Consider the following 288,358-nt stretch of genomic DNA (forward strand, 5'->3'; position numbering starts at 1 on the left):
GTAGATGAGCCAAGGTGATAGTGCCCACTTTTATAGCTCAATCCCCAATGAGGCTAGAAATAGTGCACCAACTTAATAGAGAAGTCATATATTATAGGGCTTAGAAGGGTAAAGGAAAGAGGAAAATAAGTTCTCTCTAACAAGCTGAGACAGAAGAAGGAACAAATCAAACACTGCCATGACAAGGGGCAAAGAATCTACAAGGAATGGAGAATGTAGAAGTTATGCAGACCTAGGATAATCCTCAAGTGTCACTAATAGAACAAGGGTAAGGAGGATATGAAGTAGAAATACAAGAAGTATCTTTGCCTAAAAAAGAGGTACAAACCTCGCCATTGGCTCCTAAGAGAAGAAAAATCAAAACTCCAGCCAAGAGGAGAAAAAAGGTGATTAGAAAGGTTATCCATTTTTCATCAATGTTGGAGGTCATTCCAAAAGAGGAAGAAGAGGATGATCAAGACAAATAAGATAACCTCCCTTTGAGTCAAAGGACCAATCTTGCAAGGGCCATAGAGTTAAAGTAGAGAAGAAGTTCCACCATTATACCACCATCAATTCCCATTTAGCCTATTCAATCTACAACTTTTGAGGATGAGATACAACAATGGATTAATGAACAAGAGGATGAAGGAGCTGATATCTTTCAGATGTTAGATTTTGATTTCATGCTGGTTGGCACTGAGTTGGTAGGAGATAAGATAAGGGATACTCTAACTAATCAGCCTCAACAAGAATATTGGATTCAATTTCTACCTTAGCCACAAGTACCAAAAAAAGCTCCACCATCACCAAATCTAAAGTCATTTTGTGTGGATAAAGGTTCAACTACTCCTCTCCCTTTGGGTAATGAAGAATAGGTCTAATAAAAATAGGAAGAAGAGCCCAAACAAGTACATGTTGATGAAGTGTTAGAGGAAGGGAAAATATATGAGGAACCTTGGCAGACTTCCCAAGACACAAAGGTGAGGACAACAGACTCAATAGATACAAAGATGTCCAATGTGGATCTATGACAAAAAGAAAAGACTCCAAAGAGGAGTGATAAAGGACAAAGCATAATAGTACAAGCTCCATCTTCATCTAAGGGTAAATCTTTGATGGAACATACTCTAAGATGGCTAAGGAAAGAGATGATGATTAGAAACAAAAGGAAACAATATTCTACTAAGGAAGAAGGAATGGGAGAATTGATTGAAGCTCTCAAGAAGACTGAGTCACCTTCAGATGATGCATGAACATTGGCTTTTATCATGAGTGATCAAAATTAGGACTTGTTTTTCCATGTTGCTATTCCACCACCACATGTAGATATTAAGGGCTTGACCCCAAAGGATTATCAAAGAAAGGAGGTCATGATTGGTAAACCCATTGTGGAAATTGCCAAATTAATGGTGGCAATGGGAATCAAAGAAGTGTTTAGGCACTTAGAGCAGGATGAGACTGAATTAATAACTACTTGAAAGTAGAATGAGATCTTAAAGGGATATTTGAATGAAGTAGTTGGTCCAATGGATTCTGAGAATCTTGAGGAGATTTTAAATGTAGCACTTGAGAAAAGGGATAAAGAGAATGTGCAACTATCCATTTTTGAAGGCTTGTCAGCAATGGCAAGAAAGTTTGAAGAAAAAGGTGTGCAAATTATACAAGGAAATCTGAAACTACTACACCATATGTAGAATAATGAAAATAAGTTGGTTTCCATCTTGAACCAAGATTTTGGGTTAATGGACAAAGTGCATACCTGGGGAAAAGACCTACAAGCATTACAGTTCATAAAGGATCAAAGGTATCAGATGTTAATGGATGTATCTACACCAGATGAGTTAGATAAAATTTATGATTGGATAGAGAATATTTTGGATTTCAATAAAGTAATAGAAACATTACATGTGGAAATTTGTAAGCTCAAGCATCAAACCCAAGAGAAAATTTTGGAGGCAGAGAAACATTATAGTGATGTGTGCTTAGAAATTTTTGAAGATGATTCAAAGGATAAATTGATGATTGTAGAAGAAGTTGTTGAATAGTTTTGGAAGAGTTTTGAAGAAACTTCCACTGATGATTATATTAGACAAGAATTTAGGACCAAAGTGGCATTACTAGATTTGGATGTGAAACTGGGAGATTTTACAAAGACTCACATCAAGGTGGGCAACTATAGACAAAAAATGAAGGACAATATGAAGCTTTAGGTTTTCTACATGTAGCCCAAGCCAATGAGATTATAGAGAAATTCAAGAGAAAATGCACAGACATAGCTCTAGTATGAAGGGGAACAAAACCTTGAAGCTAGAATTTTAGTTTTGACACTAGTTAAAATTTTGCATTTTTCGGACTTGCTTCCAAGGTGTGCAGATGCACTAAGTGCACCAAGTGCACTGCTTATGAGATACACTTCTTCTAAGGTGCACTAGAAGTTTTTGAAGAAGGTAGAGGTGTGTCAACAGTTAAATGCCAATTCTAAAATTAGAGCTTTCCATGCTCCAAAAATTCATTTTGATGGCAATTTAACTCCTACAAACATATAGTCAACATGGAGCTTCTATTTTTGGCACTTCCAAACACTCCTACATCATCTAATGGCTTTCTTCTTCTTATTTTCTCATGCTTTCTTTGTTTTAAGACATTTAAAGGCTCATGCATCTATTTAATAATATAAATAAGGATGGAGTACTACTTTGCACTAGTTAGAGAGTTAGTTTGTACATAAATAGATTTGTTTTATTAGTTTAGAAGCATATGTTTGCATAAAGGGATCTCTCACTCTCAACAAAAATTGAGTAGAAGATTTCTTATAAATTTAGGAATGTAATATGTATTCTAGGTTGTTATTTTTATGCAATAATATATGCTATTGGTGCTCGCATTTGGAGTGTAGTTATTCTTTCCTGAATATGTTATATTTTGTGAATGTATGTTCATTGAATGTAATGAAGCCAATAGTTTTATTATGTTATTTTGATTGAGTGATCTTTTAATTTTGGTGTTTTCTATAGTTTTACAATTTTTCCTGACATACTTAGTTTGAGAAGAGATCAACTTATTGTTCCAGCATAGATTTTTGTCTCACATAAGCAAACTTTTCATGGCCTTGCAACCTAATGAAAAGTGTAACATCTTATGATTACTAAATTCCCATTGATGATTACACTAGTGGAACCAAGGAAGTGTTGCTCCTATTTTCATTGGTTACCTACCAATCTTTTCAAAGGCTTAACTCACAAATGTGTTGTTTCTGTGGCTTATGTTCGTTAGGGATTTAGTATTCAAGTCATTTGCTTAAACTTCTTGTTACTCTGTCTTCATTATTTTATTTTACAAACACTTGGTTAATTTAGGATTTCTTATAGTTGCATTGTTAGACTGCATTCATTAAAAAATAGAAAATACAAAAATATATTTCTTTTTGTGTGGTTTTTCTTTTGAGATAGCAAGTAGATTCAAAATCTTATCTAAAATCAGCTAGAACCAGAAAATTCCTCCTCATCAACACTCACATTTATCTTCTACTGAGTAGATTCTAGTAGGTTGCAAGATCACCTAGAACCTTGGAGTTGATCCCAAATCATCTTTTCAAGAGAGGAGTTCAAAAGCATTCCTGCCATTAAGCATCATGCAAAATGATAACTCAACAAAAGTGGCACTAGAAGGAGATTTCCAACTATTCAAAATAGAGGAAAATCACTTTCAATTTCAAGATTCTATATTTTTACAATATCAAAAAACATTCCAAGCTTTTGAGGTGTGTTAGCTTTTGAGGTGCACCATATTTTTTGAGAAAATGTACTTCTGTAAAGGTGTGTTTTTTTCAAAATTGATGAAAATTGGAAGATCCTAATCCATCATCTATGTTTCAGTGAGCTTTAAGATCTTCACCCAGTGCACATGAGTTCCTTGAACTTAGCCATTTTTGTAAGCCTTGCAGTGACTAAGGATTACCTCAAATTCTACCACTTCCATTCAACATTTTGTCATCTTCCTTAGTTCCACCCCCACAACAACCACCTGTTATTCCACCAAATCCTCCAATGGCCTTTTTTGCAAATGTTGTAGACTCCCCAATCAACTTGATAGGTGTACTCAATGACCTTCCTAAGAATCCTGAGAAGTTTTTTCCAAGGTTCATGTAAGGAGAAATGAGAACTGTTGAAGATCACATCAAGGTATTCAAGGAAATTTTCAACCAAAAGCAAATTGCTAATGAGAATGTGATTCTTTACTTATTCCCCTCCTCTTTCAGAGAGGTTTCTTTTAATTGGTATGTTAATTTTTTGCATAGATGTATTGGAGACTAAGATACTTTCAAAAAATTATTCTTGGAACAATTCAAAACTTTCATCAACCTAGCTATGATACATCAACAATTCATATCAATCAAAAGGGACCCGATTGAGACAATTCCATGCTTCAACCATTGCTTTCATTGGCATACTGTAAGCTAGAAATGCCATACACTATACCAATTTATACATTAGACAAAGTCTTTTTGGAAGAAATTACCTTTGCTAAGCACGCAAATCCTAATGGAGGAGAATTGATTCTTCTAGTTCAAGCTATTATGACGATGCTAACATATCCTGTCAGAGCACCTATGATGCCTAGCCAATTCATACCAATGAATCTAGTTCCATTACAATAGGCACCTACTCTATAGAACTTGGCTATAGCATATCCAGGATATGAACCTCCAAAAGCTACTTTCTTTGAGCAAAAGGTATCAATGTTCATTGAAACAAACAATAGTTTTTCCTTCGAGTTTGGTTAGATGAAGAAGACCATGTCATAAATGAATAATGAGCTAACACACTTTAGGTTGTCACAAGGATAGAATAAAAAATTTCAAAGAAACAATGTTGGTCCTTACAAAAAAAAAAATTATATTCATAACTACAATAGGAATTTTAGTGAAAACAATAACGCTAGTAATAACAATGCAACAAACAATAATGGAGGAAACAATTTCAATCATCTTGATCACAAAATGGCTTCCAAAGACAAAATTGGCAATGGAACACTCATCCAAACAATGGAAGCATTCCTATAGATAATGGTAATAATGTTTAGAATGTGGACATCAATCAATATGATGATGGTTAAAATGCATCCAAAAATGATGGTTCATATTACAATGGAAATCAAGAAATGAATCAGAATTCACAATTAAATGATAATGTCCCTCTTGTGAAATATAATGCTATGCTACTAGAATCTCAATTTTTTTCATACAGCACATAGGTGAAAAAATCAACTAAGGAAGATTTCTCTTTTCCATTCAGTCAAGAACTAGATATTCAACCTAAAGAGATGCTCACTTTTCAAAATGACAATTGAAATACTTACAATCTGCAAAGTAGAAAAGAGCTTATGACAGATAGGATTCCACTAGCATTACAACTGACTCCTAATTTGAGAGCGAGTAACAATCAGGTACCAATTAGGCCCTCATATGGAGGACAACAAAATTAGAATCAAGGAAATGTGCCTACAATCTTGAAAAATTCCACTTGGTCTACCAAAAAGTATAGTACGGTGGAATATTTGAAACAAACAAAGGCCAACATGTCCATGTTTGACATACTACAAAACTATCCTCATCAATAAGAAGCACTAATCAAAAATTTTGATCATACAAAGGCACCCCATAATAAAAGAATTGTTCCTCAAAAGATAGTATCTCAACAAGTTAATGCTTCAGAGGCAATGCCAACTATGTTTAAAGACAAGGTTGAGGTGTCCCCATTTTTTCTTAGCATCAAAATAAATGGGAAGTATCTTTATAATTTCCTAATTGGCTCAAGAGTCTCTTGCAATGATATGCCACTATTCATAGTGCAAAGGTTGGGAGTCACTCCTTAACCCTCTAATCAAATAGTGATACAGCTGGATAAAATAGAAGTAAAACTCATTGGTGTGTTGAAAGATTTTTGGATACATTTGACAGTTGACCCTCAAATTCAAGACATCATTGATATACATGTGGTTGAGATTCCTGAGACATACAGATTGCTACTAAGTAGAGAATGGATAAAATGTGTAAGATGATAGTTTTCTATGAATTTTACTTATTTATGGTTAGCGTGGAAATAGTTGAATAATAAAATCAAGATAGATGCATAGCCAAAATTAAAAACAATGATTACATAATACAATTCTCTGAATGAGGTGGCATTCTTACAATCAGATTTGGGCTCTTACAAAGTGATGACTTTTGATACAACTTCAATCAAAATATTAGATGATCAAGACAAAAAATCAAGGATTTCAATCCTAAAGAAAGAGATCGTAACATAGTTCATAGAAAATATGGTGGCTAACTTATGATTTTTAGGAGAAGAAGATGACCCTAGTATTCTGCTTCTCCCAAGATTTTTTTGATTTCATAAAGTTGGCCATCGAGAATTTGAATGTTTATTTTGCCAAGAAGTAGTCACTAAGGTATGAGCATAGATAATGGAAATAAAGAGTGGTAACATTCCAAAAGATGAACCCATAGATATTCAATATTCTAAAAATATATCTAAATCTACAGAAAGGGTTGAAGAGGAGATCGAAGATCCAAATGTATCATATAGTGATGGCTCTTCAGATGGTGGAGGTTTGTCTTCTCCTCCACCTAGAATGATCAAAGTCCAAAGAAGGAGACATTACATAAAAGGGAAAGGATGGAATTAAGTAGTCATCTATCCTAAACCCAAAGTGAATGAAATTATAGAATTGATAGGGAAAATTTAGGACAAACAAGAAAAACATACACTTCCAGTATCAAGGAGTAACAATATAAAATCATAAAGTCCACCCTGCAAAAGACTATAGTGGAGTCCCAAGAAACAATCCTTTCAAGCCCAAGTAAAAGAAAATTTGAGGATAAATAAGCATAAGGTTAGGAAGCACAAAGAAGATATGATCTGGACACTTCACTTCAATGGTTCCACATGCAAATTAGGAGTCAGGTATTGAGTTAATCAACCCAAAAGATAAGTCTTTCTATGTAGCATATTGATTATAGTTTAGATGTACTAATAATGTTGTAGGGTATAGAGCATTGATCTGAGGACTGTTGTTTAGTGTGGAGCTTGATCTATCCCCAAGTGAGAGATTGTTAGATTATGGTGACTGATCAGGAAAGTACTGTACATACTTCATAATTAGTGGGGTTCAGCCGTGGTTGACATTGTAGCCAACATATTATGGCCGACATATGGCCAACATGTTGTAACCCTAAAATGGATAAAATACTTGTATAAAATGGTTTAGGGTTAGGTATTTTCATTATGTTGTGATGTGAAATTGCTTCTTGCAGCGGTATTGAGCTGTAAGGAATTACGGACTATAATCAGGTTGTAATCACTAGATTGTAATAAGATCGGACTTGCTGTTTGGTGGACGTAGCCTAGGGATTGGGTGAACCACATTAAATCTTGGTGCCTTGTGTTCATTTATATTTGATCTATTATTTTCTATTATTGGTTATAGTTGCATGTAGTTTTTATTTCTATTTGTGGTTTATCCTAACAATGACTTCTTTTTACATCATAGAAAGGAATCATAGCTCTCATAGTCGAGGGAGATTCTTAGTTGGTTACAAGACAAGTGAAATCGGTATATTCTTGAAATGATAGGAGGTTTTCTGGTCACAAGAAAAGAGTATGGGATCTAATGGATGACTTTGAAGCTTTGAATATAAAGTCAATGCAAGGAGGAAAAACATGGTTGTAGATGCCCTCACTATTTCAGCTAGCACATTACAACTAGCCGAGAGAACAAAATTGAATTTTTTTCAATAGAATTTGTTGCTGCTCCATCTATCCTAGACAATATTATGAACTTCCAATTCTTTCATGATTATCATGTGCAATGGCCATTTTAAAGGGTAAGAAATTGATGACACTTCGGATGACAAACTTAAGGATGATGAACTTGAAGATGAAGATGGGATCCTAAAATTAAAATCCAACATGATTCCTAAGGATATGGTTGAGTTGGAACATATTTTTGATCTTGATGAATCAACACTAAACAAAAGATTGGTCAAAGAAAAGGGGATCGAGGAATGTGATTCAAAAACTTGGGTATTGATGAAGATCCCAGAATGGTAAGGGTCAGAAAGGTGTGTAATGCACAAGAAAAGGAAGATATGGTTAAATTTCTTATAGAGTATAAGGATGTCATTTCTTGGAGCTATGAAGAGCTCAAAACATATGATTCTAAAATCATTATGCATGACATTCCTTTGAAACCATATGCCAAACCCTTCCATGAAAGGCAAAGACATGTTAATCCTATTATTAAACCATTGATAGTGAAGGAAGTTAAGAAAGTGCTTGATGCCAAGATCATCTATTCCATTCACCATTCTACATGGGTGGCCAACTTGGTTCCTATGTAGAAAAAGACTGGAGAGATTCATCTTTGTGTGGTTTTTAATAATTTGAGCCTTGCATCTCAAAAGGACAACTACTCTTTTCCTTCACTACATGAGGTTCTGCAAATTGTCAATGGTTCCAAGATGATGTCTTTCTTAGACAGATATTTGGGATATAATCAGGTAATGGTTGATGAAGAGGATAGGCTAAAGATGGCCTTCATGACTAAACGGGGGACTTTTTCTTACAAAACAATTCCTTTTGGGTTGATTAATCTAGGGGCTACATTTCAATGAGCCATGGACAAAGCTTTTACAGGGTTAATAAAGAAGTGTATAGTCATCTACATGGATGACTTAACTATCTTTTCAAAAGATTGAAGCACTCACATTACTGATTTAAGACAGGTATTCAATAGATGTTGTAAATATGACATATCACTCAATCCCAAGAAATGTTCATTTAGTGTTACTAAAAGAAAGCTCCTAGGTCATATCATCTGTAAAGCTAGAATATCCATTGATCTTGATAGAATTGAAGCTATTCTTAATTTTTGACCTCCTCACAGTTGAAAAGAACTTAAGTCTTTCTTTGGAAAGATATTTTTTGTGAAAAAGTTTATAAGTGGATTTGCAGAGATAGTTCATCCCCTTAATAACTTACTCAAAAAGGAAGAAAAAATAGAATGGGTACCAGAGATTAAGAAATCATTTTAGGATATCAAAGTGGTCATTTCCATGGTCCCAGTACTAGTAAGTCTAGATTATGGGCTATCCTTCAAAATCTATTCATTTGCTTCAGAAAATTCATGTGTTGGGATCCTAATTTAGAAGAAGGAAAAAGAAGATGAGAGGCCCATTTTATTTATGAGTTTCCCTCTAAAAAATGCTGAATTAAATTATTCTAACCTCAATAAATAGTTTTTTGATTTAATCAAAGTGATAAAGAAGTTCTGCCATTATATACTGAGGAGAAGGGTATATGCAATTGTGCATGATCATGTAGTTAAGACATTAGTGATGCAAAATGAACTTGGTGAAAGGTGGTGAAAATGGATGAAAATCCTTCAAGAATTTGATTTAGAGATTCAACCCAAGAATTTGGTAAGAGGCAAGGGTTATGAAAAATGATAGCAGATAACCAAATCGAGGATAAAAATAAATTCCAATTTGATGGTGAAATAGATGTGGAAGATCAGAAGAAGATTGTAGTATCTCAAGTTGATATTGACCAAGGCATAATAATACGTGTCTAGTGCTAGGATATTGTTTACTATCTTTTACAAAATTAGTACCCCAACTAAATAAATAGTTCACAACATAAGGGACTCAAAATGAAGTGTGAATCCTACATGCTACATGATAGAAAATTATACAAAAGAAACTATGAAGGAATTTACCTAAAGTGCTTGTGATGTTAAGAGGTAAGATAAGTTTTGGAATAGTTTGACGATAAGTATGGTACAAGACATAGTTCAATAGAGGATATGACCCATATGATTTTAAGATCAGGTTATTTATAGCCTACAATATTCAAAGATACTTTTGAACATGTGTGTACTTGCCACATTTAGCAAACTAGTGCTAATAGAGAAAGATATCCTGCAATGTCATAACAACCAATGCTTAAGGTATGCCCCTTTGCAAAGTGGGGGCTCGATTTCATAGGTCCAATCAACCCACCATCATCAACTAGACACACTTTTCTTCTCACAACTACTAATTATTGCATGCACTAGATAAAAGTGAAATTTTTAAAAATTGCATGGCTAAGGTGGTTACAGATTTCCTTAAAGAATGCATTGTTCCTAGATTTGGAATGTTAGTCTTTCTAGTGTGTTATAATGGATCAAATTTTGCATTGGTCTTCCTTACTCAATGGGCACTAGAAAATTAAGTTATTATCAAGTTCTCTTCAAATTATTATCCATAAGGAAATGGTGTGGCCAAATCTACAAATAAGAACTTGATCATGGTAATAAGACATTTATTGAAGGAAAATCTTAAAGATTGGCATTCTCAACTCAAACATGCACTATGGACAGACTGAGTCAAGGTCAAGAATGCTTTGGGGACATTTCCCTATCTTCTCATCTATGGACAAGAGCTAGTATTCTCACTTAACCTTGAGATTCTTATTTTGAAATTCATGAGTGGGTATGCTAAAGATGCTAACAGGGTATAGATCAAACTAATGAATCTTTTGGAGATGGATGAGAAATGGACAATTGCTTTGGAGAATATGGCAAAACATTAAGATGTCATTAAGAGGTAGTTTGACAAGAGGGCCATGATAAAGTCTTTCAGAATATCCAACCTTTTTCTACTCGGTGACAAGGCAAAAGAAAAGTTGGGCAGCCAAACTAAGTTTCGATGCTTGTGGATTGGTCCTTATTAGATCACAAAAATTCAAGGAAAAAATACTTTTAGGCTGATTTCCTTATAGGGGTAATTGGTTCCATTGCTAGTTAATGGGAAATTCTTGAAACATTACTTTGAGGCCTAAAATAAAAAAGCAGAAAAAAAATCAATTTTCTGCAAGTGTTTTAATTTCTACAAGTGTCTTTATTTTTGCAAATGTGTTTGTTTTCAATTGCATGTTTTCTTTGAGTTTTGTGTTTATTTTCAAAGTTTTGTTAGTTCAAGCGTTAGGTGCACTTAAGATTTTATCTTGATGTATTTTATTAAATCACTTTTTGGTTCTACCTTTTGGGGAGAGGTATTTCTTTGTCAAAAAAATTTCATTATTTTGTTTCTTATACCAACTGAGGAATTAATGTAACTTGCAGTAATAAGGGACTTTTAGACTTGAATTCAAAATTGCAGATCAAAAAGTTTTTAACACTTTGAAAATTTAAAGGTCAAATATCTTAGGTGTTTTTAAACCAAGGTCGAAGGAAGTAAGGGATAGTCCAAACCCTACTAGTTCAAATAGAAGGGTATTCTCAAAGGAATTGTTAAGATCATTGTTTGGTGTGAGAGTTTCTAAAAAAAGTTCTTAAAAGAGGAATGCAAGGGATGTTCACTAAAGATTGAATCTAAGAAATAACACCAATTTCTTGGCCACATACTCTAAGTGTGGTCAAGGTACAAAAAGAAAAAAGAAAAAAGAAAAGGGTGTTAAGAATGAAAGATTCTAAAAATTCTAAGAAAGAAAATCTAGCTATAAGGATATGCATTCTAAATAAGCTATTCAATATCAAAAAAATTGCTTCATCAAAAAATTAAATGGTGAAATGTAAGCTACATGAAGAAAATATTCAAAATATTATCCAAAAGTTCAAATGAAAAGTGATAACCCATTAAGAGCCCTTAGAATTGACTCTCTCATCTTTTCAGACAAGGGATTGATAAACAACTTTCGTGAAGATTCCTGATGAATGGACCAGAAGGAGTGGAAGATTATTTTCAAGCTGTCAAAAACTTTTGATAGATTACATTCTAAGATGTTAAGGGAAATGGATATACTACACACACACACTAAACTTGGAGATTCGAGATTCTGAGGTTTTGACCGTAAAGTGACTCAAAATATGCTTGGAGTATTCAACATTTAGTTGGTGGTTTGACACATATCAGAGGAATGTTTGCTGATGAAGAAATGCCTTTGTCATTTCTTCCTTTTTTTTGGGCTATTTGTTGTGGTTTTACAAATGCATGCCCCATTTCACCTAGAAATGGGGACCCCCTACTTTATTTTTTTATCTTTTTGGATCTCTAGTCTAGGGTTTGAGTCTCTTTAGGGTTTTTCCTAGTTTTCTTACCTAAGTCAGGGTGTCTACCCAAAACTATGTTTAGAAGGAGATAAAATCAAAATTTGCACTAGAAGGGGTGCACTAACGTACCTAGTGCACCTCACTAGGTGTGCTAGTGAATTGGTTAATCAATAAAAGTAACACACCCTTAGAAGTGCAAAGTAGCATAGCTATGTAGTTGCACACCTCCAAGAGTTGTGCTGACCCCTGAGCCTATAAAGCTCAGGAGTTTTCCTACTTTCCTTACCATTCTTCCCTCTTTGCTCCACACTTATGCACCTCTGCAGCTCCCAAAATGCATTGCTCTACTCTTCCTACCACTTGCACATAGAGGTGCACTAGGTGTGCTTTATTCTACTAAGGATGTGCATCTAGAACACCTTGTAGGGTGCACTAGGTGTGCACCCTTATTTCTCAAAGGTAAGTGTAGAATAAGAAAGGGTGGGCACTTAGCATACCTCATGGGGTGCGCTAAGTGCACACCCTTTACCATCCTTAGGGACGTTTGAGCCTAGTATAGATGTGTAGATGCACACCTTTCACTAGGTGAAGACTTAGTCTTTCTTGGGTTTTTAAGATTTTTTGTTGTTTATTAGTTCTTTCCAAAAAAGGTGTGCACCTAGTGCACCTTGATAGTGTGCATGGTGTGCACCTTCTCTTTTGTTCATTAAAATGTTTATGTTTGTGTGTATAGGTGGTAGGGAGAGAAGAGCAGTGCATTTCGAAAGTTGTGGAGATGTAGGAGTGTGGAGTGAAGAGGGAAGAATGGTAAGGAAAGGGGGTAGACTTCCAAGCTTTATAGGCTCTGGGGTCAGCACACCTCTTGGGGGTGTGTAGCTGCACAACTATGTTGTTGCACACTTCCAAGGGTGTGTTACTTATATTAAGTAACCAATGCACTAGCACACCTAGTGAGGTGCACTAGGTATGTTAGTGTGCCCCTTCTAGTGCAAATTTTGATTTTTTCTCCTTCTGAACATAGTTTAATGGAATCTAGGTTTCTGGGTAGATACCCCTACTTAGGTAAAAACACTAGGAAAAACCCTAAAGAGATGCAAACCCTAGACTAGGGATCCAAAAAGATAAAAAAAATAAAGTAGGGAGTCCCCATTTCTAGGTGAAATAGGGCATGTATTTGTAAAACCACAATGAACAGCCTCAATCTGAGGTGCACCAGGTGTGCTCTTTTTTGTCATTTAGGGTTAGAAATAAGTTTTTAGATGTTTTTAACAATTTTTGAGAGTTGAGGTTTCTGGGTTGTATTTTGATCATTATTAAGGTTTATATTATTGATTTTTCTTTGCTTTCAGACTAATGGACCCTTATTTTTTGTAGATTTAATGGCTTCTTCATCATCCCCAAACTAGTACTTTTCAAGTTTCAAGGTACTCTAGAAAAGTAATGCTTCCAAGATGAGTATTTGAAGATCTGGGACACTAAACTTGGCCATATTGATTGGAATGCTTTCCTACTTCTATGCAAAAAACCTACTAAAAGGTCCCCAATTATATCTTCTCTTATTAGATTAGGGCTAGTCAATGTAGCATCACACTCAGTATTGGTACAGTCATTAGAATTGATCATGGCACTGGTAGAAAACTATGTCTTAGAAGAAAGGGTCATGAAAAGCATAACTAGAGAGATCATGCTATATTTGAGACCTAAGAACATAGAAAAGGTATTCCATCTTCTGAGAGTAGATTACTATACCAAGTTGACATATCATTAGGTGGAAAGGTGGTATAGAGAACATGGAGAGGAAGCATCTAAAATCATCCAATCCTCGTACCTCATTGAGAAGATTCCTCTTGGATGCAAAGAAAGTAAAGTGGACATGACAAGGGGCTATATGAAAGATGATATCAGATATTCCATTATACTTTTGAGTAGATTCATGGGGTTACTGGCATTAGGAAACCTAAACATATGGATGGTACACTTCATTGAGACCATTAGAATAGCAAAGTTGCCAATTGACTAGGCTTCGATTCTTAGTGAGAATTTGGATGAGAAACTAGTGGTAGTTAAGAATAATAAGAAGTTTTATATAAAATCTTATACGGTGTACCTATTAGTTGTGAGAGCAATAGACTATCCAGGATTATTTAAAAGAGGCAGCATGCAAGATGCAAACACATGGCCTTATATAGTATACCCCCAGTTGATGAAGAAAAACATTTTAGAGCATAGTAAGGAGTACAAAATAGGAAATGATGCCTTCATTTTTGCACTCATCTAGCTCATTGAAATGGATTATGTGAAAAGGATGTCAGATGAGGTAGTGGCAAAGATTACCAAAATTGGTGCCTACTACATCCAATATAAAACATTCACTTATTTGAGTGTAGCAGGTATGACTTGTTGAGAGATTATTTGAAGATTGGTTGGAAGCATGGATGAGGATATTATTCCTATGGGGGATTACTACTATGATGATATATTACATTTGTGACTGAGTTTGTCATTGATGTCAACATAACATGTTTGATATCTACATAGAAATTTTTTCGTCATATCTAACTAGAAGAACATCAGAAAGATCAAGTTGGTATGGACAACTAGTTGATCTTGATAACCACCCAAGGTTATGGGAGATATTTTTGAGTTTCTAGTATATGCATTTAATGTCAGAAGGAGAAAGGACAAGTCTAGAAGAAGTTATGTAAGTTTTGGTAATGTCTATTCTAAGATAGAGTTTATGGAGGCATGTTTAGGTAAACTTGTTTTATCTCTTAACAATGTTGATATCTTGAGGATCGAGGTTGAGGACATGGTGAAGACATGTTAGTGATGATGTAGCTAAGCCTACTCATCATAATATTACATGTACAAAAAGTAATTCAAGTTGCAAGGCAATAGATTTGCATTATCGCTAAGTGTAATGTGTTTTTAATGTGGTCCTGTAATAATTAATTGAGAAAGGCTAATAGCCAATTCAAGGAATTTTTTTATGGACTTGATATAAAGGAAGGACATTTTCCTTTATCATGGTATTAAAGGAGTGAATTGTGAATGTTCAATAAGCAGCAGAGACTGTGGAATGCAAAAGAGTAGAGAAGTGCAAAAGTGAATGAAACTTCATTGTTGAGGTTTTTCTGAGTGATCTAAGGTTTGGTATTTGGATCTAAGGTTTATGACCTGGTCTACAAGGTTTGATAGCGATTGCTCTAGTTGACAAGATAGAGGAAAGAGAAAAGGAAAGAAGAAGATAGCAACATATTACTTGTTTGAGAAATGAGCTCTTCTTGTAGTTGAAATTGCATGTTTGGGCTATGGGCTCATCTTGCATACATTATAACACAAATCCTAATAGGATTAGCACAACTCCTAATAGGGTTGTAATCTCCTAACAGGGATTCAAAGTCTCCTAATAGAGACTCATTGTACTAATCCCTCTATTGGTCACATGTTGGTGGATATAGAAAAGCCTCAAAAGGAGGGTAGATTCCATGAGCTCAATGTCAATGAATTTTAGATCATAATGGTTGATATTGGTATTCCTATGCATGATTCTATTGGGATTCAAAATTGAAGTCCTAATTTTGAGTACCATCCTAAAAATCAAACCCTATCAGCACTTTTTAATGCATGTATACTCGGTTGTCCTTTTGAGGCCTAAAAGGTGTTTAATGTTTCTAACAACTTAAATTTATTATATCTATGTGTACTATGAAGATAAATTGAAATTCTAAATCATTCTGTGAAGTTCCATTTTGAGCAATGTCCAAATCTACATTTTTGCCAAGTGTCAAATAGCGGTAAGAGGCCTTGTTTGCATTTGAATATCTCACACCCAGTAATGTTACATGACTCAATACTTTAGGAGTGTTTAGTGTCTATATCATAGAACCTATTTTTAATATTTTGAGTCATTTTAATATGTTTTGACTAGGTTTTGAATTCCTCAAAGTCGGTAATTTATTGTCATCATGCTAATGCAAATTGTTCAAAATCCTAAGAGGCCCTATTTGACCAATTATAACTTTGACCTACTTGACCAAAATGAGAAAATTCCTTTTTTATTTCATTCTAGAGGTCAAACACTTCTTATTTTTCAATTTTGAGCTTATGATGAATTTGTTTGATCAGTTTTTTAATGTGATCCCAAATGCAATTTGTGAAGTTTTATTGCTGTCAGGAAATGCAAATTTGTCAGTACCCTTGTTTGAGATATCATAACTCTAAATCTATGATAGGTGAGATTGAATAGATTGTACTATTACATTCTACTCTAAAAATTCTTTAAGTGTACCCATTTTCAAGTCTTGACAAATTTGTTTGCACACTTTCCCAGGTCCATTCCATTTGCAAAAATCACTTTTCTTTCAGTGTTTCAAGTTCTACAAATTTGATTAACCCACTTTGACTTCTTGTCAGATGTTTCCTATTATTCTTCATATGCCCTAATCTCATATTTATACTCTCCTTGTGATAGTGAACTAGTCCCCCAATTTTCATGCCCCCGAGTATCTATTTACCCAATTTTTGAAGCCAAAACAGAACATGATTTATTGTTTTTGACATGTTCTCTTGTAGGTAGTTTTGAGAGGGCAACTTTGATAGTCAATATCTTTTGACTGAGAATTCTTCATGAGACAAGATTCAACAGGGTAAGAGAATGTGGAGTAAAGCATCAGTGCACCTATTTTGAGAGCATGTACAAATGTTTTTGGTTAGTTTTTAGAGCCAATCAAAGGACCTCTTGACACGAAACTAGAAGTTTGCAAGAAAGGTTGAATACTAGTTTTAAATAATGTAATAATGATTAAATTTCATTTCTAATCAGTATCAGATGATTAATAGATCAATTTGATAGTTCATTCATTTGAAAATGAAAAAAAATAGCCAGACACCCTTTGGGGCCCAACTAATTTCATCAGGTTGTAAAGCTCCACTCACGGAGTAAAAATGTCTTGATAAGACATAATGGTTGTGATCATCAAAAAAAAAAGTCTATATGATATACAAATAATTATTTAGCTTTATGCATGTGGATCTTTGAATACACATCAAGAATGTGAGATACATTGTCATATTCTGCCAATATTGCAAAGGTATTACTCTTGGTGGTACGACTTCAAATTTAGTTCTATGATATCCTCCTGGAGAAATTACATGAACACTGAAAAGAAGATTCAAGCTCTGTGGAGCAAGATTTTTCAAGGTTAATATTAAATCAATTCTGATAGCTAGATCTTCTAATTGATGTTGGATTATCAACAAGAAAATTGTTGGATGTATTGTTAATTTCTTCATTGCCACTAAAAAGAAAGTAATCAATTTTCTTCCTAATATAATTTATCATCAAGGTAGTGGCATGGTTGTCTCTCCTCTCGAACAACCCCTTGATGTCATATAGTTAGGAGGTGGTTTTAATATTCAATTGTGACATTGAAAAAATGCATGAGGAAGCTACATATAAGAATGTGCAATCACAGTTTAAACTTAAAAAGTATGATAAATCAGCAAATGGGAGCCTTCTCTAGATCTACTCTTCATCGATGGGATTATTGGCTACAACTTATTGCAAGAGATGGGAAATTACTGCCTCCACATATAATAACTTCCTCACCCTTTGACTTTCCATTTTCTAAGATAAATTGCATAGAACTTTCACATCTACCAATGCCTTTTATTAACTAATCCTTGCAATATTAACCACCAGAAATAGGGGTCTATTAGAAACAAGTTGGGACATTTAGTCCCATATTCACTGTGCTAACAAATCTTTGAGATTTATATACTCCAACACTTATATGACATAGTGTCTAATAAGACACAAAGCTTTTGTAGCCACAAATAGATCGTGCATGGGCCCGCATGGTCAGATAGGAGGAAATTTTGAATGGACATGCATATCAAGATGATGATATCAGTGGTTGATTGGATTTGCTTGACCAAATGAATCATGAAATATGGCACCAGCTAGACTAAGTGGATGAATTGCAAATTGATATGTGGCAAAGGACCCCATTACTGGTATGCAAACAGAGGTGCTATTGTGGTAGATAGTGCCATGTGTCATGATGTCACTATGTCATGATGATGTGGCACCATGTTGATGTGTCATGCAACATAGAAACTGATAACATTGCAGGCTAACATGATAGGATGACAGGGTGATGATGTGGTGATGCAAATTGGATGCTGACATGGATCAAAGTCCCACATTTCATGACATTTTTTATGTCATGATTATGTGGCACAGTGCTAACTAGGATAGTGACATGGCGACCAATGATGTGGAGGCCATGTGGTATAATAGAGGACCAATGAGGTAGTGAAACATGATGTCTAGGTGGAGGGTGTCAGGTGACTAAGCAATAAATAGGCCAATTAGAGCATGACATGTGCCACAACTCAGTCAAACATGTTTGACCCAGATGAAAATTTGAAGGGAAAATCAAAAGCACAAAATAAGTTTTTTTTTTAATTTTCCCTTTCTAAACATGTTGCATGAATTTTAAATAAGTTTATATTTAATCCTAAAGTTTTGACTTTGGGAAATTTTAAATATTCGCATTTAAAATTTAAAATGAGGTGTAGATGAACGAGCCTTGATTGTAACCTAAAATTCAAACTAATCCTTGATTGGAGCCTAAAATTTGAACTAAGATTTTGGAAATTTTTGGTAAGCAAGTATAGTATTATTATATATCACCAGAACTGAGAGAGAATGGACTTTCCATTTCTAGAGTATTTTTACAAATGGAAGCCATTAGTTCAAGTAATGCAAGTATTTGTCATAAGTACCCAATTTTTTGTCTCATTCAATTGGAGTAGTTTAGATCTGATTTCCAGTGAAATAGTCAACTAAGTGAATGTAAAACATAGTAAAAATGCAAGTATAGACAAGTTTTGTCACATCCAAATCAGTTGAATCAAGGTATTATCAGCATTTCATGATGCATTTTAGATATTTTTGTAACACAAGGGTTTTCATCATTAAGGAAGAGAAATTTCAAGTTTGTTACAACATAATGATGAAAATAATATCAAATCTCATGGTTGGAAAGATCAGAGAGGTTTTACAACTACATGGAATGAAGATTCAAGTCAACACATTTCACTTCCAGATCAGATCCAAGATTTGCTTCTTCTTCTATATCTTTCTCTTTCTTAGCCATTGTAAGGGTTGGTAGTTTTCACTATGAAACCATGGGGGTGATTCAAGTTTTTCTATGAGACCACATTGCTAGATCTAGACCTATGATTCCACCACATTGTTCATAAATTTCCCTTGTAATGAATAACAATAAATAAGAATATCGATAGTTCTAATCTATTAGGTAGTTTTACATTTCAATTCCATTCATTGTGATATATTGTCTCCCATTCATGTGATTTGTGATCTTTTGTGTTTTGTAAACAAAGAGGAAAATTTTTTGCAATCTATTGGTTGTATATGTTGATTTATTTTGCTTATAACTCAAGGAGTCATGTAAATGCTTGATTTATAATCATAGGATTGTAGATCTCATGAAGGGATAGGTTGAGTATGAGGTTTCAAAAGATGTAGATGTCTAATTCACAAGATGACTAGATAGATCAGGAAGTCCTAATGTATGGGATATGTCAATGACTTTTAGGGATGTGTGTTAGGGGTTTGTGTGACTGCCCAATAGATAAGACACTGATCATCTATAGGATCAAAGTGTTAATTTGTTCATGTCATGTTTTTGTCGAAATCAACATCATTAATCAAATATGTTTCCCTTTACTATTGAAGAACTGAAATGTGATACCCTCAATTAGCTTAGCGATTTCCTTGGCCATGTTATTAGATATTCCATGTTTGAAATCTTTGCATAAGTGCTAGAAGATTAAGATTTTTATCTACTTTCTTAGATTCAAGTGTATATTTAGGATTGGTACCATATAAGTGAATCTAAGGTCCACCTACCTAGGTTTTGTAGAGCCTGAAGTAGAAGAAGGATCTAGCCTTATAGTTCACCTAGTGTGTGAAAGGGTATGTTGAAGATGGGAAGTAGCTATCATAGATATATCTTATTCTCATTGGGGTAATTTGAAGCAATAATAATTCAACACACCAAAAAAATGGTGACTCTACTAGGGAGAGATGCAAGGAAAGTAATAAAGTGAGGAATTGTGTTGTTCTTTTCATATCCTTGTTAAATTTTGTGTTTCCCAGTTATGCCTTATTCTTGATAGCAGTAAATGTCAAAAAAGATACACCCTTGTCCAAAGTGTTACCTAAGGATAGCCTCATGAAACATGGAAACAACCTCCAAGTTGTGGGACTTGAACTATGAGGTTGAATTTCTGGAGAAGGCTAGCTTCCTCTACTATTATGATGCACCTAAACTATCCTTTGAAGAGAAAAGAGAGAAGGAATACATAAAAGAAACTACCTTATCTATTCTAAAGAGGTGATGCACCAAAAATAAGGTGTCCAGATCAATCTTTGCCCATACATGCACACTACTATTATTATGACAATCTAAAGATGTGTGGATTCAACTCTACTTTAATCTATAAGCTATACCTAGAGTAGGAAACCATATGATTGGCACAAGGAAATTGCTCCACTTATAACATTCATCAGTCAAAAAGGATACATAAGTTGATATTATAGATATTCACAATACATCGAAGAGAGGCAACAAAATTTGCACAATACAATGATAGTCAAAAGAGATAAGGCGGGAAGTCATATAACTTAGAGGTAACAAGAAATTTTATAGTAGCATGCTGAGGTAGTACCAAAGAAAAAAAGAAAATCTAACCTTGAGAAAGAGTACAATATTTGCCTTTATAGTGCCAGTATGACTTGGATGACTTCTCTCATAAGATAGAGCTTAACTACTACAATCAAATCTTTGGAAAAGAATCACTACAAAAACTAGAAAGATCTGACTTTTGTGTAAATCTATGCATGCAAGGACCACTTCTTTACCAAAAAATTCCCCGAGAGGTCAGGAATGATGGTTATTTACTTTCTAACTAGATGAATCAATTAACAATCAGCGGTGGAGTAACTCATTGCACTCATCAAGCCTAGGGATCAATGAAAGTAGTTGTAGGGAATCAAAAGATTGCTCAAGGAATTTCTTTTGCTACCACTAAAATCCAACTTGATTGTGATCTTTGGGTCAACTAATATGTAACCATTAGTTCTACTACATGGACCAAACACTTCTCATTTTTATGCCAACCTATCAACATCTGATCTTCATACCTTGCATTCAACTATCCATGATAGTATCATTGCTACCACCTTCCTTGAATAACTATCTCTATTTGCAAAACCATGATCTTCAAGTTATCATTTCTTTTCCACCTTGAGTTAACATCACTATTTGACCTTTGTGACTAACCAAAACAAAAATAAATCACTTGATCACAACATGGAGCTTAACCACCTCTTGATCCATGGCAATCATGCAATGGCTATTCAATCAAAAGGATCTAATGACATAGGACATAAGAAAGGAACTCTTACTTTTTTGTGTTGTTGCAACTCAAAACATATCATGTTAACATGACCATGTGACTGGTGAAATCAAGGTAAGCATGTCTTCATAGCCCTAACATTAGTTAGTGCTCAATTGCCCATAACCATGCAAATTGCACAGTCACAACTTAAGATATTAAAGTAAGACATAAAATGGAAAACATGACTTAAGATTTATCTTTTCATGCATTCTAGGTGATTTTTAAATTGATCCTATTCAAATTTGATTTCTTGGTGGGAGGCATTTCTAGATTAACATTTTTGGTGACTCAAGGGGATGCAAGCCTACTTAGCATATGACCAGTGACCAAAAGATCCATTGGCCTATAGAGTCTATGAAACTATAACTCATCAGTTTATCACCTCTATTATACTTCATGTCATAATAAATTCTTTCTTCTACAACTTTACAAAACAACTATAGAACCAAACCCTTCTTTACAAGACAAAACATGTGCTCATGCACTTCTTGAAAATAGGAAAGAACAAGAAGAAAAACTACTTTGACTATATACATGGAAAAAGACAAGAATTAGAAACATAGTTCAAGGTATATCCCATTAATAGGGATGAGCAAGACTTCACCATTAGGCTTTCTTAACTGAAAAGCATTAGATTTCTTACAACTGATGATCACATAGGGACCACTCCACAAGGCATCAAACTTTTAGTGTCTTCCAGCCTTTTCTCTATCTACATCCCATTTCAACATGAGGTCACCTTCCCTAAAATTCATGACCTTAGCCTTTTTATCAAAACTTCTCTTCATCTATTGTTGATGTATCTCTAAGGCTCGGAATGCTTGACTTCTTTTCTCCTCTAACTCCATCAAATCTACCATTCTTATAGACATAGCATTATTTTTAATGAATTCCAATTGATAAGACAACTCAAGAGTAGGAAACTCTAGTAAGACAAGAAGCCTAACTTCCCTCCCATATACTAAAAGAAGGGGAGAATTTTGTATGGCTCTCTTGGGTATGATTCTCTCTGCCTGAAGAGCAGTCCTCAACTTTTGATGCCAGCACCTTTGGTTATCCTCCACTATTCTCTTAACGATTCTAATCAAAATCTTATTAGATTACTTAGCTAAGCCATTACTCTAAGGTTAATAGTTAGATGATGTTCTTAAGTAAATACCATGATCAAGTGCCGATGTACAAATCTGAGATCCTATGAATGATTTAACATTATCTAAAATAATATTTGAAGGAGTGCCAAACCTAGTTATAATCTCATCAAGGAATTCAACTGAAGGTTCTATGGCATTTCTTAGTGCTACTACCTCTATCCATCTTGTACAATAATCTATAGTAGCTAAAACCCATTTTTGACTAGAGCTAGAAGAAAGATTGATGGGGCATTTAAAATGTAGTCCCCACTGAGAAAAAGATTGATCTACCTAGATGGGATGAAGTGGAAAAGCTAAAAGTCTCTACTTACCTAAGAAGAAAGGACACTTCTCGTACCTCCTCACATGTTTGTGATAGTCATGGAACAGGGAGGGCCAATAATAACCAGCTCTTATAATCTTCATTGCAGTAGTCCTTGCTGAGAAATAACCACCATTAGGGCCATCATGAAGCTCTTTGACTATTCTCTCTACTTGATCTACATCCATACATCTTAGTAGGGTTCCATTAAAATATTTTCTAAAACAACACCATCAATTATAGTGTAAGGAATAGACTATAGCCTAAAATGTCTTATCTTAGCTTTATCTAGCCCTTGAGGATATCCATTCCCAACCAAGAATCTTTTCATATCATCCATCCAACCCTTAGGATTTTCATCTCTTGTCTCTTGTTGTTATGTTAATACTAAGACAACCTCCTTTGCAATCTCATGAGATGAGATCATCTGCTCACACAATCCCCTTCCCCTTATTAGCTTGTTGATATAAATGTTCACATTGTCTTCCATTACCTTAGTGATCTAGCTAGCTCTCTTCTCATTAATATCTTTTCTCAACAAGAAATCTTTTACACTAGCATGAGGAACCAGTAAATGAATTTTGTTATGAGATAGTAGGTTTCTAAATTTCTTCAAGGCTCTAATGGATGCAAGAACTTTCTTTTCAACATAACTATATTTACTTTCATATTCTTTGAGTCCTTCACTAAAAAATGTAATAGGTTGCTCTTCATTTTTTTCATTTAGTTGTGTCAAGATAGTAGAAATACTCAACTCAACTCCCAAGATATAAAGGATGAAATCCTTATCAAAATTTAGATTAATGATAGTGGGAGTTGAAGCTATGGGTGACTTGATTTCCTCAAATCTTTTTTTCCCTTCCTTGTTCCATGAGAAAGAAATACTCTTGTTTAGCATAGCTATAAGAGGTTTCACCATGGTAGCTAGGTTAGGAATAAATCATCTTACAAAATTTATCCTAACAAGGAAACTTTGCAGACTCTTCTTGTGGTCAGGATGGGTAAGAGAAAGTATTGCTTTTGTTCTTTCTAGATTGATAGTTAGACCCTCCTCAGATAAAATATGCCATAATAATTTCCCTTTGTTACTAGTGAAGATACACTTACTTGGATTCAAAGACACCTCATACTCTCTACATTTTATAAATACCTGCCTAAGGTGATCGAAATGCTCTGCTACATTTCTTGAGTATACTGTGATATCATAAAGGTAGATCAATACAAATTTTTCAATCATATTTTTGAAAGCCATCTCCATTGCTTTTTGAAATGTGGCACCTACATTTGTTAGTCTAAATTGACTTTTACTATAGGCATAGGTACCCCATTTAGTAGTGAATGAAGTTTTATATCTATCAGTTTCTTTGACCGAAACCTTGTTATAAACTGAGAACCCATCCAAGAAAGAGAATCTTTTTAAACCACTAACCTTAGATAATATTTGTTCCATGGAAGGGAGGGGATGATGATTCTTTAGGGAGGCCTGGTTAAGATCCCTAAAATCTATGCACAGTCTGATTTCTCCATTCTTTTTCCTAACATGGACAAGGTTTTCCACCCAAGAGGAATGCTTGATACGAAAAATGATATTGGCCTCAATTAATTTGGATAGCTCATTTCTCATTAGGGGCTCAATCTTTGGTTTTACTAGCCCCTCTATTTCTGCCTAATAGGCTTGACATTATCTACTAGATATATAGTATGTTGAAACAATTTAGGATCAAATACTTTCAAATCATTATATGTCCAAGAAAATATATCATTGAATTCTTGGCATAGATGTACCAAAATTTCTTGTTTAGTTTCAGAACATACCTTTCCCAAGTTTAGTGTTTTTCCATTAATGACTATGATTGGTGCATGGTCTCCTTTGTTTGTAGCAAGATTCATGCTTCTTTCCCTTGCTTGGTCATCAAGGTTGAAGATACTCTCTAAAGTAATGAGGCCCTTAGGTAATTTTTTGGAACTGAGGTTGATGATTTGATCTTTGTATTGGTCATGTAACTTCACCTAATTTCTATTTGAAAATTATGCTTCATTCCACAAGAAACTCACTATTTGTGCATCAAATTGAAAGACTTTCCAATTGATATTATTATCAGGGATAGTAGGTATGATAACCATCTTAATTCTCTATCTCTTTTCATCTTCAAGGCTCCCTAGGACATCATGACATGGACCCACTGCCGCAAGTCAATTAGCATGTTTTTTTTTCTTTCCTAAAAATGCTTTGGATATTGAATGCACTAAAATCTTCAAGTAAATCCCATACCCTGTATTTGTAAGACTTGAGCAAATTATTCTTTGTGACATTTTGATTCCTCTCCTACTTGATCACTAACTCACTATCCCCATACACACTCAATGCCTTGATTCTTCTTTTCTAAGTAAAACTGAACTACAACCTAAATGAGAAATAGTAGTTTTCTAATGTAGGAGAAACCAACATTACACCAGCCCTTAACACATTCTTGTTTCTTGATCTATCAAAGTACATGCTCCATATCCAATTTTTATCTTCTTTAGCTTTCACCAAGTTAAGGATGACAACATCCTTTTCTAATATACAATATGTACCCACGCTAGTCTCTAATGTCTCCAATATGGAATCAAACTAAGAGGAAATCAGGTCTATTAGATAAGGAAGTGATAGGCTCATTTGCTACATCATCCTCATCTGCTTCTAGCATGGTCTGATTCATGTTGATGAGGTTAGGAGTATAGGGTTCAATATGATGGAGGACTAATGGTTCTACTTTGATTGAGGCCTTGGTTCCATATCTAGTTCTAAAAAGCATAAATGACCAATCAGAAGATATATAGCCAACTATTTGAGCAGTCAAGTCTCTTGATAGGCAAAAGGAAAAATGTGGCTTGACTTCATCAATTGATATGTCTTGAACTATAGTACAACCTAGATAGGCATGCAAGGCCATTTCAACATTCTTAAGGATTCCAATGGTCTTGATGGTACTACCATCAAATTGTAACACATCTTTAACAATAGGTTCATATTTCATTTCTAAGGTATCAACAACACACTTGGGCATCATTGAACTACTAGCCCCTTAGTCAATCATACAGTTATGGACCAACTTATCTCCTATAAGTAGATGAACATAGAATGGAGGAGGTTTAACCTTTATACTTACTTTTACCTCCTTTTATGGTTGCACCAAGATTACAACATTCTTTGTGCTAAGTGGTTGATCTCTAAGTCCAATGCTTTCCATCTCCTACCATAGTAGCCTCCTTTGTAATGGTAAAATAGTTACAACATCCCACATAGAAATGTTCCAATTAGTCTTCCTTGTTTTCTCTACCATGCTAAAAGAAGCATTAGAAGTTCTGGTAGGAGTCTTGAAAATAGAATCTTGAGGAGGGATAGTCTATGAGTTAGTCACCTCATTTATGTCTTCATCTCATCTCTACTCTAGAGAAACATTAGCAAGTTGGTTAGCATTCTATTTTTGGGTGACTACTTATATAAATGGCATTGTACTTAATGCAAACGGCTTATTAGGAGGTTGAGTTTCCATTTCCTCCACTACTCTTTTCTTTCTCCTGGTATTGTAAGCACAGGAATCCTAGTTTACATTACCATGTTCCTCTATTAGGTAGTTCATGAAAGAGAAATCATCCTACTGAAAGATCTCAATAGATTGATTAGAATTTTGTTGTTAGGTAACCACCCGCTTTAGGGTAGCCAAAGCCAAGTAAGATTCTACCTTTTGGCATATGCAATATACATAGGAATAGTTATAAGAAGGGTAGAAATCTTGATCCTAGGCTAGGTTGTTCTAAGGGACTAAGGCCCTATTTAGGTTGGTGTTTAAAGATTGGGAGTGGTCAATAGGTCTATTCTAATTGTGAGAATGGTCAATAGGTCTATTCTAATTTTAGGGGGTATGACTCTGGTTTGGAGGTCTACCAGCCATGAGACCTTGAATTTGGAGTTAGAGAGGCTTATTATTCTAGGCTTTTTTCCTCTTCATGGTCACCAATTCATGTCCCATTTTCTACACAACCGCACTATTTTCTTCCACCTTTCTTTCTTGGTCCAACATTCTTATGTCTATATTTTGCATTAATTTTTGCATCATAGCCTCAATTATATTAACCCCACTAGAGGATATAGAGGCTATTGGAAGCATAGCAGGAGGCTAACTTATAGAGGAGACATAGATAGGGGCTACAACAGGCTGATGATTAGGTATGTTAGAGAAGAAAGGCATTGGGAGCCTTGGAGCTAACTTCCCTCCTTGTATCAAAATGTTTTCAGCTCTTATGGCAACCTCATAAGCATTCAGTAAAGTATCATCCCTATGGACTACAAGGTGGTAGCAATATCACTTTTGAAGGCTCTGAGGTAGTATAAAAATGCATTACCATGAGAGGGCTTCACTGTAGTAGGTAATCTATCCAATGTTTTCTAAAATCTGTAATTAAAATCAATCATGCATTCATGGGGGGGGTCATTTGATACTAGTTAGTTGCTCCAAAAGTGAAAGTTGGTCACTTTTGTCCTCAAAATGCTTACATAGGGCTGCCCCTAACCAATCCCAATTAGTAATAGAGTTGTGAGGCAAACCTCTATACTATTGTAGCACTTTTCCTTTATGGTATGAAGCTAAGAGTTTGACTACTACATCATCCTTAGAGATGCCATGGATATTACAAACATTAGAAACTTCTTGAATATGTTCAATAGGGGATGAGGAGGTCTCACTAGTAAACTTAAGTCCACTCTTAAGGATCGATAATGGTATATCATGTGTTTCAGCTAAAAGGAGAGGGCTCACACCATTGAAGGTGGCAAAAGTGTGAGCTCTAGCCATATAAGTAAGTGTTCAATTGATATGAGTGGAGGGTATCATAGGCTAAGATCTAACAACTAGAGGATTGGAAATGGATCTTGCAGAGGTGTGCACTACTGTCCCACTCCTAACTCGTGACAAGTATACTCTAACTTTTCTTCTTATGCTAGAAAGGGAAAAATCTTGATACTAGAACTTACCTTTGGAAGATGCCTCTATGTATCTCTTAGCCATGAATCAAAGTAACTTTGGTCTAGAAACTAGATATGCTTTGAAGCTTAGAGTCACCAAGTACATGAAAAATGAGCCTCTTCAAGACTTTATACTAAAGCCAGTACTATCTTTTCAACATAGTTGTGAATTTTTTTCTACAAGGTCCCACTAGGTATGCCAAAAACTGTTGTCACAAAAGCTTACACCCTTGTCCAAAGTCGTACCTAAGGATAGCCTCATGAAACATGGAAACAACCTCCAAGTTGTGGGAATTAAACTATGAGGTTGAATCTTTGGAGAAGGCCAGCTTCCTCTACTATTAGGATGCACCTAAACTATGATTTGAAGAGAAAAGAGAGAAGGAATACATAAAAGAAACTACCTAATCTATTCTAAAGAGGTGATGCACAAAAAATAGGGTGTTTGGATCAATCTCTATCCATAAATGCATAGTGCTATTATTATGATAGTCTAAAGATAAATGAATTCAACTCTACTTTAATCTATAAGCTACACACAGATTAGGAAACCATATGATTGACACAAGGAAATTGCTCTACTTAAATCATTCATGGATCAAAAAGGATACAGAAGTGTAGATTATAGATATTTGCAGTATGTTGAAGAGAAGCAAAAAAAATTGCATAGTACAATGATGGTAGAAAGAGATAAGGTAGGAAGTCATATAACTCAAAGGCAACAAGAAATTTTATAGAAGCATGCTGAGGTAGTACCAAAGAAATAGAGAAAATATAACCTTGAGAAAGAGTACAATATTTTCCTTTATAGTGCTAGTATCACTTGGATGACTTCTCTCATAAGATAGAGCTTAACTACTACAATCAAATCTTTCAAAGAGAATCACTGCAAAAACTAGAAAGATCTAACTTTTGCATAAGTCTATGCATGCAAGGATCACTAATTTACCAAAAAAATCCTTGAGAGGTTAGGAATGATGGTTATTTACTCTCTAACTGGATGAATGGATCAACAATTGGTGGTGGAGTAACTCATTACACTCATCAAGCCTAGGGATTAATTAAAGTAGTTGCAAGTGTAGAGTTGTAAAACTAGTGCATAAAGGAATACAATGAATAACCAAAACATTCAAAACAATAGATTTAACTCACATATATGATTACAAAAAAGAGAATTAAAGTACCAAAGTAGCCTAAGAACATGCAAACATCTTAAACCAAGCAATCTTCCCTTTGATTCATAGATGTGTCTGAAAGATGGGATGTGTGCTCAATGGCATTGTTTAATCTTCAATGGAGGATATGACTCAAAATGGATTTGTGGATGGATTTTTCCATTATGATGGTATTTTGATAGTCCTTAGGCAATCAAAATAGCTTTATAACATTAGCATAGAAGTGGATGATATTTGTGAAGGGAGAGGGTTTCATTTATAGGCCAAGGGGTAGTGAGATGGAGAGTCAAGATTCAAGGAAGGGGAATTGCTTAAGGAGGGCTAGGATGCAAGGAGAAGAGAGCACATGGATTTTAATTCTTCAAAGCTCTAGCCTTGTGACAATTGTCAAAAGGGGATTGGATAGGGAAGAGGGTCAAGATAAGTGGCTAAAGGGAGTTATGAGGGAGGAAAAGGGAGGATGAGTGTGAAAAATAGGTGTAAAAAGTCTTTAAAGAGCCTTTAAGTCATATAAAAGCCTTTAAGGCTCTTGGATAAGAATACAAGACTTTCAAGATAGAACCTTGACTTTGCTTTGGTTTATGACTTTCTTAACCCTTGGTTAAAGTTGTGTACATGCTTAAGGGAGGGATTAGGCTTAGCTTAGGATGAGATTAAGAGGCAAGTGGTTTGGGATTTAATGAGGTAGGCTAAGTCTTTATTTGAATATATTAAAAAAGAATGTTAAGTCTTTGTTTGAATATTAAAATAGGGGATAAAGTCTTTTTTTGAATATTAAAATGGAGGGTGAATTCTTTGTTTGAATATTAAAATTGGAGGTGGATGGAAGATTGACTTTAAAATGGAGGCTGAAGTCTTTGTTTGAATATTAAAATGGGAGGTGGGTGGAATTCTTGACTTTGGCTTGCATTAGAAATTCAAGGTCTAGGATTAAGGTTGTGTACATGGTTAGAGTGAGGATTAGGCTTGGATTAGAGGTAGATTAGGGGGAAAGTGGCTTAGATTTGATGGATGGGTTAGTTAGGTGGCTAAGTGAGGTTAGTATGGGTGGATGGGTTCAATTAGGGGTAAGGTAGGGTTTAAGGATGTTTAGGGGTTTGGATAATTTATTAAATGATTTATTTAATAAAATTGGGGATGTAAGATTAAATTAAATAGATTTGAGAATTTATTTTATTTAATAGAAGAATAGGGATTTAATTGATAAATTGATTTAGGATTATCATTTGATTTTATCAATTGGACTATAGTTAATTAAATTAATTAATTAACTATGGCATGATAATAGATTAATTAAATATTAAATACTTAATTATTGATGCCTTAGGAGATGACTAAATAGGATTACTTAAGTGATGTAATCAGATTTAGGTGTCTACATTTTGCCCCTCCTTGACATAGTGTTGGGACAACACTATTTCAAAGAAGTTTGAATATAAATGACGTGAAGAAGACATTGAAAGAAACATGGTTTCTCCAGCCTTGAATAGAAGAGGAAAGAATGGACTATGTGATGCCCCCTCAAGAAGGTGGTAGAGAGAGAAGGTGAGGCCCGATAGCTTCTTGAAAGGTACAAGAATTTAGGGTGAGCAGGAGGACTGTGAGTGGCTAAGAGAGGGGGTTCAAGGAAGCGCATACTCTCAATATGGGAGAATGATACAAAGGAAAACATTGTATGCAAGGATAACCAATGGTTAAGAACACTGGCTACAAGGGGAGGGGGGAGGGTTATTGGTTTTCTAAATTGAACCCAAGGAAGTGATTTGGAAGATGGGAGATTTGGGTAGATTATGATTTGTGGATTTATGATTAGTGATGACTAAGATTATGATTGATGCAGGAGCTATGATAATGATTGATGAAGGAGCTATGATTATGATTGATGTAGGAGCTATGATTATGATTGATGAAGGAGCTATTATTATGATTGCTGAAGGAGCTATGATTATGATTGATATAGGATTGGATACCATGGGATTGATAGGAGATATGATTGTGATATGGATAAAACTATTAGATCATGATTATAGGACTGATTGGATGGGAAGCTATGATAGGATGGGATGTTTTTATAGGATGGGATGCTTTGATGGGATGGGGTGCTTAGATAATATTGGAGTGTGAAGTAATCCATTAAAGCTTGAGCATGGGGGTGTTCCAAAGGAGTGCACCACCATGTAGTTGAGTACTTATTTTGATATAGGAATATTGGTGATATGTCAAGGTTACTAATAACATCAAGGACTTTGTACCAATATTACATAGGACTAATGTGAAACAAACATGCAAGGAGTGCCGCAACATCACACATGAATCTTGCAAGAATCAAAGTGGAAATGGTACTGGGTAACCCACAAGCAAACAATATTTCCTAGGTGCACCATGTAACCACAAGTGATCACATGTTTGGACTATGCAAGGGTCATATCTGATTGTCTCACAAGTAGAAAAGAAAATGAAAAAGACCTAATCAAAACCTTCCAACCGAATTGCCCCATTCACAGCACACCATGATATAAAAGATCATGTGAACATGAGGAGGGAAAAACTCAAATCACTTGGAAATGACTCACACAAATAAAAGACACAAAAACTCAAGATCAAAAGAAAGAAGAAACTCATGATAAAGGAACCTTTTTCCAAAGAGATTGGGATAATTGGATATTGATAGGTCAAGGTGAAGTACAAGGAAGGATGCATCCTGTAAGGACCTAGTGACAGTTTTTTTAGGATGAAAATGTAATGAGAAATGATAACATGATATGTAATGGAATGAAATGAAATAAAATGTAATGAGATGAAATCAGGTGTGAGGAGATGGAATGAGATGGGCAATGAAAGGAAATGGAATGAAACAATTAATTAACAAACTGATATATGATAAGATGATGTGAAATAATGACTAAGTACAACCACCACTAGCTCAGCTATAGTGATATAAATATCATGTCACGCTAAGAAGTACTTGCAAAGATGAACAATGTACAAAAAATGACAACCATTAAGAACCAAAAGGTATAGCTATAGAATAATAAAAATAGGAACGCAAATAATCACATGTTAGATAAAAGATCTCACCTAAGATATTGCACAAAATTAGTCGAGGTACACATGGCATTCCATACAAGAGGAGGCACTTATAAGTGGACACCAATAGTGTGTAAAACCATAGGAGCACTGAAGTGAAATAGTGAAAAGCCAATAAAAGATCATGACTTTATTCTGGTACCTCTTGTCAAGTACATAATTGAGACACTAAAAACACATGATAGTATAGGAAATCATTATTGCTAGACTAGGTATGTTCAGTTGTGTGAAATAGCATCAAGTTTGTTAAGTTCTACCAAGGAGCAACTATTGTATCAGGTGAATAAGAGAGCATGGCATGTGTCAATAGTGATTTAGTAGTGGGTAATATCTATGCGTCTATAGAAATTAAGGTGGTTGAATTTCAAAACCAAGGGCCAAGAGTACCAATTACTAGTGCGGTGGGATGCAGAGAGTGTTTGCTAGCAAAGAAGGTCAACAAAAAAATTTGACGATCATTATGGCACGAGAATGGAATAAGTGTACCTAGTATGAGTGCGACAGGAAGTAGACATGTGGGAAGGTCAATAAAGAGTGAATCCAAGCAAGAGACAAACATAAATAGGTGTATAGCATGGGAATGGAATGAAGAAAGGTGAAGAGTAAAATGTGGTCATTAGATTGATTGAGAAGGCTGAGGTAGTGTGTAAGTGAAAGCATGTTAGGCTCACTAGATCAATCATAGCAGGAGTGTGATGCTAGCCAAGGCAAGTGGACAAGGCAAGGGCTAAGGACCAAATGCATTTGGTGAACCTCTAAGGATCTGGTGTATCAGCCTAAATGGCAAGGTTAATCAAGTCAGATGAGATAGGGGTTGGCACAACCTGAAGATGTGAGGATCAGGGTTGAAGAAATTCCCTTGTCAGCATTAGTGATGTTGTTAGGGACTACAGTGCAACAGGCATTGCAAGTGGTATTAGATGATGCTGAGCCAATGATGTAGGTAGAGAATAGTTTGCCTGAGATGACAAAGAGTATGTTTGGAGTAGAGGAGGATGTGGGGGAGATAAAATCTCCTAAAAAGTTTATAAAATGGCTTTGAGGGATGTAGGAGACGTTAGTGTAGGTGAGGGGTATGAGTGGAGTAGGTTGATTGATTAGCCTTGGAATTCTAGGACAAGGATCAACAGGAGGGGAAGTGAGCAATGTAAATGTGGAGGAATCATGCCTAGAGGTTGGGTGTGGAGACCAATCATCAAATGACATGGAAGAATTGTAGAGAATGTTGGCCATGGAGAGAGCCCGAGAAGAGAATGTTGAACAAGAAGTTGTGTTTCTGCTAGGATTGACACAGAAAGCATGGGAAGATGGAGTGCAAACAGAAGCAAGATGGCTCCAAGCGATGGTGAATACAGAGAAGGCATGAGTGCAATCACTGGAAGTGGAACTGCATGTGGAGCAATTGTGTGTGGAGGGAAATGATGCAAGGATACATGCAAAGTAGTCACAGGCTCAGTGATTGTAGGAATCATTGAAGATGGTGCAAGTGGGTTTAGAGAGTGTGTAGAATGAATTGGTATTATTGCACTTGCAGTTAGAGTCCTTTAGAGAAGTGATTGCAAAGGAAAATTCTTTAGCATTAAAGTTGCAGGAGTGGTTAGCATTAAGTGAGGGAAAGGTGAGATAATTGCAGTAGTATTTGGGTGAGAGAAGAGTGGATGTGGATCATTGGTGAATGGTGACTGATCAAATGCAGCAAGAGTACGGGATGTGGCCAAATGAGTGATCACTACACTGGGGGTAAGCAAGTTGGTGGAGAATGTATTCATGGAAATGCACCGAATGACAAAGGTACACTAGGAAGCTGCTTGTTGGATGGGATGTTATTACCAGGCATTCTTGAATGAGGACTAGTGAGAGTCATAGTTCATAGATAGGGAATTTACACATTTGCTAAACACACAATTACATGGTAGGAGGTTTCCAATTCCCATGGATGCAGTGTGGATACATAGAGGATTGATGCCAAGGGCTTCTTCATTAGGAGTTGGGTCTGAAGGAATGCCATTGACTAGTCACCCTATCTTGCCACCTCCCCTAGGGAGGCCAGAATAAATAATCTGCTAGACATTGGTCAAATGTAATGTTGTTGTCATCGTAGGAGAATAAAAAGTCTGTGCTCATTATTGTGGCAATCAAAGGGACAACGGATGTTGTTTGTAATGCCATGTCATGTTTTTTTTTGGGATTTTATGGAATATATATGGATGTTTTGTGTTCTTGTCAAATATTTAAATGTTTTTGGGATGTTTGATATATATTTGAATGTTTTTGTGATAAATAATGGAACGGTTTGACTCTTATACAAGTGAGAACAATACAATCTGTAGAGTAAGGGTAATCGTGAGTTGTAAGCAAGAATGTCTGTGTGTAGATTAACAATCATGATAGAAAAATAATAAGGCAAAATGTGGGGACATTTCTCTAGGTGTGTGATGAGATAGACATTCTTGAGGCCTATAAAAAGGTGTTTGGGGCCCAAAAGAGGACACTTGGGTCTCAAGAAGGTGAAATAGGGCCTTGAAAAGGGCACTTTAACCTTAAAAAGGTGTGGTGGGGGCCTGAAGGACATTGGAGTCTTGAAAAAGGCACTTGAGGGGCCTAAAAAGGCACTGGAGTAGTCTGAAAAGGATGCTTGGGCCTTGAAAAAGGTGCTTGAGGGGCCTAAAAAGATGTCTCAGGGGCCTAAAAAGGCCAAAATAGGCCTTGAAAAAGGTGTTTAGACCTAAAAAGGCACTTTGGGGGCCTAAAAAGGTCAAAATAGGGCCTTGAAAAAAAAATTTGGGCCTAAAAAGGTACTTTGGGGGCCTGAAAAAGGTATTTAGGCCTTAAAAAGGTGTCCAAAAAGGACACTTGGTCTTTGAAAAAGGCATTTATAGGGGCCTAAAATGCCACTAGAGGGGTCCCAAAAGGACACTTGGACTTTGAAAAAGGCATTTATAGGGGCCTAAAAAGGTGCTCGAGAGGTCCAAAAAGGATTGGTGAACCTTAAAAGGCATTAGAGGGACCTAAAAAGGTGCTAAAGGGGTCCAAAAAGGAGCTTGGGCTTTGAAAAAGGCATTTGAGGGGCCTAAAAAAGGCGTTTGTGCCTAAAAAGGCACTTTGGAGGCCTAAAAAAGGCGTTTGGGCCTAAAAAGGTACTTGGGGGGCGTGAAAAAGGTGTTTGAGCCTTGAAAGGCACTTTGGAGGCCTCAAAAAGGCGTTTGGACCTAAAAAGGCATTTGAGGGGCCTAAAAAGGCACTTTGGGCCTAAAAAAGGCGCTTGAGGGGTCCAAAAAGGACACTTGGGCCTTGAAAAAGGCATTTGAGGGACCTAAAATGATGCCTTGGGCCTAAAAAAAGGTGTTATAGGGGTCTAAAAAGGACACTTGGGCCTAAAAAGGTGCTAGAGGGGGGAGCCAAGCTCTCACGCTTACACTTAGTTATTCTATGTCCCCAGCTATATGAGGATGAAAGAGTCTAATAGATATCTAGCCTTTCAAGATAGCACTACTATAGTTGTTGAAGGGGGTTAGATTAATCGTGGCCACTACAACTTAAATAAGACTAATGAGCCATGGGGAATTGTTGCTCTTGACAAGAGGAAGGAAACAGAGGCACCTCTTGTGCTATCTGCTTTGAGCCAGATGTTCCAAAGTCTTGCAAAATGTTTCAGGACATTACTACACTCCTTAATATGAGCGAGGCATGTGGGATTCAAATATTTGATGTCCTATTGTATAGCCTAATTGGGCTAAAGTGAGGCAAGAATTGATAGAAATTTTGGGGTTTTGTTAATGTTTCAAGCTTTTACAACCATGTTTGGAAATTATGAGCCCCTTTGGAATGCTTTGGGCTATTTGCACAAAAAAAAAAAAAAATGATATTTTTAGACAATTTTTGAATTTTTTTGATATTTTTGGATGATTTCTAAATTTTTTTGGTAAGTTTGGATGACTTTTGAATATTTTTTTGATAAGTTTGGATTTTTTTTTTTAAAATTTTGATAATTTTACGCAATTTTTGAATTTTTTTGTTAATTTTGTATGATTTTTGAATTTTTTTTGGTAAGTTTGGATATTTTTAAATTTTTTTGATGAGTTTGGATGATTTTTTTTTTTTTTTTGGTAATTTTGGATGATTTTTGGGTCTTTGGGGGTGAAATAGAGGATGTGAGTGAGATTTGTAGGAATACGGGGGGTAATAGGACCATGTGAGGTACCTAAAGAGGTAATGAAAGGAGTTTATGATATCAAATAGGTCAACTGAGGGCTAAAATAAACATTGGAGATGATTGGCCAAGGGGGGATAGTGAAGATGTGCATTAATTTTCCTATAATTCATGTATATGGTATCTTAATACATAATCGAACTCCATGTTTCCTCTGAGCCACAACCTTCCTTCTCTCTAGCTACCCCTACTTCCATCCATTTCTAATGCCGAACAACCACTGATTGGCAGAGTAGAACTTAAAAACCCAAAGTGTCTATTAATTGGGTATCTATGAAATTAATTCTAGATCAAATACTAGCCTTATAGACTACTCTAGTCCAGGCTATAAACTTCTCAACCCTAGTTGTAAATGCTACCCCTTCCTCTTATTTCTATCTTCTATTAATTAAAATGGAAAGCCACAAAGAACAAAAATTTGTATTAGAGACAAAAAATAACCATTCAACTGTAGCCCCTTTTCAGCATTAAAGGCCTTGTGTTGTTTAGGGAAGTCCAAAAGTGTTGTCTCCCACCCCTTTTCAAACCAAATGTGGTGTTCTCACTTCTTTTGTACCAATATTTATTTATTTATTTATTTTTTTTTTTTTTTTTTTTTATTTATTATTTTTTCATTGTCATTCCCTTTAAGGGAGCAAGATACACTGACAATTTTTTTAGGCATAGAATTTCTTCAAGTGAATGATGTTGGTGGGGTCATTTAGGACTTCACCCTCAAGTGTGGATAACTGATAGGCCCTTAAGCCAAAAGATGTTGTGACTGCATAAGGACCAAGCCATGTGGGCTTAAACTTGCCTTTCTTTTCTCGGTCAACTTGGACCTTCATGTTTTCTTTGAGGACCATGTCTCCCTCTTTAAATTGGCATGGATGGACCTTCTTGTTGAAGTTGTGCTTGAGGTGATTCTGGTAGACCATGAGGTGGTCATAGGCCTATTGCCTTTTTTCATCAAGTAAATCTAGTTGGGTGAGTCTAGCCACTCAGTAATCCTCATCTGATATCTAGCCTCACAAAGAAATGCGTAGGGATGGGAGTTTGACCTCAATAGGTTATATTGCTTTAGCACCATAAACTAGGGAGTATGGGGTTGTGTCTATGGACATACAGAATGAGGTGTGGTAGGCCCATAAGGTGGGGTTGATTTGTAAATGCCAATCATGGCTGGGATCATTGACAACTTTCTTTAGGATTTTGAGTAGGGTCTTATTAGTTGCCTCTGCCTGACCATTACCTTGTGTGAAGTATGGACTAGAAAAATGATGATGTATATGAAGGGAAGTGCACAATTCTTCCATATTGATATTTTCAAAATTACCTCCATGGACAATAAAAATGGTAGCCAAGATATTGAAGTGACATGTGATATGATAGAGAATAAACTTGGACACTTGAACTCATATGGCAGTGACAAGGGGGACTACTTCTACCCATTTAGTGAAATAATTGGTGGTGGTGATGATCCACTTGTGTCCTTTTGAGGAGAGAGGTGCTATAATACCAACAAGATCAAACCCCCAACACACAAATGGCCATGGTGGTGCAATAGGTTGGAGATCTTGAGTTGGGGCTTAAATTAGATTAGCATGTTGTTGACAAGGTAAACACCTTTTTACAAAGTCACATACATCATGCTCTTGAGTGGACCAATAATATCCAACCCATAGGATTTTCTTAGCTAGAACTATCTCACTCATGTGAGCACCAAAAAGTCTAGCATGTACTTCTTTGAGATCCATTGCAGCCTCATTTTGGTCTAAATAGTGAGAGATAGTATCATGATAGCCACAATGATATAGGGTTTAAGCTATAATAGTATAATAGGATGCTCTGTGAATAACATTTTGGCATTGGGTTCATGTGAGATGGGGAGATATGATACCATTTTGTAGGTAAGCATGAATTTCATGGTACCATGGGGATTGGGGACCAACCAAGATGCAGACCCATGTTGATTCATCATTCTTGTTTGCAGGTTTATGTAGTTGCTCAACTAAGAATTCATACTATGTAGCCTCCCACAGAATCTCTAATAGTGAGCCAATAGTGGCCATGGCATCCATAGCTTTGTTTTGAAACCTAAGTATCTGTGTGAACTGTAGTTGAGTAAAATGTTCCCTTAAGTGATCTACCAACTCTTTGTAAAGTTGCAGCTTGTCATCTTTGGTCTGATATTCATCTAGAGCCTGTCTGATAATGAGTTGTGAATCTTTGAAGACTTGTAGCTCTGTGATGTTCCATTTGACTGTTATTTTGAGTCCTACAATAAGGCCCTCATACTATGAGATTTTTTTGGTACATTGGAACTATAGTTTAAAAGATTTAGGAATGTAATCTCCCTGAGGTGTAACCAAGAGTATGTCAGGTCTAGAGCCATGGGATGTGTATGATCCATCAAAGTATAACTTCTAGGATGTTTGTTCTTCTATTAAGCAAAGGTGTTCATCTGGGAATTCTATAATGAGAGGGTGGTCTGCAACCAAAGGTGCATCAACCAAGCTAAGTGATCTACTATAGCTTGACCTTTGATAGCCTTTCTATCAACATATTGGATGTCAAATTTGCTGAGAAGTATGACCCATTTGGTTAGTTTCCCTATGAGCACTGTGCATGACAACATATATTTTAATGGGTCAATTTTGGATATTAGTTGCACAATGTGGCTCAACATATAATGACACAACTTCTGAGTGGAAAATACCACAACCAAGCAAGCCTTTTCCATTGGTGTTTAATTGAGCTCATATCCAACTAGAGTACAACTGATGTAGTAAATAGTCCTTTCATTGCTTGTATCATCAAGTTGTGCTAAAAGAGCACCCAGTGCTATGGGAGTAGCTATAATGTATAATATGAGTGGGTTTCCTACAACTGAAGGAACCAAGATAGGTGGGTTAGCCAAGTATTGCTTGATTAGCTCAAATTTGCTTTGGAAAATGGGATCCCACTTAAAATTTTGATCTTTTTTGAGTAAATGTGTAAACGGTTGGCACTTATCAGCAAGCTAGGAGATGAATCATTTGACTGATTGTAGTTTCCCCTAAAGAGAATGAAGTTTCTTGAGTGTCTTACTAAGATCCATACCTATGATAGCCTTGACCTTTTTAGGATCAATCTCAATACCACATTATGATACAACGAATCCTAGGAGCTTTCTTGAGGTAACGTTGAAGACACATTTCTTAAGATTGAGCATGAGATGATATTTAGCCAATTGATCAAACACTTCCTTGAGATGAGACAAGTGATCAAGGGAATTAAGATATTTGACTAAGATATCATCTACATAATCCTCAAGAGTCATATGGATGAGGTCATGGAAGACGGTCATCATGGCGTGCTAATTTGTTGCCCCGATGTTCTTTAACCCAAATGGAATCATGTTATAACAGAATGTTCCCCAAGGTGTGGTAAATGTTGTTTTATGTTGGTCTTCCTCTACTATCTAAATCTTGTTGTATATAGAGAAACCATCCATGAGTGATAAGAGCTCATGGCCTATGGTGAGATCAACAACCATGTCTATATTTGATAATGGGAAATCATCCTTCAAACAAGCTTTGTTGAGATCTTTGAAGTCTATGCAAATTCTAATATCACCAGAAGGTTTTGTAACAAGTACCATGTTGGAGATTCAGTCTAAATAGTCAATCAAGAAAATGATTTTTTCCTCTCACAATTTTTCTAATTCTACTTTAACCAACAAAGCAACTATGGGGTGCATCTTACAGAGCTTTTGCTTGACAAGTTTGGCCTTTGAATCCATGGCCAAAGGGTGTACTACTAACTTGGGGTCCAACCCTAGCATGACTTGATAGGAAAATGCAAAGTGACCAACATTTTCACAAAGGATTTCACTGAAAAGATCCACCTACTCAAGTGGTAGAGATATCACGATATATGTCATATGTGGTACTTTAGTCAGACTAATATTGCCTAGTCTAGTTTCCTCTATTAAGATTGAAGATATAGGAGGCCTATGATCCTATGGGAGAAGGATAAAATCTCCATCCTTGGGTGCCTCTAAGAGGTTTTCATAGTTAGATACGTCCTTTATTTTCATTTCATTTTTTGAATCATCCAATGGTGCCCCAGAGGAGTTTTCACCAAAGGATGGTTTGCTTTTTCTTTTTTGCTTTTTTGTTTCCTTTTTCAATTCAATTTTGTGACTCGAGACTTCCTCCTCCCCAAAGTAACCTACTGGATCTAGTTTGTAGACATATGTTGATGGTGGTGGTAATCATTTATGTGATGTTTCTACTCCCATGAATTTAAGGAGTGCATGCTCGATAGAGAATTTGTCAACAGGGACCACACTTGGTTGGTCCCAATCAATGAATTTGGGGTGAGTGAGTGGTAGGTCTATGAGATTTAAGGATAATTGGAATAGCACAAACGATCCTATGATAATTTCATCAAGGAAAATATTGCCATAGGCTTTCTTTTCTACTTTATTAGGAATTTCTTCAACCTCAATGAGACTATTTTGGATGTTTGTGAAGGTGTGGCCTTCTGTTGTAGTGCTCCCAATTGTAGGTAGTCCATAGCCTAAGCCTTTCTTTTTATTTTCTTTGTATGCTTCCACAAGCTACTTAATGCCTAACTCTAGACGACCTAGATCACCTCCTTGATAATCCCATTGTTCAATGGCAAGGTGATGTAACCATGGGTATTTTTTTTTAAAGTGATCAAGAAGTGCTTCACTTTTAGGAGGTGGCTCCTTGTATAGCCATGTGCTAATGTCTGGCATAGTTTCCTCCCCATTGAGGATATCCTTGGTAATTGTAGATGCTCAAAAATGGTTTGCATCTACGGTTTCATCACTTCTTCATACTAATCTGTCCCATTTTCTCATTATACTAACTCTAATCTTTTGGCTAGATTGGCCATATTTCATCATTCGTATCCCCTTTCACATCAATTTCATGTCAACTTGGAATCGTATCAAATCAACTCGAAACCATTTCAAATCAACTCAGAATCACCCCAAATCAACCCAAAATCACTCAAAATCAATCCTAATCAACCCAAAACATATCAAACATCCCAAATCAATCATCATTTTTCCTACTCCTAGGTATTGTTGTGGCTTTCAGTGCCTTGGAAACCTATCAACCTATCAATCTTATCAATTTGACCTTAGTACTGTCGTGGCTCTCAGTGCTAGGTCAAACTATCATTCATGTCATCCAATATTTGACATTGTTGAGGCTTTCAATATCAAATCATAGCATCATCAACCATTTTAATAACATTGACAATGTTCATCGGTGTTATTATGATCAAACCTTATCAATCAATTACAATCCTGTAGCATTTACAATGTCAGTTAAATGTTACATGTCAACCAATTCATGTCATGTGTCCTTGGCATGTTATCAACTTTAATCAATCAATCTAACCATGGCTTTGGTCTAATTTTCATCATCTTATTTGATATCCATCATCGTCACATTTTCATCAAAGGATACTATCGCATTCATTTAATCAATTTGGCCAATCATTTACTAATTCTCTCTATAGGATTAAATAACCCATAATTTAGTTCTATTATTCTTCCTAATTATCATCCTCAATTAATTAATTTTATTAATCAATCGATTCATTATCTACAAACCATGGAAATTCTTAATTTCCCAAGTTCCATTTTCCATCATTAATTCCATTTTCTACTAATTCTTATTTTGTGGAATAAGAGGATTTTTAATTCGAATATTCCATAAAATATTGCATCATCATGACACTTGGATATGACACCTCATGGATTCTCCTTTGACACTTGGCTAGGATTTTTCATAATCAAATATTCTTACCTCTTATGCATGTCCCTATTTGGCTTATTTGTCATAGATTCATGGCTTTAAGTGGGTTGAGGTGGCTTATGATGCATCATAGATTCTCTTCCACATTTAGCCAAGTTTGACTTTCATGTGTCATAGAATCTCACAATTGGCATATTTTGTCATATGCGTCATGGATTCTCAAAGGAATCTCTTGCCACATCACACATCTATGGGTGAAAAATCCAATGCCCTAACTTTGAGTGTTTATTACAAAATGGACACTCTTTCTCTCATTTCGGGTATTCTTGAAGTCTTGGAAGCCTTTAGGTCCTAATTTCTTTTAGATTTCTCATTCCATCTCTCAAATCACAACTTCAAGTATTCTCATGGCATTATCCACATCATAGACTTTTGCTTCAATCTTGTGTGTACTATAAGCAAATTGAAGCTACAATCACTTGGAGAAGAAAGAAGGACATGGAAGCTACAAATGAAAAAGGGGGTTTCTATTGCTTTCTTTATTAGTTTGGCTTTCATGGTAGACTAGTGGGTGCTAACGTATTTTGATTGAGTTTTGTGATTTGCTCATAGTATGTTATGCATTTAACATGTTTTCTAGTCCTACAGTAATAAATGTGGTAGGGCCCATCTATTTGAATTGAAAGGTGGTTTCTAGTCTTAGCCCTTGATGCGTTAGGTGTCCTTGAGTATGTGGATCAAGTGGTAGAGCACCGACAGCAAAAGCATCTATGAGATTGTATTTGCCACAACCTTTGTAGTTGATCTTAACCATGGAAATAATGGAGGCTAAAATGGTATCTAGATCATGACAAGTGCCAAAGGAACTAGCTATGGTGTGGTCAATTTCAATTCTAGAACAATGGTTGGTGTATGAAGCTTTGACCACATTGCAATAAGCCAAGGGTTCAAGATCTGCATGGATGGTTACCTTAGTACCATTATGCAAAAATTTGATGGACTAATGATATGTGGATGGAATAGCCTTCATGGCATGAATCCATGGGTGGCCAAGGAGGATGTTGTACGGAAGGTTAAGATCAACTATGTGACAAACTATTTCTTGAGTGGTTGGACTAACTCTGAGAGGGAGAAAGATGGTTCCTTTAGTGGTACACTCCAAGTTCTCATATGCTTTGATGGTAATTACCTCATTAATGATATATGCCTTAGTGTATCCTGCCTATTTGATAAATTTTAAAGTACATAGATTTAAAGACAAACCATTATCTATCATGACTGATTTGACTGCAAGGTCAGAAACCATGACAGTTATGCAAAGTGGAAGGATATGATCAGGTTCAACTACTGGGATGTTAGTGGTTTTGAAGGATAAGGCACATGATGTAGAAAGATGGCCAACCAAGTTTTCAAACTTGATGGCATTTATGTTAGTGGGGATGCGTGACTCATGGAGAGTACTATCAAGGATCTCTTGATAAAGTAAGCTTGTTTGTAAGAGATCTAGAATAGAAATATGAGTGGGTGTGTTTCCAAGGTGTTCCAAGATATTATATTGTGGTCCTAATGAGGTTGATATTGATGAAGGTGCTCTGGATAGAGATGGTCTTGATGGTATAGACACAGGTGGGCCAACTATATTGAACTGAGCTCAGGGAGTAGTTACTACAAATTGGGCAATTGGGCCTTTGATGTTTATAACATTTATAGATGGCTCAACTTGTGTTATGCATTTGATAATGCTCCCATAGTCCAAATATGCTAAGGTATAGTTTTGAGACTTATCTCGGTTATCACCTTGTTTATTTGGAGCAATTTTTGGTTTGTTGGTAGGAGTGTTTATAGGAACTTTTCCTATGTTTTTCTTATAAGGAGGAAAAGCATTTTGATATATCATCAACCCTACATTGGGTGAAGCTTGTGCCCCTACTATGATCTCTTTTTGGTCAATAAGGTCTTAGACATAATCTTTGAGTTGCATGCTCTTAAGGGTGGTATTTCCTTTGACACGATGGAATTTGCAAAACTCATTATCCTTATACCAACTTGCTCTAGACTAAGTAGGTTCCAAGGGTTGTGTTTGCGGATATTGAACAAGATTATCCTTGGCTAGTCTTTCAAATATTTCATCAAGGGGCTCCCCTAATGGGGTGTATATGCATGGTTGTTTCTAGACACGTGGTTTAGGTCCAACTGAAAGTGTGATGGCATTGGTTTGATTGTTATGAGTGGGTACTTGTTGATTGTTCTGCATAGGTGGTTGCTGATATATACGGGGTTGTTGCTAATAAGGTTTTTGTTGAAAATATGTAGTGAGAATGTTGGTAGCTGCCCCAAAAATATGAACATGTTGGGTATTGGTGATGCCATCTATCACCATGTTTTTATTTTTATTCCAATACCGTGTTTTTGTCATTGCTTGGGCCTCAGTCTTGGGTTTTTTTTTTGTAAAGTTTGAGGACACCATCCTTAATGAGCCCTTTTTCATGTCCCATACTTTTTTCCTTAATGTCTTTGTATGTTTATAAATAGTTCATAACCATGTGATGGGCAAGACTAGGATGTGCATTATTTATGAACACTTTGACAAGGTGACATTCTGGGATAGTACATGAGATCCTAGTTGTGAGGGTTTTCCAAAAATGAAAGTATTTTGTAAGGCTTTCTCCTCCTTTTTTCTTGGCATGAACTAGGTCTACTACAAATAATTTAGGTTTGACAAGATGAGCATATTGAGCCACAAAGGCTTCAGAAAGATCAGCGAAGGTTTTAATGGTACCTTGGGGGATATGACAGAACCACTCTAGGGCTGGTCCTCCTAAGATTTTCAGAAAAAGTGGCATGAGGAATACATCATTATAGGCCACTTCTTAAAAATGCATATAGAATTCTTTGACATGCGTGGTTGGATCACTTTTCCCCCTAAATTTGTCAAAAATGGGGATCTCAAAGTGTTTGGGAAATGGTGTCATTGTGATGGTTTTTTCAAATGGATATGGACAATCATTTGCAAATTTAAAAGTTTTGGAATCTATTCCATCTTGGAGGACATTGAGAGAATTCTTCATTTCTTCCCATTCAGAGTTCATGGGCAGAGTAATAGATGCCCCTAGCCCAAGTGCCCCCAATGTGGAATATGTAACAGATGTTGGAGATTGATATGGGAAACCATGACTGTCATATGGTGTTTGTGGGAAAATGGGTTGCATAACTAGTGGGATGGATGCTATGGGTTGTTGGAATGATGTTTTTGCATATTGCTGCATCTATTAGGTAGATAGTTGATGGGGAGGGTAAACATGAGGTTGTTGCTCTACTAGATAATTTTGTGTGGATATCTGAGCATATGTTGATGTGATGATTGCGGCTAGAAAGATGGTACCATTGGCAATGCCTAGGTCATGCTTTGGGAATGTATACTTTGCCCAATATATGTTGGTTGGTTTCTTACATGAGAGATCAGCTGATTAGTAACAAGTGCAAGGTAATTAATGTGAGGTATAGTGTGTGCAGTAGGGTATTGTAGTGGAGGGAAGATTTGGCTATTGCATAATGGTTCCATAGAAAAATAGTTGGTAACGGGTGGTAATGAATAGACTTGAGAAGGAAGTGATGAGTGTGACTGAGGTATGGGCATGGATGTAGTGCTAGGGGGGATACTAGTGGTACGCCCTTGGGCCATACCAAAACTCCAAGGTCCTAATGGAAATGAGGTTGAAGTACTTTGGCTAGTGACAAATGGATTGTCAATGATGTTGGGGGGAATGGAGGATGAAGTGTTTGACCCTAATGGAGGCATTCATGTAGTGTACTAGGATTGGATGTTTATGGTACTAGTAAATGGATTGGGATTAGATGCATTTTTAGATGGAAGGGGAAATGTAGTGTTATTAAGTGAAAAGGAGGTGTATTGTGAAGTAGGGATAGGGATTGTGGAAGTAGATGTAGATGATACACTTGAGTTTGGTTGGGATGTGGTATGAACTAAGGGTTGAGTGAGGATGGGTTGAGTGTTTTTTGGAATGGGAGTAGTGACCTATGTTGAAGGGATATTTGGGTCTACTAGTTCTGTGTGTGTTGGTTGATACCTACTATTTGGTGAAAAGAAAGGATCTTGAGGGATAGATGACCTTGAAAATGGTGGTTTCCATCCAAATAGAGGATGTGCAAGATCTATAATGTTGGGAGGTGTTGGTCAGCCAAAATCAAAGGTGCCAACATTGTCTCTTAAGAAGTTTTCCATGATAGTCTCCCTATTTCTATATATTATGCAATTAACAGTAGTTGTGTGTCCAAGTTGGTTCATGAAAGCATCAATATCTATGGAAGAACCTATTTCTTCAATAATTTTTGATGGTAGATCTAGAGGTTCTTTTGAAACTATGGGGTATGGCTGAGCCTGAGTCATGCTACTACTAAGACTAGGATCCATGTCTTTCTTTGGTCATTTGTTCTTACCAAAACATAGGCTTGGTGGCATGAAATGCTAACTTTTCTAAGGATGCAATGCAAAAGAGATGGTGATGAGTGTATGTGACAAAATGATTTACCTAGATGTGACTAGGGTGGAAGGATTTCCTAAGATGCAAAGGAGGACATGTAAAAAAAATGTTTCTAATGGTATCTAGGAAGCCTAAATGGTATGGTACTACATGGAGGAGATTGTGTTTCCCTTAAGTGTGAACTTAAATATGTGGTGGTGATATCAAACCCTAAGGTATCCTTGTGACTATTGGGAAGACAAATGGGATCAAGTGTGTAGCCCAACCTTTTGCTTAAGGTGACATGGGATACAAGTGATAATTTACCCTAAACAATGCTTAGTTTTGAGGATAACTATGATAGTGAGATGGATGGAGATTTCTTTTAGGGAAACAAAGCTCAAAATTGGTGATGCTAAATGATCTTGTTTATTTTTGAAATGGAGGTTTTGTTTTGCAAGGAAACCTTTCAGTTAAGTAGGATAGGTAACAATGGTATTTTGAGAAAGGTAACCTTTGGACCAAAGAAGGACAAGTTTTTTTACAACTGAACTTTTGTTAATGACTACTTTTTGAGAAAACAAGGATAGTTTTTGAAAAAGGGTGAAGTTGGACCAACAGAACCAAAGTTGTTGCGAATGTACTTGCTAACAAATTTTTTTGGGATAACCAAGATAAGACCTTTTCCAATGCTACAATGTGTGAACAAATAGTTTCTCAAAGGACAAAGCAAATTTGAGAAAGAAAAACAAGTGATCTCTTTAGCAAAAGGATTTGATAGGAACCATAGAACTATGTATGTTTTACAAATATTTTGCATGGGTCTTGAGCACGAATAAGACAATTTAAACACACTCTTTATCCCTAAGGTCAAATTTTGGTTGCAACATGCTATTCAATAACCCACAACTTTATGTCTCCTAATTATAGTGTAATATGTCCCTCTCATTGAAGAGGTGAGTCGATACAAGAGTTGAACGACAAATGATACATATCAAAGAATCTTCAAGGCATAGCAAATAGAAGTTCCCCTTCTACAAGAACAATGACCCTTGGAGATAAAACCCAAGTGGCCTTATGCCTCTACCAAGGGAGCACAATGGTGAGTAATCTCAATGGATGTTATTTCCCTTGCACCACAAATAACATGTCAAGGATAAAAGGGTAGCTACTAAGTTTGTTTGTAATTAGGTCTATGGTGTCAACCAAATAGTTATTACATATATGATCCACTTAAGAATTTATTCTAGACATGCTAAAATCATGGAAAAGTTTTCCCACCTCAAGTTACCCCCAAAAGTACACAGACTTCACTTGCCTAATGAAGTGAGAAAGTTTACCCTTCCCCTCATTTATATATTGGCCGGATTATTTACCAGTTTGAACTTCTCACCAAAGGGGATGCACTTCTTAGAGGTGGATGAATTCATTAGAAGCACTCCTAGGTTGTTGCAAATGGTCTTGCTAACAACTTTGATACATGTGTCACGTATTTAAATGGTTCTACTTTGCAAGAAATAGAGAATTCAAAGATGTGCTAAAAGGAACAACCTCAATACATGACACTTGATTCATTCTATTGCTGAAGCTTTTAGATTCTTTATTGTATAACTTGAAGACACACATGATTAGCATTCAAATATTCATTCCAATTGGATGGCATCACCAACAAAGGTAAATTGAGTCAACAAAAGTAAATCATGTGCATGAAAGCTTGAAAAGGAAGGAATAAGAATGTTTTTACTTTAGAGCATTTGAGATTGAATGAAGTTCATTTTAAGCACCAAAGTTGAAATGTGTTGATTTGCAATGTTCTTTAATATCCAAAACCAAATTTTTATCACATTCATTCTTTTTAACCTTTAGCATTCAAGAGTGTGTCAATCATGCATTCCAATGAAAACATTAGATTTTAGTCCATGGCATTCAATATTTGATTTTAGCAACATGCATTCAAAGACAAGTTTTTAAACATTCAAGTTCATTTTTCAAGAGCAATAAAACATTTAATGAAAACCTACAAGAAAAATGGTTAGTAGTTTCTTAGAACTCTTCAATTGACAATAAATGAGTCAGCAAATATCCCTACAAAACCACAAGTTAGGGTATCGAGATAGAAAAGGAAATAACCCTACAATGAAAATATTAATAACAAAGTCCATTCATTGACAGCAAAAAAAAGTATCTAAAAAGCGTCAAAGTATGATAAACCAATGACGGGCTTAGAACTAGCTTTTTGACGATATTTTGTTTTCTAAAAGTGGAGTCTGGATGTTCAAGTTATGAGAAAAATACCTAATGTTGCTTCTTAAGGCTTAGAAAGTGCATGAATAAATGATGTCGTGCTGACATCACAAAAGTGCAAGTTTAAATTTGATGGCCATATGGCTATCATAGCCAAAAAAAATGACTTGCTAACATGGCAGATTCAATGGGCACTAACTATGCATGATTAGGTAGTGACTTGGCATGATGATGTGTTACTGAAGTGGTTGGGACCCAAATAATGGCTATAAGTGGGAGTTGTAGTAGTGATGGCAGTCTTCAAAGGTCATGGGCTATGAGGAGGTCATAGGAGGCATTGGAGGTAATGAAAAAGGGTGGAAGCAGTGGTGGAAGCAGCAGTGGAGGTTGCGGGAAATGGGTATGGGTAGCAAAGGAGGGTTGCACGAGAGGAAGAGCAAGTTGTGGGAGGATTGCAGAGGCTGTAAAGGAACTGAGGGAGGGATGGAGTAGGCCATGGATAGAGAAGGTAGACAAGGCCGCGTGGCTGTTGTGACTAGGAGAGGTGTTGTGGTGGCCACCGGCTGGGTCTGGGTGGTGCCTGTAAGAAATTGAAAAAAATTAAGAACATGCATGTATTTTACACTTTTTAAATTTTTATTTTTTAAAATAAGTATATATGAATATACACATTTTTACCAAATTTTCACAAAAAAAAGTGTAACATAAAAAAATTAATTAATTTTTTATTATTTTAATTTTTTATATAAATATTAAATAAAATACTAGGAAAAGAGAAGGTGAGATTATTTATTTATTTATTTAATAATAAATAAATAAATAAATTTCACCTTGTGATTGTGGGTAGTCGCACCAGGCATGCCAAAATATAGAGCTGTAAAACTAGTGCTCAAAAGAATACAATGAATAACCAAAACATTCAAAACAATAGATTTAACTCACATATATGATTAGACAAAAGATAATTAAAGTACCAAAGTAGCCTAAGAATGTGCAAACTTCATAAACCAAGAATTCTTCCCTTTGATGCATAGATATGTCTGAAAGATGGGATGTGTGCTCAATGATATTGCTCAATCTTCAATGGTGGATATGACTCAAAATGGATTTTTCCATTATGATGGTATTTGATAGTCCGTAGGCTCTTAAAATTGCCTTATAACATTAGCATAGAAGTGGATGATATTTGTGAGGGGAGAGGGTTTCGTTTATAGGCCAAGGGGTAGTGAAATGGAGGGTTAGGATGCAAGGAAGGGGAATTGGTTAAGGGGGGCTAGGATGCAAGGAGAAGAGAGCACATGGATTGTGCTTCTTTAAAGCTCTAGCCTTGTGATAAGTGTCATAAGGGGATTGGATAGGGAAGAGGGTCAAGATAGGTGGCTAGAGGGAGTTATGAGAGAGGAAAAGGGAGGATGAGTGTGTAAAATAGGTGTAAAAAGTCTTTAAAGAGCCTTCAAGTCATGTAAGAGCCTTTAAGGCTGTTGGATAAGAATCCAAGACTTTAAGGATAGAACTTTGACTTTCATTTGGTTTAATATTTTCTTAACCCTTGGTTAAATTTGTGCACATGCTTAAGGAAGGGATTAGGCTTAGCTTAGGATGAGATTAAGAGGCAAGTGGTTTGGGATTTAATGAGGTAGGTTAAGTCTTTATTTGAAAATATTAAAAGAGGATCTTAAGTCTTTGTTTGAATATTAAAATAGGGGGTGAAGTCTTTGTATGAATATTAAAACGGAGGGTAAAGTCTTTGTTAGAATATTAAAATGGGAGGTGGATGGAAGTTTGACTTTGGCTTATTAAAATGGAGGGTAAAAGTCTTTGTTTGAATATTAAAATGGAGGGTGAAGTCTTTGTTTGAATATTAAAATGGAGGTTAAAGTCTTTGTTTGAATATTAAAATGGGAGGTGGATGGAAGTCTTGACTTTGGCTTGGTTTAGGAATTCTTAATCTAGGATTAAGGTCGTGCAATTGTTAGAGTGAGGATTAGGCTTGGATTAGAGGGGGATTAGGGGACAAGTGGCTTAGATTTGATGGGATGGGTTAGTTAGGTGGCTAAGTGAGGTTAGTATGGGTGGATGGGTTGGATTAGGGGTAAAGGTGGGGTTTAAGGATTTTTAGGGGTTTGGATAATTTATTTAATAAAATTGGGGATGTGAGATTAAATTAAATAGATTTGAGGATTTATTTAATTTAACAGAGGAATAGGGATTTAATTGATATTTTGATTTAGGGTTATCATTTGATTTTATCAATTGGACTATAGTTAAGTTAATTAATTAACTAACTAGGGGATGAAAATAGATTAATTAAATATTAAATACTTAATTAATGATGCCTTAGGAGATGACTAAATAGGATTACTTAAGTGATGTAATCAAATTTAGGTGTCTACAACAGGGAATCAAAAGATTTCTGAAGGAATTTCTTCCACTGCCACTGACATCCAACTTGATCATGATCTTTAAGTTAACTGAGATCTAGCCATTAGTTCTACTACATGGACCAAACACTTCTCCTTTTTATGCCAACATGTTAGCATCTGATCTTAATGCCTTGCGTTCAACTATCCATGATCACATCCTCGCCACCACCTTCCCTGAATAACTATATCTATTTGTAAAGCCATGACTTACCAATTATCATTGCCTCACCACCTTGAGTTAACATTATTGTCTAACCTTTGCAACTAAGTGAAACAAAAGGGAATTTCTTGATCATAACCTGGAGCTTAACCACCTCTCAATCTGCAATGATCATGTGTTGGTTATTCGATTAGAAGGATCTAACAGCATAGGATATAAGAAAGGAACTCTTTCTTTGTCACACCATCGCAACTCAAAATGTAGCATGTTAACATTGTAGACACCTAAAAACCTTTAGAAAATAAAGTATTTTTATTTTCTGAAAAATTCCTAATGACATCATCATTTATTAATTAATTAATTATTTAATTTATTTATTTATTTTTATGCCATTAAATCCCTTTATCTTAATTAAAAATATTTAATTAAGGAATCCCTCCCAAAAATGTTTAAATCTTATTTAAACATTATTTCCTTATTTATTAATTATTTAATTAATAAATTGACCAAAAATCCCAAAATAAATAAAAAATTTATTTTTTGCCCAAAACTTGGCCAATTTCCTTAAGACCAGTAACCTCTTCCAAAATCTTCTAATCCTTCTTTAATTTTGATTAAAGGCTAATCCCATCATTTCCTACCCCTAATCCCAACTCAAAATATTTAATTAAGATTAAATATTAATCCTCATGTTTATTAAAAAAAATTTAATAAATATCTCCTCAAACCAAACCCTTGAAATAAATAAAACTTTATTTATTTTCTAAAAATCTAATTTATCATCATCCTAAGAAGTTCTAGACTCTTCTAGAAAGTCTTCATCGTCATCCTAGGAAATTCTAGACTATTCTAGAAAGTCTTTATCCTCATCCAAAATCTAGACTCTTCTAGAAGATGTCTTTAAACCTAATCCTAATCCCCTCCTAACCTTGTCACATTCTCTAAACATGGGTTAAGACTTACTAACCCAAGCCAAAGTTAACAAATATCTCCTCCTTCACCCACCCTCATTAAATGCCATCCACTTGCCTATCCCTAAGCTAATCTTAAACCATCCTAATCTATCCTCTAATCATTTGCACAATCCTAAGCAAGCTTAAAACCCTCCTAATCAAGCCCAAGTCGAAATTTCTCTCATCTCCCTCAAAATATCTCAACCATAAAACTTTATGAAGTCCACTAGGCCATAAATGACTCTTCCAAGCCCTTTTATTGCTCTTACAAGCCATTATGAGGGTCTTTATGAAGATTTTATCCCTTGAGCCTCCTTTGTTGACTCATCCTTCCCCTTTCCTCCATCCTCTCACCCTGTGACATGTGTCACTCCTTGATTGGCTGTAAGGAAGCACAATCCATGTGCTCTCCTCTCATGCAATCTGAGCCCTCCATGAGCTTTTTCCCATCCTTGCATCTTAGCCCTCAATCCCTCGAGCCTCTTGCCTATAAATTGGATCCTTCCCCTTTGCAAAATAACACAATCCATGAAGTAAAGTCATAATGCCATTTTGAGAAGCCATTTTACATCAAAACCATACACTCACACCCAAATTCCAACTCCATTTGAAGCCCTTCTTGAAGCATAAAGCTTGAGCATACATCCTATCTATTTAGACAAAGCTACTCAACAAGAGAGCTTCTCATTGAGAGAGCCCATTAATGGCTCATATTCTCAATTGAGAGCTCATCTTAGTCTATCTTTAAGTTTATGAATTTTTTTTGGTTCATAGAAGCTTTATTTAAATTTGGTTTCTATTAGCATACTAACATTGCTCATATACAAACATGACCATAAGACTGGGTGAAATCAAGGTAAGTGCACCTTCCTAGCCTTAACATTTGTTAGTGCTTGACCACCCGTAACCATGTGAATTGTACAATCACAACTTAAGATATTAAAGAAAAACCTAAAATGGTGAACATGACTTAAGATTTATCTTTTTTCATATTCCCTACGACCATTGAAACTGATCTTGTTCAAATTTGATTTCTTAGCAAGAGGCAATTCTAGATTAACAATAAATTTGAAGATTAGTAATGAATAATGTTTCTAAAATCACTTATGAGTTCTCATGTTTAAATTCAAGTGACCAAAAAGTGTTGTTGAATATCTAAAGAGTCAAGAATATAAGTTTCTTTCACTTTGTCAAGAGTGCAAAATTCCAACATTGTTGTATAAAACTTTTCAAAGACCTATTGTAAATACTAGACCAAGTTGTTATGTTTTGCAAGTTAGGAAAACCTTTTCTCACTAAGTGAGTGGTGACTCAAATTTATATCTCTATACTAGTGCATAGTGAATTTGAAGGTAAATTGAAGGAAAAAATAGTTGGAATGAAGATTTGAAGAAGTTATCCCCAATTCTTGACAATGAGTGAAAGAATTATGTGAGATGCAGTGCAAAAGTTACTAAATCTAGATGAGATCTGAATCTATTATTATTTACAACATCGAAGTGGTTTTCAGGCATCAAGATTAAAAGATATTCTCCACTTCCATGATATTTATATTCCATGAAAGTAAGTTCCACAAAAGCATCTCTATCAAGTGGTATTTTTAGCACTAAGTAGGAGAGTTGTATAATGCATATCAACACACTTTGTGAAAGATAGATTCACTGAATGTTTTTACATATTGAAGTGTATCAGAGAATGAATTGGTAGAAATTGTTTTCAAATTTTTTTCAAGTAATAAATTCTAAAATTAATCTTGGTGAATGAGTTATAATTTTGTGAGAAATGGAAAATTTCTTTTCATTTGGTATGCAGTCCATGGATAAGAATTATAGATCTATTTCTACCAAAAGGTACATGCCATTGATTTTTTATGGCATTCATGGTTTCCCAAAAACTATATTGTATGATCTTAGAAAGTATTTTCCTAATTTTGATGGGAACCATGAAGATTCAACCAGTCATCGTGCTCAAGTGTCCTATGATTTGATTGGTGATTTCAAGATTTCTCATGAAGACATGCATATGATTTTTTTTATTCAAACTTTGGAAGGTGATGCTAGAGATTGGTTTTCCTTTTTGCCAGCATGTTCTATTTCATCTTGGGATGAATTAAATTTAGCTTTCATGAATTAGTTCAGGGAAAGAGTAAGCATCTCTACTTCTTTTGAAAAATTCTTGAAGATCCAAATCAAGAATGATGAATTAGTTCTTGAACTTAATATCAGATTTGCAAAAGTTTTAAATGAGGTTCCTAAAAATTGTAAGTTGGATTCTCAAGTGTTCTTAGTGGTTTATCTTGATGCATTTGATATAAAGATGAGTTATCTATTGAGAGATAAACATCTTGAGACTTCGTATTAGGCATTCATGACAGCGATGGAGATTGAAAACAATGTAAGGTATGGACTAACTAAGAGTCATTTCTCTAGAAAATTTTTCAAAAAAGATGAAGTTCAAAAGAAAACTCAATGTCATGAAGAATGTTCAAATTCAAATCAGTGTGTAAGTACCCCTACTGTTGTAGATATTTTTTTTGAAAATTCAGAATCACAAACATGTAAAGTTGAAGATAAAGTTGCATGGTTTCAAAGGATAGATGATTTTTTTCCTACTGAATAGAATGCACATGTTTGTAGTATTTCAGCAATGGATGATAAGATGGATTCACTCGATAAGTTATATATGCAAGATTCAAATTCAATTGCTTCTTCTCCCATTAATGATTTGATTTGTGTTGAAAATATAACTAATCATGAGGTTGCAAGGTATTCATCTCAATTTTGTAAGGACAAAAAAGCTTAAAGTTATGTTTCAAGTGATGAAATAAAAGTTGTTGATCAGGTATCCTATGAAGAAGCATCATTTGAAGACAATGATGAGAGTAGTTACTTGAGTCAAGAGGATGATAGTGATAATACATGTTCATCTTCATATGAATCTGATGCAAATTGGGAGACAAAAGCAATGATGGAAGTGAGTACTCTTATGCAAGTAAAAGTATGAGTTCTTTTTCTAAATCTAAAAGTGAAGTTCGGTTTCAGAATTATACAAATTAGCTTGAGGTTAAAATTTTTGAAGAAGAGTTCTCTACACAATATGAGGATAAAAAAATCATTTATAAGGATGAATTGCTTAGTTGTGTAGATGAATATTATGAAGATGCATGCAATAATAATCAGCAACATGTAAGTGATTCTAAGTTTGATGCATCAACACCTATTGATAAGATAAAAAATGATTGGTTTGCAAGACATTTGAATCATCTTAATGAAGACAATGCAAGTAACATTGATTTATATTCTATGTGCTTCATTGATGGAGTGGATGGTGTATCTTTATGTGATGATTCTAATTTTTCTTCTTTATATGTTGAAAGTGTCCATGACAGTGATGTTAGAAATGGTTTCAAGGTTTTCACTAATCCATCGTATGGTGAAGAGTTTGATGTTGATCATCACATCACTTGTTATAATGTCTACAAAGGAGCTTTGCATGGAGTTATCAACCCTCTTTTTGAAGAGCATATGGAATGTTCAAATTTAGTTGAGGATGAGTTTAATGATGATACACTATCCTATTATTGTAAGAGGTCAGATTGTTTTTGTTCTAGGTGAGACAGTGATTATGATGATGAGGTTACATCTCATCACCTTTTCATCTTGTCATGTTAGCCTACCACATCATCAATCTCTATTTCATATGACATGTCAGCATAGTATCACATCATCATGACATAGTGACATCATGAAACATGGCACTATCTACCACATCAGCACCTCAATTTGCATGCTAGGTTTGGGGTCCTTTGCCACATGTCCATTTTTAATTCATCCACTTAGTCTAGTTGGTTCTACATGTCAAGATTTGTTTGGTCAAGAAAATCCAGTCAACCACTGACATCATCATCTTGATATGCATGTTGATTCAAAATTTCCTCCCAACTAGCCATGTGGGCCCAACATCTCATGATGTTAGCATCTCTTAGTGCTACACATGGCTAGTTGGGAGGAAATTTTGAATGGACACGCATATCAAGATGATGATATCAGTGTTTGACTAGATTTTCTCGACCAAAGAAATCATAACATGTGGTGCCAGTTGGACTAAGTGGATGAATTGAAAATGGACATGTGGAAAGGACCTTAGATCTTGCATGCAAACTAAGGTGTTGATGTGGCAGATAGTACCACGTGTCATGATGTCGCTATGTTGAAATGGTGAGGCATCATGTTGACATGTCATATGGCATAGAAAATGATGATGTGGTAGGCTGACATGACAAGATGAAAAGGTGATGATGTGGTGATGCCAACTAGATGCTAATGTGGATTGAGGTTCCATGTGTTGCGATGTTGGTATGTCACGATGACATAGCATAATGTTGGCTAGGATAGCAACATGGAAACTAGTGATGTGGCACAATGACATGGCCACCATGTGGTAGAAAAGAGTCTAGGTTGTGGGCATCAGGTGACTAAGTAGGAAACAAGCCAATTAGAGCATGACACATGTCACAACTTGGTCAAATATGTTTGACCTAAATGGAAATTTGGAGGAAAAATACAAAGCATAAAATAATAATTTGTTATTATTTTCCCTTTTTGAACATGCTGAAGTAATTTCAAATATGTTTTTATTTAATCCTAAAGTTTTGACTTTGGGAAATTTTAAATTTTTGCATTTACAATTTAAAATGAGGTGCACACCAAAGAACCTTGAGAGGACCCTGAAATTCAAACTAAGATTCTGGCCATTTTTGGTAAGAAAGTATAGTAGTATTATATATCCCTGAAACTAAGAGAGAATGAACTCTCCATCTCTGGAGTTTATTTTTGCATAAGAAGACATTGGTTCAAGTTATGTGAGGATTTGTCTCAGGTACCCAATTTTAGTTTCATTTAGTTGGGGCAGATCAAATCTAATTTCTAGTGAAATAGTGAACTAAGTGAATGTAAAAGGTATTAAAAATGTAGTTATGGTGAATTCTGTCACTATAGAGCTGTAAAACTAGTGCTTAAAGGAATATGATGAATAACCAAAATATTCAAAACAATAGATTTAACTCACATTTATGATTAGACGAAAGAGAATTAAAGTACCAAAGTAGCCAAGAACATGCAAACCTCTTAAACCAAGCAATCTTCCTTTGATGCATGGATGTGTCTAATAGATGGAATTTATGGATGAATTTTTGCCATTATGATGGTATTTTTACAGTCCTTAGGCTCTCAAAATAGCATTATAACATTAGCATAGAAGTGGATGATATTTGTGAGGGGAGAGGGTTTCATTTATAGGCCAAGGGGTGGTGAGATTAAGGGTCAGGATACAAGAAAGGGGAATTGGTTAAGGAGGGCTAGAATGCAAGGAGAAGAGAGCACATGGATTGTGCTTCTTCAAAGCTTTAGCCTTCTAACAAATGTCATAAGGGGATTGGATAGGGAAGAGGGTCAAGATAGGTGGCTAGAGGGAGTTATGAGGTAAGAAAATGGAGGATAAGTGTGGAAAATAAGTGTAAAAAGTCTTTAAAGAGCATTTAAGTCACGTAAGAGCATTTAAGGCTCTTGGATAAGAATGCAAAACTTTAAGGATAGAACTTTGACTTTCGTTTGGTTTAAGACTTTCTTAACCCTTGGTTAAAGTTGTGCACACGCTTAAGGAAGGGATTAGGCTTAGCTTAGGATGAGATTAAGAGGTAAGTGGTTTGGGATTTAATGAGGTAGGTTAAGTCTTTATTTGAATATATTAAAAGAGGGTGTTAAGTCTTTGTTTGAATATTAAAATGGGGGCAAAATTATTTTTTTCAATATTAAAATGGAGGGTAAAGTCTTTGTTTGAATATTAAAATGGGAGGTGGATGGAAGTTTGACTTTGGTTTATTAAAATGGAGGATGAAATCTTTGTTTGAATATTAAAATGGAGAGTGAAGTCTTTGTTTGAATATTAAAATGGGAGGTGGATGGAAGTCTTGACTTTAGCTTGGTTTTAGAATTCTTAATCTAGGATTAAGGTTGTGCACATGGTTAGAGTGAGAATTATGCTTGGATTAGAGGGAGATTAGGGGGCAAGTGTCTTAGATTTGATGGGATGGGTTAGTTAGGTGGCTAAGTGAGGTTAGTATGGATGGATGGGTTGGATTAGGGGTAAAGCTAGGGTTTAAGGATGTTTAGGGGTTTGGATAATTTATTAAATGATTTATTCAATAAAATGGGGTATGTGAGATTAAATTAAATAGATTTGAGGATTTATTTAATTTAACAGAGGAATAGGGATTTAATTGATAAATTGATTTAGGTTTATCTTTTGATATTATCAATTCGACTATAGTTAATTAAATTAATTAATTAACTAGGGGATGACAATAGATTAATTAAATATTAAATAATTAATTAATGATGCCTTAGGAGATGACTAAATAGGATTACTTAAGTGATATAATCAGATTTAGGTGTCTACATTTTGCCCCTCTTTGACATAGTGTTGGGACAACACTATTTCAAAGAAGTTTGAATATAAATGATGTGAAGAAGACATTGAAAGAAATAAGGTTTCCCCAGTCTTGAATAGAAGAGGAAAGAATGGATTGTGTGATGCCCCCTTTAAGAAGGTGGCAGAGAGAGAAGGTGAGACCCGATAGCTTCTTGAAAGGTACAAGAATCTAGGGCAAGTAGGAGAACTTAGAGTGGCTAAGAGAGGGGGTTCAAGGAAGCGCATACTCTCAATATGGGAGAATGATACAAAGGAAAACCTTGTATGCAAGGATAACCAATAGTTAAGAACATTGGCTTCAAGGGGAGGGGGGAGTATGATTTGTTTTCTAAATTGAACCCAAGGAGGTGATTTGGAAGATGGGAGATTTGGGAAGATTATGATTCGAGGATTTATGATTGGTGATGACTAAGATTATGATTGATGCAAGAGCTATGATAATGATTGATGAAGGAGCTATGATTATTATTGATGAAGGAGCTATGATTATGATTGATATAGGATTGGATACCATGGGATTAATATGAGATATGATTGTGATATGGATAAAACTATTAGATCATGATAGTAGGACTGATTAGATGGGAAGCTTGGATAGAATGGGATGTTTTGATAGGATGGGATGCTTTGATGGGATGGGGTGCTTGGATAAGATGGGAGTGTGAAGTAATCCATTGAAGCTTGAGTGTGAGGGTGTTCCAAAAGGGAGCACCACTATGTAGTTGAGCACTTATTTTGATATAGGAATATTGGGGATATGCCAAGGTTACTAAGAACATCAAGGCCATTGTATTAATATTACATAGGACTAATGTAAAACAAACATGCAAGGATTGCCCCAGCATCACACGTGAATCCTGCAAGAATCAAAGTGTAAATGGTATTAGGTAACCCACAATAAAACAATATTTCCCAAGTGCACCATGTCATCACAAGTGATCACATGTTTGGACTATGCAAGGGTCATATCTGACTGACAACAAAAAAAAAATGAAAAAGACTTGATCAAAGCCTTGTGCTTGAATTGGCCCATTCACAGCACACCATAATATAAAAGATTGTGGCGACCATGTGAGGGAACAACCCAAATCACTTGGAAATGAGTCAAACAAAAGACACAAAAACCCAAGATCAGAAGAAAAAATAAATTCATGATAAAGGAACTTTTTGCCAAAGAGATCGGGATAACTGCATATCTACAGGCTAAGGTGAAGTACAAGGAAGGATGCATCCTGTAAAGACCTAGCGACAGTATTTTTAGGATGAAAATGTAATGAGATGTGATAACATGGTATGTAATGGAATGAAATGAAATAAAACATAATGAGATGAAATGAGGTGTGAGGAGATGGAATGAGACAGGTGATGAAATGAAATGGAATGAAACAGTTAATTAAAAAATTGATATATGATAAGATGATGTGAAATAATGACTAAGTACAACCACCACTAGCTCAGCTATAGTGATATTAATACCATGTCACACCGAGAAGTACTTGCAAAGATGAACAATGTACAAAAAATGAAAACCATTAAGAACCAGAAGCTATAGCCATAGAATAATAAAAATAGGCATGCAAATAGTCACATGTCAGATAAAAGATCTCACCTAACATATCACATAAAATTAGTCGAGGTACACATGGCATTCCATAGGAGAGGCACTTATAAGTGGACACAAATAGTGTGCAAAACCATAGGAGCATTGAAGTGAAATAGTGAAAAACCAATAAAAGATCATGACTTTATCTTGGTACCTCTAGTCAAGTACATCATCGAGGCACTAAAAACACATGATAGTATAGGAAATAATTATTGCTAGACTAGGCATGCATCTAGTTGTGCAAAATAGTATCGAATTTTTTTAGTTCTACGAGGGAGAAATTGTCATATCAGGCGAATAAGAGAGCATTAGCAGAAATCAAGGTAGTTGAATGTCAAAATCAAGGGCCAAGTGTACTGAGTACCATTCTAGTAGGATGCAAAGAGTGTGTGTTGGCAAAGAAGGTCGGCAAAAAAATTTGGTGGTGATTATGGTGTGGGAATGGTAGAAGTGTACTTGGTATGAGTGTGGTAGGAAGAAAACATGTGGGAAGGTAAAAAAGAAGTAAGAATGCCACCTTTAGTTTGAAAAGGGGCAAGAGACAGTGCTTTTGGACTTCCCTAAATAACACAAGGCCTTCAATGTTGAAAAGGGGCTACAGTTGAATGGTTGATTTTCTATCTCTGAGACAAATTTTGGTTCTTTATGGCTTTCCATTGTAATTAATAGAAGATAGGAATAAGAGAAAGGGGTAGCATTTATAGCTGGGGTTGAGAAGCTTATAGCCTAAACTAGAGTAGTCTATCAGGCTCGTATCTGATCTAGAATGAATTTCACAGATACCTAATTGACAAACACTTTTGTTTTTAAGTTCTACTCTACCAATCAGTGGTTGCTCGATATTAGAAATAGATGGAAGTAGGGGTCGCTAGAGAGAAGGAAGGTTGTGACTCAGAGGAAACATGGAGTCTGATTATGTATTGAGATACCATAGACATGAATTCGAAGAAAATTAATGCACATCTTCGCTATCCCCCCTTGGCCAATCATCTTCAATATTTATTTTAGCCATCAGTCGACACATTTGATGTCATAAAATTCTTTCATTACCTCTTTAGGTACCTCACATGGTCTTGGTTGCACCCATATTCCAAAAAATCTCACTCACATCCTCTCAAAAATCCAAAAATCATCCAAAATTACCAAAAAAATTCAAAAATCATCCAAACTTACCAAAAAAAAATCAGAAATTGCCTAAAATTATCAAAAAAAATTCAAAAACCATCCAAAATCACCAAGAAATTCAAAAATCATCCAAACTTAACCAAAAAAAAAAAGAAATTGCCTAAAATTATAAAAAAAAATTCAAATCTTGCCAAAAAAAAAAAATCAAAAAATTCAAAAATCACCCAAAAATATCAAAAACATTCAAAAATTGTCTAAAATTATCAAAAAAATTCAAAAAATATCAAAAAAAATTGCAAATAGCCCAAAGCATTCAAAAGGGGGTCATAATTGCCAAACATGGCCATAAAAGCTTGAAACATTAACAACACCCCAAAATTCCTATCAATTCCTACCTCACTTTAGCCCGATTAGGCTCTACAACAAGACATCAAATATTTGAACCCCACATTTTGCTAATATTAAGAAGTAGCCTAGTAATGTCCTAAAACATTTCGTGCAACTTTGGGAAATTTGGCATAATGAAGATAGCACAAGAGGTGCCCCCGTTTCCTTCCTCTTGTTAAGAGCAACAATTCCCCATGACTCATTAGTCTTATTTAAGTTGTAGTGACCATGATTAGTCTAGCCCTCTTCAACAAACATATTAATGCTATCTTGAAAGCCCAAATATTCATCAGACTCTTTCATCCTCATACAACTGGGGGCACAAAATAAGTAAGCATAAGTGTGAGAGCTTGGATCCCCCCTCTAGTCCCTTTTTAGGCCCAAGTGTCCTTTTTAGACCCCTTTAGAACCTTTTCAGGCCCAAACTCCCTTGTTAGGCCCCTCTAGCACCTTTTTTAAGGCCCAAGTGTCCTTTTTGGACCCCTCTACCACCTTTTTAGGCCCCTATAGCACCGTTTTAGGCCCAAGTGTCATTTTTGGACAACTCTAGCACATTTCTAGGCCCAAAGCACCCTTTTAGGCCCCTCAAACACCTTTTAAGGCCCTTTAAATGCATTTTTCAAGACCCAAGTGTCCTTTTTGGACCCCTCTAGCACCTCTTCAGACCTAAGTCCTGATGAAGAAGCCCTTGGCATCAATCCTCTATGTATCCACACCACATCCATGGGAATTGGAAACCTCCCACAAGGCATGCGAAAATGTAGAGATGTAAAACTAATGCTTAAAGGAATACAATGAATAACCAAAATATTCAAAACAATAGATTTAACTCACATATATGATTGGAAGAAAGAGAATTAAAGTACCAAAATGGCCTAAGAATGTGCAAACCTCTTAAACCAAGCAATCTTTTCATTGATGTGTAGATGTGTCTGAAAGATGGGATGTATGCTCAATGACGTTGTTCAATCTCCAATGGAGGATATGACTCAAAATGGATTTTTGGATTTATTTTTCCATTATGATGGTATTTTGATAGTCCTTAGGCTCTCAAAATGGCATTATAACATTAGCATAGAAGTGGATGATATTTGTGAAGGGAGAGGGTCTCACTTATAGGCCAAGGGGTAGTGAGATGGAGGGTTAGGATGCAAGGATGGGGAATTGATTAAGGAGGGCTAGGATGCAAGGAGAAGAGAGCACATGGATTGTGCTTCTTCAAAGCTCTATCCTTGTGACAAGTGGCATAAGGGGAATGGATAGGAAAGAGGGTCAAGATAGGAGGCCAGAGGGAGTTATGAGGGAGAAAAAGGGAGGATGAGTGTGGAAAATAGGTGTAAAACATCTTTAAAGAGCCTTTTAAGTCATGTAAGAGCCTTTAAGGCTGTTGGATAAGAATGCAAGACTTTAAGGATAGAATATTGACTTTGGTTTGGTTTAAGACTTTCTTAACCCTTCCTTAAAGTTGTGCACATGCTTAAGCAAGAGATTAGGCTTAGCTTAGGATGAGATTAAGAGGCAAGTGGTTTGGGATTTAAAGAAGTAGGTTAAGTCTTTATTTGAATATATTAAAAGAGGATGTTAAGTCCTTGTTTGAATATTAAAATGGGGGGTGAAGTCTTTGTTTGAATACTAAAATGGAGCATGAAGTCTTTGTTTGAATATTAAAATAGGAAGTGGATGAAAATTTTACTTTGGCTTATTAAAACAGAGGGTGAAGTCTTTGTTTGAATATTAAAATGGGAGATGAATGAAAATTTGACTTTAGCTTGGGTTAAGAATTCTTAATCTAGGATTAAGGTTGTGTAGATGGTTAGAGTGAGGATTAGGCTTAGATTAAAGGAGGATTAGGGGTGAGTGGCTTAGATTTGATGAAATGGGTTAGTTAGGTGGCTAAGTGAGGTTAGTATGGGTGGATGGGTTGGATTAGGGATAAAGGTAGGGTTTAAGGATGTTTAGGAGTTTGGATAATGTATTAAATGATTTATTTAATAAAATGGGGGATGTGAGATTAAATTAAATAGATTTAAGGATTTATTTAATTTAATAGAGGAATAGGGATTTAATTGATAAATTGATTTAGGGTTATCATTTGATTTTATCAATTGGACTATAGTTAATTTAATTAATTAATTAACTAGGGTATGATGATTAATTTAAGTAAATAATAAATATTTAATCAATACTGTCTTAAGATATGACTAAATATGATTACCTAATGATTTAATCAGATTTAGGTGTCTACATTTTTCCAATCTTTGACATAGTGTTGGAACAACAATATTTCAAAGAAGTTTGAGTATAAACGATGTGAAGAAGACTTTTTGAAGCAACATGGTTTCCCCCAATTTTGAGTAGAAGAGGAGAAAATGGACTATGATTCAAAATATCTTAGGATGAATACAAAGGTTTTACAGCTCTATAGATTTAAGATTACTTAATTATTTTTTTATTAAGGATTCTTTACAAGATTTGTGCCAAAATGTAGAGCTATTAAACTAGTGCTTAAAGGAATACAATTAACAACTAAAAAATTCAAAACAATAGATATAACTCACATATATGATTAGATGAAAGAGAATTAAAGTACCAAAGTAGCCTAAGAATGTTCAAAACTCTTAAACCAAGCAATCTTCCCTTTGATGCGTAGATGTGTCTGAAAGATGGGATGTGTGCTCAATGACATTGCTCAATCTTCAATGGAGGATATGACTCAAAATGGATTTTTGGATGCATTTTTTCATTATGATAGTATTTTGATAGTCTTTAGGCTCTCAAAATAGCATTATAACATTAGCATAGAAGTGTATGATATTTGTGAAGGGAGAGGGTTTCATTTATAGGCCAAGGGGTAGTGAGATGGAGGGTTAGGATGCAAGGAAGGTGAATTGGTTAAGGAGGGCTAGGATGAAAGGAGAAAAGAGCACATGGATTGTGCATCTTCAAAGCTGTAGCCTTGCGACAAGTGTCATAAGGGGATTGGATAGGGAAGAGGGTCAAGATAGGTGGCCAGAGGGAGTTGTGAAGGAGGAAAAGAGAGGATGAGTGTGGAAAATAGGTGTAAAAAGTATTTAAAGAGCCTTTAAGTCATATAAGAGCCTTTAAGGCTCTTGGATAAGAATGCAAGACTTTAAGGATAGAACTTTGACTTTCGTTTGGTTTAAGACTTTCTTAACCTTTGGTTAAAGTTGTGCACATGCTTAAGGAAGGGATTAGGCTTAGCTTAGGATGAGATTAAGAGGCAAGTGGTTTGGAATTTAATGAGATAGGTTAAGTCTTTATTTGAATATATTAAAAGAGGATGTTAAGTCTTTGTTTGAATATTAAAATGTGAGGTGAAGTCTTTTTTTGAATATTAAAATGGAGGGTGAAGTCTTTGTTTGAATATTAAAATGGAGAGTAAAAGTCTTTGTTTGAATATTAAAAGGCAAGGTGGATGGAAATTTGACTTTGGCTTATTGAAATGGAGGATGAAGTCTTTGTTTGAATATTAAAATGGGAGGTGGATGGAAGTTTGACTTTGGCTTGGGTTAAGAATTTTTAATCTAGGATTAAGGTTGTGCACATGGTTAGAGTAAGGATTAGGCTTGTATTAGAGGGGGATTGGGGGGTGAGTGGCTTAGATTTTATGGGATGGGTTAGTTAGGTGGCTAAGCGAGGTTAGTATGGGTGGATGGGTTGGATTAGGGGTAAAAGTAGGGTTTAAGGAGGTTTAGGGGTTGGGATAATTTATTAAATGATTTATTTAATAAAATGGGGGATGTGAGATTAAATTAAATAGATTTGAGGATTTATTTAATTTAATAGAGGAATAGGGATTGAATTGATATATTGATTTAGTGTTATCATTTGATTTTATCAATTGGACTATAGTTAATTAAATTAATTAATTAACTATGAAATGATGATTAATTAATTAAATAATAAATATTTAATCAATAATGTCCTAGGAGATGACTAAATATGATTACCTAATGATGTAATCAAATTTAAGTGTCTACATTTTTTCCCTCTTTGACATAGTGTTGGAACATCATTATTTCAAAGAAGTTCGAATATAAACGATGTGAAAAAGATTTTTTGAAGCAACATGGTTGCTCGAGTTTTGAGTAGAAGAGGAGAGAATGGACTCTTATTCAAAATATATTAGAATGAATACAAAGGTTTTACAGCTCTACAGATTTAAGATTACTTAATCAATTATTTTTTAAAGATTCTTTATAGGATTTGTGCCAAAATGTAGAGTTATAAAACTAGTGCTTAAAGGAATATAATGAATAACCAAAACATTCAAAACAATAGATTTAACTCACATATATGATTAGACAAAAGAGAATTAAAGTACCAAAGTAGCCTAAGAACATGCAAACCTCTTAAAGCAAGAAATCCTCCCTTTGATGCATAGATGTGTCTGAAAGATGGGATGTGTGCTCAATGACGTTGCTCAATCTTTAATGGAAGATATGACTCAAAATGGATTGTGGATGGATTTTTTTATTATGATTATATTTTGATAGTCCTTAGGCTCTCAAAATAGCATTATAACATTAGCATATAAGTGGATGATATATGTGAAGGGAGAGGGTTTCATTTATAGGCCTAGGGGTAGTGAGATAGAGGGTTAGGATGCAAGGAAGGGAACTGATTAAGGAGGACTAGGATGAAAAGAGAAGAGAGCTCATGGATTGTGCTTCTTCAAAGCTCTAGCCTTGTGACAAGTTTCATAAGGGGATTAGATAGGGAAGAGGGTCAAGATAAGTGGCTAGAGGGAGTTATGAGGGATGAAAAGGGAGGATGAGTGTGGAAAATAGGTGTAAAAAGTCTTTAAAGAGCCTTTAAGTCATGTAAGAGCCTTTAAGACTCTTGGATAGGATTGCAAGACTTTAATGATAGAACTTTGACTTTGGTTTGGTTTAAAACTCTCTTAACCCTTGGTTAAAGTTGTGCACATGCTTAAGGAAGGGATTAGGCTTAGCTTAGGATGAGATTAAGAAGCAAGTGGTTTGGGATTTAATGAGGTAGGTTAAGTCTTTATTTGAATATATTAAACGAGGATGTTAAGTATTTGTTTGAATATTAAAATAGGGGGTGAAGTATTTGTTTGAATCTAAAAATGGAGGGTGAAGTCTTTGTTTGAATATTAAAATGGAGGGTAAAAGTCTTTGTTTGAATATTAAAATGGAAGGTGGATGGAAATTTGACTTTAGCTTATCAAAATGGAGGGTGAAGTCTTTGTTTGAATATTAAAATGGGAGGTGGATGGAAGTTTGACTTTGCCTTTGGTTAAGAATTCCTAATCTAGGATTAACCTTGTTCACATGGTTAGAGTGAGGATTAGGCTCGGATTAGAGGAGGATTGGGGGGCGAGTGGTAGAGATTTGATGGGATGGGTTAGCTAGGTGGCTAAGTGAGGTTAGTATGGGTGGATGGGTTGGATTAGGGGTAAAGGTAGGGTTTAAGGATATTTAGGGGTTTGGATAATTTATTAAATTATTTATTTAATGAAATTGGGGATGTGAGATTAAATTAAATAGATTTGAGGATTTATTTAATTTAATAGAGGAATAAGGATTTAATTGATAAATTGATTGAGGGTTATCATTTGATTTTATCAATTGGACTATAGTTAATTAAATTAATTAATTAACTAGGAGATGATGTTTAATTAAGTAAATAATAAATATGTATTCAATAATGTCTTAGGAGATGACTAAATATTATTACCTAATGATGTAATTAGATTTAGTTGTCTACATTTTGCCCCTCTTTCACATAGTGTTGGAACAACATTATTTCAAAAAAGTTCAAATATAATCGATGCAAAGAAGACTTTTTCAAGCAATATGGTTGCCTCAGTTTTGAGTAGAAGAGGAGAGAATGGACTATGATTCAAAATAGCTTAGGATGAATATAAATGTTTTACAGCTCTACAAATTTAAGATTACTTAATTAATTTTTTATTAAGGATTCTTTGCAGGATTTGTGCCAAAATGTAGAGCTATAAAAATAGTGCTTAAAGGAATACAATGAATAACCAAAACATTCAAAATAATAGATTTAACTCACATATATGATTAGATGAAAGATAATTAAAGTACCAAAGTAGCCTAAGAATATGCAAACCTCTTAAACCAAGCAATCTTCCCTTTGATGCATAGGTGTGTCCAAAAGATGGGATGTGTGCTCAATGATGTTGCTCAATCTTCAATGGAGGATATCACTCAAAATAGATTTGTGGATGGATTTTTCCATTATGATAGTATTTTGATAGTCCTTAGACTCTCAAAATTGTATCATAACATTAGCATAGAAATGGATGATATTTGTAAAGGGAGAGGGTTTCATTTATAGGCCAAGGGGTAGTGAAATGGAGGGTTAGGATGCAAGGAAGGGGAATTGGTTGAGGGCTAGGATGCAAGGAGAAGAGAGCACATGGATTGTGATTATTCAAAGCTCTAGCCTTGTGACAAGTGTCATAAGGGGATTTGATAGGGAAGAGGGTCAAGATAGGTTTCTAGAGGGAGTTATCATGGAGGAAAAGGGAGGATGAGTGTGTAAAATAGGTGTAAAAAGTCTTTAAAGAGCCTTTAAGTCATGTAACATCCTTCAAGGCTCTTTGATAAGAATGTAAGACTTTAAGGATAGAACTTTGACTTTGGTTTGGTTTAAGACTTTCTTAACCCTTGGTTAAAGTTGTGCACATGCTTAAGGAAGGGATTAGGCTTAGCTTTGGATGAGATTAAGAGGCAATTGGTTTTGGATTTAATGAGGTAGGCTAAGTCTTTAATTGAATATATTAAAAGAGGATGTTAAGTCTTTGTTTGAATATTAAAATGGGGGTGAAGTCTTTGTTTGAATATTAAAATGGAGGGTGAAGTCTTTGTTTGAATATTAAAATGGAGGATAAAAGTCTTTGTTTGAATATTACAATGGGACGTGGATAGAAATTCAACTTTGGTTAATTAAAATGGAGGGTGAAGTCTTTGTTTGAATATTAAAATGGGAGGTGAATGGAAGTTTGGCTTTAGCTTGGGTTAAGAATTCTTAATCTAGGACTAAGGTTGTGCACATGGTTAGAGTGAGTATTAGGCTTGGATTAGAGGGGGATTGGGGGGCGAGTGGCTTAGATTTGATGGGATGGATTAGTTAGGTGCCTAAGTGAGGTTAGTATAGGTGGATGGGTTGGATTAGGAGTAAAGGTAGGGTTTAAGGATGTTTAGGGATTGGGATAATTTAATAAATGATCTATTTAATAAAATGGGGGGTGTGAGATTAAATTAAATAGATTTGAGGATTTATTTAATTTAATACAGGAATAGGGATTGAATTGATAAATGGATTTAGGGTTATCATTTGATTTTATCAATTGGACTATAGTTAGTTAAATTAATTAATTAACTAGGGGATGATGATTAATTAATTAATTAATTAATATTTAATCAATAATGTCTTAGGAGATGATAAAATTTGATTACCTAATGATTTAATCAAATTTAGGTGTCTACATTTTGCCCCTCTTTGACGTAGTGTTGGAGCAACATTATTTCAAAGAAGTTCAAATATTAACGATGTGAAGAAGACTTTTTGAAGCAACATAGTTGCCCCAATTTTGAGTAGAAGAGGAGAGAATGGACTATGATTCAAAATAGCTTAGCATAAATACAAAGCTTTTACAGCTCTACAGATTTAAGATTACTTAATTAATTTCTTATTAAGGATTTTTTGGAGGATTTATACTAAAATGTAGAGCTGTAAAACTAGTGCTTAAAAGAATACAATGAATAACCAAAACATTTAAAACAATAGATTTCACTCACATATATGATTAGATGAAAGAGAATTAAAGTACCAAAGTAGCCTAAAAATGTGAAAACCTCTTAAATCAAGTAATCTTCCCTTTGATGCATAGATGTGTCCAAAAGATGCAATGTGTGCTCAATGACGTTGCTCAATCTTCAATGGAGGATATGACTCAAAATGGATTTGTGGATGGATTTTTCCATTATTATGGTATTTTGATAGTCCTTAAGCTCTCAAAATAGCATTATAACATTAGCATAGAAGTGGATTATATTTGTGAGGGGAGAGGCTTTCATTTATAGGCCAAGGGGTAGTGCAATGGAGGGTTAGGATGCAAGGAAGGGGAATTGATTAAGGAGGGCTAGGATGCAGGGAGAAGAGAGAACATGGATTGCACTTCTTCAAAGCTCTAGCCTTTTCACAAGAGTCATAAGGGGATTGGATAGGGATGAGGGTCAAGATAGGTGGCCAAAGGGAGTTATGAGGGACGAAAATATAGGATGTGTGTGGAAAATAGGTGTAAAAAGTCTTTAAAGAGCCTTTAAGTCATGTAAGAGCCTTTAAGGCTCTTGGATAGAACTTTGACATTGGTTTAGTTTAACACTTTCTTAACCCTTGGTTAAAGTTGTGCACATGCTTTAGGAAGGGATTAGGCTTAGCTTAGGATGAGATTAAGAGGCAAGTGGTTTGGGATTTAATGAGGTAGGTTAAGTCTTTATTTGAATATTTTAAAAGAGGATGTTAAGTCTTTGTTGGAATATAAAAAATGCGGGCGAATTCTTTGTTTGAATTTTAAAATGGAGGTTGAAGTCTTTGTTTGAATATTAAAATGGAGGGTAAAAGTCTTTATTTGAATATTAAAATTGGAGGTGGATGAAAATTTGGCTTTGGCTTATTATAATGGAGGGTGAAGTCTTTGTTTGAATATTAAAATGGAAGGTGGATGGAAGTTTGACTTTGGCTTGGGTTAAGAATTCTTAATCTAGGATTAAGGTTGTGCACATGGTTGGAGTGAGGATTAGGCTTGGATTAGAGGGGGATTAGGGAGCAAGTCGCTTAGATTTGATAGGATGGGTTAGTTAGGCAATTAAATGAGGTTAGTATGGGTGGATGGGTTGGATTAGGGGTAAAGGTAGGGTTTAAGGATGTTTAGTGGTTTGGATAACTTATTAAATGATATATTTAATAAAATAGCGGATGTGAGATTAAATTAAATAGATTTGAGGATTTATTTAATTTAATAGAGGAACGGGGACTTAATTGATAAATTGATTTAGGGTTATCATTTGATTTTATCAATTGGACTATAGTTTATTTAATTAATTAATTAACTAGAGGATGATGATTAATTAAATAAATAATAAATATTTAATCAATAATGTCCTAGGAGATGACTAAATATGATTACCTAATGATGTAATCAGATTTAGGTGTCTATATTTTGCCCCTCTTTGACGTAGTGTTGGAACACCATTATTTCAAAAAAGTTCAAATATAAATGATGCGAAGAAGGCTTTTTGAAGCAACATGGTTGCCCCAGTTTTGAGTAGAAGAGGAGACAATGGACTATGATTAAAAATAGCTTAGGATGAATACAAAAATTTTATAGCTCTACAGATTTAGGATTACTTAATTAATTTTTTGTTAAGAATTTTTTGGAGGATTTGTGCCAAAATGTAATGTTGTAAAACTAGTGTTTAAAGGAATACAATGAATAACTAAAACATTCAAAACAATAGATTTAACTCACATATATGATTAGACAAAAGAGAATTAAAGTACCAAAGTAGCCTAAGAATATGCAAACCTCTTCAACCAAGCAATCTTCCATTTGATGCGTAGATGTGTCTGAAAATTGGGATGTGTGCTCAATGATGTTGCTCAATCTTCAATGGAAGATATGACTCAAAATGGATTTGCAGATGGATTTTTCCATTATGATGGTATTTTGATAGTCCTTAAGCTCTCAAAATAGTATTATAACATTAGCATAGAAGTGGATGATACTTGTAAAGGGAGAGGGTTTCATCTATAGGCCAAGGGGTACTGAGATGGAGGGTTAGGATGCAAGGAAGTGCAATTGGTTAAGAAGGGCTAGGATGCAAGGAGAAGAGAGCACATAGATTGTGCTTCTTCATATCTCTAGCCTTGTGACAAGTTTCAAAAGGAGATTGGATAGGAAAGAGGGTCAAGATAAGTGGCTAAAGGGAGTTATGACGGAGGAAAATGTAGGATGAGCATGGAAAATAGGTGTAAAAAGTCTTTAAAGAGCCTTTAAGTCATATAAGAGCCTTTAAGGCTCTCGGATAAGAATGCAAGACTTTAAGGATAGAACCTTGACTTTGGTTTGGTTTAATATTTTCTTAACCCTTGGTTAAAGTTGTGCAAATGCTTAAGGAAGGGATTAGACTTAGATTAGGATGAGATTAAGAGGCAAGTGGTTTGGGATTTAATGAGGTAGGTTAAGTCTTTATTTGAATATATTAAAAGAGGATGTTAAGTCTTTGTTTGAATATTAAAATGGGGGACAAAGTCTTTTTTTAAATATTAAAATGGAGGGTGAAGTCTTTGTTTGAATATTAAAATGGGAGGTGGATGGAAGTTTCACTTTAAAATGGAGGATGAAGTCTTTGTTTGAATATTAAAATGGGAGGTGGGTGGAAGTCATGACTTTGGCTTTGGTTAGGAATTCTTAATCTAGAATTAATGTTGTGCACATGGTTAGAGTGAGGATTAGGCTTGGATTAGAGGGGGATTAGGGAACAAGTGGTTTAGATTTGATGGGATGGGTTAGTTAGGTGGCTAAGTGAGGTTAGTATGGGTGGATGGGTTGGATTAGGGGTAAAGGTAGGGTTTAAGGATGTTTAGGGGTTTGGATAATTTATTAAATTATTTATTTAATAAAATGGGAGATGTGAGATTAAATAAAATAGATTTGAGGATTTATTTAATTTAATAGAAGAATAGGGATTTAATTATAAATTGATTTCAGGTTATGATTTGATTTTATCAATTGGACTATAGTTAATTTAATTAATTAATTAATTAGGGGATGACAATATATTAATTAAATATTAAATACTTAATTAATGACACCTTAGGAGATGACTTAATAGGGTTATTTAAGTGATGTAATCAGATTTAGGTGTCTATAGTCACATCCAAATCAGGTGAATCAAGGTATTATCGACATTTCATGATGCATTTTAGATATTTTGGTAACACAAGGGTTTTCATCATTGAGGAGGAGATATTTCAGTTTTGTTACAGAATAATGATGAAAATAATATCAGATCCCATGGGTAGAAATAGGAGAGAGATTTTACAACTACAGGGAATGAAGATTCAAGTGGACACATTCCACTTCTTGATCAGATTGGGGATTCCATTATTCTTCTATAGCTTTCTCTTTCTCATCCATTTTAAGGGTTGGTAGTTTTCATTTTGAGACCATGGGGGTGGTTTCGATTTGTCTATGAGACCACATTTTTGGATCCAAAGTTGTGATTCCACTACATTCTTTAGCAATTTCTCTTGTAATAAATAGCAAGAAATAAGAATACAAATAGTTTTTCTCTATTAGGCAGTTTTACATTTCAATTTCATGTATCTTATTGTATTTGTTTCAAAGAAATGAATGAAAATGCAAAATCAAGTTTATCTACATTCTGATATCTTGTCTCCCATTCATGTTGTTTGTGATCTTTTGTGTTTTTTAAATAAAGAGTATGAAATTTAGTTGCAATCTGTTGGTTGTAAATGTTGATTTATTTTGTTTATGACTTAAGGAGTCATGTAAATGCTTGATTTATCATCATAGGATTGCAGATCTCATGAAGGGATAGATCGAGTATTAGGTTCAAAAAGATGTAGATGTCTGATTCACAAGGTGAATAGATAGATCAGCAAGTCCTAATATATGAGTTATGCCAATGACTTGTAGGGATGTGTGTTAGGGTTTTGTGTGAGTGTCCAATAGATAAGGCATTGATCAACTACAAGATCAGAGTGTTATGTTGTTCATGTCATGTTTTTGCTGAAATCAACATCATTAATCAAATATGTTTCCCTTTAATGTTGAAGAACTGAAATGTGATACCCTCACTTAGCTTAGCAATTTATTTGGCCATGTTATTAGCTATTCCATGTCTAAGATCTTTGCATAAGTGTTAGAAGATTAAGGGTTTATCTTCTTTATTTGATTCAAGTGCATGTTTTAGCATTGGTACCATATAAGTGAATCTAAGGTCCACCCACCTAGGTTTTGCAATGCCTAAAGTAGAAGAAGGGTCTAGCCTTATAGTTTTCCTAGTGTCTAAAAGGGTATGTTGAAGATAGGAAGTAGTTGCCCTAGATGTATCTTATTCTCATCAGGTTAATTTGAAATAGTGATATTTCAAAACACCAACAGATTGCATGGTTAGTATATGGAAATATACCAATGAAGAGATAAAGGATAGAATAGAGGAGTTAAGGATAGAGAAAGAGGTACTCAAAGCCTCAAAGAAATAACTGATGGACTATATTTGAGTTGCACTTGGAAGAAATTCAACTAGTACATTTTATCCAAGTGGAGAAGAGAACAAGAACTTGTTTTTGAAGCTACAATAGGAGAGGCAATTCCATGAAATTGGCCTATAATGGATTGATCAAATAAAGATACAAGGTCCCATGCTCATCAAGAATATGAGAAATCTATTGTTGGATGATCACAAGCTAAGGGAAGTAGTGTCTAGTCATCAAACTACCATGCACAACACATCAGGTAGATTGATAGAGAAATCAACATTGTTGCAAGAGGTGATTGATATTAAGACTAATGTCACCATCACCCATGAAAACCTCAAATTAGGTGAAGAGCCATTGCTTCATTGGTAGAAATCTTTAGAGTTCACAGTGGAGAATTCTATAAGATCTTCAAATGAGCTTAAAGATGTACTTGATTTAGTGCAGAAGGTCATAGAGACGATTTTTGAATACTTAAAGGTGTTCCACATAGAATTGTATGTATCCAATAATGGATGATTGGTGGACATTGAGAAAATGAAAGCCAAATTTATATTGTTTATCGATGAGGCTATTGATCTAGCCAACTTCTAGGTGTCAAATATCCCAAGAGCTTTCATCAAAAGATTCTATCTTAAGATGAGGATTAGAAAAGCTCCAATTAATGGTCACTAGAATGGATGAGTTGACAAAGATGCATGACTATTGAATGATTTGAGCTGATAACTTCATAATCCCAGGTGTTAATGAAATGGGTAAAGTAATGAATGCAATGAAATCTCATAGAGCTAAGGCTATGACCCTAAAGAAAATATGATGCTCTAATATTCTCTCAAACACATCTCTCTCTCTCTCTCTCTCTCTCTCTCTCTCTCTCTCTCTCTCTCTCTCTCTCTCTTCTTTCTCATTTCTCTGTTGTAGCCAATTTTGGCATTTTTCTCAGTAGGCTTAGGCTCTATAATAGACAATGACCTAGTGAAGTCCTATCTTTAGCTTAATATGTTTAGAGATTCTCTACAATGCAATAATCGGATGTAACTAGCCATTTTGAAGAGGCCTATATATGTAACTTTTTGAGAAATTAATCAGATCGAAAAAAAATTATTTTGTGGGAAAACCCCTGTAGCTAGAACTACTATGTGTGACTTTAAGTCTACATTTTAATTTGGTTGTTCATTTAGTTGTTGTATAGTAATTGGAATGAATGTGCTATAACTAAAAATTGCAAGATTCCAAATAAGCTTGGTTTTATTACTTTCATTTCAGTTGATTGTAAGCTTTATTTTCCTTAGCATAAGTATTATTCTATTTGCCTGTGTTGTGAATGTTAGTTCATGTGTCAAATCTCGGTTAATTTAGTAATATGGGAATTACCCAATTAGTCATTCTTTCTGCTCTCATATTGTCATAGGTAGTCTTGCATGGTTTTAATCTTGCATCCAAGTTAGAATAGACCATTGCATATTAGGTGTCAATCTTTTTTTTGAAATTTCCCTAGACTTTTTGAAGTATTAAACAATTTGGTTGGACTCTTCTACTCTCTAGTTAAGAGAATACCACTAAAACTTTTTAAAAATTCATTGAAAATCTTGCATTTAAAAGGGAGTTTGTGAGGCCTCACCCCGACCCATCATAGCATAGACTTATTATTTGAGACTTTGATATTTTGATAGCTATTCAAGACTTAGATGGGTAGTGAATTATTTTATCTATAGATTTTGATACTGTAGTAGCATTTTACATTATGGTATGTACTAAGAACTTGTTATTGTATGAAATGATCGAACACATATGGATGCAGTTTTAGGACATGATACTATTAGATTTTGACGAAATGCGAAATGCTAATTTGATTATGATGATTTATGATTTATGATTTGTAGATAAATGTTAATTTGATTATGATGCTTTATGAGATGAATGATTAAGATATGTAGATAAATGTTAATTTGATAATGATGACTTATGACATGTAGATTTTGATATTTTAACATTTCGAACGGAATAATTAAAATGACTAGGAAAGGAAAATTTATTTGAATTATGTTAATATGGATTTGGTAAAATTCAAATTATGCATTTATGATATACATTTTATATGACCTCCTTGGACTACTAATGCTCGAGTTTAATGTGCAGGAAGTGCCATGAAAATTATTGGGAGAAATAAGTTCCAAACCTATGTGAACACAATTTAACCAAGGTGAATCTTTGAAAGATTCAAAAGCCTCATTGTGAAAATATTTTGTTTTGTAATGTAAGTTTGTTGGTTTGAAGGAATGTTTGATAATAATTTAGATGCATTAAGGACATGTCATGGTGATGTGGAATGTATTTTAATGTGTCATTTGACACTTTTATTTGTCTATGTGTTGATGACATGTCACCTAGAGTGTTGGTCACAAGGTCACTTGATCTTGGTCCTTTCCTTTTTCTCCAATTAATGTTTAAGTACACCCACTTGGGAGAGAGTGTTAAGATGGGTAAACATGATCATTTTGATTTTCGAATTCAAACTTGTTAGTGATTTTAGGGGGCCTAAATGGGGTCCTAAAGTGTCATTTTATGGATAAAAAGCCAACCTAATGGTAGTATAACATGTTAGGGGCCTAAATTCAACTATTTTAGTGATTACCTAACTTAGGGGACCCCTTAAACCAAGCCCTCTTGAACCAATTCGAAATTTTGAGTTTTCCCATGAGAGTACCCTCACAATCCCACTTGGTCAACTTTCTTATTTTGGAGGAACAGCAATGTAAGAAAGGGGAGGCTTGATGTTCCTACTGAAAAATGGGTTATTAGAGAGTCTTTTTAGTGGAGGGGTGACAAACTAGTGGGTTGTTCACCCACTCTCTAAGTTTAGAGAAAGTTAGATTTTGGAATGGAAAAAGGAGCTCTACTACAACTATCATTACCCTAACTTGGACCAAGGTTGGTGTTTCAAACTATGCTTCATTCTCATTCTTGAGTATTGCAAAGTAGATCTGCAAGTATGAGGAATGTGTCAATGGAGTATGCATTGTAGTGGAAGTCTTGCATTATGGATTTTGATATTGTGTTGTGGCATTGTGAGAAAGTGTTGTGTTCTTGTTGCATTATGGATTTTGATATTGTGTTGTGGCATTGTGAGAAAGTGTTGTGTTCTTGTTGCATTATGGATTTTGATATTGTGTTGTGGCATTGTGAGAATGTGATGTGTTCTTGAAGATTTCTTGGTTTTTCTTCTTGGTTTTTTTTTCTTGTTTGGATTGGAATGTGAATGTGATCATGGGTGTGAGGGCTCCACTCACCCTTGTGGGAAGGGAAGAGAAGTCCAGGGTGAGGGGCATAGTTGGGCTTGCATAGTTGAGGACCTTGGAGTATGGGCTCCATTGTATGCCATTTCATTCATATTCTACTGTGGGGTTGATAAGGGAAAAATGGTAAAGGGAGGAAGTAAATGGAGTATGGGTTCCAAGGAAGCTAAAGTTGTTGGTAGTGTGTGGTGGAAAATGTTTATAAAGCCCCAAAAAAGCATGATATTTTGTTGATTTGTGAAGCCCCAAAAGGGCATGATATTTTGTTGATTTGTGAAGCCCCAAAAGGGCATGAAAGTTTTTTATGGCAGATATGATATGATATGGAAAACCTCCTTTGGAAAAGCACACCTTCACCCTATGTTCAAGGTTCCATTGGTGAACCTTTGTGAAATACCTTGGGATGGGATTGTTAAGTGTTGTAATGTGATGATCATGCATTGTAAGATTGGAATGATACCTAGTTTGGTTCTTGTTTCCCCTACTTGGTAGATGGCTTCATAAAAGCCTGGGTTGGGAGGTGAGCCTCCACGGTTCCTATTTTTTGTGTGTTGTGTGCAATTTTTTTGAAGATGCATGCCATGAATTATTAGGGTTTCACCCTTGTTAAAGTGGAGAAGATCCAAATGTGTAAAGAAAGCTCAATGTTCATGCTTTCTCAATTTTCATGATTTTGAAAATCTCTTGTGTTGTCTCAATGTGATGTAAAGAGATTGTTCCATTGTTACCATTTGAATATGTAGAGGGAAGAAATTGTGTAGTGGTACATATATGCCTATTTGTGAAGAAATGAACATTTGAAGCTTTATGTGTTAATAAGAATTAGTAGGAGTTGTAAAATATAAATTGGTATCATTTTTCTTACCATTTGAAATTGTGGATGGAAGATTGAAAGGTTGTATGCTTTTATTTTCACTTGTAATGAGATCTTCTATGTCAAATTTCATGTGTTATGAAGAAGATTTCTATGAGATCCTTCTCCTTGAATTAAATATAGCTATGTATTTCTTAAATGGTATGTAGAAGAAGGTTACTAGTATAGTTGGAAAAAGTCAAAATATTAATATGTTGCATTGGAAAGTTATATGTTGTAACCTAGAAAGAAATCATCATGTTGGTAATTAATTGTACATGCATCATCCTTTATTCATTTGGGATTCAAAGTCAATCAAATTTGCAAGAAAGAAAAGACAAAACAACAATACTATTCTACTAACAAATATATATATTCACTTAAATATTTAGGATGGTTCAATAGACAAACTACAAAGAATGTAGCTAGAAAAAAGTAAACACTTAGATCAAATCTTGATAGATATGTTGTAGGTGAGCTTTTCACCCCTCTGGAAAATGTATGGGGAAAGGAATTACAATATAGAGTAATATTTTATTCAAATAGAATATTCCAAGAATCTTAAGATTGGAAGATAAATAAAATTACACATGTACTATTAAGGATCTACTACCTAAAACTAAAAATAAGAAAAAAGAAAAAAAAGAACTCATATTAGACCCGTGACTCTTTTACATCATCCTAGTAAAACAATAAGAAATATACATTAAAACTTGTCCATGATAAAACATAAGATAGTAATGCCTAACACCTACTACCTAGCTTTCAAGGAAAAGAAAAACAATCAAAGAAATAAATAAACATAAAATAAAACCCAAAATCCCATTGAAGGAGGGTGCCACTTACTAGATAAGATTAGGTTTAAAATTCCTTACAAACCCCAAGGATGAATAAAGCAAACAAAAAATGCCTATCTCATCCAAAAAGTGGGAAAAGACATGAGCATAGGGATTTTGGTGGGACAGGTGGTCCCCTTTCAACATCCATCTTCTAGGAGCTTGTAATGATGGAGAAAAAAGACTTGCTTAAGTCTGACATTTGTCAGGCAACTTTCCACCTAGGAAACTCCCCCCATTTTCTTTGAGTTTGGTGTTTGGGAGAGTATGTTGCCCAGACTAATGATGGGACTTTCTAGCTAGGCGTCCACTTAGGATAAGGTCATTTGGGGAAGGGTGTAGTGTTTGAGGTGGAGGTAAGTTTGACCATAAGTTAGTATGATATATGTGTTAGATTTAAATTAGTTAGGAGTTAGATAAGTTTGTTTAGGTTAGCATATTTTATGTGTTAAGTGTTAAATTAATTAGGAGTGAAGTAAAAAAAAATTAAGGGGGGGAGACTTTTAGAATGATAATGAAAAAATAATAATAATACAAAATTGTATTATTATTTTAAAATTGTATTATTACTAAAGGAATAATATAAAATTGTATTATTATTTTAATGAAAATTTTAGAATATATAAATACACTAAATCAATTAATAGTACAATAGTAAAGTTTTAGTAGACCTGATTAAATAACTAACATACTATGTTAGTCGAAATCTTTTTTTTTAATGGTACTAAGGCATTCTTTGATTGTTGGTATACACTATGTCATGAGGAAACATGTATACAATAAATAGTAATAAGGCTAGCAAATGAACAATAGAAAATTAAATTATTACAAATAAACCATATAATTGATTGAAATTAACTTAGTGATCTAGGTGGTTGAATTTGTAAAGATAAAGTTGAAATTAAGAGATTGTGATACTAATAAAAGGAAAGAAAGATTAAGGGAAAATTAAATAATTAGGTATGTTATTTAACAAATAATTTCAAAATGTATTTTATAAGCAAGAAATTGATAGGTTTTATGATTAATCATATAGATAAATGCATATAACCAAATAAGTAATTGAAGAGCCTAATAGAAGGATGTCAAGTGGACAAGGTCGAAAGATGGGTAAAGTGTAGTACATTTTTAAAATAAAATAAAAATGCTATGATATGGAGCATCTTGTAGTCAAGTGCAATTGAACCGTTATAAACATTTCCACATTCGTAACTTCACAACTACTATCACCCAAAGAAATTTGAATCCCACATGCATTGCTAGGGTATTAAGAAAAACTATGGTAGGTAAAGGTTCATTACAACTAGGTGATCTCTCAAGGAAAAACCAGGGATCTTGGTTGTGTACAGAACAACCCATTCCATATACTAACTTTATCATTCAGTGGAGATATACTTTGTTACCTAGACAATGAATTATTCTATAGATGTTCATAACAAGTATAGATTTGTACACCTTATCTTCAGGATCATCTTTAAAATAAATAAAAAAATTGTTGTGTTTTGCTCTGCAAATTTAGGGCATGACAAAGTTGTACCTTTCAATTCAGGAGTCTTTGATAGATTACTATACTGCCTCATTCTATTTTTAGTTGCTTCAATTTCCATTTACCATTTCCCTCAAAGAGTTAAGGTATAAACCATATAATTAAGGAAGATAAACTATTAAACAACAATTTTTGGAGACTCAACTAGGGACTTCCTTGCTTGTCCCAAGTTTTCTTAGTAAGTTTGTTTGTGGCTTTATTGGATAACTTAAAATTCATCTATGTTAGCACTCAATTCACTAAGTCATGCCTATTAGCTCTTAACAAGAAATGGTGTTTCCTCATGAAGGTCAAATTTTGGTAGTACAACCCAACCTCGGCATCCAAGATGAACAAGAAGACATAATAAACTAATTGAATATAATTGCTTGGAAGAATTAAAAATCGCTTGATGAGTATTGAAGAGTCAGCTTTGCACTAGAAAGAGAGGAAGAAAATGTTGATTATTGGGAAGGTGTGTTGCAGGAAAGAAGATTGAGATAAGCACTCTCATTGTGAACTAAGCAATCCAGCCTGGTTCCTAAGTATACTAGAAGTGTTTGTGGAAAAGAGAAAATTGACCCAGTGTTTAAAGAATTATAGAAAGTTGATTTCTCAATATTGGAATATCCTCTAAGAAGAGGAAGAACCTACTTACGAGCTCCAATGTTTCAAGGTATCCATGCAGCTCTATTTCCACCACCCCACCTTGTTTCTTGAAGACACGATCATTCCTCTTCCCCTACTATCTTTCACACTTAGATCCCATCACTATGTAACACTCTCACCCTTCATGGAGTGGTAGCCCCTATTTTCATCACCTTTTAGCCAATACCATTATTTCTTCTTGCTTCAATGATTGTGCCCTAGGGAAATGTTGTTGGCCCCATTCGGATCACTGCTAATAACAACCTACAAAGAGCTTCTTGAAAGAACTTCCCCAAATTCAATGGTGATGGGAAAACCTCTGCTAATGAAAACATCATTGCTTTCTTTATAGCATGAGCATGTAGTGGTAAGGATGTTCATAGAGACTCTTGTTGAAAATGAAATTGATTGGTTTCAACATCTTCCAATGGGATGTATTACAACCTAGGACAACATGCAGAATCAATTCAAGGGACTCTACAAGAGTACAGAAGATTAACATACTCTGTTGTCTCAACTCACACAAGTTAAAAAGAAACCTAGTATTACTATGAGAGATTTCATTGCAAGGTTCAAAAAATTGGTCAACCAGATCCCTATTGTGAGTAGGACGACTACAAATAATTAGAAGATGTTTTTCATTAGCCTAATGCCTCCATATGTTGGTTTCCAAATTAGAAGAAAACATGTGGTTAATCTTCAAGCCTCTCAGATCTTAGCGATAGAATTGGAGGATGACCAAATAGTAGCCAAAAAATAAAAGAGAGAGCTTAAGAGTGAAATTTTAACAAATTATACTATTGGTACAGCCAACAACACAGAAGCTATGCTTTAGAAATTATCAAATAAGATGATTTCCATGAAAAGGAAAATGGGTAAAATAGTTCCTTCTTTCCAAGAACCTTACTAGGACATCCCTAGAACTAAAAATGAAGGAAAACCCTTACAGTTACCATCCACTCAAAAAAAGCTTTCCATAGAGGCAGCTCCCAAGAAGCAAAATATGTGCATATTTCACTTAAGAGTGGATCACGATGATGACTCGTGTATGGAGATGAATAGATACAAACAATTCAATGCTAGTAATGAGTCAAATATCATAAAGAAAAAGATGATTCTTCTCCCCCTGGCAACTCTAGAACATGTTTCTTAAAGTATGAATCATATTTGAACATTTGAGGTAATTTCTTTTCCACCTTGGATGGAGTCAAAATCACTGTAGCAATCAAAAGTCAAAGAGATAAGAACCTGGTGAACTCAATTCCTACTTGGAACCTCCTAGCTTTTCATCGATTATGGCTAGTGCATCTACTTCCTCTTCTTGGAGGAAAGAATAAGAAAAATTTCAGCCAAATGATAAGCCTTGTTCTTTATTTGATATCATTCAATATTGGAAAGATGCCCATATCCAAGTTTCTCCCCTTGATTACTTGAAAACTCACCCTGTTGAGCTGCAAAAACTAGTAGATTATTGCAAAGGTGAAGCTAATCATAAAACTCACCTTCATGTCAACTCTACTATTAGAAATTTGACCAACCCCAACTAAGTAATGGCCTACTCATTGATGAAGAACTTTTCATGTCTATGCTTTTAAAGAAGAAGAGTCCTTAGTTTTAGCTACCTCTCCTGGCCAAAAACCTGATCTATTTTATGCATCCTTATATGTAAATGATCACAAACTGAGCAATTGTATAATTGACTTAGGAGCCTCTAACAATGTCATGCCTTCTACTATTGCTCATACCCTAGGCCTACCTTTAACCAAGATCTTTGGATGCTATTATTCAATGGATGCAAAACAAGTTCCCCTTTTAGGTCAAGTAAAAGATGCACAAGAAGTCCTAGTTGCATACCCTACAAAGGAAATGAAATTAACCATCCTAGTAGTTGATATTCCAGCTAGCTATGTTATTCTATTGAGTAGGAGCTCCTATAGAGATATGGGAGGGGAAATTAAACTAGATTGGTCTCATGCCATAATCCCTATTAGCAATAAAAGGATTAAGTTAGAATCTAAGGAGAAATCCAAATTTACTATCATGAAATCTGATGATCCCAAGGCCCAAATTTTATATCAATAAATGGATTTTGGGAACTACATGATATTCTTTGACTTCAAAATTTTAGAAGAATAACAAGATCCTCCTAGTGATCAAAAAAATTGGACCTTGGAGTTTGATGGCAATTGTGCTACTATTAGATATGTAGTAGGTGTGGTGCTCATTTTCCCTGATGGAGATCTCATATAGCTTGCATATAAGATACAATTCAAGAACACTAATAATACTATAGAATATAAAGCATTCTTGTTGGGTATCACTGTTATGAAGCAAAGAGGGGTAAAAATCCTAAGAGCCTAGGGGATGTAGAGATCATAGTGAAGCAAGTCCGAGGACAATATACTATGAAGAACACATGGCTTTGAAACTATAGGAACATTGTCTAGGATGAAATTGAGGACCTAGATGCCTTTTTAGTACAAGTTGTTCCCAGGGAACAAAATGCGAGGGAAGATATTTTAGTTGCCTCTTCTTCTCTTCTACTTTCGCCTCCAGAGTTTAAAGATAATAAACACAAGGTTGAAGTTCTCTTCAGACCCAATGTACCTAACAATGATGAATCGCGAAAAATCTTCACCAATGATTTAAAAATCCAATGTTTCCTAGAAGGGTCTAAGCCTTTCATTGACCAATACTTTGAAGGAAGTGAGAATTCTTGCCGAGAGTTTTTTCCTAACAACAAGAATTATTTGGAGCTTGGTTTGAGCAATTTAGAGGTAACAAAATCCCTAGACACCTCATTACTCTAGAAAAGTTATTTATATTTATCAGAAGGTAAAGGGGTAGGAAAGGTGAAATCTCTGGAGAATTTGAGGGGATGAATATAGGCACTAAGTACAAACCTAAGATTATTAATATTCATAGTAATTTCTCAAATGAAGAAAGGACTAGGGTGAGAAGCTTACTTTCTCAATACCAATATATATTTGTATGGGAATATGAGGATTTGAAAACCTTCAAGAATGGTGAGTTTAAACACAAGATTCCCCTTAAACCTGAAGAAACTCCTTTTAGACAAAAGCAATGCAATTATAACCCAATGATCTTGGATGCCATCTTTAGAGAAGTCCACAAGATGTTAGAAGAAAGGATTATATATCTAATATACCATTAAACTTAGATAACTAACATTGTCCCTATCCAAAAAAAGAATGGCAAACCCAAAATTTGCATCGACTTTAGAAATTTAAACCAGGCCTCTCTGAAAGACAATTATAGCATATCTAACATGGATCATCTACTATAGAAAGTGGTCAGCTTTGAGATCATCTCCATGTTGGATGACTTTTCAGGCTTCAACCAAATTGAAGTGGACCTAGAGGAACAATTTAAAACAATGTTCACCACCCCTTGTGGAATGTTTTCCTATAATAGAATTACTTTTGGGCTCATCAATGCTGGAGCCACCCTTCAAAGAGCCATGAATTCATCTTTCACTAATCTCAAGAATAAGATCATTACCATCTATCCAGATGATCTAATTGTCTTATCCAAGAAAAGAGAAAATCACTTGAAGGACCTAGAGAAAGTACTAAGGAGATGTAGGGAACAGGGAATTTCCCTTAACCCTAAAGAAGTTTGTCTTTTTTAGCACAGAAAAAAGGTTTCTCGGTCACATAGTTTCTCAAGAAGGTATCAAGATTGATCTTGAGCGTGTCAAAGCTATCTGGCAATTGACTTTGTTGGCAAGCAAACATGGAACCAAATCCTTTTTTAGATAGGTGAATTTCTTGAGATGCTTTGTTCCTAATTCCTCTAAAATTACCAAGTGCATAGTCGACATGATGAAGGGAAGTCAAGTATTCAAGTAGAATGATTCTAGAAGGAAATATTTTGGTCAAATCAAGGATGCCATAGCTAAAGCTCTTGTCCTGGTCTACCCAAATTATACCAAAGAATTCATATTGTATTGTTATGCATCAACTCACACATTATCCACCATACTTATGCAGAAAAATAGGGAAGGTATTCAAGAACCTATTACTTTCAGAAGTACCCCCCTCAAGGAGCATGAATTAAGGTATTCTTAGATGGAAAAACATGTGTACACTATGGTAAGTGCACTAAAGAATTTTAGATTTTTTGTCTTACACTCACATTCTATTGTGCATGTACCTTACCTGACTATCAAGAAGATATTGACCCAGCAAAGTATACGATGTAACACTAGAGGATCCTAGATAGCCAAAGTTCAAGAATATGATATTGAGTTGAAACCAAAAAAATTGGTACGAGGAAATGGCCTATGCAAAGTAATTGTAGAAAATTAGGAGTCGATTCAAGAGGAAGGAACCTCAAAATCATTAATGTTTAGTCTCCAAGATCCTTGGTTCTCAAAAATTGCTTGTTTCCTTACTTATAGAGAATTCCCTAATGGACTAACATACAAGAAAAGAAGAGACCTCAAAACTAAATCAAGTAAGTATGTCATCTATGATGATTCATTGTATAAGAGAGAAATTGATGGATTTTTTTTAAGATGTGTGGATAAGCCTTAGTAGGAGAGATTTCTTTAGACATTCCATAATGAGGTCTATAGTGGACATTTCTCTTCTATAGTAACAGCTTATAAGATTCTAAGGAAGTGTTATTACTAGCCTGGTATGTTTGAATATGCTTATTATTGGGTGTCCAAATGTGATAAGTCTAAAATATTTTCTAGTTAAACCTTAGTTAGCCGCCCTAACACTGAAGCCACTAGTGATAGAAGGCCCCTTTCAACAGTGTGGAATTGGCTTCATTGGTCCAATTAATCCCTCTTCTTCTACTGGCCACTTATACATTATAACTACTAAAAATTACTTTACCAAATGGGTGGAAGCGAATCCCACCAAGAGAAGCAGTTCTGAGTTTGTTTGTGAGTTTGTCAAAGAAAGCATCCTGGTGAGATTTGGGGTACCACTAAAGCTTATCATAGATAATGCTACTTATTTTTCAACTATAGAGATTGTAGAGTTCTGCTATGGCAACAACATCCACCTTGAACTACTTTTTTCAAGGGAATGGTCAGTTGGAGTCAAGAAATGAAAACTTGAGTAACATCATGAAGAAGGTGGTCTCAAAGAATTATAAGGACTTGCACAAAAGGCTACATAAAGCTCTCTAGGTAGATAGGGTGACACCTAAGAAGGCCATTGACATTTCTCCCTTTGAGCTGATACATGGAGTCGAAGCTAGCCTTCCCCTACCATTGGAACTATCCATCTGTAAGTTGTAACAAGTGATTGAGGACCCAGTATTTCACAATAGTTTGGAAAAGTGAATCATGTACCTCACTAAATTGGAAGAAGAACATGAGAATTCGGTCAACCATGTTATAGAACATCAAAAGTGCATGAAAAAATTCCTTGACAAGAAGGCCAAGTCAAGGAAATTCATGCAAGGTGATCTAGTCATGTTATGGGATAAGAGGGATGAACCTAAAGGTATGCACCATAATTTTGATTGTCTTTGGAAAGGCCCTTTTAGAATTATGCAAGTAAACCAAAATAACTCTTTCATTCTAGCCTATCCCATTGGAGAGATTATGCCATTATCTTACAATTTCCAAGACATCTAGCTATATCAAGTTCATAATTGAAAGTGGGTAGTACCTACTGTTAGTATTATTCTAGGTAGGCTTTTGTCCCTTCTTTCTTCCTAGCTTTGTTCCCTTCTTTCCTAGGTTAGTGTTCCCTTCCATTGTGTACTTAGTTTATTTTTTTCCACTATAGTTTGTCATTCCAGCTAGGAAAAATTAGAGATTATGGGCCCCTTCAAAGGCATTTGCAATGCCTAAGTCCCTAGTTAGAGCAAGTTGTTGCCAACTTTTAGTCTTTCCATTTTATGTTTGTAGTTGTTGGTATTCATTGCAATTTTTTTTAGATTGCTTTTCGAGATAGCCCCTAGGTGACTCTCATCTCATCAAGTTCTCAAGACTCCCACTTTGCATCTTTTCTAAGTCTCCCTTGCTTTACATTTCCTTATTCTTCCATGTGGTATTCTTTTCATTTCATGGCATTTGGGCCTTCGGTGATTTAGGTTTGGTTGGGATATGTTTTGAGCATCTTCCCAATGAGGAGTCCTTATTTTTCTATGATTGGTCTCGTACAATAGTATTCTCATTTTCCTTCAAATTCTTAATCATTCGGCTATCTAGCCCCCTTAGAAAACTTCATCAAGTAGGAACTCGAAGAACAAAGTCATGATAGCATTCACAAGTGTACACTTGCTTGATTTATGATGGAAAGATCTAGAAAAGTTCAAGTCAAAGCTACGAAGGTCTTGAGTCAAAGTTCCAAGGTCAAAATCCATTTATTTGGAGAGACGTTGTTCACCTGATAGAAATGAAAATATTCTATTCTATTTATAAAGCCAACATGGCTTGTGCTCCATTCAAAAATTTTCTAATGGGACCCAAGCATGTTGTTGAAAAGGAATTAATCTAAGCCCATGATGGTGAATCCACACTCAAAATCTCATCTCAAGAATAAACATGGTAACTTTTATCAGAAAAAGGGAAAATATTTCAAAGTATTTCTTCACCTAGAAAGCATTGCTTTCAAAGGTGTTTTCTGTCGTTGAAAAATATGAAAAGCTACTTTTCCAAGAAACTTAAAAAATAAAGAACTATGCAACTATAGCATGAGAATATTCCATAGAGATGCCCAAAAGATGCTTCCAATAAAGTCAATTGTATAGGTGCATTTTTTATATAAAGGAGATCAAGTGTTTGAATGCTCAATGTGGAGAATAAGAAAATAAAGTGTATGAGGTATCAGAGCATCATTCCTTGCATTACGATCCCAATAAAGGCAAGATAAGCTTACAAAAAAATGGATCTACATTCTCCCCTCCATATATAATGAGTTATCATCTGAATCCTTATTTTGGATCCAAAAATAAATAAGAGATTTTCCATTAAACTAAAATCCCTTCTTGTGGTAAGTGGCTTTTCTCAATACTAAATCACTTTAAGTGAAGTAATATGGCTTTTCGATTTAAGAATCTGTATATGCATAGAAACAGAAAGTTTTAAATAGTCATTAATTATCAAATTTATTGCAAATGATACCATTATGATCATTAGTTATGCTTAATTTCATTCATGTGGTGCCAATATTCAGATTTCTACATCTATTTCATCAAAATTGTCTCAAGCTTGCTTCCTCATTATTTCAAAGACTATTTATCAATTGCCTCTTCTTTGAAATCTTAAGCAAATGGAAATCAAAGCAGTAGGCTATGATCAACTTATAGACTTGGAAAGTGAATTAAAGCATTTCACTGATACTTCATTCAAGTTCTAAAACTTAGGTGATCTTAACACAAGGCTTAAGTCTTAGCCCATCCAACCGTCCACCCAAAAATTGAAAGAAAGTGGATTACTTGAAGCTATTAGATTTCCCATGGCTATGTAGGCTCTAGAGCTAGTGAAAGAATGTATTGAAAGATATAATCTAAAAACAAATAAAATCTTGCTTCCTAATCATTCTATCCTTCTCTCAATAAATAAGGCCTTGATGCAGTCAATATTCAGTGTGCTAGTGAAGGAAGAATATTGTGATATTGATTTTGGTTCATCTACATCTATGTTACATGAAAAGAAAACTTTGAGAAGAGAGAATATGTAGAGAGCCTAGTTCCAAACACCTCATTCAAAGAAGAAAAAAATGTCAAAAACTCTTTTTGGAACCAATTTGAAAAGAGGGATTGTTGACATCCTCGATTTACTACTGAGATTGAAAGGAAAAGAAGAAGTTCTAGATTTCATTGAGCATCACTTCTTCTCGGTGCAAGCCATAAGTGCCAAAGGACTATAGATCTACCAGGCCCAAATCATATGTGATGAGCTTTCCTTATGATTAAGTTCATCTTGGGCATTCAAGCAATTTTATATGTCTTCATATTTAATCTATGCCTTAGCTACGCATCACCTATGGTTGGGTCTTCCCAGCATTGAAGACTATAATGAAAATACAATGGTGTGTGAGTTCTACCCACACCTTCAAATACAAAGGAGCTTCTAAGACTACGTGAAAGTGAATGATGCCTTCACTATGAGATTGTGTTGGGAATTGCAAGGCTATCCCGAGTGAAGATTTTCACCTGAAGCTATTTTGGCTATAGGCTAGTTGGGATGCTCTTTTATCCAATTCTTGAGTTTCTCCTACCTACAGATTGGTGTTTTTGATGGGTTTCCCAAAAAGATTCCTAGGTACCCTGAGGACAAGGTTGTTCTTGTCAAATCGTGTTGACAAATACTCAAATTCAATATACCTTGTGTTCAAATGTAAACAAAATAGCCAGAATTTCCTTCCCAAAAGTAGTGGAATCCTATTCGTATGGCTCTAGATTCAACACTCAGAATCTAGTTAAAAATTTTGAGAGTAAGTTCAAATTGGTTGATCATGAGGTACTCAAGCCTCAATATGACCCTTTGAACTTTGTGAGAGATCACTTGAACTTGAGATACACCCATAGACATGTTCTAGACATTGAATATTTTTGGGTTGGATGTCACACTTAATACCAAACATAGGAGAAGTATTGGTCTAGGCTAAGAATTGATGAAATTAAGTTGTATAATGACTTTGTTGATGTTTCTGATCTCACAAATGATGGCTCCTATATGCATCCTTCATCTTTCGAGAAGATCAAAGGAACTCCCATTATGTCAACCCCACCTATAGGTCCTATCATTGATACAATGGATGTCCTAATGCATGGGATCATTAAAAGGATAGAAAAATGGGTGGACTGGACAAGAGTGAGAAAGAAGAGAATTGGAAGTACAGGCTCGACTTGTGGAGTAGCTTCTAGAACCACTCAGTCAATTACACCTACCTCCACTACAATTACTACTTTGACATCAGCAAGTCCAACCTAGTCCATTAGCCAAGGTGGAGATCAACCTCCAAAGAAAAATATTCAAATCACCCCTACTTGTGGAGGAGGATCACTTCCAAACATAGGAAAAGTTGGTGATAAGGAGAAGGATAAAGAGTAGGAGCAAGAGAAGTTAGTAGCCAAGCCTTCTTTCCCTATCCAAGTCATCAACCTTGAAGATGACACCAATCACATGGATGGTCAAGAGAAATATGCATCTCTACAATGGGATAACTTGGCCCTCTTAGTTAACAAAGACATTGCTTTCCCCACTACCACTCAAAGCAAGGAGACACCTCCAGTGGAAAGGAAGCTCTTCGATCCTACATCCCTTCAGTCAGCAATTAATGTCCTCTCAACTAAGTCATGGTTGGAAGAGACCATTGATCAAGAAAAGAGAAGATATGAGGAAGTTGCCCCATCGAAAGACCTCATCACACAAGTGACTTCTTCTCAACCATGTAATCTAAGAAGAAAAAGAAGCAAAAGTCTATAGTAGCATTGTCCATTGATCTCTCTACTAGTCACATGTTGCTGGAGATAAAAGAGCCTCAGAAGGAGGGAAGGTTTCATGAGCTCACTCTCAATGACTTTTAGATTAGAACTGTCAACACTGGTATTCTCGTTCATGATTCCATGGTTAGTATATTAAAATCTACCAATGAAAAGATAGAGGAAAGACTAGAGGAGTTAAGGGTAGAGAAAGAGGTACTCAAGGCCTTAAACAAAGAACTAATAGACTACATTAGAGCTTCACTTGGAAGCACTTCAAATAGTACATTTGATCCAAATTGCAATTGACAAATAGAACTTGCTTTCAAAGCTGTAGAAGGAGAGGCAATTCGGTCAAATTGGTTGGTCATGGATTGATCAAATGAAGACCCAAGGTCCCCTGCTCATCAAGAACCTAGGAAATTTGTTGTCGGATGTTGACAAGCTGAGGGAAGCAATGTCTAGTCATCAAACTACAATGCACAATGCATCAAATAGATTGATAGAGAAATTGGCATTGTTGCAAGAGGTGATTGACATGACGACTAACATCGCCATCACCCACAAGATCCTCAAATCAGGTCAAGATCCATTGCTTCATTGAAATCAATCTTTAGAGTTCATAGTTGAAAGTTTTGGAAGATCTGCAAATGAGCTCAAAGATGTACATGATTTATGCAGAAGGTCATAGAGAAGGTTTTTGAATACTTCAAGGTGTTGCACACTGAATCGTATGTATCCAGCAATCACCAATTGGTGGACATTGAGTGCATGAGAGCCAAATTCCTTAGGTTTGTTGATGAGACTACTAATCTAGTCAACTTCCAAGTGTCAAAGATCCAAGAGTTTTCATCAGCAGATTCCATCTTATGATGAGCATCAAAAAAGTTGCAATCAAAGGTTGCCAGAGTGGACGAGTTGATAGAGATGCATGACTATTGGATGATTTGACCTGATAACATCATAATCCTAGGTGTCGATGATGAAGTAACAGATGCAATTAAATATTATGGAGCTAAGACTATGACCCCAAAGAACACATGATGCTTTGATATTCTCTCAGACACATGTCTCTCTCTCTTCTCTCTCATTTCTCTGTTGTAGCCAATTTTGACATTTTTCTTAGTAGGCTTAGACTCTATAACAAATTAGGAACTAGTGAAGTCCTATTTTTAGCTTCATTTGTTAAGAGATTCTCTACAATACAATCATCAAATGTAACTAGCAATTTTGAAGAGGCCTATATATGTAACTTTTTGAGAAATTAATTAGATTGGAAAAATTATTTTTTGGGAAAATCCCAATAGCTGGGACTACTATGTGACTCTGAGTCTACATTTTAATTTGGCTATTTATTTAATTGTTGTATAGTACTTGGAATGAATGTGTTGTAACTGAAAACTAAAAGATTACAAATAAACTTGGTTTTATTACTTTCATTTCAGTGGATTGTAAGTTTTATTTTCCTAAGCATAAGTATTATTCTATTTGCCTGTGTTGTGTACATTATTTCAAGTGTATTTTATTGATTGTATGAGAGGTCTGAGATTTGATTAATGAAGTAGTTGAAAAGGGGACAATCTGACTATTGTCAAATCTCAGTTAATTCAATAATCTAGGAATTCCCCAATTAGTCATTCTTTCTCCTCTCATATTGTTGTAGGTAGTCTTGCATAGTTTCAATCTTGCATCCAAGTTAGAATAGGTTTCATATTAGGTGTTAGTCTTATTATTTATTTTTAAGTTTGCCCAATCTGGTTGGCCTCTTCTTCTCTCCAGTTAAGAGTACACCCCAAAAACTCAAAAAAAAAAATCATTGAAAATCTTGCATTTAAAAAGGAGTTGTACCTTTCAATTCAAGGGTATTTGATATATTACTACACTAACCCATTCTATTGTTAGTTGTTTGGCTTTCCATTTACCATTGGGCACTCAAAGAGTCAAGTGTAAACCATAGAATTAAGGAAGACAAAATGTTAACCAACACATTGTTATCATAATTTTTGGATTGGTGAAGTTTAAGCCATTTTAATGCCTAATTAACTAAGTTATTATTTCTGTAACTCACTTTTCTAAATGGTGATGATTATTGTATATATTAGTCATTACTATGTAGATTACAATTAGATCAATGAATAACCAAATTTTATTCTAACAATTTTTTTCAAGAAAAAGTGGGCGGGACCACTAGATAATTATTTATTAATATAAAAGCTAGTTCAAGAACTCCATAGGAAAAGAACTTGTAAGAAAACCCTATATTATCATTCTGATACAATAAAATCAATCTTGGACAAAGCTGCATCAAAATGTATGATGAGCCATACAAGAATTTTCCAAAATAGCCATAAGCTCTGAGAACACATCCAACAAATGTTTTGGTTGCAAACATTCAGCCAACTAGCAACACAACAAATTGGCATAAAAGCCGAATACAAATCACCCATGTTTATCCTTACTTACCAAATCACATATGGCAACATATAAGTTACAATCTGTTGTCAAGTTGAAGGAGCAAATGTTAACACCATCACACCCTAAATTTGCAAAATAATCAGCTAGCTTGTTGCCTTCACAGTAAACATGTGATATTCTACAATCACTAAAGGAGTCAAGAAGCTGCCAAATGTGATCCATAATGTATGCAATCCTCCAATACTATAATTTTTTGGTAATGCAAGCATTAATAATAACTAGAGAATCACCCTCAATATGTACTTTTGTGAAAGCACCAAGTTTTGCCGAAGTCACTCCCTCAACTAGTGCTAGCACCTCCACAACATTATTTGTACTAGGTGGAACTAGGCAAGTCTTAATAGTCAATAGACACCCTTTGTAATCCCTAATGCAAACCCCAATCCCAGATTGTCTAGGATTATCATGTGAAGAGCCATCAAAGTTAACTTTGCAAAAACCCTGTTCAAGAGGGATCCATTTAATAGCAGCTCTATCAAAAACTTAGTGACCATTAGGATTAGGAATTGTATTCATTGGGATATTCAGCCCTTTTCGAGATTTTAGCATTTTTCCATCCCAAGAAGAAAAATAATGGTTACATCTGTTATTAATCAAGTGAGCATTCACTATCTCAATAATGTGTGCCTCAAGACAACCAAGAACATGGCTCAAAGAAGAGGATTCATGTTTGAAAATGTATCTATTACACTCCCATCATAAAGCCCATGCAATAGCTGTAGGAGCACATTTCCACATGCTATGAAACAAGGATTCTAAAAAAAAAAATGCCTAGGATTCAAAAAGAGCCCACACGATATTAGGAAGAGGCATTGAGAAGCTAAATTTAGAAAGAACAAAATGCCAACATTGTGTGGCAAAGGAGCAATTCAAAAAAAGGTGATCAATAGATTCAATTCCTTCACCACAGAGAACACAACCGAAAGGTTGTGTAATTTGGAGCATAGAAAGCCTATCACTCATAAGAATACACTTCCTTAATGCTAACCATGCAAAACACCCAGCTTTGGGTAGCACAACATTGTTCCAATATATGGAGAAAGCTCTAGATGTTGACCTCAAACTCTCTACATGTTGCATAGCAGCATAACTATCTTTGATACTATAGTAGCCATCCTTAGTTGGGGCCCACCTAAGGACATCAGCTTTCTTTGAGAAGAAAACCTCACAAAGAAGCTACTGAAAATGAACTCTTTTTTTCTCATCCAGAGGAAGGTCAGAAAGATCCTTCCAAATGACCTCCCCTAAGAAAAGATCCATAGCACTAACATAGTGAATCAATTTATCCCCCCAAGCTATCATAGCAATATTCATAATATCTTGAAATGAAGGCATATGAGCTAAAGGAGATTTACCATTCCAAGAATCCTTACAAAATAGAACCTTGAATCCATTATGCATTTCCCATGTAATATACTTTGAAACTACATCATGAGAAGACATCATGAAGTTCCAAATTGTGGACCCCTTGGGAGGATCAATGATTGTGAAAACATGCTCAGGGTCTCCATTATCTAAGTATTTTTGCTGCATGATCTAACACAATTTTCTACATGGTTTTGAATATAATTTGCAAACCAATTTCCCTCCAAATTCCTTGTTCCTTTTACTCAAATCGTAGAGGCCCACACCCCCTGAGGCTTTAGGATTAGACATGTCTTTTAAGGAAATAAGATGAATCTTTTTGTCCTTTGAGAGGTTACCTTTCCATAAGAAATCTTTGATAAGTTTTTCAATTTGTTCAATCACTTTAACAGGAGATTTAAGAACAGCAAGATAATAATTGGAGATTGCAGCTAAGACTGATTTGATCAACAATATTTTTCAAGATAAGGACAACCACCTATTTTTTCATGTTGAGACTCTATTCTTAATTCTTTCAATGATTATAGACTAGTAAGAAGGCTTATTTCCCCCAACGAAAAAAGGAATGCCCAAATATGCTGAAGGTAAATGGTCAATAGTGAAGCCCAAGATTCTAACAATATGAGTAGCAAGGGCATCCTTTACATTCAACAAATAAGTCTTAGATTTTTTAACATTTACCTGCTACCCAAAAGCCAAAATGTATGAATCCAAAGTCCTCTTAATTTGCCTTGCTTCATGGAGGGAATCCTTACCAAAAAATAGTGTTTCATTAGCAAATAAAGAGTGTGTAACCAATATATTTGTACCAAAATTTGGGCCCCTTTCCACAATCCCTACTCATGTTTTTTTGTGCTAGTGCAACTGAGAGCCTCAGCCATGATAATAAAAAGAATTGGAGATAGTGTGTCCCTTGTCTAACCCCTTGAGAGGAGGGGAAGAAACCAATAGAAGCACCATTGATAATGATTGAGAACCAAGCATAGAAATGCATGTCCTAACCCATTTACACCAATTTTTTGAGAAGCCAATTTTTTCCAAAAGTTTGAATAAAAAGTCCCAATTCAATTTGTCTTAGGCCTTCATCATCTCTAGTTTTATAACAAAAAGTGATGTTTTGCTAGTGCAAGACCTCATGTGCAACCAAGGCACCTTCCATTCTTTCTCTTCGCAGTACAAAACCACCTTGCTCTATAGATACGATGTTTGGAACCAATCGCTGCAATCTCAAGTAAGTAGCTTTCATAAAAAAATTGTAAATTGTATTACACAATGAGATTGGGTGAAAATCAGCAAAAGTACTAGGATTCTTGACTTTAGAAATGAAAGCAATGTTTGTAGTGTTGAAATTTCTCAACATAGTCTTTCCTTTTCTAGACTCTTCCACTGTAGACACTAAGTCCTTTCCAATGACATCCCAACATTTCTGATAGAAGAGGGTTGTAAAACCATCAGTTTTATTTGTACAATTTTTGCTTTTACATTCATCAAAGATATTTAATATATTTCACAATATTTGTGAAATTCTACATGGTATGTTAGTGAATAATTCCAACTATGCATTAACTTCATGCTCACCAACTAACATGCTATGAATTGCTTGTTATGCATTTGTTTTTATGGTAATTTTTGGATTGGTGAAATTTAGGCCAGTTTAATGCCTAGTTAACTAAGTTATTCTTGCCCATAACTCACTCTTCTGAATGGTGATGATTATTGTCTATATTATGCCTTACTATGCAGATAACAATTCAATGAATAATCAAATTTTTTTCTTGCTGTTATCTTTTACTCTGTTTTATTTCAGCAATTTTTTGGTTTTACTTTCAGCAAACATCTTTAATATATTTCACAATATCTGTGAAATTCTACACACTATACATACATTTCTAATGTAAAATCGATACTAGTTAAAAATTTATATTAAAAAATATGGATTTGAATTTGTTTTTAAAATTTGGGGAGGATCTTATTATTTATTGAATCCCCAAAACTAATCGCCTAATGCATACAAGAATCAACCCTGATTACTAAGTTGTATTAGAAAAAATTATAAAATTTATATAAAGAAAAATAGGAGGTTTATGAATACTTTTATTTATATCAGAATTTCGAAATCCAACCATTAATAGAAAGAGCCATCAAAAAAGGAACAAATTACATTCCGCAAGGAATTGACTGGATACCACTTTCGATATCAAATGCTCTTCATTGATCTCACTACTGATTTAATTGTTAACCATTTCCCAACTTCCCTAAACTTCCCTGCACTACCACAAATTACAGTTGAGAAAATCCAAACGATTGTGCTGCCGCTCGTATGTCATCTGCATATCAGAAACTGGTTATGTTAGTTTCAAAAGTTCATCTATATATAACCAATCTTAAACATAAGTAATAAAAATACAGTTTAAAAATAAATCCAAATTTGCAGAAGAGAAGATCCAATTTCTTTGAGTATGAAGTTAATGGATATGACAATACATCAATACTGACCTGGACGGGTGACATTTGGGGCCAAAGGCATTACAGCTTCATGGCCCTGATAAACATTTAATGGGTATGATATGTTTTCAGGCGCCATAAACGAAGAATAATAATCAAAATCTGGTATTGGAGCGTTGTGGTTATATGGGTATGTTGTAGCTCCTCCGAACATTGCATCTTGTTGCAGATTTATGAATGGGTCAGGGAACACTTGTTGAGCCTGCTGCATTTGGTGGTTGGCAAATGATAAAACTGAAGGTGGCATTATTGGAAATGATGAAACTGAAGGTAGAATTGTTGGAAACGTAGAAACATGAGGAGCTGACAGTGTGGAAAAATTAGGGTTTTCCATGTTCATGTGAATGGGATTGGTTACAACGGCTTGGATAGGATTAATGGGTACCATGGTTTGAATCGGTTTGGGTACGATGGTATGAATGGAATTTGGTTTATTGGTACGAATGGGATTGGGTACGATGGTTTGATTGGGTAGAATGGTGGGAATGGAATTTGGTGTACTTTGGGTTTGACTGGGATTGCGTGCAGTGGTTATATGATTGAATGGTGGATTGGGTGTAGTTGCCTCAATGGGATCCGGTAATATAGTTGGCTTGGCTGGAGTTGCTCCATTGGCCTTTTCTTTTGCAGCATCGATACGACGCTGTCTCTTCCTGTTTCTGGACTTCCTGTTTCTGAACTTCCTGTTTTGAAACCAGTAGAAAACATTAGCGTCACCTACTTCTCCAATATTCCGCAGCCGAGTTGTGATCCTTCGTATTTCTTCCCTGGTGGGATTCTCTATCCCAGAATTGAATACAGATTCTAAAATATCAATTTGTTCTTTTAGCGGATTCCATCTTGCTTTCGATTGCGTTGTCCTCTGATCCAATTCGGCTGTGACAGGAAAAACATACATAGATATTATAGAGAAGATAATTCTTCACTTTTACATCACTCTAGAAAATGTATACAAAATATAAAATACTAAGATAAACTTTATAGATAAATGTACTTTTAATTTTGGATAATTGAAATTAAGATTTAAATATATAAACATTTAAAATAAAAAAATCTAACATTTAGCAATGAAATATAAGAACTATCAAAAGTTAAAAAGTAAATGTTAATTTTTAATTCTTATAAGATTTATGGACATTAAATATTATTAGGTTAATTTTTAATACTTACAAGATCTATGGACATTAAATATTATTAGCTCCTCTTTATCTAATATTTATGAATAGTCGTCCTTGCTTACCAATTTCCTAATAAAATTCTATGAAGAATATTCTTTGTTAACATTTTTTATCGTATTACATAAGCTATCATCAAAAATTATCCAACCATTAAATTTTATTGATTCAAAATATTAAATTATATACATTCTACATATATGACACTACCAAATACTAATTAATAGTTTTCCTTAACTATATGAATGTTTTTATCTTCATCAATACTCTAGATCATAGTACACAATCCCTCATTAAAATCTCAAATAAATCTTATTTTTATTGATACATATTTATCTATGACTACTAAATCATCACCAAATTTATATTATTAGATATACATTAACAGAAAGTCATTCTAATTATGTAACTAATTGTAATTAATATAACATTCTATAATAATTAAAATTCACACTCATTTCTATACAATGAATAATTGTTCAAGTGACCCAAATTCTAAATCTAATCTTGTGAGAAATTTTTCATCATGAATGTTTCCCACCATACAATCTAATCCCTCATTTAATTAATTAATCTAGGCTTGAGAATACGAGGTATACATTGCGAGAGTCTGGAAATAGAAACCAGAGATCTAAACATCTATATGTACGATGAAATTAGTAAAAACTCAATCATTTCAATCAAGACTTAAAAAACTAAAAAAACTCTAATAGTTCCAAATCTACAAGGCTCTTTACTTAAAAATCACACTCTCTAGCAATAAAATGTTAGAATCTAATAATTAAATCTTTATTCTAGTAGGAGAGAGGTGTTCTCTACTAGCAAGAGGGATTCTCGGACAGGTGATTTTTGAAACCACACATCCTTCTACTCCATGAGATGAAATAATTTTGATCTAGAACTATGAACCAGTGAAAAAAAATTAGAATACATAAACTTGAATCTAATAATGTAGCAATTACTAAAATCTCAATGATTTCAACCTCAACATACAACAAAGAAAAGCAATCTCAACCTTACAAATAACTATTACTAATTATGTGTCCTTCTTCTATATCTGGTCAAACAAATTTGAGCTAGAGCTATGAATGAGTGAAATCACAATGGAGACCTCATCCCCCTATTTTAAAGGAGAGGCCCTAAGTTGTGATCATTGGATAAACAAATGATCTAGCAATCCAATAAATATATAAACAAATGGTTTACTGAAAATTCAATAGTTTCAACTAACATACAAAAAATAGAGAAAATACAATCATAGTTCTATCATCCACTAAACTCACTACTAGTCTATCAAATACAAATTTTAAGAAAACATAGATCTGAAAATCTAATAAATATAGAACAGAATGATTTATATAAAACTCAATGATTTCAAACTCAACATACAACAAAGAAAATAAATCTCAACCCTACTACTATTTCATATAGATGAATCTAACAAATTCAATACAACAAATCTCAAATCTACAAATAACTGTTATGAATTCTATGTAAATGGTTTTAATCTTACCAATTTTAAGTTATCTCAACTCTGTTATGGATTCTATATCAATGAATCAATACAGAGATTTGTGTAATAGTTGAAAAATTTCATGTAGTCAAAATGTCTGAACTTTAGTGCATTATGTTTAGAGATTAGCCTATCCCAATCTTTATTGGCTTACCAGATGCACATTCTAGAACTCTGAAAAATAATAATTAAATCATTATTCAAGTACAAAATACACATTCTCAAACTTTTAATGTTATGAACCATTTTTGTCACCACCCATTGTTAGGCTCCACAAGATGAAATAATTTGGATCTAGAGGTATGAACCAATGAACCCACAATAAGAGACCTCGTGGCAGTTTTTTAAATGAGATCCCCAAATTCATGAGCAGATGAGAACGATTTTTGGCACCACCCATTGTTATGCTCCACAAGATGAAATAATTTGGATGTAGAGGTATGAACCAGTGAACCCACAATAAGAGACCTCGTGCAGCTTTTTAAACGAGATCCCCAAAGTCATGAGCACATGAGAACGATTTTTGGCACCACCCATTGTTATGCTCTACAAGATGAAATAATTTGGATCTAAAGGTATGAACCAATGAACCCACAATAAGAGACCTCGTAGCAATTTTTTAAACAAGATCCCCAAAGTCATGAGCACAATAAATAAGGCATTATGACTCCCAACAAAGATTTGAGTCAAATGCTCTTACAGTCTAATCAATTCGTAGAAGATGCTTTACTTAGAATCACCTAATCTATAGAATACTTATTCTAAGAAAGCATAGATCTGACTATCTAATAAATAAATAACATAATGATTTGCTGAAAGCTTAATGATTTCGATAGGAAAGTACCACAATGAACAACAATCTAACCCCTACTAATAACTACTACAAATTTTAGCAAATTCCAATTTTACAAATAACTATTACTAATTCCATGTAAACAATTCTGATAACACAAAAATTCAATTCAGCAATCTCAAATCTGCAAATAACCATTACTAATTCCATTCGAATGAATCAACAAGAAAACAAAAGTGTAGATGCCAACCTTGGGTGAGGGGTGGAGTGTCGTGTTGCATTTTGAACATATCAGTCCAGATCCTCTTGGAAGCCATTATCTCCCAGCGAATATAATCAAACTTCCTTGATGCTTTTTCTTCTGACTCCCAACTCCTTCGATAATGGATGAGCACAGGCACGAAACTGGTTGCTCCCTAAGCCAAACTATAGGGAGAGGGCAAAGGCAAATCTGGTTTTAGTTGCACCAGTACTTGTGAAAAATTCCAACCGGCTTCGGGAGGATAAGTTTGACCGCATAAAATTTTAGAGCCCACTTAACAAATCTGACCTCTTAGCCATCGTAAATGCATCCAATCTCATCGAAATTAAGAGTTTTATTGGTAATTTTTCACAAGAATATACTCAAGTAAAAAGATGGTCAATTTTGATGAAGTGTAAGATCAAGATTTCAATTTATTAGTTTTGGTTAAAATTTGAGTAAATAAACTCTAAAATAGTCATTATTTATATTATCTTTAGGTTGAAATTTTGGAAGTTTTTACCTTTGATTGGATTGGATTTTAAAGTTAATTTTTATATCCAATTTATTTCTTTAATTCTGAAAATTAGTAAGGGTAAATTTAAGTCTTTCATATTAAATGGTATTTTTCACTCTTTAAAATAGTTTTTTTTAATTTTAATTATCTCATATAATTAGTTTTAAACATTAATGATATTTTAAATTCTTTACAATTGACTGATTTTTACTTTTTATTATCTCTTGTTATTACTTATTACATATACTAATATGTAATTTTTCTTAAAAGTGATTTTAAATGTAATAAATTTTTCTAAAAGTTTATTGATTGATTTCTTTTATTTTTTCACTTAACAAGATTTTTGATGCTATTGAGTGGTAATTAGTTTTAAAATAATGTAAAACAATTTATTGCTCTAGAGTCTTTTCATTGCTTAAGTTTGTGTATGTCTTTTGTGACAAGAGTGCTTGTTAGTCTCATAGAAGGGTTTTTGCTTTAAGATAACTAAACATAGTTGGTGTTATACATTTGGCATTAGTTTTTAGATAAAAAAGTTTGTATCTCTTCATTTTATTATTTTTCTATAAAAGAAAATAAGAAAATAATCAATTCAAGGGACTCTATGAGGAATTTATTTTGTTTCAAATCAATTTTCTTTAAAATTATGTATTATTATCTGTAGATGATAATTACAAAGAATAAGACTTGTAGACCATGTTGTGAAAAGTCAATTTAGGGGACTCTACAAGAAATTCGATTTTGTCAAATCACTTTTGTGAAAAAAATATGTATTATTGTTTGTAGAAAGTGGTTACGAATGATATGACCCACATACCTTGTTGTTTCAAACCATGTCTCAAACTATGTATTAAAAGTAAAGTCCAACAGAACGCAGTATGTTGTCTAGAAAAGAGAAAACAAAAAAAAAGGCCTTTTTGTTCTAATAAATGAAAAAGGTATAAATTAGTTTTTTTGGTTTCTATTTTTCACACAACATACTTTGTTCTTACAATGGAGTTATACCTTTACTATACATTTTGAGACAATGAGGTTTTGTCAAATCACTTTTGTGAAAAAATATGTATTGTTATTTGTAGAAAGTGGTTACAAATTATATGGCTGATATAAATTGTTGCCTCAAACTATATAGTAAAAGTAAACTCCATCTATAAAAACAAAGTATGTTGTCTGAAAAAGAGAAAACAAAGGAAAAAACCCCTCTTTGTTCTCGCAGGTGAAAAATATATAAATTAGTTTTTTTGTTTTCTATTGTTCACACAACATAATTTGTTCTTATAATGGAGTTATACATTTACTATGCCTTCTAACTATTTTTGACAAATAGCAATAGATAATTTTTTACAAAAGTGATTTGGCAAAAATAGAATTCCTCGGAGAGACCCCTAATTTTATTTTTCCCAACATGATCTACAATAGGTCTTATCCTTGGTAACAAAATAAATTCCTCCTAGAGACAACAAGGTTTTTTTGACATTACTAAAAGGTGAATAATTTTAAAATTGTGACACAAATTTTTTATTTATAGTCTTCTAAATTAGTCCAATTATTAATGTCTTTTGGAAAATAAGGTTTATTGATTTCATAGCTACCTCTGCTATATAAATTGGTGTTTTTTCCCCCTTTTGAAATGATAAATCTTATTCTATAGCTAGTCCTATAACTCAAAGAATGAAGTTTGTAGGTCTTATCATTTGGAACTATTTCTTACAAATTAAATGTATGATTTTTAATATATAAAAAAAGGTATAGATTGAATTAATACCTTGAATTTTTTTTTTCTCTCTCCCTATTTTAGAGACAATGATGCTTACATTGACCTTGCCACCAATGACATATTCTAAAATAACATGTCACAATAATATTTATTTCTAGTATCTTTTGAATTTGTTTATTTTGTTTATGGTTTTGGGGATGTTAAGGTTGTTTTATTAATAAAAGTATAGTCCTTTATTTTTATTACTTTTAATAAAATTTGTTTACATTTTTTAAAGTGTCAACATTGGAGGAAAATGAATGGGAAGAAAAAAACTCATTGTTTCCTAGGACATTACACTCCAATAAAGCTTACAATGCCCTTTTCATTAAGGATCTTTGGAAAGAAATTTCCTTTCCTTCAAAAAAAATAATTGCTTACATTTTCCCCATAAATATATTGGGTCTTTGAAATGTAGTAGCCTTCCTTACTATATGATCTCACAAAAAGATTAATCCTAGCATCAATTGCTATTACAAAAGGGCTATATCAAAATTCTAACATACTTAAAATTATAATTAGATAGTTTATCAATCTTCTTTCCTTCATGTGGGATCCAATTCCTTTGCATGCACCTAAAAAAGTAGACTTCCACATTTCAACTAAGAGAAAATGTTACTATGAAAGAAAAACTAAATTTCTTACTTGATAAATTCCATCTAGGACATACTATGTTTGTTCATAAAAAGGCTTAGATGTTGTTCAAGAGTTTCAGTATTACTCTAAGAGAAGAATGTTAGAAAGTGCAGTCCACCAAGATAACCATGCACATTAACACCAAATATGTTAACTAGGGAATAACTTAATCAAATGGAAAACCCCTATAGGAATGATGCCAAGAAGATGATGTACTTAATATTAAAGCTCCTTGTGAAATAATGGACTTGATTAGGAGCCAATTAAATATAGTCATAATTATCTACATTAATAAGTATTTACTATTGAGACTTTACTTAAGTTTACTTAAGTTAATACATATTCATATTAGTTGTCATGTGGACACCTAGGAGTTTGCATATTCATATGATTTTTCATGTTGACATAACATTGGTCTGTATCTTATTTGAGCACATGTTGTCCACTACATCTCTTTATGAGCTACACCTTTGTATTCTCATCTTCTCATTTTTCACTTACATCCATGCACAATGGAGGATACTTCACTCTTGGTGGACACGTGGTTAGTTTTTTCTTATCTCTTAGCATGACTACTAGTCATCTTGATTTCCTTTATATACAAGGCACTTCTATGATGTATTTATCCAATTATCCAAAATTTGATTATCATTTGATGAATATTGAATCATTCATTTGATCATATCATTTTGTCTCTCGTGTGCTATCAATTAACCTTCTAGATCCTAACAATTTCATTCTTTTCCTAAGGAAAATTCTTATATGGTATCAAAGCTTGAGGAATTTCACTGCATAGCCATTGGAAAAAAATTTAATCACACGTGAAGATTGAAGCTTGTTAGTACAAATTATATGTTGGCATCACATTCAAATTATACAAAAACCCCTATATTGACTCTTTTTCATCTAAGTTAGATATTTGACGTGAAATCTAGAGTCATTTGATTTATGGAGGTGCAATGACAAAAATTTAGAAAAACTAATTATAAATGTAATTTTCAAACAATGATATCTCCCTCATCCAAACTCCTTTTTAAAGATTTTTTTTTTTGTTTTGAAGTAGAATTTTGTGATCTACAAATTGTTGCAACTTGTCTGTAATCTCTACTTCTAAGTTTTCTGAAAACTATAAATCTCAATTTTTGCAAATTAAAAGGCTTCATCCGAGTTCATATGGACAAATATTCAGGTGTTATATTTTTTGAATGTGCATTATTTTATTTTCTTTCTAGATCTGGTATCAATTTGGATTAATTATGAGCAATGCAGTAGAAGCAAGAAGTTGGATCTCAATTCCATAGAAGCCCGTGGATTGAGATCACACTCTTTTAGAAATGGACACCCATTTTAGGCTTGGGCACCTGATCCAAAATTTAAATCAAGTACCTATTTTTTATTTTCAAAAAATGGGTATTTGTTTTTAAAACATAAAAAATTTGTATTTTTTTAAAATGGGTGCCCATTTTTGAAAAGTAAAAAAATTTTGGTTCAAGATAGGCTTGGTGAGACCAAGCCTATGCCTTGACCTCTCAAAATTTGGCTAAGGCATTGAAGTGATAAGTTTGCGCATTGCCATATTTTTAGAGGGTCTTCTTGATCCAATTTTTTTATGAAACAAAAACCCATTAGAGCTCTCACTGTCCTTAGTTTAGAAATATAAATTTTATAGTGCTATGATTTTATTTACTATTTTTGCATTATTTTTTAATGAAAGGTGGTACCTAAATGTAAAATAGTAAAGTTCACTAAAACTTTAATAGTTTTTTTTTATTTTATAAATTTTTCTTAAATTAATTTATATGTCATCAATCTACATAAAATTCTTTTGAGGTTAAAAAAAGAATTTTTGAAAAAAGTGAAATTTTGATCAAATTATGGTGTCTGTACACGAGAAGTTTTAAAATTAACCTTTATATATAGCTTAAAATTAATTTTAAAAATTATTCAATAAAAAATTAAGGAAAAATATTATCATCAATCTTAGGTGTATTAGGCAACTCCTTTTAAAAGGATTAATGAAAATTCATTGATTTGTGTCAAATTATGGTGTTCATACACGAGTGTGGTATGGTCTTTAAATAGGCATTTTGGAAAAAGTGATTTTTAAATATCTATACCAAAAAAAATCTATCATATGGGTACACAAATAAATTACATATTCAAAAAGTAGATTCTGAAAACTAAAAAAAAAAATTCTAAAGTTTTTCATATTCAATCTCTAAATGCCTCAAATTTTGACATCAATTGACAAGAAATTTCAAAAATAGGAAAAACACTTCAACTTTTTGCCCAAAAGTGAGACCCAACTTCTTCCACTCAACATTTGGTTATTTTTGGCCTATTTTGGAACTTATAATTAATTAGATCCTTGAGATAACATATTTCTTATCTAATTGAGGATGATATAGATTTATTTATTTATTTTTGTAACCATCAAAATCAAAAGTCCACTTTTGTTCATTTTGACGAGTGATAATTGTACACACACTAAGTAAAAAGTGCCAAATAATCCATTTTGGGGGGTTCTTTGATTGAGTGATTTGAGGTGTGTCTTAAGTGTTTGTGCTTCTCTTTCTATAGTGTTCTTTCATTTAGCATCATGTGTTCTCCTAGATTTCTAGTTTTAACTCTGGACATAATTAAGCTTCATGGAAAATTAGAGCATAGAGTAAAATGATGGAAAAATATTTAATTAATATATTGTTGAAACCATGATTGCACCATCTAATTAAGATAAACTAATTGAATGGAATCATAACAATAAGGTTGATATTGGGTACTTTAAGGAAGTATGTACATGATGATCTTATCTTTCAAATTGATGATTGTAAAACTATAAAGCAAGCATCAGATAAGTTTTCTAGCTTGTATGCATATGTAGACAAAGATAGGGGTTTTGAACTTGATGAAAATCTCATGTCATTAGATTCTAAGGAGTTTGACACAATTCAAGAATATATCGCAAAGGCACATTAGTTAAGGTCAGTGGTTAAGGATTGTATAATTATCATAGAGGATGAAAAATTGATTCATAATTTGATGAAAAAACTTCCTCTTGAATATGTACCATTTGTTCCTAGTTTCAACACACATTATTTGACCTTAAGTTCTTCCTACACCATGACTTCATTTGATGCCTTCACAGAGATTTCGATGGAATTATAATCAAACTTGATGAGAATGGGATTCTCAAGTCTTCAAAGTCAAAAGCATTGGTGGCTAGTAAAGGGAATCAAGGAAAATGGTTTATAAGAAGCAGAAATTATGGAAAAAAAAATTCACAAGAGACATAAAACTCAACCCCCTTACCACAATACAACTCTAACAATAAGGAAAAATCATCCAAGAAGGAGCTTCTTACTTGTTTATATTTCAAGAAGAATGGACATGACAAACATCATTGAACTATAAAAACTAAACTTGGGCTAGAGTAGCCTCTCTGATTTGCTTTTTGGTTGTTAAACTGAACTTCAACTTTTTCTCAACTCTATAGTATAAGATTTTGGGAATAAAGTTAGAAATCTCCAATGGGGTGGTCTTAAATGATGTGGCCATCATATCATAAATGGGTGGAAGCACAAACCTATGTCACCCTTTGTGATACCATGGGGTATTTCTGTCGAAACAGTTTTGATCAGAACAATTTCGGTCGAACATAAGTGGCGATTTCCCACGCTGATGTCGCAAGTACCATTTCAGCCAGAATTGTTTCGGTTGAAACCCCCCTAACATAATAAAACTGTCGTAAACCTCTTGTGGCTATCATTTTCACTGTTGCAGTTCCTAGGTTCTCGGAGAGGAATTCAGGTGTTTGAACCATAACAGGTTAGTGGTTTTTTTTTCCCCTTTTTTTTAAATTTTTTAACGTGTTTTTTTCATTAGTAAATTTTAATCACACTTAGAGTAGTTGTTTTTTACCTATTTTGTGAGCGAAATATTTAGAATTATTTATTTTTTAATATATTTTAATTATCTTAATTAATTAAATTGTTTTAAATTATTTTAGATTGTTTTAGAATGGTATTTAAATTAATTTGTTAGCAAAAATGTAGTTAAACATGAGGTAAAAACGTAGAAAAACATTAATTAAAAGTGTAGAAAAACATTAGGTAAAAATATAGAAAAACATTAGGTAAAAATGTCAAAAAAAATAGTTTAAAAATGTAGAAAAACATTAGTAAAAAATGTAGCAAAACTTTAGGGCACATTGTTCAGTTTCTAACATAACCTGATGGATCTAGGTGAAACAATAATCTCTTATGGTGAAATTAATTTTGACATTATTAAATACACCTTCTAACATAACCCTTTACTAACTACGATCATAACATATACCACATTCTAACCATAACATAGGCACTTTACTAACCGAATGAACCACACTTAGATATTCATGATGTTCATTTTAACAACTAGTTATTGATAGGTAATAATGAGTCTTACATTACCAAACAACACATAATAGGTATTGTTAGGTAATAATGAGTCTTACATTACCAAACAACACATTAAGATCACTTATGATACATTTTTTGGTACGTTATCCATACATGTGTGTCTTAAGGGGACATGGGAGTCATAATAGGTTGATCATAATATTTTTTATAGGTTCTAATAAGTCTTAATATGTATTATCAGGATATAATAGGTCTTATTAGGTAATGATGATTCTAACATTACCAAATGACATATAACAACCTCTTATGATACATTTCTAGGTATTTTTATCCATATATGTGTTAAGGGGATCTACGGACTCCTACTAGGTCATTATGTCTGTTATATGTTCTAATAGGTATTCATATGTTTACTAGCACATAATAGGTATTGTTAGGTAATAATGAGTCTTACATTACCAAACAACACATTAAGATCACTTATGATACATTTTTCGATACGTTATCCATACATGTGTGTCTTAAGGGAACATAGGAGTCGTAATAGGTCATACTATTTTTTATAGGTTCTAATAAGTCTTAATATGTATTATTAGGATATAATAGGTTTTATTAGGTAATGATGATTCTTACATTACCAAATGACACATAACGACCTCTTATGATACATTTCTAGGTATTTTTATCCATATATATGTTAAGGGGACCTAGGGACTCCTACTAGGTCATTATGTTTGTTGTAGGTTCTAATAGGTATTCATATGTTTACTAGCACATAATAGACTAACCTTACTATCAACCTTAATAAAACTATATCCCATTTACTTTATTAACATTCTTAACTCTAATTCAAACTACTAAATTAAGTCATGAGTTCTAAATTGTAAACTAACATTTGCTAACTAAACTCATTTACTTATCTAGTAACAAGTTTTTCTATCCCTATGTCCTAACTGTCATCTACACTCCCCATAATCATCAAAGAATTTACATCAAAATCTAGAATTTAGTCAAGAATTATATTTTTTTATTGCATATACATGTGTACACTTAGTTATCATTTAATCAAGAATTTTTATTTTTTTTATCACATATACACATGTACATGTACGAATATTTATTTTTCACATTTGCATGAGCACATTACAATGTACATTAGAAATGGTCTCTAAGATAATTTGTTTAAAAATACATACATGTTACATGATTGAATAGCACCATACATTTAATGTTTTGTATTTATATGTACGTGTGTTTCAAATTAAATTTAACTTTTAATTATTTTAATTTAAATACACTTGTATGTTTATATTTGTAGATATATGCATGTGCAGATCTCTAGATATTTATCACTCTTGTAGCTTCACATTCATATCCTTGTATATACATTATGGCATCTGGTTATGGGGATCGTGCTCCTGCATCATTAGGGGATGCCAGTGTCCGTGGTGGGGGTTAGAGTGCTAATTCTGGTATAGCATGAAGATCGACCTCCTCCACTCAGGATAGATAGCATTTATTTAGAGATATAGTTACGAGATTATCTTGTGCTATGTAGGTTTTGGATACCTCACTTTCCTCTTCTACCACCCTCCCTAATAGGGAGAAGGTCACAATGATGCGAGAGGAGTTATTTCGTATGATTCAAACCATTGAATCATACAACCCTTTTGATGATATGAGCATTGAGACATTTTATTCTTCTTTATCTCACAGTGTCACTAGCACTGTGAAGTACAGACATATTGACACTGAGGTTTCCACCAGCATGGTGAAATCCATGTTTACATCTTATATAGATCATCGCAGAGTCAGAGGCTACTTTGCAATGAAGTGTACTAATCCACTCATCGCACCATTGATGTATCCTTGTTGGTTGGCCACCCATCATAGATGGCCATAGAAGGATGATTCCCTCTATATTTCTGCAAACATTTGTTTGCAAAATTTCATTTACACTACGATGTTGACTATGTAGATTATCCAAGGCATGTTGGGTAGGGTTAGGAGAGACTTTCTAACAGATTTAGACCTGTGGACACTCCTATTCCCATTAAAAAATGGGCAATGGTGGGTCCAAACCTTTTGGTAATGCCAAGAGGTCCACAGATGGCTGCTGCAGGCAAGAGTGTTCCTAATGACACAATTAGGACACAAATTTTTTCGAGCATCGCCACCATCACCACACAGTTACATGATATTTCTTCTAATTGGTGTGGTAGATATATGCTATGATCTTGAGGTACTGCTCCCATAGCTGCATCATCTATCACACCTATTGATGATGATTATGGAGTTGCAGACATACCTTCTCCAGTAGATATTTCTATAGTCTTAGAGGTGGATGCATTGCATCGTTTGGCATCATATTTAGCATGTGATCTTTTAGATGCATATCGAGCATTATCTACACTCGCAGGGATTCCACTTCATGACATGAGCTCTTAGATTAGTCATATTGTGTCACGTACAGCAGTCCCAGAGGATTCACAGAGGCAAGAGGACATTCCTACACCTTCTACTGCTCCTACTGCTACATAGGCCTAGGCTACAGCACCAGCCCTAGCTACTTAGGATGTCAGTGCTAGACATCCTGGTCTATTTACCTCCATGCTTTTATATCAAGGCCACACTATTGACTTGGACGTTGATGCTATTTTTTCATTGGATGATTCAGATATTAGTCAGATCGGCAGAGCATTACATAATGCTATGGTAAATATCTCTATATGTTTAAATTTATTTTTATTATGGTAAATAATATGTAGATATGTTTAAATTTATGTATATGTGTGTGTTTATGTATGTGTTATAGGGTTTGAGTGATAGTATGTTACGTTTTTCTTATCTGCAGATACTGACAGATCCTACACGTCATGAATCCTAGGTATGTTACAATTTAAATATATATATTTGATTTATATACATGTATTTCTTGATATAATTTGTCTGTACACATAATTAAATGGCCCATGTTATCATTTGACATAGGGTTCAGATGCAGCTGATAGACCCTTTTGGGGACAAGGCCCAGGATCAGGAGGGGGCATGTAGCTGATTATCATATGCACTGCCTTTTATTTTATTACACACATGTTATGTCCAGATACATGTTTATATGGACACTTTGATGTTTTATATGTTATTTCCAAATACATACATTTTATATGGACACTTTTATGTTTTATATGTTATTTTCAAATACATGTTTATATGGACACTTTGATGTTTTATATTTATTTCCAAATATATGTTTATATCATGCACACTAAATGATGTTTTATATGTTATTTCGAAATACATGTTTATATGGAGATTTTGATGTTTTATATATGTTATTTCTAGACATTTGATACATGATCTATTTTTATACATTTGATATGGGTACATGTTATATTCTCCAGATATATGTACATGTATGTTATTGATCTTTTAATGTACACATGTGTATCTTATTGATCTTTTAATTTCTTAATCTTTTATGTAACTTATGTATGTGTTATGAACATGTTTTGTATATGTTATTAATCTTAATGCCTTATATTCATGTTTTCAATATTCAAGTTTGCATGTATATGTATAGTTATTCATCTTAATGCCTTAATATTAGTGTAATTAACTATATAATTTTAATGGTCCATGTACATCAGAATATAACATATACATATACATAAGAACATATAAAGACTATGATCACCTAGAAAGAATGCACATGAACTACAACATTTAATTAATAAAAGTTAATATACATATGTATATGTTTTCAATATTCATGTTTATACATACATGTTATTGTTTTTAATGTCTTAATTTAAGTTTAATTAACTATACTTAATGACATGTCTTAATATAAGTATAATGAAGTTAGATATATATTTAATCTAAGTATAATTAACTATATTTAATGACATTTCTTAATTAACTATATTTAATGGCATTTCTTAATTAACTATATTTAATCTAACTATATTTAATGTCTCATGTATTAACTATATTTAATGACATGTGTCAAGTAAAATTAACTATATATTTAATCTAACTATAATTAACTATATTTAATGGCATGCCTTAATTAACTATAATTAACTATATTTAAGCTAATTGTATTTAATGTCTTAATTAACTCTAGTTAATGACATGTCTTAATTAATTATATTTAATCTAACTATATGTAATGTCTTAATTAACTCTATTTAATGGCATGTCTTAATTAACTATATTTAATCCAACTATAATTAACTATTTATAATATAATTAACTATATTCAATGACATGCATTCTTAATTAACTATAATTAACAACATTTAATTAATAAAATATAATGTATGTAATATGTAACATAGTTCATATAACATATACATGTAAGAACATATAAAGAGTATGACCTAAAGAATGCATGTTACAATATTTAATTAATAAAAGTTAATACATGCAAGAACATAATGATTATATACAAACATAAAGAATGTATCATATAAGAACATATAAAGATTATATGTACATAAATACATAACAACATTAACAATCATATGTAAGAAAACATAAATAATGTACTTATAAATACATACAAATACTAAAGGTGTTGTCTTAAGGAGAGGTCAGGTAAAAGGTGGTACTAAGGGGATGTTCTAATAGGTGGTCTTAAGGGGAGGTCCTAAGAGATTGTCTTAAGGGGAGGTCCTAAGAGGTGGTCTTAAATGAGATATCCATGTCGAATTTAAATAAAAATAACAAAACATGTCTAATTTGCATATCCAAGATAAATGATCCAATGTACAAAAATTTATAAAACAAATATCCTATCAATATTAAATATGAAAGTATAAGAGCTATATAGCCATAGCTCAACTAGAGCTCCACAATAAGTACATAGGTAAACTAGAGCTCCACAAACAATGTATTGTTAGGATCCTCTCTACTTTTTATTATCTCTAGAAGTTTTTCATGTTCTTCAACAAGCAATTTCCACTTTTGATTTCCATGACGTCCTCTTCTTTGTATTGCTTCAAATTTTAATTTGGTTGCTATAACATGGTTACTGTAATGTAAAACCCTTCCTCCAGGCTTGTATTCAATAAATTCAATACCACTATCAATTACCCTTATTTGTTGATAATATGTTCCTTCAATAACAACTGATCCAATTGGATATGACTATTGATCAGCATCTATAATTCCTTCTAGCAACTTGTGTTTTGCTTTTGTTCATCTTAAAAGATAATAGTCCACATTTTTTGCATTATCTGGTAAGGCTTGAACTGCAAAAATATCTCCTGCATGTATATAAAAATATAGATAAATATAAATTAATTTTAAAACAAATATACATGTATATTAATTTATATATATGTAAATATGCACACAAACCTGCCATAACTAAATCAGAAATGTGCTCATAATCGATTGAATATACAAGATCATGAATCTCAATGTTAATGTCAGCATCTTCAAAAGGAGGCTTTCTAACTATCTCCTTCAAATCCCAATGTGAAACATATCCATTCACAATATTTTCACATGCACTCACTAGATTGTCCTTAATACAGTCATCAAAAAAACATTTTTTCTCTCTTACTTTAATTACCGAAGGTTTATGGTTTCATGTAGTCATCACTTGATGTAAACTTCTAATACTAGGAATCGTTTGACAATTTTAAGGATTAGATCAATCTATATCTGTTACAAATACAAAAAATAATTGTCATATTTCAAAATAAATATTTAATTAAAAACTCAACTTGATTTGAAAAATACATTAAAAATAAATATAACTTAGTTTACCTTTCACCTCCCAAAAGTAATAGTTACTGTATTCAGTATCTCAAGTAGCAAAATGAATTTGCACCATTCAACAATTTGATTGGTGCTCTCTATCCTATTCCTTGTATGTACATACAATATGCATGTATATATAAAATTTAAAATATATGCTACTAGAGTATTAAACATGCACATTTAAAAAATGTATATATTTACTTGCAAGTTCATGTTGTCGAAGCGCACATTTTATACATGCTCCTGCTCCATCATGCTCCCCTTTTCTGTGTCCACTTTCAAAGGAATTCCATAAAAACTTAACATTGGTTCTAGCATGTTGCATTGCTAAACAATTAAATGCTTTTGCAGATTTGAATTGTCCTGTGAACATGAAACATGATAAGTATCTACAATTATCCGTGTACATATATCAAATACAAATAGACATGTCCAAATAAATATAAGTTAAAATAAAGTTAAATAAATGTGTTACTTTGTGTATACTAACGTGCACATCCATTAGACCAAATCCAGTTCTCTGAAACATTTATTCCATGATTTTTGAGATCTTCAAAGAACATTGCAAAAAAATGATCCACATAACTCCTATCATGAACTCTATCATCACTAATATAGAAATGAACCTCTTTGATGATGATGCATTCATTTTCATCCAATCTTTCTATCTGATCCACCTCAAATTGTGCATGTCTATAGGTCACTTGCACAATTATTGCACCTTGTTCAGAATGATAATATTGGCCTTGAAGCTCTATATGAGGTGCAAATGTATAATTCTCAGAAAAATCTACAACTGAAAGTATACAACCAGGTGGAAAATAATTTTTGGAATCACAGAACTGTTTAGCTTGCCATTGTGCACCATGACAATGTTGGATATGTGGATATATCAATGGATGGAACTTGGTCATGAACTCATCATAATGCAATTCACTCTCCTTCAATACATTTTTTTTGGATTCATCTCCTCTCTTATTTTGGTATGTCTCATATTCATATCTCATCCATGAAACTGATGTGGATTCATTAATATTCTCAACTTGCATAATTTCAGAAAATTTGTGTAAATCTCCACAATCTTCGCACTGATTTTTGATGCATTGCACTTTGAATTCATCTAAATCTTCTAATTTATCACATAATATGGACCTCACAAATTTTGTTGTACTGCTAGGGATGACCAAATTAGGATCAAGTACTACCATAAATTTTTTAAATGATTGCAAGTGTAGACCAAATTCAACATGATTTCTACAACAACAAGTTTCACGCATCTTATTTATGTGTACAAAGGAATGGCGTAAACTCTCAAACATTCTCTGGCATATTTTGACATTTGAAAATTCTTGTTTGAATGTTTGAAATAATTCACTTTGAGTTATATCAATGAAATGTTTTGGATGTTCAATTTTGGCCCTTGTTTCTTGATCTTTAATTTATATAGTATCACGCCTGTTGGAAGAAACACGAGAATGTGTGGTCCAAAACTCAATAGCTTGTCTCTTTACATCTTCAAAAATCCTATCTTTTCGAGGAACTCTACAAATATTCACCCAGTTATTCTCAATGTTATCATCTAGCATATTTCTCCTCTTGATGTATCTTTGGACAGTTCTTCTAGATATATGTAGTACATTAAAAATTGCATGTACCTATTTTCTATGTGTCAATTTTCTACTAGATATAGTAGTCATCAATGCTCTATGTGCATTACTCAAATCACCTCCTTGAGTTGTGTAGTCAATTTTGTTATAAGCATTTTGCAAGTTTTCAACTATTGTTTTATTAATATTATGCACATGGCTTTTCCTGTTATCAACACCCAACAACTCCAAAACAGGTCTCATATCTTTTCTCCTAAATAACTTGACAAATAATTGTGCCTATCCAAATATACTTTTATCCTTGAAATATTCATCCCACATGTTCTAACAATGCTTTCTAATAGTGTTATCATTAATCATATCTTTAGATGGAATTTGGGTAAAAATTAGTTCTTCATCCAAATCCATCAAATTTTTTACGCTTTCTAATTTGTCTCTATCGGTAGAACTGCCAATTTCTTCCTCTTCATTACTTTCATTTTATTCATGAATCTCATCCTATTCAGGAATTTCATTAGGTTGGTTTTGATTATGTTTTGTATGGCCTTTCATTTTGTCATCTCTTATTCTATCATATTTCCTTGATCTTTTCCTTTTACTGCCCATTGAATACTTCAATCTATAGAAACAAAAATAAATAAATTTAGATTTCACTAAATATCAGCTAATGGTTCAATATAGAATACATAAAAATAAAAATAAGTAGACGAGAAAAAAAGCACCTTCAAAATATTCAATCCTTTGCAATATTGATTAAATGCGCAGAATAGTTGCTGAAAATTGCTTCAAAATTAATTGTCTTTCAAAAATCCTCTTCCAATTTTCGTTGTTCTATATATTTAATTTTTTTTAAAAGAAAAAAAAACTTTATTTTATATCAAACAATGACATTAACCTCTGGCAATTTAATTGGCCGATAGGGGTTTCGGCCGAAACTATTTTGGCTAAAATCATTCTAGCCAAAATTGTTCTAGCCGAATGATCTATGTGGCATCCTATGTGGTAGCCAAATAAGCAAAAATTAGAACTTCTGTAAACATCTCACTTTGAAGGCCAATTTGACCTACTAAATTGAAGTTTTTTTTTTAACTAAAAATATACTTGTGTAGGTCTCAGAGTCACAATTATGATCATATAAATTTATTTTTATTTTTATTATGAATAATATGTTATAATTTGAAAATATTACAAGTAGGTATCTTAAGATTCAAGAAGATGTCTATTCAAAAATAAGAAAAAAAAATAGTAAATCATGTTAAAAAATTATTATTTTTTAATGTTGCACTAGAGGAGAGAGTCTTCTTCAAGAATATGTAATTTTTTTATAAAAAATGTAGATTTGATGGAAAAAGTTTGACGGAAGAAAAAAATTGTCAATTTTTGATAACTTTGACTTTGACCAATTATAACTTCAAAAATATTAGCTGAATTTCAATTTTTCTTTTTTGGTGCACAGGTATACATGTCAACACTAACATATTCCAAAATCTAACCAAAATATGAACATTTGCATATATTTTTTTGAGGAGAAAAAAACTCTATATTTTTAGTATTTTTAAAAAATTAAAAAATACACTTTAAAAATTCAAAAATAAAAAAAAATTCACTCAATTTTTTTAAAAAAAATTATAGAAATAAACTTCATCCAATTTTATACATTTTATTAGTTTACATCATCTTCAAATTCTAAACACAAATGCCACTTTTATGTCGTTAAAGTTGAAGAGTTTAAATTCTGATATCACTTTTCCTTTATAAAAGGTGAACAGGTTTGTGCTTTTACCCAAATAGCCTCTTCAATATTATTTATATCTTTACTTTCTAACTTATCAAAATTAGCATGCTTAAAACTTGATAAATCTGCATTATTTTTTATATTGTCACATAGGTTTTCAATATCCAATTTAGTCTTCTCATCATCTGATTCCTCTTAGGGCTTGTACTTCCTCTTCATTTTCTTAGGAGGCATGCTTCGCTCTGTCATACCAGCCTTCTTTTTCCTTTTGTAGTTTGAGCTTCCTTGGCTTGTGTTGTGGTAGCCCTTGTGCTTGACCTTGTCAAAGGTGCAATTGGCTTATGTTGTTCTTTCTTTTTCACTTTCTTTAGTTTTTCAGCTTTCTTTTTCTGAGTCTTCCTCTTCTTTTGAGTTTTCTTTGGTTCTTTCTCAGCTTCCTCTACTTCCTCAAGAGCTTGATCTTCTCCTTGTCCTTATGTGAGTTGTAAAGGTCCTTGACCTTCTTCTTCTTCTTGTTCATATTCTTCTTCTACTTCTCCTTTACCAAACTTTTCTTTTAATTTCTTCACCCTTTTATTCTTCTTTCTAATAACTATAGTAGTTTGCAAATTTATTATTATCCTTAACTTGGCTTCTTCATAACTCCCAAATGATGTAGCATCCTTGTCAATATCTTCTGCCAATAGTCTAGTTATGGTTGTTGATGCCTCATCAACATTGATCTCATATGGTAATGGCCTCAACCATCTAACCCTTGGAATAGCTTCATGTCCATATGTATAGTCAGCATCTAATAGGAAAAGAACATCATTATAATTTTATTCCATTAAAGACAAGGGAATTCTTGACCTCCATTTTATTGATTTCTTGAAATCTTCAATATAGCTAGTCATTACTCAATCAAAAAAATTCTTCTAATTTCTCAATGAACTCACCTATCTATTGGGTAATAGATTGAATGGACTTCCATACTACCTTGCCATATGTAGGAAAATTGTTTTTTACATAGAAGAATATGCAAAAATAAAGTAAACCAAACTTACATTAAGAATTCTTTGCCTTTATGATAGCTTCTAGGTTTCTAGTAGTTGTTGAATTTGTAGCTCGGCTAGGTCATAAGAATGATCTTTCTTTATGATCTTGTAACCTAGGTTGATGGCAATGCATGGCAGACTGTTGAGTCATCTTGACTAGTAGAATTTACATGCTATCACTCTCACTGTGAATGCAATAATAGGGTTTTCAATTGTATCAATTGGCATTCCCCTCTTGTTCCATATAGCTTTAGTTTTCTTCTTAATTACTTCTTTACATCACTCAATGTCTTTGACCTATCTAGGGTAGGGTACCCTATCATTCTATGAATGATACTCTTAGTTATTCTAATAGGTCCATTCTCCAACCATAGCTGATTGTCATGTATTCATCTCAATACAATCTTTATTCATTCAGTTTTGAAAACTTGGGAAAAATCTAGGCCACGAACTAACCCTTTTCGTTCTACAATTTTTTTGCTTCCCTCAAGACACCATTATCACATAAGATCTAGTAGGCATCTCTGATCTCTAAATCTCCAACCTCACCAACCTTGTAAGTATAACAATATCTAACATCCTGAATCATTAAAACCTTCGGTAGAATAGTTGGCAACGCACCAAATGGATCACCCTTGTATACAATCTCAAGAATTGTTTGAAATAGTGGTTGATGAACATTAATACTGATCAAATGAACATTGGTAACCTCTTTACCTTTATTTCTAACTCATGATGATGAACTTTCTACCATTTTCACTTGCTAGGGTTTGCAAAATGTGAAACTGTATAACTCAGCACAAGTGAAATACCTTTCAAATCGATGTAAAATGTCATATAGCAATTGAATCTCATTAGCAAGTGTTGGAACTCTTTCTCAAATCACCTTCGTGCTCTTCAATCTTTTGGTAAGTTCAAATGACTCAAAAAATTGAGTATATAGCCTTCAAAACCTTACAATTAATGCTTAGTGCATATACAGTTGTAAGCTCAATTGCTATAGGATTTTCAATTTGCTTGACCATCATAGCTAACTTAGCACTCACTATAGTACCTCATTACTAGACACTTACTGCATTACTTTCAATACTTGGCAACAACATAGAAAAAAAATGATAGATTGTTTCTTTGTTTTAATCACTTCATTGTATCTTGATATATGCTAATAGATCCTTTTCATTACTTAAATACTTGGAATTGACCCACACATGCCTTTGATTACCTAGTTAAGGGTGATGTGATCACCTAATTCATTGAATAAAGTGACCTCATTTGGACTTTATGTCATATAATATTCCTTCTTTTTCCATGTTTTCCTTATTTGCAACTTTACCTTCTCAACATTCACCTTTCCTTTACCTTTGCTAAATTCATTGCTCAATGTAGGTGACCAAGTTGGGCAGTCTCCACTTACATGACTGGTCTTAAGAAAACTAAAGCGTACAATCTCATTCAACCATTTGTTCTAGTTACCTCTGAAGTGTGTCCTTATGAAATTTTCAAGGATATGACCATATTCTTGCAAATAGTGACAATTGTACCTTGTATTGTAGTCCCAATTGTAAGAATTTGTATTATGATATACCTTTGTCTGATTGTTTGATGTCTACATAGGTTTGGATTTTCAATAATATGCCTTGTGTCCATACTTATGATAGTTGTAACACTATCCTTCAAATCTTTGAGTGTTGATGGTCTTGGTCCTGCATTCATGTGCCTGATGTAATACCCCAAAATTGGCTCATTGCCATTATACCAATTCTGGTCTATTTTTGATAATTTCTAAGTCCTATTCTAATATGCAATTCTCATTCTTCTATTCACTACTTGACTTAATTGTCAGATTCAGAAGACCCTAATCTGCATTCATCATATTTCTTATTTAATTCTTATAGTAAGTACTCATGTTAATCGCATTAAACCTATTGATTAATATTTAATTTAATTACTAAGTATTTATACTTTAATTAAATTAAATTATATCCTAAAGGCTAATGTACTATGGAATTAAATTTATTTAATTTAATAAATATGCCTATCTTAATTAATTAAATGTAATTATTTAATTAAATGAGAAAGGTATTTCTAATTAATTAAACAAAATTATTTAATTAAATGGAGTACTTACTTCTAATTAATTAAACAAAGTTATTTACTTAAATGGGAAGCCATTCCTAATTAATTAAATGAGGTTGTTTAATTTAATAAGAAATGTATCTCTAATTAATTAATAGATTATTTAATTAAATAGAAAAGGTAATTATGAGAGCATATCTCATTTTATTAAATTAAATATTTCACCAAAATCTCTCTTCAGTTCAAAAAAAAGAAATTTCCAGTTCACTATTGATCAAAAATGAGTTAAATGAGTTAACTCCTTTTTCTACTCAAATTGAATCAGTTAACTCCTTATTTTACTCAAATTAAGTTTTTTAACTCCCTTTAATTTGGGAATCTCCCTTTATGACTAAACTTCACCTTTAACCCTGACCATTGATTGAAATCGATCTCAACCGTTGATGGATTCCAGGAAAGTCTATTTAAGAGACCCTCATCTCTTCATTTTGAGAGGATGAATTTGGAGAATTTGCATTGAATTGTTGTTGGAATTCATACTCACATTTGCTCATATTTTTACATACATATTGCATTCTTAGTTTAAATTCATCTAGCTTAATAATGCATACATTTTTAGTTTAATGTCTTTTATTTCTTAGATTAATTGCTTGCACTTCATCTAGATTACTTTCACATTCATATAGCTTAAATTGCATTCAAATCCTTCATTCTTACAGGGTTTGGTTGCTTAAACACCTCAAATCTGAGGATATCTGACAAGCAATTCCCTTTATATAGAAGGCAACAGGTCGCTTTGCAGGCTGACTTTCAGATGAACAATCCAATGTTCATTCCAAGATGAATTCGCATACAATGATCATGTTGAAGTGTGTGTGTTAGCAGAGGCCACATATTCATGCATACATTTCTGGCGCCCACCATGGGGCCGAAAATCAGTTTTTTTGGCCTCTTTCTGTATTTTTTTTAATCATTTTTTTGGTTCTCTATCCGTATTGTTCCGTACAAATTCAGGAATCTTCACATGAGAGTGTTTATTTTCGTGCAAGGATCCAGAATCTTCACGCAAAGATTCTTTCCACATCGCTTGAGAAAGTTCTTGGCCACGTGAAACTTCGTGCGAAACCTATTTCTTCACGTAAGCTGTAAAACTTCTTCGCACAAACTGTTAGGAATTTTGCGCAAAACTCTGCTGACAGAGGCAATTTTTTGCATTGATTTTTCATGTTTTCTGATTTTTCTGCTGACTGTTGATAGTTTCTATTGTTTTTCTATTTTTTTCTTTTTTTGGAATAGCATAACAGTGGTTTGCGAGACAATTGGAAAAGCGTGATAAAGTCACTAAAAATAGGTAAAATCTACTAAGCGCATTGCAAGGATCACCAGGTAACCTTCCTCAGCTGATAACACTTCATTTGGATCTAAAACAAACATCTCTCATGTCGAGCTTGTGTGTGTTTCCTTTCGTATTTTCATTTTACAACGCATGCATAATTTGATACTAGGGTGTGATCTCCGTTAGTATTCATTTAGTAGGCTTAGGTACTAGTGATAGATTTAGATAGCTATTTTGGGTTATTGGACTCGCTAATCCGCCGGCCCCTCGTTCCACCCTGCGGTTGCAAGATCAACACCACATTAAAGGGGAGGGGTCTATAGGACAGAAGCGTTAAAGGCTCCACTAGGCAACCCTTTTGTGCTTTCTAGAACTCACTAGTTTCTGAGTTGTGGACTCATGTTAGCTTGTGTGAGGGGTTAAATGTTCCACATCTTTGGACTCACCTCACATTAGTTAAAGCGTTAAGTGTACCACCTCGTGCTTTTTTTTTTATTGCTTTTGGATAGATTTGCTTTTGAAAATTTACATCTGTACACACATAGTAATTAAGCCCCCATGAACACTATTCGTGGATCTTGAGGGAGTGGGTTCCTAGTGAAACTCCTCTCTAAGACAGATTCCTTATAGGTGGGGAGGATACTTTGAGCATCTCATAGATAGATGAATCTTCAACTTGTTGATTAAGGTATCCTTTCTCGGGAGAGGTTGATAGATCACTAGGAGATGATATCATAGATCTTTAAGAGATAATCTTAGTTTAACGTGTCGGATTAATCTGTCTGCTTTGATTGGGCTAAAGGTGAAAAGGTGTCAAAACCTTGAATCTGGAAGCTAAATCCCCTTGTGGTACACTATTGTGAGTCGATCACCTTTAGAGAGGGTTAACCGTAGTAGACAATCCCTCTACAGGGAAAATTGTGTTGACAAAACCTCAAGCGATAATAGCCATTTTCACCATGGTAGTGACAACCGCTATATAAATGTCCTTGTGGAAGAAATCTCCATGGGTGTGGTTCATTGTGGGTTGTTAGATCTCCCTAGTAGCTCTTGAAGATTAAGTTCTCAGACTGTGTCAAAACCTCGGTGCGTCGGGATTGGAGGTCACCCCTATGAGTCATAAAAGTTGCAGAGTCAAACCATTACTAAAAACCTTAGAGAGGCCAACTTTTATTTTCTAGGGATGTATGCGTGATTGCGAAACTCTTTGAAAACGTACACAAATAGCTCTCTTAGGGATTAGCACAAACTAAGTCACTTGATTGTTCATGCGCAAGGTTGCTTTTTCCCTTGCTCATTATTTTCAAACGTGCTTGAAATCACTTGCTTGCTATTCTACGTGCTTGTTTATCTGCCTGGTTATTGGAACGATCAAAATTTTTGTCAAAATCAGTCGCTGTTGTGAAACTGTTCTGCCCTTTCGCGTGAAATCATTTGGGTCTCTCACAAAATCATATGACACTCGTGCAAAGCCATTTGTCCTCGCACAAAATTAAATTGTTGTTGTGCATCTTCACATGATCCTATGAACATTTTTGCATGAAATTAAACCATTGTTACTGACCTTTTCACAAGATAGATACTTCTTCGCGTCACCTGTAAAGATTCTTCGCATGACACGTAAAGGTTTTTCGCATGAGACTTTGTATCAGCATTACCAATTTGGGTCTGTTCTAGCTATCTGCAGCTTGCATGCTGTTCTTTTTTGCATCTGTTTATCACTCTTTATTTGCAAACAGTCCTAAAATAGTGACACTTTGCATAGCTGAAGACTTGTGTCTTATACCTTGACTAGTCTCGTCTCATAAGTAATTTTGGTCCTCGTCTTAATGATTGTCATACTTTGTGTCGCAGTGGTCATAATCTCTAGCTGTTCTAGCCTTTAAATTAGACCATGTGTGCCTTAGTGAACAACATTCCTTCTATTATCTTGTCCTTTTTGAGACTCAGTCTTAGTGTAGTCCTTGTCCAGGTTCTAGCTTCTTGTCCTTGCCTATGACTATCACAACCAGAAGCGGCAACGTGTTTTATCTCAATAACCTTAGACATGGTCGTGCTAGGGGTTGTAATCGCGGCAAAGGTAGGTTACCTTTCACTATGCAATCTGTATCCAGTTTGGCTAGTGAGGCATCTTCACGGTCTTCCTCACCTACAAGGTCATCTAAAGTTCAACGAACATTTTCCAATTTACAACACATTAGGAATCCTTTTTACCAAGAGGATACTGAAACAGGTAGAGGTCCTACATTCCCAAATACAATGTATGATCCTTTCTCCATAGACCCTTTTGAAACACAACATACAGAAACTAAACACATTCCTATAATGACTAATCGTGAACCTGAACAGGGTAGTCATAGTCGATATCAAGAAAAACCTACGGATGACAAGGAGAAAGAGAAAGAATATGACACTGATGAGGAACAGGAAGAGGTGGAAATCCTTCCTGAACACATAGCAAAATGTTGAAGAGACAAAAACTTTCAGAAGGTCATGAGAATCCTACTCAAAAAAGAGAAAGAAAAGTACTTTCTCAAACTTGCCCAAGAGGGAGCTAAACTGCCCACACATTTCAATGTGGAGACCATTATCACATTTGAAGAAGAAACAGAGACTGCTAAACTCCAAAAACAACTAAAAATTATGCAAGACCAATTGGCTCATATGATGCATGAGAAAGAGAAACCCACAAAGACATACACATTGGACGCTCTTTGTTCATTCCCATTTGACAAAAGTATAAACATGCCGCCTTTCCCACGAGGCATAGAACTACCCAGATATGACAAGTACTTTGGTACTACTGATCCCCAAGATCACTTGCGAGAATTTGGTGCTTTGTCTATGGATTTTATACATAATCAAACATACCTTATGCGTTTATTCCCTAGAAGCCTAGGTGGTCAGGCTTTAGAGTGGTTCTCACATTTACCTCCTGGTATCAAGACATTTGACAAAATTTCTAATTCATTTGTTCATCAATATTCTCATAACATTCAACATCCTGTAAATATTTGAGATCTATGCAACCTTAAATAGAAGGTTGGTGAGCCTTTTCTCACTTTCCTCCAATGGTGGAGATAACTATACACTAAGTATTCCCATAAAATCCCAGAAATGGAGAAGCTCGACATTTTCACTAATAACCTCTTACCTAATTTCGAGTATAGAGTCCAACTACAAGGTCCACATACCTTTGAAGACATGATTACATAGGCTATCTATATCAAATAATTTATGGTCAAGAAAGGTGAGCTCACTCTTCAGAGAGACACAAAACAAGGTTCCACTTCCAACAGGGATAAAACCAAACATGTCAACAAGAACTGAGAAATTGTACATGATGGGGTTGTTGATAATGTCACACCAAAACCTGCTAAAGTAGTATTTAATCTCACAAACTACCTCAAAGCATCCAAAAATGCTGAAAAGCCTCCCCTTGATAGTAAGACATCTAGAAACAAACCCATAAACTCATGGGCAACACGACCCAAGCGAGAGTATACGCCTTTGGGAGAACCTTTGGATGTGGTTTACAAAACACTGCTACAACACAAGCTTATCTCACCAATGGATAACCCTCATCCCTATGATCCACAACCACGTCCACCATGGTGGAATGAGACCTCATTTTGTGAGTATCACCAAAACAAGGGACACAAAACTAGCAACTGTATAAACTTGCGTCATAAAGTCCAGGACATGATTGATGCTGGTGAACTTGTGGTAGATGGACATAACAAAAGCTCGGACCACAAGGAATTCAAAGAGACTTTCCCAGCTTATGAAAAAGGAGCGACTTCAAAACTAGAACCCTACAATAAGGTCAACTATACGTATTCCAATGATGACAATGTCATTCACATGGTTGAACCTGTAGATTCTGAATACTGCGACATTATTACCATAAAGGGGAAGCAAGATAACGAAAAACCCAAGAAACCATTTGTCTTAAGACGCCCTATTTCCAATAACATGGATAATGCATCTTCGCAACATTGTGCTAACACTGTTACTCGCTCTCATGCAAAGTTGGTGCTTAAAGGCCCTACACCTCCTATTTCAAATCTTGAACAATATAAGGACAAAGCCCTTGCTGGTCCATCCAGTAAAGGTGCAAAACACATAACGAACTTGACTGCAACCAGTTATAGTGTTCTAGATCAATTGAAATGAACCAATGCTCACATTTCCATATTTGAGCTGCTTAAAATCTTGCCTGCTCATAGGCAAATTCTGGACAAAGCCCTCATTGAGGCAAATGTTCCTCAAGATCTTAATCTTGAGTGATTTCAATCCATGGTAGGTCACCTAACCTCACCTCATCTTATGACCTTCTCTGAGGGGGATGACAACTCACTAAATCACCCACACAATCAGCCTCTACACATTGAGGTTATGATCCACCAGACACATGTTCGTCAAGTACTCATTGACAATGGTGCTAGCCTAAATATTGTTTCTGTTGCTCTGCTTAGACAATTGGATTATTCTAAGGACTCTGTTGGTCCTCGATGAAAGATCACTATTAAAGCGTACGATGAAGTAGAAAGAAAGTCACTAGGTCTTGTGACTTTACCAATTCACGTTGGTCCTGTCGAAAGGGCTATCACCTGTCAGGTGCTTGGCATTCCCTTAGCCTACAACATTCTGTTGGGACGGCCATGGATACATGAGATGTGTGTTGTGCCATCCACATACCACCAATGCATCAAATTCCCATTTCATGGCTCCGAAGTTACTATTCCTACCACTACTAGCTACACTTGCAATATGCTCAAAGCTGTTGATTCTTTTGTCCCTGCTAACCGTAAGTCTACTGATTGTCACAACAATAAGCTGAAACAAATTAAGCAGTTATTTAAATTGAAAGAAATTGGTATGGGAGAGTACCACATGGAACCCGTGTTGTCATTAACATCTATTCCAGAGTCCCCTCGACATTCTGGGAGACCCTCAGAAGCAAAGAAGTCGTTCGTACTGACACCTCAGACCAAGTTTAATGGCTCTTTTGTCAAAGCTTCAGTTCCCTTAGAAGATGAAAATGAAAATAGAGCCATTGTTGCATGGCTTTACAAAGAAGAGGCTCCATTAGACCTAACAAAACAAGCTCAAGAAATCACTACTAAGAAGTATGGACCTGGTCTTAAGCTTATGAAGCGTTTTGGTTACAAGGGAATCGGCCTTATTGGGTGCAATAATAATGGTTTAATAGATCCTATCAAAGCAACAGCTCGAAGCAACAGTGACACAACTGGCCTAGGGTTTAAGAATGTCCCTTTCCATTTGGGATCTAATAAATTCATACTTGTACCTATGAGTTCATCTGAAAATGAGTCACAATCTAAGTTAGGTACTCAAGAGGAAGAATCTGATGATTAAGATTCTTACCCTCATCCTATTCCTTATGATCTTGCTAAATTCTTTGCTGAGCCAGATGACTTTATGCCACATGTTAGCACTATGGATGATACTAGTGATTCTTTTGAGGACAATGCTGAGCAACTCAAATATCATTTAGAAAAGGGAGAATCTAGTCAGTCATGCCATATTGAGTATTTGTGTAAGAATCCAGAGGCTGAAGGAGAGTATGTCCCTATCACTGTTGGGGAGTTCTATAGTCTCTCACCATGTAGCACCGATTCTCATGAATATGAATTTGACAATCTTTCAGAAGCAACTACTGATAAAGACATTGACCAAGTGCATGTCTATGAAAATCAAATCGAAGTGAGTGAAACATCTAGGGTTAGGTCACGGGGGTCTGATCCAACTAGTGTCCTAGAGTTCTCAATTACTAATTTTTATACTCTGAGGCATTTGAATACACCTATGGATGAGGTCATTGTAGGTCTCGAATTGCTGGTCCACGCACTTAATGACTATACTATGAATGCAATTAAACCAGCCACTACTCTCTCACTCGCACATCCCGAGCTTATAGATTGGAACCCCAATGCATCTAACGAAGTCCCCACATTTCAGAATGACTATGCTCTCGCTTGTTACTTAAATGCTATTGAACCTGTAACGTCTTCCACAAATGAGCAGAGTATCAACATGACTGAGGCCAACATCAAATATCTCAATCACAAAATTAAAAAGAAAAAATGCAAGAGGTCCGATGGTGAAAACCACATTATGGCAGTGTCGGATCCCAGAAAAGTAAAAACAAAAGACGTATCCAAGGGTAAAAACCTCTCTAAGGTGCCCACGAATGAGATATTTGATGTCCTTCCTAGTCACTTTTAGGAGAGATCATCAGTATTAATAGAGCCGACACAACCAATTAACGTGGGCATAGAAGAACATCCTCATGTGATACATCTAGCTCAGTCATTGTCACTTGAAGAAAAGGAATAATTCATTGCCTTTTTCAAGAGAAAGAAAATAAATTTTTCCTGGACATATTCTGACATGCCAGGATTGGATCCTGATCTTATCATGCATCACTTGTCCATAGCACTAGGCATCAAACCAGTTAAACAGAAGCTTCAGAAAATGCATCCTCATGTTGAATTGCTCGTCAAAGCTGAATTGGAGAAACTTTTGAAGGTTGGTTTCATTCGTGCAATTGATTATCCTGAATGGATATCCAATATTTTCCCTGTGTCCAAGCACGATAAGTCTATCAGAGTTTGTATAGACTTCCATGATCTTAACTTGGCATGTTTTAAAGACAACTTTTTGCTCCCTGATATTGATATGATTGTGGACATGATGGTTGGATATGAGATGTACTCACTTATGGATGGTTTTTTTGGATACAATCAGATAAAATTTGAGCCAGAAGATCAAGAGAAAATGGCTTTCACATGTGCATGGGGAGCCTTTTGTTGGAATGTGATGCCATTTGGTTTAAAGAATGCTGGAGCTACATATCAGTGGGCTATTACTACAATTTTCCATGACATGATGCATAGAACCATGGAGGACTATGTTGATGATACCTTGGTCAAAAGCGCTAAATGCAATACTCATCTACAAGATTTGGGTCCCATCCTAGATCGTATGGAAAAATTCAGTCTTCGGCTCAATCCTAAGAAATGCACATTTGGTGTCACATTAGGAAAACTCTTAGAATATATTGTTTTGCAAAGGGAATTGAAGTAGATCCAAAAAAAGTACAAGCAATAATGGACATGCCACCACCTCGAAACATCAGTCAAATGAGAGGACTACAAGGAAGGCTTCAATCTATTCACAGTTTTATTTCACAATTGGCGGATAAATCACAACCCTTCACAAAGACCTTACATAAGGTTGTGAAATTCAATTGGAACCAGGATTGTGAGAAAAGCTTAACACAGATTAAATAATATCTTGTCAATCCACCAATCCTGATGCCTCCTATGCATGGGAAGCCTTTGCTTTTATACATTTCAGCCACTGAAACATCTTTGGGAATCCTGTTGGCTCAGGAAGACAATGACAACAAACAAAGAGCTATTTATTACTTGATTTGAACATTGGTCTCTTATGAGAAAAACTACAGCATTATCAAGAAAGCTTGCTTGGAAGTTGTCTTTGCTTCCCAAAAGTTGAGACACTACATGCTTGCCCACACTGCACAGCTTGTGGCTAAAATAGATCCATTAAAGTACTTGCTCAGTAAGGCAGCTCTCATAGGAAGATTGGCTAAATGGGTCATGATACTAAGTGAATTTGACATCCAATATGTTGAACACAAAGCTATAAAGGGACAGGCAATTGTAGACCAGCTAGCCGAGGCACCCATATAGAGTCTTCTACCAATAAACATTGATTTTCCAGATGAGTCAATTCTAACACTCACTCACCATACATGGGTTATGTTCTTCAATGGCTCCTTCACACAACAAGGATCAGGTGTTGGATTACTTTTCATCACACCACAGAGATACTCATTACCCAAAGCATATAAGATTATATTTCCTTGTACAAATAACATTGTTGAATATGAAGCTTTGATCAATGGTATGAAAATTGCAACTAAATGGAGAGTAGATTAGTTGGATATCTTCGGTGACTCTCAGCTTGTCATCAACCAAGTAAATGATGTGTATCAAACAAAGGATGAAAAACTAATTCCTTACAAATGCATGGTTGATGACTTGACAAAATATTTTGCATACATCACCTTCCAACAAGTTCCACGCACAGATAATAAAGCAGTTGACGCCATGGCCACTCTGGCCTCCCTTCTACAAATGTCAAAAAATGATCTACGACACGAGTTCTTGGTGGAAGCGTTACACTACCCAGCCTATGACACACTTGATTCCAGGATGATCTGTTCTATTATAGGACAAGAATCATCCCACTACCATCACATCTATTCCTACCTTCATAATCAAACCATTCTGGAAGGTCTGACTCAGAATGAGAAATGTTACCTAATCTGTAACGCTTTACATTATGTCATTATTGCTGACAATTTGTATAGGAGAGGTCTCGATGGAACACTCCTTAGGTGTTTAGAACTCGACGAGTCCAAACGCACACTAATTGACATTCACGAAGGCATTTACGAATCTCATTCCAATGGCCTGACACTAGCTCGCAAACTCCTTTGTGCTGGTTACTACTGGCCTAAAATGGAGCAAGAAGCTATTAAATATGCTAGGTCTTGCAAGCAGTGTCAGCTACACGGGAATCTCATTCACGCTCTAGCCAAAGAGCTAATTCCCTCTACTACAGCATGGCCATTTCAACAATGGGCCTTTGACTTGGTGGGCCAGATTCACCCAACCTCTTCTAATGGACATAAGTTCATTATCACTGCTACAAATTATTTCATGAAATGAGTAGAGGCAGTCCCTCTCACAATTACTGATGGCAAAACTGTAGCACTTTTTATTACAAACTACATAATCTATAGATATGGTATACCATCCTCAATCATTACTGACAATGGAGGACAGTTCAAAAATAAAGACCTCAAGGAACTGTGCAAGAAATTTAAGATTACACAACATTGGTCTTCCATTTATTACCCCCAGGGTAATGGCCAAGCCGAGGCATGCAATAAGGAAATCTTCAAAATTATTCATCACACAGTCAATAAGTCAGGGAGAGAAGAGCATCTCTAGATCAATCCAGCCCTATAGGCATATAGGACAAGCATTAGAACTCCAATGGGAATGACTCATTTTGCGTTGGTGTATGGGGTGGATGTTGTGCTTCCAATAGAGGTTGAGATTCCTACCTTGATAATCTCCATGAAAGGCCTTATCATTGATGATGACTACAGGATAGCTCGGCTTCAAGAGCTTGTGTTACTACATGAATAACGACAAGTGGCCTATGGTCATCTACGAGCATATCAACAAAGAATGGCACGAAGCTACAATAGAAGAATTAGGTCACGTGACTTTTAGCTGGGTGACCTCATCCTGAGAGAGAACCCTAAGAATCAACAACAACGAATGCAAAAGGGAAAGTTTGAATCAAACTGGCTAGGTCCTTACATCATTACTGCAGTATATGGATCTGGTGCCTATCAGCTTTCCACAACTGAAGGAGAAATGCTTAAAGAGCCTATGAACACTCTCCACCTAAAGCGATTTTATAGTTGATTTAATCTCAGCAATCTCTCTGTACATATCTAAATGTCCTTAAAAAAAAATCAAAAAATCAAAAAAACTCCTGAATAAAAATAAAATTAAAAAAAAAAGAAAAAAAAAAAAAGAGAGAAAACTTGCCAAGAAGGTGAAAACCTGGTAAACAGGCGCCTCTTGTTCCCAATGCTCCATCTTGCAGCTCATCTTCTGGCTACTCTGTATAGTCACTTTCATGCTTTTGCTTTCCTACTTTCCTACTTCCTGCTCATGTATCAATGGATTGAGTCTTGTCACAGCTCAGGGGCATTCCCCCTTAGTGTCACTATTTTCGAGATTCTCATAGAATCTCATTTGCGATAGTCACCAGTGGTCCTCACTGCGTCTACCTACTATCATAAGTGTCACTTTTTTTTTCAAAATTCTCCTCATAGAATCTCCTTCGCGACAGTCACCAGTGGTCCTCACTGTGTTTGCCTACTATTGCCAGTAACACTCTCTTCAAGATTCTCCTCATAGAATCTCCTTCGTGACAGTCACCAGTCATTCTGACTGCATCTTCCTACTTTTGCCAGTGTCACTCTCTTTTCTAAGATTCTCCTCATAGAATCTCTTTTGCAACGATCACGAGTTGTTTCAGCTATGTCTGCCTACCGTTGCTTAGGTTATGTCTCCAGATTCCTTTATGGAAGATCTCTTGCATTAGTCACCGATCGTCCTGGCTGTGTCTGTCTACTATCGCTCAGTCTGTCTTAGGTTCTTCACCGTGAAGATTCCTCTTTGACCTCAATCACTAGTCATTATGGCTGCGTCTACCTATTTTCATCACCCTACTGATGAGATTTCTTTCAAACATGTTCTAGACAGTGATACTTGACATCAATCCCGAAAACATTGAACTCAAAAAAATGATATACTTGTTTGGATATGCTGACCTTTTCTTTTGTTTGCTTTTTTTTTTCTTTATCATATCTCCTTGAGCAACTCGATAATGTCATCTTCGACTAGAGAAGTAATGACTGGGGGCATGATCTTTTCTTGGCTTTCTGTCTGTGGTTTAGTTCCAACAAGTTGATACATTCCCATAAAAGGGGTGTCCACTATAAGAGCCTCCATCTCATATTGGATGGCCATGTGTACCTTGACTCCTTTTATACGAATATGCCAATAACATTGGTTCTTCTCCTTTTTTTTGGAGTGAAATCTCCATACTATAGTACATACTGATACTCATCCTATTAAGTGAACGTACGGGCCATTGTGAGTATATCTAGCACACTTCTGTCTCAGGTTACGAACGCAAGGGTTATTGTGGACAGAATGAATACTGAGTACTTAGCATAAGAGGGATCTCCCGTGTGTTTTGTGTGCTTTTCATGCAAGCAACATTCAGGTCATCCTAGCATTTATGCTCTGATGCTTATGTTAACTTGCTACATTAAAAGGGACAAATGTTCTGGTCATTCTGGCTTCTTGTGCCTCGAATGCTTACATTTAATCCCGACAACCCAATAACATATGTTATATTCATATTTTCATGATTGCAATGTCAGCGGGAATTGTATAACATATGAGCTTTATTTTATATCTAGTGATGATTAAGTATCGAGGCTTGGTAACCAGACCTAGGGTTGCATTTAACATAGTCTTGCATTACATACTCCATTTGCATTAGCACACAATTCGATAGTAATTCTGTTCATACTCCACATGCATTAGATTCCTCCACAGCTGCACAAGCATTTGGTTCGTCAATTCACGCTCCTCAATGGAATACTTTTGACTGTCAAACAAAAACATGCAACACTACGTAAGATGTCAGTTCATACATATGTGTTCTTTCTAAGTACAACATACATCTCATGTACATCAAAGAAAAACAAAATAGAAAATGACATGTACATAGGAATACTCAAAATCTCGTATATATATATCAAAAGAATGGGTCGGTACAAAAATGGGCGCTACTCGAGCACAATCGATAGAAAATGATACATGTGGTGCTGGCACACCAATCGATACATAGCCAGGGATCAAAATCAAAAATCAGGCACAAAACGTCTAACTCTGTCCCAAACCCTCACCTCCAAGAGGAGTAGGAGGAGCAAGGGCAACAGGTGGCAGAGGCGTTGGTGGCATATCTGGCCTGACAGGAGGTCGTGCGCCTCCAGACTCTCGCATGTATTGAGAGAATCGCTGAACCTGCAATGTCTGATTTGGCATGGTGCTGGTGTATGCAGCATAGTAATATGCAGCCCAAGCAGATTGGAAGCGAATCTCATCTTGTGCCAGCTCCAGCCTCCACTCTAAAATCTCTGCGCGCTCCCTTTAATGATCTATCTCTCATTGTCTCTCCACTAGTTGTGCATCCTAGACTGCTACTGCAATCTGCAACTCTCCCAACTGTCGGGAGGCTGCACGAACCTGCTCTCGGTACCTCCATACCGCATCCTGCACCCCACCTGTCGACTGATCTGGCATATCCTCATCTAACATCTCAGGTGCCTACTATTGTGGTGGTGCCTACTACTGTGGAGCCTCCTGCTGAGCAGCCTCCTCCTTTGTCCTCTGCCTGCGGCATCGACTCTGTCCACTCCCACTACCCCCAGCGCCTGGGTCTGATCCCATCTGACGTGGGAAAATCTACTTTTGTTGAACTCGGTGCTAAACTTGTGATTGTTGTTGTGGCTGAATTGGAGGCTGTGGCTGTGCCTGCTGCTACTGGGGTGCTTGTCTCTCTATCTACACTGCCTACCCTACCATCCCCACTAGATCTGTAAAACGTAGGAATGGATGGCTAACCAAAAATGCCTAATATGTAGGCATCATCCTGGCATCTGCTATCGTTGGCAGGTAATCCCACTAAACTACAGCTAGGGTGCGGATGTCTATCATGGATCGTCCTAGATCCATCCGTGCTGGCCACCCCCGCTCAATGTCCTTCTATAACTTGGCATAGGAACAGAACTCAAGCAAAATATCCTGTGGTCGGCCATACTACCGCCACACTCGAGAGATCAGAAATCTCTCCATAACAGATGTCATCCTGTCCACCAGTGGTCGAGAACTGAACATCCACAGTAACTATTTGGGAGCATCATCTCAGTCTTCTGTCTCTCGCTAGGGTCGCCATACAACAGACACCAGGTCATCAAGACATATCCTCCACTGCTCTGTCTTACCCAGGTGGGCCTGGGTAATATCCCCTCGATATCTGCAAATATAGGGCTCCATGGGCTCCCAAGCATCCTCAAAAATTGGCCTACATACAGGGAGATGCTCCTAGGCCCAGATCTGTAGCACATATACTCCCGCTGCCATGGTCTTCTTCTCATGGAAGATGACCTCATGCATCTCATGAAAAAGATGAGCCAACATGCACTGACCCCACCCAAAGATCTCAAGTGCCTCAACCATCCTATGGAGCATGACCCCCCACCTGCACTCCAAACCATGTTGTCCTCTGTCAGGACATAAGAAACAGCTCAAGAATATAGCTAGCACAAATGCTAGCCTACGTGTCGATCCATAGGTATGCATGAGCTCATCCCAGCTAATGGCCCTCCCCCTCGGTAGCTCTCTCCCGAACACAACTGATAATGCCTCTATCCCTGCTCGAGGTACTATATCATAGATGACCTGAGTGCCATGGAAAGGAATCCTCAGAATCCTCTTGATGTCCTCTAGAGTGATGGTCATCTTGCCCATTGGCAAGTGGAAGGTGTTTGTCTTCAAATGGAAATGCTCCACCAAAGCTATGAGTAAGTCATGATTCACCATCATGGCTGGAATCCAGCAAAGAGAAGACAAACCCAATCGGGCAATGTGTGCCCGATCTACATCATCCAGTCTCCGCAATAACTCTCCATATGGCAGATAGTGTGACCTAAATGCAACGTCTCCAAAGACCTCCTTAACGCGCAACAAAAAAATGACAAACAAACGATCAGTATCAAGTGAAAACGACGCATCACAACGAAATAAAATGCAATTTTTAAGTGCGAAAGTCAAAACTGTCATGGAATTTTGCACAAAATTCATGAAATCTTGCACAAAATTATAAAGTTTTGTGCGAAGACATTCTTTCTTCGCATGAAGAATCACGCAAACGCATGAAAAAAGATTGGCTCACGTGAAGAAATCAATGCCCGCACGAGAAAGGAAGATTTTGCGTGAAAATTGAATCGGCTCGTGTGAAGAATCTCTTTCTTCACGCGAAGAAACAGACAGCCCTAAATCTTCGCGTGAAGAAAGAAGATCTTCACGCGAAGAAAGAAGATCTTCTCGTGAAGAAAGAAGATCTTCACGCAAGAAGAGATCGGTCTCGCACGAAGAAAGATTTGACCCCTAAAAAAAATGCTAAAATGTGCAATAAATGACCTTGAAATGCATAAAAACAAAAGTACAAAGATGGGAAATCAACGACTCACCGGTGGTCCATAATCTGCTGGCCGGCTGTGTCGTCTAGAGCACTCAAAACGATGATATCTCACGTTCACTGCCATGTCTCTATCAGAGCTCAAAATCACTACAAGACAAAAGCACAAATAAATTGAAAATGACCCTTCGAGCCCTTATACAGGTGTTGACCAAATTTTTCAAATTGCTCGAATTTGTATGAAAATCACACCCTTGGCTAATTGGACCGTTCTAGATCCATTTTCGAGATCAAATTTAAAATTTGACACACCTAAGAGCCTCAAAAATGTGTTTTAAAATTTTAGGGACCGACGCGATCGAACGCTTGTGCAGCCCAAATATTTCTGATACTTTGTGATTCTTGGAATCCTTTCAACTTTACATTCTCCATATTTTCAAAATTCATTTTGAAAATAGTCAACTTAAGTCAACTGTGGCTAAATTTGGTCAACTTTTGGTCAAACTTGATCTTTGCGACTTCGCAATCATTTCAAATCAACCCTAAATCTTCTTTGATTGTTATGATCTCTTCTAGATTCTGCTGAATCTCAAATTTCTTCTATATCTCATGATATACTGCCTCAAATCATATTTCTGGTGTGTCATCTTTCGATTTCGCTCCTGAGGGGGCAGGATGATTACATCATTGAATACCTATTGCTTGGGGCATCTGGTTCCCATCTTATGCCCTTATCACTTGGGGCATCTCATCACTCGGGGCATTTTGTTCCCTTCTATCTGGCATCTTTTCCATCTATCTTATTTTTTCATCAATTGATCAACCTTATAACAACTCTTCTCAGAGTTTGATAGACAGGTATTGGGACAGTCTAAACTCCGACTCCTGAGGATCAAGCCTCGTTCTGGGGATGATTCTATGACTCATGATTGGACCTTGTTATCTTTTTTTCAATCTCTTAGGTATCTAGGTGTTCTATCTGGATCCTTGAAGGTTAAGCTTCGTTCTGGAGATAATGTTCTAAATGCTATCAATCTCAGGTATCTAGGTGTTCTATCTGGATCCTTGAAGGTTAAGCTTCGTTTTGGAGATAATCTTCTAAATGCTATCAATTTCAAGTATCTAGATGTTCTGTCTAGATCCTTAAAGATTACGCTCTGTTCTAGAGATAATCTTTTAAATGCTATCAATCTTAGGTATCTAAGTGCTTTGCCTGGATCACTTAGGATTAAGTTTTGTTCTAGAGATAGTCCTTAAAATCTTATCAATCGGTCTCTGTGTCATCACCTTCGGAACTAATCTCATGTTTGCATCATGCTTTCTGATGTTTCTTTGAATTGAACGTGTTGCTCGCACATTCATTCAAAGAGGGGCGAAATGTAATACCCCAAAATTGGCTCATTGTCATTATACCAATTTTGGTCTATTTCTGATAATTTCTAAATCCTATTCTAATAGGCAATTCTCATTCTGCTATTCGCTACTTGACTTAATTGTCAGATGCAGAAGACCCTAATCTGCATTCATCATATTTCTTATTTAATTCCTATAGTACGTACTCATGTTAGCCACATTAAACCTATTGATTAATATTTAATTTAATTACTAAGTATTTATACTTTAATTAAATTAAATTATATCCTAAAGGCTAATGTACTATGGAATTAAATTTATTTAATTTAATAAATATTCCTATCTTGATTAATTAAATTTAATTATTTAATTAAATGGGAAAGGTATTTCTAATTAATTAAATGAAATTATTTAATTAAATAGAGTACTTACTTCTAATTAATTAAACAAAGTTATTTAATTAAATGGGAAGCCATTCCTAATTAATTAAATGAAGTTATTTAATTAAATGGGAAGCCATTCCTAATTAATTAAATGAAGTTATTTAATTAAATAAGAAAAGTATCTCTAATTAATTAATATATTATTTAATTAAATAGAAAAGGTAATTATGAGAGCATATCTCATTTTATTAAATTAAATATTTCACCAAAATCTCTCTTCAGTTCAAAAAAGGGAAATTTCCAATTCACTATTGATCAAAAATGAGTTAAATGAGTTAACTCCTTTTTCTACTCAAATTGAATCAGTTAACTCCTTATTTTACTCAAATTAAATCTGTTAACTCCCTTTAATTTGGGAATCTCCCTTTATGACTGAACTTCACCTTTAATCCTGACCGTTGATTGAAATCAATCTCAACCATTGATGGATTCCAGGAAAGTCTATTTAAGAAACCCTCATCTTTTCATTTTGGGAGGATGAATTTGGAGAATTTGCATCAAATTGCTGCTAGAATTCATACTCACATTTGCTCATATTTTTACATACATATTGCATTCTTAGTTTAAATTCATCTAGCTTAACAATGCATACATTTTTAGTTTAATGTCTTTTATTTCTTAGATTAATTGCTTGCACTTCATCTAGATTACTTGCACATTCATATAGCTTAAATTGCATTCAAATCCTTCGTTCTTACAGGGTTTGGTTGCTTAAACACCTCAAATCTGAGGATATCTGACAAGCAATTCCCTTTAGATAGAAGGCAACAGGTCGCTTTGCAGGCTGACTTTCGAATGAACAATCCAATATTCATTCGCGGATGAATCTGCATACAATGATCGTGTTGAAGTGTGTGTGTTAGCAGAGGCCACATATTCATGCATACACCTGATGTCCTTGCTTATTACAGTTATGACAATGTCCCTTGAATTTTTTCTTAGGGTTTTGATTTCCAATGTTACTCTTGCAAACATTTGTTGTGTGATCTAATTTTCCACAATGATGACAAGTGGGTTTGATGTTTTTTCCTCTATTGTTCCTTTGTTCACCACTTGTAGATGATTCTCCTTTCTTAGTAGTAGAATATCCCAAGGAAGCAGTATCATTGTTTGATCTTGGTGCTTCCATCAGTATTTCAAAATGATTTATGGCTTTACTAGGCTTTTTAAGATTTTCCTTTTTTGTCTTCAATTAATTCTGCAGTAGAGTATTATGTGTTTCCAAAGTTGTAATCTCAATGTCTTTCCTATTTAGTTCTTGATTTTCAAGAATTAGTTGATTCATTAGATCTAATTGAATGCTTGACAATCTTTGCACATCTAATGACTTTTCCTCAAGTCTATAAGCCAATAGTCTTTTGTCTTCTTCAATCATGACTCTATCTTCTTCAGCTTTATTTTTTAGCTCAGTAGTCTCACACAACAATATTGATTGAGTTTCTTATTCTATTTTCAAATTCCTAACTTTTTCAGTTAGGGCTCCATTATTTTCCATCAAATCTACAATTTCTACATGAAACTCTTCCGAGTTCCTATCCTCAAATAATCTAGTAGTGTCTTCTTCTTGATATTGAGCATCATTTTGTTGAATGAGAAATTCCTTTCTTCTCTTTAAAATTAATGTTGAATTTCATCTCTTGCCTTCTTGAGTTGTTGTAGAGAAATTTTTATTTCAATCTTTTTGTTCTCAATAGTAGTTGGGTAAAAGTACAAAGTTGTGTCACCTTTTAGGCTGACTTATCAGAACGACTGAATTTGGGTATTTCTATCTAAAAATTTATTTTTTTGAAACATATGATCTAAATAAATTCATTCTAGCTAAGTTATATATGGTCTCACACTTTTCCAATTGGAAATGTCTATTAAATGCATGTTTTATACTAGTTTGTATCCAATTACTAAAGAAATAAAATTATTTCAGAAAAGTAGCATTTCAATAACTCTAACTAATTTTTATGATATATTTTTAAAAATATGTAAACACCATTTTATAGTGCTAAGAGTCAAGAATATTCTCATATAGAGTTTATAGTGTTTTAATTAGATATAGTATATTGTAATTTAAAAATTCTACAACTTTATTAAAGGTAGGATTTAGTGTTGGGCCACTTAATCTCTATTTTCTTTTGCAAAGTGTAATTTTTATCTTTATAAAGTTGATTTATAATATTAACTAAGACAGGAAACCAGTCATTCTTTGAGCCTTTGGATAGTTGACTTTTTCTAGTTTATGGTTAATATGTTTTCTAACCTTGTTGAATGATAAGCTTAGTTGGAGGATAGAGGATTCAATGCCGGAGGCTCTCCATCTCATATTTGATTTTTGTCTTTGGTGCAGGAGCACATTAAATACAAGAACATGAGAAAGTTAAGATTCATTATTTGTGATATTAAATACATTTGAGTCATTTATATTGTATTTGGGTCAAGTTGTAAAGACTATGAAGCCATTTTTGTCAAAAATGTAAAAGTTGCGTAAAAAGTTGTAAAATGCAACATTGAGAAAGTTGCTAATAATAAAAAAATGATGTAAAAAGGTATATGGTTGGTCTTGGGGGTAGTTAGGAAGGTTTATAACTGTCAAATAGATATAAAAACCATTGTATGGTTGAACCAAATCAATTTGGAGAAGAGGAAATACTTTGATACATTTTTGGTGCATTTTATTGTTGTGGTTTTGATTGGTTTTTTAGTTTTAGAGTAGTTTTCAGGCCATGTACAGCCTTAAAACCATGTAATATAGTAATATATATATAGTATGATGAAGCCTTCTTCTCATGATTTTGGTTTGGTTCAATTTTATGAAGAAATGAATAAGTTATGGGTATTTTGGTGAAAGTGGATGTTTGCAGATTTGAGATTCGCTGAATATAGTCATGTTACAGCATATGGTGCGGACATATTTTGGAGACTCGAGATCTCTAATGATATTCATTGGAAAGATATGTGAACTACCTTTCATTTCCAACTAGTTTGAATAATTTTCATTTAGATTTGGAAAAGTTATGAAGATTTGAGTGAAAACTGGTTTTTAAATGCCTTCAATGGTGTTGCAGAAAAAGATTTGATATTATACAATGATTTATGAATGAGAAAAGAAAATAACTTATATATTTGGAAACTAGACTTATAAATGGATACTGCAAAATTGGTTTGGTATTATTTTAATTTATTTTGAGAAAGTTATTTGATTCCCTAGGAAGGGTTAATGGTTTGGCTCCTGATTTATGACAGAAAATATGGGTCTTGGTTCAGAGTACATAATTTATAATCTGCTTATTGGATTGGTCTCATCTTTGGGTATGTTTTAGAATTACTAATTGGGAACAATTACTCTAAAGGGTTTTTCAAGAAGATATCTAGAACTGAAGTTATGAACAATGCAATCAAACATAGAAATCTAATTGTGTGAGTGAAGATGTTGTCTTTATTGGTGTATAATGTCAGGGTTCTTTGTTGTAATCTTTGAGATGTTCTTGGTTCCTTGAGGGTGTACCAGCCTATTGTGAATCCCTTGATTTGAACTAATATTCCTTGAAGATAAATACAAAGGGCTCTTCATCAGATTGGTAGCAGAGCTTGAAGATCTTGAGTGTGTGGGTAGAGTGCCGAGGGAGGCAATCCACACCAGGACCTTGAAGAAATGGTATTTGTTTTGTTGATGGGTTTTGGTTGTAGGTGCTTATCCATCTTGCTACATATGAAGGTTGGAATATATGGGCAAACAAGAGAAGGTTTGTCATAACCATTCTCTAATGGAGATAAAGTTGGGTGGAAGGTGCATGGCACAAAGAAGGTGAGGCATCTTCCAAGATCTACTATTGGGTAAGATGAATGGTCAAGGGTCAAGGATTGGTCTAGTTGATTTCCAAGAGACTAGCGAGAGAGGAAAAGAGGAGTACTCCTAGGTGAGGCATAGGGGAGATTCTGAAGTAGCAATGGTAAAGATGGATCTCTTACTGATAAGGCACCATGAAAGTTGCAACCATTAATGCTCCACTAACAGGAGTATTTGAGAAGATAATTTTGAGGACAGTCATGTGTCCTTAAGGAAAAAGATGATGGTAATAAAGGTATGAAGAGGAAAAGTCAAATGAAGATGAAGATGAAGATTTTTGTCATTATTGTTTTTTTTTTTTTTTTTTTTTTTTTGCAGGTTATGGAACACCATTCCAAGAGACTTGGAAACTTTTCAAGTTTGGGAGTATGGTGCAGGAGCACATTAAATACAAGAACATGAGAAAGTTAAGATTTATTATTTGTGATATTAAATACATTTGAGTCATTTATATTATATTTGGGTCAAGTTGTAAAGACTATGAAGCCATTTTTGTCAAAAATGTAAAAGTTGCGTAAAAAGTTGTAAAATGCAACATTGAGAAAGTTGCTAATAATAAAAAAATGATGTAAAAAGGTATATGGTTGGTCTTGGGGGTAGTTAGGAAGGTTTATAACTGTCAAATAGATATAAAAACCATTGTATGGTCGAACCAAATCAATTTGGAGAAGAGGAAATACTTTGATACATTTTTGGTGCATTTTATTGTTGTGGTTTTGATTAGTTTTTTAGTTTTAGAGTAGTTTACAAGCCTTGTAGGGCCATGTACAGACTAAAAACCATGTAATATAGTAATAGATATATATTATGATGAAGCCTTCTTCTCATGATTTTAGTTTGGTTCAATTTTATGAAGAAATAAATAAGTTATGGGTATTTTGGTGAAAGTGGATGTTTGCAGATTTGAGATTCGCTGAATATAGTCATGTTGCAGCATGTGGTGTGGACATATTTTGGAGACTTGGGATCTCTAATGATATTCATTGGAAAGATATGTGAACTACCTTTCATTTCCAACTAGTTTGAATCATTTTCATTTAGATTTGGGAAAGTTATGAAGATTTGAGTGAAAACTGGTTTTTAAATGCCTTCAATGGTGTTGTAGAAAAAGATTTGATATTATACAATGATTTATGAATGAGAAAAGAAAATAACTTATATATTTGAGAACTAGACTTAGAAATGGACACTACAGAATTGGTTTGGTATTATTTTAATTTATTTTGAGAAAGTTATTTGATTCTCTAGGAAGGGTTAATGGTTTGGCTCTTGATTTATGACAGAAAATATGGGTCTTGGTTCAGAGTACATAATTTATAATCTGCTTATTGGATTGGTCTCATCTTTGGGTATGTTTTAGAATTACTAATTGGAAACAATTAATCTAAAGGGTTTTTCAAGAAGATATTTAGAACTGAAGTTATGAACAATGCAATCAGACATAGCAATCTGATTGTGTGAGTGAAGATGTTGTCTTTATTGGTGTATAATGTCAGGGTTCTTTGTTGTAATCTTTCAGATGTTCTTGGTTCCTTGAGGGTGTACCAGCCTATTGTGAATCCCTTGATTTGAACTAAGATTCCTTGAAGATAAATACAGAGGGCTCTGCATCAGATTGGTATCAGAGCTTGAAGATCTTGAGTGTGTGGGTAGAGTGCCGAGGGAGGCAATCCACACCAGGACCTTGAAGAAATGGTATTTGTTTTTTTGATGGGTTTTGGTTGTAGGTGCTTATCCATCTTGCTGCATATGAAGTTTGGAATATATGGGCAAAAAAGAGAAGGTTTGTCATAACCATTCTCTAATGGAGATAAAGCTGGGTGGAAGGTGCATGGCACAAAGAAGGTGAGGCATCTTCCAGGATCTACTATTGGGTAAGATGAATGGTCAAGGGCCAAGGATTGGTCTAGTTTATTGCCAAGAGACTAGCGAGAGAGGGAAAGAGGAGGACTTCTAGGTGAGGCATAGGGGAGAGTTTGAAGTAGCAATGGTAAAGATGGATCCCTTACTGATAAGGCACCGTGGAAGTTGCAACCATTAATGCTCCACTAACAGGAGTATTTGAGAAGATAATTTTGAGGACAGTCATGTGTCCTTAAGGAAAAAGATGATGGTAATAAAGGCATGAAGAGGAAAAGTCAAATCAAGATGAAGATGAAGATTTTTGTCATTATTGTTTTTTTTTTTTTTTTTTTTTTACAGGTTATGGCACACCATTCCAAGAGACTTGGAAACTTTTCAAGTTTGGGAGTATGGTGCAGGAGCACATTAAATACAAGAACATGAGAAAGTTAAGATTCATTATTTGTGATATTAAATACATTTGAGTCATTTATATTGTATTTGGGTCAAGTTTTAAAGACTATGAAGCCATTTTTGTCAAAAATGTAAAAGTTGCATAAAAAGTTGTAAAATGCAACATTGAGAAAGTTGCTAATAATAGAAAAATGGTGTAAAAAGGTATATGGTTGGTCTTGGGGGTAGTTAGGAAGGTTTATAACTGTCAAATAGATATAAAAACCATTTTATGGTCGAACCAAATCAATTTGGAGAAGAGGAAATACTTTGATACATTTTTGGTGCATTTTATTATTGTGGTTTTGATTGGTTTTTTAGTTTTAGAGTAGTTTCCAGGCCTTGTACGGCCACGTACAGCTTGGAAACCACGTAATATAGTAATAGATATATATTATGATGAAGCCTTCTTCTCATGATTTTGGTTTGGTTCAATTTTATGAAGAAATGAATAAGTTATGGGTATTTTGGTGAAAGTGGATGTTTGCAGATTTGAGATTCGCTGAATATAGTCATGTTGCAACATGTGGTGTGGACATATTTTGGAGACTTGGGATCTCTAATGATATTCATTGGAAAGATATGTGAACTACCTTTCATTTTCAACTAGTTTGAATCATTTTCATTTAGATTTGAGAAATTTATGAAGATTTGAGTGAAAACTGATTTTTAAATGCCTTCAATGGTGTTGTAGAAAAAGATTTGATATTATACAATGATTTATGAATGAGAAAAGAAAATAACTTATATATTTGGGAACTAGACTTAGAAATGGATACTACAGAATTGGTTTGGTATTATTTTAATTTATTTTGAGAAAGTTATTTGATTCCCTAGGAAGGGTTAATGGTTTGGCTCTTGATTTATGACAAAAAATATGGGTCTTGGTTCAGAGTACATAATTTATAATCTGCTTATTGTATTGGTCTCATCTTTGGATATGTTTTAGAATTACTAATTGGGAACAATTACTCTAAAGGGTTTTTCAAGAAGATATTTAGAACTGAAGTTATGAACAATGCAATCAGACATAGCAATCTGATTGTGTGAGTGAAGATGTTGTCTTGTTCTTGGTTCCTTGAGGGTGTACCAGCCTATTGTGAATCCCTTGATTTGAACTAATATTCCTTGAAGATAAATACAGAGGGCTCTGCATCATATTGGTATCAGAGCTTGAAGATCTTGAGTGTGTGGGTAGAGCGCTGAGGGAGGCAATCCACACCAGGACCTTGAAGAAATGGTATTTGTTTTGTTGATGGGTTTTGGTTGTAGGTGCTTATCCATCTTGCTACATATGAAGGTTGGAATATATGGGCAAACAAGAGAAGGTTTGTCATAACCATTCTCTAATGGAGATAAAGCTGGGTGGAAGGTGCATGGCACAAAGAAGGTGAGGCATCTTCCGGGATCTACTATTGGGTAAGATGAATGGTCAAGGGCCAAGGATTGGTCTAGTTTATTGCCAAGAGACTAGCGAGAGAGGGAAAGAGGAGGACTCCTAGGTGAGGCATAGGGGAGAGTTTGAAGTAGCAATGGTAAAGATGGATCCCTTACTGATAAGGCACCGTGGAAGTTGCAACCATTAATGCTCCACTAACAGGAGTATTTGAGAAGATAATTTTGAGGACAGTCATGTGTCCTTAAGGAAAAAGATGACGGTAATAAAGGCATGAAGAGGAAAAGTCAAATGAAGATGAAGATGAAGATTTTTTTCATTATTGTTTTTTTTTTTTTTTTTTTTTACAGGTTATGGAACACCATTCCAAGAGACTTGGAAACTTTTCAAGTTTGGGAGTATGGTGCAGGAGCACATTAAATACAAGAACATGAGAAAGTTAAGATTCATTATTTGTGATATTAAATACATTTGAGTCATTTATATTGTATTTGGGTCAAGTTGTAAAGACTATGAAGCCATTTTTGTCAAAAATGTAAGTTGCATAAAAAGTTGTAAAATGCAACATTGAGAAAGTTGTTAATAATAGAAAAATGGTGTAAAAAGGTATATGGTTGGTCTTGGGGGTAGTTAGGAAGGTTTATAATTGTCAAATAGATATAAAAACCATTGTATGGTCGAACCAAATCAATTTGGAGAAGAGGAAATACTTTGATACATTTTTGGTTCATTTTATTATTGTGGTTTTGATTATTTTTTAGTTTTAGAGTAGTTTCCAGGCCTTGTACGGCCATGTACAGCCTAGAAACCATGTAATATAGTAATAGATATATAGTATGATGAAGCCTTCTTCTCATGATTTTGGTTTGGTTCAATTTTATGAAAAAATGAATAAGTTATGGGTATTTTGGTGAAAGTGGATATTTGCAGATTTGAGATTTGCTGAATATAGTCATGTTGCAGCATGTGGTGTGGACATATTTTGGAGATTCATGATCTCTAATGATATTCATTGGAAAGATATGTGAACTACCTTTCATTTCCAATTGGTTTTAATGATTTTCATTTAGATTTTGGAAAGTTATGAAGATTTGAGTGAAAACTGGTTTTTAAATGCCTTCAATAGTGTTGTAGAAAAAGATTTGATATTATACAATGATTTATGAATGAGAAAATAAAATAATTTATATATTTGGAAATTAGACTTAGAAATGGATACTGTAGAATTGGTTTGGTATTATTTAAATTTATTTTGAGAAAGTTATTTGATTCCCTAGGAAGGGTTAATGGTTTGGCTCTTGATTTATGACAGAAAATATGGGTCTTGGTTTAGAGTACATAATTTATAATCTACTTATTGGATTGGTCTCATCTTTGGGTATGTTTCAGAATTACTAATTGGAAACAATTTCTCCAAAGGGTTTTTCAAGAAGATATTTTGAACTGAAGTTATGAACAATGCAATCAGACATAGCAATTTGATTGTGTGAGTGAAGATGTTGTCTTTATTGGTGTATAATGTCAGGGTTCTTTGTTGTAATCTTTGAGATGTTCTTGGTTCCTTGAGGGTGTACCAACCTATTGTGAATCCCTTGAGTTGAACTAAGATTCCTTGAAGATAAATACAGAGGGCTCTGCATCAGTCTCTAGAAGAGGAGGATTAAATGCATTTATGTATCCAAATCTAATATGATTATTAGGGGTATGCTCCTGTATATTTGTACCTTACAATTATAAATTGATAATTGGTGATTTGACTGGGGTATGCCCCTTTTATGATGTAATAATATAGGACACTTGTCTCGGGCTAGACTAGAGATTTTCTTCTATGTTCTTTCCTACCAGTGCCCGTTTAAATGGAGTAAAGCTATTGTAACATTTGATTTAAATTAATAAAATTAATCAAGGCCTTGGCTATTTATCAATTTTTAAGAAAATAAAATCTACAACCACGTATTTTAACACTTGAAAAGATGTCGATTTTTAGAAAGCAAAAAATGTTAGATCGTATCCAATAAATCTAAAGATTATATGATGTTCTAAAGGAGAGGGTCCTTTTCTAGAATGTATAATTTTTCTCCTGGTTAGAATTGATTTGTTTTGAAAAATGTGGTGGGAGATGAAAACTATCGATTTAAGGTGAGTTGAGATTTCAATCCTCATAAAAAAGAAAATATAAGCTAAAGCCAATTTTTATTTTTGACTATTCTAGATATATATGTTATCTATAACATAGTTTGAGATCAAAGGGAAGTAAGTTTATTTCCATATAGTTTTGTGGTGGAACTAGACCCCTAATTTTTAGCATTTTTCAACACCTAAAAATTTATCTATAAAAATTAAGAAAATATATCAATTCTTATTCCAAATAATTATTAAAAATTATAATCCTAAACTTCATCTATTTCTAACATTTCATTAGTTTACTCCATTTCCAAGTTCAAAATAATAATACCAATTTTATGTCATTGAAGGTAAACAATTATACTTATGTTAGCCTTTTCCTTTACAAAAGGGTGACATGGGTTTGTGCTTTTACCCCTAAGTTCTCAATTTCTAGACTTCCATCTTTAAAATCTTACCTCCAAAGCTATCAAACATTCCTTTCTAGAGAACAAAGCTTTGATACTAATTATTAGAAATGCATTAATTGGGAAAGTAACTTTGGGGCGAGTGAATCATCACTGAAAAAAATTTTCACAAAAATATTTCACCATACTTCCATCTCATAACTTAACATGTAAACTGAAATAAGTAACCATAATCACATCCAAAGCATAATGTAAATAAACACATTAAAAATAAGATTTTGGTTACCTAGAAACCCTCCAAAGAAAAGGTAAAACAAGGGTGAGGATGACACCCACAAATCTTCACTAGTGCAATTGTAAAGTGTGGTTAATTATGGCTACAATTTTTTTATCATAGACTATGATTTACCCTGTGAAAGGTCTTCCCTATTAAAGGCTTACAAGATTTTTAGGTCTCATCTTGACTAAAGGATTTCAAATCACAATTAAGTAAGCACTCTTTTAAGAAATTTACAAAAGTTTTCTAAGACTACTCTTTTATGATATTTACTCTATATCACCTATTAAAATGATTCAACACTTGATCTTTTGGTTAGCACCTTCTTGGGTATGTGCAGGATCATGGTCAACCAAACTATGCCCTTAAGTGGCAATGAAAAGTCAAGAAATTAGGGTTATATCAACTTGGCATGCAATTTTCAGCTTGTTATCAACTTTATATCAAAAATTTGATATAAACAAATCTCTAGAAAATTGAGTGTAGTTTCTAAACTACTAGGCCTTATCTGGAAAAAAAAAAAAATGATTTGTCAAAAATTTGAATTTCAATGCAATAGTACAAAAATTTCAAGACAAAAATAAGAAGTAGACATATTTCTAACCACCTTAATCAAAATCAAATTATAATATTTTTTGATAAGATTCTAAATATAAGAATTGGATTCATTCATAGATGTGATACATATTTTTGAGTATTTTTATTCTCAATAAATAACTCATTATTAATTTTTTACTATAGTATTTTTGGAATAAAATAACTCTCATGTCTAACCACCTTAACTAATTCAAAACTCTACAAAATTTAATTTTTCTTTTATTTTTTCTTATAGTAGAAGAAGCATAGAATGTGGTGCATCTTTTAGATTTTAAAAATGTTGTACCATTTTAAAGTTATAATTTTTTTTCAATCATTGTTTCAATCAACACTTTATATGTAACTACATTAGAAAATAAGTAATAATTACATACTAAACACGTAATTTCACAGGCATTACATTTATGGAAAGTTAAGAAAATTCTTAAGAAACTATTTCCATTTCATCAAATTTGGGTGGAAAAAAGTTGCCAGCTACATGTTTGAATTAAAAAATACAAAAGAACATGCCAAAAATATGATTTTGGCCATTTTATAAGTTCACCATGTAGGGCTACTATCCAAAGATATAATAGGCCTTATAAAGATACTAGTTTCTTGGTTTGGTATCAGGATTGGTGGGAAAAAAGCTGAAATATATTTTGAAATGCTTTGAGGCATTTCAGAACTACATAATTTTTAGGTCACCACTTTTTGGCACACCATGATTTTGCACATACCCTACTCCTTGATGTCAGATCTCCTTTTTACTAGTTATCTCTTGATCCTCCTAATCAGATCCATCTTCCCTGTCCTTTCACTACTTATCTCGGTTCTTCTCAAACTGATTTTGCATTGTAGTTTCCCAACTTAGCCATCATTTCCATCATGAAATACTCTCTATGCTCTTAGCATTCCTCTCCCTATGCATGTGATACTTCTCTTTGCGTCATCTATTCTCCTCCTTAAGGTTTACCTCTTTTAAATAGACATAATGGAGTTAATCAATGACTTAGGTTAATCCGTATTGCTACCTAATGCTTCCCTTTATCTGATTGGTTGCATGTGTTTCATAGGGATGTGTAATATGACTAAATTTGTATCTCTTAATATCAAAAATTCATTTTTATGTCAGCCAAAAATGGTTTACATGGCATTTTGTACCATAACAAACATCTCTATCAAAGATTGGTAACTCGACATCAATAGATTATGATGCTTGGCCCTCATTGTGCTCTTTATGTTGATACTCAAATTCTGAGTGGCTCGATACTTACTCTTTCTCAATACCTAAATCACTCAACACACACTATTTATTCAACATATTCTATTTTCTTGGCACTAGAGTGACTCAGCACACACTAACTACTCAGCACTAACTAGTGCTCAACACTAACTATCATATTACTCAGCATGTATTGTTTGGAGACTTATGCTCAACATATACTATGCACTCAGTTTGCACTGTTCTTTTCTAGCTAATGACTAAGTGTCTTGTCAAGCTACCTTGTCAAAACGATAATGAGATTCTAAAGTTCACTATACATCATTCCACATCAATCTCAACTCTGATCAAAAGATATTTGCATTCAAGTTTTCTCAACCAAACATCACAATGCATATGACTGCATATGATCTCACTAATGATTACAACCAAGGAAATAATCTTTCCTTTATACCAATTCCTAATACCAAGTATTGAATCAGCCCGAAGGATTTCCCAATATACAATAATAATATAGGATATCTTTAAGATATTACTTTAAATACAACATTAAAATTATACTCTATCCTTAATGATTTTTACAATAGTCAGCTCATAGGAAATAGAACTCTTTAAAGTCTTCAATAAGTTAACCAAAATTGCATATCTAATTTTCTATCTTAAGCATAAAATCCTCAATATGACTGTAACCTTTTTCCAATCTCGCTTAACCAGATTCCATTTCTAGGTATGTGCAGGATCGTGGTGTACCAAACTATGGCCTTAAGTGGCAGTGAAAAATCAAAAAATCAGGGTTATGTCAACTTAACACATAATTTTAAAGTGGTTATGGACTTTATATCAAAAGTTGTAAGAAAATAATCTGTAGAAAATTGAATGTAGTTTCTAAACTACTAGGCCTTATCAGGAGAAAAAAATAATTGATTGGTCAAAAGTTTGAATTTTAATGCAGTACTACAAAAATTTCAGGGCAAAAATAAAAAGTAGGTGTATGTCTGACCACCTTAATCAAAATCAAATGATAATATTTTTTTAATATAATTATAGATATGAAAAGTAGACTCATGCCCAGATGTGACGCATATTTTTTGGTATTTTTATTCCAAATAAATAATTAAATATGAATTTTCTACCAAAACTTTTTCTAAAAAAAAAGAGTCTCGTGTCTGACCACCTTAACTAATAGAAATTTTTACCAAATTTAATTTTATTTAATTTTTTCTTATACTAGGCGAAGCATAGAATGTGACACAACTTTTAGATTTAAAAAATGTTATACCGTTTGAAAATTATAGCTGTTTTTCAATCACTATGTTAATCAGCACTTTACAATAATCTTCATTGATAATTAACTAATAAATACTTATCAATCTTAGAATTTGACAGAAATTATATTGATGGAATCTTGAGAGCGATATTAAAAAACCCTTTTCGTTTCATTCAATTTCAATCAAAATAACCTTGTCAGACGACTACCCGAAGTCTGAGTATCACTAAAACCCTCTTCAAACACGTCTTTTGGGTTGACCGGGTAAGCTTAGTAAATACCAAGCCTAATCGGATATCGGATTTCAAATCGGATATCCGATTTCAAATCGGATATCCGATTTCAAATCGGATATCCGATATGGCTAGGTGAATTTTGGTGGGAAATTTGAAATCCCAACCCATTTTGGAGGGAAAACCGGATTTAAGACTTATAGCCTATGATTTATAAATTATTTTTGTTATATTACTATGTAAATATGTATTATAATATATTATATATATATTATAACGTAATGTAAAGATATAACATATAATATATTAATATATAATAATATATTATGTTATTCTCATTATAATCTATAAAAATAATTTATATTATTATTATTTTTACTAAATATAATAACGTAATATATATATATTATATATATAAGTATGTTATTAATATATATATATAATAACGTAATATTTTTATTAAATATAATAAAGTTATATATATATATATATATATATATATATATATATATAATAACGTAATATTTTTATTAAATATAATAATCTTATATATATATATATATATATGTTATTAATATATATAATAACGTTATATATATATATATATATATATATATATATATATATATATATAAGTATGTTATTAATATATATATATATATAATAACGTAATATTTTTATTAAATATAATAAAGTTATATATATATATATATATATATATATATATATATATATATATAATAACGTAATATATATTATAACATAATATTTTATAGCTTATGATTTATAAATTATTTTTGTTATATTACTATGTAAATATGTATTATAATAAATTATATATATATATATATATATATATATATATATATATATACATAATAACGTAATGTAAAGATATAACATATAATATATTAATATATAATAATATATTATGTTATTCTCATTATAATCTATAAATCTAATTTATATTATTATTATTTTTACTAAATATAATAACATAATATATATATATATATATATAAAAGTATGTTATTAATATATATATATATAATAACGTAATATTTTTATTAAATATAATAACCATATATATATCTATATATATATATATATGTTATTAATATATATTATTATATTAATATGTATGTTATTAATATATATGTATATTATTAATATATATGAGTCAAAGGGGGTCATAGGTTGACCTATGACCCCATATATATATATATATAAGTATGTTATTAATATATATATAATAATGTAATATTTTTATTAAATATAATAACCATATATCTATATGTTATTAATATATATGTATATTATTAATATATATGAGTCAAAGGGGGTCATAGGTTGACCTATGACCGCCTTCGACCCATTACATAACAACATATGTCCTTAGGGGTCCTAGGACCCCTAGTGACATATTAGAATCGTTCTTATGGGTCGAAGGAGGTCATAGGTTGACCTATGACCCCCTTCGACGCATTACATGATGACATATGTCCCCAGGGGTCCTAGGACCCCTACGAACATATTAGAATCGTTCTTATGGGTCAAAGGGGGTCATAGGTTGACCTATGACCCCATTCAACCCATTAAATGATGACATATGTCCCTAGGGGTCTAGGACCCATAGGGACATATTAGAATCGTTCTTATGGGTAAAAGGGGGTCATAGGTTTACCTATGACCCCCTTCGACCCAATAAATGATGACATATGTCCCTAGGGGTCCAAGGACCCCTAGGGACATATTAGAATCATCCATATGGGTCAAAGGGCGTCATAGGTTGACATATGACCCCCTTTGACCAATTACATGATGACATATGTCCCTAAGGGTCCTAGCACCACTAGGGACATATTATAATCATTCATATGGGTCGAAGGGGCTCATAGCTTGACTTATGATCCCCTTCGACCCATTACATAATGACATATGTCCCTAGAGGTCCTAGGACCCCTAGGGACATATTAGAATCATTCTTATGGGTCGAAGGGGGTCATAGGTTGACCTATGACCCCCTTCGACACATTACATGACGACATATGTCCCTAGGGGTCTTGGGACCCCTAGGGATATACTAGAATTGTTCATATGCGTCAAATGGGGTCATAGGTTGACCTAGGACCCCCTTCGACCCATTAAACGATGACATATATCCCTAGGGGTCCTATGACCCATAGGGACATATTAAAATTGTTCATATGGATCAAAGGAGATCATAGGTTGACCTATGAAACCCTTCGACCCATTAAATGACGACATATGTCCCTAGGGGTCCTAGGACCCCTAGGGACATATTAGAACTGTTCATATGGATCAAAGGGAGTCATAGGTTGACCTATGACCCCCTTCGACCCATTAAATGATGACATATGTCCCTAGAGGTCCTAGGACGCCTAGTGACATATTAGAATTGTTCATATGGGTCAAAGGGGGTCATAGGTTGACCTATGGCCCCCTTTGACCCATTACATGATGACATATGTCCTGAGGACCCCTAGGGACATATGAGAATCATTTTTATGGGTCAAAGGGGGTCATAGGTTGACCTATAACCCCATTCGACACATTACATGATGACATATGTCCCTAGGGGTTCTAGGTCCCCTAGGGACATATTAGAATCGTTCATATGGGTCGAAGGGGGTCATAGGTTGACCTATGATCCCCTTCGACCCATTAAATGACAACATATGTCCCTAGGGGTCCTAGGACCACTAGGGACATATTAGAATTGTTCATATGGGTCAAAGGGGATCATAGGTTGACCTATGACCCCCTTTGACCCATTACATGACGACATATGTCTCTACGACCCTTAGGGACATATGATAATCATTCTTATGGGTCAAAGGGGATCATAGGTTGGCCTATGACCCCCTTCAATGCATTACATGATGACATATGTCCCTACGGGTCCTAGGACCCCGAGAGAAATATTAGAATCATTCTTATAGGTCAAAGGTGGTCATAGGATGACCTATGACACCCTTCAACCCATTACATGACGACATATGTCTCTAGGGGTCCTAGGACCCGTAGAGACATATTAGAATCATTCTTATGGGTCAAACGGGGTAATAGGTCAACCTATGACCCCCTTTGACCCATTACATGATGACATATATCTCTACGAATCATAGGACACATAGGGACATATTAGAATTGTTCATATGGGTCAAAGGGGGTCATAGGTTGACCTATGACCCCCTTTGACCCATTACATGATGACATATGTCCCTAGGGGTCCTAGGACCCCTAAGAACATATCAGAATGCTTCTTATGGGTCAAAGGGGGTCATAGGTTGACCTATGACCCCCTTCGACAAATTACATAAAGACATATGTCCAAGGGGTCCTAGGAACCCTAAGGACATATTAGAATCGTTCTTATGGGTCAAAGGGAGTCATAGGTTGACCTATGACCCCCTTTGACCCTTTACATGACAACATATGTCCCTAGGGGTCCTATGACCCCTAGAGACATATTAGAATCGTTCTTATGGGTCGAAGGGGGTCATAGGGTGACCTATGACACCCTTCAATCCATTACATGATGACATATGTCCCTAGGGGTCCTAAGACCCCTAGGGACATATTAGAATCATTCTTATGGGTCAAATAGGGTCATAGGTCAACCTATGACCCCCTTTGACCCATTACATGATGACATATGTCCCTACGGGTCATAGGACACCTAGGGACATATTAGAATTGTTCATATGGGTAAAAGGGGGTCATAGGTTGACCTATGACCCCATTCGACCCATTAAATGATGACATATGTCACTACGGCTCCTAGGACCCCTAGGGACATATTAGAATTGTTCATTTGGGTCAAAGGAGGTCATAGGTTGACCTATGACCCCTTCGACCCATTAAATGATGACATATGTCCCTAGAGGTCCTAAGACCCCTAGGGACATATTAGAATTGTTCATATGGGTCAAAGGGGGTCATAGGTTGACCTATGACCTCCTTTGACCCATTACATGATGACATATGTCTCTAGGACCCCTAGGGACATATGAGAATCGTTCTTATAGGTAAAAGGGTGTCATAGGTTGATCTACGACCCCCTTCGACACATTACATGATGACATATGTCCCTATGGGTCATAGGACCCCAAGGGACATATTAGAGTCATTCATATGGGTGAAAGGGGTTCATAGGTTGACCTATGATCCCCTTCGACCCATTAAATGATAAAATTTGTCCTTAGGGGTCCTACGACCCCTAAGGACATCTGAGAATCGTTCTTATGGGACAAAGGGGGTCATAGGTTGACCTATGACCCCCTTCGATGCATTACATGATGACATATGTCCCTAGGGGTCCTGGGACCCGTAGGGAAATATTAAAATCAAATTAAAATCATTCTTATGGGTCAAAGGTGGTCATAGGTTGACCTATGACCCGCTTCGACCCATTACATGATGACATATGTCCCTAAGGGTCCTCGGATCCCTAGGGACATATTAGAATCATTCTTATAGATCTAAGGGGGTCATAAGTTGACCTATGACCCCCTTTGACCCATTACATGATGACATATGTCCCTAGGAGTCATACGACCCCTTAGGGACATATTAGAATGCTTCTTATGGGTCAAAGGGGGTGATAGGTTAACCTATGACCCCCTTCGACGCATTACATGACGACATATGTCTAAAGGGGTCCTAGGACCCCTAGAGACATATTAGAATCATTCTTATGGGTCAAAGGGGGTCATAGGTTGACCTATGACCCCCTTCGACCCATTAAATGATGACATATGTCCCTAGGGGTCCCAGAACCCCTAGGGACATATTAGAATCATTCATATGGGTCAAAGGGCATCATAGGTTGACCTATGGCCCCCTTCGACCCATTGCATGACGACATATGTCCCTAGGGGTCATAGCACCCCTAGGAAGATATTAGAATTGTTCATATGGATCAAAGGAGATCATAGGTTGACCTATGAACCCCTTCGACCCATTAAATGACGACATATGTCCCTAGGGGTCCTAGGACCCCTAGGGACATATTAGAATTGTTCATATGGATCAAAGGGAGTCATAGGTTGACATATGACCCCCTTCGACCCATTAAATGATGACATATGTCCCTAGGGGTCCTAGGACGCCTAGGGACATATTAGAATTGTTCATATGGGTCAAAGGGGGTCATAGGTTGACCTATGGCCCCCTTTGACCCATTACATGATGACATATGTCCTGAGGACCCCTAGGGACATATGAGAATCATTCTTATGGGTCAAAGGGGGTCTTAGGTTGACCTATGACCCCATTCGACACATTACATGACGACATATGTCCCTAGGGGTCCTAGGTCCCCTAGGGACATATTAGAATCGTTCATATGGGTCGAAGGGGGTCATAGGTTGACCTATGATCCCCTTCGACCCATTAAATGATGACATATGTCCCTAGGGGTCCTAGGACCACTAGGGACATATTAGAATTGTTCATATGGGTCAAAGGGGGTCATAAGTTGACCTATGACCCCCTTTGACCCATTACATGATGACATGTGTCCCTACGACCCCTAGGGACATATGAGAATCGTTCTTATGGGTCAAAGGGGATCATAGGTTGACCTATGACCCCCTTCAATGCATTACATGATGACATATGTCCCTACGGGTCCTAGGACCCCTACGAAAATATTAGAATCATTCTTATAGGTCAAAGGTGGTCATAGGGTGACCTATGACACCCTTCAACCCATTACATGATGACATATGTCTCTAGGGGTCCTAGGACCCCTAGAGACATATTAGAATCATTCTTTTGGGTAAAACGGGGTCATAGGTCAACCTATGACCCCATTCGACCCATTACATGATGACATATGTCCCTAAGGGGTCCTAGGAACCCTAGGGACATATTAGAATCGTTCTTATGGGTCAAAGGGGCCCATAGGGGTACCTATGATCCCCTTCGACCTATTAAATGATGACATATGTTCTTACGGGTCCTAGGACCCCTAGGTAGATATTAGAATTGTTCTTATGGGTCAAAGAGCATCATAAATCAACCTATGAGCCACTTTGATCTAGATGAACGATTCTAATATGTCCCTAGGGATTGTAAGACCCCTCGGGACATATGTCGTCATGTAATGGGTCGAAAGGGGTCATAGGTCAAACTATAACCCCATTAGACCCATATGAACAATTCTAATATGTCCCTAGGGGTCCTAGGACACCTAGGGACATATGTCATCATGTAATCTGTCGAAGGGGGTCATAGGGGTCATAGTTCAACCTATGACCCCCTTGAACCCATAAGAATGATTCTAATATGTCTCTAGGGGTCCTAGGACCGCTAGGGACATATGTCATCATTTAAAGGGTCAAAGGGGGTCATAGGACAACCTATGACCCCCTTTGACCCATAAGAACGATTCTAATATGTCCCTAGGGGTCCTAGGACCGCTAGGTACATATGTCATCATTTAATGGGTTGAAGGGGGTCATAGGTCAACCTATGACAACCTTTGACCCATATGAAGCATTCTAATATGTCCCTAAGGGTCTTAGGACTCCTAAGGACATATGTCATTATGTAATGTGTCAAAGTGGGTCATAAGTCAACCTATGACCCTCTTACACCCATAAGAACGATTTTAATATATTCCTAGGACATATGTCCTCATCTAATGGGTTGAAGGGGGTCATAGGTCACCCTATTAGCCCCTTTAACCCATAAGAACTATTCTAATATATCCCTAGGGGTTCTAGGACCCCTAGGGACATATGTCGTCATGTAATGTGTCCAAGGGGGTCATAGGTCAAGCTATGACCCCCTTTGATCCATAAGAATGATTCTAATAAGTCCCTAGGACCCCTAGGGACATAAGTCCCTAAGACCCCCTTTGACCCATATATACGATTCTAATATGTCCCTAGGGATCCTAGGACCCCTAGGGACATATGTCATTATGTAATATGTCGAACGGGGTCATAGGTCAACCTATGACCCCTTTTAACCCATATGAATGATTCTAATATGTCTTGAGGGATCCTAGAACCCTTGGGGACATATGTCGTCATCTAATGGGTCAAAGATTCTAATATGTCCCTAAGGGTCCTAGGACCCCTAGGGATATATGTTGTCATTTAATGGGTCGAAGGGGGTCATAGGTCAACCTATGACCCCCTTTGACCCATATGAACCCCTAGGGACATATGTCGTCATGTAACGGATCAGAGGGGGTTATAGGTCAACCTATGACCACCTTTGACCCATAAGAACGATTTTAATATGTCCCTAGGGGTCCTAGGACCCCTAGCTATATATGTCATCACTTAATGGGTTGAAGGGGGTCATAGGTCAACCTATGACACCCTTTGACCCATATGAAGCATTCTAATATGTCCCTAGGTGTCCTAGGACCCCTAGGGACATATGTCATCATGTAATGTGTCGAAGTGGGTCATAAGTCAACCTATGACCTCCTTTGACCCATAAGAATGATTCTAATATGTCCCTAGGGGTCCTAGGACCCCTAGGGACATATGTCATCATGTAATGGGTCGAAGGGGGTCATAGGTCAACTTATGACCCCCTTTGACTCATATGAATGAATCTAATATGTTCCTAGGGGTCCTAGGACCCCTATGGACATATGTCATCATGTAATATGTCGAAGGGTGTCATAGGTTAACATATGACCCCGTTTGAGCCATAAGAATGATTCTAATATGTCCCTAGGGGTCCTAGGACCCTAGGGAGATATGTCATCATTTAATGGGTCAAATGAGGTCATAGATCAACCTATGACCCCCTTTGACCCATATGAAGCATTCTAATATGTCCCTAGGGGTCCTAGGACCCCTATGGACATATGTCGTTACGTAATGGGTCGAAGGGGGTCATAGGTCACCCTTTGACCCCTTTTAACTTATTAAAAGGATTCTAATATGTCCCTTGGGGTCTTAGGACCCCTAGGGACATATGTCATCATGTAATGGGTCGAAGGGGATCATAGGTCAACCTATGACCCCCTTTGACCCATAAGAACAATTCTAATATGTCCCTAGGGGTCCTATAACCCCTAGGGATATATGTCATCATTTAATGGGTCGGAGGGGGTCATAGGTCAACCTATGACCCTCTTTGACCCATAAGAACGATTCTAATATGTCCCTAGGGGTCCTAGGACACCTAGGGACATATGTCATCATTTAATGAGTCAAATGGGGTCATACGTCACTCTATAACCCCCTTTGATCCATAATAATGATTTTAATATGTCCCTAGGGGTCTTAGGACCCCTAGGGACATATATCATCATGTAATAGGTCGAAGGGGGTCATAGGTCAACCTATGACCCCCTTTGACCCATAAGAATGATTCTAATATGTCCCTAGGGGTCCTAGGACCCCAAGGGATATATGTCATCATTTAATGGGTCGAAGGGGGTCATAGGTCAACCTATGACACCCTTTGACCCATATGAAGCATTCTAATATGTCCTTAGGTGTCCTAGGATTCCTAAGGACATATGTCATCATGTAATGGTTCGAAGGGGGTCATAGGTCACCCTATGACCCCCTTTAACCCATAAGAACAATTCTAATATGTCCCTAGGGGTCCTAGGACCCCTAGGGACATATCTTGTCATTTAATGGGTAAAAGGGGGTCATAGGTCATCATATGACCCCATTTGACCCATATGAAGCATTCTAATATGTCCCTAAGGGTCTTAGGACCCCTAGGGACATATGTCATCATGTAATGTGTCGAAGGTGGTCATAGGTCAACCTATGACTCCCTTTGACCCATATGAACGATTCTAATATGTCCCTAGGGGTCCTAAGACCCCTAAGAACATATGTCATCATTTAATGGGTCGAAGGGGGTCATAGGTCAACCTATGACCCCCTTTGATCCATATGAACGATTCTAATATGTCCCTACGGGTCCTAAGACCCCTAGGGACATATGTCATCATATAATGGGTCGAAGGGGGTCATAGGTCAACCTATGACCCCCTTAGACCCATATGAAAGATTTTAATATGTCCCTAGGGGTCCCAGGACCCCTAGGGACTATGTCATCATGTAATGGGTCATGAACAATTCTAAGACGTTCCTAGGGGTCCTAGGACCCCTAGAGAAATATGTCATCATGTAATTGGTCAAAGGGGTTCATAGGTCAACCTATGACCCCCTTTGACTCATAAGAATGATTCTAATATGTCCCTAGGGCTCCTAGGACCCCTAGGGACATATGTCATCATTTAATTGTTCAAAGGGGGTCATAGGTCAACCTATGACCCACTTTGACCCATATGAACGAATCTAATATGTTCCTAGGGGTCCTAGGACCCCTAGGGACATACGTCGTCATGTAATATGTCGAAGGGGGTCAGAGGTTAACCTGTGACCCCCTTTGAGCCATAAAAATGATTCTAATATATCCTTAGGGGTCCTAGGATCCCTAGGGAGATATGTCATCATTTGATGGGTTGAAGGGGGTCATATGTCAACCTATGACCCACTTTGACCCATATGAAGAATTCTAATATGTCCCTAGGGGTCCTAGGACCCCTATGGACATATGTCATCAGGTAATGGGTCGAAGGGGGTCATAGGTCACCCTATGACCCCCTTTGACCGATTAGAAGGATTCTTATATGTCCCTAGGGGTCTTAGGACCCCTAGGGACATATGTAGTCATGTAATGGGTCGAAGGGGGTGATAGGTCAACCTATGACCCCCTTTGACCCATAAGAATGATTCTAATATGTCCTTAGGGGTCCTAGCACCCCTAGGGACAAATGTCATCATTTAATGGGTTGAAGGGGGTCATAGGTCAACCTATGACCCCCTTTGATCCATAAGAATAGTTCTAATATGTCCTTAGGGGTCCTAGGACCGGTAGGGACATATGTTGTCATTTAATGGGTCAAAGGGGGTCATTGGTAAACGTATGACCCCCTTTGACCCATATGAACGATTCTAATATGTCCTGAGGGATCCTAGGACCCCTGGGGACATATGTCATCATGTAATGGGTCGAACAGGGTCATAGGTCAATCTATGACCCCCTTTAACCCATATGAATGAGTCTAATATGTCCCTAGGGATCCTAAGACCCCTGGGGACATATGTCGTCATGTAATGGGTTGAAGATTCTAATATGTCCCTAGGGGTCCTAGGACCCCTAGGGATATATGTTGTCATTTAATGGGTCGAAGGGGGTCATAGGTCAACCTATGACCCCCTTTGACCCATATGAAACATTCTAATATGTCCCTAGGGGTCTTAGGACCCCTAGGGACATATGTCGTCATGTAATGGGTCAGAGGGGGTTATAGGTCAACCTATGACCCCCTTTGACCCATAAGAACGATTGTAATATGTCCCTAGGGGTCCTAGGACCCCTAGCTATATATGTCATCATTTAATGGGTCGAAGGGGGTCATAGGTTAACCTATGACACCGTTTGACCCATATGAAGCATTCTAATATGTCCCTAGGTGTCCTAGGACCCCTAGGGACATATGTCGTCATGTAATGTGTCGAAGAGGGTCATATATCAACCTATGACCCCCTTTGACCCACAAGAACGATTCTAATATGTCTCTAGGGGTCCTAGGACCCCTAGGGACATATGTTGTCATCTAATGGGTCGAAGGGTGTCATAGGTCACCCTATGAGCCCCTCTGACCCATAAGAATGATTCTAATATGTCCCTAGGGGTCCTAGGACCCCTAGAGACATATGTCATCATTTAATGGGTCAAAGAGGGTCATAGGTCAACCTATGGCCCACTTTGACCCATATGAAGCATTCTAATATGTCCCTAGGTGTCGTAGGACCCCTAGGGACATATGTCCTCATGTAATGTGTCGAAGGGGGTCATAGTTCACCCTATGACCCCCTTCAAACCATATGAAAGATTCTAATATGTCCCTAAGGGTCTTAGGACCCTTAGGGACATATGTCATCGTGGAATGTGTCGAAGGGGGTCATATGTCATGCTATGATCCCCTTTGATCCATATGAATGATTCTAATATGTCTCTAGGGGTCTTAGGACCCCTAAGGACATATGTCATCTTGGAATGTGTTGAAGGTGGTCATTGGTCACCCTATGACCCCCTTCGACCCATATGAATGATTCTAATATGTCCCTAAGGGTCCTATGACCCCTAGGGACAAATGTCATCTTGTAATATGTTGAAAGGGTTCATAGGTCATCCTGTGACCCCCTACGACCCATATAAACTATTCCAATATGTCTCTAGGGGTCGTAGGATCCCTTAGGGACATATGTCATCATGGAATGTGTCAAAAGGGGTCATAGGTCATCCTGTGAGCCCTTTTGACCCATATAAATGACTCCACTAGAAATAATATAGTAAAAATAATAATAATATAGTATAACAATCATATATATATATATATATAATTTATAGATTATAATAATAATAACATAATATATTATATATTATAATTTACATATGATAATAATAATAATAATATATTATAGATTATAATTTATATATGATAATAATAATAATATGTATTAATAACATATATATAATATATTATATTATTATATTTAATAAAAATATAGTAAAAATAAGAATAATATATTATAATAATATATATTATATTTATAGATAATAATAATAATAATAACATAATATATTATTATATATTAATAGATTATATATTATATCTTTACATTACTTTATATATATATATATATATATATATATATATATATATATATATATATATATATATATATATATATATATATATATATATATATATATAATATTATATTATATTATTATATAATATATAGATTATATATTATTTTATATATAATAGTTATGTTATTATATTATATATTTATAGATTATATATTATATCTTTACATATTTCATAACTCAAATTAGTTATATCACTTACAAATTTGTTTTTCCCTCTAATTTTTGTGCCTTTTCCCTCCAATTTTTATGTCACCAATATCGGATATCGGATCTCATATCGGATATCCGATATGAGATCCGATATCCGATATGAGATCCGATATCCGATCTCAAATCGGATATCCGATAAGGCTTGGGCCTTACTTTCCAGGTTTGGTACCCGGATAGGTGAAAAAAAGTCAGAGCGGATTTTGAAGCGCTTTTAGATGTGTTCAAACTCTATTTTTTTCACATTGCCACTTTTTGGCACACCATGATCCTACACATACCCTTCTGCCAAAAGATACAACTAATTTACTAGCAACTACTTTCAAAAACCTATTTCTTAAAGAAACCTCCACAAAACTTCACATAACTGACCGAAACTATAAATCTTTTTTTGGAACCATGGGCAAAGCATCAAGACAAGATCCTAAAGCTACCCTCAAGTGCATATAAAATATTTTTTGACCATTGACCATGCCAAACAATTTCTCCTCTGTAACTCTAGAATTCTTCAAAGAATAAAGTGTATTGACACCAATGACAAACTCTATCATGAATATAACCCATAATCTCTAAATTATGTCTCCATCATTTCTAACATACACCCCCATAGGAATACCATTAGTTTTCATGCTTACAATCGATAGGTTGGCAAGAATGGGAAAATATATAGAGGGGTTCAAAATTTGGGATGACCTTTCATCTATACCAGTGGAGGTGTGCGATGTAATCTGCCATGATTGCTCTAAAATTATACATTAACGAAGACATCGTTATTTCCTTTATTGTGGTCTAATTCCTATATGTTTTTTATGATTCAACTTTCCTTTTGGGCGTTTGAGTTATTTAGCGTGTGTGTAAAGCTAAAAATTTGGTATTCAATATTGTGAGGTTTGTTATTTCTAAAAGTTGTGTGCAATATTTATAGTCCCCAAAGAATGTGAAGCATTGGTGGGGATCATAATCAGATTGAACCAAATGAATGGGGGAGAGGGTTATAAGAATGATAATGCACTCTGGGAGATCATTGAGCATGGGGAGATTGCTAAGTTTATCATGGATATGAAGGGTTACAACCCTAAGCTCTTCCAAAAAAATTTGGAGTTTTTGGATGAAAGCAAGCTTATGGTGGGTTTAGTTTCTTTTGTGATTACATCAGTCCATTTCACCATTACTAGGTTGAGCATGGAAGGTGTGAAGATCTCAAGGAACACAAATATATCCTTTAAAGAGGCTCTAAAGTATTTTCTTGACCTAGGAGAGAAATTTTCTATGTTGCATCATGGTTTCAATAGAGAGGCAATGAATTGGGTTTGGTCGGCCCTATTAAAAGCTCTCATTCACTTCATTACCTATGAAAGAAGGTATTAAAGATTTCATTCCCACATTTTCCTGATGCTACATTATTTTTAGAGTAATAATTATTTTTATTTTCCATTTTGAATTTACTCTTCTCTTTTCACAATATGTGGAAAACTTTAAAGTAAAAGCCCCCCTACCAAAGCACTAGTCTTTTATTTAGATTCTATGAAGTTCATTAACATTTGACCCTTCAAGTCTTCCATCACCTTGTGCTTGAGTTGAATAAGAAGGCTTTTAAATTTATTTCTCCCTCCGTGGGGCAAGTTTGCACCCTGGCTACTCCTAAGACATCCTCTAGTTTGGCTATAAGGACTATGCCCCCTAGAAAGATTAAAAAACAATAGCAAAAGATGATATCCTTGATATCCATGATGAATCAACTATAGAGACAGATTAGATCCCAGATAACTCTTTTTAATTTTTAAACCCACTTTCCTTGGGTTCCACCGTGTACCCTACCTCACCCACTATGGATCTAAGCTACTTGGGAGAACCTCAAGTGTCTAGGGAACCCTTACCTAGCCCAACTCTGAAAAAAAAAAGGATGGTAGCATTGATTTGGATTATCTTACCATGCATGTGTGTGTGTGTGTGTGTGTGTGTGTGTGTGTGTGTGTGTGTGTGTGTGTGTGTGTGTGTGTGAGAGAGAGAGAGAGAGTCTCTTATTATAATAGGTTAAAAGAGGTGGCTAGGTGGCTTCTTTTTCAAATGCACGTTGCATGCAGAAAGATCAATAGGCTAAAGGCCATTGTAGGGGAATAGCATAAATTGGTGGACTGGATGTCTAGCTACAAGGATAAAGTTTGGTGGAATGTTGGTAGGTTGTGACAAGCTTTAGAATTGGGAACAACTAGAGCAGCAGGTGAAGAAAATCAAGAATAAAATTCTGTCAAAGGAAAAGAGAGATGAAATGTTGAAGACTATGGTGTCCATAGAGAAAACACAAGATCAACCTTAGGAACAAATTAACAATTTGGTCACCCAAATAAATTTTATTTTGGCTAAATTTGAGAAGGAGATTGATAGTCTCAAGGCCCAACTAGAGGAAAAATCTATGAAGAGGAAGTGCAAGGAGGAGACTCTAGAAAAGGGTGAAGGCATTCCTATGGCCTCCCAAGGGTTGAGTAAAACTAGGCCTTTTCAATCCCCCAAGTTCTCCTTACTAGAGTAGTTCAAGGAGTTGCAAAGGAGATCGGCTGGGTTGTGTTTTGTTTCCTCCAGGTGGTCTTTGCAAGTTCTCTATTTGTGTTGGTTCATTAGGTGTTGGTTGTTGGTTTGGTTCAGTGTGTTTATTTTGGTTGTTGGGTTTGGTGCAACACATGAATGTTATTTTTGGTGTTTTTATTTTTTGTAAGCAGCGTCTTGGTACAATTTTTTGGGCCAGTTTCTTATTTTAAGTTTTAGTTTTAGATTGGTTTTAGCTGTTTTATTCTGGTTTGGGTTCTGTCTAGTAGGTGTCACTTCTTATGACCTTATTTTTGTTGTCAATGTACTTGATATTATTTTGATGTAAAGAACTCACACCCTTCCCTTTATAGTCTACACATAATAGTTTTGTAAGATTTCTATATTGCATAAATGAATAGAATTTGGTATTATTAGTAAGAAAAAATAAGTTTAATTTTTTTTAAAATTGAATATATGAAAACTATTTAATAAAAAGTATTATATAATTTAGTAAAATAAAAATGTAAGAATTCTATTATTAGTTATATTTTAGGTTTTATTTTTTAGTCTGTAAAATAATTTAGCAATTATTAATACGAAGGTATTAAAATATATTTTATAAGTTTAATTTATTTTTATTTTCATATCAATTTTTGTGGAAGATAAAATCATTCTACAAATTCATATTTTAATTTTTTTAAAATATTTTAAAATGTTTATATTGAAAAATATAACAATTTTTTTATCTATATGGATTGAAATTATAATATATGAGTTGAATTTTAAAGTTTATCTAAAAACTTTATTCAATAAAATCATAAAAGAAAAGATTAATATCAATTTTCTATAATAATATAACTATTTTTTACTATAACATTAATTAATTTATTATTCAACAAATATCTATTTTAAATTTAATGAAAATACCAATAAATGAATAAAAAAATTAAATGATGGTTACATCTCGCGCCACTAGAATGTCTTAATTAAATTGCTTTACAAATTACCAGTCCTTTGATTACATGTTATTGCGAAAGGCTTCCCACATAATACACAGTACTGTTGAAAACAAATCTGCGTTTGATTTGCTAGGAAAGGAATATTCAAATCCATACTTCGTAAATATAATAATGTGAGAGTTTACAAAGAACGACATTTTGTTTCTTATAAGGTCACTGTCCATATATTATTATCACAGCAGATTCGTGTGATCATTTCTAATGTTAAATTTATACAGTTAAAACTTTCGAAGTTTTTTTAAGATATTAAATAGGGGAGGATCTTCCTATTTAATGGATCTGCAAAACTAATCACCTAATCCATACAAGAATCAACCATGATTACTAAGTTGTGTTAGGAAAAATGATATAAGGAAAATAAAGAAAAATAGAAGGTTAAGAATATTTTTATTTATGTCCAAAGTTCTAAATCCGCGTGCATGGTAGCCAAAGAGAAGCTAAACTGCTTCTAACCATTGTTAGAAAGAGCCTTGGAAATGAACAGAAGAAAAATAGAGGTTAAATGAAATAACCCCCGCAGGTTATTACGCACCAAATTATAGTTTTTAATACATCAGGGGTTTGACATTTCGTCAAACAGTTTGCAAACAAACTGTAATACCACTGAAATGACCTTCTGAGATAACCCTTGCTAATTAAATCGATATTGTTATTGATATGACACTAGAGAATTTTGTTACGCACTTTTACTGAATAATTGAATCTGTGCTATTCTGATCTCGAAAGAAAAATAATCATGGCAAACACATAGAATAGGCAGTCTATAATATCTTCTTATTATTATTAAAAATATGAGACACAATAGCAAAATATATAAGAAAGTGTTTGGAACCTGAGTAGATATAAATCGCCAAGAGTTTGCTCAAATTTTCAGAACCTTGTATCACTGCTGCCGATTATCATGAACAATTTGATCTTCAGTAGATGGACCAAAAATTGGAGTAAATATCAAAGTCCCTGGAGATAAGCAACCCGTGAGCCAAGTCGGCACCAATTTCTTTATTTATGTTTGCTGAAATTAGTTACAGACTTAGCTAAATCGCGTCTTTGAAAGGAATGCCGGAACTGATAGATCGGGAGTTCCTAAATGATCTTGCAATATTCCGAATCCGCTGTAATACCCTCCACACTCTTTGTCTGACGGAATCCGTTGCACTGCACGAACACGGGTTTGTTCCCAATCTCCAATGGAGGTCGCGATTTAATTTGCTGACTGTGACAATTGTTTCGGAAATCTCTGTGGTAGGCGTGCTTTGAAAATGCTCTGCTTATGATGTGAAACCCTGAAACCCGATCTTATGCTGTAGCCGCTCAACAACTCTCGACTCACGAATTTTCTTATTTAATGAATCCTCAAGACTTCCGCCCGTGATGAGATGGTCCAAAAGGGTTCGCTGATACTCATGAGAACTCCGTAAAGAAACAGCTTCAGGAGAAGTCAGTCAGCGGAAATTATCCTTGTAAAATTTCGAAGCTACTGTGAATTCCGTATTGGATGGTGCCCCTCTGAATTGTAACACATTGCCCTGCCCACCTTGCTAGCTTCAGGCTCTTAATAAAAATCGATTCTTTAATTCATCCACTATGAAATGGCTGAATACCATCTTCAATGAGCAACCCTTCCACAAAATCGCTTATGCCAATGGGTGCCCCATGTCCTCTATTTATTCACTTTGTTGAGAAGTTACTGGAAGTTTTCCCGAATGGTCTTTTATAATGCACTTTATTATTAATCTTTATAAAATTAAATAAATAACTTTATAAAGTAAAAGTACAATCTCAATTTAATATTAGAACAAGTAGGCCCCACTTACTGCATTATTATTCTCCGAGAGCAAGAATGTAATCATCTGAAAATAAAAAGACTCTCTTTCCAAAATCATTTGCCTACGACAGTCGATGATAGGCAAATCCCCGATAAAAGTTATGTCACTAGAAAAGGGACATGACATTAAATTGTTTTGATTTAATAAATTACATTCATCATGGATTTGAACCGAGATCATTTGCGTTATCAAATGCTCTTCATTGATCTCACTGCTGATCTAATTGTGAAGCAATTCAATATTTTCTTCTTACTCTCTTCTCATGATAACAACCTTTGTGTGCTTTGATTTTTTTTATTTTGAAGAGATTTTGATTATTCAGTGGGAGAGGAAAATTTTGAAAGAAGCATAACAGTTGATGTGGCTGTTATCACCATCATTGGTGAGATCACTGTACTGACAAATGCTGCAGATGAGATACCATCCCTACATATGGGGTTTCAACCAAAATCAATCCACTGTTGCTGACTCTCCTTTATTTATGTATCTATACGGATGATAGTTGGGCTTCATGACAGCAGCTACTTGAAGCGGTCAAAATTTTGGATGTGCTGGTTAAGCCAGGCTGACAGTACTAAGATCTTGATTTGTCATTTTTACCAGAAAAAAATGACAACAAAAAATGGTTATTTAAAGCAGTTGAAATTTACATCAAAATCTCTAGAAGAGAATCGCATCATTCACATGAGATATGTTATTGAAGAAGCCCAAGATTTTCCCATGGTTGAGTAAGATTCAACATGGTCCCCAGATTGCCCTAATATCGGAGAAGGCTTCAAAAATATCTATAGTTGAGAAAATTCAAACGATTGTGGTGTTGCTTCTATATCATCTGCATATCAAAAACAGGTATCTTAGTTTCAACCAGTCTTAAACATAACTGAAAATATAATTTAAAAATAATAAATGCAGTTCATTATTTAACCCTTTAAATGTGAGAATCAATTGCTAATAACTAATGTTTACAAATTAAACTCATCCACCACATTAAAAAAGGAGAGAACATCAGAAAAATGTAGATATATACACCTAGCACAAAATAGGAACCCCCATCTTGCAGCCCATGCAAAGTGAATCCGCTATCATCTGTGGGGATACGCTCCCAATTGATGTCCACCAAAAACTTATCTTGACCAAAGACGGCCCACACATTGATGGGTCCCGTCGGGGCTCTATATTTATTTTCATCAATGGTTACAGTTATGAGATCATCACTCTGACAACCCAATCTTGCATCTGCAAATACCCAATTGTAAGCACATAAACAATAAATCTAAATTTGTAGAAGAGAATATCCAGTTTCTGTTGGGTTTGTGATATGAACATAAGAATGCATTAATACTGACCTGGCTGAGTGACAGTTGGAGCTGAAGGCATAACAACTTCATGGCCTTGATTATAACTGAATGGGTATGATATGTTTTCAGGCGCCAGAAACGAAGAAGAACAATCTTCAGGAAAAGCTGGTATTGCAGAGTTGTAGTTATATGGGTATGTTGTAACTCCTCCCGACATTGCATGTAATGGGTCAGCCAAAATTTGTTGAGCTTGTTGCATTTGCAGATATCTAAATGATGAAACTGAAGGTGGCATTTGCTGATTGGCAAATGATGAAACCGATGGTGGCATTTGCTGATTGGCAAATGATGAAACTGAAGGTGGCATCGTTGGAAATGAAGAAACCGGAGCTGACAGTGTGGAAAAAATAGGATTTTCTATGGTCGGATTAATGGGTACCATAGTTTGAATCGGATTCGGTGCAATGGTTTGAATCGGTGTAGCGGTTTGAGTTGAATTAATTTTTCTGGCTTGAATGGTATTGGGTCCACTCCTCTGAATGTGATTGAATGTAGCTGTTATATGAATGGGATCATGGGGTGTAGTGATATGAAGGGAATTGGGTGGTAAAGTAGTTGGAATTGATGATTTAGCTTTATCCGCTTTTTCCTTAGCAGCATCCATACGACGCTGTCTCTTCCTGTCTCTGGCCTTCCTGTTTTGAAACCAGTAGAAAACATTAGCGTCGCCTACTTCTCCAATATTCCGCAGCCGAGTAGTGATCTTTTGTATTTGTAGTTTGTTGGGATTATGTATCCCAGAATTGAATATTGACTGTAGAATTTCGATTTGTTCTTTCATCGGGTTCCATCTGGCTCTTGTTTCTCTGCTCTCTTCTGATTCGGCTGGGAGACGAAAACATAGATCAGATCCATTGAAAAACTTGACAAGAACTCAGTCTAACTGCAGCAAACTAAAAATTCCTCAATGCAAAACTGTATTTTGTCAAATAAATTTGCTGGCTGTAGAGTTTGAGGTTGAAGAATATTATGATATTATTATTCAGATTCAATTGTTTTCAGAGTCCAACCGCCCACAAAACTTCATCACTGATGAGAATATTTCATATCTAAAATATTAATCCGTTTATCTATTTGAGAGGTTACTCATTTTAATTTTATTTCAGATGGTAGATGCTTAATTATAGAATTTGGGAAGTCCATTACAGTGCAACCTAAGTTGACCCTAATCCAGGGACAGGGCTATCCTCCCTACAAATTGTATCATTGACTAAATTTCAGAAAAATAAAAACACAAATTGAAAATAACAAAAATATTTTAAAAAATTCACGATATTTTCATGAACCTGAAAAAGAATCATGTTTAACTTTTTTCTTTATTCAAAAGTATGTATTTTTCTTTTGTAGCACACCACTAGGAGGACCATTAGACTAAAAAGACTAAATAAATTCATACTATGAATTATAAAAATTCATTTTCTTTCTTTGTCCCATTTCAAAAAGAATTTAGAAAAGATTTGAATTTTTTCATTTATATGAAACTAACACATAATTATGTTCCACCTAATGAAATGATTTTGACCTAAAGATATGAACCGGTGAAGCTACAATGGGAGACCTCATTGCCTTATTTTAAAGAAGAGACTCAAAGCCATAAGCACATTATATAAACTATCATGATAACACAACAGAAATTTGAACCTAATGATCTAGTAATCTAATCAATATATGAAAAAATGTTTTACGAAAATCGAAATTCTATTATGCACTAAACTTTACTACATAATCTATGAAGTACTTAATCTAAGAACACATTGATCCAAGAAATATATAACAAAATAATTTACTGAAAACTTAATGATTTCAATCTGAACATACAGCGAAGAACAACAATCTCACCCTTACAAGTAACTATTACTAATCCTATATAAATGAATCTAACAAATCCAATTTCAAACAAGTTCTAAATCCAGAAAATGTAAATGATTCTGATAACACAAAAGTTCAGTAATCTCAACTCTGCAAATAACCATTACCAATTCCATAGGAATGAATCAACTGAGATATGAGTACCAATTGAAACAATTCATTGCATCCAAAAATAAGGACAATAAAGCAAAAGCGTAGATGCCAACCTTGGGTGAGGGCTGGATTGTCGTGTTGCAGTTTGAACATATCAGTCCAAATCCTCTTCGAAGCCATTATCTCCCAGAAAATATACTCAAACTTCCTCGATGCTTTTCCTTCTGACTCCCAAGTCCTTCGACAACGAATGAGCACAGGCATGAAACTGGTTGCTCCCTAAGCCAACTTTATAGCGAGAGAGCAAGGGCAAATCTGGTTCTAGTTGCACCGGTGCTTGTGACAAATTCCAACTGGCTTCGGTAGGATAAGTTTGACCGCATAAAATTTTAGAGCCCACTTAACAAATTTGACCTCTTGCCCATCGTAAAGGCATCCAAACTCCTCGAAATTAAGAGTTTTTATGGTGATTTTTCACAAGAGTCTACTGAAGTAACAAGATGGTCAATTTTGATAAATTGTAAAAACGAGGTTGTAATTTGTTAAAATTTCAGTAAATAAAATGTAAAATAGTCATGTTTTTTATTATTTTCAGGTTGGAATTTCGGAGGTTTTTAGATTTGATTGGATTAGGTCTAAAAGTTTTTGATGAAGGTTAAAAGGGTTTCTTTACGGGGAATAATGAAACACACACATCCGTGTCCAGCTAAATCTGGCTACAGTCAGCACCAAAATCATCAATTACAGAAAATTAACAAAAAGACAAACAAAAGACCAAAAAAAGACAACAAAGAGAAGCAAACTAGGCTCCTCCTACTATTGAATTTTTAAATTTTTTTTATGGCATGTAATTATTTTCACATTAATAGTATTTTTGACTATTTTAATTGATTGTTTTTATCTTTTATAATCATTTGTGATTACTTATTACAGATAATAATATGTAATATTTCTCAAAAGTAATTTTAGATGTAATAAATTTCTTGAAGAGTTTATTGATTGATTTATTTTATTTTTATTTTTCAAATAAAAAGATTTTTTATGTTATTGAATGGTAATTAGTTTTAAAATAATATGAAAAGATTTATTTATCTATAGTCTTCTTCATTGCTTGACTTTGTGTATGTCTTTTGGGACAAGACAACTTGTTCATTTCATAGCTAGGACAACAAAACTTAGTTGGTGTTATACATTTGTCATTTGTTTTTAGACAACAAAGTTTGTAGATCTTGGTCTTATTATTTCTCTATAAAGAGAAACAAGAAAATAAATCAATTTAGGGGGCTCTACAAGGAATTCATTTTTTGTCAAATCACTTTTGTTAAAAATTACTTATTTTTATTTGTAAAAAATAGTTACAAAGGATAAGACTTGTAGACCATGTTGTTAAAAGTCAATTTAGGGGACTCTCCAAGAAATTCATTTTTGTCAAATCACTTTTGTGAAAAAATATGTATTGTTGTTTGTAGAAAATAACAATACATAATTTTTAACAAAAGAGATTTGAGACAAAAATCAATTCCTTGAAGGGTCCCAAAAATTTACTTTCACAACAGAGTCTATAATAGGTCTTATCCTTGGTAACTATTTTCTACAAATAAAAATATATAATTTTTAACAAAAGTGAACTTGTCACAAAATAAATTCCTCCTAGATTCCCTTAAATTGATTTTTTTTCTTGTGGAGACAACAAAGTTTTTTTGACATTACTAATAGGTGATTAATTCTAAAATTATTTGCCCAAACTTTTATTTTTTACATTCTTCTAAATTAGTTGAATTGGTTTATGTCTTTTGGGATAACAATATTTATTTATTTCATTGTTGTCTCTACTATATAAATTGGTTGGTTTTGTTTCCCTTTTGAGATGACAAATCTTGTTTTATAGATAGTCATATAACTTTGAGAATGAAGGTTGTGGGTCTTATGATTTGTAACTATGTCTTACAAATATATATATGATTTTCAACAAAAAAAAGGCATAGATTGAATTAATATCTTGAATTTATTTTTCTCTCTCCCTATTTTAGGGACAACAATGCTTACATTGACCTTACCACTAGTTGCATATTCTAAAATAATGTGACATAAAATTATTTGTTTCTCTTATCTTCTAAATTAGTTGATATTCTTTGTACTTTTTAGGATACTAATGGTTTTTTTATTAATTAAAGGTTAATCCTTTATTTTTATCATTTTCAATCAAATTTGTTTACCAATGGGAAGAAAAAACTCATTGTTTCCCTAGACATTGCCCTCTTGTTTCCAATAAAGATTACAATGCCCTTTTCTCTAAGGGCCTTTGGAAAGGCATTTCCTTCCCTTCTAAAAAAGAACTTCTTACATTTGCCACAATAATATCTGCAGACTTTGAGATGGAATACCCTCCCATACAATATGATTTGATAAAAATGCTAAATCCTAGCACTAATTTCTATTACAAGAGGGCTATATCAAAATTTGGACATAGTTACAATTACAATTAGATAGTTTACCAATATAATATCCTTCATTTGGGGTTATATTCCTTTACATCCACTTGAAAAGCTAGACTTCCTGATTTCAACTAAGAGTAAATGTTAGTATCAAGGAAAAGCTAAATTTCTTACCTGAGAGATAAAGTCCATACAGAACATACTACGCTTGTTCATAAAAAGGCTTAATTGTTGCTCAAAAGGTTGAGTATTAGTCTAGGCAGAAGAGAGGGATTCGTAATTACTGTAAACTAAAGGGGTTAGCCTTTTTATGAAAATAGCATGAGATCCAAATTGCCTAAGTAGAGAAACAACCATGGTTTATGAAGTTTTCAAAATACCAAATAAGCCTTGCTTTCTTTCGAGACATTAGAATGGATTACATAGTTATCAAATCATAAATAGAAAGTGTTGGATACAACTGTCTAATTGTGTGTTGTCTTTGATGTTACAAAAATGTCATATCAATTGTCAGTCAATGTTTACCGAGCTCACTTGGGCGTCAAAGGAATTCTAGCAGGAAATAGTGTTAACCAAGTTCTCATGGTTAGTGAAGGAAAGTTGGACAAAGTCAATATTCACCAAGTTCACTGAGTTGCCAAAGGATTTTTGCATGTTCACAGTATTAACCAAGCCTCTGTTGGTTAACACAGGAAATCATCTCAAAACCAATGTTTACCAAGCAAGGTTGGCCAATGAAGGCTTTTGTTGTTTTGACATAAGAAGCTTAATTATTTTAAGTATTGTTTCTAGCCAAATATGGTGATGATTACTAGTTATTTTAATTTGTAATTGAGCTGACTTGGCAATTTGGATGATATAAATAAAAGGTCAAGTTCAGATTGTGTGTGTGTGTGTGTGTGTGTGTGTGTGTGTGTGTGTGTGTGTGTGTGTGTGTGTGTGTGTGTGTGTGTGTGTGTGTGTGTGTGTGTGTGTGTGTGTGTGTGTGTGTGTGTGCAAATGAGTTGATTGAATTCAAAAGGAAAGAGTCTGAGTGAACCTAAAGGATAAGCAGGTATCCTTATGGAGAAGAAAAGTGTTATTCAATCAAGAAGGATCAAGTATGAAGTAGAATAGAGATCTGTAATCAGCAATTCAGTTGCATCACAATAAAGTCATTTCATTGTTACTTTCTTACTATTGTAGCAGTGATCTAAAATCTCTTAATAGTGTTGGTTTAATAGCCAGTTGTAAATCCTCCAACAAGGTGATAGTTCCATTGAATTGTTTTAAGACCTCTTGCAAGGCCACTCCTTATAGGGTGATTAAATCCTCTACCAAGGTCACACCCAACAGTGTGTTTTGTAACCTTTAACTGGGTTGGCTCCTACAGGTCTCACTTCAAAAGAGTGAAAATACTAACTAGTTACATTGGTGGTTTTTCCCATATTGGGTTTCCATGTTAAATCCTGGTACCTCATGTGTTCATGTTATTTATCTTATGCTTGCCAATTAATCACTATGAATGTTTAAGATCAACTAAAAGTAAATCACTCTACATTTATTGAGTTACAACATTTTTCGTGTATACTGAATAATAGTAGCAATCAATTTTATTTGACATCTAAGGGATCTGGGATATGTTTTAGTGTTAATTGATTCACCCCTCCCCTCTCAATTACTCCTATATTTCCAACAGAAACATCAAACCAAATATCTCTAAATCTATTAAAGGAATATTAGAAGGAATGATGAAAACACTACTTCATACAAATCTAGCTTCCAACATCACCTCATGACAACAATACTTCTAACATAATTACTCATTATAAAATGTCCCACGCATTTGAAAGTTAATTTTTAGATAAAAGAAATTGAATCCATCTAACAAGGAGGCATCTAACCATAATATTTTTTAATTAAACCCATACTCACCACTTTAGTGAACAAACCTCATATATATATATATATATATATATATATATATATATATATATATATATATATATATATATATATATATATATATATATATATATATATATATATCGTTAAAATGATGATATTGAAAATACTAATAAATATGAGCATAGAAAAACACATAACTATTATAAATAGAGAAAGAACTAGATGAGATGAAGCTACAAGATGAATGAATGAAACATTGATTGATGAAGTATACATATCCATAGAAAAATAGTTTGTATCCTTCATAAGTGTCAGATACCAAAATGAGAGGAGGAAAAAAGCCAAAAATAAAATATTACCCAAGTTAAACTAAATAGATATTGATATCATAAACTAATAGGATACCCATTATTAATCTCAAAGAGAGATAACAAGAGGTAAATTTCATCTTAGCTAAAGAAAAGAGGAAGCGCATTAAAATAGGCCACCAACAAACCATGGATCTCATATTCATATAAAATAATCTATAACACACATACACACACAGGCATACATACATGTATATACTTATGCATGTATTGTATTTATGTATGTTTGTATACACACGTACATATATAGATAAATGAGACATAGAGAAACGAGATTGAATAGATCTAACTTATATTATAAGCTCTAATAAGATATAGATTAAATAGAACTAAGAGATAAACTACATATATACAAAAGTATTAACAAAAGAGTTAATACTATGCTAAGTTCTTAATATATTTCTTTAGAAATATACTAAGAATGTCTTACTCAAAAATTACTAGTTAAGCTAGAAGCTCAATATATAAAACTTGAGAGATTTTGATAAAAGTCTAAAACTTAAGACTAAAAAAAACTATTTATAATGTTGTTTAATAAAAACACACAATGGTTATTGATTATGGTTTGTATGCTATATTTTTCATTGTTGGAAAAAATTGTACAGATAGAATCATTACCTATAAGATATTAAAATAGGTGAAGATGGTAAGGAAACAAGTAAACAATGTACACTGTTGGCAAGAAGGAACCTTATCGGTAAAATGGGACAAACATGTAAATGGATAGTTATAAGAAGACTAGAGTTTTATTGGCACAAAGGATACATGAAGACCTAATTACAACAAAGGAAAGTCAATTTATTGTTGGTAAATTACAAGTTAAATTGGTAAATAGGAAATATGATGAACAAGTAAAGTTAATGGCTAACTTTAGGATGACATCCAATGTGAAAATAGTTTATGAAAGATTTAAGATGTTTGGTGAAACTATAATTAGGGTAACCAAAGCATAAAAGGAGATCAAAAAAATGAGGAAAGGATGATGAAGAGAAAAGAAGAAAAAGGACAAAGGAATAGATATCGGCAAAGGCAAGTAGAACGCATAACAAGCACAAAAAAAATAGAGGGGTAGTAGAACAAGATTTGACAAGCTTTAGGAGAAAGAAATTATAGGTCAAATTTCTTGTTAACTTATTTCTAATAGTTTAGCAACAAGATTTTGAAAATCCTTAAATAGGTAGTCTTTAACTGGACTTAAAAGTTCTAGTTGGAAATTATTGTAAATCCCTTAACTAGGTGAACACTATATAAGTATATAAAATCTCCTAGTGGAGTAGTCTTTAATAAGATTTTAGATAATTATAACAAGGTATCAATCACTCTAAATAGAGAAAAATAATTTAGAAGATGATATTTATGTAAGCTCTTAATCAAGTTCCTTATTACTGCAATGATGAATTGTGGGTATCATTTCCACCATAGTGTTTCTCTCTAACCAAGATTTTTCTACAAGACCGAATATTGTGTTATATGTTTGGATGAAACTATGTATTGCATGCATTACTTCATAATTTATGTAGTTATTAGTTAATGAGATAGTAGTTACCAATAAGAGTTATAACAAATTTTAGTATAAATAAGTTTTAAGTTTAAGATTTATAGGGAGGAATAGAGAATTTCTTGAGGTACTGATTCACCTCGCCCCCACCCCCCCTCCCCATAGTACCTAATTCAAATAATTCCAACAATTGATATTAGAAATTTGGTTCTCTAGAGAGAAATTATAATAGCTTGAGAGTAAATCTAAGATAATGGTAAGTTACAAATATCAGAAGCGATTGCAAGAAGCACCAATAAATACTAATGAATAGATACAAGATCTGAAGAAAAAGATTAAAACATCATTTTTAAAAATCAAGGAATGGCCAGAAATATTACAAATGAGCCTTGATGACCTTGACAGTGTGTTAGAAGGAAGTATCAATTTTGAGGAAGAAGATGTTGTTATTGCTAACCTATTGAAAAAGAGAAATGAACTACTTAAAGAGCTTACACAAATGAAAAGAGAGCATAAAGTTCAATCCCTATGGATAATAAAAGTACTCGAGAGGATGAGGACTACTAAGAGTGCTAAAGAAGTTCTTGAAATAGAAAAGAGGGATGTTGAAGAAATAATCAAAGAAAAATATTTACTCCTAAAGAGATAAGAGAGAGATATCCAAGCATGAAATGCACTAGTACAAAGAAAGGGTGATAGGAATATTAATTACAAGCAAAAAAAATAGAAACTAAAGAAAGAGAACAAAGAATTAAAGAGTAATTTGAAAGTTGAGAAGGAAATTAATGAAAGACTCACAAGGTTTGAACAAAGCATGCACAAAATTGATGAAAAATTGAAAAGTTAGAGGAAACCTAGTGATACTATCAGATTAGGATATATTTGACAATAAAAATTGGAAATCAAAGAATCATTAAAAGTTGAAACAAAACAAAAATTAAAAAATTCTTAAGAATCACAATAAATAAAAGGAAATAAACCCTAGAAGCCTACCTACTACAATTGTAGAAAATTTGGTCACACTACACATGTCTATTGAACAAAATAAGTACTCCTAGAAATACATCTTTCAATCATCACTATTATAAGTGTAACAATTTTGGTCATAAATATTATGAGTGTATATTTTAAACTATTAGTATAACATCTGAGGAAAAAAATACTATAAATTAAATTCCACCAATACAATAGGGGGGGTGAATCAGTTGTATGCTCAATCCAAATTAAACTCAACTTATCAAATCCAACTTCAATAACCAATAATATGACCAATGCTAAGAGATAGAAAATACACAATGATAAAATTATTTGTTAATGAGGTAAATCCATGATCAAAGGGAAAGCCTTGATGGGGATAGTACCCACAAAAAGATGCAATAATATAAAAGTTCCTTGTAAGAGGATATTGTATATGAGAAAATGTTAGTATGCTAATAGAAACCAAATTTAAATAAAGCTTCTACAAACTAAACAAAATTCATAAACTTCAAGATAGACTAAGATGAGCTCTCAATTGAGAATATGAGCCATTAATGGACTCTCTCAATAAGAAGCTCTCTTGTTGAGTAGCTTTATCTAAATGGATAGGATGTATGCTCAATATGCTTCCAAAGGCTTCAATGGATGATTGTGGATTTTTGGTGTGGATAGATGGCTTTAGTATGGATTTGGCTCTCAAAATAGCATTATAACTTTACTTCATGGATTGTGTTATTTTGCAAAGGGGAAGGATCCAATTTATAGGCAAGAGGCTTGAGGGATTGAGGGCTAAGATGCAAGGATGGGAAAAAGCTTATGGAAGGCTCAGATTGCATGAGAGGAGAGCACATGGATTGTGCTTCCTTATAGCCAATCAAGGAGTGACACATGTCACATGGTGAGAGGATGGAGGAAAGGGCAAGGATGAGTCAACAAAGGAGGCTCAAGAGATAAAATCTTCATAAAGACCCTCATAATGACTTGTAAGAGCAATAAAAGGGCTTGTAAGAGTCATTTATGACCTAGTGGACTTCATAAAGTTTTATGGTTGAGATATTTTGAGGGTGATGAGAGAAAATTCGACTTGGACTTGATTAGGAAGGTTTTAAGCTTGCTTAGGCTTGTGAAAATGATTAGAGGATGGATTAGGATGGTTTAGGATTAGCTTAAGGATAGGCAAGTGGATGGCATTTAATGAGGGTGGGTGAAGGAAGAGATATTTGTTAACTTTGGCTTGGGTTAGTAAGTCTTAACCCATGTTTAGGGAATGTGACAAGGTTAGGAGGGGATTAGGATTAGGTTTAAAGACATCTTCTAGAAGAGTCTAGATTTTGGAGGAGGATAAAGACTTTCTAGAAGAGTCTAGAATTTCCTAGGATGAGGATGAAGACTTTCTAGAAGAGTCTAGAACTTCTTAGGATGAGGATAAATTAGATTTTTAGGAAATAAATAAAGTTTTATTTATTTCAAGGGTTTGGGTTGAGGAGATATTTATTAAAACTTTTTTAATAAACATGAGGATTAATATTTAATTTTAATTAAATATTTTGAGTTGGGATTAGGGGTAGGAAATGATGGGATTAGCCTTTAATCAAAATTAAAGAAGGATTAGAAGATTTTGGAAGAGGTTATTAGTCATAAGGAAATTGGCCAACTTTTGGGAAAAAAATAAATTTTTTATTTATTTTAGGATTTTTGGTCAATTTATTAATTAAATAATTAATAAATAAGGAAATAATGTTTAAATAAGATTTAAACATTTTTGGGAGGGATTCCTTAATTAAATATTTTTAATTAAGATAAAAGGATTTAATGGCATAAAAATTAATTAATTAATTAATTAATTAATTAATTAATTAATTAATGATGATGTCATCAGGAATTTTTCAGAAAATAAAAATACTTTATTTTCTAAAGGATTTTTAGGTGTCTACATTTTGCCCCTCTTTGATGTGATGCCGCAAGTGGCATGACATCAAAGATAAGAAAATAAGATGCCCAAGGCTAGAGCAGAAGAGGAGAGAATGGACTATGAGATGCCCCCTCAAGAAGGCAGCGGGGAGAGAAAGCGAGGCTTGGTGGCTTCTTGAAAAATACAAGAATTTGGGATGAGCAAGGAGACTCAAATTGGATAAAGAGAAGGGGCTGAATTAGCTCAAACTCTCACTATGGGAGAATGATAAAGGAGAATCAGATGCACAAGAGGAAGCAAGCTTAAGACTTCAGGGATTGCAGAGGATGAAGGAGCGGAGCGCTATAAAAGGAATCTAGGATGGGAGATGGATGAGGGGATTAAAAAGCTGATGCAACAGGATTTCAAAGAGTCAGATTGGTGGAAGATGGGTTTCAGAGATCCCTAGGACTAGGATTGTGGATCGCGAAAGATGAGGCTTGGTGGGTTGATTTGGATTGGTGGATCCCTAAGACTAGGATTGTGGATCAATAAAGCTAAGAGTGATGAGTGATTCAAAGAGATACTGATGCATCAGCTGGGGTAGGAGAGACGGATGCTGGATATGGATGGGGGATAATGGAGATGAAGGAAAACCATTGAAGCTTTTTGAGCAGGGGGATACTTCAAAGAGAAGTACCACCATGTAGTTGAGCACTAGATTTGCTATAGGACTATTGGTTAATTGCCAAGGTTACCAAGAACATCAAGGCCTTTTCACCAACCGTCCAAAGGATTGACAAACTAACTCAAAACAAACACACAAGAATTGCCCCAGCATCACACATGAATCCTAGAGGAAGCAGCGTGGAAACGACACTGGAGAACCCACAAGCAGAAAAGAAAAACAAATGAAAGACTTGATCAAGACCTTACGCTCTAATTGCCCCATTCGCAGCATACGATGATATGGAAGATCGTGGCAACCTTGAGGAGGGAACAAAAAGATTGCTTGGAAAAGATACCTCAAGACCCAAAAGGGAAGATCCCTAATCAAAAGAAAGTGAAAATCCAAAAGAGAACCGTTTGCCCATGAGATGGGTAGGACAAGGTACTAACGGACCAAGATCAGACATGAGGAAAGCTATATCCTGCAAGGACCTATCGGAGAGCACCGAAGCTGGTGGATTTGGATGAGTGAGTCTGGCAAGCTGAACTAAGAAAGATAACACTTTGGTGACAGGAAATCTAGCTAAAGGATGCATTGGAATATCTAACCAAAGTGTGCGATGTGTGCAAGATGTTGATCAAGGATGAACTGACACGAACACTAGATAGATACAATGGTACTAAGCTAAAGAGGATGTACAAGCTGATGGACCAAGATATTTACAAGATGAAGTTGACCAAGATAGGTACAAGCAGGCAAAAGCTCAAGATGATAGGATAGTGGGATGGTTCGATGTTGTGCAAGATGCGAAAGCTAAGGGTGGGGTGATAGAAAAAGATATGGATTTGGCAAGATGCATCCAATGACGATGAGATATTTTGTGACCAAGGATAGCTAGAGGAGCAGGATGAGATGGCTGGATAGGATGGTAGATAGCTAGGATTATGATGGATATAAAGAGATGACATTGGGTTTGCATGAGGATAGCCTAGAGCTAGATACCAATGACAAGGGAGGATGGACAAGACAAGATCTCCAAGGAATATAGTGCCCCCAATCAGAAGATAACATGCGGAAGGAGGTCTTATGATGGATGTGATAGGATTGAAGCTAGGATGGAAAAAGCTAAAGGGGCTAAGGAGATGGATGATAACTGAGATGATTGGCTGAAGCTGCATAAGATTAGTGGATGGTGTGAGATGGAAGCTGGAGGATGGAGGATAGGTGGATAGATTGGAAGATGGAGTTGGATGTCAAGAGATGACCAAAAGCATGAGGGTGATAGGCTAAGCTGGGGATGGCGGGATTACGCATGACGCTTGTTTGCCAAGTTTTCATCATGGTACTTGTCCAAGGCGCTTGAATTGCCAAGTTTTCACCAGTGGACGCTTTATTTTTCTTTTCTTTTTTTTTTAATTTTTGACTTTGGACTTAGCTGGAATGATTTTGGCTTTCTTCAGCTATTTTGGCTTTTTTGGGATTTTTCACTGGCAGTTGGAATGTTCAATTTTGTTGCTAGCTGTTGGTACACCAGATGTGTGATTGATGCAATAGATTGGATTATATGGGATTGATGGTAAGAGATAGAGGGATGAAAAGGTTGGAAAGGAGCATGAGATGGGGATTCTTGCAAGAGCAACATTGGCACATGTTGGGACGGGTGTGAAAAGAGCATATGGGGGATAGATGGTAGATGCGAGCATGATGGAGGATTTTGTGGAAGCGTGCTTGGGGATATAGGCACCCAAGATGGAGTTAGGAGATGGGGGACATGAGTCACTAGATGGGGGATTAGCAATGGTGGATGCCATTATGCATTGGGTTTCAACTTTTTTCTTGGGGATCCACATGGTTTTGGATTTTCTTTTCATAGGCTTTTGCATTGTTTTGCATTCTTTGATTGGATTTTTCCTTTTTGGAGTATGTCTTTTAGAATAGACATATGATTGCCTAAGATGTGGATTTTTAGCTTTATGCATTTTGAAGTTGGCATTCACATTGTTGCGGTAATCTTTGGGAAGATGGTTAGGAGAAGCTTTGTGAGATGGAGAGGATATGAAAGAGCATGTAGGGGGATGATGATGGATGATATGCCCTGATATGTGCCTTTGTTGATCTTGCATAGAAATGGATGGAATAGGATTTTTATGATGGCTGATAGGAGGATGGAGGATGGTAGATTTTGGGACATAGGGACCCAAAATGGATTTAGCGGATGAAGGGGGGATATGGTAGGTTGTTTTGGGTTGCAAAGATGGTGGAGGGGGGATGACATAAGATTTCTTGAAGGAGTGATGGGAGGTTGGCATGGTGGGCTTGGAGATAGGCTTGGTTTGGGGGTATGGTGAGCCTTTGGATACATATCCAAGACCATGAAATCCTAGATTTTTTTCTGCAATAATAGGCTCTCTGATTCCTTGCTCTTGTGGTCCTAAACCTTGACCTTGATAATGCCATCGATTGAGCATTTGAACAAGCTGAGGAAACTTTTTGCTTGTAGAAAATGGTAGAAGTGATTTATTAGGTGTATTGCAATGGGGAGATATTGTTCTTAATTCTTCTGCTGAGAGAGGGCCACCATGGATGAATGTAAGTGAACCAAGAGGGTAGATTATAGATGGTGGAATAGCTTGGATAGCTGGTAAGATGGAAGCATGGAGCGGGGGAGATGGAAGGATATGATCTTGATGTAGCTGGTGGGATGACAAGATATCTTGTAGTGGAGGAGATATGGCTTGAGGTTTTGGAGATGGAGGAGATGGTGACTGCACTATGGATGGAAGACATGGTACGATGATATCTTCATTTATGCTTTGGGGGATGTCAACATGCTTTTGGCAGGATCTTGATAGGATTGGTTTGGAGTGGATGGTGCGATAGGAGGTGAAGGGATGGATTCTTCAAAGGCAGCTGATGGATAGATGGGAGATTCAGTAGTGGAGATGGGTGAGTAGAAGATGGATGCATAAGGGTCATTACGAGAGATTTGGGAAATGCCTGGAGGCGATGTGCATAGGATTTGGAGGGATTTGATAGGTGGTGGGATTTTGATGCTTGCGGGAAGTGGAAGGATTTTAAGCAATTCGATGGATGGTATGGGGATGATAGCTATGGGAGATGGAGGTGATATTATAGATGGGGAAGCTTCATTACTGACTACTTCACATGGTTGGATTAGATGACATGGCTTATCGACTGTTGGAGGAAACTTTTCTTGTATTTCCTCTAGGAGATTCCTTGGAGACTCGTGTGTCGAAGGTGGAGGTGGATTGACAGGAATAGCTAGTGTGATGGGGGTGGAAGATTGGAAGCTTGGTTGATGGGGTGATGGAGGGGAAGCTGGAATATCAGATGGCATGACTAGATAGTTTGGAATAACTCTTGGATTTTGGGGGATGCTTGGGGGAATGTTTTTTTTAAGGCTTTCAATATACCCATCATAGTCAACAAGATTTTCATCATCATTGGAATAGGAGGTGGCGGGAGCAAGGACAATGCGACCAAACACATCAGGATAGGATTGGTACTTCATGCTTTGATGATGAGTTTGATGGGGATGGGGTCTTGCATATGGATGAACACGGAAGCTCATGGTTGGATTTGGATTAAGCACAGATTTTGGATTGGCTGATGAAAAATTTCCTAGGGAGAGTCAAAGCTGTATGACAGACCTAAGGAGGATTGGCTGGAGATTTTTGGCTTTCTTGTGGGTGGAAGACTTCAAGGGTATGCTATCAAAAAGTGAGAGTTTTGCTTTCCTATGTGCAGGATTCGTGGTGATTGTGTCAACTTAAGGATAGACTAGTGATCCTATGGCATGACACGAGATTGACCACTTGTGGATCCCAACCTTTAGCTCAAGGTGATGAGGGATACAAGTGACAAAGCTGGATTACCCTAGACAATGCTCTGTCAAAGGGATAACCTTGGTGAGATTGGTTGATTGGTAGGATTGATTGGATAGCAAAATCTAGCAAAGTGACAACAACTCTTTAAAGGCTTGGGTGATTTTGGATTGGGTTGCTAGCTGGTTGGGGGGATGATTTGGATGGACTTTGGATTTGGGATTGTTCTAAGGCAAAGAACTAGATAGATTTGGTTGCAATGGGGGAGCTTGGATGATTTTCTGATAAGGCAGTGACTACACTAAGTATGCCTTGAGCTGGGAGATTTCTACTTTTCTGGGATTTCAACCAAAATTAGCAAACATTCATTCAAAAGCTATGAACAAACAAGCAGACAAAAGTTTTGAGCAAGCACGTCAAATACACCAACATCCTAGGAAGCTTTCTACAAGGATGAAATTTGGTTTAGCTAGGGAGTCCTCGATATACGCAAGGTACGTGAGGCCCAAATCCGTAGATGAAACCAAAAAGATGTCACACAGCCGAGAGGAGCGGTAACCCACTTCTCCTCTTTCACTTCTCAAGGGTATAAAGTTCCTTGAGGCTTAGCTCGAGTGACAAAATTTTGATCCCAAGAGAGGTGTCTTTGGATTCACCTCCCGATCTTTATACTCTGCCAGAACGCTGGAGTTGAGGTCATCCCAAGGGGTGATGAAATCCCCAAGCAGGCCTCCTAAAAAGCTAAGACAAGATTTTGGATCCTAATCTTATGCACCCAAGATGGCCTCAAAAGACGACAAGGGGAGAGAAGACTTGGATGATCTTGGGCTAAAAAACACGCATTTATTCCAATTGATGATTTAGATTTTGTAAGCTATGATTGAAGACACTTGTGATTATGGCATACAATATTTATTCCAATTTGATAGCATCGTCAGCATAATGAAAGTCGAGAGATCGTCAACATAAGAAATGCGAGAATTATTGAAAATGCATCCAAACCATGCAATGTTCATTGATTGTTAAGCATTCAAGATTGAGTGTGAGTTTATTTTAAGCCCAAAACAAAGATGTGTGAAACTCGATTGCCAAGCGCGCGCCTGGAGGCCCTCCACATCAATAGTTGTTCAATTTTTATGCCCAAATGAAGTGTGAGCGAGATTAATGCGCATTCATGGAATTTTTTAGAAACACCACTAAAAACCCAAGTGAGTGGAGTTTGATTTTAGCAACATGCATTCAAAGACAAGTGATTAAACATTCAAGTTTTTTCCTTTGAGCATTCAAGATTGAGATTTTGTGTGTTGTTTTAAGAACTTTGAAGTGCTTTGTTTTAACCTTAGATCATTCAAGATTGTTTTGGACTCAAAAGTGAAAATGACTCTTTGGACTTTGCTTTTCATTCAAGATTTTGTGTTCTAGTTTGCATGTTTTAAGCCCAAAAATGATATTCCTAGATTGTTTTGATGCATAAAAAACCTAAGAAACATTCAAGATTTTGCAACAAGACATTTGTTTGGAACAAATAACAAAAGTTTTAGGACTCTTAGTTTTCATGAGATTTTTAAAAGAACTTTAAAATATTTTCAAATGAGGTTCATTTTATCCTTGATTGATGCTTTGAGTTTGATTTAGATTTTAGTGTGCACTTAGTGTTGATTTTGAACCTTTTGAAATGGAAACTTGAAGTTCTTTTTAAATTCCCAAAAATGAAGTGTTCCTAACTTTGTATGAATGCATCTAAAACCTTGATATTGCAAGGATGCAAATGATTAGATTGGTTTAGTTTCACTTGTTAAAAGATTTTTTCTTTTTTGCAAATTTTTAATTTTTTAATGGATTTAAGTATGATTTGGGGGTTCATTTTAAGCACTAAAAAGAAGTGTGTATGATTTTTCTTTCTTAAAAAAAAATGGCCAAGATCTCCCACAAGAAGAAGAAGAAGAAGTAGATGGAATAAGAAGAATATAGACAAGAAGAGGAAGAAGAATTCCAAGTGCTTTGTCCACCTATAAGCTTGAAAAATCTGCAAACACTATGAGATGGATTATGAGTTCCTTTGCCTTCTTCATGCTCATGTGGACCTACAAAACCAATTTATACAATCCTACCAATCACAAAAACAAGCAAAATTAGCCAAAATCAGCAAATGACATACAAAACTTGACTAAAAAAGCTAATGAAGATGACCCATGTAGGGTCCCACCGGGCGTGCCAAAATGTATATGAGAAAATGTTAGTATGCTAATAGAAACCAAATTTAAATAAAGCTTCTACAAACTAAACAAAATTCATAAACTTCAAGATAGACTAAGATGAGCTCTCAATTGAGAATATGAGCCATTAATGGACTCTCTCAATAAGAAGCTCTCTTGTTGAGTAGCTTTATCTAAATGGATAGGATGTATGCTCAATATGCTTCCAAAGGCTTCAATGGATGATTGTGGATTTTTGGTGTGGATAGATGGCTTTAGTATGGATTTGGCTCTCAAAATAGCATTATAACTTTACTTCATGGATTGTGTTATTTTGCAAAGGGGAAGGATCCAATTTATAGGCAAGAGGCTTGAGGGATTGAGGGCTAAGATGCAAGGATGGGAAAAAGCTTATGGAAGGCTCAGATTGCATGAGAGGAGAGCACATGGATTGTGCTTCCTTATAGCCAATCAAGGAGTGACACATGTCACATGGTGAGAGGATGGAGGAAAGGGCAAGGATGAGTCAACAAAGGAGGCTCAAGAGATAAAATCTTCATAAAGACCCTCATAATGACTTGTAAGAGCAATAAAAGGGCTTGTAAGAGTCATTTATGACCTAGTGGACTTCATAAAGTTTTATGGTTGAGATATTTTGAGGGTGATGAGAGCAAATTCGACTTGGACTTGATTAGGAAGGTTTTAAGCTTGCTTAGGCTTGTGAAAATGATTAGAGGATGGATTAGGATGGTTTAGGATTAGCTTAAGGATAGGCAAGTGGATGGCATTTAATGAGGGTGGGTGAAGGAAGAGATATTTGTTAACTTTGGCTTGGGTTAGTAAGTCTTAACCCATGTTTAGGGAATGTGACAAGGTTAGGAGGGGATTAGGATTAGGTTTAAAGACATCTTCTAGAAGAGTCTAGATTTTGGAGGAGGATAAAGACTTTCTAGAAGAGTCTAGAATTTCCTAGGATGAGGATGAAGACTTTCTAGAAGAGTCTAGAACTTCTTAGGATGAGGATAAATTAGATTTTTAGGAAATAAATAAAGTTTTATTTATTTCAAGGGTTTGGGTTGAGGAGATATTTATTAAAACTTTTTTAATAAACATGAGGATTAATATTTAATTTTAATTAAATATTTTGAGTTGGGATTAGGGGAAGGAAATGATGGGATTAGCCTTTAATCAAAATTAAAGAAGGATTAGAAGATTTTGGAAGAGGTTATTGGTCATAAGGAAATTGGCCAACTTTTGGGAAAAAAATAAATTTTTTATTTATTTTAGGATTTTTGGTCAATTTATTAATTAAATAATTAATAAATAAGGAAATAATGTTTAAATAAGATTTAAACATTTTTGGGAGGGATTCCTTAATTAAATATTTTTAATTAAGATAAAAGGATTTAATGGCATAAAAATTAATTAATTAATTAATTAAATAATTAATTAATTAATAAATGATGATGTCATCAGAAATTTTTCAGAAAATAAAAATACTTTATTTTCTAAAGGATTTTTAGGTGTCTACAGATATGACCTTGTTAGAATCCAATTACATACAATCAATAGAAATGTGTCCCTTCTAGGAGACTTTGACTTCCTATGAAAATAATCTATCCCTATTAAGAGAAATAAGGAAGACAATTAAACTCGCTATCTAAATTGTTTCAAAACTTTTTCAAAAAAAAAAATCTCTACATTGACATATCCCAATAGTGAACTAACCAATGCAACTTCTTTACCAATATAGTTCCTTTGAAGTTCTTATAACAATCTTATCATCATTTTCTTCTCTTCTCTGATCAAGTTTTCATCCTTTGACCACATCCACATCAATATAATATAATAACATGCATACACACTTAAAAACAAAGAATCAACCTTTCCTTTATACCTTGTCTAATTTATGTTCTTAGCTTGTTTGAAATTCATAGCAAGTTCTTGGATACCATTGAAAAAATCTAGAGAAATTTTCTTTGGTCTATTGTTGAGGACGAAAAAATGTTGGTGCTGATTTCCTAGGATAAAGTGTGTAACCTAAAGTTAATGGTGGCCTAGTTATTTGGTCAATGGAATCTTTTAATTTTTCTCTTCGAAAAAAAAAATCTAATGCATTTTTGGAGATAGTGAAGATTGGAACAAGATACTTGAAGAATAAGCACCATATCAACAATCTAAACATTATGGATTTTCTGAGATCCCAAAATCTTGTTAACAGTTCTAACATTTGGAATGGCATCCAACAATGTAAAGAGTTAATTTTTTCAAGAGCTTAATGGAAAGTGCACAATGTTACTAGGGTGGATTTTTGGGAAGATAAATTGATTTTCCAACGGCTGATTTTCTCTTTGATGAGGCATTCTCCCATCAAGGATAGATGTATACTTTAAATTAGATTTAGGGTTACAGACTATTGGAAAAATGGTAAGGGGGTGGATCTCACCGCTCTTGATTTGATATTTGCATCGTTAATGCTTGATCTCACCTTTTTTGTTCTAGCAAGGAATGAACTAGATAGGGTTATTTGGGATAGTAGTGTTGGTAGTTCCTATTTGATGGTTTTGGGGATCTTCTCTCTTCAAACTCCTATCTTTCTATCCCTTGTCTGGGCCAAGTCAAGGAATCAACATCTTATTCCAAAAATTTATTTCTTCCTTTGGCTTGTTCTTCAAAATAAGATCTTACAATTGATAATCTGATAAGTGTTTTATTCGTGAAGGGGCCCTAGAGTCTAGAGATCATATCTTTTTATAGTGTCCTTATGCCTAGGAGACTTGGATGTTTATCTTGCAATGTTTGAATCTTCAGTGGATTTTTCCTAGAATGCTGACTAATATATGGTCTATCTGGTCTGGTTGTTTCCCACCTATGAAAAAAGGATTTCGATTGTTTCTTTCCCCCCATGTCTTATGAAACCTATGCAAAGAAAGAAAAAATAGATTCTTCAAGGATGTCTCTAGAACTTCATCTCTACTAGAAACTAGAATCAAACTCAATTTAGTGGAAAATTATCATAGCATCTTCAAAGGAAAGTTGTATTTTGAGACTGGGATCTTAGTTGATATTTCTCAGATTCCTAAAGATAGTAATAAAGCTAAAAGGTATAATACAAGAAGTAATAGTCATCCTAAATGGTACAGTAAATTAAATTTTGATGGGATAGCTAAGGGGAATCTGGAAGCTTCAAATGTGGGGTTGTGATTAGTAATGAATATGTAAATATGGTCAAGGCCATGGTGGTTGTGTTTTGAATTGAAACCAACCACTTAATGAAAGTGATGGGTCTTATCCATGGTTTGAGGCTAGCAGTCAAGTGTAGCTACATGTGGTTATAGATGGAAGGAGATTCCATGATTATTCTAAACTATTTACAAAAAAGGTTAAATCTTCATGGTTGATTCATAATATAATGTTAGAGTATTTTCTATTGTTAATACTCTTAACAAAGTGGTTATTAGCCACATGTATAGGGAAGTGAAAAACATGGAAGATGAAGTGAACAACATGGAAGATGTTCTCACCAATATTGTTCTTGCCAGCACAACACCCATAATATGGAATGAGTATTTATTAGGGTGCAGAAATATCAAAGTTGTGATTGATCATGACAAGGTGTTATGTAAAGTTAGGAGTTCTAAAAATCTTTTTATTAATGAAAATTATGCTTTGGACATGAAGTGTAATAATGAGTGTACTTATATCAAGATTAGGCATCAAAATCAAAAAAAATCTCATGTTGTGTGGGTGGTTTTCATTTTGAGTTTTTATTTGGGATTTTCTCTATTAATAAAAAGTTTCATTTGAGTTTTTCTAGCATCAGAGATAGTTATAGATGTTTCATCATGGGAAGAGATTTGAAAAGGAGACAGTCAAGGAATTGCAAACACTAGAAAAAAGAATTAGAAGTTTGGGAGAAGCTAGAGAAAGGTGGTTTGGTGTCATATATGACTAGAATGAAGGATGTTAAGTCAGAAATTACTGAAGCTTTCATCAATGGCTGGGATGCAAGCATAGTAACTCCATTGGGTAGAGACAAATTGGTTATCAATATGATGGTTTTGATTATAGGTCTTAATAGAAAAGGTATGAATTTACACTATAACGAAAAAATTATTGAAGATGTGGTTATTAAATTTCCCAAGGCTGAAGATGGGGCTCTAGTTATAGAAAAGGGTGGGGGGATTGTGGATGTTTATTCCTTTAAAAAAATGTCAAAAAATATTCTCAAATTTGTAACTTAGTATGTTACTTGTGATGAGAGGTATGATAGGGCTCATAACTATCATTTTGTCTCACTTAACCACTTTCAACATAAAATTAAGGTTTGTTTCCGTATCCACCTATTATGTTTTCTTTCTCATAGTGTAAAAGAGTACAATGAGAAACCTAAAAAACTCATTCTTCATGAAGGGTTGATCTAGTTAATCTTTGATTTTATGATGGATAATGTGAAGGAATCTCTCCCTTTGCCTCTCCCTATTAAAAAAAGAAAAATACCATAAAACCCTAACTAGTAGTAAAGGAAAAGGAAATAGACTAATGGTTGACCTTGGAAAGGTGAAAAGGGAGTTGGTTAAAATAATTAAAAAGAGTGTCAATTATAAGGAAATAGAGTTAGATTTACATGAAGCTAGTGATGATAATGCTAAAAGTTTAGAAATGGAGGAAGTGGAGAGTGATTTCTTCAATAGGTCGATAGAAAAAAAAAAATTGGCCACCAATTACATATTCCTCCCCTATTTTTGTTCATTCTGAGGAGATGTAGGTTGATTTCCAAGAAAAGGAGGAGGGGGGAGGCATAAATTTGGAAACTAGTGAGGAAGAGGAGGAAAATAAAAATGCGGAGAAAGGGGAAGAAGAAGATGATTGTGATAAAGAGGCTTCATGCTATAAATATTCTAAGGATAATGTCACTCATTATGTGTACATTGAGACTAATAATTCCCCTCTCAATGAGGCCTCACAAGAGTCCAAGGAGAAGATTGAGGAAAATAGATAGAAACAGTTCCCTATTTGATGCAGAGGGTCTAAGGTTCTACCAATTAACCATTTCTAATTAAGGTTCTAATCTTGAATCATCCAATGATTCTTATTTCTTGTCCTTTCCACCAATCCAAGCCTCCAAGACTCTTCACCCAAATTTCCTCCTAAGTGTAGTTGGTTTGGTGTAGACTTAATCTCCCTTTTAAGGAACTACTCCTACTAGCCCTTCCTTCCCTTAGAACCCTAACCCTTGCTTAGGATCTTTTTCTCAAACTCCCTTGGAGTCTACTAATGTTTTAGATACCCTCCACAACCTTCCTAACCTTATTCAATACTCTTGCTCACATCAAGAAGCATAGAAAACTCACTATCTTCAAATATGCTAATTAGGCCTATTAGCTTCTAGGTCTAGTAACACTGTTTTGTACCAATACCCAAAAATTATTCCAAAAAACCCCATGAAAAATCCTATGAATATTAAATCTATCACCTATCACTTCAAGATCCCAAAATTTTAGAGTTACAAAACAGCCACAACCCTATTCACCCTTAAGCCCTAGTTTCTAGCCTATCTTTTAGGTCTCTAAACTAGTTAGCACTAAAAAGCTTCTAACTTCTTCAAAAATTTAAATAAACCTTCCATTCCACTTGAACATTAAAGGTAGAATCCTAGGGCTTCTAGGAACCATGGGTGTGCTCTATAATAGTATCTTAAACCTATCATGTCTCACTTACTCCCAATAGTCAACCTAGGGCATCAATCCATGGCAAGGTAACCAAACACAAAAATGCAAAACAAAATAAAAACACTATGTAAAATGTATAACCTATCATCCCACAAGTTTTAAGCCATTTTCTACCATGGATGATTAGGTTAGAGCCATATTTGTAGAAACAACCCTCTGAAGGAAGTTCTCAAGCTAGTCAGCAAGAAAATGCTACAACTTCAATCCAAGTTTGAATATGAAAAATAACAAGGAAAAATTATTCTAAAAGAATCATAAGCTTGATTCATGTGCCAATCTGTATACAGTTGTACTATAACATTAAATAATGAAAAACTTAGAAAATTGTTCGTACAACAGGACCATACATGCATAATCTGAATGAAAAACCTTCTAACCTTTCAAAGTATGATCCTCATTCTAAAATACCCAATAATGGGTAGTTAAAACTCAATAAACTACCATTTGCAACTTTTTGAGCAACTTTGCAACTTTTGAGCAATTTTTTCTATTTACAACTTTTGGTCAAATGGATCCACCTAGGACCATTTAATGACCCTTGATATGATACCTAGGACCTATTTAGGAAATAAAGACCTTATTTTCTCATCCCTAATCATATTTGATCTATTGAGCAACTTTTGGCTCAATGAGCAACCTAGGACCTAGTGAGCAATTTGGCTCTTACATTTGGATTAGTTTCACTCTGAGGACTCTTGGAACTTATTAAGCGCATGCGCGTGCACACACACACACACACACACTTAACGAACCTATAACAACTCCAAAACCAAAAATTAGGGAGGTTCCTTGCGCCACTATTGCAAATATTATGAGCATGGAAGAGGTCCACGTCAAATTACTATAGGAAGCCCTGAAAGGTATTCATATCCAACCCCCACTTGGAGTTCTCCAAATAGAAAAACTGATTTCAATGTACACATTCAAAATGGAGAAATGAAATTTTAACTCCATTAGAAAACTTAATATTAATTACAAAACACTAAATTCTAAAATGGAGGAAATTGAGAACAAGTTGAATGGGGTGGCAAGGAATGGTAATGTTGGTGATGATGTAGAGAAGAAGATTCCTAGTCTAGTGGACAAATTTGAGAATTTGGAAAGAAATACTTCCACGTTGATTAATAATTACCAAAAATTGATGGAAGCCTTGGTGGAAAATATGAACAAAATTACTCAAAATGTGGATATGCAAGCAGACAACATTATACTTTTGGACTTGGATGAGGCTTAGCACATGGAAGAGACTCCAGGTAACAAGAGAACTAGGTCTTCCACCATGAAGGTGAAGTTGAAGAGTGAGAAAAAAAATTAAGAGGATGTCAAAGTAGTTGCCAAGAAGATTAAGGAAAAGGAGGAGATGGCATTAGGGCCAACATAATTCTAGTTTGATTGTCTTTCCTTTGGTTTTTTTGTCTTTTTGGATTTTACTCGCATAGTTGGTCATTTTGTTTTTGTTGTTGGTTCTTGTCTATGTCTTTAAGCTAGTTTTTTGTTTTTATTTTTTCTGGGTTGATGGTTGTTGTTCTAGCACTATTCATTATGGTAAACTTTAACTTTTATTCTGTAAATACTTTTGGAGTTTTGGGTCCCCTGTAAAAAACTTGTTTTAACCCTTAATTGAAAACTAATTGAGTCAGCCTATTAAGGCTTTCCCAATATATACAATGAGTAATATAGGACCTTGATATGATATTACAATAAAGTTTCATGCGTTATAATATACTTTATAATTTCCAAAATAAATTTGAAGCAAAGTTAGTTTCCAGTGAATATATTATATGTTACACTTTAGTAACTTCCATATAATGAACTTTGATAGGGCGGCTAAGGGGAATCCCAAACATGCCAGAAGCAGAGGCATCATTAGAAATAGTTCAAGAAGAGGAATTGTGGATGTTTCTTTCCCTCTTGGTCACTAGACCAATCACTTTGTTGAAGCCAGTGCGGTCAAACAAATTGTTAAGCTAGCCCTGGCTTCTGGGATCGAGTGCCTATGGCTTGAGGGCGACTCCCTAAACATTATCAATTGTATCAAAGGACATGCCCCACCCTCTTGGACGATTGCTAACATTATTAAGGACCTCAGATTTGACTTGTTAAAGTTCAAAAGGACTTTCATCAGCCACACTTATCGAGAAGCCAACTCAATTGATGACTGGTTCGCCAATGATTTCATTACCAAAAACTTGGTGATGACATGGAAGAACGAAGATGAAATCTTGACAACAAACTCTGGTAGGATCAAATCTAGGGTACTAATATCACCCCTTTTTAATTATGGAAAGATACACCAAATCACACGTCAGAAGGGGAGTAATTAGAAGTCATGCGAAGCTCTTTTCAAGTCATAACCACATGTAGAAATGGCACACTTTGAGGGCTAGCATGAACAGAACCACCAAAAATCGTGATTACATTTTTGTTTTCAGCATCCCAAGGAAAACTGAGCTCGGCATTTCTACTAGAGGAATAGGGTTTACAAAGCCGAAGTCTACCATGGTTGGGGAAAGGATCAGAAGAGAGCCTTGGGGGGAAACAGAGAAGTGGATGGTGAAGGAGAAGGTTTGGCACAAGCTCAAAAAAGGGGGTATAACTAGGTTCATGGAGAAGCTTCATGGCTTCGACACTGGGGTTACCAAGGGGATGGTGGAAACATGGCACAACGGGAAAGTCAAAATTGATGGTGTCACCCACCAAATCACTAAGGACTTGATTACGAAGGTGACGAAAATCCCTCAGGTTGGCATAAACTTCTTTAGGGATAAAAAGATATCATCCAATGTTGTTAGTGAACTTGTCAAGGACGATGCTGAGAGGAAAAAACTTATCAAGATCAATACTTTCTATGAGATGGAATCCATCAAAAAATTATGGAAGTATGTTCTCAGGATTCTCATTGAGTATATCACTCTTGACACCAAGTTCAATAGGATAAGAATGCACCATTTTGTGTTGCTAAACAACTTTAAGCATGCTATTAAAATTTCCTTTCCTTTCTTTCTTTTCACCTTCATGTCTAAGAATATTGAGGGTTTGAAGAGAAAACCCATCACTAATTGTGCCCTCCACAAAGGCCTTCTCCTCTTGGTTTATGAGTTCCTGAAAGCTCAAACTAGGGGAAAATCCCTCGGTGAATCGAGTAATGCTTCAAGGGACACTGTTAGTTCAAACTCTAAGGATATTCAAGTTTTTAAATCTGAGGATGGGGATTACTCCACCAAAGCCATCTTTGTTGCCCACAACCTCCGCTTTCCTAGCAGAAAGAGCCCTAGAGGTCTCCCCCCATTCTTCCCAAGCTTAAGCCCTAGGAGGAGAAATAAGAGAGTGAAGAAGAAGAGGAGATTGAGTCTGAGTCTAAGGATGAGGACAAGGCAAAGGGGAAGGACATTGTGAAGGATGAGGGAAAGGGGTGGGAGAGAGACAAGGAGGAAGTTACCCTCGATACCCTCAATGCTCCCCTGAATAACCCTAGAAAAAGAAAAGTGGACCAAGCCCTACTTCAGGAAGACCCCATTGTCCTGACCTCTAAGACCCCTGGTCCTATCTCACCCTCTTCCCTGCCTGAGGAGAAGACTGTGGAAAAAAGTGGGGAGCTGATAAGAAAGTATAGGAGGAGGGCTTGGAGGAATTTTAACATGGACACTGCTAGATTGGGAATTGTCAGAGAGCCAATGAACATCTAGGTGATGGAGGACCTCGATGGAAAAATCCATTATGATGAGCTTCTCAACCCCGTTCTGCTAGTCTTGTCTAATAACACACAGGAATCCATCTTCAACCTTCTAAACAATGTGAAGAACGGCATGATAGATAACTTCTGATCTATCAAATGGTTGTTTCAAGAAATCAAGGCTCTTAAGGAAAAGAATATTCAGGATCACAACCAGAGCCCCTGCAGAGTCCAGGAGAACACCAAAAGGATGAATGACCAGGATGACAGCCAGAAGCACTGCAGTGGCTAGAACTCCAAAAAAGATTAGGAGGACAGATTTTCCTTGGTTGAACAAAAAGTCTAGAGGTTAGACAACATCATCCAGATTCTAACTAACCAAATTGTGGACACTCTACACACTTTGAACGAGAACATTTTCAACCTGGGGGATACTCTAATGAGAGTTGGCATCAGTGGGAACATGGGGAAGCTGACCAGCCAAAATATTGGCAAGGAAGAGGTCGATCTAAATGCTGCCAAGGACCAAGTGGACCACTTGGACTAGGAGGAAGCCCAAAACATGAACTAGGAAGGAGCAGACAACCAGAAGGATAATGAAGCTGTAGAAACTTTGCAAGATCTGGATAAGGAGAACCATTAGGTTTGGTTTTCCTTGTTGAACTGGCTGTTGGCTTTTTCCCCCTAGCCTTAGGCCTTTTGTTTCTTTTTGGCTATTTGTTGCTATTTCATTTTTGTTAGACTTTAATGTCTTAATTTTTATGCTGTAAAACTTTTGAGTTTTAGGTCCCTGTAAAACCTATTTTTCTTAATCAAAAACTTCCATATAATGAAGTCTAGAATCTACTATCATGAATAACTATTCAACCATGATCTAATCTCTCTTATCTTCACTCCATATCACTTAACAAATATAATTAAATTATGAGTAAACTACCTCTTGCACACTATCCTACAACTAGTCTTCAATAAACCTATTGTAATGTTGAAATGCTTCAAAAAAAATGTGCAAACATAGATGTGGCATTTATGAACATCCATGAACACTAATCTAAGCCCTCAAGGCTTAAATTTTCATATTCAAACCTCGCTAATCAAACCTACCTCTATAATGTACTGAAACTTTGTCACATACAAAAATACATATATGTTGACATCAACAAAAAACCAAGTTATAAATGCAACACATAAGCAATCAAATCAAGTACAACCACTCAAAAATATCCTCAACACATTCACAATCTCCCCCTTTTGTATATACTTAACAAATATGTTGATAATCTCCCCCTCTAACATTGATGGCAACATATGATGAAAATCCATCAACCCAACTATTTCCTCAAACCATCAATCTTAATATCCCTTGTTGACATTTATTATTCTTCTAAATACTTCTTGACATAATATTACTCTCCTCCATTCATATGCTATCCATATATGAGTTTTCATGTATTCTTCTCCACATTGACATCAATTAGAAAGGTTCATTATGCCAATCTAAGAATCTAAAGTGCTTTGATTATTTACATGCTCAATCCAATATGAAAATACCAAGAGCCAATAGACATTGTTATATCGAAACTTTACATGAGTTCTTAAATAAATCTTCCCAAAACAATTATTTCTCTCCCATATGAGTAGCATCAATCATCTAGTCTAGAATGAATAGTTCTCTAATTATGTCTAAATGGTGTAATCCTTTTGTTAATTACTCTCAAATGGGTTGGGGAATTTCCACAAGTATACTTCTAATGTTCTCAAAAGTTATACATTTAAAACAACTCTTAATATCTTTATTAATTCTAAAACATGTAAACAATAGATGCAAAAACCATAGAGAGATAACTATGTATAATAAGGCCAGATATGCTAACTATGGAAACCATTGATCAAAGGGAAAACCCTAGTGAGAATGATTCCCACAAGATTATGTACTAAGATAAAATTTCATTGTAAAATGATGGACTCTGATAGGAGCCAATCAAATAAAATTAGTACATGTGAGCCCCTGTTAGGAGACTTTGAATATATGTGAGGAGATCCCAACCCTATTAGTATTTTTACTAACCCTATTAGGAATTAAAAGGAAGACAATTGAACCATTGTTCAAATAGCCTTAAGAAGTCCACCAAAAAGTCTTCTAGATAACATATCCAAATTCTAAACTAACTAAACAGAAAATTATTTTCCAATACAATTCCTTTGAAGGCTATAGTACATCCTCAACATAAATCTCTTCTCTAGCCTTAACCAAATCTTAATTCAAGCTCACATACATAACAAAATGATCCCACTAACGATTTACCACAAGGAAATGAACTTTCCTTTATATACCATGTCCTAAAACAAGTATTGAGTCATCCTTGAGGATTTTTCAATTTACAATGAATAATATAGGTACTTATTAATATGTTACATTACACGATTCATTATAATTAAACTCTTTTCCTCAAAGATATTTTGCAATAGTTGGCTTACAAGAAAAAATATGCTAAACAGACTTCATAAGTCAGCTGACACTAAATATCTAATTCTCCCATCTTGAACATAGCATCTTGAAATTTTCATTGGTCATCCTATAATAATGTTGAATTTAATTCTATTTTTTCTAAAAGATATAACCAATTTACCAGTACCCACTTTCCAAAAACTCTCTCTAAAAGCTACCTCTAGAAAACATCACATAACTATTCCATGTCTTCATTTTTTTCCATGCACATAATTGTAGCATCTATACACATCACTGAATATATTCCCAAGTTCACAAAACCAAACTCATTGACTATTGACCACATTGAATGTTTTTTCCCTTTGCAACACTAGTAATCATTACAGAATAATGTATATGTTGATATCAATGGCAAACATTGTCGTGAATGCAACACATAAGATCTCAATTATTTCTCTAGAAATTGTAGCATACTCCCCCATAGGAATGCCAACAACATTCATGCTAATGATCTCTCACTTTTTCATTAATGGTAGCATAGATGAAAATTTTCTAAGTTCCATGAATACTGAAATATATTTCTTCCTTGTCTACCTTTACTCTCCATTCAAGTTTCCCATAAATGTAAACATATATCTCAATCTTAGATAGGCTATAAAGATTTTTTTATGTGTTAATCACAACCATATTGTACATCAAATAATTGGTATGCATGAAGAAGGTGTTAATCTCCCCAATCCATAAACATTTATACTCTCTCCCCATAAGGATTACTCTCAAGCTCCCTCATTAAGAATGTATTAAAATAATATTTTTCATGTACTAATCTTTGCCCCAAAATATTGTTCCAAAAGAATTTTTTCATATATATTACTCTCCCCTATTGACATAAATGACAAAGGTATCATTATGTCAATTCTCAAAGTTCAATCATTTCTAGTCTAATATGAAAAATCTGAAGTGTCCAAAGACACTATTAAATACCAATACCAAGAGTCATTAATGAGCCAGCTCAACAAAGATACTCCACCATTGGAGAAGCACCAAGTATCTAGTCTAGACAAAAGAAATAGTTCTTTTTTATATACTTGAATGATGCAATCTCTACATCAACTACTCTAAAGTAGGTTGGGACATGATCCCAATCATACCTCTCAAATACTCAAATGTACCTTTAGCCAAAGGTTTTGTAAATATGTCTTCTATAAACTCCTTTGTGGTAAAATATTTCAATCAAATATCTTTCTCTACTACCTTTTCTCTCAAAAAGTGATACTTAATTGAAATGTGTTATATCTTTTAATGTAAAAATATATTCTTTGACATACACGTGTTATACTTTTGTTCTCACAATATATGATAAGAGGCTCTATAAACTCAATTCCAATATCCTTCAACATTTGCTTCATCTAAACAATCTAATTATAATTTTTTTTGCTACTATATAGTCTACCTATGTTTTACTCTAAGAAATGTAATCTTATTTTTTGCAAAGCCAAGAAACCAATCTTACTCCAAGAAGAATGTTTTACCATTGGTTATCTCTCTATCATCTACACTTCTTTCCCAAAAAACATCAGTGTATGCACACAATGTGAAATCATGTGATCTTTCATACCATAAACCATAATAAAGAGTTACTTTCAAGTATCTAAAAAGACATTTTACTACTACAAGGTTTGTTTCTTTAGATCTACTTGAAATCTTACAAAAATTCCAACTTCATTATCTATATCAAGTCTAATGTGTGTCAAGTACTGCAAATCCACCAATTGTAGATTTTTACTTTATTTGTTATGTAATAGGGGATTCATCTTTTCTAGATAACTTACATCCAATTACCATAGGTGTTCCAACAAGTTTGCAATTTTTCAATCCAAATATTTTCAACAAATCTTTAAGATACTTAGCTTGTGATATAAAAATTTCATTTTTATTCTATATAATTTGCAACCCCAAGAAATATTTTGTTTCTCCAATCATACTTGTCTAAAAAAAATTCTTCACTTCTTCTAAAAATGTGTTTCTAGCTAGCTTAATCATTGCCTCCAAAGATAATCTCATTCGCAATTATTAAAACAATCAGTAAACCATGTTCATTATTTCTCAAGTATAAATTACTAGCAACATTACCTATCACAAATCCCTAATTCATCAAATGTTTATCCAATCTTGCATACCAAGCTCTAGGTGCTTCTTTCAGTCCATACAATGTCTTCTTCAATCTGAAAACCATATCCTTTTCTTATATCAAAGGAAATCCATTAGGTCGTTCAATGTTTAATTTCTCTTCAATTTCTCTATTCAGAAAAGTTGACTCAACATCCAATTAATAAAATTTAAAGTTCTTGTTAGCTTCATATGACAAAAACATTTTCAATGACTCATATATAGAAACAAGTGCAAAAGTTTCCTCAAAATTGATTCCTTCTCACTATGAATATCATTTACAAACTATTCTTACTTTATTTCTCACAACTTCACCTTGTTCATTCATCTTTTTTCTAAATACCCATTTAGTTCCAATAGCATTCTTATCTTTATGTCTAGAACAAATTTCCAAGTTTTTTCTTTTTAATCTTCTCTAATTCTTCTTTAATAGATTTTATCCAAAAGCTACCTTTACAAGCTTCATCAAAATTCTTAGGTTCAACTTGAGATATTAAACACAACGCTTCACTAATCTTATTTCTTGTCATAACTCATTTGTTCACACTTCTAATAATCTATTCAAAAGGTTGATTCTTTGCCACATTTATGTTAGGTGTCACTTGCTCAATTCTGATTTTTGCTCTAGGTTATTCTCAATGTTCATCTCCTTGAAGTTCAATCTACAAATCAATGTTAATTTCATAAAATAATTCCTGCTCAAATTTCTAATTATTAGTTCTTTGATTATTCCCTTCATCAGAATCATAATCAAGTATCCTTTCATGAGTTCCAAACTTTTCATCAACTCTCACATTAGCACTTTCAACAATAATCTTCAATCTCAAATTAAAATATCTATATTCTTTAATTTTCAATGAATATCCAAGAAAAAAAATTTTGAATCACTTATAGAATCAAACTTTCTAATGTCATCATCTCTCTTAATATTATATTTACTTCCAAAGATTATAAAGTATTTCACAGTAGGTGTATGTCCAAACCCGAGTTCATAAGGTGTCTTACCACTTCCTTGTCTAATTTGCACTATGTTCATAGTGTATACTTTAGTGTTCATTATTTCCTCCAAAATATATGTGATACATTATTCTTAAACATCATTTCTCTAGTTTCTTTTCTTACTAATTTGTTCCTTCTTTCTTCTATCTTATTACGTTGCAGAGTCTTGGGGGCTGAAACATGTTGGATATAATTGTTTAATTGTGTGTTGTCTTTAATGTTACACAAATGTCATATCATTTGATAGATAGTGCTTATCGAGATTAGTTGGTTAGCAAAGCAATTTTTTGTGTCTACCAAGCATTTCTAGAAATTACTCTACATAGACAGTGTCTATTGAGCTCACTCAAGCATCGAAGGAAAATGTGGAAGAAAACAATGTTAACCGAGCTCACACGGTTAATGAAGGAAAATTAGTGTTTACTAAGTTCACTTGGTCTCCAAAGGAATTTTTAGGGTTTGCAGTGTTAACCAAGCTTCTATTGGTTAACATAGGAAATCTTTTCAAGAACATTGTTTACCAAACAAGGTCAGCCAATGAAAGATTTATTTAATTTGAGGAAAAAAGTTTAATTGTTTCAAGTATTGATTCAAAATGACTGAGGAAATGATTATTGGTGATTGTAAGTTGCGAATTAGCCAACTTGCTAATCTGAAAGGTATATATGAAAGGTCAAGTTGAGAATTCTAGTGTGTAATGAATGAGCATGCAAGTGTATTGATTGTGTGAAGAGGAAAGTGTGAGCGAACTTTGAAGGATAGTTAGATATCCTTGAGGAGCAGCAAAGTTGTATTTGATTAGGAAGGATCTAGTGAAGCAGAACAAAGATCTATAATCAACAATTCAGTTGTATCTCATTCAAGTTATTTCATTGTTACTTTCTTATCATTGTAGCAATGATTCGAAAATCTCTTAACAGAGTTGGTCTGATAGCCATTTGTAAATCCTCTAACAAGGTGACAATTCCATTGAATTGTTCTAAAGTCCTCTTGCAAGGCCACACCTTATAAGGTGATTAAATCCTCTAATAAAGTCACACCTAATAGTGTGTTTTGTAACCTTTAACTAGGTTGACTCCTAACAAGACTCACTTCAGAAGAGTGAAAATCGGTAGCTAGTTACTTGGTGGTTTTTCCCATATTGGGCTTCCATGTTAAATCTAGTGTCTAATGTGTTCATTTTATTTCTTTTATCCTTGCATGGTAATCACTATGAATGTTTAGAATTTTTTAAAGATAACATACACTGCATTTACTAAGTTATAGTATTTTTAAGCATGTTTACCGAGTGTCAGCAGTAACTAGTTTTATCAGACATTTAAGGGATCTGTGGATTTATTTTTGTGGTAACTGATTGACCTCCCCCCCTCTCAATTGCTCCATCTATATTTTCAACAACTGGTATCAGAGCTTTTGGTGCTTGTAGGAAAGGTTTCAAGGACCTAAGCTAAAGATCAAGATGTCTTACAAGAGAGAAATTCCAAGGCTTAATAGAGATCATTTTTCAGCATGGCAAGGTCTCATGAGGCTTCATCTGGCTTTCATTGGAGATATAGGATTGAAATACCTTGATGAAGAATATACAACTTCTTCTGGTACATTATCTATTAATGACATTGTTGAGAAGAAGACTCATAACACCATGATGATACACACTGCATCTACTCTAAGCTATGAAGAATTTGATTATATCAAGGACTACAAAGCTACCTTCTCTAGGTGGAACAAGTTGAAAGATATCTATGGTGGTGATGACAATGTAAGGAGAGCCAAAGAAGAAAGCGTTAGGGGACAATTTGATCAGATGAGAATGAGAGAGGATGAAAACATTGCCAAATATGTTGAGAGGATCAAAGCAAGTGTCGGTGCAATCAAAGCTTCTAGAGGAGATATCAAAGAAGAAATAGTTGTAAGTAAAGTTCTTAGAACATTGCTTCCCATTTATGCAATTAGAGTATCTCAATTCAAGAAAGAAGATGTGAAGCAAATCATAAGATATATTTGGATGCCATAGTAGGAAGATTGATAGCCTTTGAGCTAGATAACTATGACAATTATGTTCCAGCTTCCAAGAATATTGAATATGCATTTGAAGCCAAGGTTTCACTCAAGGAAAAATGGAAGAAAGTGAATGACTCTCAATCAAAAAGTGAAGAAGAATCAAAGGAAAGTTCTAATAGTGATCTTGAAGTTGTTGAAGCTCTACTTGCAAGGAAATATTCTAGAGGTAGAGGAAAATACAAAGGTAAAGTTCTCCTAATCTATTTTTCATGTGAAAAAATTGGTCATATTGTACCCAAGTGCCCAAACAAGCAACGTAAGAATGAGAAGAAAGGTCATAAGTGCAATGGCAAGAAAGATTTCAAATCATTCAAGGACAAAGGTAAAAAAACATTTTTTATGGCTAAGGACTCTAAGGATTTTGATAATAGTGAAGATGAAATTGTTTACATTGTTGTGAAAGATGAATTTGATAATGATGAAGAAGATAATATGGCACTTATCTCTCATGTGAGAAAAAATTATACATGGATCATAGATAGTGGTTGTTCACATCATATGACTAGTGATAAAATAAATTTTAAACACTTTGAAGACTATGATCATGGTAGTGTAAGGTTTGGAAATAATGAACTTTGTTGCATAAAAGGAACAGGTTGAATCTCATTAACCAAAGAACTTATATATTTGATAATGCCTATTAGGTTGAAGGACTAAAACATAATCTATTGAGTGTGGCACAGCTAATCAATATTGGATTCAAGGTGGAATTCATGCACGAAAAGGAAAGACTACTGGATGAAAAAGGAAAGCTGATTGAATCAAGCAAAAAAACAAAAGGTAACTTGTTTTATCTTGATCTTGGTGAGTGCTCATGTTTTATTGCTCAAGTTGAAGAAAGTTGGCTATGGCACAGAAGGTTATGTCATGTGAATTTTGATAACATGGTAAAGATAAGAAAATTCAGGAAAGTAAGAGGCATTCCTAGTTTGAAGAAATCTGATGTTGGTCTATGCAAGAATTGTTAGATTGGAAAGATGGGAAAGACTAGCTTTAAAAGTAAAAACTATCAGTCTGAAGATATTCTAAAAATTGTGCATATTGATTTGTGTAGACCTATTAGAATTTAGAGTTATATTGGAGAAAAGTTCTTCATTCTTTTTGTTGATGACTACTCTAGAATGATGAGTGTTATGTATCTAAGAGAGAAGTCAAAAGCATTTGAGAAGTTCAAATGGTATTTGGCCAAAGTAGAGAAAGAAATAGGAAAAAGATTGAAATGCTTAAGGTCAGACAAAGGTGGTGAATTCATTTCCAATGAATATAATAACTTCTACATTGAAAGAGGAATCAAAAGACAGGTATCAGCCCCTAGAACTCCCAAGTAGAATGGAATAGCTGAAAGGAGGAATAGATCTATCATGGATTATCCAAAGAATCTAATGATTGAAAATTACATTGCTATCAAATATTGGAAGGAAGCTATCAACACTACAGTTCATACCTTGAACTGAGTATAGTTGAAGAAGGACTCATTCAAAACCCCCTATGAGTTATGGTATGGCTATAAACCCAATATAAGTTACCTAAAAGTATTTGGAAGTAAATGTTACATCCTAAAAGAATCTAGAAAAGGAAAATTTGATGTGAAAGGTGATGAAGGTATATTTTTGTTTCTTGCAAGAGTAAGGCATATAGATGTTTGAATTTGTCTACTCACAAAATCATACAAAGTGCACATGTGAAAGTTGATGAGTTTGTAGAAAGGACTAAAGAAGAAAGCAAAAAGGAACTAGAAGATTATAGGAGATTTATTTTCATTGAACCTGATACATTGCCAAACACATCTATCAATCAAAAAACTTCTACTCCTAAGTCTTCATTAGTCACCAAGTTGCAAGAAGTTTAAACCGAGTCAAAAGGACTTGAGTCACATTCTAATGCTACCAAGCCAATGCCTACTGAGTCAAAGTAGCCAGAACCTAAAGTTGAAGTTCAAGAGGATGACAATGTAATTCATTCAAGAAGCAAGGAACCTATATTGGCCAAGTATGTAAGGAGGTATCATGCACCAAATCAGATTATTGGAGACAAATCAGAAGGTACTATGACAAGAAGTAAGCTAAAATGTACTTGTTTACTTATAGATTTTGAACCTAGAAATGTCAAATATGCATTGGAAAATGAAAGTTGGATTGAGGCTATGAATGAAGAGATAGAGAAAATAGAGAGAAAAAAAATTGGACTCTTGTACCTAGGCCTAAAGATAAAAATGTGATTGGAACAAAGTGGGTATTCAAGAATAAGTTGAATGAAAATGGTAATAAATCAAGAAACAAAGCTAGATTGGTATGTAAAGGCTACTCTCAAGAAGAAGGAATTGATTATGGTGAGAATTTTTCTCCTGTTACAAGATTGGAAGGTGTTAGGACCTTACTAGCATATGCTACACAAAAAAGATTTAAGGTATATTAGATGGATGTTAAATCTACATTTCTCAATGGTATTCTTGATGAAGAAGTCTATATTGAACAACCTGAAGGTTTTGTTGATCCAGAAAAAAAGGAAATGTTTTGCAAATTACACAAAGCATTGTATGGTCTAAAACAAGCCCCTAGAACATGGTATGAAAGATTGCATAACTACCTTAGTCAGATTGGTTTCTAGAGAACTAATGGTAACAGTAGCTTGTACATAAATGAAGGACTAGATAACAAGATTGTTTTGGAAAAAATATTTGTGGATGATACTTTGTTTACAAAAAATGATGATCTATGAAAATAATTTTTAGAAAAAATGAACAAAGAATTTGAAATGTCTATGTTTTGTGAGATTAAGTTCTTTGTTGGTCTTCAGATTTAGTAGAGCAAGAGTGGTATTTACATCACTCAGTCTAAATATATCAAGGAGATACTCAAAAAGTTTGGTATGGAAGATTCAAAATCAGTAGGAACCTCCATGTTTACTTGGCTAAAGCTTAGAAAAGATGATGGTTCAAAAGAGGTAGATCGGACCTTATATAGATCAATGATTAGAAAATTACAATATGTAGTTCATACAAGGCCTAATATTGCTCTTGCAGTTGGTATAGTGGCAAGATTTTTAGCAAAACCTAGAGAAAATCACATGATGGCAATCAAAAGGATCTTGAGATACTTGAAAGGCACTGAAGATTATGGCTTATGGTATAAATTTGGAAGAAAATTGCACTTAAAAGTGTTTATTGATGCTAAATGGGCAGGAAATATTGATGATAGAAAGAGTACAAGTGGTGGAGCATTCTTTCTTCAAAAAAGATTGGTATCTTGGACAAGCAAAAAGAAAAATTGCACATCTCAATCTACAGCAGAAGCAAAGTATGTTGCAATGGCAGTGAACTATTCTAATATTGTTTGGTTTAAACAGTTGTTGGAAGGCATGAAGATTGAAATCAAAGAACTAGTTGTCATGTTCTGTGATAATACAAGTGCAATTAACATATCAAAGAATCCAGTGATGCATTCCAAAACTAAGCACATTGCAATAAAATATCACTTTTTCAGAGAATTGGTGCAGGATAAGGAAATCATATTGGAATATGTCCATACAAAAGAACAAATTGCAAACATATTCAACAAGCCATTACCTAAGGATGCATTCTTCTTTCTAAGAGGTAAGTTAGAGGTCATTCCCTTATCTAAAGCTCACTAAAATAAAGTTTTAATGAGGCATCAACAGGAACCAAGTTGAAGATCTATCAGTTGATGTAGCATAGTCATGGGAACATTGCATATGAATTAGTACTCAAGGTACATTGATACTCATTTGGTATGTGTTGTCTTTGGCATGTGTTGTCAAAGAGGGAGAGTTTACTGTCATATCTTTCTAAAATTTGAATTTGTTTGTGAGAGAGTTTGTTGTTTGGAGAAGAAGTTATATAATTCCTTCACAGAGGGAGATTACTGCATTAGAGAAGTTTGTAACATAAAATCTAAGAGGGAGAAAATTTCTATCAAAGAAAGTCTTGTTTCCAAATTTCATTGTGCTATGACATGCTGTGTTGCCATCAATTCCAAAGAGGGAGATTGTTTAATACAATTGTCTAATTGTGGGTTCTCTTTAATGTTACAAAAATATCATATCAGTTGATAGATAATGCTTACCGAGCTCATTTGGTCAGCAAAGTAATTTTCTATGTCTATTGAGCATTCTTAGAAATTAATCTACGTAGATAGTGTCTACTGAGCTCACTCATGAGTCGAAGGAAAATGTGGAAGAAAGCATTGTTAACCGAGCTCACATGGTTAACAAAGGAAATTTAGTGTTTATCGAGTTTACTTAGTCTCCAAAGGATTTTATAGGGTTCATGGTGTTAACCGAGCTTCTATTGGTTAACACAGGAAATCTTTTTAGGAATAGTGTTTACTGAGTAGGGTCAGCCAATGAAGGATTTTGTTAATTTGAGGAATAAAGTTTAATTGTTTCAAGTATTAATTCTAGTCGACTGAGGAAATGATTATTGGTGATTGTAAGTTGTAAATGAGCCAACTTGCTAATCTAAAAGGTATATATGAAAGGTCAAGTTGAGAATTCTAGTGTGTAATGAACGAGCATCCAAGTGTATTGATTTTTTAAGAGGAAAGTGTAAGAAAACTTTGAAGGATGGTCAAATATCCTTGAGGAGTAGCAAAGTTGTATTTGATCAGGAAGGATCTAGTGAAGTAGAACAGAGATCTATATTCAGCAATTCAGTTGCATCTCATTCAAGTCATTTTATTGTTACATTTTTATCATTACCGCAATGATTCCAAAATCTCTTAACAAAGTTGGTCTAACAGCCTTTTGTAAATCCTCTAACAAGGTGACAGTTCCATTGAATTGTTCCAAAGTCCTCTTGCAAGGCCACTCCTTACAAGGTGATTAAATCCTCTAACAAGGTCACACCTAACAGTGTGTTTTATAACCTTTAACTAGGTTGGCTCCTAACAGGGCTCACTTAGAAGAGTGAAAATGAGTAGCTAGTTACTTGGTGGTTTTCTCATATTGGGTTTCCATGTTAAATATGGTGTCTCATGTGTTCATGTTATTTCTTGTATGCTTGCATGTTAATCAATATGAATTTTTAGAATCTATTAAAGATAGCATACACTGCTTTTACCAAGTTACAACATTTTTAAGTATGTTTATCGAGTGTTAGCAGTAACTAGTTTTATCAGACATCTAAGGGATCTGTGGATTTATTTTTGTGGTAACTGATTCACCCCCCCCCCCCCCCCCCCCTCAGTTACTCCATCTATATTTCCAATAGAAATATTCCTTTTATAACATTATCCTCACAGAAGGTGTTAAATTGATTTTGTATCATCTTAAAATGGAGTCACTTTCCTTTTTAGGATATTTTATCTCCCTCTCCATAATATCCTCTTCGTATGATGGATGTGCCTAGGATCAATCTCTTTTTCTCCTCTTTTCTTCCTCCTTCCATCCTATTTCTCCTAATATTTATCTAACCTAACCTATAGGACTAGGTCAACCTATGTTGACCTGTACTAGACTAGGTCAACTTAGGTTGACCTTGTAGTGCCTCTCGTATTTGCAGTCTGTACCTTGTCTATTTTTTATTCGAGAGATACTTGATACTCTTTTGATATTTGTACCTTGAGACGACCTGAGGGTCGAATGTTATAGTTTTATTTTTGTACCATAGATGCTTTGTTTCTATGTTGTTTAGTTTATCTCATTTGCATGTTGATGCTATTTTGAGATGACACTAGATCTATGATATCTAGTTATCTAGTTATATGATGTATTGGTCACATCTGTGGTTTTTTGTGATGTGATGGACCTTATGATTTGGTTATTTACTTCATTCTCGTCTTTTATGATTAATGTGAATGTGAGTTGTGTAAATGGATTAATGAGTTATTTAATGCTTTAATTGCTTCAGCTATTATGTTATATGCAATTGCACTTGATCGTGTGTTTTAGTGTGCAAAAATTATATCCCTAGCAGTGGCCTATGGAGTTAGTGATCCAACTATTCATATTTTGCCAATGTCGCTCCTAAATGGTTGACATATCCTTATTTAGTTGTTTTATATTAAAACCTTTTGGTGATTAGCAAATCCAAACTCAGTTGCATTATGTGATTAGACTAGTGAACATGTCTATGCATTTAGAAGTTCGCATTCGTCACGAAACTGTTAAGTGATTTTTTGTAATTTTGGGTTTTCGGGTTTTAATCTTTTGGATTTAAATTATGGCAGCTTTGCCTTAGGTGAATTTCCATTACGGATAATAACCTATTTTTGTTTGGGTTGTTTTGGAGTTTAACTACTCTAGCTAGCTATTTTCCATTATCAACTATTCACTCAAAAATGAATAAATATTGGAAAAGTGAATTCATTATTCACTTCCCACATTTTGGAAAATTGAGTTTGGAGAGCAAATTTGGAAATGCTCTTTTGAAAGTTTTTTTTTGCCCGTTCTGGGAGCTATGAGCATGGGATCTTCACGAGGTTGGTCTCGTTGGATTCAGCTCGAGCAATTCTTGCTTTTCCAATAGTTTCAACAATTTCAGCGTAGTATTTATTTTATTCTACAAGTTTTAGTTTCGGCCCCTTTTGCTGTCAAGTAGGACCTTCTCATTTTAAGGTTTTTGCTCTATTTCTGCTCAGTTTCTTGTAGCATTATGTTAGGAGGCTATGAACTAGTGTTCCCCTCTGTTTTTGGATGCTAGTTCTGCCCGGTTGGTCGGGTATGAACGTTTTACCTATTTTTCAAATGGGGGTTTGAGTTTTTGGGCTGTTATGCTGGTCATTTTTGCATATGGTGTCCGTTTTATAATTATTTTTGGATTTTTGGGGTTTTTGAACCCAAAGGCCAAATGGGTTTTAATTTTGGAATTTTTCCAAAATTTGGGGTTTTTACCTCATTTTGCGTGCTGCCTTGTTTTCTCGGGTTTCTCGGCACATTGTGGTTCATGGACCTGGATGATCCGTTTGGATACCATTCGAAACACTTTTGCATCTTTCATTACTTTGGGATGCATGTAGCATCCATCATCCCGATTTTTGTTCGATTAATTGACTTCTATTTGCATTCTCATCCTATCCTTATGTATGATCTTTGTGATGGTGGTGCACCACACACATGTACTTTGTCGGGTGACCTGTGGGGCCTGATCTTCCATGGTACTTCCAAAAGTTGTGATCATTGGGGTTGGGTTGGGAGTTTGCATGCCTTCAGGCACTCATCGTTGGATGAGCATGGGTAGGGTAGGGTAGTATATGGAGGGGGCTTCTATCCTGCAACCTGGTGACTACTTCCTGGTTGGCAGAGGAAGTTTTATATAAGTGATAATTAAATTAAAACTTGGGGTGGTAATAACATTAAAGATAATAAATGGTACTTTTTTGTATTGGCCTTTCATTGAGGGAGTTGAGCTACATAGTGTATTGGCCTTCCATTGAGGGAGTTGAGCTACACATATCTGAGCTTGGGCTTTTGATGCCAAGTGACTCTCCATGATGTCAGTCCCTACATAGTAGCCCATTTAGGTGTCTGACCAGGACCCATAGTTTATGCATCATCTTTGTCTTGGATTCAGTCATCATATTGCTTGGCATGTGTGTTAGCCATGGTTGTTGTTTTGTGTGTGTGTGGTTGGATCATTATCTCCATCAGCATGGTGGGTGTGGACCTACGGGTGCCACGTGGTTGGGAGGTGTAGCTACCTTCACCACTGCTAGGGACCAGTGTACAGAGACGATCTATTGTTCTAGCGTGATTGTTGTTGGATGTGTCACTTGGTACTTCAATTTGCGGAGTATGCTTTCTAGTGATTTATGCTTTCATTGGGATGTTGTGTTCCATGTTTACATGATATTGGCTTTAGGCATTCCTTGTTATGATGTTTAGCATCTAGTAGATGATGTTATCTATTTACAGGGTTATCTTATGTTACTACTAGCATGTTAGATTGCATTTACTTATATTGTAGCATGTTTAGTAGTGATGTCTCTATCACGACAGCACCGATAATCTAATCGATGACTTGGGATGTTACGTGCGGGGGATGGCTAGGGCCCAAGATGGTCTTATGACGCCATTGATGGTTAGGAGGAACTGTGTACTTACTTGGTTATTCTGTTCATTGCGATGTTATTTCAGTTGTTGTGATGTTTCCTTTCTGTACTTTCCCTTCCTTGTTTGATCGATGGTTAGATTTTGTTTTCTGTATTTCAGTTGCTCAATTCTGGTTCGAGTGTTCTGGCCTCGAGATGTGAATCTAGTACTCCCCGGTGTGGAGGTTCTTTTGTCATTTTTCCCCATTTTTGAGTCCTGGGAGTGTTTTTGGTTTTGTATGGGCGACATTTGTTCAGCATTGTGTGGCACTGTTAAAGTATCGCACGCCCATACAAAGAATGTCGTACAATACTGTAAAGTATCACACGCATTACTAGAGAAGTATTGTACGACACTGGAAGAGTGTCACATGACTTCATGAGAAATGTCACGCGATACTTTTCCAGTATCGCACGCCTTCTTGAGAAGTGTCACACGCACTAAGGGAGAAGTGTCGCCCTCCCTTAGTAAAAAGTGGCGCACGCCCTTTGGTTAAAACCTATGCGTGCCACCAGCGGGAACTTTTTGTAATGTTTTGATCATTTTGAGAGTTGATCTGGATACCCTTTCGGGCGTTCTTCAAGCCTATGTTGTTGCATTTTGAATTCAGGAGATTTCTTTTGAAATTCAGTTTTTGAGTTTCTGTTGTAGTCCTTCGGAGTTTAAAATATATCATTTAAGTATAAGTTGAATTATAATTAAGATATATTTTAATATATGCGACAATTCATTTGAGATGGGTTTCAGACCTCTACGGGCTAAGATTAGGATTCTAGGAAATTTCAAGGCTTCAGAATTTAGACTTAGCCATTTTTTTTCAGGAGTCTGTTTTGATCTTTTAGCTTGGTCGATCTCTTATGTTTTCTTGGTTGTGTTTTGGTTATTGGTGATGTTTGGAGATCTTTTGGGTGTCAGGATGGTCATTATGTCTTCCGTTGTGATCTGTATGATCCGTGTATGTTGTTGTCTTGTGCACTTACACTTGGAAAAAAAATATTTTGGCTTGTTTTTCATCCTTGTTCCAAGGATCTCCGGGCGGGGCATTACATCTGGTATTAGAGCCCATGTTGCAACATTGGGATCTCTGTGTTATGCTTCCACTATGGTTTTTTTTTTTTGTTGTGTGTTGCTTTGTTATGTTTATTTATTTGTTATCTTGCTCGTTCTTGGTTTTTACTCTTATGCTTGTGACCCGATGGTTCTGACATTGTCTTATTGCTCCCTTTTAGTGATGCCTCCTGCACATAGACCTGGTGGCCATGGTGGTACCCATAGTGGTAACCGTGGAAATGAGCACCATGAAGAGGAACGTCAGGGAGGAGGGGGAGAACATGGTAATATCAGTGATCAAAATGGCGTAGGGGCGATGATGCCTATTCTCCAGAAAATTCTTGCTCTTTTAGTCCCTCGTGTTGAGGAGCGCTAGCAGAATCAAAATCAAGAAGAGGGATCTCATCATGGAGATTCCCATCACTCTGAGCATAGAGAGAAGGAACATGAACGTGAGCGTTCTCTTACTCCACCAAGTGGCAGAGGACACCGTCGGGGTGGTAGAGACTGCAATAGTAAGGACTCCATCAGGTTGGATATCATGAAGTCCATTCAGAGTTCCAAACCACCACCATTCGATGGTAGGGGAAGTGGCCTCAAGGCTGAGACTTGGTTGTTGGACATGCTATGCAATTATGCAGTTGAGGGACCACGGATCCATTTGGTGGAATATTGAGAGTCAGAAGCTTCAGCTTAGCGTCACAGATCTCACCTAGGAGATTTTTTAGGAGAGATTCTGAGAGATATTCTTATCTCCTCAGTATAGGAAGGCTTGTGCTGATGAGTTCCATGCTATCCGTCAAGGGAATATGATTGCGGATCAATGCGAGATCTGATTCTTTGAACTTAGGTAGTATTCATGCCACAACAATGATGATTTTCTCTTAGCGCATCATTTTATCCAAGGCCTGAAGGATTCCCTCATTGGAGAAGTTTGTATGCATCAGCCTAGGCCTCTTGTGCTCACGGTAGAGAAGGCACGTATTGCGGAGGAAAATCTAGCTAGAGGTATCAGTAGTAGATCTGGTTCTCAGAACCAGGGTGCTAGGAATGCAAGGAAAGATGCACAGTTTACCCAGTCCTCAAAAAAGGGTCAAGCCCTATCAGAACCGACTCAAGGTGGTAAACGTAATGGCCCTCGGTGGAAGTTTTGGGGTAAGGGAGGTGGTCAGTCTTCTAGTAATTTAGGGAAGAAAGGAGATAATCAGAGCAGAGGACAAAAATCTCAGTAGGATCATCCTCCTCAGAATAGTCAGCAGACTTCTAGCAAAGGTAGTGCACCATATCCTAGTACTTCTCAGAGTGGTCGTAGGACAGGACCCAACTTTTTTGGGAATTGTTATTCTTGTGGCCAACCTAGCCATAAATCTTATGATTGTCCCATTAAACCATCTACAGGACCTGGTAAGGGCACAGTGAGATCTGAGCCTACTGTAGGAGATGCAGGTTGGAATCATAGAGTCTTTGTGGTAGTTGACAACCATCAAGCTGAGCATCAAGGTACGGTAGTCGAGGCTACAGGTATGTTGCACAGTATTTTAGCTTCAATTTTGTTTGACTCTAGTGCTACCGATTCTTTCATTACACCATCTCTTGTTCAGCGATGTGGGCTAGTGGCAATGCGTCAATTTGATAGGTGGTAGGTTGAGTTAGCCATGGGTTCTAAGGTGGTTTTTGACTCATTGGTTAGGAGTTGTTTGGATTTGGGAACCCTCACCACCATAGTGGATCTATGCATTCTACCTCTGGGATCGTATGACATTGTGTTGGGCATGGATTGGTTAGCCGCCCTTCAGGCCAATATCGATTGCCATCGTAAGGTGGTACAGTGTGTGGATGACATAGGTGGGTAGGTGGAACTTTTGGGAGTTTAGTGACCAGTCTTGCTTCGTATGATCTGAGCTAATCAGCTAAAATAGAGTGTGCAGAAGGGTTGTCAGTTATTTCTTGTATCTCTCAGTGATCTTCAGGAAGCTGAGAGCCATACAGTAGCACTCGATGATCACCCACTCCTTCATGAGTATGCTGATGTGTTTCTTGATGAGATTCCAAGTATTCCACCATAGTGTGACATTGATTTTCGGATCGATCTTGTACTAGGAGCAGAACCGATTTTACAAGCTCCTTATCGCATGACTACTCAGGAGTTGAGTGAGCTCAAATTGCAGTTGGAGGAATTATTGGCCAAGGGCCATATTCATCCTAGTGTATCCCCATGGGGTGCACCAATCATCTTCGTGAAGAAGAAGGATGGTTCTTTGCATTTATGCATTGACTACCGACAATTGAATAAGGTGATGGTGAAGAACTATTATCCTTTGCCAAGGATAGATGACTTGTTTGATTAGATGAAGGGATCACGATTGTTCTCAAAGATTGATCTGTAGTCAGGATACCATTAGCTTCGTATCCAAGAGGCTGATATTCATCGAACAGCATTTTGTACATGATATGGGCATTATGAGTTCATAGTTGTACCTTTTGGGTTGACCAATGCACCATCAGTATTCATGAGTTTGATGAATGGGGTATTTTGCATGTACCTCGATCAGTGTGTCATTGTGTTTTTGGATGACATATTGATCTACTCAAAGACTATGGAGGAACACGAAGTCCATTTACATTAGGTATTGTAGTATTTGAGAGACCATCAACTATATGGCAACTTGAGTAAATGTGGGTTCTTCCAGTCAGAGGTGAAGTATTTGGGACATATCATCACTGGTGATGGAATTGTAGTGGATCCAGAGAAGATTTGTGCTATCATGGATTGGTCGGCACCCACTAATGTCTCAGAGGTTCATAGTTTCATGGGATTAGCAGGTTACTACCGTCACTTTGTGAAGGATTTTTCACGAGTAGTCCATCCCATCACTTCTCTTCAGAGGAAAGGGGAGAATTTCATTTGGTTAGACCAGTGCGAGGCAGCTTTTGTTACTCTTAAGGAGTGTTTGACTAGTGCACCAATCCTTGCAGTGCCTAATCTTGTAGGTGATTTCATGGTTTGCATAGATGCTTCGTTGGAAGGCGTGGGTGCGGTGTTAATGCAGGATGGTCGAGTGATTGCTTTTGAGTCTAGAAAACTCAAGGACCATGAGCTAAACTACCCCACTCATGATTTGGAACTTGTGGCTATAGTGCATTCCCTTGTCTGTTGGAGGCATTTTCTTTTGGCACACAAGTTTGAGTTGCACAGTGATCATAAGAGCTTGCAGTATATCTTTACTCAACCAAACCTGAATGCACGACAGCGTCGTTGGATGGAGTTCCTATGCGAGTATGATTTTGATGTTCATTACATCAAAGGGAAGGAGAATGTCATCGTAGATGCCTTGAGCAGGAGGCGACATGAGGTATCAGTGATGTCTCTGGGAGTGGATTTGTGAAGCTGTATTTTGGAGGCTTTGCCTAGTGACTCTTGGTATCAAGAGGTGACGGTGAAGATTGAGTCTAGATATACCCTTGAAGGGAGATTTTTAGGCTATATGCTTGAATCTGATGGACTATTGCGACACTCAGGGCATATTTATGTACCCTTGTCAGGTGATCTTCGTACCTTAGTTTTGTTAGAAGCGCATTGTGCACCATATTAAGCACATCTTAGAGTCAAGAAGATGCATGCTGATCTCAAACAACTGTACTTATGGGTAGGGATGAGACGTGATGTTGCTGACTTTTTTGCTAGATGTCTTGAGTGCTAGAGAGTGAAGGCAGAGCATCAGCATCCGGCGGGTCTTTTGCAGCCACATACCATTCCAGAGTGGAAGTGGGATACAATATCTAATGATTTTATCACAAGGTTGCCTATGTCATCACGAAGACATGATTGTATCATGGTGAAAGTGGACAATTTGTCAAAGGTAGCACATTTTTCACCCATGAGAGCATCCTACACTGTTTCTTCTGTAGCACATGTTTTCGTGGTGAATATTGTTCATTTGCATGGGATCCCTCGTCGAATCATTCTGGATAGAGATCTAGTGTTTACTTCTGCACTATGGACATCTCTACAGCATGCATTGGGCGCTCAGCTCAATTTTAGTTCAGCCTATCACCTAGAGATCGATGGTCAAACTGAGAGAGTATATCAAGTTCTAGAGGATATGCTTTTCATGTATGTTATGGATAGGTAGGTGAAGTGGGAGGACTATTTATACCTTGTTGAGTTTTCATACAACAATAGGTATCATAGTTCTCTTGGCATGTCACCTTTTCAGGCCTTGTACGGTAGACCATGTCGTACACCTTTGAGTTGGGATCATTTAGAGGATCAATTTTCATTTGGGTCCAAAGATGCTTCAGGATATGGAGTAGCAGGTTGTTTGCATTAGGGAGCATTTGGTTACTGCTCAAGACAGGCAGAAGAAGTATGCAGATGCCCGTAGGTTGGATCGTCACTTTTCTGTTGGTGACAGGGTGTTTTTGAGAGTGCAGCCGAGGAAGAGTCCTATCCATTATGGGAAAGGCTCTAAGTTGGCGCCATTTTTTGTCGAACCTTTTGAGATCCTTGAGAGGATTGGTCCTATTGTTTATCAACTAGCGTTGCCACCTAGCCTATCACGCATACATGATGTTTTCCATGTTTTTGTTTTGCGGCAGTATATCCCTGATGTGACCCATGTCCTTGATTGGGACGCTTTGCAGGTAGCGGACGGGTAGCTTACTTTGGAGCCCATTCATATCCTACAGCAATGGAGGCTGACCTTGCAAGGTCGGGACATAGAGCAAGTAAGGGTCTAATCGGATCGGAGCGATGAGACCTCTACAACTTGGGAAGATGCTACACGAATGAGGGTACCCCTACCTTTTTGCTGGCTTCCAGGAGTAAGCCTATGCTAGTGGGGGAGGATGTAGTGCCTCTTGTGTTTGCAGTCTATACCTTGTCTATTTTTGATTCAAGAGATACTTGATACTCTTTTGATATTTGTACCTTGAGACGACCTGAGGGTCAAATTTTATAGTTTGATTTTCGTACCATAGATGTTTTGTTGCTATATTGTTAAGTTTATCACATTTGCATGTTGATGCTATTTTGAGATGACACTAGATCTATGATAGCTGATTATCTAGTTATATGATGTATTGGTCACATCTATGGTATTTTGTGATGTGATGGACCTTATGCTTTGGTTATTTACTTCATTCTCGTCTTTTATGATTAATGCGAACATGAGTGGTGTAAATGGATTAATGAGTTATTTAATGCTTTAATTGCTTCGACTATTATGTTATATGCAATTTCACTTGATCATGTGTTTTAGTGTGCAGGAATTATATCCCTGGTAGTGGCTTATGGAGTTAGTGATCCAGCTGTTCATATTTTGCCAATGTTGCTCGTATATGGTCAACGTATCCTTATTTAGTTGTTTTATATTAAAACCTTTCGGTGATTAGTAAATCTGAACTCAGTTGCATTATGTGATTAGACTAGTGAACATGTCTGTGCATTTAGAAGTTCGCATGTGTCGTGAAAGTGTTAAGTGATTTTTTGTAATTTTGGGTTTTTGAGTTTTAATCTTTTGGATTTAATTTATGGCAGCTTTGCCTTAGGTGAATTTCCATTACGGATAATAACCTATTTTCATTTGGGTTGTTTCAGAGTTTAACTACTCCAACTAGCTATTTTCCATTATCAACTATTCACTCAAAACGAATAAATATTGGAAAAGTGAATTCGTTATTCACTTCCCACATTTTGGAAAATTGAGTTTGGAGAGCAAATTTGGAAATCCTCTTCTAAAGGATTATTGTTTTGCTCGTTGCGAGAGCTATGAGCATGGGATCTTTGCAAGGTTGGTCTCGTTGGATTTAGCTCGAGGAGTTCTTGCTTTGCCGAAAGTTTCAGCAATTTTGGTGTAGTATTTATTTTATTCTACAGGTTTCAGTTTCAACCCCTTTTGCTATCAGGTAGGGCCTTCTTGTTTTAAGGTTTTTTCTCTATTTCTGCTTTCATTTCTTGTAGCATTTTGTTAGAAGGCTGTGAACTAGTGTTCCCCTCCATTTCTGGATGCTAGTTTTTCCCGGTTGGTCAAGTATGAATGTTTTACCTATTTTCGAAATGGGGGTTTGGGTTTTTGGACCATTATGCTGGCTGTTTTTGCATATGGTGTCTGTTTTTAATTATTTTTGGATTTTTGGAGTTTTTGAACCCAAAGGCCAAATGGGTTTTAATTTTGGAATTTTTCCAAAATTTGGGGTTTTTACCTCGTTTTGCATGCCGCCCTATTTTCTCGGGTTTCTCGGCACATTGTGGTTCGTGGACCTGGATGATCCGTTTGGATACCAGTTGAAACACTTTTGCATCTTTCATTGCTTTGGGATGCGTGTAGCATCCGTCATCCTGATTTTGGTTTGGTTGATTGACTTCTGTTTGCATTCTCATCCTGTCCTTGTGTATGATCTCTGTGATGGTGGTGCGCCACACACATGTACTTTTTTGGGTGACCTACGGGGCTTGATCTTCTATGGTACTTTCAAAAGTTGTGATCATTGGGGTTGGGTTGGGAGTTTGCATGCCTTCGGGCACTCATCGTTGGATGAGCATGGGTAGGGTAGGGTAGCATATGGAGGGGGCTTCTATCCTGCAACCTAGTGACTACTTCTCAGTTGGCAGAGGAAGTTTTATATAAGTGATAATTAAATTAAAAATTGGGGTGGTAATAACATTAAAGATAATAAATGGTACTTTTATGTATTGGCCTTCCATTGAGGGAGTTGAACTACACAGTGTATTGGCCTTCCGTTGAGGCAGTTGAGCTACACAGATCCGAGCTTGGGCTTTTGATGCCAAGCGACTCTCCATGATGTCAGTCCCTACATAGTAGCCCATTGAGATGTCTGACCAGGACCCATAGTTTATGCATCGTCTTTGTCTTGGATTCAGTCATCATATTGCTTGGCGTGTGTGTTAGCCATGGTTGTTGTTTTGTGTGTGTATGGTTGGATCATTATCTCCATTAGAACGGTGAGTGTGGACCTACGAGTGCCACGTGGTTGGGAGGTGTAGCTACCTTCACCACTGCTAGGGACCAGTGTACAGAGACGGTCTATTGTTCTAGCATGATCGTTGCTGGATGTGTCACTTGGTACTTCGATTTGCGGAGTATGCTTTCTAGTGATTTATGCTTTCATTGGGATGTTGTGTTCCATGTTTACATGATGTTGGCTTTACGCATTCCTTGTTATGATGTTTAGTATCTAGTAGATGATGTTATCTGTTTACAAGGTTATCTTATGTTACTACTAGCATGTTAGATTTCGTTTACTTATATTGTAGCATGTTTAGTAGTGATGTCCCTATCATGATAGCACCGATAATTTGATCGGTGACTTGATGGCTAGGGCCGAAGATGGTCTTATGACGCCATTGATGGTTGGGATGAGCCGCGTACTTACTTAGTTATTCTATTCATTGCAATGTTATTTCAGTTGTTGTGATGTTTCCTTTCTGTACTTTCCCTTCCTTGTTTGATCGATGGTTAGATTTCATTTTTTGTATTTTAGTTGCTCAATTCTGGTTCGAGTGTTCTGGCCTTGAGATGTGGATCCAGTATTCCTCGATGTGGAGGTTCTTTTGTCATTTTTTCCTCATTTTTGAGTCCTAGGAGTGTTTTTGGTTTTGTATGGGTGACATTTGTTTAGCATTGTGCGACACTGTTAAAGTATCACATGCCCATACAAAGAATGTCATACGATACTGTAAAGTATCGCATGCATTACTGGAGAATTATCATATGACACTGGAAGAGTGTCGCACGACTTCATGAGAAATGTCACGCGATACTTTTCCAATATGGCATGCCTTCTTGAGAAGTGTTGCATGCATTAAGGGAGAAGTGTCGCCCTCCCTTAGTAAAAAGTGTCGCATGCCCTTTGGTTAAAACTTGCGTGTGCCACCAGTGGGAACTTTTTGTAATGTTCTAATCATTTTGAGAATTGATCTGGATACCCTTTTGGGCATTCTTCAAGCCTATGTTGTTGCATTTTGAATTCAGGAGGTTTCTTTTGAAATTCAATTTTTTGGTTTCTGTTGTAGTCCTTCGGAGTTTAAAATATATCGTTTAAGTATAAGTTGACTTATACTTAAGATATATTTTAATATATGCAACGATTCATTTGAGATGGGTTTCAGACCTCTACGGGCTATGATTAAGATTCTAGGAAATTTGAGGGCTTCAGAATTCAGACTTAGCCATTTTTTTTCAGGAGTCTATTTTGATCTTTTAGCTTGGTCGATCTCTTATGTTTTCTTGGTTGTTTTTTGGTTAGTGGTGACATTTGGAGATCCATTGGGTGTCAGGATGGTCATTATGTCTTCTGTTGCGATCTATATGATCCGTGTATGTTGTTGTCTTGTGCACTTACACTTGGAAAAAAAAATATTCTAGCTTGTTTTTCATCCTTGTTCCAAGGATCTTCGGGTGGGGCATTACAGACCTAGTCCTCCCAAGTTGACCTAGATGAAGACTAGGTTGACCCAGGTCAACCTAGTCCTTGATGGTTTTAGGGCTTGGGGCCAAAAAGGTCTTCAGGGTCTAATTGATTTTCTTTTGCTCGCATGTCACCTTGTATTATTTTCCAGCCCAAAAACCCATATATAAGAAGACTTGAAGGCTTCATTTTTATATCTCATTTCATAATTAAAATCCAAGATCCAAGATCTTTCTCTCAGTGAAGATTTCTACCTTTTGTATTCAAGGAGTTTGAGTATTCAATATTTTCAAGCATTCAAGAAAGGATTTTTCTATCTAACACTGAAGGATTGTTTGTAAGCATTTCATCTTCAAGATCTAGGTTATTGTTGGCCATTAAGGTAGGAGATCTACATTGAAGCATTCATTATCTTCTTCATTGATGCACATTTTGATGCAGAGGGCTTAGGGTCCTATTCAAAAATACCTTTAGTTAAGGATCTAATCTTGAATGGTCCAATGATTCGTGTTTCTTGTCTTTCAACCAATCTGAGTCTCCAAGGCTTCTCCTCTAACTTTCCCCCATGTATAGTTGGTCTGGTGTAGACTTAAACTCCCTTCCAAGGCCTTAGTCCTACTATTCCTTCCTTCCCCCTATAACCCTCACCCTCACTTAAGATCTTTTGTTTCCACTACCTTGGAGTCTAATGGTAATTTAGATACCCTCCATGAAATCCTTGACCATATTCAACATTTTTGGTCCCAAAAAAGCCCAAAGAAACTCAACTTCTTCACATAGGGCTAATTAGGCCTATTGTCTTCTAGGTCTAGAAACCCTATTTTTCTCCCATTCTCTAAACCCTTCCAAAAAAACTCTAAAAAAAACTTTGGAATCTGGTAGATATTTCCAACACACCAAGAATTCATATTTTTAGAGCTCTGAGACACCCACAACCCTATTTAGTACTAAGCCCTAGTTTCTAGCCTTTATTTTAGGCCTCTTGTCCAATTAGCAATCAAAAATCTCTCAAGCTCTTCAAACTTAACTTCAAGCCTCCATTCCACTTGCACATTCAAAGTGACATCCTTGGGTTTCTAGGAACTACATTGGTTAGACCCAACAAGATCATGGGTGTGCTCTGCAACTTCATTTATAAAATTTTCCAAGCTCACATACTCCTAGTAGTCACCCTAGGGCATCACTTTTTGGCTTGGAAACCCATCACAAGAAAGAAAGACAAAAAAAAAACTATGTACACATTCTAACCTATCACCCCACCTAGTTTCATGCATTTTCCATTGTGGGTGATTAGGTTAGAGGCATTTTAGTACAAATGTCTCTATAAAATGATCCTTAGACTAGTCAACAAGAAAAATATATAACTTGAAAATCCTAGAACTCCAGCAGCATTATGAATACGGGAAAGAACCAAAAAAAAACTAATCTATCAAAAACATAACCTTTATCTATTATTCCAATTTGTACACATTCATACAACACCTTAAAGCAATGGAAAACCTTGCAAATAGTTCGTATAGAAACTCCACACATGCATAGAATTTATGGTAAATATTCCAACCTTAAAAATGTTATCATCCATGCTCATATACCCTAGCATGGGTAGTTACAACCTCCACAACTACTCATTCACAATTTCTTGCAAAAATTGCAAAAGTTGCTCAAGCAACTTTTTAGCAACTTTGCAACATTATAGTAACTTTTTCTCTTTGACCCTTTTGGTCAAATGGGTTCACCTAGACCCTTTATAGGATCATATATAGAATACCTAGGAACTATTTAGATCACTCAAGACCTCAATTACTCATCCCTTGTCATTTTTTAGCCATTGAGTAACTTTTGACTCAATGAGAAACTTTTGAGCAACTAAGACCTAATGAGAAACTTAGCTCTTACAATTGGAGTAGTTACATTCCAAGGACACTTGGAGATCATTTAACACACTCACACATATAAATAACCTCTAATCACACCAAAATCAAAATTAGGGAGGTGCCCTAGACCATACTCCCCTGGGACAAAGAACTCAATTCCCTTGATTTAGGAGGTCTTCAATGGTGACCCCATGCTTCATAATGTTTGCTTCAAATATCCAAGTGGCCTTAGCATTTGGTAGTCCTTTCCATTTCACCAAGTATTTCTTGTAGGTATCCTTCCTAGTCTTCTTGATCATCTTAGAATCCACAATGCAATCTAGTTGTAAATGTTGGGGTGTTGGTAAGTTTTGTACCCAATTAGTCCCTTCCAAATCTAAAAGGTTATGGTGATCAACATCAGCATTAGTCCCTTTGTAGGGAAACAAGTCACACACATTGAAAATAATTGATATTCCCAAGTGAGGAGAAAGTTCAACTTCATAGGCATTATTTCCATACTTGTGTAGGATTTTCAGAGGTCCTATCTTCTTCATCAACAACTTTGTGGGATGTCCTTTTGGTAGCCTCTCCTTCCTGAGATGGGAAAGTACTAGATCTCCCACTTTGAACTACAAGTCTCTCCTTGACTTATCTACCTTGGTCTTATACTTTTCCACTTGGCTCTGCAATGTCTTCCTTACCTACTTGTGGAGTTCTTTCATTTGTTCTACAAATGACTCTCCTTATGCACTCCTTTTTTCATGTAGGTTGAGATCCCTCAACTCCAAGATCCCCCTAGGGTGAGTCCCATACACAACTTCAAATGGAATCTTTCTAGTGCTCCTATTGATGGATTCATTATAAGAAAACTCTACTTGCCCTATAATATGATCCCATGATTGACCATGTTGTTTGGTCAAACACCTCAATAGGTTTCCCAAAGATATATTCACCACCTATGTTTGTCCATCAAACTAAGGATGGTAGTCTAAAGAAAAGGGAAAATTGGTTCCCAACATCTTCCAATGGATCCTTTAAAAGTGTCTTATGAATCTAGTATCTCTATCACTTATAATGTTGAGTGGAAAACCATGAATCCTCACTATATCCTTGAAGAATAGACCTTCTATATGTGAAGCATCATTTGTTTTTTTACATAGAATGAAGTGTGTCATCTTGCTGAAATGCTCTACAACCACAAACACATCGTCATACCCTCTAGGTATTTTAGGGATTCCCAAGATAAAGTTTGTACCCAAGAACTCCCATGGCCTTTTTGGTATGGTTATTGGTTGGTATAATCCCTTTCACACACATGGAATTTCTCCACAAACTTCCTTACATCAATGATAGTACCTAGAAACTTTCTCAATGTTTTGTATATCCCAAAACTTCCTCCCAAGCTACCTTGATGCTTTTCTTTGATAATTTTCTCCCTTATGGAACATTGAGGAATACACAATTGGTGTCCTTTAAATAAAAAATCCTCCTACAACATATACTCGGTAAAATTAGTTCTAAAACCTTGTTAAAATTTCACGCATACCTCATAGGATTTTTTGAAATCTTTGTCTTCCTTGTAGAGTTCTCTTAGATCCCTCATCTTTAAACTTTGAAATTTAATCTCTTGTATGGATAGGACTCTTCTACTAAGAGCATTAGTAACCTTGTTTCTCACAACTTTCTTGTGTTTGATCACAAAGGTGAATGCTTGCAAATATTTCACCCATTTGAGGTTCCTTTGATTTAGCTTCTCTTTCCCATTCAAAAAACTAAGGGCATGATTGTCTATATAGACCAAAAATTATTTGGAAGGAGGTAATTCCTCCATTTCTTCAAGGCCTACACTATTGCATAGAACTCCAAATCATAGGTTGAATGCTTTTTTTGGACTCATTTAGCTTCTCTGAAAAGAATGCTATAGGATGACCTTCTTGGCTTGTACTACTCCAATAACTAGCTTATTAGCATCACATTTTACCACAAATAACTAAATAAAATTAGGAAACCTAAGAGTAGGTAGTTCTTCTATCCTCTTCTTCAACATTTCAAAACCCCTATTTGTTGCACCTATCCATTTGAATTGACATTTCATTCCTCCCTTGATAGTGTTCAGTATATGTGCACATATATGACTAAAAATTATTATGAATTTCCTATAATATGATGCCAACCCATGGAAACTTATAACATCCCATATACATTTTGGATTTGGCCATTCTAATATGGTTTTGACTTTATTTAGATCTATCTTGATACATCCATTTGTAACAACAAAACCAAGGTACACTAGTTCAATTTTGAGGAACTCGCATTTTTCTTGATTAATTAGTAGTTTCTCCCAATGTAACCTTCTCAATTCCATCTCGAAGTGCTTCATATGCTCCTATTTGGACCTGCTAAATATTAAAATGTCATCTAAATACACAATTACAAACTTACCAATGAACTCTGCTAGTACCCCATTTATTAGTCTCATGAAGGTACTTAGGGAATTTTTTAGGCCAAATGGCATTACTAGCCACTCATACAACCCTTCATTTTTATTGAAGGTTGTCTTCCACTCATTACTAGGCCTCACTCTAATTTTATGATACTCTAACTTTATATCCATCTTGGAGAAGTAGCAAGAGCCTCGCAAATTGTCTAGTAAATCTTCAATCTTTGTCATAGGGAATCGATATCTAATAGTGATCTTATTGATTTCCCTAGATTCTATACACATCCTCCATTTTTCATCTTTCTTAGGTGCAAGGACTATAGGGACTACACAAGGACTCAAATTTTTCCTAATGGGCCCTTTCTTTAAAAAATATTGAATCTGCCTTGCTATCTCTACATTTTGGCTTGGTGTCATCTTGTAGGCCACCTTATTTGGTAGGTTTTCCCCTAGTATTAGGTCCATTTGATGACTTACTTCCCTCATAAGAGGTAGTGCACTAGGCATCCCATTATCCACTATCTCATGGTATTTCTCCAATAATTGTTGTACTTCTTAGGCATACTAAATTTTTCCTTGGTTTTTTCCCTTGGCTTCACAATAACTCCACAACATACCCCTTTCTCCTTTTTCATAAATTTTATGAAGTCCTTTCCACTTAACAACATCACACTTGACCACACATGTTTCTCCTCTTTAGTCATAACCAAAGGATCCATCTAAAATTTCTTATCTTGTTTGATTATCACGTAGCTATTCTTCTCTCCATCATGTATGGACTTTACATCATATTTCCATGGATTCCCCAACAAGAGATGGCATGCATCCATAGGCATTATGTCACATAGAATATTATCCTTGTATTGCCCAATCTTAAATTCCACTAAGGCTTGTTCATCCACCATGACCTATTGACCTTTTCTCGACCATGACACCTTGTATGGTGTGGTATGGTGTATTCTCCCAAGCTTCATCTTGTCCACCATTTAAGTTGACACTATGTTTTGAGTTAAACCAGAATCCACTATCACCTTGCAAATCTTTCCATGTGACCTACAAGTAGTCCTAAATAAACTTTTCCTCTATGGTGGCTCAACCACATTAAGTACCTTCAACAAGGTCCTCCTTAGCATTAGATTCTTGCCATCTACTACTGGTCCTACCTTAGAGATGGGTGATGTAACACTTTGATTGCCATCCTCTTACACCAACTGTGTTCTTCTCTCTCCCATATATGAAGAAGATTCTTTCTTAGGGCATATGTGCCCTATAGTATGGCCCACTTGGTTACAATTGTAACATCTACTAGTAAAAATAGTATTTCCCCTACCTTGTGATTGGAATCTACCTCTAGGTGGTCCCCTTCCTTTGAATCCTCCTCTTTGAGATGGCGTCCTATATTGATTTTTCCCATTACTATTAAAAATTTGTGTTTCCTCAGTCTTATTAGGACTTTTTCCTCTTCCCAAGTTACCTCTACCTCTGAACCCTCTATTATTGCCTCTTCCTCTTTGATATGATTCATTCTTCCTTTTAGCTTTATCCCCTACCCTTAATTCCATTTAGAAACATTTATGCATTCTATCAAGAGCCAACATGGTGATCTCATCTTTGATCCCCTGCCTTAGGCCATTAAGATATCTTTCTACCCTTTCCACCTCTTCTTCTTGTCTTCTAGCTCTAAGACTCAATGTATTAAACTCTTTAGTATAGGAACTTACTATCAGGTCTCTCTACCTTAGATTCTACACCTTTTGATGCATCTAGATCTTATAATCAATGGGCAAGAATTGATCCTTAATCCTGATCCTCATTCTCTCCCATGACACTATCTTATTCTTCCTTGTTGCTACCTTATCATCTTGCATCATGTTCCACCAAACTAATGTGGATCCTTTAAGCCTAGCCTTGGCATAACTAACTCTCTTTTCTTCTTTTACCTCCATATAATCAAATTTCTTGTCAATAGCTTCCAACCAATCTAGAAATTCCTCTCCATTCAAACTACTATTGTAGTAAGGAATATGCTCCATGATGTCTTTGTTAATAGAATTGAATGAATCCAAAAAAACCTTCTTATCCTAATCCATCTCAAGATCCTTGCTTTTAGATGTCTCCCTTGTGAGGCTTCCATCTTCCTGATCACTCTCATCTCCCCATTCTATGATTTTCTTCTTTCTCTTTGTTTCTACCTGATTGCCTTTTAGGAATAGGTCTTTGACCAAATCCACTATCGCACCCCTTCTCATTGCCTTGGGTGGCATACTATCAGCTTCTTGGCTTCCTTCCTCGTCATACATAAACCAAACTAAAAGTTGGCTCTAATACCACTCTAATGCATAGGGCTTGGGGTCCTATCCAAAACTACCTTTAGTTAAGGATTTGATCTTGAATCATCCAATCATTCTTGTTTCTTGTCTTTCAACCAATCCAACTCTCCAAGAATTATCCTCCAAATTGACCCCTAGGTATAGTTGGTCTGGAGTAGACTTAAACTCCCTTCTAAGGCCCTAGTCCTACTATTCCTTTCTTCCCCTTAGAACCCTCACTCTCACTTAAGATCTTGTGTTTCCACTACCTTGGATTCCACTGGTAATTTAGATACCCTCCATGACATCCTTGACCACATTCAACACTTTTGGTCCCAACAAAACCCAAAGAAACTCAACTTCTTCACATAGGGCTAATTAGGCATATATTATTCTAAGTCTAGCAACCCTATTTTTCTCACATTCTCCAAATCCTTCCAAAAAACCTCTAAACAAAACTCACAAATATGGTAGCTATCTCCTAGCACACCAAGAATCTATATTTTCAAAGCTCTAAGACACCCACAACCCTATTTAGTACTAAGCCCTAGTTTCTAGCCTTTATTTTAGGCCTCTTATCTAGTCAACAATAAAAAATCTCTCCAGCTCTTCAAACTTCACTTCAAGCCTCCATTTCACTTGCACATTCAAACTAAAATCCTAGGTCTTCTAGGAACTACATTGGTTCCACCCAGAAAGATCATGGGTTTGTTCTGCAACTTCATTTGTAAAACTATATAAGCTCACATACTCCTAGAAATTAGCCTAGGGCATCACTTTTTGGCTTGGAAACCCATCACAATAAATAAAAACACTATGTACACATTCTAACCTATCACCCCACTTAGTTTCATGCATTTTCCATCATGGATAATTAGGTTAGAGGCATTTTAGTTAAAATGACACTATGAAATGATTCTCAAACCAGTCAGCAAGAAAAACCTGTAACTTACAAATCCTAGAACTCTAGCACCTTGATATGAATATGGAAAAGAACCATAAAAAACTAATCTATCAAAAACATAACCTTTTTCTAGTGTTCCAATCTGTACATAGTCATACAACATCTTAAAACAATAGAAAACCCTCCAAATAGTCCGTACAGAAACTCCACACGTACATAGAATTGATGGTAAACATTCCAACCTTCAAAATATGATCATCCATACTCATATACCTGAGAATGGGTAGTTATGACATCCACAACTACTAATTTACAATTTCTTACAAAAATTGCAAAAGTTTCTCAAGCAACTTTTTAGCAACTTTACAATATTTTAGCAACTTTTGCTCTTTGACCCTTTTCGTCAAATGGGTTCACCTAGAACCTTACTAGGACCCTAGATAGAATACCTAGGACCTATTTAGATCATCCAAGACCTCAATTACTCATCCCTTATCATATTTTACCCATTGAGAAACTTTTGACTCAATGAGCAACTAAGACCTAATGAGCAACTTAGCTCTTACAATTGGAGTGGTTATATTCCAAGGACACTTGGAGATTATTTAACACACTCACACACCTAAATAACCTTAATCACACCAAAATAAAAATTAGGGAGGTTCCTTGCACCACTTTTATATCCATGGCACCATGATGGGATTATGGTAGATCCATTATAAAGTGGGGAGATATCCTACATTCCTAGTTCAAGATCACCAATACATTTACATACAAAATCCTTATTGAAAAGGGTTTCAAGATAGGTGAATCTTGACATTTATCTTCTCTTTCAGTCATTTACATTTATGTTTTTCAATTATACTTAATTCCTTAACCTAGGCCTTGACCAAGTCAAGCCCTCATCAAACCCCAACCATGAAACCCTTCTTTTTCATGTTTAATATCTACAGGATACCAGTCAGAGCTTACAAATATGGAACCTACTTTTCGTGAGCTTTCTAGAGAAGTCAATTACAATTCACTAGATAATGTCAATGTGGTGGAAGGGTGCCTTTCCAAGTCAACCTAGAGCTTTAGTGCACTTTTCTAAGGATATTTGTAGGTTTTTTCCTTTTGTCATTTCATTCCAAGGTCTATGGATCGATATTCAAAAATAGTTCAAATCTACAATGTTTGGAGCTAAAATACACCTTCCTCTATGCATATCAACATGAGCCTTTAATATTTTATTTTCTTTCATATCATTTTCCTAGATCTACATCTTAATTATTCTAATTGTATTCACATAGAATCTAGGTTTACTTTAATTAAGTAATTAGTTCAATTTCACATCCACATTATCTTATCAGGGGTCAAAAAGGAAATTTCCTTGTATTAAACTTCCCTTTATAATTCAAATTTAGTATTAGCACCATTCTTCTTTTAGGTTCAAGCTAATATAATTTTGATCATAAGTGGAATTATATTTGGAAACTACCCTCTTTCCCTTTCATACAAATTTGAATGACTTAGTGGTTGAGAATTGTAGGAATCTATAGTCCTATTAAAGTGTCTCCATTTTTCCACTAAACACATTTGAAATAAATTCTCCACTTCTATCTAATCTCAGCCATTTAATCTTAAGACTAGATTCATTCTCAACTCTACTCTTAAATATCTTTAATTTCTCAAAAGCTTCAAATTTATCTCTAAGAAATGAAACCCACGTTATTCTAATGAAAACATCAATTAAGAAGCATAAAGTGTATTTTACCATTAGAAGCTCTTGATCTCGTAGGGTCACTCAAGTTTGTATGCACAATCTCCAACTTCACTAAAGTAGTAGACATCTTGCTTGGAAATGAACTTTTCTTCTACTTTGCCAACTCATATTCTTTGAAAACCATATTAGTATGTTTCACAATCTTAGGAAAATCTCTAATTACAAATTTTTACTAGCCCTCATAATGTTATCATAGTTTATATGATAAAAATATCTAATGTCATAACCAACTTTCATCCACTTTAGCAACCAAACATATAGGGTTTAACTAAAAAACATTATGTCTTGTTCTTGTACCTATACCTGTACCAATCAAAGTGTCATTCTTATCCTTGATAATGCAAGTCTTCTCTATAAACTACAACTAGCATCCTTTATCAACAATTGTTCCAACACTCAAAATATTATGTTTCAATCCACTCGCAAAGTAAACATCCTCAGTGTTATTCATTTCATCAAGATTAATAGATCATTTTCCTTTTAGCTGGCATGGTACATTATTTCCAACTCTAACAATTCCTCCATTATAACTATTGAATTCAATAAAAAAAATCAAATCTCAGTCATATGATGGGAACAACAACTATCTATAATCCAATTAGATATTTTCTTCTCAATCTCTAATACTAAGGCTTTTTCTTCTTTTACTTCCTTGTTTATTTCTTTTTCAAGAATTTATTCTTTAATAGAAAAAAATCCTACCTCATCATCATCATCATTACCATCATCTAGTAAATTCACCATCTTAAAATTAAGTTCATCATCCTCATTAACAAATAAGTACTCTTTAGGTAATCCTGACTCATAAGGCTTTCTAGGCATAAACTTAGTTACTCTCTTAGGACACTTAGAAGAATAATGACTAAGTTTTTTACATGTCCAATAAACTAGAATATTTTTACCTTTAGGTTCTCTCTTCATGAGTAGGGAAATTCCTTCATTGATCTTCTTATCTTCATCTTGGTTTTCTTCTCAACTACTAGCATAATCTCCACTTGTACTCGAACTTCTTGTCAATGCAAGTATATCTCTTTGTATGCTAAAAGTAGTCTCCACTCTAGGAAATCCTTCATTCTATTTTACACACAACTTAGTTATATGCAACCTTCCAAGAAGAGTCTCTTTTGTAAAGTTAGGTTTACAAAGAATAAATTCATCAATCATCTATGCCTTATAATAGTAAGAAAGTGTCAAGGTTTTCAAAATTTTCCATATTATCTTATATTTTGTCATTTTTCCACCAAAAATTCTAATTATAGTAACCATCTCAGATATTATACTAAAATATCCTCTTATAGCTTTATCTTCCTACATTTTAGCATCTTCAAACATACATATCCAACTCTAAAATCTAGCCATCTTATCATGTTCAACAGCTTCAAATATATTCTATAAAATAATCCAAATTTCATGTGCAAGCTTTAAAGATTTTACCTTTACAAATTTAGATTTAGGAAGAGTTGACAATTGTGCTTCTCTAACGAGTGTATTGTACATAAATAAATATTTTTCACTTTGTTTATAGGAGTCAAGCATATCTTCTCCTATCACAATCTTTTGATTAAATGTAATCATATATGCATCAAATAATATGCTTATATACTTTAATATAATATAAATTAATCATATAATATCCTTATATACATCAAATTTGAGTAGTAAACATAAATTTTATACCTAAAAGTTCATGTTCAAAAACTGCACACTTTACACATGCTCCTACTCCAGCATGCTCTCCTTTTCCATGTCTACTTTCAAAGAATGTCCAAATAAACCTAACATTGTCTAGCATGTTGTATTGCTAGCCAATTCAACACTTTTGTGGACTTAAATTGCACTAGGAAAATTAAATTTATCAAGTTTATGAGTAATCAAAAGTACCAAATGCTTCATTTATTTAAATATATATGGAATTTAAAATTTTAACTTTGAAATAGACGTGCTTGCACAACCATTAGACCAAATCCATTATTCTAAAGCATTTATCGCATGATTTACAAGATTTTCAAAGAAGATCACAAAATAATGATCTACATAGCTCCTATCATGAACTCTATCATCACTAATATAAAAATAGACCTCCTTGATGATAATGTAGTCATCTGGATCAATACTTTCTACCCCATCCACATCAAATTGTGCATGTCTATACGTAACTTGTACAAATATTGCAACTTGATCAAAATGATAATATTTATCTTGAATTTTAGATTGAGGAGAAAATATATAGTTTTCATAAAAATCTACAATTGATAGAATACATCCTAGCGGGAAGCAATTTTTTGAATGTTGTGATTTGCTATCTGGATTTGATTGTATGACCAATTTTTTTACATCAACATTTCGGATCACACTCTGTGATCCATCATCAGGATGCATACAATAGAAGAGAAGGATCACACTCTATGATCCTTCTCTTCTATTGTATGCATCCTGATGATGGATCATGGAGTGTGATCCGAAACATTGATGTAAATGTTGATGTAAAAAAATTGGTCACACAATCAAATCCAGATAGAAAATCACAACATTGATGGATTGTGGAAATCTGATAGCTCTTAATTTTTTGAATCTCAAAACTATTTAGCTTGTCATCTTGCATCGTGACAATGTTGGATGTGTGGAAAAATCATAGTCCCAAATTTGTTCATAAACTCATCATATCGAAAAAAAATTCTCCTTCAATGTAATTTTTTAGATGAATTGTTGTTCTTTGTTCAATATGTCTCATACTCAAACCTATTCCACACAACTAGTGTTGAAACATCAATATTATCCATATCATATGAAAATTTATGCAAATCTCCACAGTTTGTGCATACATTTTCATGCATTATATATTGGATTCAATTGAATCTTTTGATTATCACATAAAATAGACTTCACAAATTGTGTTGTACTTAGAGGAATGATCACATATGGCTTTAGTGTTTCCATGGTTTTTTTTTTCTAATTGCAAATAAAGATGAAACTCAACATGATTTTGACAGCATGAAGTTTCATGTACCTTGTTTTTGTCTACAAAATAGGGGCACAACCTCTCAAACATTTCCCTGACAATTTTTCATATTTGGACTTTTTTTGAAAGCTTCAAACAATTCACTTTGTTTTGTTTCTACAGAGTGTTTTGGATGTGCAAATTTCCTACACATTTCTTCGTCTTTCATCTATATAGTGTCTCTTCTATTGGAAGAAATGTGGGAGTGGTTAGTCCAACATTAAACAAGTTGTCTTCTATCATCTTCAAATATTTTATCTTTTCAAGGAAGCTTGCAAATACTAACCCAATTACTTTCAATGTTCTTGTATAGAAAATTTCTCTTTTTGATATATCTTTGAACATTTCTTCTAGCTAGAGTGAACAATTTAAAAATTGCTCAAACTTTCTTTTTCTATGATAAATTATTTTTAGTAATCATAGTCATCAATGCTCTATGTGAAACACTTTAATCAACTACTTGACTTGTGTTATCAATGGCATCTAATGCATCTATCGAATTTTGAACTATTGTTTCTTTTACATGACCTTCAAATCTTTTTGTATTATTCACACCTCGCAACTCTAGAACATGAATCATTTCTCTTTTCCTAAATAACCAGACAAATAACTGTGCATTACCAATGAGAGATATTTTTTAAAATATTGCTCCCACATGCTTTTGTGATGTAGCTTAGTTGTACTTGCAAGTACCATGTGTTTAGATGATTTAATTTTTCTAAAAATATATTATTCATCCATCTCCATCAAATTTACCAAGCCAAAAGCAAAATTTGTAGATTTCCTACTATTTTTTGGAACTTCAACATGAGCTTCTTCAACTTTAATCAATGGTTCCTCAATTGGTGGGTATACAATATGTTTTTTCCATCCTTTCTTCTTGTCATCTTTTACAAGTGATCATATATTTTTTCTCTTTTAACTTTCTTCCCCACTGCACAAAACTTGAGAGAGAGAGAGAGAGAGAGAGAGAGAGAGAGAGAGAGAGAGAGAGAGAGAGAGAGAGAGAGAGCTTTGAATCACCTGCATATAAAAGACTTGAATTCACCTACATATAAAATAGTAGATCATAGACAATTTAGAAAAAAATAACTATAAAGTTTAGAAGCTTGTCATATTTGGTTGCATGAAAAGTAGATAATAAGATGAATTAATTGCATTTATCGATTGCTAAATTTAGATTAAATAGATTAATTAATTTAAATAAAATAATTAAAATACTTATTAAAAAATATAAAATCTAGATGAATTGGTTGCATGAGGTTGCTATAATTTTCATCCATGAACAAAATATAATAAAATCATTAAGTATATTATATGTGTTTTTAATTACATTTTAAATGATTTAACTGAGTAAAATAGTTCAATAAAAATACAAACTAGTTTAAATCAAATATATAATTCAAAATAATGATTTATATGAAACAATCGATTTAAATAACCAATTTCAAATTGATTTATAACGAATAATTTTAATAATGCTTTAAAATAATTAAAATAAATATAATATTTGATTTTGAATTAAATAAAATATTTAATTAATTGATTTAAATGAAACAACCAATTTAGATAACCTAATTTAAAATAATCTAAATGATTTAAATAAAATTTAAAAAATCTTTAAAGACTTCAAAAATAGTTTAATAATATTTTATTTAATCAAAAATTAATAGAAAAAATTAAAACACTTACTTTAAATATTTTTTTAAAATATTAAAAATTAAAAACTACCAAAAATCATTATGGTTTCTTTCAACTTTAGGCGGTTGGTCGCACACATGTGACCATGCATGGCTTGTGGCAATCCAATTGAATCACAGCAAGAACTGATTTGGGCATAAAATCCTATGTGTCATTTGATGTGGCACTTTCTCTAGATAATTTTGCAATTGTGGAAAAACTTCAACTTCACAAGCCTATTGCAACATCAAAAATTAGGGTTTTAAAAAAAAATATCACTAGATAGAGCTCAAAGTCAAAATTACGCACATGTAATTTTTTTTAATTGTGAGTACATATCATACATAATATTTACAAATTATTGCAAGTAGGTATGTCAATATTTAAGAAGATGTGCATCCAAAAGGGGATAAAAAATAGTAGATGATAGAAAAAAATTAATTATTAATTATTCTAGAGGAGAGAGTCATGTTTGACAATATATAACTTGTTTATTGATTGACATAAATTTTATAGGGAAAAGATGGTAGGAACAAAAAATAATTAATTTCTAAAAATTTGAACTTTGAATGGTTATAATAGGCAAAATATACCATAATTTTGAATCTTTCTTTCTGTAGTTCTAGCTACATATGTCATCTAAAACATACTTTAAAATTGGATCCAAAAACATTTATTTACATTTGTTTTTGTGGTGGGAATTATAACCCCTAATTTCTAGTATTTTTTAGAAAGTCAAAAATGGGCATTGAATTTTATTTTACTTTTTAATATTTTTCAAAATTTTTAAAAAATAATAGGCATAAACTTCATCCATTTATACATATTTCATCTATTTACACCATCTCAAAATTCAAAATAGAAATGTCACTTTATAATTTGTTCATGTTTAACACATTTTTTGTTGTTAGCATTTTCCTTTGTAAAAAGGTGACACATGTTTGTACTTTTACTCATACCTAACCAAAATTTTAGACCCATGCAAAATAGGTGAGTCTTTGTCTTCTCCTTCCATTTGTCATAATTCCATCAAAATTTAAACTTTCTATCTTGAAATAATCCATGGACCTACTAAAGTTGTTAAACCTTTTTTTCAAGGACCTAATGCTCTAATACCAATTGTTAGAAACTAAAGTCCACAAAGATAATTGAGAGCAAGGGGGGTGAATTAGTTATGCATTTAGTACATATGAGTCCCTGTTAGGAGACTTTGAATCCCTTTTAGAAGATTTGAACCGTATTAGGATTGTGCCAACCCTATTAGAAGTTGAAAGGAGGAAAATTTAACCCACTGTTCAAATAGTCTCAAACTGTCTTCACCTAACAATCTTTAGGATAAGATATCCAAATTCTAAATTGACTAAAAAACTTATTTTCTAATATAGCTAAACCTTTAAAGCTCATAGTACATCCTCAACATCAATCTCTTCTCTAACCTTAGCCAAATTTGCATTTAAGGTCACATACATAACAAAATAATCTCACAGATGATTTACCATAAGGAAATGACCCTTCCATTATACCAAATCCTAAAATAATTATTGATTCAACCTTGAGGAATCCTTAATTTACAATGAATAATATAAGACCTCATTAAGATGTTACATTACACATTACATTCAATTAAACTCTTTTCCTCAAAGATGTTTTGCACTAGTCGACTCCTAGGAAACATGTTGAATAGACTTCATAAGTCATCTCACACTGAATATCTTATTTTTTCATATTGAACATAGCATCTTGACATTGCCTCTGACCATCTTTTGATCCTGTTGAATACAACTCCATCTCAGATAAAAGATATAATCAATTTACCAGTACCTACTTTCAAAAAAATCTCTCTAAAATATATCTTTAGAAAATATCATGTAACTCTCCCATGTCTTCATATTTATTTTCGTGCACAAGTAAAAGTAAAAAGTTGTGTCACCTTTCTTGTCGACTTATTAGAATGACTAAATTTGAAGAGTATTTCTGTCTAAAAATCAATTTTATTCAAACGTATGATCTATAGATAAATTCATTCTAGCTAAGTTATATATGGTCTCACACTTTTCCAATTGGAAATGTCTATTAAATGCATGTTTTATACTAGCTTGTATCCAATTACTAAATAAATTAAATTATTTCATAAAAGTAGTGTTTCAATAACTCTTACTATTTTTTATGATTTTTTTTTTAATAACATATAAACACCATTTATAGAGCTCAAATTCAAGCTTATTCTCATATAGAGTTTATAGTATTTTAATTAGATATAGTATATTGTAAATTAAAAAAATCTACAAGCATGTATTTTAACCCTCAAAAAAGATGTTGATTTTGTGAAAGAAAAAAATATTAATCATATAAAAAAAAAATTTAAAAATTTATGACATTCTAGAGGAGAGAGTCCTCTTCTAGAATGTATAATTTTTCTTCTAGATAGAATAGATTTGTTTTGAAAAATGTCGTGGGAGATGAAAACTGTTGATTTGAGGTGAGTTGAAATTTTGAATCATTATAAAAGAAAAAAGAAAGGTCTAAAGCCATTTTTAATTTTTAATTTTTCTGGCTATATATGTTATCTATAAATAATCTGAGATTGAAGGTAAATGATCTAATTCCATATAGTTTTGTGGTGGGAACTAGACCCCTATTTTTCAACATTTTTCAACAGCTAAAAAATTATCTATAAAAAGTAGGAAAATATATCAATTCTTATTCCAAATAATTATTAAAAATTATAATCCTATACTTCATCTATTTCTACACTTTTCATTAGTTTACTTCATTTTAAAATTTAAAATAATAATATTGGTTTTATGTCATTGAAGGTGAACAGTTATACTTTTGTTAGCCTCTTTCTTTACAAAAGGGTGACGCGTGTTTGTGCTTTTATCCACACATAATTGTAGCATATGTATATGTCACTAAATATATTTTCAAGAACACATAACCGAACTCATTGACTGTTGACCATGTCAAACATTTCTTCCTATGTAACTATGATAATCTTTAAAAAATAGTGTTTATGTTGACATCAATGACAAACATTGTCATGAATGCAACACATAAGAACTCAATCATTTCTCTAGCAATGCTAACAAACTACCCCATAGGAATACCATCAACAAATTCATACTAACACAATCAACATCAATGTATGCACATAAAGTGAAATCAAGTGATCTACCATACCATAATCTATAATTTGACGTTATCTAAATATTCTCCTATTGCTAATTGAGTTTCTTTAGGGTCTACCTAAAAGCTTGCAACAATTTCAACTTCATTTTCTATATCTAGTCTTGTATGAGTAAGTTATTGTAATCCTCTTATCTTTGATATGCACCTTATTTTATTGCACTAGAAGAGTCATCCTTACTTGACAATTTGTAACATGTGACCACAGGTGTACCAACTAGCTTAAATTTCTCCAGTCCAAATCCTATTAGTAAATATTTAAGATACTTGGTCTATGATATAAAAATCCCATCCTTAGTCTGATTTATTTTCAATCCTAGGTTATATTCATCTCTCCAATCATACTCATCTCAAATTCATTCTTCACTTCTTCATATAATTCTCACTAGCTATCATGCCCAAAATCTACAGGGCAAAAACACAAATACGAATTTATTTTATTTTATTTTTTTCTTGAAGGACAACATAGAAATTCTTATAAGGAACTATACATTGTCACTTCTATTATCGAATGATTAGAAGTTCAAGATATCTAACAGTTATGCTTATAGGATTTCACATACTTTAAATGCCCTATTCAAAGCTATCCTTACTAGGTTGGTTGAAGGTTCATCTCTAATTGGCATTGGACATCAAGGTAGTAGTTTTATTGATACCACATCATAGTTAGCTAAGAAGAGAACCAAATCTTTTAAGCTCTTAATGTTAGCATACATTAGGGTTGACTAGTTGTCATGTAATGGCATTCAACTTGGTATAAACTTGAACTCTACCTCTATGGTAGGGATTACATTTAAGGGTACACTTATTGAAGATGTAAATGTATGTATGTTATGCACTTTGAGTTGGGTCAAAGTTAGATCATCAAACATATTCAACATTGGCTTAGTATTGTTTTGATTATGATAGCCAGTGATTTCTTTATTATTTTATTATTTTTTCTATTTAGAGGATCCCAAGGAATATCCCTCTTGAATATTTTATTGGACTATATTATTTGGTCTTGACATGTAAGAGATTTTTTTTCACTTTTCATTACAAAATCTAGAGAGGTCAAATGTGCATCTACAACATATTTTCTCTTATGAAGTTTAGACTACATTATATATTTGATTTATTTTCTTCTATTTCAACTATGATATTAAGATTTTTTTTTGGTGATAAATTTGGTGTCGTTGCACATTCCTGTATACATGTATAGAATTTTCAATCTATCCAAAAGCACCTAAATAATAGTTTAACGCATGAAATACATTTGTGTCAAAATAAACTATGAAACCATTAGATTTCTCTCTCATATCAATGATGGAGCTTTACTTGAACTTCCTTATTGAGCTAATAGATAATGAGCCTTCTCTTCATATGATCAATTCTATTGAACTACATCTATATGTACCAATTCATGAAATGTTTTTTAAAAAGAACATGATGCAAATCAATATCCAATCTTTTCTATGAATTTTGAGGGTAATAGAATGTCTAAATGATTTAAATACTTTGCATGCCACTAGTTATAAAACATCAATGTTACATTTCAATGGAACTAAGTAGAATGTTAAATCTTATAGGATAATTACATAGGAAAGTATCCTAATTCCTTTATTTCTCCCATGAATTCATTCTCCACAACAATTTTAACACAATGAAGAGTCCAATTTTACAATGCAATGCACCAAGGCATAGGCAAAGGGTTTTTCCTTACAAGGAAATATTCAATAACATAAAGAAGGATTTCATTCTTTCAACTTGCATGACCCCTTTATTTCTCATCAACACATAGGAAAGACACCACACTCCTTCCTTGAATCCAAAGAGCACAAAACTTGCAACAACATCCACACAAGAACCATGGAAGCTCACCTCCCATCCTAGGCTTCTATGAAGCCACCCACCGATATGGGGAAACAAGACTTGAATGGGTTGCACTCATGTAGCTAACAATGCATACAACAAAACATCACGATACATATACAATCCCTCCAAGGTTTAATATAATGATTCACCATTAGAATCATGAAATATTGGGTGAAAGTGGGCTCTCCATAGAGGAGAATTCCATATCCATATACACATATACATCTACAATTGCATAATTCCTCTTCAAGGCTATCAAATACATCCTCCTCATCACATCAATATACTTATACCTCCCATACTGCAAATGCCTCTTCAAGGCTATCAAAATGCATCACTACACTTATCCCTCCCATAATAAAAAACAAGGCATATGGCTTCAATGGAGCCCATACTCCATGAACAATAAAACCCTCTCCAAGAAGAAAATCTCTCAACTTCAATGATGAGCCCAACTAACCCCTTCACCCAAGGAATCTCTTCCCTCCCAAGGGTGAGTGAAGCCTTCACACCTATTAACAATCAATAATCAAAAACAAGAACAAGGAAAGAAATCCAAGGAAAGTAAATGCAACACAATCTACAATCACTTCAAAAAAATACAAAATTCAATTTCACCAACAATAATTTAACAAGATTACAACACCACTATGCAAGTGCAAAAGAAGGTCATGGCATGGGCACCAACCTTAGTCCAAGCTAAAGGAAGTGATATTCAATGAAGAGCTTCCTTCTCCTTAGCTTCCTCTCCAAACCCTAAGTGTCTCTAAACTTAGAGAGTGGGTGAACACTCCACTAGTTTGTCAAATTTCACTAAAAAGACTCTCCCACTGTCTCTTTTTGGCAAAAACATCAAGCCACTATCTCTTGAAACTTTGTCCCTACCAAATTTTTCATTTTGACCAAGTGGAAAGATGGGGATGGACTCATGGGATAACTCAATTTTCGAATTGGTGGAAGAATGCATTGGTTAAGGGACCCCCTAGGCTAGCTAAGTAATAAAATGGTCAAATTTAGGTCCCTAGCATGTTATGCTAACAAAAGGGTAACTTATTTTCACAAAAATGGCACTTTGGGACCACATATTGACCCTAAAAAATCCTTGTCAAGTTTTAATTCGAAATTCCCCTTGATGGTGACCCATCATATCCCTTCTCCAAGTGGATTTGATTAAATCTTTTGAAGGGAATTTAGTTTAAGGTTAAGTGTGTCCATGACCAAAATCCTAGGTGACATGTCATCAACACATAAACAATTACAAGTGTCAAGTGACACATTTAGAACACATTACACATCACCATGACATGTCCCTAATGTATTTATGAGACTAAATTTACCACACACTTAAAATCTTACATTTACGAAATAAACACATCACAATGAGGATTTTGAATCTTCCAAATATTCTCCTTGGATAAATTGTGTCCACATAAGTTTGGACCTTGTTTCCCTGATTAAATTTCATGGTTCAATTGCCTACACACTAAAATTGAGCATTAGTAGTCCAATGAAAATCATATAAAAATACATGTGCATAGATGCATGATAATTTTAACATTTCATAATCAACATATTCAAATTTCCATAATTAACCTTTCATTTTCTAATCATTTTCATATAAAAAGCATTCAAAACATTAAGATATCAAATTTTTTATATCAACATTAATCTTTGCCTATCATGATCAAATTAATATTGTAAATCACATTATATTCCATTTTCTATCATGGTGATGAAATGTTGAATCTCTGTTGTTAAGTCAACCAACATGAAAATTAGTTCTAAAATACATATCTTAGGTCAAAATCACCAAAATGTAAACATCACAACTAGTATCCTTTGATTCAATATAGTTTTATTACTAATAGTATCCCATTATCATTATGAGTCAAAACACATAATAAGGTGTATCAATTATGTCAAGTAAATCAGGAGTTTTGTATAGTCGCATAGTTTTCAAAATCAATCATAGAATAAATATATTTTATTTTATTGAGCCATAAAATCTATCCTCATGAATACAAACCTATCCACCTAATACTACTTGCAAAATAATTTACTTATTACATTAAATCATACTGAGTTCTACCGTGTAGACCCTTATCCAATTTTGATAACAATTTTCATCTGTGACTATTAGTAATGTTCACAAGGGTGTATGTTGATTTATCTTTCCAAAATTCAATTATCCTAATAGCCCATACAATATCATGAACCCATTAACATAGATTCCAAGTTATGACATCTCGAGCCTTTATTCTATAGGTCTTAGCTTATCAACCTAATGTAATTCTAAATATGATACTTAATACAAAAAAGACTAAAATGTATATCAGTCCCAATAAGATCTCAGGTTCATTATTGATAAGGAAAATTTCAATCATGGCATACTTAGATTCCAAAACCTTCTTACTATCATTCAATCATAAGTTGTATGGTAATAGTATACAAATTCACATTCTATACACAAGAGACAAAACATGACCTCTCATCCCTTTATGCTTCCTAGCTCCGACCATATTTGTGTTATTAAGTTTTATAATAGGGTACTAGGGAAGGGGCCTTACATCTTCCCCCTTACTTTTGACTACCTTCTGGAAGTCATCCGAAATTAGGGACATAGCCTTTATACATAGGACTTACCTAGTCTAAGCACAAATGGTCCAATTTTAGAGGCTCTAATATAACATTTGTAACATCTTAATATGTATACCTGATTTAATTTAAGGGACTATAACTTTGGACCAAAACTCCTAGAGTAGATTAATTTTCCTAAGATTGGTTACTTAACAATTATGTTACTTAACAAATCTTGTTAGTAAATATTTAAGATACTTGGTCTATGATATAAAAATCCCATCCTTACTCTGATTTATTTGCAATCCTAGGTTATATTCATCTCTCCAATCATACTCATCTCAAATTCATTCTTCATTTCTTCATATAATTCTCACTAGCCTTATCATTACCTCCAAAGATAATATTATCGATAAATACTACAATGATTAACAAACCATTGGAATTTTTTCGTAAGTACATGTTACTATATGCATTACCTTTCATAAATCCCAAGAATTAAGTTATTATCCATTATCACTTACCATGCTCTAGGAATTTGTTTTAGTCTATACAATGGCCTTATTTAATCTACAAACTGTGGTTTTTTTTCTTTAGTAAGGGGTGTAACATCCTAAAATGGAAGCACTCATATTTTAATGTCTTTTTATAACCCATCACATAGTGACTTGTTGCACCATGGATGGATTTTTTTCTCAATGATATATTTCTCCTCTTTTCTTCCACCTTTCCTAAATCTATATACACTCCCTCTAAAATTTAGGAGGCCCTTCCTCTTCCATCCTTGGGAATAGGTAAACTAGGTCAACCTATTCTATAAGAGGTAAATCTCAAGTTGAACTATTCTAGAATAGGTTCACGTGGTTGACCTCTTCCATGTTGATTGTAAGGCACGAGGCCCAAAATGTCTTGAGGTTCCAAATATTAATTGCACACTTCCTTGTCAACTTGTATTATTTTCTCTCCCAATAATGAGTATATAAGGAGGCTTGGCGAACTAATTTTCAAACCTACACAATTACAAGAAATCCATTAATTTACTAGCATTCAAGGTAGTCAAGAGTTCAAGGAATTTGAGAATTGAAGCAAGCAAGTTTATTCAACCATTGAAGTATCCTTTATGAGCATTTTATCTTCAAGATCTAGCATATTTTTGGCCATCAAGGGAGAAAATCAACATTGAGACATTCATAATATTCTTCATTGATGTACATTTACATCCATGGCTCCATGATGTGGTTATGGTAGTTCTATTTTAATTTGTGGAGATATCCTACATTTTACACTGCTATAATTGATATTAGGTTACCACTGTAGGTCCATTGCAATTATGGCATTGCAACCTACCATCATTGCAATTCTGACAGCTTGCCCTCAAAATTGTGACAGCGACAAGTTGTGATGCATTAATTGTGATGGACATGTCATGGCAATTTGGTATCAAATGTAGCAGTGTTACATATCGAATATAACATCTACAACATACAACAAGGAAAAATTCTTATTAACAAGGGATTTTACAAGAAATGTCAATACTTAAATATTTATCTTGTTTCCTTTTACATATATTTATATTTTAAATTAAATATTGACTCCTCAATTTAGGGCTTGACCAAGCAATCCCTCATTCATCAAAAAAAGAATCTAAATTATATGTGTGCGGGAGTAGGATAGCAAATTTGTGGTTGTAGAGCTTAAAATAACTCAATAAAAGTTTTTTCAAAAATCTAGATCAACCTGTTTAAAGTGCCCTAGGAAGATAGTGACTTCATGGAAAAGTATCTAGAAGGATTTTCCAAAGTTCACTTGTTCTCTAAGCCTTGGCTAGAAAAATAGTTTTTGGGTTTTTTTGGGTTTTTGCTTATGCTCAAAGATCTATAGTCATATTTTTAGTTGTAGTATTGATGCACACTTTGCAAAGAAAAAACACACCTTCATGTACATATTTCAAGATGATTCATCTATATTTCATTTTAATTCATAATCATAGCATAAATTTGTATCTTAATTGGGTTGATTGCATATATTTGACATCTAGATTTACATTACATAGTCAACTAGTTCAACTTTGCATAGGCATTATCACACATGGGACAAAGAGAATTTCCTAGTATTGCATTCCTTTCCACAATTCAAATTTTTGGCATCCCTTTCTTTATTGGGTCTATTTAATCTAATTTGGATTCAAGGAGTCATACTTGTAGGTTTTCCTTCTCCCCGACAACATATTTGGATGCTTTAGTAGAAACAAGTGGAGGCCTATATCCTATTAAAGCACTCCCATTTATTTACTAGACATTTTGGTGAACCCAATTTTACCCCTTTATTTTTGGAGTTAGATTATTTTCAATGTTTACCTTCTTTTGTTGAACTCGTGCATTCCCTCTTTTTATTTTACAATTGGATTTAACTATATTTTGGGTGTGATTAGATCTCTTTTAATTTTCTTTCTTACATTTGTGTGTTTATATCTCATTAGAGTTTCCTTTTGTGATCTCACTTTGTATGATCTTAATTACACCAAGTCCAACATATATTATTCTCATTAGGAGAAGTTGTAGACTCATGGGTTCTTTTGATTGTGATTTTGTTAGAATTTTTTAGAATAATTGTGGGGGGGGCTAAACTAGTTACTCAAGGTCCATAAGTACCACTTGAACAATTAAACATCAAATATTATATGTTTTGCTTATCCTACTGTAAATCAGTCTCTACTATATACCGATAAAAAAAATTACTAGTAGTTCAATGTCCTAATTTATCAAACTTGCTGAATGTAAATGACCATAAAAAATTTAACACAAGTTTGACACTAGGATTTAACATAGAAACCAAATTTGGGAAAAACAACCAGCAAGATGTCGCCACTTTTTCACTCTTTTGAAGTGAGCTCTATTAAGAGCCAACCCTATTAAAGGTTACAATAGACATTTTTAAATGTGACCTAGTTAGAGGATTTGATCACCCTATTAGGAGTGGCCTTGTTACATAACTTTGATCATTCCATTAGAATGTCACCTTGCTAAAGGATTTACATAGACTGTTAAGTCCTTGGATGACTTTTAGGTCAACCTTTGATTAAAAATATTTCAATAAAAATTATTTAGAATGATTAGAAAGAAAATAGTAGGGTTTGATCTGTATGATTACAACTCACCTTTTAGGTTCATATCTATGTTCAGTTCATGTGTTGATTATCTGATAATCCCTCCTTGTCACCTCTATCTTTGATTATCTTGGCAACCCTTCAAGAATTCACCATTCTCTTTCCAACAAACTTAAGCATTCTTCTTAGATTTTCTTATCAACCTCATTAGCTTTGTTCCCTCTTACTGGAAATATGCACAGATTCCTTGCTATGTTCTCTTCTTCGCATATCTCATTCATGTTCTTACCACCCCCTTCATGTGCATACGTAAAGTTTGGCTCTACACCTCCTTAAATAGGTAATTCTGATCCTTTTCCATTTTCACAATTACCATAGATCTTAGGGTTTGTGATTTGATTCATTAGATTCATTGTATTTGTTCATCTTCCTATTCTTCTAGAGACTTATCATCAAATTATTTCATTAGATATGATACCTAATCCTCTCCTTGAATTAAATGTGTTGGAAATTATTAAAATGATCATAAAAAAAGTTGTTGGAATAATATATGGAACTGGTAAAGAATGTCCTCAATCATTGTTTTGTCATTGATGTCAAACTTGCTACTTGCAAGAATGGCAATTGCTTAAGTGATCCAAATATTATCAATTAGTTGATTGTCAAGGAGGAGGCAATCAATAAGATGTAACTAGAACACCTAGAGAAAGGTTGAAGTTATGATGTTGTAATGAAGTACAAGGATCAGCGAAGCCATTGATGAAAAAGTGTATTTGATGACATACTATAAGATACAAAGAATGGGCACACTGAAACATATCAAAGATTTAAGGTTTTAGCTAAGTCTTTTGTAAAGCTCAACTAAGTTCATTAGAGAGAAGGAGATGAGCAAGCTAGTAAGAGCCGAGAAAATTTCTAGTTGATGCCGAGTAAACTTCAGATGCCAAGTAAACTTTAGATGTCGAGTAAACTTCAGATGCCAAGTAAACTTCAGATGTCGAGTGACATAGAGTTTATCAAGTGCCGAGCAGAACTAAGTGTCGAGCAGGTATAGGTGCCGAGTAACACAGAGGTGTCGAGCACCAGTAACTCAATAATGCCAAGTTGCTGCATTATTTTTGAAATCAAAGATTTTCCAGATCTAAGCCGACAAGGTTGTTATCTAGAAATTTGTGAATTAAAAGGAAGATAAGAATGATGAGCTGGTGGCACAGAACACTATGTAGAACATTTTTAAGGATACAACTACCAAAGTTCCTAGAAGAGAACAAGATATGGGGTAGATACATTGGATCCTACCTAATCCATTTTGAAACCCTAAAATTAGAGAGGGAGAATTGAGCGGCAAAGGAAAATCAGATTTCTATTTAAGAAGACATAAGTTAATGAAAAAGAGAGAGAGAGGTGGTCAAGCATAAAAGCATGAAGTACTAAAGAAGGTGCTAAGGAGAAGAAAGCATAGGAACCCTATTTGGATAGACGACCACAAGGATGATTGCATTGGCAGAATGAGTAAGAAGACTTAAGGAGACAAAGCTTTAGAGGAAGACAAGCAGTCAGAGCTAGAGTGATTGAAGCCAAGCATAAGGATTGAACTGAAAGTGTGATCTGAAATCTGCAAAGTATGTTGTAAGTTATATCAGATCAAAAGACCATTATCGTTACTTTCTAGCAATTGTAACAGTAAGTTTAAATCCTATGGACTTAGGTTGGTTTAATAGCTATAAGATAAATCCTTTAACAGGGTGACATTCTGAGTGAATGTTCTAAAGACCTTTAACCAGGCCCATTCCTAACAGTTTGGTGAAACCCTCTAACAGGGTCACATTTAACAGTGTGTTGTAAGCCTTTAACAGGGCAGGCTTTTAATAGGGCATCATTTCAAAAGAGTGAGAATCAAGTAGCATGTTACTGGTGGTTTTTCCCAAATTGAGTTTCTACGTAAATCATTGTGTCATGTGTTGATCTTGGACATTTTATCTTTGCATATTGATTTACTATAACTTGCTTATATGATTGATTTAATTTTGGATGGATGAAAAGTGTATGGATTCATTAAAAGTAGTAAAAAGGTATTAATAGGGCATTTGGACCTTGGATAACTGATTCACCCCCCCCCCCCCCCCCCCCTCAGTTATTCTAAAGAATTCTAACAATTGGTATCAGAGCCTGACTGTTGATCCAGTTTAAAGGGACTATAAGCAGAAAAGATAAAAATGCCAAAGAGAGAAGTTCCCAAGCTCAACAAAGACAACTTTGTTGCATGGAAAAGTTTGATGAAGCTACATCTTAGATCCATAGGAGATTATTCCCAAAATTCAATTGTCACTAAACATGTAGATCCAACAAGTGCTCCTACTGCAGAAGACATGAAAAACAAGCAAGACCACAATCAGACAATGCTGGAAATTGCCTCTGCACTCAGCTATGCTGAATTTGATGATATCAAAGGAATTGACACTGCATTCAAAATGTGGAAAGCCCTATTAGACATCTATGGAGGAGATCAGAATGTACAAAGAGCAAAAAGAGAAAGTCTCAGAGGAAAGTTTGATGACATGAAAATGGAAGAAAATGAGAATGTTGCTTAGTATGGTGCAAGAATAAGGGAAGTGGTAAGTGCAATAAGATGCTTGAGTGGTCAACTGGATGAAGATACTGTTAATAGTAAGTTCTTAAGAACCTTTCTCCCTATCTATGCTATTAGAGTATCAGCAATATAAGAGCTAAGATGTATACCAAGAAATAATCTAAGTTTTGAAGGTATAATAGGTAGACTCACTGCATTTGAGTTATCTAACTTTGACAACTACAGACTTGAAAATGTTGAATCTACTTTTAAGGCCAAGTTATCACTGAAAGATGCTGAACAGGTGAAATCAAAGAAAGGAAGAAAAATGAAGTATGTATCCAGTGACAGTAGCACTGATGAGGAAGATGTGGAACAATTGGAAGCATTGCTCGCTAGAAGATTTCACAGGGGCAAAGGAAAATTCAAAGGTAAGATGACTATCATTTGTTTCAATTGCAATGAAGTAGGTCATATTGTTGCAAGGTGTCCACAGAAAAAGGATTCCAAGGAAGGCAACAAATACAAGTACAGAAGAGATGATGACAAGAGAGATTACAAAGAAAAAGGTAAGAAGTGTTATATTGTTGAAGAAAATTCTGACGACAATGATGATGAAGTTGTTTATATAGCCATGAAGGACCAATCTGATGAAGAAGATCCCACAACATTGGTAACATGTATAAACAAGAATAACAGATGGATCATAGACAGTGGATGCTCACATCACATGACAGGAGACAAAAGTAAGTTTGTTAACTTTACTTAGTATGATGGAAATAGTGTTAGATTTGGTAATGATGCTCCATGTCAAATCAAAAGAAAAGGTTCCATTAAGCTCACAGAACAAATTTCATGTGACAATACATACTATGTTGAAGGATTAAACTACAATTTACTAAGTGTCTCACAGTTAGGCAATATAGGTTGCAAAGTGGAATTTGGAAACAAAACTGCAAAAATCTATGATACTGATGGTAAACTGATAGGAAAAGGAGATCAAACAAAGAGTAATTTGTTTTACCTTGATATGGATGATGTTTCTTGTTTATTTGCAAAATTTGATGATGAATGGTTATGGTATAGAAGATTATGTCATGTCAACTTTGACAATCTAGTCAACATCAGTAAAATGAAGAAAGTCAGAGGTTTACCAAAATTGAAGAAGCCTGACAATATCATGTGCAAACAATGTTAGCTAGGAAAGATGACAAAGTCAAGTTTCAAAAGAAAAAACTATACATCTAAAGAGATACTTGAGTTAGTTCACACTGACTTATGTGGTCCAATGGAAATACAAAGCTATAGAGGAGATAAATACATAATGCTATTTGTTGATGACTATTCTAGGATAATGACTATTTGTTCTTAAAATAAAAATTTGATGCTTTTCAAATGTTTAAGTGGTATGTGGCTAGAGTTGAAAAGGAAACTAGAAAAAGCTTGAAATGCCTAAGATCAGATAGAGGTGGTGAATTTACATCAAATGAATTCGAGATATTCTGTAATGATAAAGGAATCAAAAGACAATCGTCAGCTCCTAGAACTCCTCCACAAAATGGAATTGCTAAGAGAAGAAATAGATTTGTGATTGACTGTGCCAGAACATTAATGATGGAAAAGATTGTTGCTCTAAAATACTGGAGAGAAGCGATAAGTGTAGCTATTCATACACTGAACTGAGTACAAGTCAAGAAAGGTACAAATACAACACCTTTTGAATTATGGTATGGTTACTCACCCAATGTAAAATATTTCAAAGTGTTTGGTTGTAAATGCTTTATCCTTAAAGATGCTAGAAATGGAAAATTTGATGCAAAAAGTGATGAAGGCATATTTCTTGGTTATTCCACTAGAAGTAAGGCATATAAGTGCTTGAATACTAACACTAACAAAATTGTGGAAAGTGCAAATGTAAATTTTGATGAGTACATAAAACTTCAAGCTGAAGTACCAAAGAAAATGGAAGAGTATAGAACCTTTGTGTATTCTTATGAAGGAATGACTATTGATAAGGATGATGTCAATAAAATTGAAACTCAACAACAAATTTCAGTCTCAGCCGAGTCTCAACTAGTGAATGTCGAGTTGCATTCAGAAGCTGAGTTGCAGAATGAAGGAAATGAACAATCTAATTCTGAAGACAATACACATAATGAAGAACAACCTAGCAACGAAGTGCATAGTGATCCTGGATCTAGAAGATCAAACATGGAAACAAGGACAGAGCCAAGGTTATCCAAATATGTAAAAAGACATCACCCTGCTGAATAGATAATTGGTGACAAAGATGCAAGACCAATGACAAGGAACAGACTAAGACATGAATCATGTCTGATCAGCAAATTTGAATCCAAGACAGTATATGGTGCATTACAAGATGATGACTTATATAAAGCTATGGAAGAAGAAATTGATCAAATAAGAAAAAACAAAACTTGGAGTTTGGTTCCCAGACCAACTGACAAGAATGTGATTGGCACGAGATGGGTATTCAGAAACAAACTAGATGAGAATGGTGAGATTACCAGAAACAAAGCTAGACTAGTATACAAGGGTTATGCTCAAGAAGAATGAATAGACTATGGGGAAACATTTGCACCTTTTGCTAGAATGGAAAGAGTAAGAACTTTACTTGCATATGCTGGCTACAAAGATTTTAAAGTCTATTAGATGGATGTAAAATCTGCCTTCTTAAATGATATACTAGAAGAAGAAGTCTAAAATGAACAACCAGAAGAATTTGTTGATGAAAACAACAGGGATATGGTGTGTAAACTACATAAAGCACTCTATGGTTTGAAACAAGCACCTAGAGCATGGTATGAGAGACTTCACAAGTATCTAGTGCAAATTAGATTTGAAAGAATTGATGATAACAGCAACATGTACATCAAAGCAGAAGAAGGTAAAGACATTATTGTATCTGAAATCTCTATGGATGACATAGTGTTTGGTGGTAAGGAAGTACTTTGCAAAGGCTTTGCTGACAAAATGAAACATGAATTTGAGATGTCTATGTTTGGAGAAATCAAATTCTTTGTTGGGTTGCAAGTACATCAACTCAAACATGAAATATTTGTTACACAATCAAAATACATCAAAGAAATTCTTAAAACATTTGGATTGGAGGAATCCAAACCAGTTAGCACACCAATGGCAATAGGAAATAAGCTGTCCAAAAATGATGAGTCGACTGAAGTCAATCAAACAATGTATAGATCCATGATTGGAAAACTACAATATGTTGTACATAGTAGATCATACATAGCATTAGCAGTTGGAATAGTGGCTAGGTTCTCTGCTAATCCTAAAGAAAATCATCTCATAGTAGTAAAAAGAATAATGAGATATCTTAAAGGAACAGATAACTTTGGTCTATACTACAAAAAGAATGGAAAATTTGAGCTCAATGCATATATAGATGCAGACTGGGGAGGAAACATTGATGATAGAAAAAGCACAAGTGGAGGTGCATTATTTCTAGGCAAAAGGCTGGTCACCTGGACTAGAAAGAAACAAACATGTACATCCCAGTCCACTGGAGAGTCAGAATATGTGACAGCTGCAGTCAATTGCACAAACATTGTATGGCTCACACATCTATTGAATGGAATGAAAGAAGAAGTAACAAAACCTGTGATATTGTATTGTGATAATACAAGTGCTATAAACATATCCAAAAATTCAGTGATGCATGCAAAAACCAAGCATATTGCAATCAAGTATCATTATGTCAGAGAATTGGTAGAAAACAAACAAGTAAAGTTGGAATACATTCACACAAAGGAACAAACTGCAAATATCTTCACCAAACCATTTCCCAAGGATGCCTATGAATATCTTAGAGGCAAGTTGGGGGTAATACCCCTAACTCAAGTAGTTTAAGGAAACAAGGAAGCTGCCCTGCATCAACAAGAATAAATCATTGAAATATTAACAAGTTGATGCAAAGGATGACAGTAGAAGCAGAAACTCCAAATCAGTCACAAGCATGGTGACAGAAGGAGAAAATCAACAAGAAGCCAAAGCTTATATTTTGCATGATAAAGATGCTACATCTTTGGCATTTATGTCAAAGAGGGAGAAATATGCAAAAATTTGATCAATACAAATAAAGAGGGAGATATATATGAAAGATTGGGATATATGAGATCAGTAATAAAAATACAGCAAGACAAAGTATACAATCTTGGTGGTAACTAAGTTGATTAATTGATCAGTTTGGTTTGCCATCAATGCCAAAGAGGGAGATTGTTGGAAATGATTGAAATGATCATAAGAAAAGTTGTTGGAATAATATATGGAACTAGTAAAGAATGTCCTCAATCATTGTTTTGTCATTGATGTCAAACTTGCTACTTGCAGGAATGACAATTGCTTTAGTGATCCAAATACTATCAATTAGTTGATTGTCAAGGAGGAGGCAATCAATAAGATGTAACTAGAACACCTAGAGAAAGGTTGAAGTTATGATGTTGTAATGAAGTACAGGGATCAGCTAAGCCATTGATGAAAAAGTGTATTTGATGACATACTATAAGATACAAAGAATGGGCACACTGAAACATATCAAAGATTTAAGGTTTTAGCTAAGTCTTTTGTAAAGCTCAACTAAGTTCATTAGAGAGAAGGAGCCGAGCAAGCTAGTAAGAGCTGAGCAAATTCTTAGTTGATGCTGAGTAAACTTCAGATGCTGAGTAAACTTCAGATGTCGAGTAAACTTCAAATGTCAAGCAAGTTCAGATGTCGAGTGACACAGAGTTTATCAAGTGCTGAGTAGAACCAAGTGCCAAGCAGGTATAGATGTCGAGTAACACAGAGGTGTTGAGCACTAGTAACTCAATAATGTCGAGTTGCTGCATTATTTTGGAAATTGAATATTCGCCAAATCTAAGCTGACAAGGTTGTTATCTAGAAATTTGTGAATTAAAAGGAAGATAAGAATGATGAGTTGGTGGCACAGAACACCATGTAGAACATTTTTAAGGATACAACTGCCAAAGTTTTTAGAAGAGAACAAGATATGGGGTAGATACATTGTATCCTACCTAATCCATTTTGAAACTCTAAAATTGGAGAGGGAGAATTGAGTGGCAAAGGCAAATCAGATTTCTATTTAAGAAGACATAAGTTAATGAAAAAAAGAGAGAAAGGTGGTCAAGCATAAAAGCATGAAGTACTAAAGAAGGTGCTAAGGAGAAGAAAGCACAGGAACTTTGTTTGGATAGATGACCACAAGGATGATTGCATTGGTAGAATGAGTAAGAAGACTTAAGGAGACAAAGCTTGAGAGGAAGACAAATAGTCAGAGATGGAGTGATTGAAGCCAAGCATAAAGATTGAACTAAAAGTGTGATCTGAAATCTACAAAGTATGTTGTAAGTTATATCAGATCAAAAGACCATTATCATTACTTTCTAGCAATTGTAACAATAAGTTTAAATCCTATGGACTTAGGTTGGTTTGATAGCCATAAGATAAATCCTTTAACAGGGTGACATTCCAAGTGAATGTTCTAAAGACCTTTGACCATGCCCATTCCTAATAGTTTGGTGAAATCCTCTAACAGGGTCACATTTAACAGTGTGTTGTAAGCCTTTAATAGGGTAGGCTTTTAATAGGGCATCACTTCAGAAGAGTGAGAATCAAGTAGCATGTTACTGGTGGTTTTTCCCAAATTGGGTTTCCACGTAAATCATTGTGTCATGTGTTGATCTTGGATGTTTTATCTTTGCATATTGATTTATTGTAACTTGCTTATATGATTGGTTTAAGTTTGGATGGATGAAAAGTGTATGGATTCATTAAAAGTAGTAAAAAGGTATTAATAGGGCATTTGGACCTTGGATAACTGATTCACCCCCCGCCCCCCCTCTCAATTATTCTAAAGAATTCTAAAAAAATGATCCAACTTGTCAATCTTATCTTCAACATGGTTACCATATCCCAAGAAATCAATTGTGTCAGCTAGAAATTATGATTTCACATACACATTCAAAATATTGTCACTCAGCCATTACCAAGTTCTAACACTCAATTATCACTAAATTTCTTGATCATTGTAGAACTTCTAGGTTGGCATCAACTTATTTTCTTGGTTGAAACTAATGCTCAGTCAACACTAAATTTTCTTGACACTTACTATGGCTCGGTCAGCACTAGCATCACTTGACATGAACTTCAAATTCCTTGATCTTTTACTTAGTTTCTCAATCAAGCTTTACATAAGTGATATATCTTGAATTGTATTGTAAATATTTGAACATTAGCATGATTTAAACAATCACTATATTTTATCAAAGCCTAACTAATCAAATATCTATTGTAGCTTCCTTTTCATAACCCAACCTTTCCTCTAGGTGCTTTTGTTATGAGAAACTTCTCAAATCCTCTTCATCAATCAAATAGATATGAAATTTATATCAAATAGAAACATGTCACATTAGTAGATTTGACATCAATGATAATAAAATTATTGTTCCAATTGTAGTTTCCAACAAATTTCTCTTTTCCTTCTAGGACTTGTGATGCCACTAATATATTTCCTCAAGATCTAACTCCTATAATAGAGCACAACTCTTCTCACTCATCACATGATGAAGATGAAGTCTTAATATTTACTCCTTCCAAAGTTGATGATATGTCTCATGGGTTTGATAAATTAGAAAATTGTCTCGTGCAAGAACATCAAAACTCCAATAATGGTGTTGCTATTGAGGCTATTTAGAACCTTGTTAATAATGATGACAATAATATTTATATCTTGCAAGGTATATCTCTCCTTTTTAATACTCATGCTAAGCCTTTAATAGAATGTGCTTGAGTTATGATACACTCCTCCTTCCACAATTGTTGAACCTTCTATACCTATTTCCACTACTCTTCCTAGCATTCATATGTATATACCACCTCTAAAGATGAATTCTACATAGTCTTCACTCCTCTGAGTTTTGATCTTCCTAACCATTGACTTCCTACAAGGGTTCCTCCTATTTCTATACCTTCTTCATTACCTTCATATAATATGATTACTTTTACATATTCCAATTATTTACCCATTCCTTCTAATCCTCCACCAATATATTTTCATCTTCCTTCCTCTTCCTACAATTTTCCTAAGACATCTAACATATCTATTCCTACTAATCCCACTACTCGTAGCTTGGTTCATATCATCACTACGTTACAAAAAAAAGTGGCTCAATTCACTCAATCTAAGTACAACATCATTGCATGCAACATTTTTAATTATATTTCGTTAGACATCCTTAAAATATACCACAACATATTGAGATACCTCATCTTGAGACTTACAATGGTAAGAGTGATCCCATGATTCATCTTAGGACTTTCCAAAGTATATGAAGTTATTTTTCTCATGAATATATGATCATGGCTAGGTTGTTCACCAACACTTTTAGAGATAGAGTCTTGCAATAGTATTTATCTTTACCAACTTATTATGTTGATTCTTTTCAAACAATTGCTAATGCTTTTATACAAAATTTTGAAAAAAATAAAAGTCCTCAAATTTATTTGATTGGTTTACATATTGTAAGAAAATTGTTAAAGAAATCTTTATTCACTTATTGGTGGGTTTAATCACTGATATGGTAAATTATTTTATCATGTGCTTGAACATTATATACAATGTATCTTTATTTCTAATTTATAGAAAGAAATTAATAGAGATAAGATTCTCCTTACTAAGTATACCTCCTTTTCTCATCTTTATGTAGTGCTTCACCATTACCAATTACAAATGAGTCAATTCAAGAGCTCTACTCTGATGGATCATGTTACTAGTGATAAGAGTGCTTCCACTAGCCATCAAAACAAGTTTCCATACCCAAAAAATTCATTAAAATTAAATCAACCAATACAGATACTAATCAAGTGGCTACTACATCCAAAGGTATGACTACCTTTTCCTTTGTGTATCATCCTAATCGTAACTACACTCAATTATCTAAATCTTTACACTGTGTGATTACTAAATTGATCCATGTTGGAATTCTTAACATTCCTCTTGTCCATCCTATTGACACTAGAAAAATGATGCCTAAATTGTTTGATACAAATGTTTTTTTGTCAACACCATAGTCAATTGGGTCATGATACGTAAAGGTGTTATAGTTTGAAGAATTATATTCTAATGCTTTATGTATTGATGTTAAGGTTAATAGTATGAATAAAATTATTGCATCTCATAATAAAAAAATTCAAGTCTACACTAATCTTTTCCTTCACATTCAACAAATGTCATTATTCAACCTTTACTTCTCATAATAATATTAACTATGATGATAAGATATAAGAAGACAATCATAGGGTTAATCATAATGAGCCTCAACCTCAACCTCTAATTTTATGTCAACTTAAACCTAAAAAATAACCTCATATCTATTGGAATTCTTTATAATAATTGAGATGGGAGGTGAATCAGTTATCCAAGGTCCAGATGTACAAATAAAACTTTTTATAGCTTATTGGACCCATATTTATAAAACCTTATTATTCTTGCATCCATTAGATCATACAATACTTAAACTTTGTAGGTTACTGTCCTAGATCAAAACAACTTTGGAAAAATGTAAACATGAAACATAATAGATGCAATAACACATTTGTCACATGGATTTTATGTGGAAACCCAATTTGGGAAAATGACCATTAACATGCTACTAATTCTCACTCTTCTAAAGTGATGCCCTATGAAAGGCCAACCTTGTTAAAGGTTACAATACACACTATTAACTGTGACCTAGTTAGAATATTTCAATCACCCTTTTTGGAGTGAGCCTTGTTAGAGGACTTTAGATCATTTGCTTAGAATGTCACCTAGTTAAAAGATTTATAAATCACTGTTAAGTCAACCTTAATCCAACATATTTACACTAGGCTGATACAATTATTAGAAAGTAACAATAAGGCTTGATCTGATAACAAATTACAACTCACTTGTATATTACAGATCTCTATTTCAATCCTCCATTCTACTTGGCTTTCACACACTTCAGCTCTGATAGCTTGTTCACCCTTTAAGAAGTCATATAATTAAACCTTCTTTCTTTTCTTGCCAATAGAAGTCTCTTCTTTTTGGCCACTGAATGAAACAATACCCTAGACTTCTTGTTTTTCTTAGGTTCTCACACATGACAACCTTTACTTCTAACCAGCTCTCTCTATAAATAAAGATTTAAGATTTTTTGTCATTTCACCTTAATCATCCATTTTAGGGTTATGTAGGATTAGGTGGGATTCAATGAACCTACCCACTTTTTCATTTGGTTCCTCTAGAAACTTATTCTTCAATCCTTCTTAGATTCACCACAAAATGATTTACCTTAAATTTTGTGCCACTATCTCATCATAGTTATCCTCCACATGCTTCACATAATTCAAAAAAATAAGATAGTCAACTTATATTTGTCAAATTTACAATTTAACATGAATACTAGAACTTGACATCAATATGTTCTCACTTGGCTTCCACATTATTCTTCCACTCATCTTCAACTAGTTAACTTAGCAAATGCTAAAGTTTACTAGTGCTCGACATCAACTAAACTTTACTCAACTTACACTAAGTTCATTTAGCATACACTAAATCTTCACTTTGCTTGGCTCCAACTGATTTTGTGCTTGTCTTTCACTAACTTTTTTCAGCACCTACTATCCACTTGGAAAAGCTTGGAAGACTCAATTCTTCTTACTTTTTATTCTAGACTTAATTAGTGTATCCAACTTCTACAGCCTTAAGTAGATAATCAATACACTATATCATCACTATCTTAATGGATCTTTGTACTCCTTTTTCATACCATAACTCAACCTTTCCTCTAGGTTCTTGTTGTCACACAATCTTGCACCCTTGCCTAAAGTTTTTACGTAAAGGAAACCTTGTGAAATATGGAAACAATCTCTAAGTTGTGGGACTTAAACTGTGAGATTGAGTCTTTAGAGAAGGTCAGCTTCCTTACTATTAGGGTGTACCTAATTACTCTTTGAGAGGAAAAGGGAGAAGGAATGCATGAATGAAAACTACCTAATCTAATCTAAAGGGATAATACACCAAAATAGTTTGTTCAACCTTATTTCTCCCTAACAATGCACTATTAATCAACATATTCCTGAGATACACTGATTCAACCTTTGTTTCAATCCAATAGCCACAAACAGATCAAAAATCAAATGAAATGCTACAAGGAACTTCACTCTATAAATTTTAAGACAAAATAGATATTTTTATGAAAATTGAAGGATAGAAGACAAAACATCAACAAAGGTAATGAAGTTCTATACTTATATTAATGGGAGAATGAGGTAAGATAGAGAATATATTCATGCATAGACAAAAGGAAAATTATAGTAGCAGAGCATAAAATGTAATACTAATGAATAAGAAAAAGGTTGACCCTAAGAAAGGTTTAAAATTTTTCTTTTATAGTTCAAGCATAATTTGAATAGCTTTTACCCTTTGGCAAAGCATAATAACTATATTTAAAGTTATAGAGAACAATCACCACAAATCTGGGGAAGATTTGATCATGGTACACATGCAGATGTAGGAAAATTGTATCATTCACCAAATAAAGCCTTAAGAAGAGAGAAATGACAACCATTATCATTTTGACTAGGAACATGGATAAACCAAGTGGTGAGAATAATTTCCTCCATATTAAATAGGCATTGAGATCATAAAAAGTGGTTGTAGGTAACCAAAAGATCAATTAGCCATTAAAAGAGTTGTTTGCTTCATTCTCAACATGTCAAATTAGTTATATCAGCAAAACAAATCAATCATACAACCTACCACATTTCCTAATGATATTAAAACATTTTTCCACCTCATCCCAGCATTCAAACTTATGTTGACCTATGTCTTTTCCCTAGTTGTAGCTTCACTACCTTTATCTTTATTAGCCACTTTTTAACCTTGCAAACCTGCAACACCATCAAACTAATTGTTATCATTGCTTCACAACTTTCCTTCACTTCATTTCACTAACTACTGTGACCCAGTGACTACATGAATTTTGCCCTTTGCATCGTTTCCACGATTTTCCTAGCTAACATCAAATTTCAGCAACCTTGCAAAATTGTGATCATAGCCATCACCACTCATTCGCCCTCTTTTTTCTTTAAGTTTTCTTACTATTCCCTATTGAATTTTCAACCTTCCTAGAGCATGCCACGTAGTGACATTCGATTTTCTTTCCTCTATTATTGCTTTACCACCTAGGCCCACAAGGACACATGTCAACCTATCATTATATCGCTATGACTAAAGATGTATCAGTTTTTTAGAGAGACATAATGACAACTCTCGATCTATTTTCAATTTGATGGTGGAGGAAATAAAACACCTTATGAACTATGATGTGTTTGGTAGGACATGTGTTGCATCATCACTATCTAGCTATTTATTTTCATCATACAATTTTGTATAGTGACAAGAAACAAATTTTGATCCTGGAAGATCGAATGACCATGAACAAAAACCCTTTCTCTCTATGTTTATACCTACAGTGAATAGGAACCTAACAGCTAGAGCTTCATTTATGGTAGAAAACCTTGAGCAAATTCCTACATGGGGCTGGTCCTACCACCTCCATGTGTCAAACTATCATTATGTCACTATAACTAAATATCTTGCATCTTTTCATAGCAACAAAACAATAATCGTTGATCATTTACAAATCAATGGTGGACAAGGGTGCATTAAGAAACTAGCCCACTTCAAAAGGTAGTGAATAGAATTTTGATAGCTTTTACCTTTTCTATAAACTCCACCAATCGTAAAGAAGAAAGGACCATCTGGGATACATGGCACAATGTTGTTATGTCGCTATGGCTAAAGGTCTAGCAACTTTTTATAGCAACAAAATGGAAGTCATAGATCTATCTTCAATCTATGATTCTCAATGTTTCACTAACTATTACACATGAATTGCAGGAAGAGACCCCACCTAGACATGTGTCACATTGTCATTATGGTGTTAGAAAAAAATTTAATGCAACTTTTGATAGTGACAAAGTGATGTTCATTGATCTCTTTAAATCAGATGGCTAAGAAGATGCAAACCCATTGAGGTGTTTCTTCATATACATTTGACCATGCGATCATGTGACAAAGAGTAAATCATGGCTTCTCCATGGTTAACCAGATGCTAGCATGAAGTGTTGCAAAGTTGCACTCATTTTAGATTAACTATTTTTCACCTTTGTAGTTTCCTTAATGGTTAAGTGCTAATAACTTGCAACTAGGTGATGAAAGTTAGTCCCATGGTCACAACTTGAAACATTCACTAGGATATATCATGAAAGGCTTGAATACTAGGGATATAAGTATAAGCTAAGATTTTTAATGTATCCCTATAACATTAGAATTTTTGAATATTTGAATATTTGAAAAGATATGACCATTGGTCATGCTTGATAGGAAAAACTCAAATTTTAGCAGGAGGGAAAAAATGGCTAATAATTTTGGCAACTCAAAGGGAATACTAGACTACTAAGTATATGACCAGTGACCTTAAGCATCCATTGGGCTATGGAGTCATAAAATGAAACCTATGCTTCATGAAACCATAACTCTATCTCTATCTTCCCTACAACTACAAAATTTCAAAACTTGGCTATCTTACAAAGAGATAACATATGCTCATCACTTCTTTGAAAACTTGAAAAACTATCCCAATATATATGTAAAACCCTAACCCTCTCTTGAGGTAGGGTTTGAGGCAAATTCTATTGATTAGAATTGGCAGGACATCACCAGTAGGCCTTCATAATTGGAAAGCATTGGCCTTCTTGCAAATGGTGATAACATAAGGCCCACTCCACATAGCATCAAATTTGGAGTGCTTGCTTGGTTTGGCTTTATCTACATCCCACTTGAGAACAAGGTCTCCTTCTCTGAAAACCCTAACTTTGGCATTTTTGTCAAATCTTTTTTTGACCTATTGCTAATGAATTTCAAGTGTCTGCATAGCTTATTGTCCCTTTTCTTCTAACTCCATCAATTTTTCTATCCTAACTATCATGGCATCATCCTCAATTAGCTCCAACTCATGAGCTAATTCAAGAGAGGGAAACTCTAATGAAATAGGAAGCCTGGTCTCCCTTCCAAATGAAATAGGAAGCCAACACCTTTGGTTGTCCTCAATTGTCCTCTTCATGATTCTTATCAGGTTTTTATTGGAGGACTTAGCTAAGCCATTGCCTTGCGGATAATAATTTGAGGAGGATCTCAAATAGATACCATGGTCAACTGGCAAAGAATAAATGTGAGTTCCAATAAAGGATTTAGCATTGTCTAATATTATTGTTGAAAGAACACCAAACCTAGTAATAATTCCATCAAGAAATCAACCACCGAATTCTCTATGGCATCCTTCAAAGCTATTTCTTCTATCCACCTTGTAAAATAATCTATTGCAACCAAGATCCACTTGTGATGAGAGTTAGAAAGTGGATTTATTAGACCAATAAAGTCTAGCCCCCATAGGGAAAATGGTTGATCAACCTGAATAGGATGGAGAAGAAGATATGTTAACCTTTGTCTACTTGAAAAGAAAGCACACTTCTCACATCTCCTTATATGTTTATAGAAATCATTGAATAGAGTCAGCCAATAATAACCAGCTCTTATGATCTTCATAGCTGTTGTTCTAGCTAAGAAGTGGCCACCATCAGGACCATCATGAAATTCTTTAACCATCCTATTTATCTAATTAGGGTTGACACATCTTAGTAAGGCTCCATTTAGATCTTTTCTGAAAAGGATCCCATCCACTAGGAAAAAAGGGATAGACTACAATTTGAATTACTTTCTTTTGGCTTTATCTAATCCTTGTGGGTATCCTCCTCCCAACAAGAAGTTTTTCGTGTCTTGCATCCAATTTTTTGGATTCTCATCTCCTATTGGTTGCTCATCTCTCAACACTAGAGAAACTACCGCAGTTGGCTCCTAGAATGAAATCATTTGTTCACACAACCCTTTACCTTTGACTAGCTTGTTGATCTTGATGTCTATGTCATAGTCCATAACTTTGGTGATCCATCCATCTCTTTTTTCATTGATTTCCTTGTTTAGGAGGAAGTCCTTCACACTTGCATGAGGGACTAAGAGTTGGACCTTGTTTTGAGACCAAAAATGATTGAATTTCTTTAGAGCTCTTATGATAGAGAGGATCTATTTTTCCACATACCTGTTCTTATATTCATAATCCTTCAGCCCTTCACTAAAAAAAGCTATAGGTTGTCCTTAATTTGTATCATTTAATTGAGTCAAGAAAACTAATACACTTATCTCACCTCCAAGAGTATAGAGAATGAAATCCTTACCAAAATTGGGATTGATAAGGGTAGGAGCTTATGCTACTAGCTCTCCCTTCATTTGTCTAGGTAAAGACCATATTCTTTTTTAGAATAGTTATAAGGAGCTTAACCATGGTAGCAAGATTAGGGATAAATCTTCTCATGAAGTTGATTCTACCAAGGAAGCTTTCTAGCCCTTTCTTATGATTAGGAAACTTGGGAGGGTAAGAATTGCCTTTGTTCTCTATGGATCAATAGTCAAACCCTCTTTAAACACAATATGTCCAAGAAACTTTCCTTGATTAGTGGTAAACATACACTTTTTTGGGTTCAAGAATACACCACATACTCTACATTTGATGAATACTTACCTCAAATGACCAAAATGATCTGCCACATTCTTCGACTAGACTGTTATGTCATCAAGGTAGACTAGCACAAACCTCTCAATTATGTTCTTGAAAACCATCTCTATTGCCTTTTGAAAAGTAGCACCTACATTAGTTAGTCCAAAAGGAATCTTTATATGGGCATAAGTGCCCCATTTAGTGGTGAAGGCAGTCTTGCATCTATCAGATTATTAGACTAACACTTGATTGTATCCTTAAAACCCATCTAGGAAGGAAAATCTTGCAGAGCCACTGACCTTGGACAAGATCTATTCCATGGAATGGAGGGAATGGTGGTCTTTATGAGAGGCCCTATTTGTTAGAATCGGAAAAGATTGATAACCCAAAAAACTAGTGCAAAGAATAAATATCTAAAATATGAATGCAAATGATACAAAATCAAAATAGCAACACAGAGTTAGTCTCCAAGAGAGAAATGCAAATGCTAGAAACAAAATAGCATTAAGAGGATGCAAAAACAAGAGATCCAAATGCAAGCCAGATAGCATGCTTATATGGGCTAGGAAGAGGGAGGAGGTGGCAACACCAACCAATGAGGAGCAACCATCTATTAGACTAAAGATAGAAAAGTATCTTCCCAAGATAGCTAATGGATGCTCACATGTAGGAAGGTGACACCTCACAACCATTCACCTAGTAAGACATGCTTTTTTAACCTAAGCAAGATTATTAAAAGTGTAGGAAAAACCTAGCAAAATAAGAAAAATAAAAAACTACACTAACACCCCCCCATAAGTGAAGCTTAGGTGGATGTAGAAATGGGTCTAGGCAAGTCAAGCCTGATGAGGTACCCATGTACATAAGATTTCCCCCCCCCATAAGTGAAGCTTAGGTGGATGTAGAAATGGGTCTAGGCAAGTCAAGCCTGATGAGGTACCCATGTACATAAGATTTCCCAAAAGAGAGAGAAAAGAGACCCCCCAAAAAATCTCACTAATGAAGGAACTTACTCTCAGTGAAGGGTTTTGTGAAGATATTAGCAACTTGCTCATAAGTCAAACAATAGTGAAGGTCAATGACATGACCATGGATGAGCTCCAGGATGTAGTGCATGTGGACCTCTATCTGTTTGGTCCACTGATGATGAACCAGATTCTGTGAGATCTGAATGGCACTTTGGTTGTCACAAAATATGACTGATGGCCATCTAATCTGGATACCAAACTCAGTGAGAAGATGTTGAAACCAACTGGCCTCAGTGGCGGCATTTACAGCCCCTCGATACTCAACCTTGGTAGAAGATAGAGCAATACCAAACTAATTTTTGCTCGACCAACAAATAGGACCTGACCCAAGTGAGAACCTATACCCTAAAGTAGACTTGTGATCCTCGGAATCACCTACCCAATCTGAATCTATGTAGCCCACCAAATCAATCTCAATACTTGTTGCGTAGTGAATCCCACAACTATGAGAACCCTGAATGTAGTGAAGGATCTTCTTGGCTACTTTCCAGTGCAGCTCATGGGGCTCCTGCATGAATCGAGAGACCATGCCTACAGCATAGGAGATGTCAGTTCTCATATGAGTCAAATAAATGAGACTCCCAACAAGTTGGCGGTACAAAGTGCCATCAACAAGTGGAGAAGAACATTGAGCCTCAAGTTTGACTCTAGAAAGGAAGGGAGTTGGAGCAGGCTTATAGTCAACCATATGAAACCTCGAGAGTAAATCTAGAGTATACTTGGACTATGTGATGGTGATCCCAGAAGGAGACTGAAGGATCTCAATCCTGAGAAAGTAATGCAACAAGCCCAAGTCAATCATCAAAAAACTATCCTGAAGGGCCACTTTGATAGCCTTAATGGTGGGTGAAGAACTTCCTATGATCAGCAAGTCATCAACATACAAAACCAAAAATAGAAGTGAATCACCCTATTGCAAAATATAGACATTAGGATCAGAATGGCACTGGGTGAACCCAACTGATAGAAGGAAAGAGTCCATCTTGGCATACCAGGCCTGAGGAGCCTATTTGAGGCCATAGAGATACTTTTGAAGATGGCACACAAGTGAAGAATCCTAAAGGAAGCCCTGTGGCTGCTCCATGTAGATCTCCTCATGAAGGCACCATGAAGAAAAGCACTCTTCACATCCATCTGATGTACTTCCCAATGATTAGCTACAGCAATGGCAAGAACAATTTGAATGGAATTCATTCAGGCAACTAGGGCAAAAGTCTCAGAGTAGTCAATCCCAAGAACTTGGGAGAATCCTTTGGTGACCAAGCAAGCCTTGTGTTTGTCAACTGACCCATCTGCTACAAATTTTGTCCAATAGATCCATTTACATTGAACAATTTTTCTTCCTTTAGGAAGAGGGACAAGATCCGAAGTGTGGTTCCTCATCAAGGAACTATACTCTTCCTACATAGTTGTATCCCACTTAGGAATACCAAAAGCCTTATGAAAGGACTATGGATCTAAGGCAATAGCAATGAGGACATGTGGAGCATCCTAGAATTGTGAACGAGATCGCCTAGTGTCTGATGGATCCCCAACCCAATCACCTGCAGACTACAAGGTCTGTCTAGCCCAAAGTGGACAAGAAGATGGAGAATCTAGAGGGGAATCATTAACCTCTAAATGATGACTAGGAGAGGAAGGAGGTGAATTCTTTGAATCACTTTCTACATCAAAAGTAGAGGTAGAAGACTGTTTAGGTGAATTTGACTCATCAGAAGATCTGTCATGTATTCTAAGTGACTTTAATGTCAAGGTAGAAGGAGTTGGAGAAGTGATAGAAAGCAAGCTTGAAGATCCCTCCTCAAACTGAACACTCCTCTCAATGAATAACTCATGTGTAATAGGGTGGAGCAACCAATAACCCTTCACACCATCAGGATAACCTACAAATATGCAAGGTATGCTTTGTGGATCCAAGGCCTTACATTTCTCTATTGGAATATGGACCCATGCAAGGAAGCCAAAAACTTGAAAGTGCATAATTGATGGTTTTCAACCGCTCCAAGCTTCAAAATAAGTAACTTGCTTCAAGGCTTGGTGAGGAACATGGTTTTGGATATAAAAAGCGCAATTAATGGCTTCTGCCCAATAGTATGGTGCAAAAGATCTAGAGTGAATCATACAGTTTACCATTTCCTTCAAGAATCTATTCTTCTATTCTGCAACACCATTTTTTTGAGAATTGTATGGAACTAAATGTTGTAAATCAATCCCCTCTGAAGTGAAAAATATTTCAAACCGATGGTTGAAATACTCACCACCATTTTCTATGCGCAAAACCTTGATGGCTTTCCCAAATTGCTTTTCTACAAAAATTTTGAAGTTTTGAAAATTATCAAATACCTCTAGCTTCTGTTTGAGAAAGTACATCTATGTATATTGAGAAAGGTCATCAATGAATGTGAGGACATATCAGGCCCTACTGAAAGAAGAATGTTGAAATGGACCAACCAAATCACTGTGAACTAACTCTAGTATCTGTGAAGCTCTCCATTCCTTACTTTTGTTAAACTTTTCCTTAGGATGCTTACCAAGAATGCAATCTTGGCAAACACCTCCTAAGAATTGAACCAAAGGCAACCCTATGACCATGCTCTACTGGTTGAGCTGATGCAAATAGCGAAAGTTAAGATGGCCAAACTGCTCATGCCATAATTTACTCACATCATTAGAGTGAGTGAGCAAAATAGATGAAGGAGGATTAGGAACAAAGTGAGAAAACAAATAGAGTCATGACTGATGATCTGCTCTCCCAACTGCAACTAGATGAATCACTATGTAACTCACGTATCTCCACTGAATTAGGAGTGAACTCAACCCGCTTGCTTGAACCTGTGTGAGTGATCTGGTATATTAATAGGAGATTAGTTGATAATGAGGGTACGCGAAGAACATCATGGAACGTGTCATCCCCCACATCAACAGACCCTCTCCCACACACCTCAATAGGAGTGTCATCACCCATCAAAATAGAAGGCATAGTACATGGCTCCAAGGATGCAAGTTCTTCCTTAGATGAAGTCATGTGGTGCAAAGCACCTGAATCAAGAACCCAAGTGGATGGTGAGGAAGCAACTACAACAAGAGCCTTGCCCTTTCCTTTCCCCTTGTTGTTTTCTTTTGCCTTGTTAGACTCTTCATTATAACTTTGTTTGATAGACTCAAGAACACTAATATTATTCTTCTCAAGAATGTATGTCAAGTGATCAATTTGTTTCTTCAAACATTTATGTTGATCATGACTAGGTCTTTTACACTAGGCACATTTAACCTTTTCTTTCTTAGTCTTATCACCTTTAGAGAATGAGGTATCAATAGTTACTTTTGAAGCAATTGGTATCTGATCCTTCTTTTCCTCACTATTATTTTGTTTCTCATCCTTACTATTGTTGTTACTACTTTGTCCTTTTTGTTCTTTTGTGCCTTGGTTGGCAGCTAAGGCATGTGACTTAGAGGACTTAAGAGTGCCCATCTAGATTAGCTTGTCCTATTCTTGAGTGAGATTGATAGAAAAATCATCTAGAGATGGCATGGTGAATTGAGTACCAAGTGCACCCTTAGTAGCATAGAAGGTAGAGACAAACACTGAATATTCTGAAATTAGCTTAGACAGAATACTAAGAATCAGTTGTTCATCTTTCTTTTCAATTTTGCATTGTTTTAACTGCAGCCTTAGTGATTTCAATTTGGTGAAGAAATCTTGGATTGTGTTGAAATTGCCTGGACTTAAACTAATTAATTTATTTTCCAACATATGACCTCTCATTGAATCTTGTGTGCCAAATAGTGTTTCTAGCTTTGTCCATATTTCATTTGGTGTATCCAAAGACTCAATGTGAAATAGAAAGTCAGGAGAAATAGACAAACGCAATGTTCCATATGCCTCATCACATTTGTTAAACCACTTAGGCTTATCTTCATCTTTATCAAGTTCAGTTTCAAGTCCCATAGTTATCCTATTTAATCCAGCTTTCTTTAAGTGAATTTTCATGCATGATTTCCACTCAAATTAATTGTATGGAGTTAGGATGGGCATATTTGTTTGATCCATGATGAAGAAATGCAGAGAAGAAATGCTAAAAAGAAGAGAACCCAGCCACGACAATGCCCCGACCCCCTTTTTACTCAATCAAAGAACCCCCACCCCCACCCCCCCCAAAGAAATATGATTTGGCACTTTATTTTAGTGCATTTACAACTACCACTAGAAAGAAATACTTAGTGGTCTTGATTTCAATGCATTACAAACCCTCATGAGGAGCATATGTTGAAAGTGAAACTTAGGCACAATAATCAAGAAAATAAATAGCACCACTATAATCTACTTGAAAAATCATGCACTTTCAAAAAAAAAATTCCTCGATATGAGGTCGTATGAGAAAGTTATGATCCTTAGAAGTTTCCAAAATGAGAACTATGCACAGTTATGGCCAAAAATCTGCAATTTCTGAAAAAATTATGCATGAAAATCAAAAAACAACTACACTAGTGGATAGTAGCCAAGATCATAATAAGAATCGTCAAAAATGAAGTCCTTATGAGCAAGAACAAGACATTTGAAAACTGTGTCCAAATTTGTGACTGCCAACGAAGAGGGGTATGGTTGTAGCTTTCCACACTCGATCTTGCAAAATATATAGATTTCATGAAAAATCTAAAAGATACCCAGATGGTTTTTTGGGGCTGTGAACAAAACCCAAAAAGTGTTTCTCTTGCTGATGTACAAAAGATGTAGCTGTAGTATAAATCTGACACCTTTAACAACAAAAAATGGCCCCAACAACCAAAAAATAACCCCAGCAACCAAAAGACAATATGAAAATGTTGGATCAACTTCCTAATTCCATCAATGGCATGTTAGAACCTGCAATACTAATTGAAATTTCCAAATATGCACGTTAGTTGTCAGATTTGATATTGAAACCCCAGAGAAAAAATGTTTTTGTCAAAACTTTTCTGATTCTCAAGATCATCCAAAGATGCAAGAGAAGAGCTTACCTTGTTTTTCAAAAAACTACAATAAAATTTATTAGCCCCCCCCCCCCCCCCCAATCTCTCAAATAAGGAAACTAAAATCTACTCTTGCACATAGAAAAGCTCTGTTACCATGTTAGAATCTAAAAAGATTGATAACCCAGAAAACTAGTGCAAAGAATAAATATCTAAACTATGAATGCAAATGATACAAAATCAAAATAGCAACACAGAGTTAGTCTCCAAGAGAGAAATGCAAATGCTAGAAGCAAAATATCATTAAGAGGATGCAAAAACAAGAGATCCAAATACAAGCCAAGTAGCATGCTTATATAGGCTAGGAAGAGGGAGGAGGTGGCAACACCAACCAATAAGGAGCAACCATCTATCGGACTAAATATAGAAAAGTATCTTCCTAAGATAGTGAATGGATGCTCACATGTAGGAAGGTGACACCTCACAACCATTCACATAATAAGACATGCTTTATTAACCTAAGCGACATTATTAAAAGTGTGGGAAAAACTTAGAAAAAATAAGAAAAATAAAAAACTACACTAACACTATTAAGGTCCCTAAAGCCCACACATAGTCTAATTTCTCCACTTTTCTTCCTAACAAGAATAATATTGGCTACCCAAGAATAATGTTTAATAGGAAAAATTATGTTGGCTTCTATAAGATTGGGTAGCTCCTTTTTCATTACAGGCTCAGTCTTAGGGTTCACTAGCCTTTTCTTCTACCTAACAGGCTTTGCATTATGACTCAAATCTATGGTATGTTGAAACAAACTTGGGTCAAAACCCTTTAATTCATCATATGTCCAAGAAAATACATCATTAAACTCTTGACATAGATTAACAAAATTGTCTTGTTCAATTTAAGAACATATCTTTCCCACTTTGAGAGTCTTTCCATCACCAATGGAAACTAGTATGTGATCACCTTTATTTGTAGCCAATTTTGAGCCTCTGCTCCTTGCTTGGTCATCAAGGTTGAAGATACTCTCCAAAGAGATTAGGCCTTTGGGTAACTTGTTTGAGATGAGGTTCATGATTTGATCACCATACTGGCCATGTAGCCTAGATTTCTTCCTCTCAAAGAATTCTACTTCACTCTGCAAAAAAATGACAATTTGTACATCAGAATCAAAGACTTGCCAATTTGTGCAGTTGTTAAGGATAGTAGGCCTTACAACCAATCTGATGTGTTTCTCTATCTAATCCTCAACATGCTATGGGATATCATAGTGAGCACTAATGGCTACAAGTTTATAAGCATGTTTATTTTCTCTCCTAGAAACACTCTGAATACCAAATGCCTGAAAACCCTCAAGAAAATCCAAAACTCTGTGTTTATATGCTTTGAGCAGATTTTTCTTGGTCATGTTCTAGCTTCTTACTTGATTAACAACCAACTCACTATCCCCAAATACCCTTAGAGCTCTGATGCCTCTCCTTTATGCAAGTTGGAGACCTTGGATCAAAGCGTCATACTCTACCACATTATTAGTGTAGCTGAATTGGAGCCTCTAAGAGAAATAGTATTTCTCCAATTCAGGGGAAATGAGCATGACACTGGCCCCTGAGCCATTTTTGTTCCTTAAGCCATCAAATAACATGCTCCACAGTCCATCAATATCTCCTTCCTTCTTTATGAGATTAGGAATAGGAGTATCCTTTTGTGATATGCAATATGCACCAAGGCCTATCTCTAGGTCTTCTTGCACTAGATCAAACTGATAAGCAATGGCCCACTCATCTAAAAGATAATCAGGCATTTCTATCAAATAAGTGGTAGGCTCATGAGATATGTACCCCTTATCCTCCTCCCTAATTCTACAATTTATGTTTATAGGGCTTGGAGTATAAGTCTCTATGTGATTAAGGGCTAGAGACTCTACTCTTAAGGAAGCTCTTGCCCCATATCTTGTCCTAAAGAACATATAGGACCAATTTTCTACAATGTGACCTCCTATTTGTGTAGTGAAATTTCTAAAAAGATAAATGGAAAAATAAGGTTCAACCTCAGCTACTGATATATCTTGGGTTACAATACAACTAGGGAAAGCATGCAATGCCATCTCCACATTTTTTAGGATCCTATAGTCTTGAAAAAGCTACCATCTAACTGAAGGACATCCCTCACCATTGGTTCATACTTAATGTCAAGGAGATCAGCTACACTTCTAGGCATTACAGAACTACTAGCCCATGGATCTATCATATAATTATGGACTATTTTATCTCTTATGATCAAGGAAACATAAAAGGGAGGAGGCCTAAATTTCTTAGTTGTTTCTCCCCCTTTTATTGTTTCCACCAAGCTTGTTGCATTCTCCTATCTAGGTGACTAATCTTTCACTTCTGTGTTCTCTAACTCTTGTTGTGGTGGCTTCTTCGATGATGGTATAGTAGCAACAGCATCTCATATAGAGATATTGACATTAGTCTTTTTCATTTGATCTATCATATTAAAAGGAGTATTAGCTACTTTGACTGAAGCCTTGGGAGCTGCATGGATAGGTGGCTGAACTTGAGAAGTATGAGGTTCAATAAAATTCTTGTTTCCCATATCTTGCCTCTATTAAGGAGCAACATTGGATTGTGCATTCATCATTGGTACATGAGGAGCACAATCTGAAGTTAAAGCTTGAATTAGTGGGGGCAATAAAATCATCAACTCTTCTCTTACTTCTAGTATTATGAGTTATGGCATCATGATTAGCATGGTAGTGCTCCTTTGGATGATAGTTCATGAAAGAACAATCACTTTATTGTTGTATATGAGAACCATCAATGGGTTGGCTAACATTATATTGTTGTCCCATTGCTTGCTCTTGAGTAGTTAGGGTAGGAATGATTATGCCTTCTAACATATACAATATCCATAGGAATAGTTACAAGAAGGACAGAAGTCTTGATCTTGAGAAAGATTATTTTAAGGAACTAAAGCCCTATTTGGGTTTGTATTTGTAGTGGGGATATTTCCAAGAGGTCTATTCAGATTAAATGGAACATGACCCTAACTTTGATTTGGAAGCCTACTATGTATGGGACCTTGATACTGAAGTGGGGAGGGCTTATTGTTTGAGCTTGTTGCATTTCTAAGGTCACAGCCTTGTTACTCATGTTCTATATCACTGAGAAGCTATCATCTAGCTTCTTCTCCTAACCCTACAACTTATTGTCTATATTTTGCATCATAGACTGCATCATATATTTAATTTCATCTATTCCATTTGAAGATGTGGAGGCTGAAGGGACAATAGAAAGGGGCTAACTTGTAGATGTAGTAGGGATAGGGGCTATAGTAGAATTATTAGGCATGTTAGCAAAGAAAGGAATTGGAGACCTTAGAGCTAGCTTTCCTCCTTGTATCAAGATGCTTTCTACCTTTATGGAAATCTCATAAGCATTTGGTAAAGTATCACCTCCCATAGTTTGCATTGTGGTAGTTATGTCACTATTAAAGGCTCTAAGGTAATATAAGAAGGAATTACTTGGGGAAGGCTTTACTACAATAGGTATTCTATCCCATGTCTTCTGAAATCTATAATTAAAATCATTCATATATTCACAAGGTTCTCTCTTGATAGTTGTTGGTTGCTCCAAAAGTGATAAATGATATCTTTTATCTCCAAAGTGTTTACAAAGTCCTGCTTCTAACCCATCCCAATCAGTAATAGAGTTGTGAGGAAAACCTCTATATACCATTGTAATTATTTTCCCTTTAAGGATGAAGCTAGAAGCCTAATAGCAACATCATCTTCTGTAATACCATGTATATTGCAAACATTTGAGATTTCTTGAATATTCTCTATAGGGGAGATGGAAGTTTCACCAGTAAATTTAGGTATAATTTTGAGAGTTGATATTGGGATATCATTTCTTTGAGCTAGAAGGAGAGGTCTACCACCATAAAAGGTTGCAAATGCATTTACTCTAGGTTGTGCCATATGGAATAATGACCTATTTAAATGAAAAGATAGCAAACTAGAATATGATCTATCAATAGAAGTGGAGAGAGATTTTGCAGGTGTATGTGCTACTGTTGCACTCCTAACTAATGATAGAGATAATCTATTTCTCTTTCTCTTAGGGTTTGAAAATGAGAGCTCGGTGTATTAAAAATTACCTCTAGAAGATGCTCTTGTATGAGCTTTGGGCATGAATCATAGTAAATTTGGTCTAGAAACCAAAATATAGAGTTGGACTCACCAAGTACTTGAAAATGGGCCTCTAAAGGCCTAAAATATTGAGAATAGCACTATCTTCTCAGCATTTATTTGAAGATTTTCATTTTGACACCAGTGAACTAGTAGACTTAGAATATTTTGAATGTTAGTCCTACCAAACATGCCAAAAAATATTCTCACAAAATCCTGCACCCTTACCTAAAGTTTTTACCTAAAAGAAACCTTTTGAAACATGGAAATAATCTCCAAGCTATGGGACTTGAACTATGAGATTGAATCTCTGGAAAAGGTCGGCTTCCTTACTATTAGGGTGCACCTAATTACTCTTTGAGAGGAAAAGGGAGAAGGAACGCATTAAAAAAACACCTAATCTAGTCTAAAGGGCTGATACACTAAAATAGTTTGTTCAACCTTACTTATGCCTACCAATGCATTATTCATCAATGTATTCCTAAGATATAATTATTCAACCTTTGTTTCAATCCAACAGCCACAATCAAATTAGAAACAAAATGAAATGCTACAAGGAAGGAACTTCACTCTATGATATTTGAGGCAAAATAGATACTATTATGCAAATTGAAGGATAGAAGACAAAACATCAAGAAATGCAAGGAAGTTCTACACTTATATTAATGGGAAAATGAGGTAAGATAGGGAATACATTCATGCAGAGAAAAAAGGAAAATTATAGTAGAAGAGCATAAAATGCAATACTAATGAAGCGGAAAAAAGTTGACCCTAAGAAGGGTTACAAAATTTGTTTATATAGTTCAAGCATAACTCAAATAGCTTCTACCCTTTGGAAAAGCACAACAACTACATTTAAAGTTGCAGAGAACAAACACTGCAAATCTGGGGAAGCTATGATCATTGTATATATCTAGATGCAAGAAAATCATATCGTTCACCAAAAAAAGTTTTGAGAAGACAGAAATGATGGACATTATCATTTTGACTAGTTAGATGGATAAACCTAGGTAATGAGAAGAATTTCCTCTCTATTAAATAGGCATGGAGATCATAAATAATTGGTTGCAGGTGATCAAAAGGTCAATTTTCTATTAAAAGAGTTGTTTGCTTCATTCTTGACATGCCAAATCAATTATATCAGCAAGTCAAACAAATCAATCACCCAACATGTTGTGTGGCCTAATAATATTAAAATATTTTGCCACCTCATCCTAGCATTCAAACTTATGTTGACATATGCCTTTTCCCTAGTTGCAGCTTCACCACATTTATCCTCATTAGCCATTTTAACCTTGTGAAGCCATGACAACCTCAAACTAACTGTTATCACTGCTTCGTCGCTTGCCTTCACTTTGTTTCACTAACTTTTGTGACCTAGTGACTACATGAATTTTGTCTTTTGCATCATTACCACATTTTTCTTGGCTAACATCAAATGTCAGTGACCCTGTGGAGCTATGATCATAACCACCACTGCTCATTCACCACTTTTTTCTTCAATTTTTTTACAATTCCCTATTGATTTTTCAACCTTCCTAGAGAATTTCATGTGGAAACATTTGATTTTCTTTCCTATATTCTAGCTTTACCACCCATTCCCATGAGGACACATGTCAACCTATCGTTATGTCGCTATGATTAAAGATCTATCAATTTTTATAGCAACATAAGGATAACCCTCAATCTTTTTTCAATCTATGGGTGGAGGAAATACAACACCTTATGAACTATGATGGGCTCATTGGGACACATATTACATCATCTCTATCTCACTATGTATTTTCATCATACAATTTTCTATAGCAACAAAGTGACAATCATTGATCCTGGAAGATCAGACGGCCATGACAAAAACCCTTTCTCTCTGTGTTTATACCTGTGTTGAATAGGAACCTGATAGCTAGAGCTTCATTTATGGAAGAAAACCTTTGGAAACTCCTTGCATGGGGTTGGTCCTACCACCTCCATGTGTCAAACTATCGTTATGTCACTATGACTAAATATCTTGCATCTTTTCATATCGATAAAATGATAATCATTAATCATCTCCAAATCAATAATGGACAAGGGTACGTCATGAAACTGGTCTCCTTCAAAAGGTAGTGACTAGAATTTGATAGTCATTACCTTTTCTAACAACTCCACTAACCACAAAAAAGAAAGGCCTACCTAGGATATGTGACACATTGTCATTATATTGCTATGCCTAAAGGTCTAGCAACTTTTTATAGTGACAAAATGACAGTTGTAGATCTATCTTCAATTTATAGTTCCAATTGTTTCACTGACTACTATACATGACTTGAAGCAAGAGGACCCACCTAGACACATGTTATGTTGTCATTGTGTTGTTACAAATTGTGTTGTTACAAAAATTTGTCGTACAACTTTTCATAGAGATAAAGCAACATTCATTGATCTCTTTAAAGTGGATGGCTAAGAAGATGTGGGCTCACTGAGGTGTTTCTTCATATACATTTGACCATGCAATCATACAACTAGGAGAAAATCATGGATTCACCATGGCTAACCAAATGCTAGCATGAAGTACTATGAAGCTATGGCGATTGTAGATTTAACTATTTCACACCTTCATGGTTTCCCTAATGGTTAAGTGCTAACAACCTATGACCAGGCAATGAAAGGTAGTCACATGGTCATGACTTGAAGCATTCACCTTGATATATCATGAAAGGCTTAAAACCTAGGGATATAAGAATAAGCTAAGATTTTTAATGTATCCCTATAACATTATAATGTTTGAATATTTTAATATTCTAAAATATATGACTGTTGGTCATGCTTTATAGGAAAAATTCAAATATTGGTGGGAGGGGAAAAAAATGGGTAACAATGCTCTTGTTATCTCATTTGATCAAATCCTCTTCATCAATCAAACAAATCATGGTACTCAAATCAACTAGGCAGTTGTCTTACCAACAAGTAGTAGATTTGACATCAATGAAAAAACAATGATTGAAAACATATTCTCATACTTGTATCTATCTTTTCTCAACAATCTCCCTCTTTGGAATTGATGGAAAAATAATACCAAAAAGAAAATATTCCTTGTATTGAAATCTCTCCCTCTATCAGCATCTTTCATCTTCTATATAGGCTACAAAATTTTATTCTCATCAATAGATAATCAAATCTTTCTTATGACTCCCTGCATCTCTCATCTTACAGGGTTTCTCCTTTTGACTTTCTCTTTTCTCCCTCTTACTAGGTAGATGTATTTCTTTTAAACATTTCTCCCTCTTTAGTAAACATCAAGTACATTATCTCCCTTTCAGTAGATATTCTAGTCATTTTTCCCTCTTTAGTAAATATCAGGTACATTATCTCCCTCTTTGACAATAATGCCAAAGACTTGTCATCTCAACGTGCAGATGTTAAAAAATTTAGTTTCTCCCTCTGTCACCTCACTTGTGACTATATATCAGCTAATTTTAGCTCCATCATTACTTTGGACAACTCCTAAATTAATATCCACTACATCAAGTTGTAAGATACAACATTCAGCTTGGTTGATGTAGGGCACTACTCATACTTCTTAAGTAGCTTTAGATGGGGATATCACCCCTAGTTTACCTCTTACATACTCATGAGCATCCTTAGGTAATTCTTTTATGAATATATCAACTATCTTCTCTTTTGTATTCACATATTACATCTTCACTTTGTTGTCTTGAACTAACTCTCTCAAGTAATGATACTTGATTTTGATATGCTTAGTCTTTGTGTGCATCACAGGGTTCTTTGGTATATTTATTACACTTGTATTATCACAATAAAGTATCATAGGTTTAGTGATTTCCTCCTTCATACCTTTGAGTAGTTGTTTGATCCATACAACATTTGTATAATTTACTGTAGCAGCCACATATTCAACTTTGACAATAGATTGAGATCTGTAATTTTGTTTCTTTCTATTCTAGGTGACCAACCTCTTTCCTAAGAAAAATTTTCCTCCACTAGTGCTCTTTCTGTCATCAATGTTTCTAGCCCAATCAACATCAATGTAGGCTCTCAACTCAAATTTCCCATTTTTCTTGTAGTATAGACCATAGTCTTTTGTTCCTTTCAGATATCTCATAATTCTCTTAATAGCCATCAAATGATTCTCCTTAGGATTAGTAGAGAATCTTGCAACAATCCCAACAGAAAATGCAATTTCAAGTCTACTATGTACTACATATTGCAATTTTCCAATCATAGACTTGTACAATGTTTGATTCACATCTGTTGAATCATCATTCTTTGACAACTTGTGTCTTGTCACCATAGGTGTGCTAAAAAAATTTGAATCTTCCAATCCAAAAAAATTCAATATTTCCTTCACATACTTAGACTGGGTGATGTATATCCCATATTTCATCTGATATACTTGCAAACCAAAAAAATAACTTGATTTCTCCAAACATAGACATCTCAATTTTTTTCTTCATTTCATTTGCAAATGTCTTACACAATCCATCTTGACCTCCAAATATGATATTATGAACAAAAATTTCAGCTAGTAAAATACCTTTACCTTCTTTTTTCTTCAAGTACAAATTATTGTTATCATTAGTTCTATCAAATCCAATATTCATAAGATAATTGTGAAGCCTTTCAGACCATTCTCTTGGGGCTTTCTTTAAACCATATAAAGCTTTGTGTAGTATACATACCATGCTCTTGTTGTTAGCATCAACAAATCCTTCTGATTGTTCAATATAAACCTATTCTTCTAATATTTCATTCAAAAATGTAGATTTCACATCTATTTGATCAACTTTGAAACCTTTGTATGCAAAGTAAGCAAGAAATGTTTCTCCATAGTCTATCCCTTCTTCTTGTGCATACCTTTTGCAAACTAATCTTGTCATATTCCTTGTAACTTCGCCATTTTCGTCTAACTTATTTTTATACACCCACTAGGTTCTAATCTCATTTTGATATTTTGGTCTAGGAACTAGAGTCCATGCCTTGTTCATCTTAATCTATTCAATCTCTTCTTTCATGGCTTTAGTCCAGTCCACATTCTCTAAAGCATCTTTCACTGACCTAAATTCATGCATGCTTAGAAAATATGTATCATTTCTTATCTTGTTTCTTGTCATTGGTCTAACATCTTTGTCTCCAATAATTTTTTCAATAGGGTAATGTCTCTTGACATACTTTGATAGTTTTGGTTTTACTCTACTTTCCTCATTAGGTCTATCAACTTCTAAATCACTATGTACTTCTCTATCAAGTAATTCAATATTTCTTTCATGTACACTAATCTTAGAATCAAAATGTGCCTCATCTTCAGTCTGCAACTCAGCACTTGACTAGAGCTTACTTCCTAAGTGCAACTCAACATTCATTGTATTTGACTCGACAGTCACTGAAACTTGTTGTTGATTTGCAACTTGATTTACAGCATCTTCATCAGCAAGCATGCCTTCGTAAAATTATATAAAAGGTTTGTATTCTTATAGTTCCTTCATAGGTTCATCCTCATGTACCTCTGTGTATTCATCAAACTTCATATTTTCACTTTCCATAACTTTGTAAGTGTTAGTATTTAAACACTTATAAGCTTTACTTCTTGTGGAATAGCCAAAGAATATTCCTTCTTCACCTTTAGCATATAATTTACCATTCCTAAAATATTTAAGAATATAGCACTTGCTTCCAAATACCTTAAAATATTTTACATTGGGTGAGTATCCATACCATAATTTAAAAGGCATTGAATGAGTACCTTTCTTGACTTGCACAAGGTTCAAGGTATAGACAGTTGTTCTTATAGCCTCTCTCTAGTATTTCAAAGCAACATTCTTCTCCATCATGAGTTTCCTAGCACAGTACATTATAGATTTTTTTCTTCTTTCAAGAATTCCATTTTGTGGAGTGGTCCTCAATGTAGATGTTTGTCTTTTGATTCCTTTGTTATTATAGAACATCTCAAACTCATTTGATTTAAATTCTCCACCTCTATCATATCTCAGACATTTTAGGCTTTTGCATGTCTCCTCAACTCTTTCTAAGTACCACTTAAACACTTGAAGGCATTAGATTTATGTCTTAGAAACATAACTATCATCATACTAGAATAATCATCAACAAATATCATAATTTACTTGTTTCCCTTGTAGCTTTTAACTTCAATTGGTCCACACAAATCAATATGAACAATCTCCAAAATTCCTTTAGAGGTGTGAGTCCTACTCTTAAAACTAGATTTTGTCATCTTGCCTAACTAACATTGTTTTCAAATTATATTGTCAGATTTCTTCAATTTAGGTAGACCTCTGACTCTTGTCATGATACTGATACTAACCAAGTTATCAAAATTAACATGACATAACCTCCTGTGCCATAACCACACGTCATCAAATTTTACAACAAGCCAAGTAGCATCATTCATATCAAGATAAAATAGATTATCTCTAGTTTGATCACATTTTCCAATTAGTTTTCCATCAGTATTGTTGTGGTTTCACAACACACACCTAATTTCTCCTAGAAATGGGGACCCCCTACTTTATTTTTTAGCTTTCCAGATCCCTAGTCTAGGGTCTAAGTCTTTTTTAGGGTTTTTCCTAGTGTCTTCAGCCAATTTGGGTCCTAGCTTGAAAACTTAGATTCTAAAAACTAGAATTTTGAGGGAGAAAGTTAATTTTTGCATATAGAGATGCACACTAGCATACCTCATACACCTCACTAGGTGTTCTAGTGTGCTAAGTTACATTGGAAATAAATTCCTCTTTGAAGTGTGTAGCTATGCACCTCAAAGATGTGTGCTAGGTTCTAGGTCTATAAAACCTAGGATCCCTTCACCTCTTCTCACCTTTATTTTCTTCACTCTAGCTCCCTGACCTGCACTTACGAAGCTCCTTAAGTGCACAACTCTACCTCTCCCATCCTTACACCTAAACAACACAACATAAAAACACCAAGTTAAAGGTGTGTAGCTGCACACCTATCTAGGTGCATAGCTCTATACCTTTTTCTTGCATAATCTTAAACATTTAAAAACTTTAAAAACTTTGAACCTAAGTAAAGGTGCACAGCTACACACCTATGCACCTTTATATAAGCATCCCGTAAAGAGTAAAAGGATGCACATTTGGCATACCCCATGAGGTGTGCTAGTGCACACTCTCATATCATAAAGCTTAACAAGGGGTTAGGTGCACCTAGCGCACCTCTGAGGTGTGCCATGTGTGCCCTTTTTGTTTTTCAGAGTTTAAATAGGTTTTTTTGGATTTTTTGTCAATTAGGTTTTCTAAGATTTTTCATGTCATCATTAGGGTTTGTATTAATTGATTTTTCTTCAACTCTAGAGTAATAGATTTTGATTTTGTGTAGATTCAATGGCTTCTTCATTGTCCTCCCTTCCTACAAAAATGGTCCCAAAACTAGTGATCTTTAAGTTTCAAGGCAATCTGGAAAAGTCATACTTCCAAGATGACTATTCAGACATTAGAGACACTAAACTTGGTCATATAGACTAGAATGCATTCTTGGTGTTATGGAACAAGCCCACAGAAAGGTCCCCATTGATATCCCCTCTTATCCGATCGAGACTAGTCAATGCTACATCACACCTAGTATCAGTACAGTCCTCGGAATTGATCATGACACTAGTAGAAAAATGTCTCTGAAGAAAGGGTCGTGAAAAGTATAAATGGAGAGAATATGCTATATCTCTAACCTACGAACATAGAGAAGGTGTTCCATCTTCCAAGGGCAGATCATTTTATTAGATTAACCTATCACTAGGTGGAAAGATGGTACAAAGAATATGTAGAGGAAGCATTTAAAATCATCCAATCCTCATACCTCGTTGATAAGACTCCTTTGGGGCATATAGTAGGCAAAGTAGACATGAAAAGGGGTTACATGAATGAGAATATCGGGTATTCTATAATACTTTTCAGTAGAGTTATGGTGTTACTAGCATCGGGACACCTAAACATATTGATGGTGCATTTTATTGAGAGTATCAAAATAGCTAAGATGTCAATTGATTGGGCTTCCATTCTTAGTGAGAACTTGGATGAGAAGTTGGTGAAAGTTAAGAATAACTATAAGTTCTACATGACATCTTATTTGGTGTACCTACTAGCAACAAGAGCCATGGACTATCCAGGGTTGTTCAAAAAGTGAAGTATGCAAGATGCAAACACATGGACATAAATAGTATATCCCTAATTGGTGAAGAAAAAGCTTCTAGAGCATAGCAAGGAATACAGGATAGTGAACGATGCATTTATATTTGCAATTATCCAGTTCATTGAAGGGGATTATGCAAAAAGGATGTCAGATGAGGCAGCGGCAAAGATTTCAGAAGTCGAGGCCTATTACATCAAATTTCAAACATTCACTTATTTGAGGGTAGCAGGTATGACTATCAATCCCAAGAAGATCCCTATGTATCCAAGTGAAATACTTATATTGTTGGAGATCACTCAACAACTCACATCTCCATATGACTAAGTAAGGAAGCAGCATAAGATAACCCAGGTTTGGCATATTACTATAGGACCATTTAGTGTGCTCTGGAGATAGGATATTCCATCCTTTGAGCTTGAGTGGGATTAGTATCCCTTGGAGGAATATAATTTTCCTCATCATTATTTTGATAACATTGGAAGAGTGCAACAAGATACTGAGGATGTCCTTAATCCATTGTATAATAGAGACAAGATTTTTTATCAACCTATTATGAATGCTAAGATTGATAAGAAAGAAAACTCAAATATTAATCACATGGCTAGGCATGTCATCAAATTGACTAAGAATTGGATTAAAATACCTTTCGAACTAGATCCAATTCCTCAAGTGGTAGTCTTCCATGCTATAATCCACCTAGTAAGAGGTACAGGAGCTAAGGTAATGGTGCCCACTTTCACAACTCATTTGTCAGTGAGGCCAGAAATAGTGCACAAACTTGATAGAGAAGTTGGATATTATAGGGCTCAAAAGGGTAAAGACAAGAGGAAGAGAACTTCTCCTCAACAAGCCAAGCTAGAAGAAGTAAAAACTCAAGCACCACCACAATTAGGGGTTGATAATGTACAAGGGGCTAAGAATGAACAAGGGTCAGATAATGTAGAAGCTACAAAGACCCAGGATAATCCTCAAATACCACTAATAGATCAAGGGCAAGGAGGGACTAAAGATCAAGACTCTGGTCAAGAGGAGACAAAAGGTAATTAGGAGAGTTATTCCTTTTCTATCAGTCTTGAAAGTCATTCTAGAAGAAGAAGAAGAGGATGATAAAGAGAAAGAAGATAACCTTCCTTTGAATCAAAGGACTCATCTTGCTAGAGCAACAGAGTTGGAATAAAGAAGGAGCTCCACTATTACACCGCCATCCATTCCTATGTAGCATATTCAATCTACAACTTATGAGGATGAGATGCAGTAATGGATTGATGAGTAGGAGGGTGAAGGGACTAATGTCTTTAAGATGTCATATTTTGATTTTATGTCAATTGGCACTAAATTGGTAGGAGATAAGATAAGAGATACTCTAAATAATAAACCTCAATAGGAGGATTGGAGTTAGTTTCCATCTCAACCCCAAGGCCCTAAAGTAGCTCCACCATTACCAAATCAAGTTACATTTTGGATGGATAAAGGTTTAGTTACTCCTTTCCCTTTGAGAAATGAATAAGAATAAGTCCAAGTGAAATAGGAGAAAGAGCCACAAAAAATACCCACCAATGAAGTGTCAAAGAAAGGGAAAATATGTGAGCAGTCTCAACAAACTCCCCAACATACAAAGGTGAGAACTATGGACTCCATGAATATAGAGACTCTTGATGTGGATCTCTCACAAAAGGAGAAGTCTCTAAAGAGGAGTGATAAGGGGAAGAGCATAGCAAAAAAAACTCCTTCATCATCAAAAGGAAAATCTCCAATGGAGCATGTTCCAAGATGGCTGAGAAAAGAGGTGATCAGAAACAAAAGGCAACAATATTCCACTAAGGAAGAGGATATGATAAAATTGATTGAAGTTCTCAAGAAATCTAAGTCACCACCAAAAGATGCATGGGCATTGGCCTTTATCATGGGTGATTAGAATCAAAAATTGTTTGCTCATGTTGCTATCCCTCCTTTGCATGTGGATGTTGAGGAATTGACTTCGAAAGATTATCAAATTAGGGAGGTTATCCTTGGGAAACCCACGTTGGGCACTGCCAAGTTGATGGTGACAACTAGAATTAAAGAAGTGTTTAGACACTTAGAATATGATAAAATGGAATTGATGACACTTTGAAAATAGAATGAGATCCTAAAAGGATATCTAAATGAATTTTTTGGTCCCTTAGATCCTAAAAATCCTAAGGAGACTTTGAATGCGGCACTAGAGAAAAGAGATAAGGAGACAGTGCGATTGGATCCACTTTTGAAAGCTTATTAATAATGGCTAGAAATTTTTGAAGAAAAAGGTGTACAGATTATATAGGGAAATCTTAAATTGCTACACCATATGCACAACAATGTAGATAAGCTAGTGGCCATTTTGAATCAAAATTTTGGTTTGATGGATGAAGTACATACCTAGGGCAAGGACTTACAAGCACTTCAATCGATCATGGGTCAAAGGTATCAAATGCTAATGGATGTATATATAGTGGAAGAGTTGGATAAAATTGATGATTAGATAGAGAATATTACGAGTGGCAATAAAGTAATGGAAACATACATGCGGATATTCATAAGCTCAAGGACCAAACCCAAGAGCAAATTTTAAAGGCAAAGAAGCATTATAGTGATGCATGCTTAGATATTTTTGAAGATGCTTCAAGAGATAAATTGATGATGGTAGAAGTAGTTGTTGAAAAATTCCAGAAGACTTTTGAAGAAGCTTCTCATGATGATGATATTAGACAAGTATTTAGGACTGAGGAAGCATTACTAGATTTGGATGTGAAACTCAAAGATTTTTTCAAGACTCGCATCAAGGTGGTAAAGTATAGATAGAAAGTGAAGGATAAATATGAATCCTTAGATTTTCCAAATGCAGCTCAAGTCATCAAGATTATTGAGAAATTCAAGAGTAAATATCCAAACATAGCTCTGGTATAAAGGCGAACAAAACCCAAAAGCTAGAATTTCAGTTTTGACACTTGGTGAAATTTTGCATTTTTTGAACCTGCTTTTGAGGTGTGGAGGTGTGCCAGGTACACAGGTGCACCAAGTACATAAGTGTGCTAGGTGTGCTTCTTCCAAGGTGCACTAGTAGTTTTTGAAGAAGTCAAAGGTGCACCAACAATTAACTACCAATTCTAAATTTAGAGCTTTCCATCCATCAAAAATGCATTTTGACGACGGTTTTTTATCCTACAGACACCTAGTGAACATGAAGCTTCTATTTTTGGCACTTCCAGGAACTCTACATTATCTAATGGATTTCTTCTTCTTATTTTCTTATGCTTTATTTTTTTAAGACATGTAAAGGCTCATGTATCCATTTAATGATATAAATATGAATGGAGTCCTACTAAGCACCGATTAGAGAGTTAGTTTGTACATAAATAGATTTGTTTTATTAGTTTAGAAGCATATTTTTGCATAAAGAGATCTCACTCTCAACACAAATTGAGGAGAATATTTTCTATAAATTGAGGAATGTAATATTATTCAAGGACATTATTTTGATGAAATAATCCATGCTTTTGGTGCTCGCATTTGGAGTGTAGTGATTCATGCCTAAGTGTGTTATATTTTGTGAATGTATGTTCATGGAATGTAATTGAGGCAATAGTTTTATTGCATTATTTTGATTGTGTGATCTTTTAATTTTGGTGTTTTCTATGGGTTTGTAAATTCCATTAATGTACTTAGTTCAACAAGAGATCATCTATATTGTTCCTACATAGCTTTTTGTCTCACATGAGTCCACTTTCTGTGGCCTTGTGATTTGATGAAAAGTGAAACATCTTATGGTTACTAAATTCTCATCGATGATTGCATTAGTGGAATTAAGGAAGTATTGCTCCTACTTTGATTGGTTACCTATTGATCTTTTCAAAGGCTTAACTTGCAGACATGTTTTCGTAGCTTATGTCCATTAGGAATTTACTTTTCAAGTTATTTTCTTAAACTTCTTGTTACCCTATCTTCATTGTTTTCTTTTATAGACACTTGGTTAATTTATGAATTCATATAGTTGCATTGTTAGATTGCATTCATTAAAAAATACAAAAATACAAAAATATATTTCTTTTTGTGTGTTTTATTCTTTTGAGATAGCAAGCAGATTTCACATCTTATCCAAATTGTTTGAACCAGCAAAGGCCTCCCTAGGAACAAATACATTTATCTTCAATTGAGAAAATTCTAGTAGGTCGCAAGATCACCTGAAACCTTGGAGTTGATCTCAGATTGGCTTTTCAAGAGAGGAGTTTGAAAAAATTGTTGTCGTTAAGCATCATGCAAAAGGAAAGCTCAACCACTATCATATATCTTAGTTATCTTGTTGTCAAACTCAACTTTGCAACCTGAACTATTTGATTGTGACACACTCAACAAATTATATTTAAGTCCTTCAACATAATAAGCATTTTCGCACAAAAAAATTTTTGTAAATTTGATAGATCCTTTTCCTTTTATTAGACAAGGTGCAACATTACCAAACCTTACACTATTTCCATCATAATAATTTAGGGTAATGAACTTACTTTTATTTCTAGTCATGTGGTGTGAACACCCACTATCAATGATCCATCTGTCACTCTTGTTCAAATAAGATACTAGTGCAATTACCTCATCCTCATCAAATTCATCCTTCATTGCAACATACACCACTTCATCATCATGATCATCAGATCCATCTTTGGTTTCCTCTTCTGCAATGTAGCAATACTTTCCTTTTTTTGGTAATATTTTATGTTCTCATCTCTTCTACCTTTGTATTTGTCACCACTCATATTATTATTCTTCTCTGGACATCTAGTAGCAATATGACCAACCTCATTGTAATTAAAACACATGATAAGTAACTTACCTTTGAATTTTCCTTTGCCTCTATGAAATCTCCTTACTAGCAATGCTTCAAGTTGTTCTACATCCCCCTTATCTATGTCATTATCACTAGAAATATATATGAATTTTTTCTTCTTCTCTTTAGGTTCCTTTAATGATATCTTAGCTTTAAAAGTAGATTCAACATTGTCAAGTTTGAAATTATCAAAATTAGAGAGCTCAAAAGTGGTGATCCTTCCTACCAAACCTTCGAGAGTCAGATTAGAACCTGGTATACATCTCAGTTCTTGTATGGTAGAAACTCTAATAGCATAGATGGGTGGCAATGTTCTTAGTACTTTACTCAATACAGTATCATCATCAATAATACCATTAGCTCTTCTTATAGCATTAACAACATCTTTTATTCTAAAGCAGTATTGAGCAACATTCTCATCTTCTTTCATCCTCATGTCATCAAACTTACCTCCAAGACTTTTAAATTTGGCTCTCAAAATATTTGTGTCTCCTCCATAAATAGTGCATAGAGTATCCCACATCTTCTTTTCAGAATCACAACACTTGATATCATCAAACTCAGTATAACTTAGGGCAGAGGCAATCTCCAAAATTGCCTAATTGTTTTCTTTCTTCTTTTTTAGATCATCGACAGTTGGGACTCCAGTAGGATCAACATGCTCAATGATGAAGGTAGATTGTGTATGTTCTCCAAGATCTCCTAGATGTAGCTTCATAAAACTTTTCTATTCAAGGAAGTTCTCCTTATTAATCTTGGGTACCTCTTTTTGACATCTTGATCTTTTGCTTCTAGTAACTTCAAAATAGTCATCTTAAAAAAATGGCTCTAATACCAATTTTTTGAATTCTTTAGAATAACTAAGAGGGGGGTGAATTAGTTATCCAAGGTTTAGATGTACAAATAAAAAATTTCACATCTTAGTGAACCCATATTTATAAAACCTTATT

The sequence above is a fragment of the Cupressus sempervirens genome, chromosome 7, assembly GCF_028749045.1.
Source record: "Cupressus sempervirens isolate cs-2001-9-10 chromosome 7, ASM2874904v1, whole genome shotgun sequence".
Classification (NCBI taxonomy): domain Eukaryota; kingdom Viridiplantae; phylum Streptophyta; class Pinopsida; order Cupressales; family Cupressaceae; genus Cupressus; species Cupressus sempervirens.